The sequence below is a fragment of the Passer montanus genome, unplaced genomic scaffold (genome assembly GCF_014805655.1).
Source record: "Passer montanus isolate IOZ18808 unplaced genomic scaffold, ASM1480565v1 scaffold26, whole genome shotgun sequence".
NCBI classification, from domain to species: Eukaryota; Metazoa; Chordata; class Aves; order Passeriformes; family Passeridae; genus Passer; species Passer montanus.
This window is the reverse complement of record NW_024367261.1, coordinates 10,993,239-11,281,596: the sequence shown is the minus strand read 5'-3', so window position 1 is coordinate 11,281,596 and position 288,358 is coordinate 10,993,239. Positions and strand designations below refer to the sequence as shown.

At 37.8% G+C, this 288,358-nt stretch overlaps 4 protein-coding genes across 5 annotated transcripts in view; 1 reads left to right on the top strand and 3 right to left on the bottom strand.

The window, feature by feature from the left end:
• IGFBP3 (insulin like growth factor binding protein 3) overlaps window positions 1–5,673 on the top strand; it is an 18,374-nt gene extending 12,701 nt beyond the window's left edge. The window contains exon 4 of the mRNA XM_039712112.1: window positions 2,754–5,673. Coding sequence (XP_039568046.1) covers window positions 2,754–2,879 — 126 coding nt within the window. The 3' untranslated portion in view covers window positions 2,880–5,673. The remainder of the gene's footprint in view (window positions 1–2,753) is intronic.
• Window positions 5,674–14,051: 8,378 nt separating this feature from the next.
• Window positions 14,052–20,342, bottom strand: IGFBP1 (insulin like growth factor binding protein 1). The gene is made up of 4 exons (XM_039712248.1): window positions 19,669–20,342; window positions 17,837–18,015; window positions 16,124–16,252; window positions 14,052–14,962 (listed from the first exon to the last, which is right to left on the bottom strand). Exons 1-4 carry the CDS (start codon window positions 20,057–20,059, stop codon window positions 14,831–14,833), a joined length of 831 nt encoding a protein of 276 aa, XP_039568182.1. The 5' UTR covers window positions 20,060–20,342; the 3' UTR covers window positions 14,052–14,830.
• Window positions 20,343–32,997: 12,655 nt separating this feature from the next.
• Window positions 32,998–36,882, bottom strand: LOC120503564 (coiled-coil domain-containing protein 201-like). Its single transcript, XM_039712162.1, has 3 exons — window positions 36,864–36,882; window positions 34,593–35,161; window positions 32,998–33,703 (listed from the first exon to the last, which is right to left on the bottom strand). Exons 2-3 carry the CDS (start codon window positions 35,139–35,141, stop codon window positions 33,617–33,619), a joined length of 636 nt encoding a protein of 211 aa, XP_039568096.1. The 5' UTR covers window positions 35,142–35,161; window positions 36,864–36,882; the 3' UTR covers window positions 32,998–33,616.
• A 17,626-nt stretch (window positions 36,883–54,508) lies between these two features.
• ADCY1 (adenylate cyclase 1) lies at window positions 54,509–211,682 on the bottom strand. 2 transcript variants are annotated; one of them, XM_039712161.1, is made up of 20 exons: window positions 210,152–211,682; window positions 168,081–168,230; window positions 145,677–145,795; window positions 123,906–124,017; window positions 110,421–110,548; window positions 103,857–104,015; window positions 102,239–102,380; window positions 89,636–89,791; window positions 86,008–86,202; window positions 84,151–84,248; window positions 80,876–80,960; window positions 77,063–77,152; window positions 73,967–74,223; window positions 73,232–73,358; window positions 64,356–64,472; window positions 63,087–63,233; window positions 62,606–62,704; window positions 58,523–58,637; window positions 56,414–56,538; window positions 54,509–55,569 (listed from the first exon to the last, which is right to left on the bottom strand). In XM_039712161.1, exons 1-20 carry the CDS (start codon window positions 210,818–210,820, stop codon window positions 55,231–55,233), a joined length of 3,429 nt encoding a protein of 1,142 aa, XP_039568095.1. In that variant the 5' UTR covers window positions 210,821–211,682; the 3' UTR covers window positions 54,509–55,230. The 2 variants fall into 2 exon arrangements, 1 of the variants encoding a protein (XP_039568095.1); XR_005627784.1 differs by lacking the exons at window positions 54,509–55,569; window positions 56,414–56,538 and having other exon boundaries at window positions 58,539–58,637; window positions 62,606–62,723.
• Window positions 211,683–288,358: the final 76,676 nt, after the last annotated feature.

The window sequence follows — 288,358 nt, the reverse complement described above, 5'->3', positions numbered from 1 at the left end:
ATAGCTGGGCAGAACCTAAAAATGTGTGTGGAATACAAAATTCATAAGAGCGAATATTTAGATATATATGTTTTTCCATATGACCTGTTCACCACTTCTGTAGAGAGTGTTGGTTGTTCCAGGATAAATGCATCACTTTTTAATAAGAAGTGCTTCACTATTGACAGAATGGCTGAGTGGGTAGAAAAAACCACTAGGAAAAGAGAAGTTGTTTTCTCATAGAGTGTTATTTCAGCTGTAGGATGATCTAAGGGTTTTGCTTTTCAAATGAATTGTCTAGAGGAAGTAAAAAAAATAGTAGTAGGGAAGGTGTTTCTGCAGATTAACTTAATGTAGTAATTACTTCTGAAAATTGCGCAACTGTTAAAGCAAAGCCTCCAACAACATGAGAACTTTAATTGATCATTTGTTTTGAGAGTGATGCAAGCCTACAAATCAGTGAGAGTACTAATAAAAGGGGAGGCTTTATTAGCAGAAATGTAGTTTCATTGCCAGAGCACCAGCCTGGCAGCCAGAAGCCCTATGCTCTTTGGGCTCCATCTGTGCCTACTTTGTTGGGAAAACAGCTCTAGAAGTGCTGGCTCAGTTTCCTTTTTGTAAAATTAAATGTTGCTATTAATTCCTCTGTTTTAAGCATGAAGAATTTAAGTCATTAAATGTTAATAATACTTAAGCTGGATTCCAGTCCATGTCCATTCACCACCAAAATTGAAGAAAAATTTCCCTTGACATCAGTGGACATTGAGCAGTCATCCATGGAAATCCTGGAGAATACATGTAAATTCTAGTCAGGCTTTTGAGACAATAAGTATAAACTTTAGGACATGTTTAAAGAGTTAGTAACAGATAAGAACTGAAGTGCAGGTAACTATTTAGTTCAGTGAATTTTTGATGTAGGTGTCCTCTCAGTAAGTTTGAACTTCTTTATCCTCTTCAAAAACTAAGCTTATATGTATGTTAAGCTGGACATTGTCATCCTGCTGCTGTCCATTTTCATAGGGCTAATGCAGAAGGACTGCAGATCTGTAGAAAAGAAGACATTGCATTATTTCTGCACTGGGCTTTTTACTCAATAATATATCAGAAGGGTGGTTTAATTTGCAGTTATGCTGAATAACATTATTTAATTTACGTTAAAATAAAATAAAGAAGATAGTGACTTGTTTGAAAAAATTTTTACTTAATGTGTGAGCTGCTTCCATCTCTCTTTCGCAAGGTCTTAGTGAAGACTGTCTACCCTACTCCATGCTGCCACAAATTAGTTGTCTCATAGGCCAGTGTGCTGGTGCAGTCTGTCCCAAAGTGTTCTGTATTCCAGAACTCTCCAGTTCCGTCCAAGATAGCACCATCACCTGAGATACTAAACTAGACATGGCAAGGACCAGTCACTATGGAGCAGCATGTGAAAAGCAACACTTGCTGCATGTTTTCTTGTGTACCTGCACATGGAAAAGGCACTTATGTGAGCCACTGCCATAGCCTCCTGAGATATTGGGCCATGCCTATGAGCCTCTGGAGAACAAAAAGTAGAGGGATAGTAGTGAAGTTGTTGTACCAGCCTGAACTTCTGAAAACTTCAATTACTCTGAATATCATCTCAGAGGCAACAATTGCTGTGGTTGAATAATAGACTTGACAGTGTTGAGGGACATAAGTAGCACCAGTCCAGCCAATATTCTTTCATACTGGAAATGCAACAGAGAAAACCACAGGAAATTGGGTGTTCTTGTGTCACTGCCTCTTTTATGAGTACGTCCTGAGTAAACAGCCACCTTTGTTTGCATTTGAAGCAAATTTTGTATCACCTAATCTCAAAACGAGCTGACAGGAGGCTGTATCTTCACAGTGAGGCTGACCATTGCAAACCTAGTGAGATTCTTGATATATCTTATGAATGGGTAAAACCCTTGCAAGATCTTAGAGGTTCATGGTAATGTAACTGTGTCCAGGGTTGCATACTGAATGCAGCCTGCAGCATGTTATCTCCTTTAGTCTAGTTTTTGCCATTCTTAGTTCCTTGGGAGGAGCATTACTTACTTAGTATGTAGTAGACTTTATAATGCATATTTACTGCATTACTGCTTCTAAAGAGGTTCAGTGTTATTGCCTGTGATAGTTTCAGGTTGGTCAGCATTGCTGGTGAATTCCAGCAGTTAGCTTAAAGCTTAAATTATAGACTAGTAGAAACACAAATTTTTTAATAGGAAAATACACATGTAAAGTTCTAGCCCACCTAGCAGGTTTTGCAATAACTACACTGTAGAAGGATTATGTATCAGTTAATAAGCATAGCTACACTTTTGAATTTCTTCCAGTGAACAGATGCAAACCAAGTGTGTTTCTTGCTGCAATGGTTGTCTTTGCCAGACCTGCGCTTTAGAGTAGAACGTATCTGCTAAATTTTTTTTTTTCTAAAGATGGGTCCTGTCACTAGCCCATACTGTTGTACTGTATTCAAAGGGGGCAGCTGTGCTGCCAAATATGATAGGGAGCAATCCATAAGCCTATTTTCTGGTAGTTCTCAGTGTTCTCAGTTCTTATTGTAGAGTAGTTAGGCCCAGAGGGATTGATGGGGAGAGAAGGTAAGTTTTTATTGAAATACTTTGTAGTGGTAACAAATATTCTGTTTGATTCTGTCAGATATGGTCAGGATATTGGAGTGCATGTATCAAAGGAGCAGGAACCCCTGCTGTCTAATACTACAAGTTGAGAAAACAAAATTCATGCTAACTGGGTTTTTTATTATGTTTCAGTGTCGCCCATCCAAAGGCCGAAAAAGAGGTTATTGCTGGTGCGTGGATAAATATGGACAGCCACTTCCTGGGTATGATGGGAAGGGAAAAGGAGATGTCCACTGCTATAACTTGGAAAGCAAATAAGGGCTGGGTGCCAGCTCTTCTGGCATCTGTGCATGGCCACTGGACCTCACAGAGACCTTGGAGGGGCTGGACAACACTGTGGGACTGCACTGTGTGTGGAGTAACAAGCTCTGCCTCCTGCAGCGATGGGGAGTTGCAGCCTCTATGGATGCTGCTGCAGTTTCAGCCTGCCACCAACACACATCGAGCTTCCTATGGGATGTGTAGGGAGATCTGAATTCCCATGTAAACCTGCACTATTGATACCCAGAGAGAGAAAAACAAAAGGCACTTCAGAATGGAATCAGGGAGTCTCCGCTGACTTTTTAAAGAATGGCCTGTGACCAATTTGATCCCAAAAGATACTGGGTTTTTTGTTTTAAAGAATTTATAGATGTTAAGCTTGTAAAAGTATTAAAAATAAAAACAAAACAAAAAACCCACAAGAATGTAAAGGTAAAGCTTTTTTTACAGGTCTGATGGGAAACTTGTCTTCACGGGTAAAAAGTTTTTTATAAAAATCTCAAAGAACTTTTTAAAGAAATGTATTTCTAAGATAAAGACATGGATATTTTTTCTGTAAAATATATTATGAATATTCTGTTAGTCCTTATTTAATATAATTGTTTTTTAATAAACTTTATTTAAATATAACATGAATACCAAATATTACTCAGTAATTCTAGTGTATACATCTGTATGCAAAAAGAAAGTAAGGTTATGGAATGATTTACAGATACATTTAAGTCTCTATGCATACACACTGACCTGTTCTAGGTAAGAGAAATAAATTTTTGGAGGAAAAGAACTGTTTCCAGAAGGGATTGAGTTTTATAATTTGATATAACTACAAATGCCAAGAGAATATTTTTTTTAAATTATTTTATTGATAATTCTAATGTACCCATCACTGAATTATGCCACTGGAAAGGATAACAGTTGCACTGAAGCTCTTGGTAAAGCTTTCTTCTGTCTGTATGTTGCTTCAGTTTTTGCAACAGGGTTTACATTTCCTCCATTTACTGCTCACACTAATACAGAATATTCATGGACAAAAAATTGCCATTACAGTACTACTCTTTGTATTTGCTTATTTATTTTGAAAAGGTGTATCTATTCTGTGTTGTCTTGGTACATTCTACCAAAGCACTTACTCTGTATGAGGAACTCCTGTTGAAAACAATGTCAACAAGATGGGGGGATTGAGACCCATGCATTTCATTTATGCAACACACAATTGTTGCTTGCTTTGACTATGGTAGAAATCATTCACCTGCATTTAAGCATAGAAAAAGAACCATTGGGTTTAAATAGTTAAATTCACTTTCTGTCATGGTGTTATATTTAATTGGAAGAGAAGTGATTTTGTTTTGTTGTTGTATGTGATGCTTTCATATAAGGAAGGCTTTGGCAACATTTTATTTTCTGAGGCTGATTGTTTAACATACTTTGTGAAAAATTCAGTATGACAATGAAATCTGCATAAGGAAAGGTGGCCTATGAAATGTATCATCTCTCTGGAAAATAATGCCGTATTTTGTATATGTATTTATTTCTATATTTTATATAAATATTTTTATATTTATATAAATATATATTCTTATATGTCTCACTATAAATGTTTGATGTCACTATAGAAAAAAGAAGCCATCAACTAATTTCTTGTTGCGTTGGGAACTCCATGAAGACTATTGACACTGGGTTTTCACGTGCTGGGCCTAGGCGTTGTGTTGTTGAAGGAGAGGCCGTGGTGTTGAGGAACCCATTCCTCTCCCACTGCATGAATTACAATCATCCTTGTTCCTGCCAGCAAAGGCAAATGTCTAGAAACTCTGACATGGAAGCATTTGGACATGCAGCTTGCCAGGATTGCGGCATCCCATCACTATAACTCAGATGTTTAAAGCCTTACCCTGAAATGTATTAGCTGAACAGCACTATGAGTGTTCTCCACATCTTTCCAATTTCTAATGAAATGAGTTCATATCATCATTAAAACTGAAATTTTATAACCTCATGGTAAGAAAAAAATTGTACATGAAGTGATGCTTACTCCAGGCTAACACAGGTTTCCTGACACAAGGTTACAGAAAGATTTATTGCAATATTTTTATTGCCAAAGCAGATCTAATGCCTGCAAAGTTTTGTTGGCAAAATAATAAATGCTGGGCTTTTATTTATTTATTTTTTTAGAGTTGTAAACCAGTTCTTTTCAAATAATTTCACAGAGAGAAGAAAGTTGTATATACACCAATATGTGGGCATATAATCATAAATAAGAAAATAAGGGTTTGATTCATTGAAGTGAGTTATTATTTTGCCTCTGTTTGATTTAGTAACTATCTGGTGAGCCTTCTGAAAAGAAAAATCAGTTTCTTGTCAAAAGTGATGGATGCTTTGCAAGGCACATTTTGCAAGTATGTAAGGCGTTTTAAAAGCTTTATGATTCGGATATTTTTTCAAGTATTTTAATTTTTTATGTTTTATCCTACAATTAAAAACAAATAAATAAAGGAGAAACTGGCTAGTAGAGGTCATTAAGTCATATATTATGAAAAAAAACCCAAACAAACTACATTCAAGGAGCTAAACCTGATTTAAGCATGCAATTTGTCACATGACTATTTAAGAAATGGTGTTCAGTTCCTTTATTAGTACTAACAGTCTTTAGTTATGTAACAGAGAAAACATACAGCCATAAGGGGAAAGAAAACAGATGTGTGTAAATCAGTTTTATTTTCCTCCCAACAGACGTCTTTAAAAGAGGAATTGTGTTTAAAAATTGCCCAAAAAATAAAGTCTCCTGTCATTTAAAGCTGCATCCTTTTCAGAAGTTGCCTTTTAAATATTTTTTACAAGCACAATTGCTTGCACTAGTATTGGACACTTGCCATTGTCAATCTGATGTCCCTGTCAGTTGACACTGGCATGAAATGCAAAATAACATTATTATCTGTCTCCAAGGACATAATTTTTTTTAAATGGTGGCGTTTTTTTTAGCATTCCTATTTCTGTGAAGACAAAGGTCCAATTCAATAGACAAGAGTACTTGTCATTCAAAGATTTTTCTCATGGCTAAGGGCTGCAGTTCAAATAAATATATGTATTTGTGGTCCCCACCCAAGCAGCAGAATTTGGGCAGCACAAAGGAAATGTATGGGTCAGTGTTATAAATAAAAAATGCAAATTAGCCAATTTTAATAAAAATATGAAAAATAAAATTTATTTCGCGACCGTAAAAACAGTCTCGACAGCCACCACCAAAACGGACAGCGTATCACCCCCGCGAAGTGATGCGGGTGAACGTGAGGAAAGGACCAACTGGCACCTAGACCTCCCCGTCCACACCAACTGCTTCAAGGTAGCAGTTCTTATAGTTTTTTTGGCCCGCGGCAGTAAGTCTTTGTTTCCTTCTGAGTTCTTCATATTCAAGTTGGTTTCTTTCTCTGGACAAAGCCTCGTCTGGGGGTAGAATGGTCCATTTCCCTGGTTCCCGGAATCTGGCATTCAGATTCGAGGTGTTGATGGTTCTGGTCCCCCCAGATAGGCATCTTGTCTGGGCCATCAGCACCTGGCGTCTTCTGGCGTTGGTGCTGATGACTTCTCCTCTCCGGATGCAAATGCCGAGATGTCCATCCGCCGCAGTTTCGAGGTCTTGTGATCTCGTCATCCTGTTGGATTTCTCAACCTGAAGGAAATGAAGGGATTTCTCCCCCCACCCCCCTTTCTCTCCCTGGTTTACTCTGTTCACGTATATATTTATACGCTGTTTATCTCCACGAATTACTACCTATATTTCTAACAGTCAGTATCAGTTCAGAAGATGAGTTACCTCCAGGTACAGGTTAGAAATGATTCCTGCTAAGAGCTGCACTGAGTGGAGAACTTTGGATTTGGTGACAGAATTTAAACCAATGCATTAGAAAAATCCCTTATATCTTGGTGCCTTCACTGTCTTCAGCTTCAGTATTTTATTAAGTGAAAGTCAGCTTTTTTCTAGTTTTTAATAAGCTCTTTCAAAAAACTAAGGTGGTCTGAGTTAAGAATAAGAAGCCTCAGGAAAAAAAATATAACATTATTTGCAGCTCAAATATTTGCATGGCAAGGCATTATAAAAGATCAAAATATGTATTGCAAAACTTGCTGATTTCTTCTTGAGCATGTTTTGTCTTTAGATAGTACATGGGTACCATGTGTAATCCAGATGAATGCTGTAAGTATTTATTTTAGCATGTGTGATAAATAGCTGCATAAATCCCTATAACTGACCAGAATACAAGTTAAAGTGCCTGCAGACAGCTCTATTATCTTACAAACTCTGGGAAAGTTCCCCTTTTTAATACATCTACTGTGCTATAGTTTTTGGTGCCCAGAATATCCTTTTCCACCTCTTTGACATGCCTGCCTTTCAGGGCATAGTGTTAGCTATTTGTGCATGAGGGAAGGAGGTTTCATTGAATACCAAAACTGATGAATCGTGATGGGGACAGAGGGAGAGGTCCACAGCCAATGGGATACCAGTGAGGACTGGCGAGGGGAGGGGTAACCCAGAGGAGAGACCAGTAGGGGGTACCAGGGTAGGTACCAGGGTAGGTGAGGGAAAGATCATGTGATGGGGGAAAGGGGTAACAAACCATGTGATATAACATAAGCTATACAGTGCAATATAAAACTATTCTGTGCAAATTCCCAATCACCCAGTGCAAGAGAACAACTAAACTGGTGCACCACAGCACAAAACCATGTAATGAATTCATTTTTAGTACAGTCTGAAATTTTTTTACTAAATTCCATAGAAACCCTACACAGCATAAGTCCTTATTGAACTGAGCCCTAAATTTAAGTAGTGGTTTTTCAAACTATTTGAGAAATCATCTTTGTATATCTCTAGTCACTCTAAAACAGTGTAAGCAAGGATGGCTCCACAGAGATTTCATGTATTAGCAATAGGAATTTTATTTAAAGTGTGAGAAGTACTAAGCAATTTTCCTGGGGGCAAAAGAATATCAGTATATAAAATGAAATGTTTATATATGTAGCTGTTTTCTCTGTGGTCCTGCTGTGCCTTTACAAATCCTTCAATTCTATTAATTTCTACCAAAAGAATATGCTCGCTCCCTCATTACAAAGGACTCCTTTTACTTTCCCAACTCCCACTTTTTTTTTCTTTTTTTTTTTTTTTTTGAGAGATCCAAAAATAAGATCCAAAAAGGACATCAGAGTATTCCAAGGACAAGATTTCTGTCATCAGTATCAGTAATGCCTTCATCTGCAGGCATGCAAAATGGTTTCAAGGCCTTTAGAAGAGAAGTCTTTTGGTATGTCCAGTGGACCTGGGTATCTTGGAGTCTCCATCATTGCAGATACTCAAAAGCTATCTGGACACAGTCCCAGGCAGCCATTCCCTAGTGGTCCTGCTTGAGCAGGGAGGGGTGCACCAGGTCACTTCCAGAGATCCCTTCCAACCTCAACCGTCCTTTAAGCCTATGGGCCTATGAGCCTATCATTAGCAGTTTAATGTCCCAAGTTCCAGCACGTGAGATTGTTTACATTATGCAATGTATTTACTGAGAAGATGTTACAACATTTTTTGCCCAAAAGAAAATTTTCTGGTAAAATGGCAAGTAGTACAAATTTGTTGTTCTTCAGAGCAAGCTTTAAACTCTGCATTTTATTTACTTCTTCCAGTTCAGATTATGCAGAAGTAGAAGCATATACACCAGCCTTAAAGAAAATCCCATTGAAAAACTTTGGTTTTGCTTTTATGCTGTACATATGTTAAAAAATGCAAATGACTTCAAGGCACAATGTTGCTGCTGAAAAAAAAAAAAAAAGGAGACCAGGTATTAGCAAAAGCAGAGGGTAATGCTGCAAATCTCAGTTTATCCTTGCAGAATTCATGTCCTGCTGCTGTATGCATCCTGGCTTTCTACTTCTGCTGACCTATCCAAATTCCTTAAGAGCCTTTCTCTGTCAAGGCTAATTTTACCCCACTGCTCTCCCCATGAGTGGGGTTGGAACAAAAGGTAGCAAAATTCTCTCTGCAGAACAAACCTGAGGTTTCATGAGGAAAAATCGCCTAATCTGAATAAGTCTAAAGAAAATGTCACTGAGAAGGACTGCTTCCATAGCTATTTGTGCTAATACCTTCCAAAAGTGGTAGGACTTGCTTACAAGAACCAGGTTAAGAGTGCATTTCCCTCACTTCTTGCAACAGGAGAGCAGAGGCTATTTTTGCCTGCTTATGCTATATCGAGAATATTCAAGGTGAAACTTGTTTCCTATGTCTGCTATGTATCATGTAATTTGCACTCAGTAAAAAAGACCTAATTGAGCTTGTAAAGTTGATTACTGTTTTATCACAGGGGTGCTGCATGCAACCTTCAGCCTTCAGATGTTGTCATACATTTCTACAGCTGTTATTACCAAACTACCCGTAATGTGTTGCTGATCTCCTTTTGCTGTTCCCTTGCTGGGGCTAAATGGTAATACTTTAGCTGCCAAAGCAGCAATAAACAAAAACTGCAGGCAAAGAAAAAATATGAAAGATGGTGACTATTATAGCCACCATTTGCTTTAGGCCTCCACAGACATCCCACACTAAGATGCTGTTCCAAAGAACCTCAGCATCTCCACATCAGCCTGGAGAACTACAAAACACTCAGTGGAAGAGATAAAAAATCACCTGTCACCATTTGCATGATTATTCAATTAAAAGCCTCAGTATAGGCCCAAAGAGGCTGTTTTTTGTTAGCTTATATCTAGACTGGAGGAGACTGAGAGCAAGAGGAAGACTGTCCATGCTGTACTCAGCATAGCAGAACTGTAGCACAAAGGTTCTGCTAGAAGAGCTGCATCTGTTGGTCAGGCACTCCCCCTGATGGAAAATGTGGCTAGTAAGGAAGCAGCAAGGAGTCAAGCATGTGCACAGCCCCTGCTTTCCCTTGTGTACCCTTGTCTCTGCTGGGCTGCCCATGCAGCCACTCAGACTTGATAATCCAAGAGGGAGTCTGAAAAGATGAGCAGAAATTTTTCAAAATAAAACAGCCACGACCTGGAATGGACTAAATTGAAATTTATTCATTTAACTTTATCGCAACATCCAAGAGCACCCTTGCTCCCACATCTTTCTCATGGGATGCTACCCCTCTTCCTGCGCCCTCACAGCAGCTTCCTTGCATGAACTTTGCTCTATGGGGTCGGTCGTAAGTCAAGGGAGGAGAAAAGGAAGGAAAATAAAGCCTTTGTTTGTTGGCAGAGCTATCATCAGAGCTATTTTCATTACTAATAGTGCAAGTGCTGGTATGTTTGGGCTCCTGCTCCACTGCTGTTTTTTTGGTACTTACTGGTAATACAGAACGAAGTGGCTGCATTCCCAACAGATCCTCTCCTTCTTTGTTCCCTCCCACTCTTAACTTAAAAATGGCTAGGTAATATAGGGTGGTATGTCAGTAAGAGAAGCCTTTCACTCACACCAACTCTGCTACTGTTACTCAATATATACCACCCACCTGAATCTCAGAGTCAAATAAACACAATTAGGTGTTTGCTAAGATGCTCATATCCCACTTTTCTGTGCAGTCTGGATACCTGCCCAATTCTCAATGTAATGTATAGCAACAATTGGTCCATAAATGCAAAATGTGTTAGCAAACAGAAGACATGACACCTGTCTTCAGTGCAGCCTGGAGAGACTGTTTAGGCTAGTGGTTTATCAGAGGAGTGATAGCTGGGGAAAAGTAGACCAACTTCAAAAGTGTTGTCTAAAGATACATATAGAACTTGACCACTCAATTTGCAGCATGATCAGAGAGTCTAGCTTGGAGTGAGCAGTTTGGATATTTTTTTTTTTTCAAACACAATTTTTCTTTATTATTATATTTTTAGTGTATTATTGTTATAATTAAAAATCATTATTATTATGGGTTGAGCAGGGGTTAGACATCGGTGTTGTTCTGCAATAGCAAAGCAATGATGTGTGTAGAAACATAATTCTGAAAAGTCAGTGCTGCTAAACTGCTGGTAAAGAACAAGCATCTTCTGACTTTGCAGAAAAAAAACTGCTCTGTTTTAGCATTTTTTTAGGGTTCCCTTGTATTTTCTAGTGGTATGGGAGCTGAGTTCTGTCCAGAAAGGCAGTAAATCCTGTGACAAGTCTCTGCCATGTGCCATTCCTTCTCATCCCACTTTTCTTCTCCCTGAGGAAAGAAAATATGATGCATTTTTAGTTTACCTTTTCATTTTTTTCTGCGTTTAAGACTCACATTAGCAAGTGCAAGATCAAAGTAAAGTAAAAGGCTAAATTTTCATGTGCTTAATATCTTAATATGCATTTTGGACTGGGTCTGCAGGAAGTTGTTCCCTAAGTTTTTCTTTTCCAAAGCATGTATTCTTATGGTAGAGAAGTGACAGGGATGCTGATGAGCTTCCAGTGTTAGGGTTGGCTACCCTTCACCACCATTTCTCTACCCCTTTCTCTCCCCTCACTTTCTGCCAGCTCTAGCTGATACAAATGTGTCTCTGCTGTACACCAAAGCAATGAACAGAACTGGCTCAGTATAAGCAGACCCCAACACCAGGTGATTTTTGGTTGTCTTTGAAGAGCTTTAGAGGAAACAATGGGTATAAAATGAAGTGCAGAAGGGGCAGTGACCTCATTTCTGTGCTATGAACATTTTGCAGCTGGCAGTAGGCCATGGGCAGGAGGAGGCATGGCTGGAAAAAACCGTGCTGCAGCAAACCTGATGGTTTTGGCAGGAAGAAACACAAACTGGGTAGGTAGGTTTCTCAGATGACATGAACCAAACATCACAGATGCTTATCTAAGACCTTCCCACCAGCTAATTTCTTTTTAGGTGAGTAGGAGAGATGCAAGTGAATATGAAGGGAGGGAAATGAAATAACAAGGATCAGTACATCTTCTTTACACATCCAGCTACACACCTGAGCTGAGCTGGGTGACTATCCTGTGGCACCTTCCTTGTTTGTCCATTCATTCCCACCAGGCTTGTCTTGCCAGCACAGGAGGAACCATTGCAGCAGGCACACACCGAAGCCAGCACTGCCAGCTGACACCTGGAAAAGGGAGAAGAGAAGAGAAGAGAAGAGAAGAGAAGAGAAGAGAAGAGAAATAAAACACAATCAAAAACAAACAACCACCAAAACAACAAACCAAAGTGCTCTACAAACAAAAAAAACAAAAACAAAACCAAAAACAACAACAACAAAAACAACAACAAAAACACAAAAAAAACCCACAAAGAAACCCCCCCCCCCCGCCCAAAAACAAAACAAAACAAAACAAAACCTAAAGAAAAACTGAAGACCTTTGATTTTTTACCCTGATGTTTGAGGCTGATCATAAAAATTAGAACAAAGCAAAGTGTGTGTCATCTATGGTGTAAATGTAGTCTAAGCTCCCGGCGGCATTTTTATAGGGAAGATAAAATTTGCCTGCTTTGCGTCCCTGCATTAGTCCTAATCCCAGTATATGGAAGAGTCTGGTCCTAGTCCGACAGCTCATCGCAAAGCAGCTGAGCAGATGTCTGTCCTGGTGAGTCCAGGTGAGATGTCATAGGAGGCCAGATTTCATATAAGGAGGCACTCTTCCCCTGCCACTTTCAGTAGTAAGTAAGGGGCTAAACATTTTTAAGAAACTGGCCTATCATTCCTGAATGTTGTGCAAAGTAACTTCTGCTTCTATTATTTAACAGTTAGAGGAAAGAGTATCTCCTAAACCCCTGTCCCCACTGAAAACTCCAATTTCTTACAGCTAGGATAGGAACTTTCCACCCTGCAAAACATCTTTGGAAGTAGTTGTCCACCGGATTGCTATTCTGCAAATGGACTATTACTATACAAACTATTAATGTTTCCCCTATATATATATATAATTATCCCAACAAAAAAAATAAAGTTCTGCTCTTTAGAGATAAACCTTTACACAAGATTTGTGGGGTAAGAGCAGTCAGAGTACTCTTAAGAGTGTGATGTAGCTGTGAGACTACAGCATTTCCCCTCCTTTCTTCACTATTTTCCCTTGGCAATGCCATGACAATTGTTCCATGCTGAGTAGACTCCCTGAAAAGGATTCCAAAACTTGCTGCTTCTTCATTATTTTGACAGAGACTGCCAAGCATTTGGACATAGTCAGTGTGGTGTTGTTACCTGGTTAGCCAGGTCTCACAGTAGCTTATTACAGGGATGTTAGACATTAGTTACTTATGATACCAATACTATAGACTGCTTTTTTGCAGTGCTTTCCTTGGGAAGATCTCAAAAGAAAACTTCACAAAGGAGGTCAGCAGTATATCCACACTTTTAAATCTAGAGCAGTTTAATAGACCCCCACTGGATTGGCAGACATTGATACAACACAGTCAGCAAGCGTAATGTATGAAGCCACAGAAATGTGATAGGGAGAGCAGAGATCCCTACGCTTTCAATTTGCAGCTTCAACAAGCAGCTTCCCTCTCCCATTTAAAACTCAGAGTTTGTGCCAACAAAAGGCAGGAGAATTTTAGGCCTTCACTTCTGCCAGACTCTTAGAAAATGTTATCACTATCCTCCCCGGCTGTTTTCATAGGAAGAGTTGGTGCAGACTGTTTTCACCTGTGGGACTTGCTTACTCCCACACCCATTTCTCCATGGACAAAATCAACTTGAAGCCAGAATGGCAGTCACTTTCAGTCTCTTCTTCCCTGCAATCACTAAGTCAAAGGAACATGTAGGGGAGGGAAATGGACTATCTCCCAAGCCAGGAGCACCCTCTTCTCTGCTTTCAGAAAAAAGTGTAAGGTTGTTTTTTTTCCCCAGCCTCCTTTTTATAACCTCTGACTTTCTGTGCAGGAAATGGCTCCTTCTATTCTTGATGTTATCTTGTAAATGTACTAATACTGCTGCCTTGGGCATTTGAGTGGAGAAAGGTACCCAGATTTCCTATCCAGGAAATCTTTTAATAACTTCCCTTGGAGGCTGCTGTTTTGCCCAAGACAGAGGCTTGCACAGTGCAGCTGGGACTAGAGAGGACACGATTAGGGCAACAGGGCAGGGAGACCAAAAGAAGGAAACTCATCAAAGGTAAAAGTAGCGTGGCATTCAGGAGGCAGATTTGCAAGGCTTTTGCCTGTTTTCCTGCTAAGGTCAGACTGCTGAGGGGAAACAAGCAGAAAACAAGAGACAAGGGCAGAGCACAAGACTTTTAATAGCTCATTTTAAATATCATCAACATTGTGAACAACTTACACTTGTCAAAGGTGGTGCAGAATATCATATTGTGTTTTGTCATTTATCCAGTGTATATGTTTAAAAAATATCAAATACTGTCCCATCAGGAGCTTTGGTATATAATACTATATAATACTTCTTTTTTAAGAAACAGACTGGCATTGAAACAGAGGTGCAAAAGTAACATAATATGTTCACAAAACATGTTTTAAATAAGTTTCTAAGCATGCTTTCTACTGAAATCTGTTTTTAAAAATTCAGTTTTACATCTATAAATACGTAGTACAAAAATGCAAGTTTACAAGCCGTTTTTTCCAATAGCTATGCCATTTGAAGGCTTAAGTTGCAGCATTCCTCCAACATGATGATATATTTAAGCACAATAATATTAAGTATTTAAATATAAAGTTATGAAGTGTTTGAGAATATAAATTAGTAAGAACATGAAGAGACAAAATACATGCAGTGCAAAATAAATAATTCATCAGCTTTACATATGAGAGTATATATAATATTATACAAACAATATATACAAGATTATAGGATTTGATCTTGCAGTAGCTCACATTTGTCACTTAAACATGTAGGCAATCTCAGTGCAGTAAAAATGTTACTTTATGGGGTTACTCATACACTCAAAATCAGGTGCACAAGACTACCTTAGTGAAATGGCTCCTGACTGGAATAGTTCCTGACTATAACAGGTCCCACAGAAAGCTTGATGTGAAAAACGTTAGAGTTTAGTTTTATTCTTGTGAGGTGAGATACTGTTGGCATTCTGGGTCTCCTTTAACTGCTGGAGATCCAGGAATTCTTCTGCCATTTTTCGGATAGACACACCAGCATTCAGCAGATTCTCCATCCAGCGAAGTTTCACACTAGAATATTATTAGAAAAAAAACAACACAAAAAACCCCAAAAAACACAATAAGTAACTGTAAGATTACCTGTGAGGTATTGCCAATAGAGGTGTTGGACACAATTAGGATCAGAAGGTGGGCACCTGCCATGCACGGGCTTGTTTTGAATGACGTGGTCTGCAGAGCCTCTAAACAACACACTTGGTTAGGGAACCAAGACCTAAGCTCAGCTATCATAACAGAAACCTCAGATTTAATACTGTCCAGTCCTTGGTAAACAGCAGTAGATAAAAGCAATATCTTCCAGTGCCAGTGTGAGAAATGGAAGGATGGCAGAATATACAATCTCATAGGGTGAGAGCAGTGATTGAATTTACTGTCTCTTCACACAAGGAGACAAATAAGGCGGTATGTTTTGGGATTTTTTCTTGAGGAGGGGCTTAAACAGGTTTCTGTTTGTGCTTGATTAGATCCCAGGTCACAGTGTTCATGAGTCACACCATGATGCCATGCCCAAAAGCAAGGAGTCTTGATGACATAGAATTATGCAAACCTACTAAATTTGTGTGCATGACCTGTGGTTACAGGGTGTGGCTTGAGGTTCAGAGCTTTAGTTAGTTTTGCAGATTACTCTCACTGTAACTTGCAATAGATTTTTTTGAGGGTATAATGGAAATGAGCAAATAGCCTAATCCACAGGCAACACAAATCAGTAGTTTTGTCAAGCATTCAGAAGGTTAATTTTGCTCTAAAGAGTTTTTTTTTTCTTCTCACTGCCTATGTAGGTTTTCCACTGCCTGTGAGCTGAGAGCCCTCTTTTTACATAGTGATTATTACATATATCCAATGGGTTTTGGCAGGTAGGGATATTATGAATTAATGTCAACTTAATGAATGCTAATAAACCAGGTACATGGGAGCAGATAGGGCTAAAATATTTTGGAAAAGGCTTTGAGTGCACCTGTTTTGTGAAGGGAAAAGACTTCTGCCTCTACTGCTGACAGCCACCAGCATGCAGCTCACCTTGAAGAGAAGGACAAACCATCTGCTCTAAGTATCCCTGTTTTCACAACCTGCTGCAAACTTTTGAGTTTGGGAGCAGAGGGCTGTAAAAGGGTTGGCTGTAATCAGGCTAGTCGCAGCACTGCTGTGAGCAGAGAGGGGGAAAAAGGCACGCACCTGTTTGCTGTGGTAAAATCCATTCTTGTTGCAGTTGGGCAAGTAAAATTTGTAAATCTCCCCTCTGCTTCTCTGCTGAGCCTTCACCAATTTATACAGGGCTCTGTAAAGCTCCTTCTGACAAGGACCCTGCAAGAATACCAGGGTAGTGAATACCAAAATCACAAGTAAATCAGCTACATAAAAGGTCATCAGAACATAGACAGTAAAAAGCTGAAAATACTTATTAGGCATAAAGTCTACACCAGACTGTTTTGCATGTAGTTTTTCTTCTTTCAGTAGGAGCACAGCCAGAAAACTCTAGTGTTGCATTTAGACCATTGTTTTTATTCTTTGAGGTTTTTTCTGTTCTTATAAACGTGGAGATTTTAGTCCTTAAATTGACACTCAAGAAAATTTAACCTGTACTAAGTAAACACATTACTGCTTAGAGGATACAATCTCTCCTCTTATAGGGAGGTGGAAGTTAGAAGACTGGTACATGACATCGGTCACATTTTCCAGGTTGCCTTGTGCTCTGTTGATATATGGAGGATAAGTGCAAGACATAAATAGATGGTGCAAGAACAAATATCTGAATGTTTGTTATCTTTTGTACAGGACAGAACCGTTGCCAGAGCAACATGGAGCCATTCTGTAGCTCTAGGACCAAAGTTCTTGGAACTGGGAATGAAGAACTGTTTGCAATATTCACTGTTTTCACAATTTGCTGGCTCTCTTTTTTCAAAGTCACAATTTCTGTACATCAATAGTACCTAACACATTTGAATCAGTACAGGAAAGGAAAAGCAACAGAACAAATATTTCTACATTTGAGTGAAAATATAACCTCTGCTTTTGCAAAACCTCCCTATGTTAGCCCCTCATATAAGCTGTCATATTCCAGTCTGTGGATTTACTTGTGGCTCAGGGTGAGAAAAGCAGAAGCCTTAAAAATCTGAACTGCACCTAACAGCACATGTACATAACAGTTCAAACTAAATCTGTGATTAAGTCCTTTTCTGGATATGGAACGAGGCTTCCTAAGGTAGGGTGGTGATTAGTCTATTTTTTCTTTTTCTCTTCCATTTTGTCAGCGACCATTACGAACCTAAGCCGTGCTGCCCGACTAACCCAGCTCCACTATGCAGGGGTGCTGCTGCCGCCGGGACCAGTCTAACCGTAGTTCTCTGGTGCCCTCAAGTGGAACACAAACCTGCTTGCAAAGGCCGTACATTCTCATTACCCACTAGGATTTTGCAGTGTCAAGCCCCACTTTAACTGTAAAGATCTTTTTCTTTCAACATGAATATACTTAATAGTGTTTCCTTGCAATCAGAGAGAATCACATTTTGTTTTGCATTGATGTTTCATCAATAACTACATGAAAGGACTCCTTGTTATTTTGCTGTGTGTTGGACCAGTGAAAAACGCCTTAACTAAAACTAAAAAGGAGTCCAAGAATTTAATACAGATTCCTGTAAATTAAGGGGCCTGGTTATAATCTAATTGTAAATATGGTGAAACATTCAGCCTCTGCATGAAGTCTGTTTAGGACATATCTGATGCATGCCTGTTATTATAGCTCCAGTCTCTTCCTCAAGCATCTGATGAGAACATTCCAAAAGCTGGTTTGCCAGCTACCCAAAATAATGTTATTTCAATGTTGCTGCTCGAAAATTTTTGTGAGGCTCTACTGAAGTGGTGTCTGAAAGTTTTACAAAAAAAACCCACCTGCTCTTTCCATTTCTTGGGTTCAGATATTCTTTTTGCTTTCATATTTTCATATGCAGTGATGGAATTCCAGGGAATGGATTTATCCTGGCCTATGGGAAACATCAACTGATAGTTCAGCAGCTGATCCTGTGTTATTTCAGTGCTTTCCAGAGGCATATCATCAGGTTCTATAGAATCTGGAAGTGAATGATATTAAGGTAAACATCTTCAGTGAAATTTGGCATTTATTTATCAAAGTTTAAAAAGGTGAAGAGAAAGATCAACCAAAATAAAAGTAATATCTCAGACACCCATTAGAGTAGATACTGTAAGAATAAATTACATGTGCAACATGGCAAATTATACTTTGATAATAAATTCATAGAAGGGCTCAGCAGCTATTCTCTAACAAGTTGGTTATTTTATGATACTTCAAAATTACTTGAATCCCAAAGATGAAGATGCAGCATGTCTGTTAGAAGTGAAAAAAACCTTCTTGACTACAGTGGGTTGTAGAAACTTGATTAAATGAGAAAAGATTGAAGGTAAACTTGTAATGAATTTAGATTTTTGTCAGTGTGATGTATTTCTGGTTTTATTCATGAGAGGAAATGGTCAAGACCTCATCCCAGGGTATCCTGTACTTTGCTCTTGCCTCATAAATAAAAAGGGGTAGCAATTCACAGGGGCCAGAAGTAGCTCCTGCTGCTCTGCAGTAGACCAAATAGCAAAGAATTGGCAAAAATATTTGTTTCTGCCTGATCGTGGCCTTCATACCAATGCCTAAAGCATGTGTGAACTCTTCCACTGAAAGAAAGAGAAGCTCTTTGCAATTGCAGGTGATTCATCATAGGATAAAATTTTTATGTGTCTAAATTACTTGCTGGATCAAGGCTGTAAACAGGCAATAGACTGACAATGTTCAAGAAAAAATTAAGGTGAGAAATTGAGGAGGGAAAGAAAGGACAAAAGAAAGGAAGGAAGGAATGAAGCAAGCAAACTGGAACAATCAAATCAAGTTTAATGCAGGTAGCTTAAATACTCAGTTTGGTCACTGTTCTCTGCCTATCCCACACCCTCAACTACAAGACAAACTCCACTTACTTCTACTAATGGCTATTGTTATTTTGAGTCAACGATGATTATTTTTGTAATGGTACCGAGCTACCTTAATCACCACTTCACAGACATAGCAGTAGTGATGATGAAAATAATAATAATAACAATCATCATCATTATAATAATAATCATAATAAAATGAAAAAGAATAACACTGAAGAAGTCCCTGCCCATCATATAGCCTAAGATGCTTAAGATGCCTTTTTGCCCCAAGATAATTTGGCTAGTACTACACTGCTCCAGGTAGATTTTATTCCCAGGCACAAAGCTTTTTCATTCTCTATCATGACTTTTAGAGATGGACATGACCAAAGCCTATAAAACGTTTGTCCTACTCCAGCTACTGTCTGCTACTAAAGAAAAACTGTCTGCAGCCTCCCAGATACCTCACTGTAGTTATTCTGCATTGTTCCATGACTATGCTTTAGGGTTTTCTTGCTTTCAGACAGTAGCGTACTAGCTTGTTGTGAACATTTTAGGCCCGGCACCAGGATGCACCTCACCTCGAACAGGTCAGAGCACGTTTCCCTGGAAAGTGCATTCCAGCCTCCCTATATTTCAGACGTCTCCCTAACTTGGCTCATTTTTCCCAGCTTCTGGCTCCCACAGCCCGCGTCGCGCCTGCCAATCCCTCGGGCAGCAGTCGGCGAGGGCTGTGCCGCAGCGCCCGGCGCGCAGCTCCGGGCCTGGCCCGTGAGGCGGCGCGGAGCGGGGACGCGATGGCGCGGTACCTGCCGGCTCTTCTGTGCGCATCCCTCCGACCTCGCTGATGGGCAAGCACGTCCCGTGCCCCTGGATGAGGGCGGAGAGGGGCCGGGACTCCTCGGCAGGGATATGGCAGCGGAGCCCCAGGCGGCAGCGGGCGGTGTAGACCCCACAGGGCTGCCCCGGCCCGAGGGCGCAGATCTGACAGCAGCCGCAGCCGGGCTGCCGGGCAGCCTCTGGGCAGTCGGGCGGGACGGGCGGGCACACAGCTAGCCTCTCCGGGGTGCAGGGGGCGCAGAGCACGGGCTGCGCGCCGCGGGCGAGACGTGTGGCCGGCAGCGCCGGCAGCAGCAGCAGCGCCGGGAGCAGCAGCGCCGGGAGCCAGCCGCGGCACGGTGCGCATCGCGAGCCGCTCATGCCGCTGAGCAGGGGCCGGGGCAGGACAGCTTGGCGGCCTGGAGAGCAGGAGGCACCTCACATACATTCGGCCTGCCCGGGCCATTTATACAGTGCTTTGCCTGAGTATTAATCTTTAACCCCGAGTTAACTATTATCTGAAGAGAGGGGCCGAAGAAGCGTCGTTTCACTGGCAGTTCAAGTCCCTGGCCGCTGTTCCCCTCCCCTTTCACTTTCCACCTTTATCTATTTTCTTTCCTCCAGACATGCAGGAGTGCTTTTATTCCCTCACTCCCACCTCTTTGCCCCAACAAACGAGGAAAAATGTGGTGGGGGCTGGAGACAGAATTGGCAGAAGGGAATGGATGAGTGGGGGCTATCCCCTCCCTTTTTGCTTGTCACAAATGTCTCCTGTTCTTGACTTTTCATAAAAATGTAAATATTCAAAAAACAAGGAGGGAGGGGTGGGGGGAGGAGGGAAATCCCACTGAAACTGAAGCAACTGAATTCATATTTCCACAGCAACAAATGCAACAAACCCTTGTTTAATTTTCGTCATGTGGCTGCAGGTTAGGAGTACATTGACATACCGAAGAGGAGGCCTCAAGGGTAATAAAGCCATCAGGATCTTGTAACTACTGCACACATGCACGTAGGAGTCCTTGCATTAACCTCCGGGAGTGTCTGTGCAGCTGAAGCAGGATCTCGTGTGCCTGGGCTCAGTTTTGCTCCTGGGGTGAGAGAAGGAGCAGTCCCCAAAACATGCACTTCAGGGAAACTAGTATTTTGTCAAACAGTTAAAAAATAAACGAGATACCTGCTTTTCTGTCTGTCCTTTGAATGCTCTCCATCTTCTCATGTATCACCTAGAGGAGTTGTAGGTGGGAAATCTTTCTTTTTCTGCTTTGCCTGCAACAGTTGTCTAGTAAAAGTACTCAAACTTCACTGTGCTGAACAGATTATTTTATCCTGGTATTCACAATATGTACCAAGCTTGAAATAGCACATTTCACTGCAAAGTCATGTAATACAGCATGATTTTCGTTTAGTTGATTTTTTTTTTGGTTTTTTTACATTTATTTATCTTCTTTTGTAAATGCATCATTTATGTGAAACAAAGTGAAGCAGAACTGCAGAGCATGTTTAATGTCGTTATTCACTCTGTTATCCGATATTGATGCCAAAGGTTTTATTTATAATATAGTGATTTCTTACCCTTCTATATTCATAAGTCAGTTCTGAAAAGCATTCTCACTGATTTCAGATTTGAAACATTTTCACTTAACTACTTTTTTTAAAAATTCAAATACTTTTGGGCATGTCTATCTTGATACACCCAAGTTGAAACTCATTAGTATTTTAAAGTACTTTAAAGAAATCTAATTTTACAGATATAAAAATAATTCTGTGGACTTTGCATGTTTGACTGGGCATAAATTTTGGCTAAAAATGTAGGGCACAATAACTGCAATTAGACTTTTTAAACTATTTTCCCACTTTCATTTCTACTTTTTCTTGTGCATCTGTCTTGAAAAACTACGACTCCCTTACCATTGAAAATGAACTGAAAAATATACAGGAATGTGTCTATTTCCTCTCCCAAAGAGAAAAAGGAAACAATGCAACACAAAGTCTCTTTCATGAAGAAACATAAAAAAAAAAAATTAATGGAAAGTTGTAAAATGACAAAGACCCAAAGAACTCATATGCATTTGTATATGTATATGTGTGTATTCATCCACTTATCTATGGATTTTGATGTTTAGACAGCTTTTTATGAGTTGAATTGAGGATCATTGACTGACTGCTTAACATAAGCTACTGGTCTCTGAAATTATTGTACTCCAGCCTGCCGCTGTCCTGCCTGCAGTTTTTCTGTCTAAAAAAACTGGGATGAACTGAGAGTAAACAGCTTTTATTTTTAAAAAGGATTTTTTAACTCATCACCATCATTTTGAAGTAACAAGACAAAGACACAATGCAAGAAGAGCATGCTTTTCTGAATTACAGGCCTACATAAAAAACTACCATTAATTTCAAAAAAATCTCATTCTTCCCATGCACCATCATGTTTTCAGCTCTTTGGCACATTTTTCCTTGCTGTCGGGCACCTGGCAGTATCTGAACTGCTCAGGCAATTCCTAAGAACTTGCAGCCTTTTACAAGTCAGGTTTTTTTCAGTAAGAGAAACAAAGATAAACAACATTCCTCCCCACAAAGCGAAAAGTGTTTTTGAAAGTGTTTTTTTTTCTGTTTCCTTCATGGTTCCAGGTGCACTTGAAATCACAGCCCAGCCCTTTTTTCACTTGCTATCTTTTGTGAAATCAAATAGAGGAAACATAAAAATCTGCCAAAGCAGAATTTGAGAGATGTTCTTCTGTACAAAAGGTACCTCCATGAAAATCAGTCCCTTCATAATTCATTTATGTAAATGTAATGAACATATGTTAGAACAGGTTATGATGACTTAGGGCAGTATCAGTCAACCAGACAATGCTTTCATATAGGCCATGGGACATCAATGAAGTGAAAGTAGTGTGTATGTTTATGTAGACTCTGTCTGATGTAATACTACAACTCATCTACCAATCTCCATCTCTGACCCTGACATTTCTTTAAAAAACACAAACAGATAAGAGCCAGGGGGTTAAAAACATTATTGATGTAAAGTTGTGTTTACTGAAGACTTTTGATGGTAATTTTTAGGTTTTCCAATTGTCAACTACTAACTTGAACCACTTGTCAAAAGACACTACATGAATCTCAGGCAAGGATTAGTTTTTCGGCAACGTTTTCCCATTGGTTTCTCAATAATTCTTAGTCAATGACTTCACTTTGAATGATAAATAAAGTTTGAGATTTTTAAATTCTTTTTCTTTAAAGTCACATAAAGTGACTCACAGAATGTAAAGTTCTATATACATCTGGGTACAAGTAATTTTTATCCAAATAATTTCCTACTGAGACTGCTTATCTGGATAAGTTTTAAAAAACTCCAAATAAACAGTGGAATATCCTCATTAGGTTTTTTTAGGTAAGAAACTAATTCTAATTTTTAAGCTTAATATCTGTAGTGGTTTTGGTTTGCTAATTTGAGCTTTCTTGGCTAATGTAATAATTCAGTTCAGTCCTGGCCAATTATTAGTGCACTCACTAGAATGTACTTACTTATTTCTTGCTGTGGGATAGGATTAGGAGAGAGGCAAAACAGGCTCAAAACTTTAAAAGGGTATAAAGAAAAATTTATTAATAGTAACTAAAAAAAAGAGTAATAAGAATCAGAACACATCCTTCAGAACACTTCTCCTCCCCCAACAACCTTTTCTTTCCCACTGGTAATGTACAGAAGCAAAACCTAAAATTTCCAGTCAGTTTACCCCCTCTAGAATAGTATTTCTTCAGTTCACTAAGGGAGAGAAGTCCTCTTGTTAATGTCATGGAGAGTTCTCCACAAGAAAACAGTTTTTTCAGCTTTTAATTTCCACAAATAACAACCGCCCAGGGAAATCTGCAATCATGAAATCCCTCCTATTTTGACAGCATCTCCCACAGCTGTGTTTATGGGCCATGTCAACTTATGGGGTACAGTTTTAAAGATGAGTTGTTTAAAAGCAAAGGTTCTCACTATCATTCTCTGAAATCATCTTCATCTCTAGGAACAGAGATCTTCTCTTCCTGGGGGCACAGGAATTTCATCACTCTTCTCTCCTTCTCTGCTCAAACTTCTAGTAACATTACAGCTACTTTAACACTTGCTTACTTTAGCATAGAGACCTTTGCTCGATATCTACAATTTGAACACCTTCATCTCCCCATACCTTCATGTGTTACAGGGAAGAGTCCTACTCCATAGCTTTATAAGAGGACTTCAGCCTAAAATGAAAGGCTCATCCCTCCTATCTGGGACATGACTTCTTCACTGACCTCGATGTTTTCGTGTTGTTTATTTATGTGTCTGCATTTCTCAACTTTTCTCTCACGTGAGGGAGGACTGAAGCAGCGAGGGTCGACAGATTGAAGCACTGAAAGAGTCAACATCTTGCCTGGGGCCTGGGGGACAGCACCTAGGATCTCAGCAGCCAGCACGAGGGATCTCAGCAGCCAGCATGCAGGGCCCAGGGGCTTCTCCTCTGCCCCTGTCCAGCAGCCGATGGGCCGGCCCCGCGGGCGCCCTGCGGTGGGGGACGCCTGGCGCGGCCTGGCCGAGACAGGGGCTTGGCCAGCTGTGTTACCTCTTTGCCAGCCAGAAGGGAAAATAAAAGAGTTCCTGGGTTTCTTTCATCCTTAAGTCCTTAACACATGTTTTCCACAGAAGCATGTATAGCTTTCCAATGGTTTTATAGATTATCAGTTCCCAGAACCTACTACTGATTGGTGTCCTGTCAGACACAGAAGAAACTGCTAACAGTCTCTCCCAAAATATTACTTCTGTGATGCAAAACTAACACAATATCCAAAACCACTATGATGCACACACACACATACCGCACACACACTCATACCACACACAAATGGCATCAAGCATATGAAGAGAAACAGCTATGATAAAAATATAAAATCCCTAGTTTCTTCTCTGAATTTATTTCATATAAAATAATGCTTTGTTTCAGCTGTGTGGGTTATCAGGAATTCCAGTGAATTGATTGTGCTTAGGTTCTTGATGGATAATTTGATTCACATATTTTTTGATTGTTGTCACTTTGTAGCAATGACATATTAACCATTTGGTCTTATTTATCTATTCTGATTGGTTAAATATGACTTTTAGAATTAAATTCTGGATGCAGAGAAGGACATGTTCCAAGTTTGTATTGCACTGACTTTTGGAAGCAGACTGACTTTTGCTATTTTGCCCCAGCAATTTGGCTAAAATGTGGGAAATAGCTTACAAATACCTAAAACTAAATCTGCAGAAACTCTAGTGAGAGGCTGTCTCATGGCAAGTCTAGCTAGGGAAGGCTTCTATGGACTTTGTGCATTAAATCATGGGTCATGAAAAAAAGAGAAAAATGTAGTTTCTCTCCTTGGTGGCACCCAAAGTGTCTGGGCAATGAGTAAAACACCTTGTTTGCAATGTTGTGCATACATAGATAGATGAGCCAGAAAACTATTTTCTACAAATGGTTGTACTCTTCTGGCAAGAGAGGTTAAAGTCCTGTAATCCTACCATGGGCCAGCTGCTTTCTCAATTTGTCTAGCTGGAAAATAGTACAGAAACATTTTGACTTACTGTGGTATGACAAAGCTGAAAGCATGTTACACAGTATGAGTTCCTGTGTGGACAGTTAATATTAAAAAACCCATTCTGCTTCACTGCTTCTGCTATAGTCAGCATTACTGAACCCAGGTAGGGGTATTTCTGTGACCAGCCATGGAAATAAAGGTTTTTCAGTGCCTACTACAGTGAGCTATAGCTTAGAAGGGACTTTCAAAAAGGTAAATTATCCCCTTAGCACTGGCTTCAGGCATCTAAACCAGGATAAACTGTTTAAATATCTTTGTATTTTTCAGCAACTCTGTCTCTCCAGGCCCAAAACAGACAAGAACACCACTAATCATATGATATGCCCTTTACTGCAGTCCCTGAAGGCTGTAAGTGCTGATAGAGTGAGACCTCAGCCCTCACCACCATTAGGTTTACTTGCTGAAGTTGTTGCTACCTTATGCCAATAAAGGAAAAAGCAAGTTCCCCAGAGATTTACTCTTAAAGCAATTTAAACATAATAACACTTTCAAATATATATTCAAGCATCTCATGTGAAGTTTGAAGAACACAAGACTACCACTTACTTTAATGTCTGGGTCTGTCACACAGGTTAAATGCCAGGATTCACATGAAACTCCCCGTTCTCCCTGAACTAATACATGGCTTTCCAGGCACAAACATTTCTACATGTAGTGGGGAGAAAAGTAGATATGATGGAGAAAAAGGACCCAGACCCAGTCCAGGGCCATCATAGTCACAGCCAGTTGCACAGCTTAGAAGAAAAGTGCCTGGAGGAGAACAGCAATAATTAATGTGTATTGTTTTCTACCTTATCAAGTGCAACAGTGGATATTCTCTTTGACAGTAGATAGACTCGATATTGAAAGAAACTTACTGCTAACCCAAGACTGGAGGAGCCCTGTGTTTCAAATTCCTGATCTTTTCTTCTGAGGTTTTGTGGAGAATTTTAACCTCTGTAAATATGTTTGTCTTATAGTAGTTTAATGTTAAGTGCCATTCTTTGATCTTTTCATTTTTAAAAAATGCTAATAATAATAGGAATAGTCATAGGACCCAGACCAGAGTAAGTTAAGAGGTCCCTTTTCTCTGGTCAACTGTCCCTTGAAGTAGGAGGCCAAAACTGGTGAGAAACCTGCCAGAACTGTGCTTGCTAAAGGAACAGGGCCAGGACTGCAGGCAAAGCAGAAGACAGCAGCCTGGTATTCTTAGCAAGAGAGAAAGCAAAGTGATAAATGCTCTTAAAACAGGACACATTTCTGCCAATTAAAATTGTTTTTCACATTTTGGCTATTCAATTCTGGTTCTTACAAAAATAAAACTGTTTGCTCACATGCTTTTGTCAGGAAATCTGTCCTTGCCTTTTGCCTGTTGTTCTGAGGCATTTCTGATTTCAGAACTATAATAATAATAATAATAACTATTATTATTATTATTATTATTATTATTATTATTATTATTATATTGTTGAAAGTAATACCACAAGTACTTTTTTCAGGTTTCAGAGCCTCTACTGCTTCCTCAGATGTCATGAGACAGGACTCTGGGACTTCAGTCAGTTCTAGAGAGCCTGAGGCTTGCACAGAGGGCTGAAATCAGGAAAGCCACTCCTGGGAATAAGGTTTGCCTAAGCTTTATTGTCTGATAGTGCCGGCTTTCACACTGGCCAAATGCCAGGCATGCACTAAAGTCGCTCACTCGCCCTCCCATGCCACAGCTGGGCAGAGGAGATCAAAAATTAAAGGAGTTGAGATAAGGATCAGGAGAAAACACTTCAAGGGCAAAACAGGCTCAACTTAGAGGTATAAAGTGAATTTATTACTAACAAAATTAGAGAAGAATAATAAGAAGTAAAATAAGTCCTTAAAACCACCTTTTCTTACCCCCACCCCTCCCTCCTTCCCACTGACAACGCAGGAATACAGGGGATGAGGTTTTGGTTAGTTCGTCCCCTGAGATCTTCTTCGTCTGCTCAGGGAGAGGGGTCCTTCTCCTGTGTGACTGTGGAGTCCCTCTCACAGGAGACAGTTCTCCATGAACTTCTCCAACGTGGGTCCACTCTCATGAGAAGCAGCCTACTGCACCTGCTGCAACGTGAGTCCCTCCCAAACAGTCCTCCCAAAAATGCTGTGGCATGGGTTCCGTACTTTTAATGTAATTTTCTACATATTAATGTATAATACATTTCCCCTATGAGCTGATATTTTTCTCTGAGATAACTATCTTGTGAAGAAACCTGTTTTACAGACTTACTAAGAATATGCAAAAAAAGCATATAACCTGATATTTTAAAACATCAAGACTTATTTTCCTTTAAATCACTGATTTTGCATTCTAAGAAACTATACTAGCCAACAGACCTTTGTGGTGTCATGAATCTGCTATAGTGTTTTTGCTTCTCTTATTCATCTCTTCAAATTTGATCATCATAGACTTTTCATTTTGCTGGTCTCACACAAGGAATTTGCTCTGTGATTTGTTTTCTTTTATCAATTTTTGTCATCTCCCAGCTGTGGCTAAAAAATCTTCTACTGAATATACTAGTAAAGGTCAGGATGCGCTGTTGATTTGCATGCTTGCATCATAACATTTGTGGTATAATTGCCAATCCTACAGTCTTCGTGAACTTTTTCTCAGCTACCGAGAGGTATTCAGGATGCCATACAGTACTTCTTTCTCCACTATTCCAGTTCCACCCCTTCTTTCTTCTTTCTAGCCCAGTTACAATTATAACACATATCAACAGTTTATTTACAACATATGTTTTGTAAATATAGTTTTTGATTGCAATTGCAAGCCTTCCATCTTATTGCAGTGTCTTCTCTCTCATGGCTTCTTACTGTTGCTGAGCTATGGTTTGTGCAGGTTTTGTGGGCTTGTGTGATGTTTTTTCTTCTAGAGGAGTAACAAATGCTAAAGCATCCATGACTTTTGTATGAATACTCTTCACGCAACACCAGTTTGATTTAAGTGCATGGCATAATATGCAATGAATTGCTTGTGCTCTCTTTGTTGGCTACTTTGAAACCCGTTTTACCTGGACATCTTGTAAGTGCTTTTTTTGGATCCAGTTCCTCTCCGATTAAATTTGTCAGCAATCCTGTGCATACTTTCTTTCCTATATTTGAATTTGCGTCAGCTTTCCATACTATAAAATTGAATTATTCAATTTCTGTGAAGGGAATCTTCATTTTTGTCTCTTAGAGGGGTGAGATATTTCTTTTCCCCTATCATTGCTTGCACCTCCTCTTTAGGAGAAGATGTAAGCTTTAGGAAGATTGTGGTATCTGCTCGTAGGAGAAGGTCACTGCAAAGGACAAACCTGCAATGACATGAAGAGGTGAAAGCAGAAGACAGTTACAGTAGGACATGTAGAGCTAGGAAAGGCCAAAAGTATGAAGTAGAGGACAACAAAAGGGATCCATATGGCAGCAACAGTAAGAAGCAGAAAAAAAGGAGGATATTTTCCCCATTTCTTCTTTCCATTTCTGCTATAAAAATTGAGTAAAACCGGGGGAAAAAACGCACAAAGAAATCCACAAAGAAAAAAATAAAACACAGAGGCAGGACAGTGAGTAGCAGAACAATGATGCAAGTTCAAACTTACTTTTAATAAACACTTAGGCAAAGTGGAACTACTTTGACAGGTAATACTTGAAAGCACTGACTTCACAGTAAGGCTAGAAACAATGGTTACTGCCTTGTGAGCCAGGACATTTGGTTTCAGCTCCCGTCTCACATGAGAAGGAGATTTGAAATGCAATCTGTACTTCCAGAGTTTTGTACTGTGGGCTGCTGGAATTGAAATCAGATAGATAGAACTCCTATCTCACTTCTGTCTGCTACACCTCTCCATGCACATGTACCATTTCAAGATGAAGGGGTGGGGCTGCTGTAAGTGCTGCAAAACCACATGTAAGAGTATACCCAGGAGACTGGCAGCTGTCAAGCTATACAGGATTCACATGCCTGTTGGGACTGGCTGCACTGCTAAGCACCATTTAATTGCATAGAAGCATTAGGTAGCTATGTAGTAGTAGAAAGCCTGAGCAAGGTTTTGGCAGGGTGAGAGTGAGCAGCTCAGGTCTGTATCCTAAAGGAAGTGGTAAGATCTGTGCCTGGTTCAAGTTTTTAGCAATATTTGAAAATGTTACACAGTTGCTTCTACTGCTGTAACTTTTCTAGGTGCTACTAGGCCCAGTGTTTGTTCATTTGTTTCTAGTAAGTTGGAAATATTGAGGAGGGAGCTGTTTTAGTAGGCATGGTGGAGTGCATCAACAGATGGAGCTAAGGGAAACCTCTGTGTTTGTATGTCTTATACAACAAAACACAACCAAGTACAGGTCAGTGACACGGTTGTGTGATTTATTACTCAGGGTTTTGTCCATAGCAGGAATGTTGTAACTTAGAGGGGAAAAAAAAAAAGTCTGTTTTTAAATAAAAGTTCCCCACTTTTCATAGTTATTTTAAAATTGTTCAGCTGTGATAAGCAAAAGAAGGATCTAATTTCCATTTGTCTGTTACATAAATCTAAAATATGTTAAACACATATGCTAAACATTTTTCTCTTCAAACCGACCTCCTACAGAAGCACCACAGCTAGGCAGAGCACTCCCAGCTCTGTCAACGAGAGTACTACCATTGCTTCAGTGGGAACAAGGCTGAGCTCATAAATCCAGGGTGAAGACATTTCTGTCTCTTCCCTCTCTTCTTAGTAGTGTTTTTGTTCTTCTCCCTCTAACATCATGCTTAGTCACCATCAGCAGGTAGGTTGCGTAATATCTATTCAGGGACAAGTGTACTGAAAACAGCTCCATAGGTCAAGGTCATAGCTTCACTCCAAAAGGAAAAATACTGCCCTAAAAGAACACTCTCAATGAGAAAGCTGTTCTGAACTTACAACTGTGTCCATGTTGCATTTGAAAGTCAGGACAACACCAAAGCTCAAGAGCATGTTGCAACTCTGATTCACATTCATTCATGCAGGAAAAGGGCTTTTTATTTTACAGAACAGGATGTCTTGGGGATTCTCTTCTCATAAGGATCTGGTGTCTAGCCTGTTTCAACCTCAGCCGACATCCATACTTAATGTCTGTAAAAATTAGGAAGACTTCTGTTTTAAAGGGATTTTACAGCTCCCTTTAAAATTTTTTTCACTATGATGATATTATAATATACATACTCATAAAGGAACTTTGTGCACGAAGAGAAGCATTAATCAAACAGTAATTTGCCATTGTTTCCACTAGAGGATGAACATTAAAAAAAAAGTGAAACTGCATACTAGTAGTGCCCCTCCCAAAGCCTGTTCCTTTCAAAGTATACATACATAGTATGACAGAGAACTGGCCATATCATTTAAACTTAAAAATTTAATTCCAATAGGTTTGTGAGTCTGCTGGAGAAATGAAATGAAGTTCAAGCTCTGTAAACAAATACAGAAGAAGAAGAATAAAGAAATACTAGTTGTTTGGTGGGTTTTTTAAAATTTTTTTTCCCCTATGGATATTCTTACATGTGAAGTGTAGTTATAGCAGTATAGTTTTCTAAGTGCAATTCGATACATTTAGTTTCACATTTTCCAACATCCTGATTTTATAAATTAGACACAAAACCTTTCTCTGAGAACACCATTCACTAAGGTCTGTGCTATACAGGGCTGGTTGAAATTCTTTGGGATTGTTACTTGCAATTAATCATTGATTCTGTGGTTGCAGAACATCAGACACATGTTGTAAAATCCCTGAAGAACCAGTTGGTTGTATTAATATTCTCATTAAATACTATAAGCAGTTTTATAACTTTTGCAAACTCATGAACACCTAAATTTTTCCAAAACAAATATTATATAGTAATTTCTATTTAGTTTTAAACATTCTAGAGAGGAAATAGAAGTAGTTTGCAAAATCATGAGACCCCTTGGTTTTTCACATGTATCTGCCTGATAGAGCTTGAAAACTTGGAAAGACCCAAAGTCAGTTCTGTATTACCATTCAGTACAATTTGTTTTCCTCCACTGGGATTTTATTGGCACCAGCTAGTTCTATGAACCTGACAGGGTGGCACCCTTGCTCCCTGAAGAACCTTCCCATCATTTACTGTGTTCTGAATTTCAGAAGTTTTGCATTGCACTTGGAATGAAGCCAAAGATACCTTAGACATTAGGTAGCCATATTCCCTGGATTAATCTTGCATTTAATGTAGCCCAAAGCAGGGCTTTAGAAGGAATTTTGCAGCAACTACTCCCCTGGCCTCCTGAGGTCTGGAATTGTCCCACATGACCTTTCCACTTGGCCTAACATCATGGAGGGCATCAGCCTAAGTAGACAAAGGCACTTTGAGGCGTGACAACAGAGTCTGAGTCTTGGCAGAAGACCAGTGTCAGATATCAGAGGGTATCAGATGGGCAAGGAATCCAACAGTGAAGAGCAGGCACTAAAGACAAAAGTTATCTGTGTCTTATAAGGAAGGAAAGCTGGAGACAACATTGGAAAATACATTAAATGAAGATATTTGAAGACCGAGAAACTGGATGGGCAGGAGCCAAGAGGCAACAGTGAGAAAGAAAAGCAGAAGCAGTATCAAGACTTCCTGAGACTAGGATGAGAAACCCGAAGAAGGAGCAACTGGAACTGACTATCTGGGAAGGTACAAATAAACAAGAGGCAGAACTGGGTCATTTGGATTAAGCATTGGGTCATGCAGCCAGACTAATCTGTTCTTTTCCCAGGGGTAGAGGAGGGTTTGACGCTAACCTTGCACTTGCCTGATCTTAGTTCAGCCCCTGGCACAAATCACAGATACTGATGAAATGCCTGCAAGCTCAGGGGGAATAGCAGCACATCTGCAACCATGCCTATTTTATCTCAAAAACAGCTTGGGCTCTACACCAGCCAGGAGCTCTCTGGTTGCCAGAGGAACCTGTGGAGGCCAGACAAGCAGCTGGGGTAACACACACAAACAAATTCCAGAACATTAACTAAACTTGAAACCAAGTGAGCGTGACTTGGCTCATGAACTGAGGGACAGCATCACCCCACTGCCTGGCTACACAGAAAGCCAGGTCTGAGGATAAGGCTGTTCTCCTGAGAAACTTCACTTCAAGAATCATTAGCAAAAATATCCTACTTCCTTTTAAATCCTGGGAGAGATTGTAAAGCCACAAATTCACTTTTACATTTCGGGGTGTAACACAGATGCTATCGATTGGCCTGTCTCATAATATTGGCATGGGACATACTTCTCCTTCTCTGCCACCTTGGATGTGAGATATTACAAGTTACAGTTTGTGGAATGGAAATGCAAAAGTTCCCCTTGTGTCCATTCTTAACTGGAAGCTTCTTTTAAATAGGACCTCTCCCCTTTGGGGTAATTAGTGCCTGGAACAGCTGCAAAACCAGTATAAACTAGGAAAGCGCACATGGTAGAGCAACACAAGTGCAGAAGTACGTGTATGTAAGTGGTAAAGATTCCTGCTGCTGACACTCCATAGATATTTTAGAAATTATAAACTCTGCCTGTATAATCTAGAAATTAAATAACAGACAGCAGTAGAAATGAACACAAATGTTGTGCTTTTTGCGTCAGTTCTTGACTGATGCTTCAGAAAGTTCCTTTGAGTTAAATTTCTATTTTGACAATACAGCTATCAGGTGATACCCTTCTTGACCTCCATGCAGCAGCTCCAGAGGAAAAAAAAAAAAAATAGAAACCCCATACTCCCTCAAAACACACAGCCAAGGATTAAGCATCTCCAATACAACAGTGAGTTACATTTACAATCTAAGGCTGGGACAAACTGATTTTGTTTAAATAAGCTGTCATTAATTAGTAATCTCTAAATAATGGCCTCCATCCTTGGTGCCTCTCAGTATTTCCTCATCTCACCAGGTAGCAGCAAAAACATTCCAGATTGCATCAGCTTTGAAAGAGATTCCCCTTTGGCTAAACAGGATTGCACTCTGTGTGGACACTAGGATTTTGTCTAGTAACTTCTGGTTAATAAAGATAAGCAACCCTATAAGACTTAAATGCTACATGAAAGATTAAGGCCAGGGAGGGCTGTGGAAGGATGAAGAATGATTTTTCCTCCCTTCTTTGTTCTAGGCCTTTCAGTCATTATAAATTAACATTAACTCTCCTGTAGAGACAGTCTCGTCTTAACTCTCATCTTAATTTATACCTGGCTACTCCTGGATTTAAGAGGAAAGAATGACAAAACAAATAAACAACAGCAAAATATCATTTTAGAAGGAAAGAGGAAGCCTAACAGGCACTATAACAGAGTGTGTTTTATTGGAACTTGGCATGCCCACATGACGGATGTGACAGCACTTATCCCACAGGTAGCCCAATCAAGCTTCTTCAATTGTCAGTTCATGTTTAGTTGCCTCCTCAATGTCTTTAAGTTGCTGTAGCAGCCATTCTCTTTCTTTCTTTCTCTGTTACAGAAGAAAAAAATAGTTTAATCAAGCTAATCTATTCAGATATCACCTGCTTTCAAAAACAAACAACCTACACAAAGGACTTACAACCCAACTCAATTTTGGCTGGAGTTTTCCATTTGTTTTACGCAAAAAAACTTTTACTTTCAAAGCTGGCAAGTTTTCTTGACACACTCAAGAACAGTCCGGTACAGAGAAAATAAAAACAAAGCAGAACAGAATTTGATGGCTTCACACTGACATGACAACCTTCAGAGTCTAACTCTGCTGCCTTCCTATGCTTTCTATGGGATTTCCACAGCCCTTAGCAAATAATTAAATTTTCAGAAAATGGAGTTCTTGTGTGCCACAGACAACCAACACCTGCAGAGCATCTAGTAATCTAAGCTTTCCCCAGAAAACCCTACATTAGTGAAAAGGACTGCTCACAAGATCCCATTTGCAATGACTGTTGTTCTTTTTACAAAGAACTACAATTTAGATTTAACAGAAAAGTATTGGTTCCTCAAATTTGATCTGACTTGCTAACATTAAGAAACTTTAGAATTTCAATTACTGATTTCTTCCTATTCTTAAATGTCTTCTAAAGAAAGATACATTAAAATATACTTTCCCACTTGGGTACACAATGAGTCATACCAGCTCACAAGCTGAAGCAAAAAATACTAGTGTGGAAGTTTGCATGGCATCCTGTCTGTGATTAGGAATGGTATCACAGAGTTTACCAGGTTATGACACAATTCATAAACAGATGTCCTCACTGTTAAAGTTATGGAAATGTTCCATTAGTAAACTATTCTGACTTTACTAGAAATATCTCTATATATTCTGTGTTGGTAGAAGTTTGTGTAACTTAGCTATTGAATAACTAAATGAAAATCTTTACCTGAAGGGTTTTATCAATTTTCTTCTTTCTGGGTTTTGCTACCGGGAGGTCTTTTATCCCTGGTATTCCAGAAACAAGCCATGAGGGTCCACTCTTGGGAGTTACTGCAGCATCCACAAATGCTCTGGTGGTAGCTTGAGTTTCTGTGTTTGGGACAATCTTGTGAGCTGGCTCTTGATTTGATTCATCAGAGGCCAACACAGTGGAAAGCCTCTTTCTAGAAAATACAAGCTGAGAGCTTTGGCTTTTCTCCTTATTTAGTTCTTGCAAATCAAATGCTGTTGAAAGTTTTTTTGGGGATGAAGGAGGGATGTATACATCAACATGTACTAATGATACTTGAGAAAACGATCTACTTAGATTTGATTTTGGCATTGGAGAGCCATAAACTCTCTTTGTGGCATCATGGTCCTTGATTGACTGATTTGTCAGATCTACAGAAGATGGAATTGTTCTTGAGAGCACTGAGTCCACTGGGGTGCTGTGTTTCACCATTCTCTTTTTCAGAGATCTTTTAACATTCAGGAAAGAATCATCTTCCTCTGACATCTTGTAGTCAAGTTTATTGCCTTAAGAAAATAAGAAGATTGTGTCATTTTTCACACTGTAAAAGATGCAATGTAAGCTGAATTTTAGCAGCAAGCTGTTAAATCAAATCCTAAGTGTTTCTATTTTCATGTCTATATTCTGTCTTTACATGGAATTTATCCTTTATATAGATCAGTGTTCAAGCATTTAGAAGAGCCATGTTGAAAACAGAACATGAGAACACATCTGGTCACACATCTAACACTTACAACTCCTTTCTCAGCCTTCTGCATGAGGAGCTCCAAGTGTGCTAGAATTTTTAGAGATCTTTCATTAACTGCAACCTCATTAAGACAGTATTTCCTCCTTCCAGGTATATAAATAATATACTTTTGGGGTTTCAGCTGCTAACACTCTCTATGCAGCTGAAAAATATTAGATGGCAGAGGGACTACTGTTGTGTAGCAAGAAATCAAGTGCTCTAAAGAGATGGCCAGAGAATTTCTGGATTCACCAATGATCTCTTAATCAAATTGCCATTTTATTTCCCTTCATTCCTTGAAAAGTGGCTCACAAACCTCTAATTCCCTTCTATTCACTTGACATTTATCTTAGTTCAGCTGACCCTAAGCTTTGATTCTAAAAAATACATGTTCTGTGCAAGTCTACTTTCAACTGAATTTACAATGGCAAGCTTGCTTTTGCTAGTAGCATTATTCCTATCCATTTGAAAACCCCCAATAAAAAGAAACTCTGCTTCTTACACTTGCTACTTCTTAGGCAGAAAAGCCCAAGACAGACATCTGATTTGAGATATATTTAAGATAAATATCTAAATCATGTGAGCAGTTAAGTACTCCTAGTAATTGTTGAAATCTTTGCTTTCATGAGGTTGTTCAGATATATAATGCAGGTTGATTGCCCCATATTCTAAGCTGTATATAGATTGTGTCCTTGGAGGGGCAAAACAGGACTACCATGAAGCAGGGCACAAGAAGACAGAGAAGTATATTTGCTGAAGTAAAAGGTATTAGTTCTCCATTTTTTGTCAATGTTTTGCACCTGTGTAGTGTCTAAGTTTTCTAGCAGAGTTTCACATCCACTTTGTGTTTCTAAACACTGAGACAGCAAGATATAGGGCACTGACTCTTCAATACAGCAGAAGTCAGGTGTTTTGTAGGGTATCTTTTTTCCTCAGAAAGAGGGAGGTGTACTCCATAATAATTTTTATTTGGATACCCATTTATTCTCGCACTTCATAGCAGTGCTACCCTGTGTGACACATAGGCAGTGTCTGTAGACTAAGTGCCTTTCTCCTTTTCTGTTTAGACAGATTGACTTCCTTTAGTCTTTATCATAGAAGTGTACATGGTTAAGCTTAGAAAGGGAATAAGGAGGACTTTACAGCCACCACTCCTCCCCCAAACCTGTCCTCAGCTATATATTTTAATACTTTCCTCTTCATCATTAAAAGGTCAATTAAAAGCTATTTCTTTCTTAAATTAGTTTTTAACAAAATTTTTTCAACCAAAGCTTTTGTAGAAAACAACAAATTTTTAATTTTCACATTTCTCTATGTTTTAGAAAGATAATATGTAAAAGCAACAAGTTTTTCTGCTCCAACACCACTATAGATAAAGGAGAGAAGCCTAAAACCAGAGAAATATAAACTAGTTGAGAATATCAAAGTATACCACAGAGAATGCATTTTGCAGGAAATTTGACAAAATATAGCAGACTTACTAGACTGACCAGGTTCTATCTGATATCTTCCTTTTTAAGTAATCTAGCTTCAGCTGGTACTTCCCTGCTTATAAACCTGTTCATCCTGGCCATCATTTGCTACAGACACTCCCTAATTAACACATTTAGCATTTTTTGGGAGTATCAACATGAATAAATGAATAAATAACTAAATAGAAATCTAGGATTAGTTAATCCTAGGAAAATGGGCTAGCCAACTTATCTATATGCTATATTTATTGGTATTTAATCTCTGCTGTATCCTGCCTATTTCAATCACAAAAATACTCTAGTGGTTAATTGGCTTCACATGGCTGCTAAGGCACATTGAGGATCTGCTGCAAGATGGATGTATGTTGATGGTGTATATTACCATCCTGATTTTATTTTCTCACAGCTTTTCTTGTTCAAAAAATAAATGGGAAATTAATGTTAAATCTGCCATGAAAAAGCTCTTCTTTTGGAAAAATAGGAAGTGAGAATAAACTGAAAAACTGTAAATTTCAGTGTGAATGTCATGGTGTTTGCAGCTATTGTATCTTGAAGCATATGTTTTCAAAGTATCAGCTCCTAGATTAGAATTCCATTCGTTTGAAACAGTATGGTTTAGGTGGAAGACTGTAATTTTTATCAACTGAAAAGCAGCTGGACTACACCAGTCCTGAATTGCAAGTCAGCTTTGTGGTAGCTGATGGTAAACAGCTGTTATCACAATGCTGTAGGGCAAGAACAGGTGTGAGGGAGCATGTGCAGAAGTAGTGGAGTAGCCCCTTTTGACAAAGCATGACCTGTGGACCTTTAAGCTGATGAAACAGACCTAATTTCACAGCTTTATGTGGATGACCTGGGGTTGTAGAGTGCATCTAGCGTAGACAGAGGGGAAAAAGCACTGATCTTGCAGGAATTTGAACTTTTGGTTCCAGGGAGTCTGGGTATTTCAAACATAATCATAAACCACTCTCTCTTGCCACATTAATAGTTTTACTATGAATAGAGAATTGGAGCTACCAGTTCAAAATTTAGAAGTAACAGTCTGTCAGTATATGGATAAAGTTTCTAGGCTTAAGTTATGCGCCCCAAAGGAGCTGAAAGAGAGCTTGAGAAATGGAGGCACATTACAATCACATGGATTGCATGAGTAAACAACTTGGAAATAAATAGTCTGTCCAGAATAAGCTATTTATTTTCTAAACTCCCAGGGGAAGATCCTACAGTAATATTTTGAGAATTAAACAAAAACTATTTTGAGATACTTGTGGCTGGGGAAAAAAAAAGTCTCAGCCCTTTATAAACACAGACAAATCTTTACCTAAGTTTGAATATTTGTAGTTAGTTTTCATACCTTGTGGCTTGGTGAACAAATCCACCAAGCCAGTCATTCTGTGCCTTGCAGGCCCACAAGCCAGTTCCTTATATAGTACAGAGCACAGTGATGTCTTGACATGGTGTCACAATGTTTGTGCTGTACTGTGGCACACAGTATCACCTCTCCCCGCAGGGCAATGATGCAAACACTGAGCAGCATGAATCTGCATGAGAAGCATTTTGGGATGCTGAAAAAACTGACATAATTTCACTGGACCCCTTCAAAACCACATGGCCTTGCCTCCCAGCTGGTGCTTGGCACTCCTTTCTGTACTTGTCCTCACTTTTTGTGTCCTTTTCCATAGAATCTCACAGTTTGCAAGGGCTGTCTGTCGCTGCATCATCTTTATGTCTACCTTCCATGGCCTTTTCTGCAAAACTCTTAAAAAACAACTTCCCCCTTTTCTAAAAAGCCTTTTCTTTCTGTTTTTTTCTGGTTTTGTTTTTTTTTTTTTCTTGTTTTAGAACCTTGCTAAGTATTCTCAAGATATAAATTAAGAGATCTGTAAATTGTTCTTGCTGCTAATAATGGTTTATCATATGTCCTACAGATCCATCTCATTATGAAGTGGTGGCAGGATATTACAGAGAATAGGAAAGACATAACTGTACAAAGATAAGACAGAAAATAGTCCAATATTAATTAAAGATCAGAGCTCAGTAGGATGTTTACAGTGATTATATTACCTTGGTCTCAGTGTATCTGTAGCCGTTTTCTGTATCTGAACAGGAAACATGCAAACTGTGGCTTGAGTGACACCTTGAAAGCTTCTTGCATCTTTCAAAGAATGACACATACTGTGTCCTGCACTCAGACCTATTCATTATGAATAATTCCTTCACTAAATTTACATTTCTTGGAATGATCATCTTTATCCTCAGCATTGTCTACTTGGTATTTTGAATAATAACTTCAAAGATTTGGATACAACATTTTGGCCTATATTTACACACAATTCCTCTCATTTGTTGCATAATGCAAGATGGCACTTTATTCTAGCAATGTTAATATACATCTTCATATATATTATATCAAACTCCCACTGCTTTAGGTTTATGTCTTGAAAGATCCTTTTGTTGATCTCATTTTAGGAGATAATTTAATCTTCTTTCTACATTTATTTAAAAAAATGCAAAACCTACTTAAGTTATTGCATTCCTTTAAATTAAACATTAATTCTTAAATTTTTTACTTCCAAAAGCAACAAAAGTGGGGAATGTAATAACAGCACAGTGTTTTGTTCAAATTTCAGCCCTTTATTCCCGTTCAAATACATGCATTCACTTCAAAGACATGGAATTTTGGGGAGGCTTCATCTGGAAAAGAAAAATACAGGAATTATTTTTCAGTTTACCAAGGAATAATATACACAGAAGGACAAAAATGGACGCCTTTCTCCCATCTTCTGGTTTGTTTTGAGAGACTGAAATTCCTCAATTGCTGCTCTTTTAATTTCTTCATTTTCTAGTCTGAGGATGTTGCCAAACAGTTCTCCTGAAGGGAACTTGTATTCTGAACCAATCCTTAACTCATATGCTTCTCTAACATATTTTTTTGCATTGGATGTGCAATTCTAGTGTGTAAAGTCACAAATCTTGCATAAGTCTCCAAGCTAGGTGCTCTCCAATGGCTGGGTACAGTCTTTCCGAGGCAGAACATTAAGAGGCCCTCTCTCTGCTCTTGCAACTAGTCTGATGTTTTTAGGCATACAGGGTGATTCCAAGTATGTAATAAGAAATAGGAGCTGGTAATTCTACTCTGTCTGATGACCCATGGTGGAATGACCCTCAAAGCATTTTAAGAAAGAGGGAAGAGCCAGAGGAAGCATGGAAATACTGGTGAGGAGCAAAAGGAGAGTGAAAAGAAGAAATTAAGAGAGGGACACAAATGCTGAAGTGATTTCCTAAATTTAGGCTCACATAGAAATAATAAATTAGAAGAAAGATAAAAGGAGTACACAAAACAAAACAAAAAAACAACCAACCAACCAACAAAACCAAACTACAACAACACCACCAAAAAGGAAAAAAAAAAAAGAAAGAAAGAAAAAAGGAAATGAAATTATTTCCTAAGTGATTTAGAGGACTTGGGCCCAAATTACAAGCTATTTATGGATGAAAGTCCATAAAAATATAAATCTGATTCAAATTCACATAAACTATTCTTCCTGTGTCTGAGTTTTGTATATAGGCAAGTCAATCAGGAGTGCTCTAAGAGTTGTTGATCAGACCAAGCTCCTTAGTGAAAATAGGAGTGAAACCTTTTATTTGCTAATGTGAAGTCTAAAATGAGCAGGGAGCCTCATAATGAACAAACCTCTGCAGAACAGTCCTTTGGGGGTGGAGAGCATTATGGTACAGTGGGCAAATGGAGAAGTGATTCTGCCACATTAAGCTCCTTGGCAGCCACAGACATTGAAAAGGAAACAGTGCAACACATTCTGTGGACTTAATCTCTTCAAGTGTATAAAGCTGCACAGAGGGAGCCAGTGGAACATTACAAACTTTAAAAAAGCATCTCAGCACTATTTCTACTTATTTCAGTGGAATTACATGTCTGGACACCACTGAGAATCCTGAGTTTTGTGATAGGGTAAATAGGGGGGACCGGCGTTTTATATAGGTTTGGAAGACACTTTAGAGTAGAATAGAAAATAACAGATTACAATAGAAAGGAATAGAATATTTCAGTTGTAAGGGATCTTTAATGTTCATCCAGTCCAACTGCCTGACACTTTAGACTGACCAAAAGCTAAAGGATATAATTAAGGGTGAATGACTCTGAATGACTCTTAAACACTGACAGGCAAAGAGGATCAACCAGAAGCCTTTTCCAGTGTGTGGCCACCCGCTTGGTAAATAAATGCTTCCTAATGTCCAGTCTAAACCTCCCCCAACAAACATGGCTGTGAGCCATTCCCCCATGCCCTGGCATTGGGTACCAGGGAAAAGAGATTGGCACCTCGGTCTCCCCTTCCCCTCTTCAGGAATCTGTCAGGAGCAGTGAGATCACCCCTCAACTTCCTTATCTCCAATCTAGACAAAACCAGTGTCCTCAGCCTAGCATGTCTGCCAGCCCCTTCACCAGCAAAACCTTTACTGAAACCTTCAGAAACCAAGGATGATATCAATCCTTTGTAGTCTGTTAAACAAACTTTTCAGTGCCTGAAAAGCATTATGTACAATCTTGTTCTTCAGAAATTTTAAAGCTTTTGCCTTTTGGAACACTTTCTTCACATGTCATTTATGTTATGGCGGTAATGTAAAAGTGGTACTTTTGCAAGTGTTGGAGCTTTCCATTTTTCAGTGCGGCAATGACTTTTTCCTGGACAGAGGCAAGATCAATGTCTGTCTACAGTGTCCAGGAACAGAGTTACCTACAGCATAATTTTCATTCAATCTGATCACAGGAGCACCTCATAAGGAGCCTGAGAGGATGGCTTTAGGGAATCCTGGATATACAGGTGTTGCGATTTCATAACCTCTCAGTAAAAAAATGGCTTTGAACTAGCAATACACTGAGTCATGATGTTTGCTTCAGGTTATGTGTTTCTACAGCTTTTGGTTATGACTGTTATGACTGGACCTGTCTAACTGGATAACAAATCCAATTTTGTGCATTCAAAACCATAATCTTGAACTACTTACTGGGTTTCATGGCTGCTCAGGAAGTCAAACCCTTATTTGTCTAAATTATCTTCCATATGATTCATTTCAATAAGAGTTTAAGGAACAATGGAGCTTGGCTCTTTGTATCTGAACCATTTTAAAGAGTCTTAAAAACTTTTAATATTGGGGTCAATATAAATTTTTCACCAAGGTCTACCAGTTGCAGGCAATTGGAAAAAACAGCCAATTTTTTTTCTGCTTTAATATTATAGTAGGACTGAAGAAACAAGTTCTTTAAGGAACATACCTTTACATCTCATAGAAAAGTTCAGTGCCATGTCCTCTGTCAGTTTGGATCAGCTCTACCCTCAGATAGAGTTCTAGTGTCTATGTGAAAGGGTAATTAGTTTGTACACATGAAAAGTTGCTACAATATTAAGATCAATTATGAAAGCTTAAAGCATTAAAAATTGTTGTCTCTCAAGGTTGTAATACACAAGTAGCCAGTCTAAAACCATTGTGGGGGATGTCCAATTGAAAAAAAATTAACTTTTTTATATAGAAGTCTGGAGGATCAATATTTAACTTCAAAAAATCTAATTACCTCTGTAGTAAGAAGTCAGGTATACTTTAATAGAAGTAGAGATCACTGACCTTGATAAAATCAATGTGTTACCACTGCCTTTTTAATTGCGTCAATGATTCCTCTTCATTACACTCTTGTCTTACCAGAATGCCACTATGTGTTCTGTCTGCATGTTGTTTATTCACTAGTCAGTGTCCTATACACTTTCTATGTTTTTCTACACCCCACAAGTCAATCTGAGTTAATATTCAACTGAGACCTTTCCTCAGTAACTTGCTATGTCTTTTTTGATACAAATGCTCCTTTTTAATTATGTTGGCAGAGCTGCTGAGGAGCATATAACAGTATCGCCAAAGTTCAGTAAACATACAGAGTAACTATAGAGTTTGGGAGAAAACAGTCTGTGCTGCTTTCATGACCTTTGGCAATAGTATGAGCTAAGTTTGGCCAAACAAATGTCTAGCTTCAAATCTTTCAGGAACCAAAAAATGATGGATTTGTTTTACTTTATTACATCCAATAATAAACTAAAAGTGCTGTGCTTGTGCAGTGCAGCAGCATGGCCAGACTGAGTATAGTCCTGTGCAAGAAGTAAGGCCAGGTGAATATAAATGACTCTTTCTTGCAGCATTGGAATTGTGCAGATGAATCCCCAGATGGTTTAAGCTGGGGGAAAGTTAATTAATCAATCAGAGTCACACTGATTTAGTGAAGCAGTGCACTTCTGATAGGGAAGCTCATCTCCTTGATCTGTGATGGTGTAATTTATGTTACACCATCTCTATGAAAGACATCATTGGCATCTTCAGAGTGTGCCTTGTAAATGAAAAGGTTCTTGATAATAATGACTACTTCATCACTAGCTTCTTCCTTTCTAGCTCTTTATGGCTAAATTTAATAACAGTTAACAAATACCTAGTTATAAATACAGGAACAGTGTAAGCCTGGGAGACTCATATTGATGTAATATTAAAAACCAGTTTCTGTTCTGAGTTTTGAGCCTGGAAATCTACACAAACTACTGCTGAAGTTGACAGTAAAAATAACCTGCACACGACTGGGTATTAGGATCAGACCAGGATTCCTAAGCAGCCTGACTATACCTCAAGATCCCCATTCTTAAATGCTCTCTTGACAGTTCAGAGGGTTTCATGAGAGCCAAAAATGTCAGACAATCTCTAATACATGGCTCACTTTACAGCTGTGACTCTTTTTTTTCCATCATAATGGCCCAAACAAGAATATGGTCCATGATTTGATACCTGTATAATTGTTCCCTTCTGCTGAACACCATGTTCTGCCAGCAGAAACGGCATTAAGGTGACCCACTGCTCTAGGGAATGGCTGCAAAACTGGAAGACTTTGACATAGATACAATGGCAATGCACCAAGGTACACAATGGACAATGTACACAATGTTCTCATTTTCTATTCTCCCCTTCTGCCTGTTTGAAATCAACAATATCATTTTTGGACAAGAACCTCAGTTTCAGTCCTGGGTTTATGCTATAGAAATGCTGTATGGAATTCCTCATGACCAAAAGTGTTACCAGAGGGGTAACAATCTAATACTGATCCTGCCTCATTCTACATAAAGGCCTCAAACACTTCTCACTAATGCAAGGGCAAACCAAGAACAGTTCCATCACACTCCCTCACAGCGCTGTAATTCTGTACAACTCACACTGTGCTCTCTAACCTGCAAGAAAAACATCTGGGGAGACACTATCTAGCATTTGGATTGAAACCCTTTGCATCTGAGCCCAGGCTGTTATACATCACAGGGGACCCTGCATTTCCAGGGTATCTCAGGGCATATCTTCATGGACAGGAATGAGGCACCTGAGCACCTCGGCTTCTTCTCTGAGCCAGCCACCTGGGGGTCTGCTGTCATTTGGAAGTGGTACAGTCAAATTACTTTGAACCACCCAAATTTAGCAACTCTCTTGCGAGGCATATTACCTGACAAAACTGTATTAGTTTAAAAATAAATTTTAAGTTAACCTATGCTATTTTGCTATCAGTCTGGCTCTGTATCTTGCATAACATAAAATGACTACAAAATCTACACTTGGCCTAAATTAACCAATATTTTCTGCCTTGTGAAAAGGGAGACAGAAGCTTTCCCTCACTTTCTTCTAGTCTATGTGGCTGGTATTTTGCTGGTCATTGCATATTTGCTCTCCTCTGCTTGCACAGTGAACGGTGCTCTTGGCCCAAGCTGACTTACACTGTGGTCGATGCAGAAAATCAATGAAGCTCATAAGGGAGCTGAATTGTTCTCAAGAGATTCTTTAGTTCAAAGCAATTCTGAAAGCAGAATTGCAGCATTTCTAAAGGCATGTTCATAGCCTGACTGAGGAGCTGTAGCTGGACCCTCTGAGAGGCAGCTTGGTTATAGTAATGAATATAACTTGATTTAAAAAACAAACAGAAAAAATCCCAAACAACCTCCCCCCCAAAGCCAAACCAAAGCCAAAACAGCAATCTCATGCAGCTGTTTATTCAAGCAATTTTTTCCTTTATTTTTAATTTGATTCCAGAAATTATAATAGTGCAAACACTCAGTATAAAAGTTGCAATAAGAAATTTACATTCACATTTAACATTTCAGTCCATTCACTTTTTAACATAAAAATAGGACAAATATTCAATTGTTGTTCTCAATTTAACAATCCTGAAAAAGACTGGAAGATACTCTACAATAATATATTTACATAAAAATAGACCCGTATTATTAATGAAAATTTATCATTAGAAGTTACCCAGTGTTAAGTTATTGTATTGTAGTATGAATATACATATACATATATATATATACTGTATATGATAAAAGATAATATTTTTAAAGATAAAAATATTATTTATAGGTTCAGTGGGCTATAGAGGTTGGAATAATGACATCTTGACTTGTTCACTCCTTAAAGTTAGGACTACCCATTTTACCTATGTAGATGTTTCTTTTGTGGTACAGTAGGCTTCCTGGTCCTTTTGAAGTCACTGGTCACACCTCATCTGACATGGCAGAGGAATAGACACTAGAATAATCTAAAATCTCAAAATCTAAAATCTAAATTAATTAATCTAAAAATTCAATAATTGTTGAACTTAATATTTTCATTAATTTTACTGGGCTGTAAACAAGACAAAAAGTTATACTGAAAACTTTTATAACTATAAATACAGAGAAGAATACATTGGTTTTCCCATATGTCTACCTGATGCAAATAATGCTTTTTTTCTCAATGTCTAAGAAAATATTTGAGTTGGTCCAGAAGCAATGCAGAATTTGCTGCAAACATCTGCAGATTAAGTAGATTAAAATTCCTCTTGCACAGTCTTCTTATTGAATGTTCCAATTCAATCAGCCTTATAATACTCCAAGCCTGTATGTTTCTTCTAATATTTTAGTAAAGACTGGTATCCAAACACAGACAACATGACTGCTCTTGAAATGGGTTTGCATGTTCTTGGTAAACTACTAGGGAACATGAATAGGCTACATGACTCTTTCTTATCCGTGTCTCTTCTTCAGGCCCTTGAGCAGAGAGATGCTGCCCTGTTTGCTGATGGCAGATTGAAGCCTTATTGCCCAGCTTGCTGCCAGCTGCTGGTGCCTGCACTCCCATCACAGACTATGTTTATATGCCCTTTCAGGTTTGTTATCACATGTAGTGCTTCCTAATAAGATTATGTATTATGTATTTTTTTTCCCTAAACATCTATTATGTATAAAAAAATCAACTTACTGAAAATATATTTTCTTGTTGAAAAAGAAGTTTGACAACCATGTGACAGAGGACCTGCAGAGGGAGATGGTAAAGCTGGCCTGAGTGTACAGTAAACCCCCGAACAAAAATATGATGGCACTGAACAACTGAGGGTGAGCTAAGGGTAGAAGGGATACCAATTTCTGAAGAAGCAATATTTTATGAGCTGTAGGTCATATTTTACATGCAAAGAAGACTTATGTGGTGTTAAGAGGCAGGAAGGTATGTCTAGCATTATCTCCTCTTATTGCTATGATATTTATTACATTTAAATATTTCTAGGATGCTTACAATTATGGATAAGCCTGTAATGGACTCACTGTCATAATGTGTAGGCAGACTAATTTTGTTTATAGAACACAAGCTCTGTATAGTCTTTTACTTCCTACCTTAGGCTGCTGAACATTAATTATAAAACACTTTTACATCTTTTCAATTAACAGATTGGAAAAATGCTGAGCATCTTATTTCAAAGCAGAACCTATGTACATATGCCAGCAGGGGAGAAGTTAACCTCCAGACAGCAGAGAGTTGAAGGACTTACCAGCAGGATACAGTTCAGACAAATGTTACTTGCAACACAAGTTTTAAAGACAGGGATTTTAAGAGATGGGTCAAATTTGACTGAATCTGCTTGAAACTGTGAAATGTGTGTCAGATTTTAACCTCTGTCAGAATTTCAAAGAAAATAATATCACTGTTCTAAGATTCTCTTTATTGAGTTAATTACAGTAGAAAAGGTAGCTGTTCTTGGATTCTAGTTTTTAGACAAGTAAGCATTGCTTTCATTCTTACTGTATTCTCTAGTATTTTTCAAACCTACTCCTCTGTAATAACCAGGTGTTTGAATGCAGAAAAGCAACTGTTTGCTTTATCTAAGTTCAGTTTTGTACAGACAATTATACTTGTAAATGGGAGCAAGTTATACAATCTCTTTTCTTCTTTGTTTTTCCTTATGGAGCCCTAGTAACGTTACTGTAAAGAAAGCAGAAATTCTAAGTGAAGAAGAATCTCTACTGTAGCAATTAAAAATATAATTATCATGAAGCAATTTTGATGGCACAGATAATTAATTTTCATTTACATTTCATTAAAAATTTTTGATATATTGCTTGAATGGCATGTGAAATCTGTCTGAAACAGACAGCCTTTGCACCCATGTGCACTAAGGAGCAAAAGATGTGAGAAATCACCTAAGTAACTTCAGTGTGCCAGCTGAAAACTGACGCCACTACAGACAGATGTAGGATTAAAGCAGATGGTCAGGCACTTGAAAGTAAGACATGATAATGTGCATAACCACAGTAATTAAACCCCACTTTAGCCCACAGCAAGAACTGTTTGTTAGCTCTTTTACCACCAGCAGGCTAACCTACATCTAGCAAACCTGACAGTGCAGTTAGAAGGTGTTCTGTAGAGGAAAGCAGCCAGCTTTGTGAAAAGAGTCCCAAACTATCTGAAAAAAAATTCTTCAGAATTTCTGCACTGTATGTGCTCAGCTTTCTAGGAAACCTATTCTTCTTCAGCTTGGACCCACATATACCTGTGTATGGCCTCCCTCCACAAACAAATGGAACACTCCTTTCATCCACATAGCTGTACTGGAAGTAAACCAAAGTAGGAAAGGAATTAATAAAAAATCTTCACAGTTATGCAGCACTTTTTTCCTTTCAGTTTTGTGTAGGTGTGTTATATCTGATGCCACAGAAGGCATAAAATAGGGATCCTCATATAAAGAAGTAGATCCTCCAGCATGCAGTAAGGCACAAGCAAAACCAAGTCCTTTCAGGACTTACACTATGTACATTAACCAGTGCTAATTCGAATTCCAAGGTGCTGCCTAATGATCAAAAAATAGGTATTAAAGGTGACAACCGTCAAATATTTCTAGTAATTCCTTCTGAAATTCTGGAAGTGGTTCACCATGACATCTTGAATATTTTTGTAAATTTGACACAAAAGCTCAGAAACTGATTTGACCATGAAATTAAACACAAGCCTTATTTTTGTTGCACTATGAATCTGGTTAAGTACTTCCAAATGAGATACTTCAGACCTGTCCCATGTCACTGAGTTTTACCGCTGACTTCAGAAGAGTATTGGTTTTTCACCCTTTTATTTCAGCAATTGCTATCTCACAGGCTACTTTTTTGATTTTTTGTGCTCTTGCTAACTTTGCCCATTTTTTTTCCTTCTTTCCTTCTTTTTATCCTTGCACTGATCAGATTGCAAATGATGTCAGGCCAAAGAGCAATAGGCAGCCACTCCCTTATATGTACTTTTCCCATTATTTACCTTAATATGTTTATTAATTATTTAGATTTGGCCTGAGAACTCAGTGAGAGATGGAGTTAAAATGAACAATGATCTAAAAATTGTTTATACAGAGTCTGAAAAGCAGCAATCATAAACAGGCTGGGGCCCAGGAGCAGTGTCCAGATTGTCATTATTCACAACAATTACATCACACTGAGATGTAAGACCCACTGAATTTGAGATGAGTTAGTGACTGTTAGAAATCCTTAACTACTATAATGAAGACAATTGTCCGTACAAGGTAGTGGTTTTTCTATGCAGGCAACCAGGATATATTGTAGGAACCTACCTCTTAACTTAGGATGACAAAAGTACTTGCCAAAGCTGTACTGCTTAGTTAACCCAACAGTCACCTTATTAAGCAAAAAAAATTAACAGATTTCTGAGTTCTATTATAACACTAGCCCAAATTGTAAAAGGCAAATCCTTATTCAAAGCAGAAAGTATTCAGTCTACACCCTTTTCCCTTTGCCACGAGACTCAGTGTTATGCTCTTCAAATACTCCTTACTTGTCATACAGCAATTATTTAAGTAATTTGAGAAGTAATCCTGAGTTGTAGTGACATGGATATGACAACTTTAAAAAAGAGGTGTGCAAAATACCTTCAGAATTTTAAGTTTTCCTTCAGAATTTTAAGTTTGTTCATCAGATTTATGGGAAAAAAACAGATATAAGACTGGAAATTGATTTCTTATTTCAATGTCACTAGCTGACATCAGCCTCAAGCTGTGGGTTAGGCTGTGATGTCTAAAGGATGCATCTCTGGAAGCATGAAATCAATAGAGAACCCAGATGGCTCAAAGCTAGATAATGAACTTTCTCTGGATAGTTTTGTTACATACTTTCTGCTTACCAATATAAACTATTTGGAAAAGAAGTAAAAAAAACTGACTGAAATAAGGCAAAATTTTTTTTAAAATGTATATATATATATATATTTATATGCACACACACATACATATGCATATATATGTATGTATGAATACAGGAAAACCACCTATTTGAACTATGTACTCTTCATATACAATAACTTATTATCGCATTAGAAATGTACTCTGGGTAACATTAATGGGCCAAATTCACCTTCTTTGCTTTCCATAGTGTTGCACCTGCATACAGCAAAGATGGTTTTGACACCTAGTCCTTCTTGATACATCAGTTGCAGTATCAGAGAATAACCACTGAATGTCAGACACTACACCATTTTCATCTAGAGTATTGGTTTGCTTACAGAAAGTAGTTTATTGCTTCTAATGACCAGAAGGTACCTTATGAAGACAGCTTAGAGATAACAGTTTTCATATGCTGTGTTATGGACCTTGAAACACTGAGGATGGCAGATCACAATCATGAAGTTATTTTTCTTCTTTATTTGCTGTTTGTGTTTTGGTTTGCTGAATGCACATGCAACTATTGATTTAACTGTGCCAGAAGTGATATGTCAAAAACATTTAGGAAAATTTACTGTTTTGTTTTACTGAAGTCAGGCATGAATGGCATGCAGTAGATTGCAAGGAAAACCAAAAAAGACATCCATTTTAAAAGGATATATCATTTCCATGCACATGTAAAATGCCTCTTACAAAAACCATTCATTTTTGTTAAAAGTGTGCCTTTTTGCTTCTTTTTATACAAGTGTACATGCAACTACGTGTCCCAGCTAAAACTATTTACAAAATTTCATAGTACAATACATCTTTTAAAGTGAATAATACATGAAAGGCCAATGTTTTCTGTTATTTTGTAACACTGTACAAGATTAAAAATAAGGCATTATAATACAGGTTTATCACAAATTAAAAAAAATGTTGGTTTTCACTGTAATACAAAACTCTAACTTGAAAGAATATTATGGCTAAATAGTCCTCCTGCCTGGGCAGAACATATACAGACTTGCTGATGTAAAGAAAATTATTTCTGCTACAAGCAGGAATCCAACACAGGAAAATGATTCATGCTACTTATTAATGTGTTGAGACTCTTCAAAGCGCTGAAATGGCACAGATCATATACTCTTTCCATTCAAATAGTGACACCCAACTACTTTATTCTGCCTGACAGATAAATTACAGGCAAGAGTGTGAAAGAGATTTCAGTGCATGACCTACTCTTGTTTACAGTGTTGTAAAATATTCAGTTCAGTATTGACATCATTGCTATAACCCAAGGCAAAACTTGGCCTCCAGAAGCTCAACTCCTGACCTTTACAAGCATACTGAACTGCAGGCCTTGTGGATACATAAGGGGATGCAGATTCAGCCCTAACAAGCTGAAGCTTCTGGCTCTCAGTCTTACCTAGGGAAAGCAAGGGAAAATTTGTGTTTGTTTGGTGAAGATAAGGGAGTGTCACTAGCCACAGGGCAAAGAGCTACAAAAAACTATGCATTTCACAGGCTGGGTAAAGTGGATTTTGAGTCAATGTAAATGGAATACGTTTGGAAATATCTAGCCAGTAAGCCAATGGAATGCCAGTTTGCAATCTCAGCAGAGAATATGAATTAAAAAACTGTTTGAAGATAAAGGTAATATAGGAATACTTAGAAATTAGGTCTCAAGACTAAAGATATCTGACACTTATATGTTTATATAAAGAATGAAAGACTTCTATTATTACTATTATCTGAAAGGGAAAGCATGCAAAATTGACATGAAATATTGTGCTTGCTATTGACAGACACTGACACGCCAAAATGGCGTAACTTTTTCTTAGAGCTTGTATCTGTTAATTGCTTCAAGCTAACAGCTGCACAAAACAGTGAACAGAAGTACAGGAGGTTATTCTGCCCACAAATCAACAAGTTACCATCCTCAGATGAACACTGGGGACTTTTGGTTGCTGTGGGGCAGACACCTTGACAGGGCTACAGCAAGGTTACCTAGGCAAAAGTCACAGCACTTGACCAGAAAATTAATATATGCAAGAGGGGAAATACAACTGCATGCAATAAGATGGACACAACACAAATCCCACAGAAATCTAGGGAAATCCTTCTGGTGATTTTCAGGGATATTGGAGTGAGCCACGTGCCCGCTTGGACATGGACAATTAGGACAATTGCCAATAAAAATTTTGCTTTCAGTCTTCTCTAATTTGGCAGACAATGGGCATTTTTGAGGTTTTCAGAAGTATTACTTCCATATATATTCCCCTCTTTCCATGTATAAAACTTATTAAACATGTCAAAGAATGCAGAAGAACAGAGGGATTAAATATGTCGTTTAAATCTGTCACACAAAAGCTGAAATTAAACAAATGTAGACAGAACAGGAAAATGCGGAAAAACTATATGAATAGGGAGGGAAAGCATAAAGATAAGAGCACAGCTTCATAATATCATGATTTCAGTGGACACTTAGCTTTCATTGTTGAAATGGCTGCTGAACCTGGCCAATTATTTTTAAATTCTATTTGACCAATTTGTGCCTTAGTTGAAGTTTCTTCATACATTTATATTGCTCAATCCAGGACTACAAAACAATATATCATTTTCCCATTGTAAAACCAGCAACAACATAATACAAATAGAAAAAAACATTAATGATAGGATATTGATGTTAATGATAATGAACTCAATGAGAGTGATGTTAACCTGGTCTATGGGAAGGTGTCCCTGCCTTTGGCAACAGGGTTGGAAGTACATGATCTTTAAGGTCCATTCCTGTCCAAAGCATTCTATAAATCTATGACTTAAAGTCTAGAAAACAACTCCAAATATACCATTATTGATTCTGTAAGCTAGGACGTACACACCAGATTGCCTGCAGTACCAAGAAGCCATCCTGGTCCACTCAACTGCTCTGGGAGGCAGAGACTTCCTCCAAAAGTACAAAATGAGAAGCTGTTGATGGACTGTGCCTGTCTGATCCTTTCCATTCAACAAGGAAAACATTCTTACAAAAGTAACATGCCTTATTTGGAAAAGAGGATCAGGCTTTGAAAATGTTTGGACCAATTCTAATTAATTATCACCTGCTAATAATTTAAAATATAAACATGAATAATCTAAATTTACCTTGCTGCATGATCTTCCACTGATATTATCAGACTGGGAATGGGTCTGGGAAGGAGAACAGTCACAAAAATACCAGCAGAGGGGACTATTCATTTGTGCTCACTGTCCACTTAGTAAAAGATCAAAGATGGCAAGATGCCTATATCTTGAGCCCAATAAAAAGAATAACAAATGAGTAACTTCACTGAAAGTTTTTGGGTGGGCCAATAGGTGTGTTTGGTCGATGTGTTCACATACTACCAGATCTACTTCCAGGATCAGAAGGTGCTTTTATTTCATTATTATCAGTGAAATTATACCAAATTAATTGAATTCAAAAATTGTGTAGCATGGACTGTCTGAAAGAGGAACTAAGTGATTAATGCTATTACACATAATGTTTTCCAACTTGGTTAAATATTTAGCTTACCCATGTGATTATTTAGTTCTTATAAGTCTGTTAGAGAACATAAACGTAAAGTGTGCTTTACATGAATACCACTTACTCAGTTTATTTATGTAAATATTTATTCTTTTAAATCGGTATTCCCTATGTGTATTTTTTAAAAATTATTTGAAAGTCTCAAAACCAAAAATAAATTATTCTAGAAGAATATCTGTGAACTGGGTAGCTAAAGAAATGCAGTGACTTTCTTCAGCTCAATCAGGGTGCATATTACCTGTATAGTACAATTAAGAAGCAGTTCTCAGGTTTTTATAGTCACTTTAATCATAAGACTAACTTTGCCAGCTTTGTAATGAAGCATCCAGCAGACAGGGAACATAAAAATTAATTTAAAACTCTGCTGAAAAACACTGGAGTCTCAGAGTATCCTGAGTGGAGAACACAAAATCCTGCAACATTTCTTTAACCATTTGCATCTGCTGACACAGTGCTATGATATACTTTTAGCACAAAAAATTACTGCTCCAAAGCAAAAGCTGATTAGAGGGGACCCTCTCAGAACATTCTTTCCACTGAAATCTGTTACAAAATAGGCACACCAAAGGGAAGCGTGAAACCTACTGCATGAAAATTTTCTATTGTACAATCTACAACTTCTGCACTCTGGAGTGAGATTTTTAGTTTTGTGGGTTGTTTTTGTTGGTTTTTGTTGGGTTTTTTTGGCTTTTGCTTTTGTTGTTGTTTTTTGATCTTGTTGGGGTTCTTTTGGGGGGTGTGGATTCTTTTGCTTGTTAAAAGGAAGTTTTGCATGTTTTTAGGCAATGTAAAGTTTTACTTCTTTTTCGGAAAGCAGACGATGTTAGCTAGCCTGTGAATCCCCATTAGGACAATATGGCACATGTCTATGGAGTACATGTCCCTCAGCAGGATGACCTTCAACTGCTGTCACCTCAACTATGGAGTTGCCCTCTATATTTCACATCCAGATCATCACTTCAGTATGAAACCATAAGCAAAATGCTGTGGGCAGCAGTAGAGAAAAAAGCAGCCACAATATTTTCCTTTTTATGCAGATTAAGAGGAGGCTCACTCTCCTGGCACATTTACCATTTCTCCTCATTTGGCAAAGTTTGACTGTGCTTGTTTCTCAGATTAAAGCTTTCTATAATTGTACAGCTTTGAAGAGTGAGTCTGGCATAAATTTATGCCAGAGTGAGTGTGGCATAAATTTAAAAGTCAATTAATATATAAAACTATGTTGGCAAACATACAAATGTCACAAAACTAGCAGCAGTATGTTTGCCACCAGCACAGGACTGTTCCTTGAGCTGTTTAGAATGGTAAATCCTGGACTTGAGCCACAGGACTTGTGCTATTTCTAAAAGCCTGAAATAATACCATCCTTCTGCTCCTCAGTAAAATCAGCACTGTACATACAGGAATGTTTCTATATTGCAGAAGCATATTGCTGTGCTTGCTGTGTGGCTCCTCGGTCTTGTGCAGAGTCAAATGACATACAAAGAGGCAGCAAATTCTATGCTCTACCACTCTTGTATTTTTTTAAATGGAAAGAATGGTTCTTAAGCTCTGTGATTTATATACTTTATATCCTAGTGTAATGATTTGATTGAAAGTTTTTGGAAGTTTTTGGAGCATGCAAGGAGAACTAAAAAAAAAAAAAGATTAGGGTTCTGTAATCAACTTAATCCAGTCTTCATTAATCTGCCATTGACGGCACAACAAACACTGTTCTCATTGAATTAATTTGTACACTGGGAGCACAGTTTCTCAGAGTCTTACTGTAGCCCTGGAAAGTCTCCAGGTGTTTCACATTCCATGGTTAAATGCAGCTTTGCTAATCCTAGAACCAACAATTCTTACTATGACAGAAAGAGAAATCTCTTTGCTATGTCTCTGCAGGTGGATGTGTAAATAAATACACATTTTTATGTCCATCTCTATAAATTTCTATTAAGTCTACACAGAACTGTTTGTATGTGTGCATATATGGATTAAAACATATATATACACACACATAAATAATTGCTTGCACATTTTTCTGTTTTCATCTACTGTTCAAATATACCAAGAAAATATGCCTCATTTCCAGAAAATCCCATTTTGACTTTTCATAACAGAATTGCTAGCCCTTATATGTTCCATCCCAAGAGTTCATTACACAGTCCCCAAGTTCTCTTTGGTTGGGCTGTAGTGGTCCTTGGTTAATGGCATGGCCTATGACCTCTGACTTCTTAGTAAAAATTCAGGCAACCATTGCTCTCTAAGTTCACTGCAAGTGGCACAACCAAATCTCCTTTGTTCTATGCCTCCTTCACAGCTGGCACAGAAGGAAGATAATGCAGTGTTTGGTTTGTTTGAGTGGCAGATGCTTGACCTGCTCCAAGACCAGGTTTTACAGTAAAGCTAGTAACTGAGGACACCGATGGACAGCTGGTGCCCAGTTTTGTTTGAATGTTTGCTCTCTCATAAGGATACATTTTCCGCTCTAAGTTTAATGACCGTGTTTGGGAATTATTTCCATCAGCCTTTCCTTCCAGGAAATAGGTCAACATTTCACCTTTTCCCTTTACACTAACTTTACCCCTGCACACGAATTCATAACTGCATCTTTTTAATATCCGCTGAACTTCTTCTGTCACCTAAAGACAGGAAAAAAAAAACAAGCCTGTTACTTTTTTCTGTTCATGTAATCGCCCACCCCTCTCCATTTTACTTCTTAGACATGAAATATGCATAAACAGAATGGACTTTCACCTACACCCGCTCTCAGGCTCACTTAGAATTTTCTTTAAGAAGTAAAGATCACTGATAAAACTGGAATCTGAAAAGCAGAGTTTCTGGTCTTGAGTTATATAAATACACAGACAGATTAAGCTCCATCCAACAGAGATATGTAACTAAATTGTAAGCTGTATCAGTTCTAGTGATGTTGATTTATTGCAGAAGACCTTTTTATCCCTGGAGATTTGACAGATAAATTGGATAAGGTACTGCAGGTGTTCATTGAACTTTTGAGAGGAACACCATAGGTTCTAGTAGTAGAATAACAATATTCTCTGTCTGCATCACCTCTCCAATCCAAAGTATCGGAGCGATTTTTAGAGCTACATAAAATGTGTTAAGATGCAAATTAGCATAGATCCTTTCCTTGTAGGTCTTATTTAGGCAAAAGTTCTACAGCACAAAGACCGGCACTGTTTACATTCCCAGGCTTACCTTCAACTGTGTGCAATGAAGCAGAGAACTCTTGTTTCTTTTGATGGGAAATTATTTATTTGAGGATTTCATTTTCTCTAAGGAGTGAAGTGTATAAGATGGAAAACAACTATGGTTGTTTGACCTCCAATGATGAGTCATCTGGAGAGAGTTGCCCTCTCCATAAGAACAAAGAGAGGCTGCATTTTCTTAGTCTTCTTGAAAATGTAACCACATATAAAACAGGAAGTATGTCAAGTTTGCAAAATTGTTTTAGAATGCACTTACCTGAATCTTTCCCTGCACTCCAGTACTATCCATCCGGCTGGCAACATTCACAGTGTTCCCCCAGATATCATATTGTGGTCTTCTGGCTCCAATGACTCCCGCCACTACTGGCCCAACATTAATACCTAAAATTAAACAACAAGTTTGGTTTTCACGACAGCATATTATCAAAAGGAAACACGAATTCTGCAAAACAGATTTGACACAAGTGTCTTAGCTTTTTTTTTTTTTTTTTTTTTGGTAATACAGTAATATATGTTAACATCATAAAGCTGAGTCAAGGCAAGTTTAGGTTAGGTGTCAGGAAAAGGTTTTTCACCTAAAGGGGGACTGAGCACTGGAACAAGGTCTCCAGGGAAATGATCACAGCAACAAGTTGAAGCATTTGGACAATGCTCTCAGGTACATGTTGTGACTTTTTGACTGCCCTGTGCAGGGCCAGGAGTTGGGTTTGATGACCCTGATGGCTCCCTTACTTGATGATCCCTTAGCATATTCATGATTCTGTGAATAAATTAATGCCAAGTGGATTCTGCATTTGTAAAAGTCTTAGAAACATAACAAAGACATTCCTTGGGATATCTTATTGGAAATGTAATGTGATCGACAACATAAAAATTTGATTTTTCTGTGGATTTTTTAAAAATCCAATGTTTGTTTAAAGAAAAGAAAAAAAGCAGTGGTAGTGCAGAGTTTAGCTGAAAATGGGACAAACTGTAAAAGATTTTTAATTGTTTCCTATAACTTCCACTGCAGTTGCATATGTAAAGCCTTTTAATGGAGGTTTTAATGGAGGTTCTCCAAGTGGAACAGAAATAATGGTCTGGAATACACAAAGATTGGGGTAAGGGAAGTGTGTCAAGTTGGTTGTTAGTACTAGACAAGTCAGATCCCAGAGACAGTAGAAGACAAAAGTATATGAAAATGGCTCAAGCATATTCTTTTGGAAACTGCAGAGCTCAATTCTACATTTCTGACCGATTTCAGCATCTTGTTTGGAAGATAAAAGGGGATGTTCCTTCTGAGTGCCCTGAAGAGTTGAAGATACAAAACCCTGCATGACATTCTGTGCAAGGGCTTTTCTAGGCAATTTATGCAGAAGAATGAGGGTTAGATATTTGATCCTTTGCGAACCTGGAAAAACAAGTTATAACAGAGTTCAAAGAGAATTTGGGGTTTATAATTATTAAGATGTACAGGAGGTCAAAGATGTATAACTCTTCTGTTGCTGCCTTTGATGTCTTTGGTCTTTCTGCTGCTAGCAACCTCAGTTTTCCTGTAGCCCAGGTCATTCTCACAAGTCAGCCAATGAAAATATATAGAGAAAGAAGCTGGAGAAAACTATCAGCATTAGAATATGCAATAAAATGAGAACAGCAGTAGAAGTATCACTGCAGAGGAGCAAGATACATGAAGAAAGGGAAGCAGGGAACTTGATCTCTAAGAAGGCTGAGAGAAATTAGTGGTAAGACATAACATGTAAAGGATTGCATGGGAAGGGTTGTGTTGTGCTGACCAGAGGATTTGATTTGTTGGAGAAAACAGGACTGGTTAAGATGATTTGGTGTCTGTGGAGAAAAAGCTCCCATTGCACTTTTAATGCCAACAAAGCTTTTGCAGATGCAACTTAGTGTAATACAGTAAGACCCAATTTTCAGCAGTTTAGCAATGTTCCCTCAGCAGTGTTAATTTGCAACTCTAAAGCCCTTTGGCTCTGGACAAACCTGTTTAAGTATTTTTTCAGTGTTTGGGGTAGATTCTTCTGGGCATTCAATTCTCACTCTTCCCAGAGGCAAGTATTGTTCCATCCTCCAAGTGTAAGCCACAGGATTGGGTACACTCTTAATATTGTAGAAAATTAATGGTGTACTTTTGTTTTAGGGGTCCATGGATTAAGTAAGCATACTGGAATTGGAGGTAATTACAATTCCTTACTATAATTCACATCATCCAGACTGCTGACCTTTTACATGGATGTGACTCTGTCATTAATGGAGAATTTTCAGTTTTAATCATGACTGCAGGACAAGTAATCCTTTGCTGACAGCACAGGAAAGGCCAACAAAAAACAATCTTCTGCTTGTGTGATAATTGTAGAGCATGACTTACCAACTCGTAGGACAAAGTCATTGTAAGACTGATAGTTGATTTCATCAAGAACGTCAAACATCTCTATTGCAAAATCTGCCAGTGTACTCAGATGGGAATAAATTGATTTTTTAGCCTAGAAACAAAATAGTGTTGCATGTTAGATTTGTATGGTACTGAGATGCAGGTTAAATACTAAAGTGAAAAATAATGAGAAGCTCAAACAGCTGTCTTAGGAAAAGAATCTAACCAATTTTTTTTGTTTGTGAAGGGAAACTTTCGATGGTAGCTGCAGCAAATGCATTCTTTTCTTCTGCTATTTTTTTTTCTTCTCTCTCTCCTTTTCATTTCTGGGAAGAATGGAAAGCAAAGTTCCCATGGTAAAGTGGTTCTGTTGCTAGAGAGCTGCAGATGTTTGTTTTGAGTGTGGCAGGGAATATAACCTGCTTTCTTAAAAAACTACTTTGCCTGATGATTATTAATAACTACAGTTTCTGCCCTCTTCTCCCTTTGGGCTTTTGCTAGCTCCCAGCTTCCATGGGGTGCATGCTGTTCCCATTGACAAAATTCCTGTTAGGTTGAATCCTGTGAGGTGCAGAACACCCCTGTGTTTTGCCTTTTCAGGCAAGTTGAAGGGCACTGTTATCAAATGTATCTAAATGAACTAATGTTTTTTGACCAAAAGGGATCAAATGAAATGGTGAAGTATTAACTTGTAAATAAAACCCCAAACATAAGAAAATAATTTTTACAAATCCCGTCTTATTAAACTGTGCAGCTAATTTTCAGAGGATATTGTAGGTTCCAAAACTTAGCAAGATTCTAACATAATTCTAAAGATCATGAAAGAAATATTTGCGACAAAGTAGTAAAAATCTAAGCAGCATATTATTAGAAAGTGAAAAAGAGAGGTTTGTATATTTATTTTATAACTCATGTTCTCTCCCCAGGATCTAACCTTGGTTAATTAAAGACAGGTTACCAGAATAAACCTTTGATTCAAGTCAGTATCACTGCTCTTATGCTCTGCTCTTATTTGAATAAGAAATATGAATTTTTAAACAAACTTGAAAAGTGAAAGTGGGCTAAAGGTAGGATATGGTGAAAGAAATGCAAGGTCAGTGGCAGCTTCCCTAGGGTCTTACACAACAGGACTGTGCAAGCTGGCATGAGATGAAAGCATGCTGATTTTTTGCCATGATAGTGAGATTTTATAAATGCAGAGCTAAACAATGGCTGAAAAAACTGAGAAACAGATTGCTATTTCCTTCATTCACCTCAGTTTGAATGGGTTGCTTTATGTGGCTAGGAAATTTACAAAAAAAATTATGAAAGTCATCCTTGTGCCAGTCCCAACTTTTGGGAAGGATAAAGGCTATTTTCATTTACTTGCCTGGATGTCTGGAATTCTGCTTCTTTCAATGTGAACTAGCTAGTTCTACTCTTTTCAGAATCACCAACACAAAGGAAGAACAAGAATTAAGCTTAAAGAGCTAATGGATATATTTCCAACAGAGAAGGATAAAATATTCAATGTCGGGAGTAGGGAGAGAGCAGTGCATAATTTTATTTTATTTCTAATCTTCTTTATGTTTCCTCTCTTCCATTTATTTGCTGTCTGATGAATGTTCTGTTTTCCTGCAATGCCCTTCAGAGTTGCAGGAGAAAGGACTGTTGACAAATACTGAGTGCACTGCAGGTGACAGATGCCTCTCAATAGAATTAGGACCAAAGTCTTGAACCTGCACTGAAGAACACAAAGTTAGGACCCTGGTGAAGTCAGGATCCTGGTGAAAAAGAGATAAAATGAATTTATATTATGCAAAAGATCTACAAAGAGTTTGGTTTCTATGCTGCCCTGTTGATAGAACAAGCAATTATTTATTTAAACATCAGAGTAGTTACTGGAAAGACTGCCTAGAGCATCACAGCAAAGTCACCTGCAATAGAGGCAATAAGCCTTTACTGTAGTCACCTGCTGAAGTCAAGGTGCAGAAACAGGAATCCAGTAAAATATGAGATTTAAATATTTAACTTTGTCAGGTTGCTGGGCTCTTAAGAGTACAAATATCCTCAGTTAAGAGCACAATTAACCCCATCTACTGCTTTCTCTTCATGTCCAAATCCTAGTATGAAGTTAGTGATCCAAAATCAGAGGCTGTGCCAGATTATCTGTTGAACCAGGAACACTCCTGGCAGAGGACAGACCAGAGGCACTTGAGCGTCTTACGGTTCCCCATTGACACATATGACTCCGTAGGACAGCCCAGGTACTGTGTGAAGCTGCCAGTGATTGTCTGTCCATGACAGACCAGCCAAGATTATCAGACTTCTAATATACTGGTGTATGCTGAAGAACTGGGAAACTGGCAAGAGGATGTGAGTAATTTCTATTCATTTGCATCACATGAACAGTAAGGAGAGATCACAGAAGAGCCGAAACCCTAAGTTAAAGTTAAAATTATTGTCTGCTTCATATGACAGACAATTTTTCTGCAACACAGAATTTTTAATAAATTCTACATATATAGAAAAAAAATCAATAGTTGCCCAAGATTTAAAAGGAAGGCAGTTCTGTACAAGATCTTCTGCAGTGATTTAAAATGCATTACTATAATAATCTCAGAACAGTATCTTCAGTACTGGACTTACTCAGCTGACCCTTCACTCAACAACTATAAAATACAAGAGAAAAACATGTTTAGGTTTTGGAACATATGCTGCCAAAGTTACCCAATAACACACTTGTTTTGAGGATTATAGTTCAAAGAGCATTTATAGCAGACACAAAAGTACGTTACTGCCTGTTTGCCTCAGATCACACACTGAAAACATTCTAAAGATCAGTGTTTTTTTGCTGTCTCAGAACACATGAGTCTAACATTTTAGGATAAACAGATTTTTAAAAATACCTCTTTTTTTTGGTAATGTATAGATTTCTAGGAATGATACAAAGGAAGGCATCAGCCGGAAATACTTTGCAGACCAGAATTTTAGTTGTGTGATATACTCCAGATGATTCTAACTATTGATTGAAATGTGGTCTTGTTTTTTATTTACTTAGCAGGGATAGTTGGTGCTAAAAAGTCCACAGGACTTCTTCTGGTTTTTTTTTTTTTGCTTTTGCCTTGTAATTTTATATTATTTTGCAATGCTAAACCACATGAACTAATGTATTCAACATATGTCTACAACATATCTACATGCATATCAGAACAAGGGAGAAGTGTCTGAAAACTCTGAGCAGATGAGATTAATGGATTGCTTTAATTTTCAGACTATTCTTATATTATTAATTTTATAAAATTTTTATGATTTAGTTTTATTAGTGTAATTACTAACATGCATAGTACTCTGTATCCTATGCATTTTATATGATGCCCAAAATTTTTTCTCACTTTCCAAATGCTGCTTGGAAATCTGGGAAATTTCTGTTACAAGATAGTAACTTAATGTAAGAATAATATTATTAGAGGTAGTGATGAGGACACAGAAGAACTGTGACACAGAGTTAATGGGTTTGAAATGACTTCGCCTTTTTTTATCGCTGAGTAATTAAAGCAGTAAATAGAATGCTCATGGTAGAGATGAAGAATAGCTGATTTGGAGAGACCAGGTGCAGTGCAGCACTGTACCTAGCACAAAGTCCCTGTCCATGATGGGGGTTGGGAGAGGATGTTTATTTTAGTTGTAGATTACATTCAAATTTCAAAATTAAAAATCTATATAAAAACTGCATTTTAACAGTCTTCTGCTGGTTTTGCAGCAATTCACTACACCTAGAGTCTACCTTTTCCTGCATCTAATAAGGACATCTAAGATATCAGGTTTAAAACACTACCACTGTTTTAGAGGCTTTAAGGCACCAGCTTGCAGGGAATTCTAAGCTGCAGACAATGAAATCACAAGAGAAGCCACATAAGCAAGTATGACAGTTTTCCTTTTCTGGCTCCAGCTGTTCTTTGAAATTCAGGTTCAAAATGTTGTAAAGAAGTCATAAAAGTTATCAGTAATCTCACAGAATTAGTTGTGTTTTTGATGTTCCTCTGGAAATTGAAGGCAAATGGTTTCTTCACATAAGACTGGCATATAAAATCTTCTTACCTTAGTTCCTGAAGTAGGTACGAGTCCCACAGCTGCCATATAAGTACTTCCAATTGTCTTGATCTTTTCAATATCCTTATAATATTCTTTGTCCATAAGCTTTGTTTAAAACATAAAACTGTTAAATATTACATAATATTTTAGACAAGCAACCATAGTTATCAGATAGTATGTGCAAATTTATATCATATTTGCTAAGTTGAGTCTTGCCCTCTTTGAGGTCAATGAAAAAAAATGCCATTAACTTTTATTTTTGATACGCTTCTTTATAAGCAAAATTTTAGGTCAGAGTCATGTGCCTAAAAGTACAAATTTGGTACTTTAGAGAAGCCCAGTGGACACAAACTATGATTAAATAGGAAGCTTATAGTACTGTTTTATTAAACATTTTAAGACACACTAATTTACTTCAGATAATCTCATTGATAGTTATTTGGTAGAACTGGTATGGTCAAAAGACAAAGAGTTTAGACCTTCTTACCTCATCAAAATCAGCAATAATTTCATTTAACAGGCGTAAACATTCCACTCCCATATTATTGCCATCCAATTCGATGTAGAAATCATTGAAATTTGGGATGGAAGCAAACATCACTCCCACTTGTGAATATGACTGGTAATAAAGGTCCTGTAGTTCATAAGCAGATGTAATGTCTATTTTAAAATATTAATCTAAACAAAACATCATTATTACGTTATTTATTCTAATGCTAAGCAATAGCTAGGACAAGGCCATCAGTTTTTCTAAAGAGAAAACCAGACTTCTTAAAATAATGTTGAAAGGTATCTTCACTTAAGACCACAATATAAAATTAACACCCAAGGTATTAAAGCAATTTAAAACAACTTAGGGATTTTTTTTCTGTTTAGACATAGAAGCAGCGAGCCAAAATTTGGACAAAGTTGTAAGAATTATAGAGCTTCTATTGTACGAGAAAAATAATTACGTTTTCTCAATCTTGTTTTATAAGCAAAATAAGAGATGGACCAATTTTATCCTGTGGTACATAACTGGCCTCACTCCTTCAAGTCTTTCCATGTGTTGTGGAGTCTTATATAATATAATGCTGTTCTGTATGGTGATGTTTCTGCTTAAAAATTTGGAAGGCTCAAAGAAGGCAAAATCACTCTTCTGAGTTTCAAATACTTAGAGCCAAACTCTCAAGAACAGTATCATGGATATTACAGCTACTCCAGTGCTGAAGGTTTTCAGATGACCAGAAGGACTCTCATAAGGCCTCCTTGAACCAACTTATTTAGTCACTGCAGCCTTTTATGTTAATCTGTGTCTTCCTTAAGTATGTACAATTCTCTGTTTTTAACTTTAAATAGATGGTTTTGGTAATGGTGGCATACTTTCCAGAACTAGAGTGGTTAACACATGTCTGGAAGTTCATACACTTCACCATTCAGAACCAAACTGAGCACATGCAACACTGTGATAAATTCCAATATTCTTCATTGATTGGAAAATGAAAACAAAAAATGATTTAAGTGCAGGTATTTGGTTACATTGATGTTGAATGACAACTTTCCCTTATCCTGAATGTTATTAAAATTCTTCAGAGAAGGAGGACAATGCAGCAGAAGAAATAATCTCAAACTAATTCTTGAATGCAATTTTTTTACAAAGCTACTATTTTTACATGAGCAAAGTTTTTTCCAAGCCTTTCTTGAAAACACATAGGTATAAGGTGGCCCAAGGAGCACAGGCCCATACAGCATGTATTTAAATTTTATCTTGAATTACCATATTTCTTGGATTAGACATAAGAAAATGCTGTGCAACATGGGCTGGCAATAGGTTGAAAAGAATTCTTTTATTATCCAGCTTGACTCTCTCCATATCATCTCTCTCTTCTTCTGCCTGTTGGAATAGAGGAAAAGAAAAACCTTTAAAAAAACCCCAAAACTTAGCTAAGCCTATCAAATAGCTTATATTAATTCATCCTTTGGAACGAAAATGAACAAAATGTACAGTAGCAATGTAGATTGAGAACAATTCTCCTGTACCATGCTTCCACATTAAGCAAAATCCCCTTAAATTCTAAGTAATTCAAGCTAAAGTCTCTCAAAGTTCAAAAAGCGTATCAAAAAGCCGTTTTCAGGGTTTGATCAGCTAAGTGTATTGGTATCTTCTGTAGTTCTCTGTTCTTTTAAATAGAAACTTTATATGTTTACAAAGTAAGCCAGAATAATCCCACTTAAATCACATTGGCCTTGGGGGCCAATTACTTCCCAGGTAGTTCAATACAGTGCAGCAGTATTTGATCCATCTTTCAGACAAAAGAAGCCAGCGAGACTCTCCAGTGTTTAAAGCAAACCTATGTACTTTGCAGTAAAATTGAAACAAATCTGATAAGACTATAGATTCAACTGAGAAAAAGATTTTAAAATTGAGCATCCTTAAGAATGATGTACAATTTCAAAAAAGTCATATAAAAGTAGTTAATATTTCTAGAGATTGTTTATGTTGGTGTTTGTCATGAAAACATATATAGTTTCTTCACAACAGAAATTCTGTTACTGATGTGAATGACAGGATTCAGAAAGAGTGCTTAGGAGTTAACACATCTGAGGTCCCTAACCCAAGATACTGGCATCTTACTACAAGTGCTTGACTCACAGAGTTAGTGTGAGTCATATAGTAGGAAATTATTTTAAAAATAAGACCCCTTATTTGAAAAAATATTGAATATCTAGGAATCTCATTTGGGACTCCTATGTTTGCAAATTCCAGCCTAGTCTTTTGTAGATTCATGTGCAAAATTACTTTACTGGAATTTGCTCCTTGTTCTTAGAGTGACTTTTGGCTTCACACTGATTTCAATTAGAAAACACTTGATCAGTATCATATTCATCTCACAGAAATCACAGCTTATTCTTTGTTCCTCAGTCACACACACAAATAATCTACTCTGATCCCAATGTGATTTTGTTTATCTAATTACAGTCAGTAGAAGATTGGAAAACCAAATTCTCAAATACTGTTGAGAAACCTCAGTCACATAAATCATTGATGAACCTGTTCTAATCTTTCTTGGTGTCCCATTTATGTGGGCAACTTGGCATCCTGATCTATGACAATGTCCACATAATTTCTCAGTATCCATTCCTGTTTAAGTAGGAGAAAACCAGTCACCTCTTGCTTTTGTATAGTCTAAATACATTATTCATGTGATTTTTTTCCCAGGTAGACAAGTTTTGTTTTCCATGACAAAACTTAGGAAACCATGTTTTTATTCAGATTACACAGTCTGTTTGGCCTGCAGTTTATTCTGCATTTTAATATTTCTTTACAAGTAGAAAGAATTCTGAAAGAGAACTGATTTCATAAACATAAATTCTCCAGGAATTTAAATAAGTTCTCAGCTCCTGCTCTAATTTGGGTAATAAGAAATGAACCTATTCTAGAGGTGAAATATCAGTAAACTTTAAATAGCAATTAATTTTGCAAGAAATATACCTGAAGCTTTTATTCTATATATTTCCTGTTTGTGAGCTGTTTTCTTGACACTTATTTCACTGTTTAAATGTCACATGTTCTTTTCTTAAAATATCCTTCCCCTATTTTTGTGGTATAACTCTGACTTACTGTTTTCTATAAACATGTGAAATGGCCTCTGGCATTTAGTCTGACTGTTGGAATTTAAATGTTTTAACAGGAAAAGAAAAAAGATTCTTCAACTGAAAATACAAACCAAGCTTGCAGCTCCATTTTGCATCACACTGGAATGAGGAAAATTTTATTCTGACAACAGCAAATAGATTTGTGAACTGAACTGATCTTAATAAAATATCCATTCTGGTCTTCCTTATCCATTCCTCTATTTTTTGAACAAGAAATTTTGTTGTTGCATTCTTCCTAAGAATGTTAAGGTTCTCAGTTAACCCATAAAATATGGGGCAGAATACCTTCCTAAAGAACAATACTCTTTTGTGTCAAGGTGTGGAGATTTCTGGAATAATCAAAGGAATCAAGTAGGGGTAGGTAAGTGGAGTAATCAGTTTGATGCATTGTAGGGGTAGTGATGTTAATCACTGGCAGCAGTTGTTCATTTCTGATGTGGCAATGTGTGGTCAAATTCATCTGCCTTGCCAAGCTGTGGGCCAAACTGCTCATTTTGGAAGAAATTTTTGAAAAGATTCTCCAATACATCCATCATTATGTACGTAAAAGTTTCAGAGCAAACAACACCTGTGACTAAGTAGTACAGAACTGAGTTCTTGAGTGAAGAGCTAATGGCTCAAATCTATCAGAGTCATGTCTGAGGTGGTGGCAAAATCATCTAAGTCCATGGAAAGGCATTAATGATGTCACCGTTGCTAATGATAGAATGCTACATTTCAACACACCTGACAAGTGTCTCGTCCGTTTTTGGATGCAAAACTGTTAACTACAATTTTAGATCTAGGTTCAGTTTAGGTTTCAGTTGCCAAAAATGAGATTGTGGGAAAAAGACTGGAGCTAAAATTAAAGATAAGAGTATGGAAAATATAGGGGTTGCTACTCCCCAGATGGAACACAGCACACCCAAATTTCCACACACAGTACAATCTAGGGGGAAGTAAATGGAGAGTGGAGTGGAGTGGAGTGGAGTGGAGTGGAGTGGAGTGGAGTGGAGTGGAGTGGAGTGGAGTGGAGACACTGCAGCCAAGCTCTGTTGAAACCCTTGGAGAAGAGGGTACTTGGTGGTTCTTTTTAGTTGATAAGCCACGTAGGAGCTGGAGGCTTAGGGAGATAAATGAAGAAGTCCTGCTAGTGAATTAGCAGCTATGGCAAAATTATCCTCCTTGGATTGACACATATCCCCATCCCAAGGTTATCTCAGATACTACACTGATGTTACCTGCCTCCAAGGCATGACCACCCCTCACTGGGTAATATGTATTACTAATGACACTCAGGCTTTACATAAATGTAAAAGAAGAATTAAGAAAGGAGAGAAGACTCCATCATAACTGCTGGGATTAGCTGGTAGGCTGAACCTCTCTTCTCCCCATATGGACACCTATGGGGTAAGAAGTGTACTCTATGCACGCTGAATTATTATCTCTAGTGAGCTCTCACTGGGGATTAGAGCTTGTCTGTACATTGCTTTGAATACATTTTTGCAGTCAGATACTGTCAACAGCAATCCTAAAACATTAAGCTCTTGCTACTGTTTTTTGTTAATAAAGAGTGTTATCTGCAAACTGTTAATGTGGATTCTTCAAGGATGCTAGCAGTCAATGGCAGTGGGTTAAGGTGTGGAGACACATAAGGAGGTCTCTCTTTTGGCATGTGACCCTGAACAAACCAGTTGAACTGCACTCTGATCTAGCAGACCAGTCTGTGAAGGGTCCCCATAGCCGGAGGTGCTGCCAGACTGCTTGAGCAACAGGATCTCAGCTTTCCTGAGTCATGGTCAGACTAATCAAACACTAAGGGTTTGAGAAAATCTTCATTTTCACATGAAAAACCCCTAACATCATGGAAAGTCATTGACTAATATAATGATGATTCTGTGATTCATAGTGGGTAATGAAAGGAAACCCAAAACAGGGGCAAAATATGCAAACAGCAGAACAAGGGGAGTGGTCTTACTTTTTTGTTCCTTGAACTATTTGAGGCCAAGCACCTCCTAACTAAAAGAGAGAGAGAGGGGTGCACTCTTTCCATGTGTTCTGGGAGAAATTTGTTCTGATAATGCTCAGGTGGGGCAATGCAGTGCCCTGAAAACTAAGGTGTGTTAGTGCTGCCTGATCTAGTCCCAGAGCTAGAAGCAAAAAATTCATGGAATTAGCATAGCATTCCTTCTGAGTTACTTTCTCATGCTGCAAAGCAAAGGGATATTATCTTAGACCATGCACTGGGTCAATACTGCTGTATTATTTCTGGTACCCAAGATGGAATCTCTGCATGGACTGCACTTAAATCATCCACACACCATGCCTAACATCCTGCTTTATTATTGAAGTAATCTGTTAGGAATATGAACTGAAGTGTACTTCCTCTGCTACTACTGCACAGAGCTTGAGTATCTATCTTCTTGCCTTGCACTGCCTAAGACGGCTCTCATTTATTCATTTCCTCAGGAGCTGGTTGGGGAAAGAGGAAATATCTCCTTTCATGTCTCACAAGGGAAGATAAAGGAGGAAAGGTGAAGTAAAAAAAAAAACCTGGTCATGTCCAACAGTGAGGACTCTATCCCATCACAGAGATAATACAGGAGGGAAGTAAGCCAATTACTGGTATTTTCTGGACCCTTTTCCAGCTTCCTCCTTTCTGCGTTTCAGGGAAGTGCAAAGAAAACTATCCTTCCTCCTTGTGACTCATGAGCTTCTGATGCCTACTCTTGAGCAGCTGAGATTAAAGGATGCATAGGCATCATTCTTTCTCAGGAAAAACAGACACTGGGAAGGGAGAAGGAGTACTTGGGGCTGAAAGATTAAAATAGCACAGATCACAGGTATTTACATTCCTGGCAGAAATATTATCCAAACATCTAAATGGCATTTAAACCTTCATCTATTTGACCCTATTCCCACTGGTTAGTTAAGGAAAGCTGCCAGCATTATATTTATGCAATAGCTGCTAGCTCAAAAAACAAGACAGATTATTGTGAAAAGAAACAAGAAAGAAAGTGCATTGGCATGACCAATATAATTTTTCACATTCTGCTATTTGCTTACATCTGTTTGGTATTTGTGGCAGCTAGGTCATTTTGTGGAACCCAACTGTATTTGCAGAGCTGCAGTATTTAATAGCAGGCTTTATTTTTGCACTGGACATGGTGACAAAATTTAAAATGTTTTTATTACTATGACTTTTTATATCAATCTAACTAACACCTACTGCATTTTACATGATCCTACAGTTTTTACAATCTTGCTAAGTGGTTACCCATCCTCTGTCTAGGAAGTGGTCTGAACAGTTTTATCACTTGACAGTTTGATATGCCTAAAAATGCTGTAGAATAGTCACTGACTAAATAGAAACCACATGACAATACAGTTTCAAGATTCAGTTAAAAAGAAGCTGGGCACCAGTGCCATGGGGATCTCACTTTTTGCACCTGAAGATGGCACTACATCCACAGGGAACAAACACATCACACTGCTTTTGTAGTGCCAGGTTTTTGAGTGGAAGTCCTAAGACGCCTGGCAAGTTTTGCCTGTAGGTTGTAAAATTCTTATTTCTTACAAGTGTAATGGGCTAGAAAAGACAGCAGAATTATATTCTAGTATTCCCTAAAGAATGCACCAATTGAGTGCATCAAATGAAGTAATATAATTGTATTATTCTTGTTTTCCTCCAGTGGCAAATCCTGTGTGAGTGAGCAGCTACATTTTTTGGTAGTTTTAGGATCTTCCTGAATATATGACTGGTATTTATTTGTCCAGTCTTTTTTTCCCCTCCCTGTTCTGTTAAATAATTTGCATAATCAAAAATTATTATCGGTCACAGATAAGCAAGATCTCCTATATTTGCTATTCCTAGTTATTGTCACATGAGGAACACAGAGTTACACAATAATGTTATGCAGAAACTGAAATTCTCCTCCCACTTCCTATTAAATATATCAAGAAAACAACCAACAGATATTTTCTGAAAATACTGTGATATTCAGAAAAGTTAAATCTGGCACAGAAAAAACCCCATAGCAAATCAACAAGAGCCTGTAACAGCACTGATTTGTGAACAGAAAGTACAAACATAAATGTTTTAAAAACTTATCATCTATTAAAAATTATTTTTCCACATAATGTACATAAATTCTACTGTATTATCACTGTTCTGATAATGCAGCCTAGATGAATGGAAGTTGGATTAACTTGTCTTGAAACTGTGTAACTTTACTTAATCAGTTTTTCTTGTTCAAAACTGCTCTTTGTCAAAACACTTTTTTTCCCCCGATGGGATGAAAAAAATGTGTCGAATTATGCTTTCCTCAGACCTTAGCACAGACCACTGAATATGTATCTATACATTCCTATGATTAGTTTCAGGATACTTTCACAGTATAAAGTATTATTTAGTAGTACTGGACTGTGGTTCATTATGAAATAAAAGAAGTTATCTATGAAATCCTTTTTATTACAGCTTATGCCACAAATGCTTTTATTCATCTGAGAACATTTTTTACAGGATTAGCCCAATAATGAATGTTACTAAAAGAATGCAAACAAAGTGCTTGAAGCTTCCAGAATAGCCCTTGGGTCTGAAATTCGCCCAGATGGAAGCCAGCAATTGAAAAGCCTCCTAAAATGACAGGAATACCTGCACACAGCAGGCACTGGCTACTGAGAGATGTGAATCTACACTTAGCATTTCGTTCATGCAATTCAGCATTTGCACAAAGAATCAGCACACTCACTTTACAAAACAGATCTCCATAGAACCTGTGCACTAAGTCAATGGTGTTTGTAAAACTTCTGTTATCAGAAATATAACCAAGTTAAGCCAACATGGTTTAATGGTACTATGGCTGTAGAGAAACATGACCAAGTCTGCTTTTAGCCTTATAGAGGGCTCCTGCAGTCCAGCAGCTACAGAAAACGGGCTCTTCTTTGTCACCTCTTAAAGGCTGCTGAACAATTAGTAGCCTAATTACTCAAAGACAGCTTTAACATATAGGTATTTCCAATAAAAAGTGTTCCCTGAACCTAGCAAAGACCATGTTTTGCATTTTTTTTTTTTTTTTTTTGCTTATTCATTTGAATGGGTAAGCCAAACAACTACTTCTGCAACATCCATCATGGACAGTACTCCTGGTTGTTATGTTAATTAGTCCTTAGACTCAATATAATTTACAACCAATACACAGAGTGGAAAGCAGAACAGCATTTCTTTTAACATGTTATCCACTATTACTTACTGTACAGGGAACAGATCTTCCACTTGAAATTGAGAAGATGAAAGGTATTTGCCCAGATAATCTAAGAGGCCAAGAACATAACCGTTGAAATCATAATCATTTGAAATCAGCATACTGATTTCAAAGAATGTTAGTTATATTGATCCCTAAATTCTGAATTTTCTACCTAAACTGATTTTTTTCCTTTCTCATTATTATCATGCAAATCTCGCACATAAGGTGGCACTACATATGTCTCTGATTTACAATTGAAAGGATCTGAGAGTAGCATTTGGTTTTCTCACATGAAAAGCACTTTTTGAAATGGTACTGAAAATGCTGGTGGACAATACTGAAATTTCACGGCTTATCTCCTCTTACTGTCCCTTGGTGAAAGTGCACAATGGATTTAACAATAGTGGGTATTCTTATATAACTTGTCTCCAAGAAAATAGAAAAGGTCTATATTTCTTCCTTTACCACTGTGCAAGTCCAGGTCTGGTCTTTCATTAGAAAAGCATGCCATACTTCTGTACTCCCATTTTTTAACCTGATTAATTGCTGATTAAAAGCTAACTTAAAACTAAGAATCTTTAAGCAGTACTTCCATTAGGGTTGCACAATTTGCCATGCAAGTTGCAGTTGCTGGAATGAAGAAAAGTATTTAACATACTGGAACTCACTCTCGGTCCACTGAAAGGTCACAGGACAGCAAAACTGGAACATTACTGCTACTCTATTTCAGGGCTAGCAATAACATGCAGAAGATTTTTTATTGATGGATCAGATGGCACTCACATACTTCCACCGTGTGCCAACCCATATAAAATTAGAGACTATCCAACAAGGCACGTGTTGCACCGAATTTCAAAATCAGGCAAACTATTTTTCCATCTGCAAATTGTATTTGGCACCACAGCAAAGAGAAACTAGTATCAGTTTATCCAAAACAACCTTCTGAGGCTGACAGTCACAGCAGTTATCAATACTGCAGGTCATAGGACAAAAATTAAATGGAGTGATCACACTCAGTTTAACTGTGCAGAGTTAATGGAAATTATAGAACAAGATAACCTTAAAGCATAAAAGAGGGGAACACAGTCTTGGACATCAAGTCAAACAAGAAACCCCCACACAGCTTGACTGCTATTCAAGCAGAAGATAATAGACCTAAGTCATAACTGATTTCTCCATTTTATGTAATACAGGGGAGCCAGGGATATGTTCCATTCAACCAGTAATCTGTGTGTTCCAGTCCTTATGTTACATGTAAAAGCAAGCACTATAATGACTTAAATGGTCCTCTTGACAAAATAATTAACAGGGTGCAGGTGAGAACAGGTGTGTACGTTTGGATAACTTCCATATTCCACCAAATGAACTTACATTACTTACTTTACTCTCTAGACTTTACCTTACTCGATATACTTTTTATCTTATATTTTTGTAATACAAGATTAAAACTCCCATGGATTGATTTATTTATCTCAAATTTATATTGGTAACATTTTATTCTTAATGCATATTAGATATAAATATATTATTTGATTAATGATATACTGGAGCAACTACAAAGAAACAAAAAATATCACTTCTCCAGGAAAAATGAATTGTATAGGTCTATGGAAAGAAAGCTCTAAAACAACCTTTCTCTGTGAACCCCAAGAGACATGAAAAAGTTTGAGTGTCTGAGTCCAGGCAATTTGTCGTGAAAGTATTTGAAAACCAATTCAAAAAGTCAGACATCATTTTGTGTTCGTGGATACTATGAAGTCCTTTGATTTACCTGCACTGCCCAGAGGTAGTCCAGACGCAGTTTCAAGTCCACCTGTCTTGAATGCAATGCTAAAGCACAAGAAAACAGCAAAATAGCTAGTATTGGTTCATAGCCACGCATATAAAAGGAGCCGCCCCTTAAAAATAAGAAGAAAATAAATGTGTTATTCCAGGTCTAATACTTAACACTGCACATTTAATATCAGATCCTTAGTTTACAACATATGGGTACCTTCTAATCACTAGCTTTTTCTGAAGAGGCTCATCTGGGCAGGGAGGTGGGTGATATCTGACTGCTGCATCACACCAACATGCAATTCTTGAGGATTTTTAGATGCTATGCATTATTGTAATGTGTGAGCATGTTTTTAATTAGAAAATATAAAAACATGGAAAAGCTCACAAGTTTTATTGAAATTGGGACTGATTGAGGGCTGCTGAAATATGGTAGTTAAGTTTTTAACTGTGTTTTTCTATTCCATATGATAGCTAGACTGCAGAGTGTTCAGCTGGGATACATTAACATAAAACTACAGAAAAATGGGGCAACGGTTACCAGCTCCCAAAAGCTGCTTTCCTGTTAATGGATGTTACTAGATCCTACAATTGCTGGGGAGAAAATTACTGATGTTTTTCTTATGCTCTACTCCTAAGCAGCACTGAACACTAGAGGACAATTCAGAAATAAGTAATGTGTAACTATCTATAGAAAATTACCCATTGCTTAATTTTGCAAGATACCTACCCCACTGCTTTTCTGTAACCACTGAGTTCCAGAATAACTATGTACAAAATTGTAACAAAAACCAGGAGAATAATTTTTGGCAAGGAAGATACACGTAGAAATATTGCCAAGGTGAGAGTCCCCACTACACAGGAAAGGAAAGCATAGTGGGCTGTGTCACATGGAAGTTCATTCATTGTTTTATTTGTTCCACCAGGAGAAATTATAACTATTGAGCTGCTGGAATTGGTATTCCAAACCCAAGGCATGCAGCCAACCTGGAAAAGACAGGAGAGGTGAGAAGGGAAGAAAGTTAAATATTAAATAAATAGAAATGTAGTTGCGATGGAGGCTGACTGTAGTTCATTGCTAACTACAAAAAATACGGCTGTGGAGTTCACACTCAGCTCAATGCTGTATTAAAATCTCCTTTTCCTGCAATGCTCCACCGAGTTTTAGGGGAGAGACACAATTTGTTAATTAGATACCAATAAGGGCATCTAATTAAGTGTGGGCTTAGTTGAATAGTTTCCCTCAATGCTCAAATGTAAGAGATTCTCAAGCCAGGATATTCCTGCAAAATTAAGGAACTTCAATTAACATTTTATTTGGCCATGCAGGTGAAAAAGGTTTTTTTACAGAGCACAGGAATAAATTATCATTTTACTGACTATGTAAATCACATAAAATTCAATTATGTAAATACAAAATAAAACATTTTAATTGAGTGAAAAACTAAACATAACATCTTTTTTCCATCTCACAGCTACTTCTGCTGTCACATATGTTTTAAATGCAAGGACTCATCTTTAATTACACCTGTCATTTCAGTTATCCAAGGAGTTCCATTTCCTTCTTACACTGGGAAATAAATTTTTTTCATATATCTCTTATGGGAAATTTGGGGAAATCTAACCTGCTTTTCCTAAAGACAATGTCATGTACAAATCTCAGAGCCGTTACCCAAGGAAGAGGGGAATTCATGGCAAATAGTGCAAGTCCCTAGAGCTCCAGTTTTAACTGCACTCCAACCTTCACCCCTTACAAGGGAAAAGGATAAGCGTTAGTATAAGTAGGGGAGAGTAGGATGGTAGTGTGAAATTGATTTAACAGGCACCATCACATAAGCCCTGCCTTGTACTTAAGCATCTCTTTTGAAGTGCTTTATAAGACCTTTTTATTTCATCCCGACCACTGACAAGGAAATTTTATAGCATGCTGTAAAGTAACTGACATCCTGAAGGGTGATTAAACCATGTATTTTAGAAGAGGTTGTATTAACTTAGAAAGATGAGACATAATAAATAAAAAATGTGAGTTAAACTCATAATGGGTAACACTATGAAATGAGATTGGGAAAATGAAATTAAAAATCCCTTTTAATGGGATTTTGTTCAATATCCTTAAAAAAGCTTTCATACTACATTTATAAAAAAAAAAAATACACATGCATGCAGGCTTCATCAGTGATCTGGAATCCATCCAGGAAAATATCATCTGCTATACAACCAGTACTGGAACATCAACACCTAGCTCTTCTGACAGATGTGAATTCTAGAGGCATTACTTTGCAGGAACTAATAATTTGTACTGATTAAACATTTCTACTTAGGTTACAAGTTATTTTTGTTCAGGAATGGATTAAGTTATGTGCTAAGTTGTAACTGAATGATCACTCCCTTGTTGGAGGTCAGAACTTCTGAATTCTAATCTGTCTACCACTGTTGTTAAGCATTGCCTTAGGACTTACGATGTCTGTTTCTCATTCTCACTATCCATAAGTGGCAACAATGGTGCTTGTTTCATTTGGTCAAAATAAGGGTCAGACCTGTGGAGGCTGTCATAATTTTAATCTCAATTCCAAATTCAGATACACAGACTTTGCTGAGAAGCTAGCCTGGAATCCCTGCAAAGCTCTATGCATTTTGCACTTATGTCCACATTAGGAACCATATATACATCTGTGTGCTGTTAGGGCTGTGTGTTACTCACACAGATGATGTTCAGGAATTCCCAGAAATGTCTCAACATCAGCAGTTCTTGGTTCCTCTCAGGACATTGGAATACACAGAAAAGGAACCCTCTGCCCAGCCAGTTCATGGGGATAAACTATTTATGATGTTCTCAGGGCAGGTCCAGGGATAAGTGAATACACAAAATACCAAATACAAACTATGGGGGTCGGCATCTCAGCACTGATAATTGCTCATGTCTTATTAATGGTCAGAACACATTGTCAAATTCCTCCAGAGAAGCATGATTTGAAACATCTGCCTTCTCAGCATTTCCAGTTGTGTTTCATGTGCTATCTTTATGTGGATTCTTTCTTTTGAGTACCCTAACATGTTTAATTCATTAGCATTAGCAGCCAAAACGCTAAAGATGAGTGCTAGGAATTTGTCAAGGCAACTGACTGACACATACTTAGGTGGAAGTTTGAATACCATTTGAATTCAAGTTGACCATGTTGAACTCTGCTAATCTACAGTAAAGGAAGCTCAGTTTTCAGAAGTCTTGAGCACATTCACTTCATATAACAGAAGCTCTTTAGACATTAGATGTGAATGGATCATATCAGTAGCACAGTGTAAGCACCTAGTCTTGTTACACAAACCTGTCAATATTTAAAGATCTATCTTTCTGATCTGCCTGGACTAAAAATATCCCCATTATTACACAGAGGTATCTTCTATAAGTTTTTTGCATAGAAATAGTAATCTTGTTTTGACACCATGCCTTGTCTGTCACAAAATATTAGCCATTGAACTAGTAAGCAAGTTTTAAATTTAAAAATGGTTTTCCTATAAAGTACATGACACCAACAGTCTACATGATGTTAAGGTTTGAAATACAAATTTATGTTGGTTTTTGAATAGGTATTATCTGTGTAATTGGCTAATGGCTTTGCCATTCCTAATTCAATACACTGTTTCAGGCCAATGAAAGTTCTAATTGCAGCAAAAGGGTTTAATTTTGAAGAAGCATGCTCTGCAAGTATGAAAAATAAAACAAGTAGGAATTCATCAGATGAGAATATGGCATGTGTTTAAAGGACCTGCACAAGCATGTTCTTTAAACACAATGCTAACTTAAGTGAAACGTGATTCAAATACTCACCACACAGCCTTGAGCCACAGAGTATATTAAGATCACAATAAAAATACACAAAATGGTACGAATTTGTATTGTCAGGCACCCTGGAAAACACTAAAAAGAAAAAAAAAGTATTCATAGATAAAATATTTAAAGTATTTTTAAAGTGAGGTCATTCTTTTTTAGTAGTCTATAAAGAGAAGTGAATAAGAGATAAAGAAATTTCACCTGTACTGCAAAATATAAAATTGCAGTTCTTGCTGTGTAGTAACTGTTATTCACTTGTTAGTGTCTAGGTGTATTGTAATGTTAATTGCAGTTTTTGGGATAATAAATGTGAAATTACTACTGCTATATATTATTCCTCGCTATAATTAAAACTCTTAGAAATTTTTAATTGTGTGTCTACTTATGATGCAAATAATATTCTAGGATGGCATTTGATTTTGCTGTCTTGGGGAAAATACCCAAAGCATCTTTTGCCTTGCAAATTGTGATCCAAGAGAACATACTGTGATAACATAGAATTTTGGAGTGGTCTTCTGCTATAATAGGCAGGTTAAATGCCAGGGTAGTTTTAATTATCGTGACTCATAAAAGCATTGAATTTTTCAGAAACAGCAGTAGGCAACAAAAATATCTAGTGGAATGGAGTCTTGTGAACGTTTTGTTTATCTCTACTTTTACCCTGATTCCATTTGTCACGCTATTAAGTGTTAAGTTCTTGCTGCTATGAAGCCTATGACAGAATGTGAGAGAGGAAGGGTAAGTTTGTCAGGCTGTGCACTTAGGTCTGTTCCAGTCTTTCTGATTAACTCTACTTCCAGGTAAAGCTGCTTTCCTTCCTTTCCCCTTGCACTAAGAATGTTTGGGGCATCTATTATCTACCAGATGCATCTTTCATACCACAGGACTTCTTCTAGTTACTTCAAGAGTCAAGAATACAATCCAAGAAATAGTCAGATTTGAAGTGGGGACTATCCTGTGTCCTTTAAAAGGAGGAAGCTCAGATTTATCAAGGTTGAATTTCACTTAAGGTTAAATGGAGCAAGAAAACACCTGATTTTTGGATGAAAGTCAAGTTTTGAAGGAAAGCTGTTAATTTCATGGGTATCACCAGCCTCAAAAACATAGCTTCAAGCAGGCAGCAAAGTAGTCAGAGAGAGGCTACTGTAGACTTCAAAATGCAGCAATTACAGAAAAAAAAAAAAAAAGGTAAGTATGAATCTACGAATATATTCTGGCTTCAATATAGGTTAAGTCCATGTAAGTAAATGTAGATGTGGATCAATCAATATAATATCAGTAGTAGATTTGTATTATAGATCTGAGTTAATTTTCTACACCAGTGTAAGTAATAGCATCAATAAGATAGATTGGGATACTTGAGCTATATCACCTTTAATAAAACTGAGCATATTGAAGAAAAAGTAGCTCAGATTATAGGAATCTGAGATTGAAAAGCTGTCTCAAGGGACATAGAGCAATTTCCAAAATTACACTATGAAAAAAAAGACTATTTCTGCATTCATTCATCACTATCATACAGTTCTGATTGGAAGGGACCTCAGGAGGCTCAAAAGTACTATCTGTCTTGACCCTCAGAGTCTCGGGGCCATTTTTGCAGAGTTGGTTACTCCTCCTGTGTCATTGCATAGCATTATTTCTTCTCAAGACCTGCACTTTGCATTATACATTCTATATTTATAAGATTCCTGTTTGCCCATTCTGTCAACCTATCTAGGACCCTCTAAATAGTCATCCTGCCAGCTGCTCTCACAAAACTGTAGTCATTTGAAAACTTGACATGAGTATTTGCCATGCCCTTCTCTAGGCTGTTGATAAAAATGTCTGACAGGATCCAGGATAAACTCCTGTAGTATTCCGCTTATTACTGGTTTCAAGGTAAAGTATAACCATAAAGTACTATGCTCTGAATGTGATTATCCCATAGTATTTTACCCATCAAACTGTCGACTTAACTAGATCAGAATCCTGTATACAAATGAGGTGGAACATATGTGGTTTTATCCATATAAATAAAATACAAAATAATTTTGTTTGAAGAAAAAATATGCATTTCATTAATTAAGTTTGCAACCAAATAAGCTGTCTACTGCTTATTAAAGAGATAATACTCATGGTTTGAAGATAATGCTGGATGGTTAATAGGGACAAAGCAAAATATGGATTCAAAAATCACATGCCCTGACACATTCCACAAACAATTTTTTTGGTCTGTGTAGCACATACATGTTTTAAATGTTGATATGCTAGGCTATTGGGTTAAAATGGAAAACAAACCTTTAAAAGATAAGGTATGAGACATGTCTGAATTAAAATTCTGACACTATTAAGATTTATACTTCTGACTTTAAGTCATTCTAAGATTGTATCTGCACTTTCATGATAGCATAGAATTTTGAGCTTAATTTTCTTTGTTTTCTTTTATTTGTGGAATTTTCATTAACCAAATAAGTAGTGTCAAATTACCAAAATTCTAGGTAACTGGGACAGTAAAACATTATTAAAGTAGTTCTATGAGTGAGGCATTTAATGCTAAGGCATGGAGAAGCTGAGTCACTTGTGCAGTGTGAAAGAGCAAGTAAGTGCCATAAGACTGATTAAAATAGGGGAATGATTGTTTTACAACTGTCTATCCATTATCCACACCATATTAATTTTAATTATTATAAGACTTCTTTTGCCACAAAGTTTTAAATTGTGATATTCTAAGGTTTTATATTTATTTATTTATTTTTCTAATGCTGGATTTGATCCTGTATCATATTGAATCTCTGGAGGAATCCGGAATAAAAACAAATTTTCTCAACTGACAAGGAATACTTCTTATGTTTGCACTAGCCCCAGGTAAATGGTATAAAGAGAAGTAACTTGCTGCAAACTTAGTCTGCATTTCTACAATCTATACAGAGAAGAACAGATGATAAACTACTCTGCACTAATTAAAAAAAGAGATCATCAAAGTTACTCCCAAATAATTTTGTAAGTTCATAAATAAGGTTCTTTTCAGTACCTGAAACTCTGCTAATATACTATTTATGTTCCCATGAAAACACATGCTTTTCTTCTGCCAGAGAGCGCTTTTAAAAACTAAAATTAGTGTGTCCTAATAAAAAAAGCTGATTAACTGAGTAGGTATTCCTGATATTTGTCTGAAAAGACTAAATTTATATTAATCCAACAGAGATTCCTTTCCTCAAAACATTAGCCTGTAGATGCTTTATTCTGATCTGGCAGACCTATTTCTCCCCTAAAACAACCAAATGACCTTCTGCATCATTACGGTTGTAAAAATATAGTGCAAGAGAATTAATCATTACTGAAGGTTTTGAAATGGCCAAGGATTGTGTGTGCAAAACATTGTGCTTTACCATCAAAACAGCTACTGTTTTGGCAGGAAAAATTTTGAAAACAGAGGGGACATTGGCAGGACTTTATACCCAGACCACCTGGAATGAAAGGGAGACCTATTGTGCTCTGTAGTCAGAAAGGAGTAAAAGTCAGGTTAAAGCAGTTTATCTAAACACAATATTTAGTGGTAGGTGTTCAGGGAAGATTTAGCAAAAAACAAAGTGTAGAATTATTGGCACTGAGTGCTACACAGCTGTAACGATTACTCATGTAAAAAACCTACTTTCAGATGATTGATCTTTGGTTTTGCAATGTCTAATACATTACTTACTAAGGAACTTTAAACACATAAATTTCAGACTGTGAATCTGTGAAGCATACACTGATGACTTCATATTCCAAAAGACAAACATATCATGGACACCAAAGGGAAGAATAGTCACAAAATCTTAAATCACTTACTTGTACTCGTGTGACATGTAGATACATAATACAAGCCACTAGGAAGCATATGCAGAATACCAGGAGAACAAGAACTACGGTACTCCTAGAATCAAAACACAATAGAAGTAATGCAATGTAACTCAGTACTAGATGAGAACAAACTACAGTTAGGCGTCCTTCTAAAACAGTATTTTATAAACGGTGGACGATGTCCTTCTCAACCTTGCTGTTATACTAACCATCACAGTGCAAATTAAGCAGTGATGTCCACTGCTCTCAAGACTTTGAAATTAGTAAAGGCTTTTGTAAATGGTCCCCACTCTGATGTCAGAAAGGAGATCAAAGAACCTCAAAAATGCAAATGTATGGTAGAGACACTTTCTAATTGTAGGCAATTGCAGAATATTCAGCATGATGAATCTTGTAAGGGGAGTGTGTAACTCAATTACTTGGCCTTGGCAGTGGTGTTAACAGTTACCAAATGCTTTTTCTGTCTAATTTTTCTTTCTCAAAGATTCAGAAATCAATGGTCATTCAATTTAGGCACTTAGCAAGTCAAATAAAATCAGAAAAAACTGCCTTCTAATGAAACAGAAAAACTCCCTCATTTTGAGTCTTCCTCAATGGTTAGACAAATCTTAAGTTTCACAAAGATGATGCAATAATTCTTAAATTCTTAATCTTCCCTCTTCTGATCTATCAAAATAGGCTTGTTCTTAATGACAAGAAGGGTGAAAACCAAGAACTTTCTCCAGAAAACTTCTTTTGGAAAAGTATTTTATGAATATGAGCAAGCTGACAAAAGTTAGTCCACAGTGTGGGTGCATTTGATTTCTGCTCAGGGACAGCCTGGTCCCATGCCAAGGCTGTATGACAGCAGCATAATATGATCTTCACACCTTCTTTTCTAAATTGTGAGAACAAACCAGTCAGTCCAGAAGCCATCTGAGCAATGGATTCAGGCATTTATGTATCAGTGCCCTTGACAATTACTGGGAAAAGATTGTTTATACAGGGTTTCTAACAGCAGAAGTGTGCAATTCTCCTGTTGAGTTTCTAACTATTTGACTTTGATTTCAAATTAATGTAACAGTTCATACTGATACAGGAACTGGGAGAATTCTGTGGTGTAATGTGTGTACCCAGAATGGGAATGTGCCTCCGGGTGTTGTTAGTGTGGACTCTGAATACAAGTACTAATCAAGGCAGGGTCTCATGCCTTTAGAGAATTCCCTTGTATTCAGGATGGTAGCATGCTAGAAAAGAATGCAGTGGACATGTCTGCAACAACATCTTGTAACGCAGCAATAGCTGACAAGTGACAGTAGTGCTGAGTGGGACCCTGACAAACATTCGGGTTGGCATCTAAAAAGGGCTACATTATTTTTTTTAGTAAGTAAACACAGAAACTGACATTAGAAGGGTTCATAGTCAGGGCTTTTAGCAGCTACACTGTGTATGTGCCTTCATAATTGGACAGCTTAGGTTGACAGGAACATAGCCTTACATTGACCACCTCCATCTGGGAATATAAAATGTGTCTATAGTTGAGAAGCTGTTTTGCTCAAATGATAAGAATTGTGAGAATAGCAAGCTTATTGATTCCTGTATATCTATGCAGTAATTGACTTTCCTATAACATTTTCTTGTCTAGATGATCAGCCTCCTCCTTGAAAGATTGTGATATATAACTTCTCCCATTAGGGTAACATATCACAAGCCTGGTATTGGCTTTTGCATTCTCTTGCCATACATATAACTACTTTGGCAATCTAAATAACAGCTTAAAGCTCCAAACTCTGGAAAGAGGGGAAATTTTCCTATACTTTCAAAGTTTTAAATTTTTAAATAATTTAGCTCATGTTTGCATCTGTGTCACAGCAAGGGAAGAGCCCAAGAAGAATTTGGCTATATGAAGCCACCACTCAGCCACTGGAAGAAAGAACTTAGGAGCATTCAGTGAGTGGCTTCTTTAACTAACCCAGTCCATTTCATTACCTTCTGTAGTGATATTCTTCTGGAGCTTGTGTGTCTGTCAGATCACTTCTTAAATTGAATCTCTGCCCATCTGTTTTTAAGTGACAGTATTTTTTTGAAAGGTTATTATATGATTCTTGGAAATTCATTGTAGTTTCAACTACGCTAATACACTTTGTTTCTACTTGTTCAAAACTGTTGTGTACTGCAGTTGTGTCTTATTGAAGAAGAAGGTGAAAGACTTCTTAATCATGCTCCAATTAGTCAGCAGAGTCATTAGTCTGGAAATGATGTAAATGATGACTGAGTTACTTTGAATTCTTTAGATGAAATGTACTATATTACAAATAAGTGTTTCTATTTTATCAAAGTGAAGAAACTGTTTTTCAATCTTTCAACTAGAAATAATAGAATACAGAAGTATTATTCTAACTGGGGATTTGTGAATAGAAAATACCATAATTTAAATGGAATTTTCAAAAGCATTATCCTGTGGCCAGTTCTATTCCCACTGAAGCAGTTATAAAAGTGAGTAAAGTTTATTTTTAATGCTTTGATATTCTAATCTGATAAAAGTTCATTATTCATAATTTTATAACATACACAATTCTATCTACCTCTAGGTTTGAAAGTGGTCTAATTATTTTTTCTTTAGTAAGCACTCATATAGAACTGACAAAATCTGAGGTAATCACTAACTAATCACTCAACAATAGGCATAGGACACCTCCCAAACATATCATTTTATTATGTTTACTTATGTTTAATTAAGTGAAGTCAAAGTTGGACTGCAAGTTATATGTGCATAGCCAAAATACACACTAGGCAGTTTATGTAGAGATAGTGTTGATACCAAAAACTTCAATGAATGCTATAAATGCAGGCCTCAATGCAGCTGGATGGGTACTTTCAGTACTTTGTTCCCATTAAATTCTGCAGGGTTTTTTCTCTGTTGCTATCAATACCTGAAGTACTTAACCCAAAGTAACACAAACACATTTAGAAAAGCTGCAGTAACACCTTTGTTTGTAATGCAGAAATGCTTTCAATAAGTTAGAAATAACCACTGAATGTTTAAATAAACACTGAAATGTATAAATTTCCTCTAAATACACTACTACAAAAGAAAAAAAATATAGTGAAAAATGTCTCCTGTGGACGAATGAAAGAGATAACAAGTAGACTGAGGGGTATACTAACAGAGAATCTCCCATGTGAGGTCCCCATTCTTGTTCCAAAGACTGTAATTTTTGACCTGTGCAGGATGTCTGAGGATGTTCCACTTTGAGTTATGATGGCAAAAGAAAGAAACTTACTGTGGTATTATTAGAAGGTAGACAAGGCCAAATAAGGCAGCTAGAATTAGTGAGAGAACTACAGCACTGGTGAAGTACTCATCCTGAAGCTGGTGGTACTGTTAAAGAAAGGAAGAAGTGAAGACAGTAAGTATTTCATATATACCCAGATACCCACACTTGTCCATTCTCAGTAAGAAAGAACTGTATCCTAAAATAAAACAAGCTCCTACTTAGTTAAAAACATGATGGCTTAATTCACACTGAAAAGACAGATGAGGGAAATCTACACAAGATTTTCCTTGACAGACTTCTCTTTCACCTTGTAACTAGTTAAAACTGGTTTAGGCTCAGATATAAGTTCATCTTTTTGAGAAAAAAAGTCAGCCACTTTGTGCCAGAAGGGGGTGGCCCTCCCTCTTTTACTCATCACAGTAAAAGGCCATAGACTCCCTGGTGCTGCTTTCAAAAAGTCCTGTCACCTTAGCTGCTCAGGACAGGACTCTAATGAGTGGACTTGGAGGCAGGTACTAATGAGATAGATACATGGGCTCAGTTTGGAGCAGGTACTGTTCCTGATTCCACTAAGCTACAGTATTAACAAGAGGAAGCTTTCTAGGGGTCGAAACATGAAAATGTTTTCTCAGAAAGACCCAAAGTTCAATATCATTTACACCCAAAGAGACTTTTTATTTTGAAAGAAAAATGTTACAGTCTAATAATAAATTACTTTGGAAACTTGAATCCAAAATTTATGCTTCAAACCTTAAAAAAATTTGATCCAGTATGGCACACAGCCTTCTAACTTGAAGCAGAAGTGACCTGAAATCTTAGACTATATAGTGACTTACAGTGGAAAAATAAATGTTAATGCCAAATTAATTCAAAACCATACCACTTTTGTTTTTCAAACACATAAAGGCTGTAGATACAAATAATTTGTATTCACAAAAAATACTCCTACAAGGTAGGAACAATTGTTAATTGATATGCATGCTTGTACAGTCTGAGAAAATCCCCTGCTTTCAGCACTGCCACACCGGTATAATATTGCAACGTTGTCCAGAGAGTTAATGTTTGGGGATTTTTTTTTTTTTTAATTTTCTAGAATTTCTGGATCAATACTTATCAGGCTACCTATTCATCTTTTTGTCAATAACACTTCTGCAAAGCATATGACTGAGTAGGTAGACACATTGCAATGAGACAGCATTAAACAAGCGATTGATTTTGGAGAAGGAAACGAAAGACCAAAACACAGGATATATAACATGGGGCAGGATCCTGACAAGTAGGACAATACCTATCGTGGCAATGGTCCCCTGAATGGGGAATAATGAGCATGGACTCCATGATTTCAGAAGGCTGATCAATTGCTTTATTAAGCTATACTGTATTATACTATACTCTTAAGAAACTTGTAACCCTTACAGACAGTCCGATACAGCATTAACCTAACTGGTTAATCAATCCAAACACCATCCAGTGTCCAATTAAGATACCACCCTTTTCCAATCAATCTCCATAAACACATTCCACATGTGCACAAAAACAGGTGCAGCAAATGGAGATAAGAATTTTTTTCGCATTTTCTTTGAACTTTTTCACAGCTTCTCAGGAAAATACTGGGAGAGAACTACGTCTCTCTCTGTTCAGAGGATATGTGATTACCACAAATACCAATCTTTCTTTTTATCCCTTTCAAGCGTTTCCATAAAGGTAGAGATAACGTCATCCTCTTAACTGAGAGACAGTCCAGTGCAGTATTTAAAAATAGTGAGTGGAATTTAAACATTGCATGAAACCCAAACAAAAACCCTAATGCTAGCTGGCTTATGGTCAGTGAAATCAGTAAAAATAATTTTAAAACTCCCTTACTTTATTTTCACGCTCAGTTTGCTTATACTTCAGGGTAATGAAGTTCAAGTCAGCCATCTCAGACTCAGTTTGCCGGGCCTCTATCAAGCGGCTGATGTATCTGTTCACTCGAGTTCCCGGAGTGTTGTATACAATATTGTTAGAAAAAGAGGAACGATTCCTGAGTTTTTCAGAGGCTGTCCTTAATGCTCTCCTCTGTAATATGGATGAAGAAAGAAGCACAGATTTTATTAGCACTGAGATTTTACAATGCTGTTCATATTACTTCAAGCTCACAGAGAGGATGTGGAATTCATTAAGCAGAGCAACTACAAAAGACAGAGTTCTTATCTCTATGTTAATTCACCTTTTTAAAATTCCTTACCTGAAATCCTGATATCATTCAAATCAAAGAGAAAACTCCTACTTCATTCCAAGACTTTAATCCGGAAATTCTTTTCACATATGCCCCTGATACTCCTCTGCCACTGAGGAAATAATCAGTTTGTACCCAGTAGCATTATTTTACCTTGCAAAATTGTTTTATATTGGTTTGTTTTCTTGACAGAAGACATGAAGCTCTGGACATCTTGAAGACAAGATAACTAGGCTCTTCATTACACAAGAAAAGTCCTACTGTCTAGGTAACAATACGTGTTTCAAAAAGATAGTTTGCCTTAAAGTCTTGAACAATGACCACGACCACGTGTGACTACAGAGAGTCTGAAATCGCAAGTGTTGTTATCTTTAACTCACCCAACTGTCTGTCTTGTTAAGATCTCTTGAGTATGCCTTAAGTGCACTTGCAGATCCAGATAGAGCCATCCAACAAATCAAAAGAACTAACCCGTGCCTAACTGGTTCCTCCAAGGCTAAGACAGCACAACTATAAGGTAATTACTCATAGTCCTTTCCAGTGGAAAAGATTTATCAGCGAGCATAACTGAAAGGGATTTTAAACAAGCTGTCTCACTTTTCACAGAGAGAATTCAGTACATAGTGAGCAGCATCTCAGCCACACTGGTGGCATCCTCCAGTTGAGGGCACTTTAATCTAAACCATTATGGCTAGATCTGTTCTGTGCCTGGACAGGGGTCAAGCCTACTTCCCAGAAGAATTTTGACAGCAAAGCTTAAGCAAGTTCTACTACTTCTGTAAAGTTAAAGGAATATTTTTTTATGTAGCATCTGCAGAGCTCAAGACAGTTCAAAACATGAAATATCAAGTCTACTCAGAATATAAGTAGAGTCTGCCAGAAAGATGTTAAAGAAGAAAACAAAATTTCCCTCTTCAGAATACTCAGTCCTAAATACCCACTCTAGAGGCTATACAACAACATATTCTTTTGATCCAGATGGTTAAAAAGATGGTGATCACTATCTAAGTAATCTTGCAGGAATAGCAGTTTCTTTTTTTATTTCACAAGAAATACTTAGGAGTACCTCATCAGTGAACAAATTGTGAACTCTTGCAGTTGATTAGCTTACATAGCTTATTAATATTATATTATATTATATTATATTATATTATATTATATTATATCTAAATCCTTATAAATAGTGAGAAGGGTTATCTGCTGACTGATACCTTACTTTTCTGTTTGAGAAGAAAAACGGACCCTTGTAAAGACAAAGTAGCTTTTCAAGCCTTGCTTTGCTGGCTTTATATGTAGACAGGAGGTTACACCAGCAGTAAACATTTATAAGGTCACATTTTTCTTCAAGCTATCAGATCCCATTACCTGGTAAATTGTCTTTGGTGTAAGAGCTAATTGTTTCAACATAAAAAATAATCTTAGGAACACACATTGATTAGAGAGCTTAAATTGGCAACCAAATTTCAGTGTTTCTAAACCGAGAGAAATTTGTTTTATTGAAAAAACATTTGTATCAGTAATTTGTAAGGAAATTGAGTGCTTTTTGGAAAATAATAGGAACAGGAATTTCTGTGTCAGAAGTAGACAATTTTGCTCTCAATAAACTATAATTAGTTAACATATATATTGCATTAGTTACAGCAGATATACATCTTCAAGGATTTTTTACAATTCAAATTTAAGCCTATAGTATAACAACAGGGAGGAGGAAAACAGTATTTAAATAAATGTTTCTTTGCATTAAAACCTGAAATGAAGGTAGATGAATATGGGTGTTATTCTGATATATGGAATAAATTTTCTTATGTATTCTGCCATATTGAAACAGGGTTAAAGATTCTATTCTCAATAAAAAAGCTGTTTCTTACATATAATTATTTCCTCTAGGTCTCTTATTTTTACCTCTACCATTATTTTGCACAATTGACTTACATATGATCAAGATCCGGTATTTATGTTTCTCAAAAACGCGCTGGCTTCAAAGCCTTTAAAGACCCCACATGTTTTACTTTATTTACATGATTTGTGTGCTGAAAACTCTAAAGAAACCCTACATTGTAACACAGTGTATTTATATTACCATCATATAATACAAATCCATGATGTCTTACATAAAAGATACAAAAAGCCCAGAACAACAGTTTCTGCTACTGATAGCATTGTAGAACTTCAATGCCGATGTTCTGGCATGAAAAAATTTCATCAGATCACTAAGAAATCCACATGGGTATTTTCTGTGTATATTACCATATTTATACATACATGTACACAAGACACAATGTAAAGTATTGCATATCCTTCAAAGAATGTGTAGGGTTTTTTTTTTCAAGTATGCAAACATAGCACTACATCCCAATTGGAAGGCCTTGTACATGGCCAATTTCAAAATTAAATCTGGAGTTTCTGAAAGTCTTCATGGAAACTGTTTTTAAAAGGAACTAATTGACTTTTCTCCCCCTTTTCTGCAGACAAAACACAAGCACATATAAAACTCAAAATATGAAAGTTCAAATTCTTTCTGAAAGTAAGATTTAGACTGAGACTTCAATAAATGAAAAAAAAGAAAAAATATGAAGCAATCAGTCAAACTGAATTACTGATTCCAGTGCTCACATGCCACCACTCAGTGATGGAGTGACCAGTGTAATATTGCCACCTGCTGTCAAAGAAAATGGAACGAGCAACTGCCACCATTTTATCCATAAATTTACAGGTAGGTTCATATGCAGAAAAGAAGCAAACCAGGCTACTAGTATGTAAAGAGTTTTGATGTATGGAATTACCAGGCATCCAAGAAAGTGGAATTTATATCTGTATTAGGAACTTTTATGTTTAGGATATGTATTATGGACAAAGAGGGGTTTTGTCTAATCAGTTGCCTTTCATATTTCAGAGAACTATCTGGAGAAACAAAATTATTCTGTTGGTTTGCATTTGTCACCATCAACTTCAGACTGGGATGGACAAAAGATGCAAAAGAATATATGTTTAAAAGAATGGAAACAGCCTCAGAAATTCCAGCACCTGTGAAAAAAGCCCTTAATAGAAGCCATATAGGACACCTATGCTGGCTTTTCCAAGAGCAGCTCCAAATGTGAGGGCTTTTATAATTGAATTTGGTTTTTACTGTGGGAATTATATTTTTCTAGCTCCAGCAGGAACATCATAATCTTTATCAGTTCATAACATCATCCCCTATGTTCTCAAAGATGGTCTGCTTGAGGCAGTCCTGGAATTGATGCCCAAAGAGTACACTTGGCCCACATGGACTACCTTATCATCATCCTCACACGTCATGACGTTGGAGAAAGGGATCTCCGCTTTGAACATCTTGCGACAGTGCATGAGCTGAACAAGCAGATAGCAGACTGTCTTGAACTTCATTCTTTTGGCAGGCTTAATGTCTGAGAGAATCAGTCCAGGAAATATCTGTTGGTCAGAAAAATAATATTTATAACAAAGACATTGCATTCCCATGCAGACATAAACACTTGCAGGCATTTGTACCCCCTCATGGTCAGAACAAAGTAATACTCTAGTCAAGAAGCAATGTTTTTTGATAAACATCTCACATTTGCAAATGCGAATTACTTCATCTTTCTTCCACATGAGATGTAAAGAATCTATCAAACAGACTTGATGTAAACTCATACTTAACAATTTGGAACTGTTCTTTTCTTAGAAATGTGAGCTATAAAAAAAAGTGCATTAATGACAGACTCATAAAAGAAGCAATATTTGCATTTCTTTAATATTAAAATAATTTTTGAAAATACAGGGAAAATAAGGAGGCAATTAGCATTTTTATTAATTGATGTTAAAAATATATAATTTCAGTCTTTGTTCCTTATTTTGTTACTTCAGCCATACGAAGTGCATTAAAATCTGAAGAGAATAACTTTTGCTTTAAAGATATATCTATATAGATATATATATATATATGTCTTAAAAGGAGGGTTTGAGGCATTGAGGTTATAAGTCACATCTTATTTCTACAAAGCAAGAAGAAACACAGAAATACTCTCAAAGGGTTAAATATAATCTATTCCTTTTACCATGGGGCTCTCAGTTCAGCAAGGACATATATTTCCTTGGTTAACTCTTAAGCATGTATTTAACAACTGCTGACTTCAGTAAAGCCCTAGCACATGCTCAGCTGCTTTCTCAGATCACGATATTATATCCTCCATTTTTATACCAAACTTATTCATCCTTCTGGCATGTGGAAAGTGATAATGAGAAACATGGCAGGACTCCATGCCTCCTCAGTATGTGAATTCAAGCTTGTAAAATTTCTTCTGGATCAACAAAATAAAAAAGTACAGGGGATATGGTCCTTTGTTTTCCTAGGTACAAAAGACAGCAAATCACTTCCAAAAACTTTATTCAAATGCTACTAAAGTCCACAAATGACAATGAGAATTTGCTGTGCATTATTCACAATACTATGATTTACTAGAGAAGTTTACATCATCATTTCAATGATCAAAGAATGAAGGAAAAACCTGAAAGCATTTGTTTAATGCATGTTTTCTTGGACAACTAAATTTAGACGGGCAGGGCAAATGACACTGATTATATTCTGAATGGCATCTCAGATATTGGCTTATTGTTATGTTTAATACATACAGTCATGCACTTGCATTTTCTGGAAAATCAAGGTTATACATCACTGAACTTCCAATACTTTGTTTAGTCAGTTACACAATGGCAATGAAACACAATAATGACCTCAGTGTTGCACTTGTTATTTTTTTCCTAGCAGCCATGCTCTCAACATGTGACAGGCTTCAAATGTGCAAAGGCACCCAGGTGCTTTATTGTACACTGGAAGACTGGCTGAAGCCAGTCAGCATCACTGCACTACCCTGCACAGTCAGCAGCTGAAATCTGAAAGGACATTTGTGTATCTAGTGCATAGTCACTTGTGTAAGTGGTAGTTTAACAATAGCCTGTGTGAAGAGATGCCCAATATGAACCCTTTCTTTCAAGGGCTTTCTGGCAGAAGACTTACCACTGAATTGTATAGAAGATACTGTACAAGGATATTCACATACTAATCATCCTTTAGGTATTCCTAAGGACACCAAGTAGATAGTTGTTAGGTTGAGCATAGCAGATATGATCAATTTTTGAGCTACAATTCCCAACATCCAAAACATACATTTTTGAGAAGTATTCCACTTACAAATCTTCCTAATATAGCCATAATTCACCTAGAAGTTCTACATATTTTACAAAGTCTCTCTATCAACATTATGATACAACAAAAAAGAGAAACTTTTTTGAAACTCCCTCCAGTTTTGCATTTAATTTCATTTTCAGAAATTTACATGTGGACCATATCTCGAGAGATCATTAACTCTTTGCTCAAACCTTTCACAGTGGACACTGCATTAATTAAGTCAACAATTTTGATGATTTTAAATAAATGATGATTTTAAATAAATTCAGAGACTCACAAAAGCTTCCTAACAACCTTCATTGTGGAAATGCTACACTATAGATACAAGACTGGCAAAGAATAGGTAGAGCATCTTAGTAGCAAAAGATCCAAGAAAGTATGATTGTGAAAGGTTCATGATTATATCCTCCTACAAGGATTTGAAATCCTATGAATAGAGAAGAATTTAGACTTTCCTCCATGCAACTTTCTTATAACAGATGCTTTTCTCAGAAGAACCTGCAACTTGAAAACTTGGAATGGGCTCCAAACTGTGGCCCTGCCACCAACATGACTTTTCTCCAACCACATGTTTTTATTCAGTTTCCCAACTTTATCTTCAAATCAGTATGTAGAACAGTTTTAGCTCTTACCATCGACTGGTTTCTTTTAGCTTAGAAATCTTACAAGCAGATAATACACCAGCAGTATACACCCTTTATGTGTTGGAAATATAGTGAATTTTTTCCAGCTGTTTCAGAGTTAAATAGGAATTTCAGCTCAGGTCACTGAAAAAAATGGAGTTGTGTGAGATCCCCCTTCAAAGAAAAACAATGACAAACTGGAGTGAGGTTAGCAAAGGTTTACCGAAACAATTAGGTTTTCAAGTGTACGACATGCAAGAACCTGAGGGAATTTAACTCATTTAGCTGGAAGAAGAGAAGGCTAAGGAGGGATCTACTTGCTTTCTTTAACCACTTAAGTAGTAGTTGCAGAGAAGACAGAGCCAGAAAAATCCTGAATACTACTCAGAAAAAAAAACAAACCAAGACACAATGAATAGAGTCTGTAGCAAGAGAAACTCTGATTTGATGCAAAGAAGTTTAGCTGTGAGGATGATCATGCCTCAAGAGGCTGTCAGTCAGGGAAACACTCAGCACTTTGACTGCAAAGCCAAGCCCTACTTTGAGCAAGGAGGTTGACCACTTGACCTCCAAAGGCCCCATCCAAATTCAGATGGTGAGCAGTACTATGAATATTTGTGAGCACATGTACTGTGTAGCAACTGTACTTCATGGCTGGCCAAGAACACAGCCACTCAAAGGACACTGCATACACACAAATTGGACACACTGATAGTTCTCAGCAGATCCATATAATTTTATTTATAATTTTTGTTGATTGGTTGAGATGTTTTTTAGTTGGTTTGTTTTGGTTTTTTTGTTTTTTTTTTTTAATCCAGTGGTTTCAGGACATTTAGATTAGACATTAGAAATTTAGACATGTAGATTCTGCACTGGGACGGAGGATTTTTCATTCTACTACTATATATACACAATATCTATAATACAAAGGAATTCTCTCTCATCTTCATCTCACAAATCATATCCCTTTTTTATTCTTGCTTTTACAACAGAACAACACTTTTGACACAGTCAACTCAGTGGAATATTTAAGTAATCTCAACTTCTGCTCTAAGTCTATGATAAAACCAAGAAATGCAAAACAGTCTGTTAAAACAGACTTAAAAAACCCTCTCTGAATGAACAACTCAACCCCAGCATCTTTCACTCTGCTTTTCCTCTGATCTTGCTCCAGGCCAGTATTACAAGAAAGCTGGACTGCAGCATTCCCATTCCAGCTCATTTTGTCAATGTATTTTACTTTCTCATGTCTTTTTGATCCTTGGCATCATCTCCAATTCTGTTCACTGTTCATTTAGGTCATAATTTTAGGAAAGGTTGGTTGTTTGCTGCAACACAGCTGACAAATAAGATTAAGAACTGGACTTTTCTAGCAGAGAACTCTGAAAGCAGGCAGGACTACATACAGCTTTGTGGATGCAGAAAACAAACAAGCACTGACTCAAATCCTTTTTAAAAACCCCCATTGATTGAATGTCATGTAATATTATGATAGTTCTTAACTGGTGCTCATCTGAGATTCTCAGAAGTGTCAGCAGACTGTTATTTCCCTGACTATATTCAACCTCAGTGCATAAATTGGCAAGGGAAAGAAGATACTTATGTCATTCAAAACACATTTACAGAAAACATAAATGCTGTAGCACTGTGTCTGTTGTATGTGATTTCTATCTTCAGGCAGGCAGGAGCATGTCTCTTGGTGGTAGTATTTGTTCCATTATTATCTTCAAGACATTTTGTCCTAAGATAGATGAGCACATTTTTTTTTCTTTTTGTTCCATCTTCCTATAGTTAAAATCATCAGACATTTTTTTCTACTGCCCTTATGATACATTTTACTTCTCACACCTCAGCTATCCAATAAGAAAGTGTATTAGGGATTTTACCGGCAAATATAGCTTCTATAAGACTAAATTTTAAAATTCAGAATAGTGTAACCACTTTCTCGACACAGATGTAGAAAGAGTTTTTAGCAGTTGTAAAGGCAAAACCAATGTCTAGGAGATTGACAACAGAAAAGTCTTCTACCAGTGCCCCACATCTTTCCTTGTAAAGATTCCACATTTATGGAGGAAGAAAAAAGAGAAAACGATACTAGAGCATGTAACTAATTCTATCACTGACAGCCCAAACTGCAAGCTTTCACACTGATGATGATGCACTAGCAACTTCATAGCTACAGCAGGAGCAATCCTGAGGATGTAGAGCAGTACACTCTGCAACACAGTGTTCTTCTGTTTGTGTTTGCTGGTTAGTAACACAAGCAGTTTATTTCCAGTGTTTGAGTTTGTTTATTCCAACAACACAAGTCTCAGGCACAGAACAGCCCCTGTCCAGATACAAGTTAGAGCTTCCACTGAATGGCTGTGTGCCTATCTGTTAAATCGGCTCTGCTAAGGTATATCTAGGGTATATCTGAAAACACCCAAATCTGAAACACCCAAATTATGCATTCAACTCTCTAGTTAAATTCCTTGGAAAAAGCTGTGACCCACTAAGCAGAAATACCACCCCTGTACTCTCACAGTCATGGTAGCAGCAGCAGCTAAAAGTAGCTGTCACTTGGCAAGAGGAAGTCTTCAGTTTGTGCCCAGGACTGGTAAGCATACAGTCACTTAAGTAAAAATATCATCAGAATCTATTTGTCCAGAAAATTCACAACTTACAAGAACTATAAAAATTTCCTTGAAAAAAAGTAAACGGAATATTTTTAGAAGAGTCAGATGCCAAAAAAAAATAAATCTTAGGGATCTGTTAAGCATACAGGTGGATTTACTGGAACATAAGTGCTCCATGGAAAAAACAAATTTTACATGACTGGAGAAAGAACACAATATAAGAACAATATAGTATGTTCCCTCAGACCTAACCAGAATGATTAAATCAAATTATTTTTGCAGAGAAAGAAATTTCCCACAAATACAGATGGAACTTCATTTTGAAGGAAGTAAAGAATTAAAAAGATTAGGCGCAGCAATTTTAGACCTATCATATCACTCAGTTGCTTCCTTCTGTAGCCTTCTTTTTCTTCTTTTAATCAGGTCAGACAAAATCCAACAAACTTCTGTTAAAAGCTCCTAGTAATACATGGATTATAGGCATAAAATTCTTTCATTGTTAAAAGCTCAATTAGAGTATTATTAAGACATGATAGAAAGCATCCCAAAAGCAGTTCTCCTTGTGAAACATTCCAGTTGCTAACAGTAAATTAACAATAAAGTCAAAAGACAAGCACAGGTAATTACTATGTATTTCATCTATACAAAGCAAAAACGTTATCATTAATCTATGTTTTTTCTCTGCTATATTGCAAAATGTTCATTCCATGCTGGGGGGAAAAGAATTGAATCAGCCACAGGAAAGACATAAGCAGACAAAACCTGTTGGCTGGTGATGGAGAGATATAGAACCTAGTAATATATTATAATATAGAAGGCAAATAATCTACTTCACACAACAAAGCTATATCGATTATCAGTAAAGAAGGATGTACTCCAAGAAAAAACTACTGCCTTTTCAAGACGACTGATGAAAATTTTGTTTTCCTGTTATTCTGTGGTGTAAGGACTGCAATGCAGGATGCTTACAATCTCGTCAGTTTATGCTAGATGAAACAACAAAATATTAAAGTGATATGACTGCCTTTGCCACTTTTCTTGCATCTGTGGCATGCACATTAGAACAAATACAGAAAGGGTGATTGGGCATTGGAAAGGGCTGCCCTGAGAAGTGGTGGAGTCACAAGCCCTCAAGGTGCTTAAGAAAAGACTGAATGTGGCACTCAGTGCTATGGTCTAGTTCAGATGATGGTGGTTGTTCATAGTTTGGACTTGATGATCTCAAGGGTCTTTTCTAGCCTAGTTGATTCTGTGTGATTCTGTGTGAATCTCAAGTTGCTGAATTTCTCCCAATTTTGTCATGAGTCAGAGAAGTTGTGATCCATCTTTTGATCTGTAAATCCATCTGCAGTTGACAATAAATTATGCCACAGGTGTGTACTGTGGATAATTCCTCCAAAGAATTCTGACATTTCAAGAGTTTTTGCATTTTAAATAGAATTTTCCAAAGGATGCTCCTAAGCTGAGTTTACTTATTAAGAGTCGTCAATCTTTTAGCTATTTTTTTCTGAAATTCAAAAGACTGAAAATAGTAATTTCCTCTTCCTGAAACATTGCTTTAACTACCCTTTTTAAATAGACTACTGTTTTGGGGTTTTTTTCTGATATGATTAATTTTTGGGAAAAATAAAACTGTGGTTTTAGCCATCTGAATTGGAATGTTTAGGGCATGATTCAACACAGCAAACCAGACAGGACACAGAGCACCGTACCTCTAACCAGCATCCACTTCCCTCTGGCTGGATAACTAAATGAGGATTCAGAAAAAAAAGTGGTATTCACCTGGATTTTCAGAGTGGGCATAGCATTGCTCAGAGACTTCAGATAAGAAAACAGGACTAGCCAAGCCACAGAAAGAATTTACTGAGACTGCTTGGTTTTGCATGTACATGGTAAGGTAGGAAAGAAGTGTCAATCTCTTCAGAGAAAAATCTAGTTTTGAAAGGGCAAACAGATATAGTAGTCACTTTCATGGGTTTTTCATAACTGTCCATCTTTCTGTGCTATTCAAATAGTAGGTGCAGATAGCATGTGATTTACACTGCCACAACTAATATATTTGAATACCCCATTGGTGAATAACTCACTAGTGCATTAAAAGAAATTTTGCATACGGTGATTTACAATCTGTTGGAAGGCAATTATTGATTATGTTTGAGGTAGACTGTAAAATCCAAGAGACACATATGAATATATTTGTAAATTGTATCAATAGTGTTTCCCTTATGATTTTTATGACTCAATGACCTCCATTCCTGGACATAGCTCTATTGCTGTTAATGGTACACTATGGGGAGGCAGCTGGGCAGTGGAGCAGAGAGTACTGTGGAGATGGTGGATGGTGTGGACATCTTGGCCCTTGGCCTTGGCCCAGAAACCATGGGAACATCAAATAAAAATGTAAAGGAGAAAGCTAAAAGGAATGTAGCACTGTGTTTTAAGGTAGTCATGTAAGACTGCACCTGTAAGATTGTAGTTAAGCATATTGCTAAGTAACATTAATAATGTGATTATTGTTTTTTGATTATTGCTATTGATTATTATTGGAAAATTTTATTCAAAGCTGTAAGAGTATATAAACTGAGCTTTAGATAGAATAGATGACTTCACGACTTCACAACTTTACAATAAATGACTTCTTGCTTTCACCTAAGCGGAGTCCTGTCTCTCAGTTGCTGACAGTACACAGCAGTATTTATCTCTGCCTTGTCTCTGGAGCCTTGTCTCTGGAGCAAAGTTACACCATGAAGCAGGTTCCCTTAAACCTGGCAACGGGTAACAGTGATGGCAGGCTAACTTCTGTAAAGGTAAAAGCTAACACATTCTGAGAAATCTTTCCCTTCATGAAAACTTGATCACTTCTCATCACTGCTCGGCTATCTGTAGAAGTACCTTTAGGAATTTTACTTAAATGGCTGTGCTGGGCTGTTTTCACAGCTTTTGAAATAATGAGTCCTTTCATAACTAGAGAGGTGCCTCCACAGAGTGAATTGCTGCAATAAATACGGAGAAGTGAAGCCAAGTAAAAAATCACTCAGCTACTGAGGTTGGACCCAACATTAGAGATGTTTTACTACAGAAGAATCAGACTTCTTTCTAGAGCAACCAAAGAAATTAAGCAGACAGTCCAGCTGAGCCCCCTGCCTCTGCCGTGCTTCTGGGAGCCACTAGGAAAGCTGAAGCAAAGATGCTTTGATTAATGTCAGTGCTGACAATGAAAGAACAAAGGATTCTGATAAAAGCCAGATACAGTCTATTAAAAAAAAAAATTAAAATAAATTAAATTTTAGGCAAACAGTTTGAAAGTCATAACAGGATTAGTCAGGTGGGTTACCAAGAAACCGTTAGCAGAAAAAGTTATTTAGCTGGTCTAAACAGTTATAAAGTTCTTGTAAGGGGCTCTGAGATTAAGAGGTATGGCCTAGACTTTTTTATCTTGAAATAAAATCCATATAAATATAATATTTACTATACTTCACAAAGTTATAATTTTTTGAAATCAAGATAATAATGATGTTTCTAAAGCAAGGAGAATTAATCTTTTGAATATTTAATATATTCAAATTTATATATTAAATAGAAATGGATATGTTTTTCTATCTGGATCAAATTTCCTTTAAAAGCCCAAGGCATTAATGTGTATGGTCAGATTTGTGTCTACTTACATAAAACAAAATTTTCAAATTTTCTCTCAGTGCAGTATTTTGGTCACATGACTGTAAGTATTAATATAAAATATCAAGAAGATACCATCAAACTTTACTTAAGAGAAATGTGATGGCTTTTAAAAAGCTACTAACTTTATCAGGGTATGTATCAGGGAACACGTATTAAAAAAGCACTTTTGCATAAGTTTTTAACAATGAAAGTCAGCAAAAAATATTATTTTAATTAAAAAAATCTGCCGGTGGAAATCAGATTCATTATATAAGTGTGTTTAGGAGCTGAATGTAATCCAGTCAATTATGCATAAATATTACTCAATAATAACAATAATAATGGAATAATAAAATTGTTTGGTTTGGAAGGGACCTTAATGATCATCTAGTTCCAAACCCTTATTGTAGGCAGGGACACCTTCCACTAGAGTAGGTTGTTTAAAGCCCCATCCAAACTGGTCTTGAACACTCTCAGGGTTTAAACATGCACAGATTCTCTGGGCAAGCTGTTTCACCCTCACAGTAAAGTATTTCTTTCTAACAAGTAACCTAACCAACTCTCTTTCAGTTGGAAGCTATTACTTCTTGTCCCATCACTACAGTTCCTGCTGAAGAGTCTCTCTATGGCTTCCCTATAAGCCCCCTTCAGATACTGGAAATTGGTGTGATGTCTCCACACAACCTTCTCTTCTCAACCTATCTTTATGAGGGAGGTGCTCCAGTCTGCTTGCCAACTTTATGGTCCTCCTTTGGACTTGTTCCAACATTCCTTGTATTTATGGTGGGGGTACCAAAACAGAACTCCAGGTGGGGTCTTACAGAGCAGAGTAGAGAGGCAGAATCATCTCCTTTGACTTGCTGACTACTCTCCTTTTGAGGCAGCCCAGGGCACTGTTGGCTTTCTGGGCTGTGATCGTACACTGCCAGGTCATGGTGAGTTTTCATCAACCATCACTCCCAAGTTCTTATCCATAGGGTATTGTCATTCATTCTCACCAACCTGTAGGTGGACTTAAAATTGCCCCGACCCAGCTGTCACTGGCTTTATTGAGCTTCATGAGGTTCACACAGCCCCACCTCTCAAGCCTGCCCAGGTCCCTCTAGATGGCATCCCTTCCTTCCAGTGTGTTGACTGCTCTACACAGCTTGGTGTCTCAGCAAATCTGCTGGAGGTGCACTTTCTATGTCATTGACAAGGATGCTGAACAGTACTGGTCTCACCACTGACTCCTGTGGGACACCATTTTCCACTGGTCTCCAGCTGGACAATAAGCTGTTGACTGCATAGACTGATAGATAATAATAGACTAATATACTCTCTGCCAAAATAAAAAGTGCAACAAAACAAAAAGAATTTTATTCCTTCAGGGGCTGCTTAGTGGTACTCTCACATTAAATCAGCAAGCAGACCAGATCACAAAAGTTAGCTGATTCAATGAAAGATTTAAAAGATGGGAATAATTTATAATTTGTTCATATTTAAAATGTAACTGGTACAAGAATGAGTCATCTTATACTGTTATTATAATTCTTGGCTAGAGTGACAGTGATGAAAAATTTTCCTGTCAGACCAAATATAGAAGAATGTGGGGTGTGTGTCTTCTAAACAAATAATGTTTAACAAAACTCCAAGTGATCTTATTTTTGCTACAAATGTGACATATTCTTGGTCATCTGTTGCTCATAACATTGATTTTCATTCCACTTGGTATCATACCTGCCTGAGTCAGCTCATGTTAATGTCAGAGATGATATATAAAGAATAAAAAACTGCATTTCAGCTGCTGAGGTTCAAGAGGAAGGAATGCAATATTAAACCAGAAGATACCTGAATTCGCCAGGTGAAATTTTCTTGTCTCTGCTTCATGGGTAGCCTTCTATTTTTATGTCACTAAAGAGTCAATGAATGAAATGGGCTAGGAGGGAACAGCAGGTGTTTATTTAGAAGGCAAATATGCTATTATGTAGCTTGTGGTCAGTGATCAGTACGCAAGTATACAAAGATTGGGTGTGGCTGTGATGGACTGTGACAAACAGCAAAGTGGCATGCTGATTGACCTGCGGAGCCCAGTGGAGAAACCAGTTAACACCAGTAAAATTCGTGAAGGATTTCTTTCTTGGCTGACATGCCATTAATATATGCCAGAGCTACTGTTAGTCAAACTGTGGAGCAGCATCTGCCATTTCCACAGACTCTTCAGTGATACCCATGGGTAAGATGGCATCTGGGTTTATGTAGGTTATGACAAATTGAGCAGTCCTTTCTCCAGTCACCAGCAGTTTCTCAGCAATCTCGCAAAGACAAAGAAATGTGTGGTCTCACAGTAGTACGCTCTCCTTCTTGCACATTAAACATGCATTGACCTGGCCTCCTTCCATATGTGATTGTTAAGCTTCTGTTCCTCAGTCACTGGTTTTTGTTAGCAGAATTGCCACAACACAGTTTCTCTGTGTATAAGTCACATTAATTCCCTTTTGTCTCTCCTTGTCTTTTTGCACCAACCTATGGAACAATTTCCTGAAATTCCACTATTTATTTCCTCAATATGAAATGAAACTTGATAAATTACAACATAAAAATGAAACTATACATAATGCTGAATGAGTGAAAACAACAGAAAACCAAGACAAACAACCTAGCATCAATAAGCAACACACCTACCTTGAATAAACTCTCCCTTGCATTTTCTTCATTATTGGGATTGATTAATTTAAGAAATAGTGATTTCCTAAAATATGCTAGTCCTGATTTCAAGAAAGCCACTAAAATCCACTCTCACTGACTGCCAAAACAGAATTTAACGCACTGTTTTTCCAACTCTTCTCTTTCATAGTATCTAAAACTGAATTAAATCATATATACCTGAGGAACAAAATGTGAAATTGCATGATTTTCACAGTGCATGAGAAAATTCCATCTCTCTAATAAGAAGATGCTTTAAAGGAAGTACACAAAATCACTCTTGCAGCAGCCTTTCCAGAATAAAACAATGGGATTTTCAATCCCAAAATCAAATTACCCTGGTGACTGGACTCCCAACATTTTAATAAATATTCAGTCTCATCAAATTAAGACCAAAAAACTGATTAGAGATATGAAATTCAAGATGCCCTGTTTCTTTGTGGTTACGTTTTTCTCAGACAGGTGATGGTTAAAACCCTCAAATATAGAGTTTTGACAGCTTAAAAACCTGGTGTGTATAAAGACATCACTTTAAAATCTGACCAATACTTTCAGAATCGGGTACTATAATTTTCCCCTTGAAGATTAAAGTCCCTGAATTAAACTTATTTGCACAGAGTTTCAGAAGATAAGGGTGAAAAAATCTGTATCCCAAATTCTCTGGCTGACATAAAAGGCAATAAAGTTTCTCTTAGCCTGTTATCATGTTATGATAGATAACTTCAAAGATAAGCCTCCTATGATGTAGAAAACGTTTACCAAATTGAAAGTGCTTAAACAACAGTTATGGACTTTCAAGACTCCTACTGAGGTCACAAGAAACATTTTTCAGTAGAACAAAAGACTGTGCTCAGTTACTTGTTGAGGAGGAAAGGTAAGACTATAGTTGCACCTGTTGGAAAACCACTGTCATCACCTCACCACATGTTGAGACTCAAAATGTTACCATTTTGAGTAAATGGTAACTGCTGGGCCTTCAAGAGTGTTTGAAGAGCTTTCAGGGAAGAAACAAACAAACAAACAACAAAACAACCTAGCATTGTCTCTGCTTTCAGAATAGCACAGAACTCGTTTTAAATTATGAAAATGTGTCACTGAATAAGCATACCTTCCTACGATGGGATGGCACAATAAAATATGTTTCAATATTATGCTTCTTCAAGAAACTATTCCTTTCATGACCGTATCCTGGTTCTACCTCGTAGTCCCCATTTAGGCACTCTAAGGTGGTCTTTGTAATGTGAACTTTCCTGGAGAGAAAATTAGACATTATTGTTTAAAGCAAAGATACATTATGAGCTTCTTGCTACCAAAATACACTCCTCACAGAAGTTAATAAAGAGGTCAACAGGTCAATTTACATGCAAGACCGTAGGTTTGAAATAAAAAAAAAAAAAGGTAAGTCTTGTACTTTTAGCCAAATTGAACACAGCCAAAAATTCTATTGCATGCATTTTCTAAACTTAGGCAAAGTGAACAGAAAGGTAACTGTTGACTATCCAAACACTTGCAGATTTGCTGTTTTGTAGAAAGTGAGTGTCTGCACATGATCTTCTACATTGTGTGGCCTTCTTAAGTTTTATCTCAACATCTGCTTGGAAAAACATCCTGCTGTTTGAAACTTATGACATCACACTCCAAACCTCTCTTGTGTATAAAACAGAAACTTCTTTTTCTGTTTCACTTCACATCTTTGACTCATATCATTCATCCCCTCCGTTTTGTAGGCAGCTTTCTGACTCACTATGTTTTGGCAATACAGCAGTCTCTATTATTTTTGAGTTTTTTATCTTGAACATTTTTCATATTTCACATTTTCTCCTGAAAGACCCCATATATTTGAAATGTCTTCAGAAAAGGTATCTGAAAAAATTTTTCTGCTTTCCTCTATAAACATGTGTTTAGATTTTTTCCCACTGGGTAACTTTAAGATAATGAACCCATAAAATACACTGACAAAATTATCTAAAGTGGATGTATGCAATAAATAGAAATTCATCATTATAACAAAATAAATTAATTGGTTCCTTTGTCCTTCTGTACAGCAATCAAGATCTCACAAAAATCAAAAACAATATGGCAGGTCCTAGTCGAAATGTGAGCTACACACAGAACACCCATCCACCTTTGCAAATGTTCACTGTGTGTATTTAAATTGTGTCCGAGGCTGTGCAATGAGTACTTAAAGTTCCAGGACATACCCCATGGGTTGGCTGCAGGTTTATGTGCTACTGTATCATTTGCAAATGTCATCAATATCTGAGTTCATAAACAGGTATGTCCTTTCTATAGCGTACAACTAGTGTTGGAAATCAGGTCATGTAAAAGGAGCAAGATATTCCACTCCCCCCTAAAATTATAGAGGTGTGTAAAGGTAAAAAATTCCTGGTATGGCTACAGTGTTTTATTTTTGTAACATGAAATGATCAAAGTCTAACATTCTTATATTCCTAATATTGTCTCATTCCTCCTTTTTATATCCAGCAACTTCCAAAACCAATTTTGCTTGAAAATGCTTTACTTCTAATCTAAGCTATTGATTATACAAATATCAAGATCATTGGGAAAATTCCACAGGATAAATCACATAATGCATTGATTGCTCTTGCCAAACACAATCCTTTTCATCAATAGCAATTATGTTGCAAATGCCTTAAAAAATTGAAGAAATTCTTCACCTATAGCGTTTTCTATTTTTTTTCCCTATGGTTTTTTTTCAGACTTACCCAGGCAGTCCTCCAGCTTCCATTACATTAGCTAATGTCACATCATTTGACCAGACATCATATTGCCATTTTCGGAGACCCAGGACCCCACAAAGCACCCTGCCTGTATGCAATCCAACTCTCATGTTGAGATCAACCTCTGTGGCTTCTGCAACAGATCTGTAATGGACAGCATCAGAAATAATATTTAGATGACGACTGCTCTTCATTTTCTCTCCTCCCAAAATTAACACATATATTTATACATGACTGAATAGAAAGGGTCTTATAAAACCTGAAATGCTATATTCAGGTACTGTTCTCTACCTTCACTAGTTTCAAAGCCCTAATTGCAATTAAAAAGAATTTATTGGTTATATTTAAATTACTGTGTAAACCAAAATATCAGTATTTCTAAATTTCTTGACCATTTATATGAGGAAAGAAGCACTAATTGAGATTGCCAATGTATAAATAATTATTCCCAATCTACTATGTTCTAATTGGTTCAATAATCAGGTACGAGAGTACAGGACAAAGAAAATGACAAAAGTAACAAATCATTGTAAGAACAGCAGAGTGATTATAAACATTAATATCGTTCCAAAACTCCTGTAAGAGTGGCACCTAAACAACTTGTAGCTAGTCTTGCACCTTTAAATAAAATCTAATGTTCAGACATTTTCACTGCCTAGCTGGTAAAGGATGAATAATTCTGCAAAATTGTTATTAAAATAATATTTTTTGGTGCCACAATAAAGAAAGATTCTTCATTTCTGTGAATGAAGGGCATGCTATGACTTGCATTCTGCACAGAGTTGAGAACACTGAAAAGGCACCTGGAAACTTACGCTCTTAAATATTACATGTTATTAAATTACACTGTACACAGATTTTTTAAATCTCTTTCTGTTAGACAAACACCTGTCATTCCACAGTCCAGTTGCTGTCCAAAAACTGATATTATCTCTGAATAAAGGAAACCGACTATCACTGTAAGAATTTATTTTCACTTGACTTTCCTAATTTGAATTTTCCAGTGTATTTAATAGAAGACTTAAAATGCGACTCTAGCTATCATTTTCTCTTTGGTTTCATTGACCAATTTTTTTTTCAAATGTCATCCAGTTACACTGTAATTTGAGAGATGCCTTTAGAAAGACTTATTTATTTCAGAAGTTGTACTTGTTTAAATACAATTAACAGAAAGGTGAGCATAGATCAAGATGTGGGATGTGCAGCAAAGATATCTGGCCTCAATTTAAATAAGAAACCCTTCACCTATGCAGGTACATTCTATGTCAGCCATCACTAATGTCAGTAACATGGAGATCTCTTTTGTCTGCACAGGGCATCTTGGCATAACATATTTTTCAGTCATATTCTATGCAACAGCACAGAAAGACTTATGCACAGCTTTCTGAAAGGTTAAATATTTCCTTGTCCTATTCCTACTCACTGCAAGTCAGCTCTCCCTCACTTAGTATCTGTTCCCAGTCAAGCCTTGAATATGACTTCAAGGAGTCCTAAAAGGATTCTAGTGTTACAAAGCTTTGTTGTGCACACGGTTTGACAGATCTTTGAGGAAATGAAAGACCCTAATACCATAAGCCACATAACAATAAGCGAGCACACTTTGTATGTTCAACCTGAGCACTGTATTGTGTCATTAACAGATTGACCTTACACCAAGCCCACACCTTGCAAGACAAAGTCCTTCAGGATTATACCTTGCCTGCCTATGTTCTCCTGCATAATTAAGAATCTATGTAACAATCTTAATTAATGAACCTGCAAAAGTTTGGGTTTCTCTGTTCACAAATGAGTGTGGCTTTTTTTGTTAGTTCCCTCCCTCCTTCTCCATTTAAAAAGTATATAAAACCTCAGACTAAATGTATGTGGAAAGACATTGAAACCAGACACTGATAAATTCACTCAAGGCTTTGACATTGCTTTGTCTGACTGGGGTAAACTTAGGCCCCTTTTATAAATGTTAATAGAATAACAAAAAGTAAATTAAAAAAGATGAGCAGAGAAATACAACACGGCTGACCATACTCCTTGTTAAATAAGCTGAACTGTATAATGCACCAATGAACCATAAAGCAGAATCTGAAAACACTTTATGTTTTGAGCAAAAATTTTCCATAAATAGTCACTTAGTCAAAAATCTAAAACAAAAATACATTTTTACATCTTCCCCAGAAGGTACAATGTGTTTCAGAGATGCTTTCATCATTATTAAATTTGAGTAGAAAAAAAAAAGCTCAGGAGTTCATTACGTATTTTGAGTTTATCTTGTAGTCCTTTGTGCTCTTTATGTAGATAATTTCCATAAATAAACCCTGCTGAACTATCAAAAATGAGGAATATTAGGTAATATATAAAGAAGAGGCTTCAAATTCAGAGCAGTACAATGATTATGTTCATGCCAGTTCAAACGTTTCCAGGCTCTGGACTTTTAGATGACCAGGGGAAGAGTTTCAAGAGTGTTGGCATTAGGGAAGTTAATGCTTCTGTCTATTTCCTCAGACAAAAATCACACAGGAAGACTTGATATTTCCATTGTACTTATGCAAATGAGCTGCTGTAGCTCCTCTCCCTTTGCTAGTGCTTTTGGTCAGCCAATGACCAAACCCATGAAAAGGAGAAAGTTTGAGCATCAGCTTCTCCATTGCAAAAACCTCCCCAGGTGCAAATATGCCCAGCTTCCATCTGTGAGGTTTTACATTATGAGTGGTGGAGTCATTCACAATTAGGTGGAGTGATCCATTCAGGATAAAATTACCTATGTGTCACAGAAAATAGCTGATAGACCCCACTGGGTTGCCCAGTTCTCAAGAAGTAAAAGTTCATGGGCCTCAGTTTCCTTCAGACCTCTTCAAAGCCCACATGCAGCAACAACATTCAATCAGAAGGTCAGATGAAACTAATTCTAAAGTAACCCTTCCCCTCCTCACCACAGTGTAGGTTGGACTAAAACAGCAGCAGTTGCTGTGATCTACAGATGTGCTCCTACTGTACCATGTTTCCTGCTACTACACACAGTCAGTGATGCAGCTAGTGATGTAATTCCCACAGAGTCAGTACTAAAATGGCATCCTAGTAATGTGTTAACAGATGGAGCATCGTGAAATGTACTGTCTGTGTGACAACAGGAATGATTATGGATTCCATTAAAGTTTTGAAAAGTTTATGAATGTTAACCTGAGTATTTTGACCCAGTCCAAAATTTATATACTGCTCACTCAGAATCTCTCTTTATTTTCAATTGGAAACATTACAGATTATTTCTCGCTCTGCAATATTACTGAATGCAGGTAAATAAGTGTGTAATTTCACCACATTTCATCTCCTAAGAGGAGTTGCTGTAGTGAGCCAAAGAATTGTTTAATATGATTTGTATCCAATGATGAAGTACTGTCTAAGGAAAGACAAAACTAGTAAGAAAGTATAAAATTCCCCCAATAACGCTTTCTTAAAACAGAACTCTAGACAGCTTTTGGAGGAGAGAGGGAGGGAAGAGCTTTGTTAGCTAGCCATAACTTTTCTACATGGCAGTTAGCTAACAAATATATCTATTTAGAAGGTAAAACACTGTAGTACATGAGAATGAAATTTCAAATGTGGAAATCAATTTAAGTAAGGTGAAGAGAGTGCTTGGCCTAACACAATGTTTATAACGAAGGTGAAGACATCGGCCACATTTAAAAAATACATGACATATTAGAAGCATTAATGAATATGATCATTTTAATTATATTACTAGCGAAAGTGCGACAGTCAAAACTCATATGGTAGGAGCAGCAATGGTGGTATTGAACACTTCATTCATTGCTGTGGCACTTTAAGTGACTCTAAAGTAGAACAAACACCAGGCTGTTCTAAGTCACTGACAGAATGGCTGCAGAAGTTCTTTTGGAATAAAATCAGAATATAACACTACCTGTGTTATATTTTTAAGTTTTTAAGAATAAAAAGTTCCTCCCATAATTATTTTGATTCTGTTCCCTTGAAGAAAACACTTTGAGGAAGGTGGATGAAATTGTGAAAATTATAATTATGATACTTTGAAAATTATGTTCTCTGATGATACTTTCAGCACCATATTGAAGGAACCTAAAATAACACTTATGCAGAACATGAAGAAAATAGAATGTATCAGTTTATGTGAACACATTCAACTCAGTCCAATTACAGAACCAACAATCAGCTATGGAATTTTTTATTCCTTGATTTTCCAGAAAAAAAACCCTGGCTCTTGTTAGTACATATCTCTGGGATGGACACTTTTGACAGATCCATCCCATGAATATAAGTTCAAGTGATTTTATTTATTTATTTATTCATCCCAGGTAACAGGACAAACTTATCACTAGGGAAGACAAATTTCACGCATAAATTTACAGTGACAAGACCTGAATTTTACAGTAAAGTGAATAGACTTAAAAAAGACTACCAGCTGGCATCCACCTCTGCATGAAAGGGGGAAGTTTAAAAAATGTGACTTTCTATCTCATGGAACTAATAAGCAAAGCTTAATAATCATATCAATACAGTATAAAATGCTGCATTCCAACTTCACTATCAGAAGATCCTGATTTCTCCTTTTAATTTACTAAACACATTTTAAAACAAATTAGTCTGGCAAATCTATCTTCTAACGTTGGTTTCTGTGAAGGAGAGAGACTGATTGTGCTTATGCACAAAGATTGCAGAATATATCCCTAGCTATCAAACAGCCTTGAGTAGATCTGGCTTTATCTTGAAACCTTGCCTCTTGCCGATCTTGCTCTCTCACCATACTCTGACCACTAACTACACAAAAGACCTACAATTTATGAATTCTTAAAAAAATTAAATCCTGAAATGGCCAGTTGTTTTCTACTATAACCTGTGACTAAACATGCCTAGATAACATACTACAGCTCATCCACATAAAATTGCAAAGTTGCTGATGCTGCAAGGGCCTCTGGAAATCACCTAGACCAACATACTTGCTCAGAGAACAGCCAGCTACCGAAGTTTGTCCAGATCTGTGCCCAGCTGGGTTTAAATCTCTCCATGGGCACAAATGTCACAACTTTTCAGTGGAACCTCTCCAGTATCTGACTACCTGCACAGTAAAAAAAAAAAAAAAAAAGTTTTTCTTCTAATGAAATTGAATTTCTTACATTTCAGTTTATGCCCATTTCCTCTTGTGCTGGCACTGGATGTCATTGAGAAGTTTGGCTTTGTCCTCTTTACTCCCTCACTCTAGGTATTTATCTGCTTTGATAAGAATCCCTCTAAGCCTTCTCTTCTGCAGGCTCATTCTTTTCTAATTCGACTCCTTTTCCAAGTTTATATTATCATGTCAGTAGCCAGTAAAATATACCCTAAAAATGGAATATGTTCTTTTCTAATAGTAAAACTGAAATATTCTAAAGAGGAAAGTTCCAACAGTTATACTAATACATGTATATACAGCATTGTATATACATGTACACATGTAATATACAGCACAACTAACTAATTAAAGATCAATGCTAGGTTTAAAAGAGGATAACAGCATCATCTATTGCTTTCCAGGGATTTAAAGAAACCCAAAAAAACCCAAAAGGCTTTTGAAAAATGTGTACAAGACCTGTATATCTAATGTTTTCAAAGGTCAGGACTTCCTTAAAAATGGAGAATGCATATACTGCTGAAAGAATACATATATTCTTTTAGGGTTTTATATTACCATAGACTATCATAAATTATAGATTAAGAAATTAAAAAATGTTTTATCAATTTCATAATGCTTACAAATGTGATGAACTTGCATTGAATAAGGGAGAAAATGAATTAATTTACCCAACTTTTCACACTCTGAGAGATTTTGTAGTATGTTTAGCAAATGAAAAGGAGAAGTGGGCAATACAGTAGTGAAGAAATTTTCCATCTTTATCCTTTCCCTCCTACATAATAAAACAGATCTCCAGCTGCAGCTAAAAGCTTATTCACACTTCTCTCACGTCCATATTTTTTGCCTTGGCAAAATAATGATCAATGTAGACCTCTCAAGCATAAACAAAAATCTGAGCAGCAAAGTAAATTTCATGTTACATTTCTGAAAAGCAGAATAAATTAAAGGTTTAAACATTACATTAAAATGGAATAATCAACAGGCTGTGATTCTAAGCCTTCAAACACATATACAACAGGCATACATCAGAACTGGTTTTGACTTTACATACTGTTGTGCAAAATGAGCAATGTTTATCACTGCAAAGCAGCACAATTGACTCATTTTGTTGTGGCAATAGGCAATAGGGTATATTTTCTTATTTCCAATTATCATTCTGCCACCTATTCAGTACATGTATGTGCCTCTATATACTCAATTTGCACACTTACTTCTTACAATGATTAAATAGTGTGGAAAATCAATGTCTAGAGTGGCCATTCCTGAAATCAGGGTCCTGTGGTATGCATGAAAGAGTGACTTGCTAGATGAGTAGTGCTAATAGGCATTGATGTTGTTCTAAGAGCACACTTACTGAACACTACATAAGAGCTGTTGCAACACTCCTGTCTGGGTTCACCATGCATGGTACTTACGTGATGGTGTCAATCATATCCAGTCCCATTTCAACACAACAATGGGCATGATCTGTTTTGGGCTGGGTCAATCCTGATACACAGTAGTAACAGTCCCCTAGGATTTTTATTCTTCTGCAATGATTTTCCTTTCATAAAAACAGAATGGGAAAAATTTTACTATTTATATAAATATTTCAATACAGGGTAAAAATCTTCTCCAGTACTATGCAATTATTCAGAGAATCTTTTTGTGATCAAATGAGGTAATTTACAGTTCATGAAATCTGGGTTCTCAGTACACAACAGCTGACACATATTTGTTTATTTATTTATAAATAGACACATATATACTGGACATCAGCCCTGCATTGTTCAACACGCATGGGTTAACACTGCTTAAAGATATAGTTCTGAACAAATATTATTGCCTTGCCCTCATGCTAGGTTCATATTAATTCAAGATTTGCAATGAGACTTCATTTCTATATGAACTCAAACCAAAGGACTAAGGCCAAACCACAGCTGGATATTGGGAAATGCTTGCATTCTGAGAAGCTTTTGTTTCAAATTCAGTTCAAATTCAGCAGGAAAGATTATTTATTTATCTGTAAAGGTACACACATTTGCATTACCTATTCATAAACCACAGTTTGCAATACAGCATAATCACTATGACAGACTTGCAGATGAGAAGCTAGTCAGTTTGCATTACAATTAAATTTATCTCCTATTTGTATGAAGTTTAATTTCTACAGCCAAAGAACTCTGGTAAAAACTCTCCCATTAAAAAATAAAAATTATGGCATGTGATAATTGCTACATCCATCTGAGCAGAAAGTTAATTTCTAAACAGAGAGCGCATAAAATAATGTCTTTAAAAGAGCAGTACCTTTAACTAATGAACTATGAGGAGACATGAAGAGATGATGGTATCTTTCGCAACTAGACTATGGCAACTTCTACCCATTTAGCATTTGGCACAAAAACGTAAAGAACCTGATTAAATGAATCCAACTTACAAAACTGGAATTATTCCAGTAAGCACCATGAAAAATTAACTATTGTGAATATGATGGGAGTGGATCCACAAAAGTCTGACTCTTTTCCCATCAGTGTGCAATATAGACTTTGGCAACACAGGAAGGGAAAAAAAAAAAAGAGAGGGCAGTGATGAAGGAATTTAAAATTTCTGGAAAAAAAAAATCTAATCATAGAATCATACTCATTCAGCTCCTCATGCAGACATATATTTTCATCCAGTCTCCTGCCTACAAGAATTAAAGCCTTCCTGAGTTGACCACATCATTACCCACATTCCAGCTCAGAAGAAATTATTATGCATACAGTGATCTTTTCTCTCTGACATGTCACTGTGTACACCACCATTAGAGGCTTGTTGCTACACACACTTCCTGCTGCAGGCAATCCCACGGCTCTCTACTTTGTAAATGGTACTCAGTATTGAAAAAGTAGTATAAATAAGAACTACCTCTGTTCACACATGGAAGAAGGCACAGTTTGGGAAAGTTGGCTTGTCTACTCCTTTTTATAAATTAAACTGCAAATTCAGACCTCAAATCAAAGAGGAGACCTGTTTTTTTGGGTATGCTTAAGTAGTAGAAAAGGCTTTTCCAGTTGTGACTACTTGACGTGTGCTCTTCTGTACATCAGGATTTTAAATATTCCACTAATTAACATTGTTAATATATATTTTAATGCATATAAGCATAATTCTTTTTAGGTGGATTATCACCAGGGCCCTAACAGTATTTCTGCAGCCTATATCCAAAAATGTCTCACCAATTTTACTCAGACTTTTTTGAAATCCTTCGCTAAATGCTGTTATATAAGTAAAAAATTATTGATGCACACAAAGTAATATGCATATCTCAAAATCTTCTTTGATACAGAACAGTCCTTTTAATTCAAGGTATTTGGACACTAATTAGTATATTTTTTAATGGAAATCACATGTTTTTTACTAGATACCACTAGATTATACTCTCAAAAAGGGCTTCCCCCATCCCCCCTCAGTTTTGGGCAGGTCTTGAAGCACTAGAGTATACTCAATAATTAAAGCTGAAGCTTGCTTTCCAAAACAAATTCAGGTTTGGCCCATACTTCAAAGTCTTCTATAAGGCCCTTTTCATCTTCCAGTTTGGTTTGCATGATTTGTGGCCAGACAATGGCTATTTGACCCTTAGGAAAGCTATTCAGAAAAGCCATTTCAGTAATCTGGGGTGAACAACACATAAATGTTAATCAATCAATCAATCTCTCCTATTAGTGTCTACCTCACAAATGGCTCATTTCTAATGACTTGATAACAAGCTGGTAGACAGTTAAAGAATAAAATTTAAAAAACCAAAACAAAACAGAGTTTACTCCATTACCACTTTTCTGAGTCAATTTCTTATTTGTGCAGGAGAAAAATAAAGGAAAAAGAAAATAAGTGCAACAGTAATTTCTGGAGATATATTTATCTTGATGAAAGACATATGGCTAAATCACCTTCTGGTTTTGAAATCACTAGCCTGTTTGTTCCTTATCAGATATTATCCTCACTGTCCTGCTTTATTAATTAATATACAGTAATCTCTAGAAAAATTGTTGTTTTCTTTTTCTTGACATGTGAGGTAAACTTCCAGGAGAGACCCACAGTGCAGCTTTGAAAAAGCCATCTTTTTAAGGACTGGTATGCAAATCAATAAAAAAACCCCTCCTCTGTCTTTGTTATATTTTCTCAGCAACTTCCAAAAAATCCTTCTCTTGTCAATATTTTTCACATTTGTGATGCTGATGAATTAATGTGTGATAGTTACAAATTCCAGTCACAACTGACACAAGCAATGTCTGTTTAGAAACAACAGATAATTTGGTTTTATGGACATGATAAAAAGCACTAGACACTGCCAGCACTGCATTAGGCAGGCAGCTTGCCCACCTGTGGTGCCTTACTAAGACATTTCCAAGTGGATTGGCAGAAATCCCTCAGGCACAACTGTCAGTCACAGGGTCAGACAGCGTGTAGTGGAAGCCCAAAGCAGAAAGCAGAGGACTTTAAAGTTACTAAGAGCTTTTTTCACACTTTCAGGAAAGCACTTCATAAAGCAGTTTATTCTATCTGTTATGTAAGACCGGGGAGGGGGGAGGGGGCCACTTTGTTGCAAACAACTCTGAGGTTTTGTTGTTGTTGTTGTAGTTCTTTATTTAATACATTTTGCCTAAAGAATGAAGTCTGTCAACTCAGACTGAAAAACTGAAAATTCAGAACATTAACTTCACATTCTTGTGCCATACAAGACAAATCTTTGATATACCCAGGATAAGGTTATTTTTTTAATAAAAAGGGAAAAGATTTTACAGTTTGTAAAAAAAAGCTTATACATAATACTTGTATATGTTGTGTCAAAGAAATAATAAAGAAGGTGTCAGACTTCTCCCAGCAAAACCCATAAGAATGACAGTCAGATGTTCTCTAGGACAAAGAGATTGTACTGAATAAGTGCAAAGTCATTTAAAGAAGGATCTTTCTCACATGTCAGATTGCAACAATTCTTATTATCACTGCTGGAACTTTGTTTTTATTAATAGGCTATCCAAGTAAGTAATTGTTATGTGAATAGATTCAAAATCAGGATTAATTTTTGTTGCTTGTAAGTCTGTCTGGTAGGAGAAGAATTTCTTTAAAGCTTTTATTTATTTTGAATATGGCAGACGCTAATGCTGGAATGAGTCCCTGGTCTTCCTTCTGTCATTGCAACAATCTATGTATTTGTACATAATCATGTGTCATCATGGCATGAGCCAAAAAGGAAGATCAGATAGACTACAACTTTAAAACACAAGATTTTAAAAACATAAACATTGAACTCTGTCTTGTAACTCCATTGACTGCAGTGGAATTGTGCCAAGGCTGAGTCTGACCCTGTGTAACTTAATTGCAGTATATTTTATACTTATTATATTAATCCATTTCTTTGTCTACAAGTCTGACAGCAACCTGATCTGCATGTATGCTTTTCATTTTTATTGTCTTAACCTCCTGGAATCACAATCTATGAGCAGGTGTGACTTTAATAAATCAGAAAGATTTTTTTTGCCATTCTTAGTAAATCTGCACCATCTAAGGCTTAAAAAGTTTCTTCACCATATCTAGCCAATATGGGTTTGGTTATGCTTTGCAGAGTAAGAGAAAGGGTTAACGATGCTTACAAAGAAATGCACAAGTGGTGTTTCCCATTTCCCCCGACTCAGACCCTACCAGACTTGCAATGCCTTATAATGCTATGGACTTTAGAAATAGTAATATTTTGTTTTGCTCGGCCTACATAAAGGGGAACAGGATTTTGATCACTGCCTACAGTGCTTAGTGATTGCAAAGTTAGAGTCTTAAAGAAAAAAAAAAAAAAGAAAATACAAAACCAAAGGCCATACATGTTCAGGTTCACTATTTAAATGCTGGGGGGAAAGGGAGGAGATTTATTAGGCCTGGACTTACAGATGGCTTTATGGTTTTAGGGAAGGCTTTGACATCCTCACTATATGTCAGACTTCAGCTGTGGTGAGATCTCTGGATATTGATTAGGTATAGCTGCAAATTAGTACAGGAGCAGCCCTACATGCAGCAGAAAAGTGGAATGAGATGTATTCAATGGCAGCACAAGAAACAGTTTTGGAGCTCAAAACCCCAGCATGCCTCTGTGGGGGGAAAAACATTGCCCTACTCCCTGAAAAAAATTTTGCTAGCTCAATATTTTCTTCACATATTGAAGAGAAGTTGCAGATAGAGGGAAACCACTAAATGCAAATTTCTGATGGCTCAGTTTTCACTAGAGTAGAAAAAACCCTAGGGCAAAATAGTGAAATATGAGGGCTGAAGAAGGAACATAGATGAGTCTTTTAGCTCTGCTGTCAAGAACTTCATCATTAGGGCCAGGCAATGCCACAGAGAGGCATGGTCACCTTCCCTTACAGATGTTCAATGAGACAAGAGGATTATCAGTGACCCCTCAGAACAGGAGCCTTCATGGAAGTCTTAGTGGGGTTTTTTCCCTTCATATTTCTCTTTTCTATTTCCTTCTTCTTGGATTATCAGTCTCTTTCATTTAAAAAGCCATGTTCCAACAGCTTCCTTTGTTGGAGGAATCCTCTGAATTGTCTTTATCAGGTAGGCACAGGGGATTAAATTTTCAGTCCATATTAATCAACATGGCATTATGTGCTTCAGAGGAACTACACACCTTTATACCAGCTGTCCCTCTTATTCTCAGGGGCCCAAGACACAACTCAATAATCCAGACTAACCACCTGACAGTTACACATGTTTCTTAGTTACTGCTGTATAAAATGACTACTGAGGGAAAATACTCAAAGCATATCTAAAACTCCCTAAAGACAAAAAAGAATGATGAGAAATGCATTCCTTATTTATCTCTCTTCACAAACCTAGAACTTCATTCTGCTTCCTAAGAGGTCTTGAGAGAGGACAAAATAGGATTTACCACTGTTACTACTACTCATTTCCAATGTTATAGCATGTGCAGCATATTTAATATTTATAGCACTTTCTGCCAAAATGCTATTAATCTCAGTAAAAAATTGGATTAGAAAGCTTTGAATCACTCTAGAAATCATCATTTACTACAGATGTGTGTGCACATGCAAAAGACTTGCAGAAATTGTATCTTCTGCTACATCCTCTGAAGATGAAATTATGTCTCTATTCAATTCCATTACAGTTGTTTATTAGGTTGGAAGAAAATCATAAAAGCCTATATGTTAGCTATCATACAGTACAGATATATGCATCCATCCATACATACATGAAGATGTGCACATATGACATGCAGACACACAGTTCTGCAAGTTTACCTACACCATCTTGAATATATACACAGCATATGGGGAAAGGCAAATTTTAATATTCATTCTCTGCAGTACTAACCAAAGTGGCTCAGCCAGGTAGCTGTGGGCCAGATACCAGTTTTGAGCTCCCCCTTTCCAAAAGATCTGAATGGAGACTGGTAGAAGATATCTGGGTGTTGATAACTATTTCTGGTATCACTGCTCCACTCCTTCCTTTAAGCAGAGATATAGTGACTGACTTACTGCTCCAAGTGCCTTTGGGAGAACATAGCATAGTGTTTGGCTGCTATGGAAATTGTGAAGGATTTCCTTTCTCAAGGTCTTAAAAGAAATTGTGTTAGTTGCAAGGCTATATAATGTAACTAAGCAATGCTGTACCAGTTTATTAAGTTCAGTGCATGATGACAGGAAGAGGTTCTTTGTAAGTAATCATTTTACATTTTTTGTCGTTTACACTTTCTTAATATATTTAATTCTCTTCTAAAGTTAAATGAAACATAAAAAATATTTCTATTTCTTTTCCCTCAGCTGTAACAGTTTTGTGCATCAAAGAGCTTTAGAGAAAAACAAAACTGAAAGCATTCCATGGAAATTACAACTGAGTGAATGTATCCTAGACTGTAGCAGTAGTCTCAAAAGACACAGCTAGGAGCAGAAAAAGAGGAAAACATGGGTTTAGATTGGCATGAAAAACTCTTGAGGACTCTACTTCTACACCCCTTTGAAATTTTTAGTTTAAAACTTTTAAACTTTAGTTTAAAACCTTTTTCCACCTCTGTCCTACAGACCCTGATAAAGTCCTTGCTGACTTTTTTATAAGCCCCCTTTTATATATTGAAAGGCTACATTAAGATCTCCCTGGAGCCTTGTTCTCCAGGGAAGTCTCTCAGTCTTTCTTCACAGAAGAGGTGTTCCAGCCCTCTGATCATTTTTGTTATCATCTTCTGGACCCACTCTAAGAGATCCTGGTCTCTCTTGTGCTGAGAGCCCCCGAACTGGATGCAGTTTACTCATCTGCAGTTACTATCTGCAACTTCCATTAATGACAGAGAATTTTACTTGTCATATTTCATTTTTTGTCAGTAAAACAAAAGAGATCTAGCAACATGGTTTCTCTGAGTAGCATCCAAATCTATTTTAATAACTATATTGAATGTGGGCCGCAGTGTGAGAGATTATTGAAGCCATCTTCTCCCATAAACTTCATAGTCAAATCCTAAGTGTAATGAAGGGACAAGGACGTTACCACCAGCTCTATTATACTGCAGTGTGCCAATAATGATAATATACTTATGAAAGCTGTCCAGCCTATTAGAAAATTCCATTGAACCCTCTAAATTGCTACATACATATTTTAGCATTTTCCCCTCAGGTTTTGAAGTGTATGTTTAAAAACTAAAACAACTATTTTAATAACCTTTTAATTAAATAAATCCTGGAAATAGTAGCTTTATAACTAACATCAGCTCTTTTACACCTGCTAGTCCCAACATGAAAAGCCTTGAGAATGAACTAACTGTAATACCCCACAGAGCTGAATTTAGCAGAGTAATGGAGACATACTTATTGCAATAAGGGTTAGCATGGACTTAAAAAGAAGAGTTTCTACAGTGACAGAAAATATGAAAAGAAAATAAATGCGGTATAGGAAGCATAGGAAATGCCACAGAAAATTACTTGATAGGCTCTGACTGGGCAAAGCTGGCCATCCCCAGGTGAGCATTTGTAAGCTTTTAATTTAGTAATATGTTTGTGAAGTCATTAAAAATTATCTACCATCACTGGAGCCACGATATGCATGAACAAATGTAGAATTATTCAGGACAGCTATAAAAAGGACAACATTAGTTTCAAATGCTTTCCCTCAATTTTGTTGCTAATTATATATGCTGACCTAAAATGACCTAAATTTTGTCTGCATTTTCATTCTTACAATGAATTCTTTCCTTACTTCACATGGAGTATAATTTTACAAAACTAGAATATTAAAATGTTTTTAGTTCTGGAGAGTGAAAACCTATGCAACAATCATATATATTAATTTACTTGGAAATGAAAAAGAATTTTAGCAAGAATATTTTATGCAATCATCATGACTGACACACATGCTTGTCTCCTTCCTAGGTTTCATTATCCTTTCAGATTCTGTCTTTTGATGAAGATACATTCCAGGAAAAGCAAGCCTAAACCAAATACACTATAAAATGCTGAAAAATTAAGCTCTAGATTTCAGGAAATGGTTATTTTTCCAGAATCCAGAAACAGTTTCTCTATGCAAACTGCACAACAGGTCAAAACAATAAGTGTCAGTACATATGCCTGCACTTCAAGCACCTGAGGCTGATTGGAACAATCCAATACAAATTGGAACAGTCCTATACAAATATGCAAATTTCAGATTTGCAGTATACAAACTCAGGAACAATTTGGTAATTTACTACAAGCATATAAATTATAATAAAAATTGTGACAAATAATTAGCATACCAAGCACAATATCGTCTAACCTAAAATAAACTGTAAAATAGGCAAGACCTACTCTCTGGAGTATTTGCCTATCTCTATGTTCCTACTGTACTTAAAGTGTGCAATGTCAATTTTTTCCCTTGAAAATTGTTCCCAAACACTTACTTCAGCTTCACTTCATGCACACATCATTATTCCCTGATCCTATAACATTACAGGGATATTGATTAAGAACACTTTCCTTTAAGTAAGTTTACTTCCTTAGGTCTCTCCAGGAGACATCTTCAGTTGGCCATTCAGAACTGGATTTGAATGTGGTAATCTGCCTCAGTGGGATCCTGTGTCTGTGCTGACTTTCAAGACAAACTGAGACAACTCTTCTTAAAATTAGCATTTATAAATATCCTGCCTCCCAGTGCCAAGAAATTTTCACAAAGAAGGGTTACATGCTGTAAGTTTATACTTATGCTTTCCAGCACTAATTTTACCATCTTAAACAGTCTACAAAACATAGTTTATTTTGTATTTTAAAAATACATCATAATTATCTTAATATGAACTAAAAGCATTCTACAGATGCAATATAAACAATTTTTTAGAGTGATTACTTCCAGGAAAATCTAGTTCAATGCTCAGCAAAGAACGAACTGTTAAATACAGATAAAAAACACACAAGCTGATTAAAAAATATTATCTACTGATTCTTTGCCTAGGGCTCAGAAAAAGTGTTTTTCAGTTCAGTATCTTTGAGCTTCAATTGTAGAAAGAGACACTTCAGTAATGTTGAAATATGCAAAGTAAAAATTGTTAAATGCTAAGAAGACAATCAGGGAAAGATACAAAATTAAAATGGAAAGAAATAAAAATAGATTCAGCCTGACAAAGCCTGGAGGTATACATAACTGTAATGGAAAGAACAAGGAAGTGGTATCAGCCTACCTAATAGATAAGATACCAAAAGTATTGTGAAGAAATAAGAACGTTCATTCAGATTATTAAAACCCTCTTCTAGTGATGTCCTTTGAAATCACCTAAAATTCTTTTATCCTTGTCAGCTTGTAAATGAAAAGTCTTCGACTTCCAAGATGCAGAAAGATGGATGCTGAAAGGGAAATATCTGAATCTCTAAAGACAAATGATTAATTCTCCATGTAGACCAGATGCAGGAAGTATGTGAAAAAAATACACCAGAGAAAAAAGCAGTTAAAGAAAATACAAACTTCTCTAAAAATCAAACATTTTTCATTAAAATTCAGGATGCTACAGAACTGCTTCCTCTTTTCTATTAAGATAACATATTACAAGTAAAATATTTGGGACATGTTTATACTGCATCAAAACTTAATACAGTCTTGACCATGACAGCATAATGCAAGTGATTATATCTCATTAAAATTTGTCACTCTTAAAAGTAAACTGAAGAATGACAAACTGAAAGCTAGCTATAGTATCAAAGGTTGATTGCAAGGCATCTGAAGACCTCATTGAAAGATCAGTTGTTTGAAGCATTTATTAATAATATGTAATGCAAGATGACTATCAGCAGGGCCAAATCTGAGACTGTAGAAAGCTACTCTTGTTTAATGGGAGAAAACCAAAAAACTTCAGAGTAACAGCCAGAACTAAGTAAATTAAGCCTGAGCAGCAGAAAAAAAAATCCAATAGAAATCAATCCTTTCAAGCTGAACTATTCATGGGCCTTATGAGAAACTTCACCAACTCTGTGTTCAGGAAAGTGCCTTGTTACAGTTTGTCCTAAGGGAATCCTTGCTTGGGCAAACTTACCAAAAATCCTTGTATCATTGCCTAAAGACAGTCACATTACAAAACTTCAGTAACTAGACATACAAATGAACTCTGAGGCATTCATAATAGCACCTTCCCATGTGGATTCTCTGATGTTGGTGTAGGACAAAGTCACACTCCTGCAAGGATACTAATATAATGACACCCATTTTTGTTTATATTTTTGAGACCCACATTCCTTCAAAGTGATTGAAGTTGGCATTAGGACTCAAAAGTTCCTGAGGAGACCACAAATCCTATATGAAATATGATTACCTAAGACTGTTTCTGTAAGAAACTAAATGGTGCTATTGTGAAAATGAAAACAAAAAATCATGCCATCGTTTTCAGGGAGCATCTGGACAATGCTCACCATGTGGCTTAGTTTTAGGTAGTACTGAAGGGAGCAGGGCTTTTGATTTGATGATCTCTATGGATCCCTACCAACTCAAGATATTTTATGATTTTGTGTACTGCACTCTGCTTGTCTCTTCCTAGCACTCAAAGACTCAGTGATTTGCAAGGTAAAATAATGTAAGCAAGATAAGTGTTTAAAAAACATATTTCCTCTAGAGGTGAATAGACATGAAAGGACATGATAAAAGTACAAATTAATTCTAGGAGGAAATAGTAAGATCAAGATTTTTTTCCCCTCTCTACTAACAGAATGCTAAAGTATATTTTCAAAGGAATTGAATGACTTTATATTGAAACCTAAGGTTCGCTTTCAGAACTCCCTATCATGAGTTGTAACTGTATCTGAAGCTATTGTGATTTAAAAAAAAAAAAAAAAAGGTAGCATTTCAAAGAGAGCAAAACTATGTGCCTTACAAAACAAAACCCCAAAAACCACAAACCAAAAAAAATCCAAAGAAATAGCATATGAAGAGAAATTACTAACGTAAAAAATAAAAACCAGCTTCTAAATGCGAGAAAGACAAATTTTAGCAGAACTATACTGTCAAAAAGCAAAGACTCACTATTTCTACAATGTGTCCATGTGTCAAAATGTCAAGATCCGTCTTGAGGCTTCCCAACAAATATATGCTGTCTTATTACACTTTCCATAGTGGTATTGGGGATTCTTTTAAATTTCTTTATATTTTTAAGACAGGGCAATTTTTTCAAGAAATGTAGTAATAAACTGCACCTTCCACCTGGCATTGCTTCCCAAGAAACAGCAGCATACAAACAGCAGCAGTCACACACAGATTGCACTTTAGTAATCAAAGGGACCCTACCTATCACTGTTACACTCTTCTTTAGTCTCTTCAATTTCCTCCTTAATCATTCTGAATACTCAAGCACAGCACAGCTTTAAAATCAGCCCAGTCCTCTATTTTGACCTGATAATGAATACCTAGAAGCTGCTTTAACCAAGAGATTAGAATCCTTCTGAAAACCTGTATTTCTCAGCACATTTCTCTGACTGCAGAAGACACAATTACAGGTCTCCCCATATCACATCACAAGGGGCTAAGGAAAGCTTGTATGTCTGTCCTTAACCACACCTCAGTAAAGCACAGTCTAAACTAGAAGTACTCCTAAGGAGCAAATCTTCCTCACATAGCTGAAAGAAACCTTGAGATTTTTTTCTGTAAATTTGAAAAAGAATCCTTGCAGGCTGAACAGAAAAACTTAAGTCTTTTTTTCTCTTCTGTGATCTCCAAACTGCTTCTTCCATGACCAACAACCGACCTTGCACCAAAGGCTGGCATCTCCCTGGTACCTGTCCTCTGGTGTCACTGACACTCTCAGCTGGCAGCACTCAGCCGTGGCTAAGGGAGCAGCCATGGTAGGGCAGCCATTTCCTTGGCTTCAGTGCCATGACACATCATAGGCTTATGTATTTCTGTGTACACACATGTGATCTTGTGTTGTATTACAGTACTTCCCTTTTGTTACATGGCTCTGTATTTCATGGTATAAAGACTCCAAAAATGACAGCACTGTAAGTTTTAAAAGAGCTTATTAGATGTCTGGTTGACATATAATTAAAATGCAATCAAAATAAGGAGAATATTTGAACTTAAACTATTTAAGCTCTTGCAAATTACTATCTAAATGGAAGTTCATTTTTATTTCTAAGGCATAATCTGTGAAGTACTCTGTACTGAGGACCTGTACTCTCTATGAGATACTGCCAGTAGTTGCAGTAATGAATTGTTTTCAAAAATTCATCCCTAAATCCCCTAGGATTCCATTGCACCTCTACTAAGCATCTAAGTTAATCTTCTGCTTTTCTTGGAAAAAAGGGAACACTCAAGTTTTTTTCTGTTATGACTTGAACATCTAGTGCAAATCAGAACATAGCATGCCATCCAAGGATAACCCACTTAACTAAGAATAGGTCTTTCTCAACCCTGGGACCTTGTGAAGCAGAAGGTTTCTTTCTCCTTGGGGTTCTTAAGAGCTTTTTATCAAGAGGGAGATTTAGATGCAAAATGTTCACATGCTTCAGATCTCTCATGTGGAAGACTGCATCAAGGAGAAGTGAGTTTGGACTGAAAAAATGTGGATGCTATTTATGTTGAGGACCTAAACAAATATTTTCTTCAGGCTGCTGCATGGAGTCTGAAGACAAAATAGCTAGACAGTAGAGGAGTATAATTTATGTGGAAGAGTTACTTCTCCGCAATGAAGGTTTTAAGGACAGCTGGCAAATAAGATAGCTTTGATGAAGTTCTGCTTTGTTCAGGGGAAGATGTTTTCAACTTCTTGTTAAATGTAATTTGAAACAAGATGTGTGACTTTTTCTGGCACAGCAATTCCTCTCATTTCCCATCCAATGGTTCTTGTCAAATTAGGCTGCTTGGAGTTATAGACAAGGAATATTTCTCTCATTTTCTCTTCCTTGGGGAATCTAGCTCAATGTAAGTGCAACAACGAAAACACAGGCATCAAATTATTATGTGGATACTATTTTGCCTACAATAACCACTCTGAAAAGCTACCATCATTTCTGTTTTAATGAGTGCTCTCTGTGAAGGATGAATTTTACTCTCTAGCCTCCAATTATCACAGAAAGTTTTATGCCATACTGCCAATATTCATATTTTCCATTGTTCTGATTTTTTTTGGATGAAGGATAAAAATGTAAATATTGAAAATTTTTCTCTGTTTTATACAAACAAAACAAATGAAGAACACTGATGGACTGCATGAAAGGGGAAGAAAAGTATATTTAAGAATAGCAAATACACTTCTTTCTTAAATCATTAAAAGAGATTGTTTTTTCTCTAGAATATTAAAAAAAGATTGAAGCTTTAGAAATTCATGATATGTGGGACTAATCAGTCTATTACAGATTTCTAACATGTGTAACTCATTAATCACTTTTCAGAAACAAATGTAAATTAAATTGAAATAACAGGGTTGTACTTACAGTAGCTAATTCATCAAATTTTCCAAAAAGTTCATTCAGCAGCTTCACCAGTTCTTGGGCAGTACACTGTGATGCCAAACTAGTGAATCCCACAATGTCTGCAAATAAAATACTGTAAAGAAGTAAAGAGACACAGATAAATCAGTAGAGATCTTCACATTCTTGTTACTCTCTTTCACAGCACAAATGTAACCTAAAGCACAAACTCCTGAAATATTATCAACGAAGTGCTAGTTGTAAAAAAAAAAAAAAAAAAAGGAAAATACTCAGAAAAATAAGCATTATTCTGGTGCTGTCAACTGATTTAGAGAACTCTCAGACACTTGCAATTGCTACATACCTACCTGGCAGATGAGGCAAAGCACCTCATTCATAGAGTGCCCAATGAATGCTCTAGAAGCATGGTGAACAATTTATTCTCTTTGCAGGTAGGATCTTCTCAGCTAAATTTGTTTCAGAGTCAGTTTTGCACTGCTAGAGTTCCACAGCCAAACAGATAAACCTTGCTTGAGGTTTACTATGTACTGAAAGACGGGGTTAATAACTTCAGTGCAGTTGTTCTGTGATGTGGCCTTGTGGTCTGGGATGATGCAGTAGCTTCCCATGTGGAGTTAAAATCTACAATGTAAGTCAGTATTCTCTGCACTGTGCTGCCTGGCTCAGGTAAGTGTCCAGCTTTAATCAGCATTAGCATGGTTTAATGTCCAACAGTTTAATCTGCTTTAACAATCCTTGCTAGTCAGTGTTGATCAAGGGAGATATTTGAAATAAGTGCAGGTACCATTGTGATTGAGAGAATAAAAATTCTTGTGTAAATCACAAAACTCAAGAGAGTATGGTGCTGTGATCCTTTCAAATACTTTAGATTCCTTCCATTGGTAGAAGCACAGGATCAGCTGCAGGAACACACTGCATTTATCTCCAACACCCAGACTAGAAATGTCAAATATTTTATGAAAGCACTAATAAACCATCCCATGGTATATAGCCTAGGTATAATCGATGTAGTGTAAAACTTAGTTTGCTAACTGTACATTGAATTAAACATTATGTACTCCCATTCACCTCAGCAAAGCTTCACTCTTAAGATAAAAACATAATACCAGAAAAGCAGGCCTAAAAAGTCTACTTACTAAAAGGCAAATACAACTCCTGACTCAAACCCTACTTCTCTAGTTTCATTTAACCCAGTTGTTTAAATCTCTTGTCCACCCTGGCAGGTAAGTAGCCTATCCCAGTTCAAAACCAACTCATCCAAATTTCAATGACTTTGGTCTTCCAGCAAAGCCTTTACGTAGTCATTTTAATCCTTGGGGCAGTGTCTCCACTCAGTACTCCCTGGAGAATGGCTTATGAGAACATTGCTCAAGATGGCCCCGGTTCAAGAAAAAAAATAGTTATTCCATTCCCATGATGTTTAAACATAACAAAAAGGCTTCTTACAACAAAATAGTCAGCATTTATGTAATTGTACTGATTCACGTCTCTGCTATCATAAAAGTGAACCAAGTGATGGGTAAAGTAAAATGCATTAACAGAGTTCAATAACACCTGCATATTTGCCCTAAAAGATCTACTAATTGTCTTAATTCTTTATTGACATTCTTGTTGTTTGATGGCCCTAGGTCTTTCTGGAAATTCAGAGTTATCTAAATTCCATTAAAATTTTCAAAAGCACTTAAATGTGCATCAATGTCTTTCATACATTTTGCTTTATGGCTGTTTTTATTTACGGCTTAAATTCACATCAGAACTTATAAAGTTTAAAAAGTCACAGAGGAAAAACAAGTAAAATTGTTGCTATCCAGTATGTCATGTAGTTTTCTGGTTTTAATATGGAGGGGAGTGTGGATGTTACTTTATCATAATTGTGTCTGATAGCTGCTCTGCCATTTTACAACTAGTCTATTCTACACATTTTACATTTTGATTGGTTTTACTTTTCTATTTCCATTTTAAATATGGCGGTTCATATTTTTTCACTGTTTAATCACACATAGAGTAACAGTAATATTTCCAGCAGCACCAACAACGTCCTTCTGCCAAAAAAAAAAAAAAAAAAAGAAAAAAACAAACCATGGCATTGGGAGGGGGTTAGGCTTTAAGGCCATAACAATGTTATCTCATTACCAAAGTCTTTAGCAATAAGGAACATCTATACACATACAAACCAGAGATGTTCTGTGTTTGTGAAAACTATGTCTTAACAGGTAACAGAGCAACCATTGAATCACTAACATGTACACTTATATTAAAACCTCTCTATTAGTGAAACACAGAGAATAGGAAACAGGTTCCTACATAATCATTCAGTTAAGAAGAAAGTTGTTTTACATATGGGTACCTTAGTAGGTCATTATGAGAACCTTGCTAATCCTTTAAACATTTAAAGAATACTCAGTCCTCAGCACTTGATTCAAGACACTGGTAATTGTACAAAAATGTGAAGTCCGTACAAGCACCTACAATAATGAACTGAACATGCCATTGAAAATCTAGGTAAAAATAAGTAATTCTTGTATGTTGAGAGACTGATGTTCTATTATGCTTGTGAACTTTTTAATACTGTAGTTAACTACATGTATACCTTTTAAAGCTTATGGAATAGATTAGGTAGCATGATCATTGTTACACTTTCTTTTTTTTAACAAAATTCCAATCTCTTTTAATACAATATTCTTAAAATATGCAAGGTATAAAAGACTCTCATGTCTTGACATGGCACAGATGGGGAAATGCTATGAGTAGAAGTTCTGCCTTTTATTAATGAAAAATCCCCTCATTTTTACCATGAAATGTTACAATCATAGTAACTGCTGCACCTTGTTTGAAAGCAGGCTGAAATGCCAGTGACTAGACCTAATTTTGCAGCAACAGCAGTAGGAAATAGCCAATGGAGGAGCAGGGGATTTCCCTGCCCAAAGTGCAACTGGCACTGCAAGCCTGCTGCTTCCACTGCCTGTTCTCAGGGGTGGCAGTGCTGAGAAGAGCACACACACACAGAGCTCTACTATTCAAAAACAATTGAATTGAAACTCAATAGCTGATTAATTTTATTTTAGGTGGTGAACTGACCAATATTATCTCTTCTACTTCTTCACCCATCTGTGTCCATCTATAGCCTCTTCTCATACTACTTGTACTATAATATTGTGGGGCAGCACCAACACATACCCTCATTGTCCAACATCTGAAAAAAATTAGAGTACATCTGTGATCTGTGATGGGGAGTCAAATTACCCAACTGATGCAATAAACTTTTTTCCCCTCTTATGTTCTGCTCAGTTTTTGGAAAGTAAAGGACAAGAAGTCTTTATGGCAAAGGAGGAGGAGGAGATGGCAAAGTCAGTCACAGGGAATGACAACAGAAATGAGATTTGAATTCTTGCTATGGCCATGAAATCATAATGGTAATAAAGAGAGAAATTATAAGATATACTGTGCCAGAATTCTAGTCATAAACCCAAACTGTTTCCACGGCCAAATGTATTCAAATATTCTCAAAGTCGAAGTCTCCACATTGGCACTGAAATTCACTTTCCTCTATTTTGGATATATTATTCACACAAAAATACTGAAAGCTTTAAATTTAGGCCATGTCTAACATACTCAGAAAAGTTAAAACAAAGCAGCTACAGGAGTGACATCAATATTAAAGCACATTAATCACTCCTCCAAATATACTCATTCAAGAGCAAAGTAGTCTTGCTTCACAGTAACTTAATCTGTAATTGCTATGGAGGTTCACATCCTCAGAGAGGATTAAACTAGAGTAAACTATTTATGCATGAAAGATTCCTCATAATTGTATGGTATACAAAGGAACACTTTATAAGGATTGCCAAGTAATTTTATTTTCACAAATGGAAATGCTGGCATATACAGAAACAAGAAGTGAGAAGCTACCAATTAACAATTGTTTCTCTTAATGACCATACAGGGATGAAACTGTCCCTTCTTTAATTCCACACAATTAAACAATTTGATTCCACAGAATTAATAATGCCATTGGGCACTCTGGTGAAAAAACAAAAAAACCCCATTCTCCTTTAAACTGTTAACGAAACTCTTACAACTATTAACGAAAGAAGAGAAATGAAAGTGGAAAGAAATGGGACACAAAGAACACATGTTACATCTGCTAACTCAGCACCATAGTTTGCACGTGATTCAAGCACTGCTCTTCCTTATGAGTGATGTGAAAGTGTTGGTTAGGAGGTCTAGGTAGCTCTTACAGTGCTGTGGCTGGTGTTGCCTCACAACCCAGGGCTCACCAATTCTCCATGATCTTGCATGGCACGGAGATGAGACTGACTAGACTATAGGTCCTCCATATTTTCTGCTTTCCCCTTTCTAAAATCAGGGTTGTAGTTCCCTATTTCCAGGCTTTAGGGACTCACTCACTTCACCTCACTGACATGACTTTTCAAATATGATAGATAGTGACTTAGCTACTATCTGCCAGTTCTCTTAGAACTCACAGATGAATCTACTCAGGTTCCATGGACTTGTGTACGTTCAGGCTCCTTAGATGGTCTTGAACCTGATCCTCTCCTGCAGCGGGCTCAAGGTGTTCATTCTCTCAGTCTCTGTATTTGTCTTTTTTCACCAGGGAGGCATGGCTGGGGCACCTGCTGTTGAAGAATGAGGGCTAGAAGTTGTTGAGAACCTCAGCCTAGCTGAGAAAAGAGAACTTTGTCCAGGATAGCCAGGCCTCCTATTTCCTATTGGAGAGAGTCCAAGTTACCCCTAGTCTTTCTTTTGCTTGCAATATATCTATAGAAGCCCTTTCTATTATCCTCAATATTCATGGCCAGACTCAATTCTATCTGAGCCTTGGCTTCCCTAACCTTGTCCCTAACTTCCTGTACAATTCCCCTGTTTCCTTCTCAGGCCACCTGTCCTCATTTCCACTTCCTGAAAGATTCTTTTTTAGCTCTGGGTTTGCTCAGCATCTCCTGATCCATCCATGAGGGCCTCCTAGCATTTCTGCCTGATTTCCTTCTTGTTGGATGCATTCTTCCTGAGCTTAGAAGAGGTGATCCTTGAAATTCAGCCAGCATTCTTGGGACCCTTTGCAATCCAGGCTCTATTCCATGGGACTGTACTCAGCAGGTCCTTGAAGAGGCCAAAGTCTGCCAGGAAAGTGAGCTTGCTGTGTACCCTCCTCACTGCCTTGAGGTTCTTGAATCTCCCCATGTTGTGATCACTGTAGCCAAGGCTGTCTTGGAGCACTGCATTCCCCACCAGCTCTTCCCTCTTGGTGAGGACAACGTCCAGTACAGCACCTTCTTGCTGGGTCTCCAATTGCTTGTGTACAGAAATTGCTGTTGACACATGTGAGGAACCTCAGGGATTATGTCCTGCTGTGCTGTCCCTCCAACAGATATCACAGTGGTTAAAACCCCCCATAAGGACCATGGCTTGTGAGCATGAAGCCATTTCTCTCTGCCTATGGAGGGCTTCATAAAGACTCCTGATTAGGTGGCCTGTAGCAGACCCCCCCCTATAATATCCCTGTCCCTGCCATCCCTCTACTCTTCATCAACAAGCTCTTCTTGGCAGAATCCTTATCCTTCCCCAGAGTTCCATACACTCCAGCTGGTTATTGACATGGGGGCTACATCCCTTTCTCATATCCCTTGCCTGTCTTTGCTAAAAAGCCTAAAACCTTCAATTTAAAAGCTCCAGTCATAGCAGCCACGTCTCCATCATGCCCACAGGCCTGTGCACATTTATAGTTCCTCTTGTTTTTTCACCATACTATGTGCATTTGTATAGAAGTGTCTGAGCCAGAACCCAGATAAAACAGACTCACTGGCTGGAGTACCTGGAATGCTTTTGCACTGTTCCAGGCATCCATTAGAAGTGTTGACACCTGAATGCTAGGATTGGAAGGATAGGTGCCCCCGTCTGCTGACTAATCTGATTTAAAGCTCCCTGCACTAGTCTGGCAAGTCCCTGACCCAAGATAGTTTATCTCTTTGTCAGATGAGCCCTATAGTCCCTTAGTAAACCAGGCCGGGCAAACTGAGTCGCATGGTCTGAGTAAGCAAAATCATGATTTACCGATCAGATCAGGATTTTATCAGTAAATTCACTGGATTAGGAAGTTTAGCTAATCTGGTAAAAACTGAAATCGCTTTGGTTTTTAGACAGACAAGATGTTAGTAATTGTAACTTGCAACAGCACATTAATATTCTAATATATCCTAGAGGGAAAAATAACCAGTTGTTGAGCAGAGCTTTCTTGAATTTCTGCTGTGCACTTGATTTTAAAGTCTGTGGTATGCCATTGTGTTTCAGGAGTAGTGCTGTCTTGGGTTAGAGGCTTGCTTGCTCCTATTGCTGCCTGCTTGCTTACAAAGACTGATAGAACATATACTGAGTGTTACTGAAATACCAGAGAGCAGCAGAACAAGACTAGTTAGAAATATTTCCTTTTGATTTCTTTATTTGAGATGCAAGGCACACTTTTTTTACTGACTTTCTCTCTCAAGGTAAAATGGTTAATCTTTCTGTGACTTAAAATCTCCATTGCTCCTCTAAGACCTTCTGCTCATAGATAACCACAATATCTACTTGTTGATACAGCTACACATGGATTAGTATTGTCTTTCTTCTTTTGCACAACAATAGCAAGGCTGAATGTTTACTCTTCAGTCTTATTGCTCTTACTCTCATCTAGTAAAAGAAATGTAAAACTACTGGAGTTTTTGGGTTTCCTTTGTGTGATAGTATTTACTTATAATTTTTTTATCAATTTTTAACTGATTCTTAGAGTGTAGCTTAAATTCTCCCCACCAAATATGTGGCCTGTTTTTACAGTCACCTTCTACATTTCATAGGAAAATTAGTTTATTTTCTACAAAGCAACCAATTTTTAAAATTAATAATATTTTATATTTAAATCACTTGTTTTAGTTATCAATAAAACAAAATGATCTTAAAATAATTATAACCCTAAGATTTCAAAATATGCATAATCTGAAGAAAGGGATTATGGAACTGCAAAAGTCAACAATTTTACAAATAAATTTCTTTAGAGGAGTTTAGTTTGCTATAGAACATTTCTTGTTGCAAGGTACTTGTCCCTCTGATCTTATGATACTTCTTTCTTAATGAAATGCATCTAGATTTCTGAAAACATAACTTGTAAAAAGAAATACTGTAATGACAGTTCTTTCAAATAAAGTGTTACAAGGAATTACATCTACAGTTACCAATGAAGAGCTCCTGCTAAACACTATACAGAGAAAACACATATAAACTAAAACATAATCTAAACTAAAATTGACATAAAACTGCATTCCCACAGACTACGGCAACAAAGCACATATGATAGATAATGTATAAATATAGATTTGTAATCATTGAAATGCAATGTTTTTCTTTTGACTGTTCATTCCACTCCTTCTTTGATAATGACACAGACAGGGAGTTAGTGCAAGTTTTCTGAAAGAAACCTATCTGTGTGGTGTGGTTGACAACATTGGAGGGCAGAGATGCCATCCAAAGCGGCTGGATGGGCTAGAGAGGTGGGCCTGTGCAAGCCCCATGAAATTCAACAAGGCCGTGTGCAAGGTCCTGCACTGAAGCAGGCCCAGGGCCTGCAATGGCTCCTTGGCGATCAGAAGCCTGAGCTAGGAAATGCCAAGTCATGATGACTGAACCTTAGAAGCCCCTCTCTTCTGCCTTCAGACCCTGCTTATCTCACTGTAAGCCTATAGGTCACTTTCCCTTGACCCTTACTATTGGACAATTTCCAAAACCCTTGTAAGGTATATAAACCCTTACTTCTGCCTAGTTTGGCAGAAGAGCTGTCACTGTGAAACTTCGTGGAAAACCCCAGTAAAGAATTCTTCGGAACCTCACACAGCCCTTGTCCTTTCTCTCCCAATGTCTGCTGCGGCACCTAGCAAGCAAAAGAGCTGAAATCACAAAGAGCTATCAATCACAAAGAGCTGACATCACCTGAGCTTGCTAAGGTTGCCTGCGGCTGGGAGCTGCTTGGGAGTTCAGACATGCTGTGCTGAGCACCACTGAGCTATCTGGACAAGGCAGCCCACCGGGCATAGCCCGTCTGGTAGCTGCCAATAAACTGGCGCCTGAACACTGCTACAACTGTGGAGCAGCATTTCTTCTTGAAATTGTTACTGCCTTTGCTCACCAAGACCCCCTGAAGAAAAGCCCTCTGTTATAGCAGGACTCTTCTCCAGGCCTGTCAGTCGACCCTCACTGCTGACATCTGGACGACTGTCTGAGGAGACTGACAAAGCAGACACCCTCCAGCAGACCTTCGACCCACATCCCGCTGAAGAAGTGTAAGTTTTAAAAACAGCCTTTCTTGCGTTCAAAAATTTTTTTCCTTGGGTCCTTTTTTTTGTTTTTTTCTTTTTTTTTTCTCTTTTTTTCTGCTGGCAGGGAACAGGGCATGGGATTGAAACTTAGTACATTAAAACGATCCCAGAATGAGAGAGATTTATATTTACTAATCCTAGATATCCTATCTTCTAACAACTTTTTTTTTTCTAATGGTAACCTTTGAAAAACTAACCTGAAAAAATTTCTAAAATGGATTCTTTCCCAATTTCCAGATACTAACACAAACACTATTATTTTAAATTATTTTTGGGATACAATTTGGACCAGGATATATACCCTTCAAACTAACCAAGATTTTTCTGTAACTCGGTTTATCCCTGTATTTCATATTATAACCAAAGCAGTAGAAAAAACTAACAAAAACCCCTTAATTTCGGTTCAAACCTTCTGAGGAAGGCGCCTTATCTCCCTCACAAGATACAAATGCTAATCACACTGATAATATTGTTTCCCCCTCAGCCCTGGAACCCAGTCTTCCACTTTCCCTGTGTCCTAGTGCTCTATCCTCCACCCCTTTCCCTGCACCGCTCCCCCCCACCCCCTTCATGTCTGCGGGGTCCACCTATCCCCCACTCTCCCCCTCGGACATGGCAAACACGAATTCCATTGTGCAACTTGTGGCATCCTGTGAGCACCCTTCGTTCACGTTATCTCTAAGTGTAACTGTGCCTGTGTCCGTCTGGTCCAAGACACCCCCCATTCCTTCTACCGTCCCCCCCACCCTCGCTGTGGGTCCCTCAACCCTACATACCACCCCTACCACCTGCCCCCCAGCCCTTGTGTGTCTCCCTGCCCCCACTACCATCCCTGTCGCAGCAGGACATCTCCCTGCCTGCCTGCTCGCTGCAGCCCCAGCAAACTATGCTGTGCCCACGGCACCCCCTTCCAACCCCTCCACCTCCTCTCCCCCAGTTCTCCCTTGCCCCCATCCCCACACCTTCCAGCCACATGCCCACCCTCAGAGACCCCTGAATGGAATCTCCCAGACTCCCCACGGTAGCACCCCACTTCCCCACACACCCCAGTCCTGTGCATGCTGTGCAGTCCATTGTGCTGCCATTCCAGCCCCACTGCTGCTTTCCTCCAGCCAAGTTCTGCCATGTGCTGCCTCACACTCTCTCCAGGCACATTGCACCCTGGCAAAACATTGCTCCAACACGCAATAAAAAGCCTAAGGCACTGCCTGCTTGCTCTGACTCCTCTTCTAAGGACAGCAGTGACAGTGATTCTGATTCTGATACAGAGGACATTGATCCATGGGCTCTGATAAAGGCAGGAGATTCACAAATGGCTCAGAGAATTAATGCCTTTCTAGTAGATTATAAAAAGGGAAAAAGAGGCGGTGCTACTACAAGAAAGACGTGGGAACCTAACACAAATGAAGAACTTATACACTAAGAAATATTACCAAAGAACATGGTAGAAATTCACATATTTTTAGAAATTTCCTAGAAGGTATGTTCTCAGCACATGATCTAGTATCCCATGATATTAAAAATATTGCCCACTGCCTCCTTTCTCCAGCGAATTCTCATTTCTCCAATATGTTATGGGAAAGGCATTGGAAAAGACAATTAAAAACATTATCAGACCCCTGTGCTACAGATAAGCCTGACGTTACAGTTGAACAGCTGGCTGGAGAAAGGGATTTACAGAAACCCTCTGACCAAGCTGACACCTTACCTAAGGCAACACTATAAGACATGGCTACTGCAGCAAAAGCCTCCTTACTTCTTAACCCTGATGACTCTATCCCTATCCAACACTTTACTAATATTAAACAAGGAGTAGATGAAAGCTTTATCAAATTTGTAGACAGAATTAAGGATGCTCTGGAAAAACAGATAGAGAGCACAGAAAAGAACTGTTTTGCAAGCTTGCCATGAGTAACTCGAATGAAAAATGTAAAACAATTCTGAGGGCCTTACCTTTGGATACAGAACCTACCATAGAGCAAATGCTGGAAAGCTGTACACTCCACTTGTCCACTGAAGATACAGTGGCCCAAGCAGTTACTAAGGGTATTGCAGAAGGAGTTTCTAGTGCATATGCGGTAATAGCTTCTAAAGACCAGGTCCACTGCTTCCACTGCAGAGACTTTGGACATTTTATAAAGGACTGTCCAGACAGGTCACCTACTAGGTACCCTCGTAACATCTACCAAAGACCTCAGAATCAGCAGTGCTACCAGCAGCGTTTGGGAAACTTCCAGTGGAGCGTGGTGGGGGCCCATGCAAAAACAACAAATCAAAGGCCATCCAGACCCAGTCACGCACCATCCCAGGAGATTCCAGACTACATGAGGAGGATCCAACACACAGATTGATACAGATGGGAACCCATCACCAACTGGTGACTGCTCTGTCCATTGACTTTAATAATGAGAATATTTATCATGTTCCCACAGGCAAGCATGGGCCAAAAGGTTGTCCTTTTGACATCCTAATTATAGGTGGCACTCTCCATAGCCCAAAGGAAATCTTTGTTGTTCCAGAAGTACAAACAGTGCACACGGGACAAGAAATTTCTGTCCAGGTGTACTGCACAGACTTACCATTTTTCCTTTCAAGGGGAACTCTGATCACACAAGCCTTTTTACTCCCAAAGAATCACAGGGAACAGCTTCCTCTCAACCCCACAGCAATGTGGGCACAAGTTGTGGGACCAAGTAAACCTACCATCGAGTGCAGTCTTACCTGCAGAGGAGAGAAGATCCACCTACCAAGGATGCTGGACACCCGTGCAGATGTGATCATCATTGTTCGCTCAGAATGGCCAACACACTGGGAACTACAACTGGTAGCAGGCATGATTTCAGGGATCGGTGGAGCTACAGTTTCTATGCGAAGCAAGAACAACATCCTCGTCGAAGGGCCTTGAAGGCAGGTTGGCAACCGTCTACCCATTCGTGGTAAGGGCCCCCATCATCCTTTGGAGAAGGGATGTTCTATCCCAGTGGGGAGCTTCCCTATGTACTCCCAGTCGGGATTTCTAATTGGGGCCACTGAGGAGCATGCACTGCCAGATACTCCTCGTCTCATCTGGAAATGCCATAACCCAATCTGGATCGAACAGTGGCCCCTCTCTAAAGTCAAACTCCGCACACCACAACCCCTTGTGGAAGAACAGCTCACCAAAGGCCACATCGTTGAGACCACCAGTCTTTGGAACTCTCCAGTCTTTGTACTGCAAAAGCCTGGGACAGGTGGAGGCTCCTCCACGACCTTCGCAAAGTCAACAAGGTCATTGAGGACATGGACCCCCTCCAGCCTGGCCTACCCTCACCATCGATGCTGCCTAGAGACTGGACACTTGCTATCATAGATATTAAAGACTGTTTCTTCAACTTCAGCATTCCACTGCACCCCCAGGATGCTCCACGGTTTGCTTTCTCCATTCCATCTCTTAACAGAGAGGCTCCACTCAAAAGATATCATTGGCTTTTTCTTCCCCAAGGACTAAAGAACGGTCCCAGTATATGCCAGTGGTACGTTACTCACATCCTGTCTCCCATTCAGAACCTATTCCCAGATGCAATCATCCATCACTACATGGATGATATCCTAGTCTGTGTATCAGAAAAAGCTTACTTGGACAAAGTAGTTAAAAAGACTATTGAAACCATAGAAAAGGCAGGATTCGAGATCCGTGAAGACAAAATACAGTACACCAATCCATGGACCTACCTTGGATTCCAGATCCGGGAAAGGACCATCTTACCCCAGCAGCTCATCATCTGAGACAACCCAAAAACCCTGAGAGATTTACACAGTCTGTGTGGAACCATCAACTGGGTACATTCACTGCTAGGAATTACAACAGAGGACCTCCCTCCCCGTTCAACCTTCTTCGTGACAATGAGGATCTGGACTCCCCACGCACTCTCACAACAGAAGCCCGAGATGCAATCACCAAGGTCCAAGAAGCCCTGTCTTCACGCAAAGCCCATCGCTTCGAGCCCAGCCTGCCTTTCCAGTTTGTCATTCTGGGAAAAGCACCTCTGTTCTATGGACTGATTTTCCAATGGGACACTCAACTTCGAGACCCTTTACTGATACTGGAATGGATCTTTACAAATAACCAACCTACAAAGACAATTACCACCTTCCAAGAAATTATGGCACATCTAATAAAAAAGGCTAGAACTCACCTCTGCTCCATTGCAGGGTGATGACATAGAAATAGTGGAGGGATCTCCACAAATTGCAGAGTTAGCAGCTGTTGTCAGAGTCTTTGAGAAATTCAAAGACGAACCTTTTAATCTGGTCACAGGTTCAGCTTATGTTGCTGGCATAGCTATGAGAGCAGACCATGTTTTTCGCAAAGAGGTTTCCAATCCAAAGTTATACCAATTGATTATTACACTACCACACTTAATTTCCCGCAGAAAACCTTACCATATAATGCATGTGAGGTCACACACTGACCTCCCAGGTGTCATCATAGAAGGGAACAGGAAAGCAGACACCTTAGCCATGGCAATAGAGACTGCTAATGTCCCTAACATCTTTTCCCAGGCAAAGTTGTCACATGCATTTTTTCATCAAAATGTGCCTGCCCTTATCAGAACGTTCAAGCTTTCAAAAGATCAAGCAAAAGCTATTGTTGCCACATGCCCGAACTGTCAAAACTACTAGATACCATCTATGGGGACGGGAGTCAATCCCCAAGGTTTGAACAGCTGCCAGCTGTGACAGACGAATATGACCCACTTTGCATCTTTTGGAAGGTCAAAATACGTGCATGTATCGGGTCGATACATTCTCAGGAGCAGTATTTGCATCAACACATCCAGGAGAAACTGCGCAGCACACCATAAAACATTTCTTCCTTGCCTTTGCTACCCTGGGAGTACCAAAGGAGATCAAAACAGACAATGGACCTACTTATACCTCTCGTAAGTTAAAAGAGTTCTTCAGTGAGTGGGGAATAGAACACAAGACAGGCATACCTGCAAACCCCACAGGACAATCCATCGTAAAAAGGAAACATCAAACCCTCAAAAGAGTCCTCAATCAGCAATGAAGAGAAACAAAAATCATATCAGCAGTTGAAAGATATTGCAAGGTTCTCTATGTCATCAGCTTCCTGAACTGTACAACATCAGAGCCTGACCCTCCAATACTTCGCCACTTTTCAAATACCACCCAAGCAATGCTCACTGAGAAACCACCTGTGCTAGTGAAGGACCCAGAAACACATAAAATCTCTGGACCTTTCCAATTGATTACCCAGGGAAGAGGATATGCGTGTGTTCTACTACCATCTGGTCCAAGATGGTACCCAGGGAAAAACATAAAACCATACCTAGGCACTGCAAATACCACTCCCATAAGCAGTGACAAGAACCCTCCTGAGTCAAACACGATACCTCCTCAAAACCAGACCAGAATTGCCTGGAGATGAAGACGTCACCGAGCATCCACATGCAGAGGAGACAACCATCCCATCATGCCACAGCAGACAAAACAAAAAGCTGAACAACATTCTGCAGCATCAAGCCATAGGGCAGACACAGCCTAAACACAAAATTGTTCTCTGAATTATATGTTATTACCCTTTTTACCCTAAAAACACTATTATCTCTTTTCTCAACTTTTACCAAAAACCCTTAATTTTATACCCACTCCCCCACCCTTAACTTATAGAAAAAAAAAGGGGGGGGGGGGGGGAAGAAAAAGAGGAAAGGAGCAAGGGAGGAAACCCTAACCCTCCCCTCCCACCATAAAGACAACAAATTTTGCTTATATTCCCTATCAGAAGCCCCATTCCTGTCCAAAGATGAAAAATATCTCCGTTGGTGCTGTCCTCAGTGCTGCCTGGATGTTCTTCACTGTACCGTATGCCATCAGTTCGATCAGCCCACAGCCTAGCCATAATGTCTGGGTAACCTTAGCAAAGACATTAAAACAGGATAGCATCTGCTTATCCATGGGAAGTATTGATAACCCACTTTCCACATGTCCAGTAGGAATTCCCTTTGCAGCCGATGACTGGCCCATCTATAACTCAGAGCTCCTCCGCACCACAGGTAGAGACCCAGCCTGGTAAATACTTGGGACAAGCAGACAAAAATGTTGCCCAATACTCTCGAGGAACCCCAAGAATTGGATCTGTTGGGGTCCTCCAAGGCAACATACTGTGTCAAATTTTACTTTAGATGTCCAAAAAATAATTGGCCAGAAATTGACCAGTCCAAAAACACATACTGAAAAGACATATTGCCAATTAACAAAGCCTACAACCCTCACAATTGGTGTAATTACACTGCTCGTGTGATCTCTGTGTCCTCTCTCCATCCCAAAGTACTACCCAAGGGAACGTTTCTCATCTGTGGTGACCGAATATGGGCTGGGATCCCCTCATGACTCCAGGGAGGTCCCTGTACCCTTGGAAAACTTTCTACCCTCACTCCAAATATCATCTTGTTACACAACTGGAAAAAAAAGAAAGTGAATTAAAATGCCACAAAAGATCCTACACAGAATTTGATGAAAATTGTGATCCCAAATTATACGATTGGAACAAACCAAAAAAGATTGCTGTCTCCATATTCCTACCATGAGTAGCTGCAGCTGAGGCCCTTGTTGAAATAAATCACCTCGGGTGCCGGCTCAGTAAGCAAGCTAACGTTACTTCTGCTGTCCTGAGCGATCTCTTAAAGGAAGAAGAAACCACAAGACATGCATCACTCCAAAATTGAGCAGCAATTGACTTCCTGCTGCTTCCCCATGGACACGGCTGCCAAGACTTCGAAGGGATGTGTTGTTTCAATCTCTCTTCACGCTCGGAATCCATCCACGCCAACATCTAGAAACTGAAGGAACTTGTGAAGGACTTAAAAGAAGAAAACAACCCACACTGGGTCAATGACCTTTTCAGTCAATGGGGATTAACAGGATGGGTTGCATCTTTGGTTAAGGGAATGTTGTGGATTTTCCTTGTAATTGTTATTGTATTAGCTGTGTTCTCATGCCTTGTTCATTGTTTTAAAAGAACTATAAGGAATGCCTTTTTTCTAAATACAGAAAGTGGAGTTGTAGCAGGCCCAGGGCCTGGCTCCTTGGCGATCAGAAGCCTGAGCTAGGAAATACCAAGTCATGATGACTGAACCTTAGAAGCCCCTCTCTTCTGCCTTCAGACTCTCTGTAAGCCTATAGGTCACTTTCCCTTTACCCTTACTATTGGACAATTTCCAAAACCCCTACTTCTGCCTAGTTTAGCAGAAGAGCTGTCACTGTGAACCTTCGTGGAAGACCCCAATAAAAAGTTCTTCGGAACCTCACACAGCCCGTCTCCTTTCTCTCCCAACGTCTGCTGCGGCACCTAGCAAGCAAAAGAGCTGAAATCACAAAGAGCTATCAATCACAAAGAGCTGATATCACTTGAGCTTGCTAAGGTTGCCTGTGGAGCTCAGACATGCTCAGACATGCTGTGCTCAGACATGCTGTGCTGAGCACCACTGAGCTATCCGGACAGGGCAGCCCACCGGGCATAGCCTGGCTGGTAGCCGTCAATAAACTGAACCTGGGTTGGGGCAATACCAAACATGGATACAAATTGAGGCATTAGTAGATTAAGACCACTGCTAAGGAGGGCTTGGGGGTACTGGTGGATGAAATATTGAACATATGTCAGCACTGTATACTTGTGGCCCAAAAAGCCAAATGTATCCTATTACACATAAAAGGAAATGTGTCCAGCAGGTGGAGGGAGGTGATCCTGTTCTCTCATGAGACCCCACCTGAATTTTCAGCACGGGAAACCCATGGACTGGTCAGAGTGTGGTTGTTCATCTTGGAGAAGAGAGGGCTCCAGGGAGACCCAGCAGAGCCTAAAGGGGGTATTACAACAGAGCTGGTGATGGACTTTTTATCAGGGTCTTTACTGATGAAATAAGTGGGAATGGTTTAAATTAAAAGTGGGTAGATTTTAATTAGATATAAGGAAGAAATTCTTCACTAGGAGGGTGAAACAGGTTTCATAGAGAATCTGTGGATACCCCATCTCTGGAAATATTCAAGCTTGAGCCGGTCAGGCTGTTGAGCAACCTTATGTAGTGAAAGATGAATCTGACTCAGACACAGAGACTGGACTGGATGATCTTTAAAGGCTCCGTCCTACTGAAACCATGCTATGATTTCACGATTCCAATGTTTAATGGAAGTTTCCTGAGGACTTTTTTTAAATTACCTGGAGTATTTAAATTGAAACACCAACAGCACTTTCTAACCTGTTCTATTATATAAATTCTGAACAAAAGACAAGCAAAGTGCAGTGAGCAAGTTCAGGAAAGGAAACAGTATAAACAGACATTTCTCTCCTCTGTCACAGAGACAAACAGGTTCAGCACTGGCATATGAGTTACATACATCAGTATCTCATACTCCTTGACAATATGAAACATTGCTGTGTTAACAAGACCAGAGTTATCACTCTGAATCCCTTCTGTATTCCTATTTTCTCCCCCATGATCCCTTCAGGCAGGCATAGACAGCACCTGAACAGTGACTGCAGCCCTCCTGTACTACAGCAGGAAGCAGCTGCACCTGCTAGAACTGAGTGCAGAAAGCCTGCGGCTTGGTTTAAAAGATTTAAGCTGCTTCCCAAGTGTAACTATTGACAGAGCAACTCTTTTGTATGTCACTCCATGGGGCATTCAGAAGGAGAAGTCCTGCCAACTTACACAAGAGATTTGACAGCTTGTAAGTAGTAAATGTTCAGTTTTAACAGTATTCATTCATGTGCTTTGTGCACTTGAATAGTCCTGCTGTTTTCAATGGAGCCACTTGTATAAACAAGTACTTTACAAAATAAGGAGGGGTTGTATGCCCTGTTTTTTTATTTTCATTTGGGCCATTTGTTTAATTAAAGTACAACTTACAGTAAAAATGGTATTTTAATGGCACATGGTGCCTCAGAAGGTAAACTGTAGGACTCTTTTTGCCTCAAAGGTGAAACATAAGGGAAGTTTATTAATAATTTTATGTGTGACTCACTTCAATGTTTAAGAAAAAAGTGGTCTCTAAAATTAAACAGGGCTGTTAAAAATAAAAACAAAGGGAGGCTGTGTTTTTTTACATAATAATAATTTACAAAAACTAGTTCACTGTGAAGTCTTACAAGTTCAGAAAGACTAGATACAGAAGTCTGTCCATAGGCATCACAATCACAGCTGTTTAAAATGGTTAAGTTGGAATGTTTAAGTTAAATTAAAAAATTATTTAAGGTCTGATGCTTTTTGAAAGACAGGACAGACCACAAATATTTGCTCACAAATATGTGCAGGCTGTGTTCTGGCTTCAGAATTAGTCTCAAGAACCTCTAAAATGCCACAAGGAATCTTTTTATTAATAGCTTTGAAATCAGGCAGTGTGTTTGCTAAAATCAATATCTCTTCTTACAAAGCACCCGTTCTATTTCATGCTTGTAAAAAAAAGGTTAAATGAGACTGCTGTACCTGAGGCCCAAGAAATTTTTAGCTGTTCAAAGTTCACTTTCTTTTTGTCTCTTCAACATTGTTTAAGTCATAGAATGAAGCAAGAAGTTGTGTGTTAATATAGGAAGCCAGCCATATCCTTATTCATCCATGAGTTGAAACAGTTTCATGAATATCTAACATCCATTCCAAAAGAGACAACAAAACATGTTAAGGTTTCCACACAGGGCATATATTTGAGCTGAAACTCAATTTGAAATTTTCATAATTGAATTATGGGTCAATGGAGAGATTCAGTCAGGACTAGTGAGTTTTTACAATGGACACTGTACCTACATATGTGATCTGTAAATTTCTCAGCCCTGTATGAATAAGGCAAGAAGAAAATATGAATCTTAAATTTCTTAACCTAATCTTACAAAAAGCATATCTCCATGTTACAAAACATATTTCTGAGCATCACTGAAGAGCTGGTCTGTTGGGTAGCCCTTACATGTAACTTTACATCTGGTTCCCACATCTTTCATGGTGTCCTTCCTTGTCTGGGACAACCCCAGTAAAAAAAAAACACTTGTACTGTACTTGTGTACTGTAACAGCTTGTGGTCTGTATACAGATTATTTCCTACTGATAAACCATAGACACTTTATGACTTGTAATTATTTTAGTTTTTTAGTTTATTTTAAGTTTATTTATTTAGTTTATTAATTATTTTTAGTTTTCTGATTGTTGAGTTTATTGTCCTCACTGGGCTAATGCTATATCGGATGTGTATTTGCATATCTTGTTTTGCATAGTGCATTTGCATTAGGTTATTGGTCTCCATGTAAAACACGTGTCCTCATTTCTTACTGCACAGCAATACTGTTCAAAAACTTCACAAGGTAGCAGATGTACTACAGATCTGGGAAGAGCTGATCAAAGCATGACACATTCCCGTCCAGAGCACAGTGAGTTGCAGACAGTCATTCAACAGTCATTGGGTAGTTGGTAAAATATTCACCAATTAATTTATAAACCAGGGCAGTTGCCATGGTTATCTGAAATATGACAGTACTTTTCCCCAGTCCATTATTGACTTCTTACAGAGGTATGTGTATCTCCACTGTAGTGTGCTTTTCTGGGAGGAGGTAAAGAAAGTAGCTGTATGAATGTCTTTTTTCACATGTAAGATTAAATATTCTTTGCCTTTTTTTTCAGGCATAATAGTCATAAGTATCAGAAAGCATCTGTTTCAGTCTTCTAAATAGATATTTAGAAGACTGAAACAGATGATTTCTGATACTCAAGAGGTTTTTTTTTTCTGTTAGTTTTTCAACAGATAAGGAATGCAAAAAACATGTAATCTACAAATTGCATGCCTGTTTCCTTCAGACTATCTTTTCTGCAGAATAATGCTCTGATACTACCAGGTATTTGTAGGGAGAAAAAGAAAGCATTGAAAAGGAAAAGTGCAGCTCATTTTCTATTTTCCCCTGTGTAGCTTTGGAGCTAAAAAACCCTGGAATATAGAATTATAGAGGGGCTTTTTTTTGGTTTGTTTTAATAGCAGCTCGTTACAGAACACTTGATATGAAGAGGACAATTCACAAGAACATAGGAATGATCTCTCAGGTTTACTTGTTATAGCACTGAACTGCCACTATTCAGAAGAAAAAAAAAAAAAGTTGTTTTCATCTCCTTAAGAAAGTAAAGTAAGCACTTATTATTGGCACTGACCACCAGCAGCCCTGCCAAAGGTATGTTGTAGTGCTGTTCTTCACACTGGTGTCAGGGTGGTACCTGCTGGGAGCTCCCCTTCATCCTTCAGATCTACACAGTCACGAAACTTCCGGGATGAAACTCTGGCCTACTGGGATGTGCTAGCCACAGATTGCTGGATATTTATTGGACACAGTTTCATCCCACTTTTTAATCATTATTATAATTATAGAGTAGTTGCATTACTGAAATAAAAGCCAATAGAGTTTCTTGTGAGTACATATGGTGAAGAGAGGTCTGCTATATTCAGTTCTCTTCCCTGAGGATCTTACCTGTGACACTAAAGTGACCCCATATTACTTGGGCTTCATTTGCCCCAGAAGTGCCTTCTTAATGTCAGAGAATGAATTCACCTCTCCAGACAGGGTGTTTTGATTCAAAGACTTTTATGAACTCCACGTGAGAGCAGTGAATAAGCCACAAAAGTTTTAGCAGTTACATGAAAAAAACATCATGTAGGAAAAAGAACTACTCCTGAGGTTACATTTCAAAAAGATCTTAACAAAAGGGAAGACTCAGAATCACTTATAATAACTGCAAAGCAATGCTTTCTAAGATTACTCTAAACAGTGTAATGAATGCAGAGACTTATGACACATACAAGATATAAATATACTAATCATGATATTATTATCAGTCTTGCCTTGACCCTGAATATAAGGGCAACTAACAATAGCAAACATGTGTTTCATAGCACTGTGAGGACATAATTTTTAAACACAATTTTTATAAGTATATTAAGGAATGTGATCACCAAACGGTCAAAGTAGAACACACCCAAGCATCAAAACCTGGCATACCTGAGATTGATTAGAAAAACTGACTTTAAATAGACAGGTTATCATTCAAAGATGGAAGACTGGCAAGAAAAAGAAAAAAAAGTGCAAATGGTGTTGGTGAAGAGTGCAACAGAATAAAACCATGTGACATAAACAAGGGAAAGTGAAGGAGTAAGATAACTCACTTAGATTTTGAATGTGTCCTTCAGGAGCTCTCAAGTCAGACTTTGACAATTGAGAACCATCAGATACTGTAAACAACATCATTTTCAGCATCAGGTTTGGGGCAGTGTGCATGTAGAAACAATTTTAAACTGATTGTTAAAGATCTAGTTTTGTAAGCAACTGATGAGATTAATATTATACAATATTTAACCATTAACATGAAGTAACTACTAATTTTTAATTCAGTAATGTTAAATTTTACAGTGTAAAACTGACCAAATTTGGCAGTCTTCTGAACACTCCCATCACGGACATCTCTGATTCCCTTAGTGACATAAATGCTTTTAGTTGCAACAACTCAGTAACTCAGAAGTGTTCCTTGCATATATTAACGCCAGCTCAATGGGAGGTAGACTAAATCTTGAGAGAAGAAATTTAGCAGTGGAGGAGAGAGAGGAGGAAGTGCTGAAGTTTACTCCTTTGCTACATGAGTACACCATGCAAATCAAGGCAGATCTGTGGCATCACTTACTAACACTGCACCTTGTTTAGTAAAAGGATGACACCAACTGAACTTTGATGCTGATTTGATGTGGAAGCAAGGCACTTGGCAGTAGTGTGATAAAACACAGACAAGTTCTTTAAGGAATTTGTTCTGGAGGCAAAGAAGAATAAAAAATAAGGATGCACTTCAAGAAAAAGCAGTATAAATGACAGTACTTACACACAGTCAACTATTGAACAAGAGCAAGAAGTAGAACTGAGCCTGAGTCAATAATCTCTGGGGGGTAATGCTCATGTGATGTGGACAAATACACATTTCTTTACATTTGCATCACACTTTCTTTTGGTGTTTCCATGCTATTACCCAGGAAAATCTATTAATTTAGAAGTAATTAATCTTACTATAAAAAAAAGTGCAAAAACTACCATACAGAATAAATACTCCTGTTCACCCACAACATAATACAGTAAAAAACCAATGGCCCGTCATTTGGAAAAAGCTGTCAGTCTCCCAGCACTACTATTCTAAGACATTTAACATTTATTGATTCAGACTTATCTCCTGAGAAGATTATTAAATCTTCCTAGTGCACCCATTATTCTACTCTGTATATAAGATACATCTTCACTTTATTGCCTGGTTTTTTCCTCTGAAACCTGAGTGCAATTATACATCACTGTTCTTGTACCAAATAATCTTAGTTCTTTAGTTTATTTCATGGGCTGCATCAATCCTACCTAACATTGTCATGCCTTTGAATGTAAATCTTGTGGAAAATCCTTTCTGGAGGCTTCAGGAAGTCTTCCTTCATTTCCATTGCAACATTCCTGGGCAAAAGGCTCATCAGGAGACGTTCCTAATAGAAAACATAAGCAACATTAGTTTTATGGTATAGTGTGTGACCATTTCTCAAAGTTTTAAACTAGCAAACTTCTTACAATCTTCTCTTAATCTGCTTCCTTAAAATGTCTGCTGCATAAATAATATGAAACATTTCTCTCAAGCTCCTGCAAACTGTGTGGGTGGCTTTTTTTAACTCTTCTGCACTAAAAAAAACCCAAAAAAACCCCACCAAAAAACCAAAAAACAAACCCCCACAACGAATAAGAAAAAAAAAAACAAAAACAAAAAAGCCAGCTTCAAGAGCATATAAGTGTCCATATTTTTGATTAACATTACAGTTCTAATAATAGCAACTTACTTTATTCTTAGCAGCATTTATCTGTCTGAGAAAGTCTTCCCAGGATCATTTGCTATCCTTTTCTATGTTCTATTTCTTCCTGGATATAATGAAAGTGTTACATTACAAGGACTATGACAGCTGGTTATTAAGCAGTGAGAGTGGATGATGGATTTATCCACCGTCAAATTCAGTGGAACAGTAAGCACAGTTTTAATGGCATCTTAGCCAGTGTGACAATGTCTTTAATGAACTGCATCAGTACAAAACCCTGGCTAAACACATCTTCTTGCAATACTCAAACAGAAATTTTTACCATGGGTCACTGACCAGCATAAAAAGAGTCTCTAATATTATGGATCTTGTCAGTATTGACTATAAAGGCCCATGTAGTTTTTTCACATATTCTGGCCTATTTACAGGTACCATCTGGAAAATCTGCAACTGCTGTTCTTAGGTGTTGTAATGTGTCCTTAGATACCTACTCAAGTTGTGTTTTCACACAGAAAATGCTTGCCATTTAAAATGCATTTCCATGTTTATCCATCAGACTTGCTAGTTTCAGCCATGGCAACAGTCTGAACGAATTCACATAACCACATCTGATCTGATTCAGGGATGTCAGGTTCCAGACAACAACGGATGAGGCTAGGAGCAAGGAAATTGTACCCTTGGTGGAAAAGGATTAGGTCAGGGAATAATTAAGCAAACTGGAGAGATGTAAGTCCATGGGCCCTGACAGGACACATGCACAAGCTCACTGAGTGAGCTGTCAGATGCTACTGTAAGGCCACTCCTAACAGTTAAACATGGTGACTAGGAGAAGTGATGCAAGACTGCAGAAAGAAAAGGTCACTTCTCTAGCCAAGTGCAAGAAGGAGGGCATAGGGAACTGCAGGCCAGTACGTTTCACTTTGGGTCCTGAAAGTGATGAAGGATCTCATCCTGGAAAGCAAGGTGGTTAGACCAGATGACTTCCAGTGTGCCCTTCCTACCTCAACCAGTCTGTGATTCTGTTATCTGACAATTGAGAGCCACTGTAATGGCAGCTGCAAGATGTCAACGAAGTGCATATTTTGGCTGAACCTTATCCTCTTTTCTTTAATCAATAGTAAATAAATAAGGAGCAAAGATTAACACTGAGAAGAGGGTATTGGCAAGTGCTATTATGCTGCTAACATGCAGATATTCACCAGATAAAGCCATTAAATAATACTCAATGTTTATGCAAAGGGTTTTTTATCTTAACAGTTTCTTCTGGAAGACACATTGAAAGAAGTAATAAGTTAAATTTTGCAGAACTGCCATGGCAAACTTTAGAATAAAGTTCTGTCATGAGTTTGTAGTGGTTAAATTGTCTTGAGACTAAGGACTATTAACTAACTCTATTTCCTACTCTTCTTTTATATATATACAGCAGAACATTCTCTCCTGCCACTGAAGAGCTTATCTGCTATGTTCATCAGCTGGTGCATAGCTCCAGACATTCTGCCCCTGCAAGAACTGGTGACATAACCCAGGCTGGACAGATGTTGAGCTGTAAGTTATCTCTGGCACCAGGGAGGAGAGATCCCCATCTGACAATAAATATCTCGCCTTGACGCAAGATGTAGGGAGATAAGCTAGGAATTCCCGACTGTGAGACACATTACTTTAATAATTATAAAAGCTATACAAATTTTCATGGAGGTACAAGTGTCTTACACACACCCTTGAAATGTGCATAACTTCTCCCATGAGTTCAGATGTAAGTTCTGCAGTTATATTCTACGGAATTAAGAGGAAGGATCCTATGTGTTCCCCATCAGCAATCGGATGGTAAACTACATGGAATCCTAATCTATGCTATATCTTTACTAGCTGTAATATTAGGTACCTCAGTTGTGCACTACATATTATCTGGTAGTAGTGTTTCTTTCATTTATCCTCTGTAGTATGTAATCTGTTGAAGTCTTATGTCTGTTAAATTTGTGTTAATTAAATAATTCATTTTGTAATATACCTAATCAACTATTATTAAGAACCTGTGAGTGAGAGTGATCTGGGCTGCAGGCTACCCACAACAGTCCTACTGCCAGAAATCTGAGTCAAAGGCAGGACTTAAGCTCTCCTCTACATTTGTAGCAATGTACACCAAGAACATTGCAAAGAATATTATGGACTTCAATATTTGTTGACACTTTACACATATAGCCATTTCCAATTAACCAAAGTATCTCAGATCATTAAAAAATGGTTGTTCACTCTAAATTTTATGTTGATTTAATTACATATACTTATATTTCTGCAGCAGTTTGTATTTGGGTAACCCAAATTTTGGGTTACAATCCAAAACAAGTATTTTGTCCATAGTGGATCTTATGAAGCTCTTTGACTGCTACTTGTGTCCTAAGGTTGATTTACTGTGTTGAGAGAAATAAACTGAGGTTATAAAAGCAGATGACCAGCTCTCAGGTAATAGAGAACCCATACAAGACAGGAATTTGGACTGATGGTTAAATTTTCTGATGCTTAAGATGGCAAAAGTGATGCTGGAATTTCATAAGTATTGCTCTGGATGAGAAATTTACAATGTCTGATAAGGACTAACTGTTCTCTGGAGCTTCTCGTGCATTGAACGCATTAAAAAAATCTTCACCATTTTGCTGAAATGCATTAATAAATTCCAAAACTCTTAAGGAGAGACTGGGTTTAGACTTCTGTTTCCTAGAAAATCAAACAACCAGACAAACAAGCAAACAAAAATTACACTGACAGACTTTTCCAAAGAACAGTGCTAACTGAATAGTTCTCCTATGGCCTGCAAACACAATTGCAATACATGAATAAAAAGCTCACAGATAAATGTCTGCAGTGCATGGCAAATAACATGCAATCCAGGGAAGTAATAAGAATCATTAATGTGAAGGCAGCATTGGAGAGCTGTAGGATGCAGCACCTGACAGCACTGAAAAGTGCAGATATCAGATGTATTAAGGGAGGCTACAAAAATAATGACTTTTATACAAGTTAGGTTGACTACAAGAGCTGAAGGGAGCATATGAAAATCCTCTATCAAATTATGATGACTTGCTTTTCATTAGAGATGAGAGTGAGATAGAGATGGGATTAGGGATAAGATTCCTCACCAAGTGAGGAAAGACTCAATTAGGGCTTCCTCAAGGGCAGCCACTGCTGACCTTTCAGACCAAGAAGGGAAGCAGCAGCATGACTGTAAGCAGCATGACAGCATGATTTGTCCCTGAAAGGGAAACTGGAAAAGGTAAGAAATAACCCTGCAATGCAAAGTACCAAAACACTGAAAGTAAATTAAAAGTACCATCCAGCTCTCTAGTAAGAATATAAGAAAAGTCTCTTCTATTTACAGCAAAATGTCGTCTGTCAAGCAAAGCAGTATTGCCCTTCAGGTCAGCCTAAGGTGTGCTGAAGGACTCTGTGTTTTGGAGAAGCAAGAGTGAATTCATGTACACAAAATATAGCTGTTGGTAGGTTTGGGAAGGGCCTCTGCCTAGATCTCTATTCACTAAGTTCTACAATTTTTGTCCAGTTTTTTCATTTGCTCCTATATGTCTGATCTGATTACAAAAATAATCTGGAAACCAGGCTAGAAGGAAAAGCAGGTGTGTGGGATAGTGCATTGAATGGAAAAAGTGACGAAACCAATGGAAGACCATTCAAATTTATGGGACATTCATGCTTGAGTGTTTTTTGCCTCCAACAGGGATGGGTGATGACAGAAAAAAATGGAAAGAGTGGAGCAGGGAGCACTAATCAATTAGCAACAACTTTTACCAAAATAAAACAACACTGATGTTGCAAACCCTCTAATTTGTCATAAATTATTTTGTGTTGAGGTAGCCTCAATGTGTGAAATATTCCTAAACACAAGGTCTAGTAGAAACAAAATGTTTCTACATTTTATTCTTTCTAATGATTCACAATGTTTTTTTTAGGATTATTACAGCTGTTTTCAGAACATTAAATTTTGGCCACACAACCAGCTTACACTATTTTAGGAATTTGTACTCTCTTCTCGTGCTGTACATCTTTACTCAATATTAAAATGATCTAAAGTGAAATCACATGCTGAAAAAAAAATTACTTTCAGAGACTAATTATCAGTCGATGATTTTGCACTCCCTGCAGAAATCTCACTAAGAAAAGAAAATTATAGATGAGGACATACATCTCCTTCATTCACAATATTTTACATTCTCAGTCCTGTTCTGGGATTTCAAATGCCAAATTTAGCTGCCTCTGCCAATGGTATCATCTTGATTAATAATGATTATTGCTCTACTAATAAAGACAGCTATTTTTGAAAAGGACAGTCAATTTAGAAAAACATTCAAATTTCTCTCTCCCGCAATGGAGCATCACTAGAAAACAGAGGAGGCACACACATTCATTTTGACCCTAAGGCAAGTCAAAATATGCATAGCAAAACAATTAGAAATTGCTCAGTGTTACCTTGGCCCTATTCAACACCTAGTACCATTATGCATGTGACAAAGAACGAAAATATGCCAAGGCAGAGAAATGGATAAGAAAAAAGTGTTTCCCATTGTTAATGGACAAAAAGACCCAATGTTATTGCTTGGAACATCCTCAACCCTATTTACAAGTACATAGCCCTGGGCTGCAACTTTCTTTTCAAGTTGGACCCAACAAAAAACTTTAATAGTTATTTAAGACTTAACTAGACAAAGCCAGAGTTGACCAGACCTGGTGTCACTGGCAGTCCTGCTGTGAAGGAATGGTTGGACTCAATGATGTCCAGAGGTCTGCTTTGATCACTGTGTATCAAGGTGTCTCCCCTAGTACACAACGACCAGGAGAAGTGGGAGCCCTGAAACCATCTTGCGATCTCACCACACACAACTGGGTCTTCTAAAACAGAAGAGGAGCTCAAATCTCAGCATCCTCCAGGAGTTGTGTGATTTCTCATTTCTGAGAAGGGAGAGGAAAGAAGTAAGCAGACAGAGTTGAAGAAAAGAGACCCCATCATCTGCATGCCCTATTCTGCCCCAACACTTTCTTCAGCTTTCTCCAATTTAGAGGCTTCTCACCACAATTCCCTCCTCTATCCCCATCACTGCCCTGGACAATGCCTCTCCCACAAGCATCCCAGCTCTGCTCTCCTGGCTGTGCTTTTATGGGAGTCCCCAGTGTGTATTCCTAACACATTTCTCGTTCCTGCCTCCAAAAGATGATGTCTGTCCCCCTTCCATTTTGAAAATCATACTCTTTTCTCATTTTACTTCTCATTCCAAACACTTATAAGTTACTCAAAGTCCTTTAAAATTTTCTCCTCAATTTAGAATCATTCCATGCTGTTGTCCAAATATTATGCCGTTTTTCCTATTGTACAAAATTACTTGTTTTGACATCTGTATGGAAGTTACTCTGATACATTTTCAATTTCTTTCAGCAAGCTGTAAATGAATACTCCCTTCATCAGAAAAAAAGGCTCAAAGGCACATTAATATTGTAAATGTTCCTAGCCAGCATCCTCACAAATTTCTATCAAAAAACTTGCTGTGCTTCCCCATGCTAAGTTGTATTCCTGTAGCTGGTCATGCGAGATAAAGAAAATAAAATGGAAATGCTATTTATAGTCAGAGCAGACTACTTTATCAAAGGAAACAGCTGTCATTTTTTTTTTTTTTCTGAGATAAGCAAACAAGCTGAGAGAAGAAACCAAGGGATCTGTAGCATTGCCTCAGAGCTGCAGGCTCTTGCGTTTCTCTGGTTCCTTGAATCTCATTACTCATTGTCCTCTCATCCTACTGTACATGCACATCTGTTGGAATTCATTTTGAGAATGAAGATACAGTCTGGAAGGGCCATGTAGAAAACTGTATTGCTTTGCATGTTTTTCAATCCCATGAGAGCAGGACTGTGATGGATACAGCTCCATCTCTTTCAGTCAGCTTCATTAAATTCCTCCTGAACTGCTCCTTCCAGCCAGCATGCTGACACTGCCTTCACCCCTCAGGGAGCCTGAGCCTCACACCTGGATGTCAGAGAGCTCTGTCTAGTGGAACTTGCTCTAAATGGGACTTGGAGGTTCCCAATTTTTGCTGGGGAAAGCAATAAGTCTGCACAGCACTCCAGATCCTGGCCTCTTTTCACCCTTCCTAGCACCGAACCACATTATTCAGGGTATTCTTCATGCCTGTGTTACCTTTTTTTTTGCATTTTCATAGCAACTTTAGGAATGAAGAAAGTAAAAAAAAAAAAAAAAACAAAAATGACACAAAACCAGGTTTGGCATATTTGTTTCTTGGCTGAAAAAAAAGAATATTTTTCTTTTCTATGGTAACAGTCCAACAATGATGACAAATAGGAAAAGGAGCTCAAAAAAGAAAGAATATTTTGATCATCTACTCTACAAAATTCCTTTACAATTTGGAATATGAAATCTAACCCAACAATTTTTGCAGTCTTTCACAGATCTTCTTTTGTTATTGCTATACTTAAGAGGAAAGTGCCACCATATTTTAAAACAAATTTTTCTCCCTAGAGAAGACAAGCATCAGACATGCAAGTAAAACATTAATGAGACTGTTTCAGCGTCAACTCATCTATATAATTTTGAGATTCAGTTTCTAGTTAGTCAGCAGGGACTCCAAAGTACATCCTAAATATTACTCCCTCCTACATAATATTATCATTATAACATGCTCAATTTTGTATAATTTTAAAAGCTACATCTTAGTGAGTTCACAGTCTCTGTCACCCTTATATTATACTACACAGCAATTTTAATTCCCTCTAAGGAAAAACAAACAAAAAAAAAAAGGAGAGTGAAAAGAAGCTTAATGCAATGCATGGAAGAACAGTTTTGTGTACAACTATTAGGATTCATTCATACTTTTTGTAAGTTGAAAAACATAGCAAGCAGATTTCATTCAGTGAATTATTGGAAATTCAGCTACTCTATGCCCTTTCTTCCACCTAAGTACATGAAATAGCTCTTTTAAAGATGGTGAACTTCAGATGCCACAAGGTGGAAATGTTTCAGAACAGTCCTGAGATTTCTTGGAAAATTCTATTTATCAGTAAGTCATTACTACAATCGTATCATAAAAGACCATCCCTAAAAAACCAAGATACCTAATGCATAGATTCTGAGTTGTAAGAGAATGGTTAGCAACACAGTTATGATAGATGACCAATACACTCTGTATATCTGCATGATGCATTCAGTCTGAATACACCTATACCAGACCAATTTGACATCTTTCTATGGTTATTATTTTTGTTTAAATAATGGAAAGGAAGGATTCATTAGCATAATAATGTTTAATGAGGCATTGATAGTTTCCACATGGAACATTGTTAGTCACAATGGAGATGGTAAGGCCTTGGGAAAGAATTAGGAGAACATGAAGTCTTGGCTAAAACAGAAGGCAACGGGATGCATGGAGTGCAGAAACACTGGGATGGAGAGTGGGCATAAGGAAACCATAAAATGAATGTATAAAGTCCACAAGACAGCATTCAAGAAGTAGCATGATAAAAATGAGAAAAACTCGGACATTGTACTTGGTGGGTAACATACAGAAAGACACTTGAGCTAAATAAGTGTCAGAGATTGAAGTAACTCATGACTTAAATATTGCTATAAAGGAGTTTTACCCATTACAGCAAAAACTGTATAAAGAAGCTAGAATCACAGAAGCCCACCCCTCCTTGAAGATTTCTGACTGGAACTCTGGACTGTGAGTTAAGCTGCCCAGACAAGATAAAGGGGACACTACTGTTCAATCATCTCAGGCTGAGGGAGAAGAATGCATCCACAAGAAAGCCAAACCCAGCAGCTACCCTGAGAATCATCTCTCTCTGAGTTTGGGGTGGGGGAGATCACAACCCTCAGAGGTTTACACAGACTCCTCCTGCAACTGAGGTTGGGAGAACAGGTTTCAGGTGCATGGCATAACCTCTGCTCAGAAGGCACTGAACACCCATCCTCCCTTACACGAATTGGCCCAGCTGTGAAACCCCCACAGGCCATATCCACAGGACATTCATGTAAGAGTCAGCTAAGGGTGTCATAATCCATCAAAGACCCCCCCACCCCACCCCAAGGCTCTCCCTTATTCCAGAGGCCTTGCACCACAGGACTGCACATGATGCAAAGTGATGCAACCGATCCAGAGTCTGCTGCAAGAGACTGCGTAAAACTGTCCCCCACAGAGGGGAAGTACCTGGGCATTCCCACCTGGCCTGAGCATATTTTAATCCATCAGATTCTATGCTTTTCAGGGGGACCTACACCACCAAAAAGACCAGTTGGAGAGGATGAATGGGATGACGGTGGGATCCAGAGAGTGGTGATATTTTCTTTATTCTGTCTCTGTCACTCTTTCTGTCCCCCCACCTCTTTTCTATTTTTTATCTTCCTTTCTCTCTTTTTCTCAGTCTCTCTCTCTCATATTTGCTATCAAATAGAATCCATACTATTATTTTGACATATGATCTTCTTTGTACTTTAATTCAGGCAAAAGCATTTCTAATAATATTAAAACTGGACTGTAACAATAAGTTGGAAACCTCTGCATGTAAAGAAATGCCAGATACTCCCTAATCACAAAATTTCTATGGAATATCTATGGAATGACATGAACCTAAAAAGGCAAGTGTGATTCCTGAAAGGACTAGAAGATTAATACTAGGCTAAGTAGAGATCAGCTCCACAAATCTTGTTCAAATAGGAACAAGAGCTGAGAAAGGTTATGAGAATAAACAAGAAAACTGAAATCATAAAAAGCACAAGCTATCTTCCTAGTTATCCTCATATCTATTAAATCCAAGTGCTCTAGAAATACATTAATAAAGATCAGTCATCAGAAAGGGTAGCTAACAGTTGATACCAGATACAAACTGGCAATTAATAAATCATGCAGTATCCAAACTACTGTTAGTCTTTTTACTTTCATCTTTTATCTTTAATATTTACTCCCTCTGAAAAGTCACTGACAATATCCAATGTCAATCCACAAAACTATTATAGAAACTTGACAGGAAAAAATTATACTCATTTCAATTATTAGAAATCTTCCTACTGGAAGTGAACTTGAGAGAGAGGAAAGAAATAGTGCCTTTATAATTAAGGCATATTTATTTGCCTCATTTTAGTGCAGGCAAGTAGCCATACATATATAATCAGACCTGTCTCTAGAGCAGATATTTTGAAAGCTTCCTTATGCTTGGCATGAAAGGAGGAAAAGCATTTCTGCAGTACATTGCCAGGGACAGGTATTTCTCAACTCCAGCAGTGTTAGCTTAACAAACATCTTTGTTTCAATCATGCTTCAGCAGGATTTTAATAAGTAGGTTCTTTAGGGTATATCAATGAAGATGAAATGTTGTGTGGCACAGAAGAGCCACTGAACACACTTTTCTAAATCTTCCTATGTGGAAAGAAAACATTTTGCCCCTTGTCCTGCAGAGTCAGGAAGGCTAGTTTTCATCATCCAGTAAAAAGATCCCTTCATGGTAGCACTGACTCTATGCACAGGCAGTTTGAGTATATATGTTAAAAACAAAAAAGGCACACTTAAAACACAAATTCAAAAATTAGAATTTATTCATTGAAAGTATTTTCTGATTCAAATAAAGAGAGGTCTTAAAAATTATCACAAAGAGGACTAATCATCTGCTAATGTCATGATCAGAGGGAGCACAGAAGTGCTAATGCAATTGCTAAGATGGCCTGCAGATGGGACATTTGTGAGTTCAGGTTTGCTAGAGGCTTAAGTGCCATACACTGTCCTGCGTTCCCTCATGAACAGGACTGGAACAACAATCCTGTTATTGTATTTCTTCTTCCAAAATGTTAGGCAGATGGACTCACAAGCAGTGTCAGCTTTACCAATGTTACCCCTTCCACGGTAAATGGAAGAGCAGACATATTTTTACTGGCTTACCCATGGCGTACTAAGTTTCCCCTACAGTTAGGAAATGTCTTTCCATTCCATAGCTATGTCTGGTTTGTTCCACCAATGTAACATTGAATATCTTGATTAGGCAAGGATTTATTCCTCAGGAAAGGAATGTCAGAGAGCTCAACCTTCGGCAAGACGGAAACATCCCCCTCTTCTGCCCTCATTAATGCTCCAACCCTCAACTAGTAGAATTTTTCTTGAAGAACATGCTGCATGTTACAGTTCAAGTTGGTTCTGGGACTGTGTCATTCTCTGATTTTCCTCCATCCCATGAGTGCTGCATACAGGTAAAGCCTTATAAAATAAGAACCTTGTTACCCTTTTAAAATTATGGCTCAGGCCTTCTACTTTGGCTAAGTACAGCTAACAGCTAGCCTAACAAGTTCCCGTGAGAAAGGAATATATACCTGTAAAAAATAGTCTTCTAGCTGTGAGAATAATTCTGTACCCACAAAAAAAGAATGTAAACATCATTAAAGAGGAAAGCTTTGACAGACACATACACTATCAACTACTAACCAATGAACTATAAGTAACTAACCAATTAGAATTAAACACAATGCCTTTAGAAACCTATATAAATATGAGCTGTGAAAAATAAAGATTGGCTATTGTGGAGAACTTGTGGGTCTCTACTGTGACACATGAGTTACGACATTCTCCTTCCCCACACTCCTCCAAAACCCACATATCTCCACCAACTCTACATAGATAAGTGGAAAATTTCTGTGGTCTCCTCTGGCACCTGGTTGAGGAATGGAGCCAACATAGGAAAGCAGCGAGAGAAAGGCCACTAACATCTCCAGTCTTCTGTTCTTGCTGCTGGAGCCAACACAATCTGCAGCTGAGAGTCCAGAATTAGTGGAACTTTGAGGATACAGTTCTGTGCTAGTACCAATGCTTCACACCACTGCTACTGTCTGATACAGCATCACACACTTTCATTTAGGGTTGTGGCAGTGACTCAGTATCAGCACATGCTCTTTTTTAGTACAGATCTCTGCTGGTGGCAGAAAAATCTTCAGTAAAGATAAGTTTTTTGATTGCAATTGATAGATGCTGAGCCCACTAGTGGGTGTAAGCAAACTAAGGAATGAAAAAAACCCCAGGAACCTGAAGTCAATAAAAGTAATTTTAGAACCTAAGAAAGACATATTCACTGGCAAGCAGTTAGCATTTCCTTTTTCAAAAACCGTAAATGCCTTTAGTATAGTAATAGGAAAGAAAATCATAGCATAAAACAGTAAAATGGAATAGGTGTCTGAATCTCCAAAGACTAAGATATAAATATGGTTTGCTTTGAAAAAATCTAGATGTTTGTCAAATTTAGATTAGGAAATCCTAAAAGCTTTTTTCCTTTGCCTCATTTTGTCTCTTTACAGAGCAGGGAAGTGAGTCTAACCCACAGGAGAAAATCTCATTGCCTTCCAGAGTAGAAGAACAAGGACCAATATGCTAAGGAAGCAGAGTGTAGTCACCCATTTAAAATAGCAAGTGTGACTCAGATTTAGTTCATTATTTCTTTGTCAAACTGGGAAATTCTTAATCAAATGTGAACGAAGGGGAGCTGAACTCCAAATGAAATAAGTTTGTATTGAAGAGGTAATGGGGAACAGAACCCTTTGAAAGAATTTAAATCACATTACAGACAGAAGTTAATCTAGAATGGCAAACCTGACAAAAATACTACCTTAAAATGTATTTCTTTTGCCAGTAAATGGCGTGTAGCTCTTTCCCTCCAGAGACAGCTGGCCAAAGGAAACAGGCAAAAAACTGATAAGAATACGTGTGCCAGCAGCATATACTTTTTCGTATATTGGAATGAAAGTAAAGCGCACAGCTCAGTATTCTGTTCAAGGACATAACCTATGATTAAGTGGTAACATATCATTTGGCAAACTGCACATGTGGCAGTGCCAGCAGCTGGGATATGGAACACCTAGGAGACACAACAGTTTATGGTCTATGGTGGAACCACCCTGTGTTGGAAGACTGGCACAGGACAAGTGTCAAATTTGTGCAACATGTTTGATAACTTTTTTATTACGGTCAAGACTGTTCTAAAAGTGAAAACAATATTGTCAACAACAATAAAAATACATGTACGAGGACTTTTCTAATGACATTTTAAATATTTCTATGAATTCCTGCTGCTGTGGGAAGAAAATCAGTATTCACTATTGAGGTTGCTTTACTTCACAGTATGGCATCCTACTAAAATGCATAACAACATTTTATTAGTGTTCACACCGCACTTCTGTCATGGATATTACTCTAAATTTAGAAATCAACTCTAATAAACTATTTTGAATTATTTGTCTTACAACTGAACTTCAGCATCTGATGCACTGTAGCCAGTGTGCCTAATTATGGTAATTTGCCTTGGCAACTGTCATCTATGATGTTATCTGCTGAAAACTGTTATCTGCTTAAGACTGTATGGTTGTGTGTTTTAGTCATCTAGTAAGGACAGGTTTGTGCAAGCCTGTTCACCTCTCCTCCTTCATTCTCTCTAATTGAAGCTACACAATGCAAGTAGGAAAAATAAACTGAAAAATTCAGAGTCAAACACTAGCATATTTGATTGACAGTTGATTGAAAGAGAACATATTATAAATATTCCATTATTTATTCCAAAACTCCTAACAGCCAAAGTATTAACAGGTTTAGAATTATATAAACACCAATTTTTAAGTTACCCATTTATTGCAGAATCATCTAGATTGGAAAAGGCCTCTGAGATCATCAAATCCAACCTCTGGCCAGACATCCCCTTGTCAACAACTTCATGGCATTGAGTGCCACATACAGTTGGTTTGTTTGAGCATATCCAATGATGGAGACTCCACCACCTCCCTAGGCAGCCCATTCCTATGCTTGACAGCCCTTTCCATGAAGAAATTTTTCTAAGGTCCAACCTGAACCTCCCTTGGTGGAGTTTGAGGCCATGTCCTCTCACACGTTACCTGGGAGAAGAGACTGACTCCCACCTGGCTACAAACTCCTTTCATGCAGTTATAGAGCCTCCTTTTCTCCAGGCTAAACCCCAGCTCTCTCAATACCTCCTCACAGGACTTACGCTCTAGACCCTTCCCCAGCTCAACTGCCCTTCCCTGGACATGCTCCAGACCCTCAATGTCTTTCTTGTAGGGAACACAGGATTCAAAATGTGGCCTGACCAGTGCCCAGTACCTGGGGAGATTCACTTCCCCAGTCCTGCTAGCCACACTTTTGCTGATACAGGCCAGGATGCCACTGCCGTTTTTGGCCTCCTGGGCACAATCTGGCTCATGTTTAGCTGCTGACAGCAAGCCTGGGTCTTTTTCACCAGACAGTTTTTCAACCACTCTATCCCAAGTCTGCAACCACTGCAAGGGCACTTGGCCTTGTTGAACTTTAATCCATCAATGTAATCTGTCCAGATCCCCCTGCAGATTCTTCCCATTCTCTAACAGGTCAATACTCACACCCAAAAATTTATCTACTCTACTCAAAGTAAGCCAGCATACATTACCTGGGTGGTATGACTGTCTAACATGCATACATATATGAGAAAAAAACAAACTGCAACAAACAACAGTCCAATATATCTTCCTGCTTAGCCTGAACATGAGTAACTACATGTGTACTGGAGAATTAAATTAATGCACCCTCTTTTTATCTTTATAAATCTATAATAAATCTTCACAAAGAAGTATTTAAATTTATAAATCTATAATTTTTTATATCATGTGACATAAAATGGAATGGCTGGTAACCAATTTAATTTACATATTTAATTTTCTTTTTATTTTACACAGAATTGATAGAATTAATTTTCTTCACAGTGGCTATTAGGGTGCTGTGTTTTGGATTTGTGATGAAAACAGTGTTAATAACATAGGGATGTTTCAGTTATTGCTGATCAGAATTTACTCAGAGCCAAGAGATTTTCTGCCTCTCACACCATCCTGCCAGTGAGGAGGCTTTATATGCACAAGAATCTGGGAGGGGACAGAGCTGGGACACCTGACCCCAACTAACCAAAAGGATTTTCCATAACATATGGTGTCATGACCAGCATATAACCTGGTGGAAAAAAAGAGGAAGTGGGATAATAATATTCAGAGTAATGGAATTTGTCTTCTCAAGTGACCATTACATGTGATGAAACTCTGTCCCAAGAATTGCTGAACACCAACCTGCCAGTGGGAAGCAGTGACTTAATTTCTTGTTTGTTTTGCTTGCATGCACTGTTTTTGCTTTAGCTATTAAAGTGTCTTTATCTCAACCCATGAACTTTCTCACCTTTGTTCTTTCTATTCTCTCCCTCATCCCACCAGGGAGGGAGAGAGTGAGGGAGGAGCTATGTGGTGCTTAGTTGTGCTTGGGGTTATACCACAACATTTACTAACATTAGAAAACTTTCAGGGAATGAAATAAAGTTCAACCAAATAGTTATAGTAATGATCTAGCCTAGTTTTTAAAAATGTTTTTATAGACTTTTCTTAAGTTTCATTTTGTAAGTAAAGGCATGCAGCTAGAGTAATAAAATTACAAGGCAACTAAAATATATTAACTTCTTATGATTTACAAGTATGTAAATTTTTATTGTATATTACCAATTTTACATGTTTCTTCATTTTGGAATTGCAAGTCTAGTAGCAAGGTGCATCTCCCTCTTATCCTACAGCTGTGCAGCCCTAAGTTGAGGTGTCCACTTGTAACCACTCCCAAAGAAAAAACTCATCTTGTGTTTAACAAAGAGGTCAGGATGGAAGGATTGAACTACCCTTGGATGTGCCTGTTACTATTAGAGTTTACTGCCTTCAGGTTAAAGGGTTAGACTACAAGCCTCACTTTTCCTTGGCCAAAGTCAGGTAAGAGGAGTCCTGGTGGTATGCCAAGCAGTGTAGCTTCTTGCATGAACTGGGTTCAGAGATGTTTATTCTGCAAACCAAGAGGCGCAATAGATATGTAAAATTGAAATGAATTTATTTATTTACTATACCTGTCCTTGCAGGAGGTTACAAGCAACTCCTAATGACTTCAGGTTGAAGCTGAAGCCTTCTATCTGGACGTTTTTATTTCATCTGAGTAGCCCTCAGTTTTATTATTTGCTCTATGAAGGATAGACATCTGCATGATTATTGCAGGACTGTAGACTAACAGGTCCTGGTCAGTAGAAAGCTTCTGGGCAATTATTGCTGTGTGGGAGAGAGGAATGTGCCTTCATATCTCTTTTTACCTGAGAAAGGTGGAAGATGGACCAGGGATGCCATGTTTGTTTTTTTTTTCTGCGTAAGGATCTAAGCAGCCAAATGGGGCAAATGAAGCAGACACCAAAACAATTTCTAATCTCTGATTTGGCTAAGAGACACTGGTGCTCAGCCTGCACAAGTGGGCCTGAAGTCCAGTAGTTCAAACTGACAGCCTCAAATTGCAACACTTCTTATTTCCTGTTTTGCCTGATCCTAGTAAAGAACAACTAGTGTTTTGAAGATAGAATTTCCTGTGTAAGACTGTAATTTGATGATGGAACAGATACAATTTTAAGCTGCCTTGTAACATAGAACATAGTGGTAATGTTGTACAGGCTCACCCTGCTAGTTAAAATTAGTCCACCTTAGTAACATGAATATGGTAATTATAGTAGTAATGATAGGCTGTTATTATGTAGTAGTTATGACAGGCTGTAGTTATGATAAAAGTTAAGGTATCGGTTCTACTGTATTAAGATGCTCAGCAAAGAAAAGTATATAATGCATTTGTAACCTAAACTAGGGGTCTCCAGGTCTGCCTGCAGCTGCAGCTGACAGCTGTAGGCACAGGTTCTCTCGCCCATGACTCTGGACTGCTCTAACATCTTGGATATAATAAACTGCATTTTGAAGAGCTGCCTGGAGTCCTGCATCTCTCATTTAGGCTCTTACATACCTATGTTTTTCAAAGACCACACTGGATAGCTCTTGCAGAGGACCAAGTATGACAACATACCTTGCACTTTGTGCAAAATGAGTACCACTTCTCTGCTGCACACTAGATAATTTGATAAGAATATGGTTTTGCATCCACACATGATCCATATGAAAATTTTGCTGCAGGGCAGTTTGCTGATCCATTCTGCCAGTATGAACAGTTATGGAAATGAGCCCTGTATTAATGATAAATTTCATATATTCTTCTGCACTAAAAAAAAAGATGCAAGATTCTGAGAATAAAAAGTATGGGAAACATGAGGAGAGCCTGATAAGCATATTGTCAGGCACTCTTGAAATTACTTCTGCCTGGGGCTGTGCAAATACCTAATTCCTTAGTTTGGCTGATGTATTGAAAAGCTAAAAACCTCAGCAAACTGTTATCCACTACCAAAACAAAATCCAACATGATTTGCTTTATTCAAATTTAATGTAAGTTTTTCCCTTTCCTCATAAGGGTTTGAAATTAAACACAACAGACAAAACCACTGGAGGGTTTCTGTAGGAGTCATTTTTTTACTCAAATATACAGGAGGCAGTACACACATCCAAAATGCAAAATGTCTAGATCAAATTTTTTTAAAGGGTAATCCGAATGCAGCAGAGAATTTGAAAGCAAGACACCCTAAGCAGTAGTTCAAAGTATTTGGCAGTGAGAGTCATGGTATCTTTTGTTGACACCTTTTCCATTTCTATGAATAGTTATTAATCAAATCTCTGACTCAGTGGTGACCCAGTTACTACATGCAACATTAAGGACATTGCCCTAAATTGCAGAAGACACTTGGAATGCAGACACATATGCATGCAGATATTTGCACACACAATTCAGCACTGCATAAGGAAAATTTAGTTGCATATTATCTGGTGAACTTGTATGGAGGAACTGCAGACCACCACCAAAGTTCTAGTCTGTTTCCCAGAACCAGCGTTACTGCAGTAGCATGGTGTTGAACAATACTTCAGCAAATCTGGTTAGTCTTACTGGAGTGACAGTCTTGTGGTCTCAAAGCCAGACACACAGCTGTCTGTCTCAGCTTCATGCTTCCTAATTCCCAGTTATTTTTAAGTGCTTCTTTCAGTTTCTTATATTAAATAGATAAAAATTTCATGCATTGTAGTGAAGTACGCAACTATTTCTTGAAAGACAGTTGCCATTAATAAATACATTTCTCCAGTCCCAAAGGTTTGAAAAACTAGATTTGCTTTCATAATTCGTTTTCAGAATAGCAATTCACCCGTTCTGGGTATTTTTACTTTTTCCAGTTGATTTTCCACTGTCAATTGTAATTGTGAGGAAGTACAAAAGTAACATGTAGGAGGGAAGGAAAAATCTAAACAAATGGTTTGAAAGAAGGCTTTATTTTGCGAACATACTTGCATGTACTTATGAAATTAAATAATCGGTAAAGATATTTAAGGCACTTATGTGGGCTTTGAAAGTTTGTATGAAGTGAAATGTTTTCCCAGCCTGCCTTATATGAAAGCAACAGGCGCTTTTCATATCAACCTGTGCTACAACAAGTGCATTTCACCAAGGAAAATGATGTGGTTTATTTATTTAGTGTATCAATATGCATAAAAATATTCTTATTTGCAGAGAAAGAAAGGGAGGAAATGTGATTAAGTTTTATTACAAAGTTGTCAAGACTGGGCTAGGATATAGCTTCCATACATCAGGAGACCAAAGAGTTGACAGGCATGGAAAGAGAGATGAGCGGGGTTATGAAAGTCTACAGTGTTGTAAGTGGTATGGAAGAAGTTACTGTAGGAATATTCCCAATGTCACAAAACAAGAGCTGGAAAGCACCAAATCAATTCATCAGACAACAAGTCTATGACAAATAAAAGGTAGTTGTTTCCCACAGCACATACTTAGAATATTAATTAGTACCCAGTTACAGTGATGGCCACAAAACTGTGGGGACAACAAAACTATAAAGATGTTGAAAGAGACACTTGGAAAATGAGAGTCTGCAGGTCTTTAAAGACAGCAGTCCAGTTGTTTTTCAAATTAAGATGGCCTCAGAAGAACAATTATATCTCTGCCTCGAAGCACAGCTCCACTTCAGGAGCTACTACACCTGCAACTAATACATGGTGAGCCACATCTTCCTTACTTATATCCCCTTTTAATCAGATGGCAATCAGTTCCATCAGCAGCAGACTCCTTCTTTTTCTGTGTTGAATACATCCCCCATTCCCCATCCCTACTTGCTCCTTTTGTACTTGGGAAGGGGTGAAGTACTGCTGGAAGAACAGATGGAATGTCTTATGACCAGGAGTCCCTCAGAGAGCTAGGTGACAATGCTTTTTTTGCTGTACAGGCAAAGGATTATCTGGAATTAAGGAAGTGGACACAGAGAGATGGTGCAGTGGGAGTGAGGGGAAGTGCTCACATGCAAGAGCATGAAGAGAAAAAATGGAATTCCAGGGAAAGGAACCCACTTCACAATAATTATTCTTAGCTGTTTGCCCTGCAGAGGATGGCTTGCTGCTGAGATTTATAAATAACAAGAGAAAAAGCTTATCCCAAGTGGATGATTGTAACTAACTATTTGTTCATTATCTAAAACTTGGTTCTTGGCCTTTGCTTCTGGTGGAATTGCAATCTAACATTCAGCAATGCAACAAATGGATGATGCTACCATGAAGGCCAGTTATTCATTGTGACCACAGATAATAGACAACAGGGTGAGCATTACACTGAATTTTAAAATAAACAGAATCTCTCTGCTCCCTTTCTCCCCAGCAACACTTTCAAGGCTGTTTGCATGAATCCAAAAATACGTGCCAACACAAGATATTTGCTCTTGCTCACAAAAATAGTTTTATCAAAATTATCCTGTGGGGCTATTACTACAAATACATCCCATGAGGTGAATTCACTGTAAGTAGGACACAGAAGAAGAAATCTCACTTACAGTTTCATCTGTGGTGTCTGTTTCACACAGTCAACACTTTAACTCCAGAAAGTTGTGTCTGTTCAAAAGTCAAGACCATGTTCTTTCCTTTCCATTAAGAGACTTGCACCGAAATATCGGGGAATAATTTTACCATTTTGGGTTACAATTCTCAGTGTTAAAGGGCTATGTTTTCTAGAGCAGAGCTTTTGGATGAGACAAGAAAGTCTGATGAAAACATTCAGTCCTTTTTAACATGTAATGTTGATACTTCAGAGAACAATATTACAGGACTGATCACAAAAATTGAACTAGGTCAGCAGCATTTCTTCTCTCAAAACACTCTTGAGTGCTGCCAGATGGAAACTCTGAGTATGTTATGCCACAAAAACTGCAGAATAATTTTGTAGCCTATAATCATGTCTTAATTCTCACTCTCGTTCTAGAGCTATGTTAATATAGTGTGAGAACAGCCACATAAAGTATTTTGGTGGTATTTGTGACAGCTAATTAGCATATTTCTCAACTGCACTGAGTTTTACACTGTAATGCATAAAATTAATTTCACAAGCATAAGAGAAAAGTTTATTCTCTTCCCTAACCTTTACACTGCATTGGAAAAACATCTGCAGGATTATCTAGGTATACTATCAACAATAATGGCATTTATGTGTAATGTTATTGCTTTTGTGTAAGAGCCTAAATGAGAGATGCTAGACTCCAGGCGGCTCTTCCAAAACGCAGTTTATTACATGCAAGACGTTAGAGCAGTCCAGGGTCGTGGGCGACAGAGCCTGTGCCTACAGCTGTCAGCTGCAGCTGCAGGCAGACCTGGAGACCCCTAGTTTAGGTTACAAATGCATTATATACTTTTCTTTGCTGAGCATCTTAATACAGTAGAACCAATCTATACCTTAACTTTTATCTATAGCCTATCATAACTAATACAATTACCATATTCATGTTAGTATTCTCCAATCACTAAATGTTAGTACATTTCAGTTTAACCTAGAAGTTGTGTTTCAGTTTTCTTGCAGTGGAAAATTCTGAGACCTTTTTTCTACTTACAACATCTGCTGACTTGTTTGCCTGTGCTATCTTTCTGCTTGGTAAAAACATCTTGTTTGAGGTGGGTTTATCCTTTGTTCTGAGTCATAAAAACCCCCTTCTAACTAGCATTCCCTTTGCCTCCTTGGTTATCCAGTAAGACTGGCTCAGCAATTCTTTTCTTCTATATCAAAACTTGCTTCCATCTCTATTCCTTCCTCAGCTTCTACATTCAAAAATCTTCCTGCTAAGCATACATATCTGTGAGACTTTCTTGTCAAACTTTCATCCTTCCCAACACGTTTGTTGTGTTTCTATATGAATGGATAATATATAAGACAGATTGCTAATGTGTTAACAAGAGAAACACAAAAAATCAATTTTGTTTTCATGCTGGATCCCAGTATTAGGTTTTCAAAGACAGAAATGGCAGGCTTGTTTAAATCCCATGGAAATTCACTCATGACACATTTGTGCCTTTAAAAAATCTGCAGTTTTGGATTACAAAAGACCAGAAGTAAATCTAAAGGCTTTGATCCTAAAGCCATTTTTACACAGCCAGCAAAGACATGCAGTGTTCAAAAAGATGTCTACTTATCAGAGTATGTTCAGCTCACAAATTTACTTAACTCGTAACAGAAAGTACTTATGTGTGTTACTCCACACATAAAAACAGACTTGATAAAGAGATTGCAAATGAGGGGCAGTAAAATTGTGTGAGGTACACAAGCTTTGAGGACCCTGCCATCTTGTTTGGTGTAAGTAACCACCATGCCACAGAGGTATTCCAGTGTCACTCTCTTTCATCACCTATACAGAAAGAAAAAGCTAGTCCAAACCTCACACACCAAGAGATAATAGCAGGTTTAAGCTATGACAGGTTTAAGCTATAAAAGACAAAGATTGTTGTATTTTTCCCAACCTGGAAATGGAACTTGAGCTAATTTTAGTAAGGAGGTAATATAAAAGCAGAACTTTATTTGAACATCTTCAGAGGCAATTTTGGAAAGATGTCCACAAAAGCCCATCCCTCCCCAGGGGTAAGTACATTTTTATATGTTCAGAAAATTAGCATAATTGATAAAAAACACCAATTATGAGGACAAGTGGTGATGCAATTCCCTCCCGAGTTCAAGCCCCTTCTCTGGGGTCCCCTTCAGCACTAGTTGTACTTTGCCCATGAAATGTATATCAAAGAGTTGTTCTGAGTTTTGGCTCCCAGGAAGAACCAAGATAGCATGGAGCCCTGTACCCTCCAGAGCTTGGAGTTCTGGCATTTGTTTTGTCTTTCTTCTTAGGGAAAGACCATAGAAAAGTACTGGGAAAACTAGCTACTAATACAATAGGTGACAGAGTTACAAATATATGTGTGAAGAATATTGAGAACATATAGAGGGAAACAAAAGGGAAAACCCAAATGGCATCAAGATCTGTGAGTAACAACAGCAAGGTCCACAATAAAGCATTTTCTTTGTATATTGTTTCCAAATATGCTTGGAAGGCTGACTGATAAAATTGTATGAAATAAACTATCAAATAACTGAGGTGATTTTTGAGAAGAGATACTGATTGCTATCACAGTTATTCTTATTATTAGTTGTACAAAAATATGATATATTCATTCTTGTAATCAATTATACTTATTCAGCTAGCAGTGCAGGTTCTTGTGCCCAAAATGTTGACATTTTTATCAGTGTCATGAAGACAAACCGGTTATAGAACACTCCTAGAGAAGAAAAGTATTTACAGTGCATCTAACACCCACCCAAAAACATCCATACAGATAAATAACCACAATCTTATTTTACAAAAGTACGTTGGCTTTGACTCAGCCCTAAAATAGATCCCCTCTGGCACTGGAGCTGACAGTAGCTGTGGAGTCAGTCTGTACCTTCTCTGAGCTCTGCAGATGAAGAGTGATGATTGTGCATCCTCTCGGGAGGAAGACCTGAAGCAGATGGGGGAAGACAGCACTTCCTATGCAATGGAAATGCACACATGTCCTAGCATGCATTTGGCAACAATGTCCTAACCTGTGATTCACTTAACTACAGTCATCTCAGGAGAAACAGAGAAAAATAAATAAGGCTTAGAAACTGACCTGTTTTTCATTTTCATCCTCCAGTCTCAGCCTGTCTTCAATGCAGTTCCTGGCCTGAAGGAATGCCTTCCTCTGAGCCCTTTCTGTCAAAATTCTCACAAAGACCCCATACAAATTTACACTGACAAAAAGGATTGCATTGGCCACAAGCTGTAAGAAAGGAAAAAAATAAATTAATATTTTAAAATACAGATTTTTATTTCACATTTCTGCTTAGCAAACATATATTAAAAAACTAATTGAAAACTGTGCCTTGCTAGCCACATCACTGATACGTCTTCCTGCAGTGAAACAATTACAGCAGCTATCACAAATCTGGACAAGCAATATTGCATATTACAGAATTTTGCATCTGCTGGATTTAATTTCTTTTAGCTTGTCATCTTAATTCATCATAATTTCTTTCATCAGCCCATTGGCAGATCTGTCTATCTAATAAAGAGAGCAATATCATCAGAATTTGTTCAAATATACCCTGAAAACTCAAATTGTTTTCCAATGCCTTTATAAAGTAAAGATATTATTGGTCCCTTTTTTAATAGTGGAGAAGACAGAGACTGACAAACCTGTGATGGCAAAAAATGTGTGCCTAGATAACCCAAGCTTTCACATTGTGTAGTTTGCAATTGGAACATCTGTTTCTCTTCCCCTATTCACATTAGCAACCATATTGTACTATTTGAGAAATCATCCAAAATATGGTTGATGCCATCTTGCAGCAGATCTCTCAGGAGGTGCTGAGTCCTTTCAGATGATGGCCCTCAGCACAACCCAAGGCCCACCACTACACAATAATCAGCAACCACTGTACTTTGGAACTACTTTTATAAACAGTGTTTTTGTGAAGGACACAAAAATTACTCAACTGCCTTTCTGTGTTTTTTAAATGTTTTAACAATATGTGATAAAGTTACTTAACTAACATAAATAACTGAACAGTCATTTGTACACAACCTCCATGTCAAGGGCAATTCTATCCAAGTTTCTTACCACGCCTCTGAAACATGTCTTCAGATTTTAATTTCTGCAATGCAATGTCTATGTATTTAGGAGGAAGTAGTGCCTTTTTACCCAGTGTCTTTTCAGTCCCAGTATCCTTATATACCCTAGAGCCTACAACAACATCATGATAAGGATTCATGGGACTCACAAATTCCCAAAAATCAGAAATAAGCTGGCATTTAAACTGGCCAAGAGTGAGCAAAATAAGAGCAAAGAAAGACATTACAACAAGTAACACAATTAATGTAAAGTTCCTATGCACCTAAAATAGCTGAAAAAGACCATATAACTGACATTTATTTCCTTTTTCAAGGTATACATTTCAAGGTAATGTGCCTCTACTCTTGCATGATCTACCAACATAAACTGGAGAAGAGACCATTTCTTTTGTTTGCACAGTATAATGAGTCAAAGCGTCCCAACAATATAATCAAATTTTAAGCAAAATAAAACCACAGATATTGTTGCAGAGAATGCTTCCTTAACAAGACTAGGGTTGAAGGTTTATGGTAAGCCAATATGGTAAACAACGACCCAAAATGACATCCCTGATATTTTTAGAGAGACTTTGGGAAATGTTCCACTCTGCAAAAATAAGCAGGAAATTTCTGATGTGCAGAACTAAAGGTAATAAACATCCTACCTCTTACCTCAGAATAGTGGGAAGAATTGAAAGACTCATCCTGGGTCAGTTTTACAGACCTTCATGGATTTACAAGTCCTCTAACTTTTACCTTCAAACTTGATTGTTAATAGTTAACAGGACATAAGCAACAAATTCCCTGCAAATATTCTCACCAGCACAAAATCCAAAGATAACCTGTCACAATAAAAGGAGCCATGCCTAGCATTGGTGGTACTTTTCCCCTTAGTTATCAAAAAAGAAACAATTATCTCACAAGAGGTAAAAGCAGTGAAGAATGGTGCTATAACTTCCTCCTGAGAATTGCAAATTGTAGGTTCATCTGTATTCAGATGAATTTTAACCTCACAATCTCATACACCAGTTACTTATATGCTATTTCAGATGACAATACAGATAGTAAAATTTGAAGATGAAATGCAGTACATGAGCATATTATTTCATGATACAGGCTGAGCATAGATAGTCTGCAATTCCCATTCTGCTTCATTTTGCTTGAATACAGAGAACTGTTTGAGGTACATAAATTTTTTATCACAAGTTAGCACCTACTAAAATGAAATAACTATAGACATTCCAGTGGAATCCTATTTTTGGAGATATGAATATGACCACACTCACCTTATCCTTGCATTTTATCATGCCAAAGTGTAGCGACAACAGTGTATTTTAAACCTAATTCTTCAAGTGGAATAGTATAAAAATAGAAAGGATTTTTAAAGGTTGTATTCAAAGACAGTGAAGAGAGCCCACAGAATGAACAAAGCTGACAGTTACAGGCAGTGCAACTACTTGACCCTCTCCATATACAAAAGAGCTGGTAATAACACAGGGTGAAAAGTTATCTTTTTGTGCTGATATCAGAGTGGCTCAACACACAAATAGTTACCTCTACAGACAATAATAATAATTTAAAAAAAAGTCAACTCAGTTTCTGGATTTCAACTGGAAGTAGTAAAAGATATAATATTGTAACAATCTTCTAACTGACTATCATTATGATTTCACTCAAGCAACAGTGATCACCTGGTCTAGGGGTAACCAGTAGGTGGGTTCCTGCCACTTTCAGGCTCAGCAGGGTAAGTAATTTTCTGGCACGCTTTGAACAGTTTAAGATAAAACAGAGACTTAGCTGTCAGCTCTGGCCTGCAGGGAATCAGGAAAGTGATAAAGCAAGTAAAAGATTCATAGATTTCAAAATGTGAGAAAAGAAAGTAGGGCAGATTGCCTCCTGAGGTAAGATTTCTTTTCCTCCACAACCTGTTTTTACTTAATTACTATTTTTCTCCCAATTGCAATGAAATACTAGTCTTTCTCTCTAGGTTTCTCAAATGTGCACCATTTTCCAGTCCTTTCATTTTAATATGTACCTCCTTACCTATACACATATATGCATATATATATATATATATATATATATATATATATATATATATTTTATATATATGTATATATTTTAGATATATACATATATATGTGTATAATATATATTTATATTTATTTACATTATGTCCCATAATTCCAGGAAAAATTGTGAGACTTGCTGTTAAAACTAAGGAACATTGAAAAGGTACTACGGCATTCAGAACTGCTGAAATATGAAGGATTTTCATTTTAGGTTATTCCTACATTATTTACTATACTACTGCTTAGTGCTCTTCAGGTTTCACCATAACTTTTTATTTATAGAACTACCAAAAAACTATTTTCCTTGATGCAATACAAAATGTTTTGAAGATAATTTTATGCTGCAAACTTTAAAACAATGTTATTCAATTTTATGCTGCAAACTTTAAAACAATGTTATTCTTTCAATCCATAATGAGATTACAGGTCAGCCAGAACACAAAAAGATTAACAGGGTCATGAAAGCCTGTTTCCAAAATGATTTTTTTGTCACTGTCAGTGAATCTTCTATCATTCATTCTGCCTATTGCAGCATTTCAGTATGAACATTCTGAGCTTTAAGATTCTCTGGTCCTTAGCTGGTTACACTCCCTGCCAGCAGATGAATTCTGGCATCGTCATTTGTGTGAGTGTGTTATCAAAGGCAGACTTCCAATATATCTAATCTTTATGGGCTGCCTGGAGGCTGGAACCTCCAGCAGCTGTTACAACCAAATGTCTGTCTCTCTCTCTTGTTTATTTCTCCTTTGCATTTTTTGGGTCTCAACTTACTTTTGGAAGGGAACTTGAAGAGTGCAATACAGCAATACCCATCAAGGAGTGAGCAAATAATTCTAGCAGTAGACATATGTAAAACACATATGCATACACAGAGCTTGAGGAGTTTCATTAAAGATCTGCTTTTTATTCCCCACATTCATCTCCCTCTTCTTGAGTCTCCCACAGGATTAGTTGAGAGACTCTTTGAAGAGTCTTTTGAAACTTTCTTCCCTATTCCAGATAGGATTTATTCTCTCCTTTTTTTTTCAAAGCAAGAATGCTCATATGTGCTTTCATGGGTGCATGTGCTCTTTCTCAATTAAATGGTGAAAAATTCTTCTACTAATTATTATTTTTTCTTTTGAGAGGACTCTGTTTACTCAGCAGACATTCTGTTCTCAGGTTCAGAGGTGCATAATAAGTGGTTCAAAATTAAAGCTGGTTTTCACTGCACAGTAACTTTCTGTTTCTACTACAAAATTATCTCAGAAAAATATGGCTGTTTCAAAAATATGTAAGTGACTTCTGGATCACAGAAAACCTTTTTACAAAGCGGCATTCATATGGATGATTATCGAAGTGCCCAAATAGTCATAGGCTAAATAATAAAAAAAGGAAACTTGAAGAGACTCCCTCAGAATTTCATTGTGCTTTCTAAAAGGTGGACTTGTGGTGTAAGTAGGACTTCAATAGTTACCACTCCCAGAGTTAAAATTTAGTAGCTAATATCAATATTTCATTTATTCTCAGAAGAATGAGTTCTCATGACAACTTATGAAGTAGAGTGGAACATGTAGGAGATATGGCCAGCATCTCCATATGAAAATTGAAATTTGCTGTAAAAGGAAAAAATCAGTGCAATTTCTGTATATCTTAATCCTTAGACACTTGATGGGAGGTATGATATGACTAAACTCTACTTCCAGTTTTCTCCATTAATTGAATTTTACTGAAAGTGATTTCTGGGTGTTATTGTTGTTCCTGTTAGGATAATATAATATAATATAATATAATATAATATAATATAATATAATATAATATAATATAATATAATATAATATAATATAATATAATATAATATAATATATTTATCATTCTGTCAAAATACTTTGATAATGTAACATTTACTCATTCTGTCAAAATACTCTACGATAGGGCAATGCAATGCTTTAAAATATGAATGTCTCTTATGAGGAATGTCTCTAATGAAGGAGTCGTGAACAGATTACAAAAATGAGTTAGTCCTTCTGTCGTTAAAACCCTCGAAAAGCAAGTCAAGACTGCTCTTTATGAAAATTGTTGGTATCATGAACAAGAAATTAAACAAAAAAATAGTTTCTCCTTTTATGGAAAATACTACCATTACAGCAGTGCTTTATTTACAGTGTTAGACTGTACAGAGGAGAATGCTCTTGATTCTGACATGGTGTTGTTAAGTTTAGAAATTAATTTAGTCAAATCATTTTGAAAAATTTTGAGCATGCTTAATTACTAAATCTGCTCCCTCTGATTGCTGAAGTAGTGAGAGAGAGGAAAGAGAACTTCTCCCTAGTTCCTGACAGTTTCCAAAAAAGAACACACCAGAGGAGGCAGTGGAACTATTTTTCTCCAAATAAATGTATTCCTATTTTAATAAACATCCCTCTATTATTTTGGTGAAGTTTTGGTTCCAGTTGGCTTATATCATATGCTAAGGAAATGCTGTTATGCTGTGCTATTCACATGGTTTCTGTGTTCATTTGTAACCTCGTGAATCTACAACATACTCTAAAAGGAGTTTAGTGAACAGATATTTTGGTGACAATGAGTGCAGGTGTCACTGTTAAGGAAAAGATAGTAGCACTGGGATGTCTATAACCATACAAGTAAGAAATCATTACGATATCAAGGATGCTAAATACACTAATCACAGACAGTTTTTCTGAAGTGTGTACACACAATGTGTAATTGCAGAAATGTACTTTGTGTCTCCCCCTCTGTTTGCATCCTGTTTGATCAAAGTAAAAGACACAATTTTTAAAAATTGTTTAAAGTACATGCCATACACCTTCGTAAAAAAGTTCCCTCTACAAAAGCAGAGTCACTGAGAGCCATCAAACACACCAGTCTTAAAAATTTCACTTGTTCCATCATTCTTCCTTTTAGCTTGGAAGCATGCTCTGGCAGAAAAGTTAGTGCACCTACCTCCCATGTTATAGACTGTTTGTTGTTTATCCTGCCCAAAGCATTTACCTCTGAGGTTAAGTAGCAGAGACTTATGATGGAATAGCAGAAGTAGAGCTGATTGAATCATAAATGTTGAGTCCTACACCTACACCTACACTTTAAAAAATTCTGATAAAGGTAACCGATAAATGTAACTATGTCTATGCAAGACACCAAATTGATGAAGTTGCAAAATGGCAGCTTTCTCCTCATCAATACCCTCACTCAAGTATATGATGTGAATCTATTACATTAATTTTGGCCCCTTTTTTTGAGATTCTTAAATTTTCTGCCTTTCTTAGAGAATTTCTGAAAGGAACTCGTAATTCCATCATTTATACCTTTCCCAAAAGCAACAAATTAAATCTTTGTTTTGGTGTATCAAGACTTCTGGGTTTGGGTTGGGGTTTTCTTGTTGTTTGTTTTTTGTTGGTTTGGGGGTTTTTGGTTTTGTTTTTGTTTGGTTGGTTTTTTGTTTATTTTTGGGGGGATTTTTTGTGGGGGGTTATATAATTTTGTTATTTTCTTATTAGAAGAAAAGAAAGCAGCACTTATGCACAATAACTTTTGTTCTTTTTTGCTTTTTTAATTAAGAAAGAAAGCTGATTTTTAGGGAATTGGAAAATACCATACAGAAGACTTACAGGTAGCCTATAATAGAGCACTGATATATGAAATTTTAGATAAAAGAAATAATGAACTGGATGGAAAATACAGGCTGAAATACCTTTAAGTATAACTTCTAAATTGCTTCAAACTTTTCCAAATAATGAATGATTTCATAAAAGCTGTACTTCTGGGGGAAAAAAAAGACCAAAGCACACAGCAATATTCTTTTACAAATGGCTGGCAAAATTGCAACAGTACTGTTTGAAACTTCCCAATGGTAAGCACTGGGCTGTTGCACTTCAGATATAAAAAAATTTAAAAATGGTATTTTTTGTCTCCACCTGATCCCTGGTTTTTATATATAATGTGTACCTACTGATACACATGTGTTACTGACATCATGGTTATTTCTCTTGGTCTCATATTTGTATGCACAAGCTCAGCTGATGTTAGTATGAACAATCTTCCCATATATCAAACTAGAACTTCAGATAGATAACTGGAGGTTACTTCTAGATAAAGCAAAAACTCTCTCCAAACCCCACAGAAGTGGCACTATTCAGAAGACAAAATCTGAAGAATATTACCTGTGAGGGAAAAAAAAAAATCCTAGTCATCCATATTACTTTCTGGGTGTACAGAAGGAACTGGCTTTCCACAGTTTTTCAGTATATGAGAGGCTATGAATGCCTCTCAGAGAAGATATGACAGATGTGATACCTCAGCTACAGCTTCTCTTACTCTTATTGTGTACCGCACTCCGGAGTGTCACAGGTTCACAGAACATGTACCTTAAACACAATAATATGGTCTCAGTCACTTCCATCTGTGGAAAGATGACACAACTACCTACCCAGAAAAATGCCAAAATATTCTTTCTAATGCCTTATGTGTCACATCCCATGTATTTCTTAGTCCTGAGAAGATACAGGAAAATGTTACTGACATGGTTTAGGAATGGTATTCCTCAATTTAGTGTTCTTGCTGAAAAACTCCAAACAGTGCAAAAATACTCCAAAACATATGCAAACTTTCTCGCTCCTTCTTTCCCCTCCCTGTCCTCCTGCAGCAGCTGGAGAGAAGAATTGGAGGGACAAAAAGCAAAGATCATTGGTGGAGATAAGAACAATTTACCAGAAACAACATTGAAATAAGGATGGTAACAGCAGCATTATCACTGACAGATTGCACAGGAGAGGCAAATGATTCAGACACAATTGTTCACCACCAGCAATGCCCTAAGCATGGGAATACTCTTGCCCCTGGCAATGATAGGAGGTGGTATAGGTCTTGTGGCTACTGCAAATGTTAACCCTTTCCTAGCTGGAACCAGGGCAGTTACTTATATTTCTTTCCTGATTTAGCTGTTGCGTTCTTTTGCAGTATATTTTAAGCTATCATAGAACAAATAAGCCCTCAGTTCTTCAGTATACTGGAAGTGTACTGGTATACAGTTCTGCACACTGGGAAGTTTTCTATGGGTTTGGGGTTTTTGGACATTGCAATTGCTCCCAATCACAATGAATAGCTACTATCTATCACAAAATACTTGAAATATGTTTCCAAAGCCATTTCAAATAATTTCTATAGAGATTGTGGCCAATTTTTATTTATTTATGCATGCTATTAATTCACAGAGTCCAGATCACCAGCCTCTGAAGTTATTCTATATGAATCCAAATTCTCAGCTTTGCTATATGGAATACATGGCTCCTCCCCCCACAAGAATCAATCTATCTCTTTTTTAAATCTGCAGTAACTAAATACATCAATATTGTGGGGATATAAAATCCAAGCTAGTTAGAAACCTTTAATGGCACCACAGTTGCTAGGCGATTGGACCTTCAGATGATAAGTGAAGATTTTTTTCATTTGAGTCCTGTGCATGTTTGAGAAACAGCAGTTAGTGGCCTCAGTCTGGTGCCTAGGTGCTGCAGACAGGAAGCATTTCTTATCTAGAGTACAGCTCTTAGGCTACAGATGCAGAATGAGACCATGGTTTCCGTTCAGCAAGGGCAGAGTCATTTTCAGATTGTGCCTGTAACAACCCAAAGAGGATAACTGCCCAGTCTGAGTGGGACAGCCTCCTTCCTGGGCTCTGTGCCATGAACCCTTCACAGCCGATTGTGTGCCACACATGGAGTGAGCTCACTGTCACCTCATGCTGCTTGGCATGATCTGATTCCACACATAAAATATACTCCACAATGTCCCCCATGCAGGGCCTGGCTTTCTCAAGAGTGACAGTTATGTCTTGAGCCCATGTATGTTCTGACAGCTGGAACACACTTCCAGCTTTTCACTTAGACCCTCTCAGTCAACAGCATTTTCTGTGAAAACTCAGAAGTGATACATGAAGTTTTGCCAACAAACCTTGCTGGGGCAGAGGGCTATTCTGGTGAAAAAACATGGGTTTTCTGGGTCTGAGCTCTGTTCTCTAGTGCACAAGCTTGGACTTGTCAAGCCTATGAACTGTGTTGCTCAGGATGAAATACTATCCCCAGGCTTACTCTGTGTGCTGCACAGCCACTGAACCATCTGTCTGGTGCTGAGATGGTGCTCTGTGCTGTACACAGGCTATTTCCAAAGAGGACTTGAATTTTGCAGCTGGAAAGTTGGGTGCATAAAACCTGGGAAATGCAACATCAATCCCTAAAACCTATAAGTGCCTTTCTTGAATTTAACTTCATGGTATATTTTCAAGGTCTGGGTGACAGCCATGGATACAATCAGGTTCCCAAGTCAGTGTGTGTCAGTTAGGTATAATCACATACATACTGCAGATGAGAAAGTACACACAGATTCAACTCAAGAAGCTGTCCAAATGTTACACTGTAATAAAGTCACTGTTAAGAAATCATGCTGAAATTATTTACTTAAGATCCCATGTAACAAGTTCAAGTAATTTTTGGTGACCCAAGCAGTGTCCTGTACACAGTTCCATGTCAAGTATGGAACTTCACATTTATTTCATGCCACTAAAAAAAGTTTGCTCCCAAATGTCCAGAAGTATACAGAAGTCTTCTAACAAATTACGTTGAAATTAAATTGAATGACTAAACTATGAGGACTTGGTTCTCCCTCACTGGCAAAACACCTGATCCTTTACCAGATGAATGAAGCCAGATGGAGATAAAGAGAGGAAAAAGTGCATGTCCTGTTGCCCTGGTTGTCTGTGTACTGTTAAAATGAAAACATGACTGTATCAGTACTAAACTGATCTCAGTCAGTTTCCCCTTGCACCAAAAAGATTGCCTGCTAGACTTGACAACTGTCCTCTTGTATCACTTTTTTTTTGTCTCCATGCAGACATTTGATGCAGTTGGTGAATGATGTCACTTGTGGTCAATTGTCCTGAAAAGATGAAAATGCTTGCCTTGAGGAAATCATGTTCTATTACACAGAGCCCAGTTACTTTTCTCCCCATTGTGCTTTACAACTTGCAAGAGCTGTTTTTACAGATAATAAGATTTTTACTCTGCAGGGTCATTTAAGCTACAGTGTCTTCTGTCACTGTTGGCATTTGAGAGCTTTAATACTGTCAGAGTTAAAGGAGCAGCTTAAGAAGACATGGAGAATGTTAGCCATTTTCTTGTTCAACTTTGAAAATTATTTTTGCAATGAGAAGCCAGCTATACCATATGTCACTAAGAAACTGATTAAACAAGTGATTGATAGGAGATTTAACAAAACAAATTCTGGTCACATTTGCACTTGATGGACAGACTGATTAGGACCACAAGAGAATATTCCTCTGTTTAATTACTGTAATTAAAAATGTAATCAATCGGTCATTTTTTTTTCAAGAGAAGCCAAATAAATTCTAAAGATTTAGGATTAAAGGACCAAATCCTACTGATTTTCAGTTATTGATCCTAAAAATCAAGTTTATTGCTGGAACTTCTGTACGGTAATGATTAAAAATAGTCTGCGTGTGCTAAAAAATGGAGGCATGATTCCATGGTTGGGAATTCAAGTAACATTCCAAACTGATTTATACAAACCTCATGGCTGGATCAGGAGCTTAGAAATAAGAGTCTGAAAATTTTGTGATCAACAGAGTGTTTTGAAAGATATACCATAAGGGCACAAGACTAATAAATTCTTCATTACATGATTGTCTTGTTGTGTGTACATGTTCTGGTTCTGTTTTAATGTAACATCATTTAAATGCAAAAAAAAAAAAAAGGCTCTGGAAAAAAGTCAGAATATTGTAAATGCCAGTTATACAAAAACACGGAGTTGAACTGTGGAAATAAATTAAGTATTAACTCAAAAACTTGAAGGTGTAACAGGATATAAATCATGGGGTTTTTTTAGGAGAAAGGAGGATGAAATAGCAGAAAAGGCAAAATAAAAAAAGGAAAAAGTAAACCAATGAAGTGGAACTAAAACATGCCTACTCTGTATAGAAGAGTAGAAGAATAATAACAGGGCTAAAATGAGAGATATGCCAAATTTGCACAGTCTTTAAGACTGTGGGGTTTTTTCTTTTTCTTCTCTTTGATGTGGGTTATTTTAATTTCGAGAGTTTTTTGTCGAGTTCATACTTTGGTCTGCCTTGTAATAGAGGAGTTTGGGCTATCTTGTGTTTAAATGAAAAAAAAAAACCAGGTAAAGAACATAGAATGCTATTCTTTGAATTCTGAACAAGACGACTTTCTGGTTTGGTTTTCTTGGGCTTTTATAGCTATCAAAATACTCAAAAAATCATCCCAACTTTCATTTAATTTCCTCCTGCTTAAAAACTCTCTGGTGGGTCTCTTTTCTGCTTTGAATGTCTTTTCAGTTCTGCTTAGCTTAAGGTTGTCCATCAAATTAGGATTGTACGAACTTAAGAGAAATAGTGTTATTTCCATCAATATATTATAAAAGAATGCAAACAGCAGAATTTTATGCCCTGGAAAAGAAAAGAGTGGCATTTAACTGAGTTATTGAGTATTCTGAATATTTCTTTTTCTGCTCCAAAACAAATGAGAAAAGAGACATAATATGTTAAGCCCCAAAGCAAGCTGTACACTAGTAACAAAACAGTAACTTTTTTTTTCCTTTTTTTATTTTGCAACTACTGTAATATGTCATATTATATCTTCTGTAACTGTACACAAATCCCCTCTTGCTGTTTGCTGTCTTTATTGCACAAATAAAGAAATAATAAGTCTAGAATAGGATATGTACTCTAGAGCGCTGCTGTACTTTTGCCTTCTTCTGGTATTGGGTCTGCTTGTTGTCTGACCTCAAAGTGGCAGAATAAATCCATGACTGTATTTGGCTACGTTTACAACAGCAAGCAAAATGCCCAACAGGTGCGCAATTGGAAAGAGGAGGTGCTCAGGAGGCCCAAAATAGGTGCATTTTGGAAGAGGTTTCTTTGTACCAGCTCTAGTTTGCCCAGTTTCCACTGCAGTCTCTGCTCATAAAGACATAAGATGCATTACCAGAATAAAGAGATTGGGCTTTTTCTTCATCCCCTTCCAATACAGCAAAAAGTAGAGATCACTTTTTTAAAAGATCCGCTGCCCTACAAGTCTCAAAGGACTTGTATCGTAAAGACTGCACAGGTAGAGAAAAAGTTGACACATCACAAAGCTATGTGCTGAATCATGCTAATGTAAATGTGTTTAAGAGGAGTTAATAATAAAAGCAAATATAGCACTGTTGACTATACTATGTGTGTATGAGAAACCTACAATATACAGAAGAACCTGAGAGATGTTAGTTACTCCATGAGAAAGCCTTGATGCCTAAAGGAAGATTAAAATACTTCTTACCTAGTCATTCAAAAACTTGTCAACCATTTTAATATTTTTTAATGTCTGCTGATAACAGTAGACTCCTGAAATAAGTAGTTCCTAAATCATTATATGATGCCACCAGAAACAATCCTGGAAATTGCAAGGGTGCAATAGAGGATTTAGGAAAGGTATGTGATACTGAAATAAAGCTTCATTATAATTTTGCAGACATTAAGAATATTTTATACCAGAAATGTAAATAAGTAACTATCATTTCACAGGAAATAAGTGACTCTTCATTTTTTCTTTTTTCTTTTCCTTTCTGTACTGAAGAATAAAAATATATGCAAATCACACATTCTTGCAGCAACTCCATATTATTTACACTATTTTTTATGACACTGAAAAGCATTGTGCATATTAGATTAGTCTAATGAAGACTCTGCTTTACTGTTATCATTAACAGACTGGTTTTATGTATATTTTGTAGTGAAATTAAAAATTATTTTTAAAATGTTTTATGTCAAAACCTTCAAAAGTTTTCTTGTGTGATTGTCCTAATGGTCTGACAAAGTATCCACTTTAACAGTCCATGAACCCTTCTGTGAGAGATCCTAATTTACACAGACTCATTAGTGGTAGTTCTCCTACCTTCAGAGGTAAAAAAAAAGTGATCTGATCCTAATTTCCTCAATGAAATCCCCTGAAGTGCTTCTTAAAAGAGCATCACACATGGAATCATGCAGTACCTGAAAGCTGAGAAGATAGTGCAAGTTCAAGTTACACCTCCATAAAAACTGGAGGTGTTTAGTTAGTGATTTTGAAAGAGGATGAGTTTTTGCAAACAGTATAAACCTCAAAGAAATAAAAGATGAGTGAAAACAAAACAAAATAACTGGGGAATTTTGACAAGGTCGAAGACCACACAGCTCAAGAGTACACACCCTTAGCAGATGAAGTAACAACAGATTACTTAGAGAAAGAAGAGTTGCAGGGAGAAACAATGAAGCAAATGAAACAATAAAGCAAATAGCTTGAACCAGTTAAATTCCATCTAAACAGTGTAGAAAGTAGGTAGTCAGACCAAATGGATATATGCTTGTATGCCAATACAGAATGAGGAACTGGGATGAATGAAAACCAACTAAGATCATGTTAGAAGGCAGAAGTGGCTATTATTAATGGTTTTATATAGGAAAAAGTGACAAAAAACTATGAAGAACAACTGAATCTGCAGGAAAAGCAGTCAGGGAAAAGGCAATGCAATGCTTAAAGGAAAGTTGTGTCTGTGAACATGAAGTCTGTCTCTGTAGTATTTTTATTTAAAAATAAATCTGAACTAACACTAGTGCAAATCACAGGGTCACTACTTCTGTTCACTTTTAGGCATCTCCAGCAACTTCTAGTTCCATCTAGAAGTTAGAGTATCTTCCATTAAGTCCAAATGCCAGCTAAAACACTAGTCAGAGACGAAATCCATGATGTTCACACAAAGTTCTATCAATTTTAGAAACATGACCCTATGCCTTACATTACATAAATAACAATTGCCCCAATGCAATTCATTTTAATATAACCCCAAATGCACAGTCTATAATCAACTAAATAGTCTATAATAAACTGAATTTTGACAGTAATCACTTCACATGATCTTGTTCACTTTTGTATGTACATGAAAACCAGAATTATAGAATTTCTGCTTTAATAGCTTAGGTTTCCACACTGTATTCTAAAAATTTAGTTATTATAGCTATGTTATTTTTACCAGACTATCTACATGTCTCTAACATTTTGAAAGTTATTTTAAATTCTGGCTTTTATTATGTTGCCTTTGCTATGTTGCCTTGCTATATTGCATCTGCTATGTTGAAAAAAAAAAATAAACAACCCAAACACATTTATTTAAAAGAGACAAATTTTAATATTGAGTAACTAATGGGTCTATTTTGATATAATTAACTAAGCACAAGAACTAAGATTCAAGTTTTTAAGAGAACTCTAAATAACTTTATTCATGTTAATATGTCTGTAATTTTGTTCAGATTACATGAATTATGTACAATTCCACCCTTAAAGACCTGTGCTAATAGGGATATTGAGTGAGATATTTTTCCATGGTAAGGCATTGTGCAATGAATTCAGTGTAAAAAATACACCAAGTAATTACATTTCTGCCTGCCTAAATTTCCCCTGTAGGATCAGTGGATTTTAGGAACCTGCCAGCTGCTAAGCAGCTACTGTGTTTCACCTCAAGTAGCAGCTTTTCAGCAATGCACTAGGCAAAATAACTCCTCTAAATCTGTAAAGTCTCAATGCTATCAAATGGACCAATATATCTAACTCATCACCTGTATAATTGCACAATTAATGAAACCAAGTGGTCGCTGGCTCCAGTAATACACTATGCAGTACCAACTTACAACTGCTATCCTTTGAGGTAGGGACCACCAGTTCTTTGGGGGTTTTTTAGTAAGCAGTGAATGCACAATGTGGCATAGCATTTTGAGTAACCAAGACAAGACTACTGATAGAAGTAGGATACAAGCATAAGTCGAACAATAATTTGATATACTAAAGCAACATTTTAGCATAAATGAATCAGTTTATTTAGGGACTTATGACCTTGCACAGTCAAGAGAGCCAGTCGCTAACTGCCTTCAAAGGTGCATGTCAAAAGGTTGAACACTGCTTGTATGTCTCCTGAGAATAGCACAGTGCTACAAAGCACTCTGAGCTCTGAAAAACTCTACCCACGGAAACGCAGTCTCTCTGCCTGAGAGACTTGAAACTCTCTCTTATGCAAGTTTATCCTTCTAGGTGCAGTCCTGTGTTCATATTGCTTCTGGTTTCAGTGTTTGAACAGATTCTTGAAGCTGTGTGCTACATTCTCATCAGTACTGTTATAAACACATGAAATGGGGAGTGAGTGGGGGGAGGCACAAAGGCAATGTGAACCAGCTGAAGCAGAGACTGCCCTGATGCTACTTTCTGTTGACTCTTGTTCCTGTCCTGAGTCAGCAATCACAAGTTTAATCGGCTTGGAGAACTCACCTGACTAAAACCAACCCACTATGTACAAATAATCTTATTTTTCCAAGTTGTACCCCTTGAAGGATCACATTCTTTTCAACAGTTAGCAACATGAGAATCACCACTGTATGAAAATAATTTCCAGCTAAACAAAGTTAATTAAGCAAGATGCCACAGATATTGCTATTAAATCATAAAATATTGGTCATGGTTATTTCCACAGGGAGGCTGGTAACAGTGATGAAGATGCTGACTTTAAAGATGATGTATTTAAGTTAGTTGCAGTGGTAAAAGAGCCTCGAAGAGGGCTTCAAACATCTGGTTTATTTAACAGTACAGGTGCAAAATAGAAGAGTGGAATGAATAGCTTTTGCTAAGCCTCAGCTCTATCAAGAAAATCCTCTTCAGGAGAATAGTCCAGAGTATCTTGAATCAATAATAAACCTACATTCTGAACCTGGCAGGGATTTCTTAGGCATGTGGTCGCCTGACCACAGAGCTCTCATCTATGCTGACCAAGTAGAAAAAGGTATGGCAGGTAAATACCTCCAGTCTCCTAAAGACACTAATTATGGACTAAGTACAGTAACTGTCTCCTGCTACTATGTTGTCTATGGACTAGGAAAGTTTTGGATCAACTGCACTGGATCTACATTCTGCAAAGTTCTAAAGGCCCTCCGGAAAGACCATAATATGCTAGAATCACAGACTCACAGAATGGAAAATAGCTAACTACAAAGAGAATTAACAACTTGTATCAGAGGTGCAGTCTGAATGCTATAGAGGAAAGCTTTGGGAAATGACACGGAACTAAGGGTAAAAGGGACAAAAACTTAGATTTCCTTACAAAAATGTAGATGTTTCTGGGAAGGAAGCTCCAAGAAGAATGTTAAGTTTTTCGTTTGTGGGGGAGTTTTTTGTTGGTCTGTCCAAGTTTCTTTTTGTTTGTTTTTTCCTTTTATCCTAGCTGAAAGCAAAGGGAATTTTATCACTTTAAATTTCAACAGAGAATGCAGTTGGGCCCAATGTGTTTGAAAGCTACAGAGACTACTATCATATCTGCAGTCATGAAGCCACAAGTAAAAAAAGTAAAAGAGATGGTTACAAACAAAAAATGTTCCTGTCCTTGCTCTAAGCATAGATAGACAGACAAGCAAGAGACAGCCTGCCCACTCCTAAGACCTAAAGACAGGTGGACAAGATCTCCCAACACAGCTAACTGGGATACTGCCAGTTAGCAGTGTTCATTTGAAAAAAAAAAAAACAAACCCCAATCAGGTAACTAAAATCCAAAACCCGTAAATCAATCATCTAATGTAGATGATGGAAACAGTATTAGTATGAGCCAGTTAGGGCAAGCCAGCCACCCCTTTCTAGGACTGACAGAACGGAGCAGAAGACCAGCTCTAACTGCAGTACATTTTGACAGACACCAAATCATTGCAGAGATCCCACAAAGAGTTAAGAAGTGAAACAGTCAAACCCAGAGCTCCCCAATGGAGTAATTCTTCACAAAAGATCAAAGCTCAAAATCAATGTTTTTAGCAGTTGCTGAAGGTTATGAGTATCATGCAGTATTTTGATGACATTTTTCTATTTAAATAAGCACCTCAGGAGAAGAGTACAAAAACCAAATGTCTCTTGCAAAGATATGTCGCACAGTTCCAATTCAGCAATATTTAATTCAACTTCTGCAAAACTTTTATTAAAAATAAATCCTCAATTTTTCCACATCTTCAGCTTTCTTCATCTTTCAGAGCAGTTTGCTCTGAAAATTTTTACTATGCAGCGGCACTCTGGCAAATTCAGGAATTCAGATGTGTTGTGAAATAGAGCGTAGCTTGGAAGTATTAAGAATGCTAATGTCAGGTTCATCAACTGTGGCATTAAAGCTATTGCACAGGCTGTTGGCTGATCTGGTGATGCAAATAGTGGCTGATGCACACTGGTAGCTGAATACATCCAGCCTGTGTTTCACTGCACAGAGGTGTGGGGCACTACTCTGAAAAAACAAGTGTGGTTTCACAGTGTTTTGTACAGCCAACCCGATGTTTTCATATGTACAAATATATGATGGAATCATGAAATACCGCTGTGAGATGCTACATGGGAAATTATCAAGACCAACACAAAAAAGAGATCAGGGAGAAAGAAATTAAGCAAGACCTGTAACCCTGTCACGAGATTTGAAATAGCACAGTAGGAAATCCATAGGAGTGCAAATCCCTTTTGTCCCATACAGTTATTTCTTGTTACATAGTTGGTTTTGGCTATTGCCTTTCAAGCTGTGAAGGCCTAGACACTTCTCTGCAGAAATTAGAAGTCTGCCTGGGTATAATATGTGAATTAATAATTCTGAGTTATCTAAAATGGAAATTAGACTGCCAGATATGTCCCACTAATGATCCTTTTAAAGTCAGAACAGCAATTTCAGAAAAATTATTTCCTCACAAATGTAGGTCAGTCACTGTATTTCACTGATCAGATAACTGAAATATCTTAACCTACTTAAAGGAGTTCAAATTTAAACTTACTTCCAAAGTCATCCATTGCAAAGTGATATGTCTCTGTGTGAATCTGTGTTCTGTGTATGTTATACATAAATGTATTTTTTATATATGTGTATATATATATCTATACATTCGTAACTCCAATTTAGCATGACATTCCTAATATTATCATAAAATCAAAACTTATAAAATATAAACCATCAGTGCAATAGTCCTTGATTACTTCTATTACTTTTGATTACAATTCAACCCAAATTTTCATGTCACCCTGCCATATTGCCCAATGTTTTACAGATTTGCAAGTGAGCGAGAGATGCTAATGCATTCATATACAATACATCTTGACATGCTTTATTTGGTTTTCTATTTAAGTGCTTAGCCAATCCATGTAGCAATAGGAACACATGTAATATGTTAACGTGAGTATACATGCATGATACTCCTGCAAATGATTCTCACCTTCTGGGAAATATACATGCCATGCTCCTAAATGCAGCTGATATTAATCAGAAAGGATTGAAATTTTTACAACAGGGATTTACCATTTTTATAAACATTTTTTTGTTCAGTATTAATTAAAAATAGGCAAAATAAGGGCAGTGTTTGCCAAACTAGAAATAGAAGAAATGTAAATCTACAATTTTAACATAATTCTGCTTTAAACACTTACTAAAAAATATACCCATTGCCAAGGGATTTATGATGCACTCACCATTAAAAAAGTCCAATTTTTATACAGCAACCATTCATTCATTCTAATGAACCATGACTCTTGAATTCTATCCTTGCTTCTAACATAAGAAACCAGAGGATGTCTAGTCAGGGTGAAGGGAGTAGCATTGCAGAATTGTCTACAGTGTACTATCGACTTTGAGGTTGTTGCATTTGGTGTTGCTCCTTCTAAGAACTTCTGAACTAGAACAGAATACAATTCACAGTGCAAAAACCTAAGTTCACAGAATATTGAAAATATGAGCTTGTTTGGTAGTCCTTGAATCTGAATCACTATAGGACAAAGATAGTATCTAACCCACCACTGACCTCCCATCTCAGGGGCAGTAATGACTGTGGTGAGCAATGTGACACCATGGGTCTGATCATAGAATCACAGAATCATGGAATCACAAAGTGGCTTGGGTTGGAACTACTAACAACCACTGCAGTGGGCAGGGAGACCTTTAACTAGACCAGGTTGCACAGAACCTGATCAAAACTGGATTGGAACACTTCTGGGAATTGTCCTAGTTTTGTTCAGTGAAGGCTTAATTTTTTGCAGTAGCTGGGAGCAGCTGCGCATAGCTGAGGGGACATGACCAGAACCCAGATGTTATTTGATACCACCTCCTGTCATTGCTACGGGCTCTTTGGCTTGGGAGGAGAAAGGCATTCCTTTTGGTGGGAAAAAACATGGTGGGTGAAACAGTTCAGTAATGTTTTATTTTGCATTAAATTATTTCTTTGTCTTATTTGTTTTGCTACTAATACTGTTGCGGTTCATTTTCTTACCTCATTGCTGTTTCCAGTAAATTGTTGTTAGCTCAACTTGAGATCTTTGCTTTGTGTGCCTCACATTGGCGGGAGGGGGAAGGGGAGCAACTTGTGGTCTTTTTAGTGGAAGTATTGCATTGGAGAGTACCATTCCTAAACCATGAAGGCATCTACAGCTTCTCTAGCAATCTTGTTCCAGTCTTACCACCCTCACAGTAAAGAATTTCTTCCTAACATCTAAATCTAAACCAGCCTTTCTTCAGTTTAAAAGCATTGCCCCTTGTCCTGTTGCTACATGCCCTTGCAAAAAGTTTCTCTCCATCTTTCTTGTAGGCTCTATTCAGGAACTGGAAGGCTGAAATTAGTTTACCCAGAAGCCTTCTCTTCTCCAATCCCAACTTTCTCAGCCTTTACATAGGAGACATGGTCTATCCCTCTAATCATCTTGGTGGCCTCCTCTGGACTCCCTCGAAGGCTAGTATCCTTCCTGTGCTGGGGACTCCAGAGCTGAATGCTGTTCTGTAGGCGAAGTTTCACCAGAGCAGAGAGGCAGAATCACCTCCTGGACTGGTCACACTGCTTTTGATGCAGCCAAGGATAGTCCTGCTCTGCCCTGCTCACCCAGCCACTACCAGTACTAGTTTGCCCAGTCTGCAAGGGGAATGACAGTTCATTTTAATTATTGAACTGTATGGTCAGCACATACAGTCATATGTACATACACAGCACATGGTCACTTGGTGATGATTATGGGTAAGATTATCACTAAACCTATAATTTCTTGCTATTTAATACACAGAACCATAACTGCATCTAGTTTTTGCTGCAGTGGTGCAAGATTTGCCCCAGCCTGACATGATTCCAAGGACTTGCATGAATTTCATTGACAGATTATCCCACTATTATGTAGATAGAAGAGGAAAAGAATAAAAAAGGGAGTGGGAAGCAATTTCCAAAACCTGCTACCAGGAGTATGGATATCAGTAAAATACCTAGGAAAAAGCTCTATCAAAAACAACACTGAACATTGTGTTTAAAAACATGTGTTTAAAAAAAATTGGATGTGGCACTCAGTGCCACGGTTTAGTTGAGATGTTAGGGCATGGGTTGGACTCAATGATCTTAAAGGTCTCTTCCAACATAGTGATTCTTTGATTCTGGGATTCACCCAATACTAGGCATGGTGAAGCAAGCACAAAATTGTGAGTGGGTAATGGGCCATAAAATAAGAGTTTCTGTAATAGTTAAATGTACCATATTCTTGACCATAATCTCCATGATGGTAACTGTGATATGAAAGTCTAGATATCCAAACACATATCCAAAGAATACTGACACACAGAGAAAGTTCAGCTTCCTGTTCTCTAAGACATGAGTAAAGATCTCCTTCAGCTGTTGCATGCAGTTTAAATACCTGAGGTGAGGTTCACTTCATTCCAAACAGAAAAACAGCACAGCACTGCAGTCATCCCCTAAGTCAACTGGATTATTGGATGCTTCCCTTACACCACTAGTCTGAGATCAACCTTCCTTCTTTCTGCTACAGTCCTTCTACACACTATTTGGCCTCACTTTCTGCTTTATAAATCTTTGTACTTTGGCAGCTGTAACCGTTCCTTGAGCTGCAAAGAGAAGTCCTTTTCCTGTAACAGATCAGTGCCAGAGAGATACACATGGAGCAAACCCTTCAGCAAAACTATCAGTGCTCTGCTGAAGTGTTCACTACCAAAAGCATACCTTCAGAGGAAGGTGAAGGACATGATGTTACAGTGACTAATAAAAAAATTAAAAAAGGATTATTTCCAAAAGATGCAGGAAGCTTTTGATTAGATGGAACAGTTCCTTCCTTCTGTGAAATCAGTTCCATTCTACGTGTACGTATATTTGCCTTAAGGAAACATGGATGCATTAATGATACAAATAGCATGATAATTTGTTAGAGTAGAAGGTTTTTGTGGGTATTGTTTTTTTCTATCTGATTAAGTCTATCTGACCTTCTCTTCCCCTTTTATTTTTCTTCCAGGCATTTATTTACATAGGGGCTACTAAATGAGGGGTGGTGCTATATACAGTCGAGTGGGACACAACTAAGGAACAGCCTCTATTTATTTTAAAATAATCTACAGTCCATGTTGTCTTTCCTTTATCATAGTTTGAGAAACCTTCTCCTTTCAGGAGCATACAGGTTCCAATGCTGCTTCCAAGTGGAGCCAAATAAAATTTTAGAATAAATTTTTCTCTTTTTCTAAAGGGAAAACATCTTCATACCAACTTAACTCACCCAGATCTTCAGTTCCCACCATAGTGTCTGACTTTTTAGCACAAAATCTTAGCATATACTTCTCATATGCTTTGTCTTCTGTCCATTTTTAATGCCCTGGAAATCCCTGGCCTTGATGTTGTATTGTTTATGCTCATTAGTGTGATTAAGAAGAAAAGAATAAGCTGTGTAGTTGCAATCACATGATAGCGCAGTCACAACCTCCCTTGGTAGAATAGATAGTACTTAACTGTGTGATTCTGTTGACAAAATATTTCTTTCGTCTCTGTATGACTTCATCAGAAAAAAAATATATTATTCTTGCTACTTAGCATATATCCAGAAAAAAAGTCTTTAAAAATATTTTCAGTGTACTAATTCAGTGTATTCTGAGGATACTTGGTAAATAGTTTCAATCAAACACAGAGCTAATGACTCTGGAACTATGGGGGTAAGTGTACACTGGATCAGGAAATAAAGGTAAATGCTTCATTATACAATGCATAATACCTTTCTCTCCTATTTCAATAGGGTCTCACAATTAATGAAGGACCTATCACTACGTTTTTACTATCACTGCCTGAGCAAACAGTTGCTCAGTTATGCTGGTACCATTTCAATATACATGTCTGATTGTTTGGTTCCACGTTCCCTGTCTTGACCTTTGAAATACAAAATCTTACTATAGTCTAATAATTAACAAAGGCCAATCACAAACTCAGTAGTTCCACAGTGCACAGCTGGTGTTCATGTTCACATTAAGGGAATCACCAGCCTTTGGGACTTACGGAGACACATGTGGGGGCTGCAATGTGGCCCAAAGAGCAATGCAGCATATATCCAATTTCAAAAAACAATGCCTAGAGTTAAAGGCTTAATTCTACCAAGGTCATGAGGAGTTGCATGATGAGGTATCTTTTGGATGTTTTGGCCTAATTAATTACACAGGCAAGACTTCTTCAGTGTGCAGTTCTGAGAGGTGCTCCTGGCACAGCTGAAGCATTATTGTAACACAGCTTCTGTGGCACAAGTGATCCAAGGGTATTCACCTCAGGTGCAAGTAGGAAGCCCAACTTTTTTTGGCATGGAACAGGGAGAATTGGACCTCCTTCTGCAGTGGAAAGGCAATCAAATCCATTTGTCAGAGTTTAACTACCTTTGCTTTGCTCTGCCCATTATATGCCCTCTGTAATGGGACACTGGACCATTTTTATCATCATCCATTTGTACTACACAGATTTTATGTGTCCCTTCTGATGTGGAGTCTGAGAAATAGCAAGTGATTTCTGAGCTGACATTTACCAAATTAATTAAAAAGTGATTTCCTGCCTATTCTTGGCATTTGCTTCCATGTAAACATGTTTCCATCATTATCCAAGATTTTCTAATTGTCTGCCAGTAAAGACCTGATTATGGGGAAGTTGTATGAACCAGCTGAAAGCAGTCAGCCATGTGCTGACTTGGGTGAAAAACCACACATGCCATTGGGTGCCTAATTGTCTCAAGATCATGTAGGGGTCTTAACTTGTGCCTTGCAGTCTAAGTCTCATTGAATATATGAATAATGCAGTATTCAATATATGATGTAGTTAGTGTCATGTCTTAGATTATTTCTAAAGGGATATTTAGCCTTCGTAAGAGTGAGTAGAGGATACTTTTACAAATTTATGCTTAAATGTTTTTACATTTACTGACTAGTTTGGTGATAAAACCTGAGCAGGAATCTACCTCTCTGTGAGAAAAAGAACCAAAGAATTTGTTTCAAGACTCAGAAATTAAAATACTTTAATCCATGAAACACTGCAAACAGCCAAAAGAGCACTTATTGAAATATGTACTTTACTTTTCCTTAGGCTTTTCTAGTCAAAATCCATAACACAGAAAACATTCCTACAGAAGGTCACAGAGTTCAGCTCTGTACAATTTTCTACAGATTTTCCAATGTGCTAGTCTTGTTTTAATCACCATCTGAGCAGTGTGTAAGAACAGAGTGAAATCAACATTTATACTCAGGGAGGAAAATAAATGAAGGCAACAACTAATGGGTTTTTTCTTTCTCTGATCACCATGCGAGGTAGGGGGAGGAGAGGAGATAAATATGGAAAGGGGGAATCAAAGTAAGAAAAAGAGAGGAGGAAGAAAGATTAAAAAACAAACAAACAAACAAAAACCTAAAGAAAGCAAGAAATGGATGGATAGACAGATGATAGAAAATAATGAGAAAACAGTGGAGTCTCTAAACCTGTGTGAACTAACTTCATTTGAGGCAGCTGTCTTAACAAATAAGCAGAAGTTCTCACCTCACTTAAAATTAACAAAAAGATGAAGTAACTCTTTAAAATTTACTAACAAGTATACATAATTAAAAAAACCTTCTAATCTAGGTCATTGTTTTGTATAGTACTTGGATATGCACGAATGCATATGGTGCAGAAATCAGGGAGAGTTATGCAAATATAGCTGAGGGCAAGATCTGCTTCATTTCCCAAAACTACTGTGCCTAAAAGACCTCTTTAGTTGCACAAAAAAACTAATAATAAAGTTACCACAGTTTTTATGTTCCCTAAATCTTACCAAGACTAATCACACTGCAAGTACTGGAAATACATTACCCAAAGCACAATTAGAAAGTCGTTCATTTAGAGTGTTTTATCTCTCTTTTGGTCTTGACTTTTAATCTATCATATTTTAGTCTATCATTAAAGTCCAGTTGAGTCAATTAATACATCGCTCATACGCTATATTGATTGCACCATATAAGAAGGGTAGAATTTATACACTGTCTGCTGGTGCTGTAGTAATATTTAATTAGTCATGCAAAAGCCAAGCTTGTAATGCAGTTATCACATGGAGTAGTACGTCACAAAAAGGCAGAACAACAACAAAGGATTCAGAGCCCAAAAGTCGAAAATGCTGCTGCTCATCGCAAACAATTAAACTGTTCAAAGAGGATGTTAGTCAAGTGCTGTATGAGTGCACATGGAGATTGTGAAAAAGGTCATTAACACAATCACCTCTTTCCCACAGAAAGTATATGTGTTGAATTCAGTAACAAAGCATACACTTTTTCATAGCCAAAGCCCAAATACATTCTATTAACCAAAGAAATCCCCCTTTCCACAACTGAATGGCAATCCAAAGCGGTTGTGAGATTCAGCCATGATCTCCCAACAGACAGGAGTGGTAAAACGCATTGCACTGAGAAGGAGATGTGTGTCAGTTCCTGGCTGGGTGATAAAGGAAGGCTACTGCTGCAGCACACAAGAAACTCTGACAGGTGTCTTATACCACACCAGTCATATTTACAGCCCAAACCTCACTTACAAGTGCAGTTGTACCATATATTTCCATGCCTTACTTTCAAATAGTCCAAGTATAAATGAAGATGATAGTGGTATGTTTTCATATGGGGGTAATATGATTTTGAAATTAACATGCTGAGGTGTGAAATAATCTTCCAGCAGACAGACAAATGCTTCTGCTTGAGAAAACAGTGTCTGTGAAACAGCAGGCCCTTTGGTTGTCCTGGAAACTATATTTGTAAAGGGTTGTAACTTATATTGTCCTGGAGGCTTTTAACACTTGCATTAAAGCTTTGGTGGACAAGAACTGTCAAAGAGTATTTATTCAGAAAAAACCTAAACTTCACTTAAAGAATGTTGAGTTATTTTTTTCTTGACAATTGATAAATGATCTTTCAAGAAGCAAACAAAAAAACTCAAGAAGTTTGATATGTTAGCAAAAAGTCACAAGCAACCAACTTAGGATATTACAGCTGCTAGTCAGGGTTACACAGAGAACTTCAAACCAAACAGAAGGCAAAAAGAATTCATAAAAGGAATTTAAACAAGAGTTTAAATTTTTTCAGCATTTTACACTTACTGCTTTTCAGTAATGACCCTCAGGTTGCATCCAGAAACCTCCATCAGATTACAACATACTCTGTAATAATAGATTTAAGATCTCCTTAGGAAAAAAAACCAATATGCAGAAAGCTAAAATCAAATATTTTATTTCAAATACTTAGAGACAAAATGGTCTTTATTTTAGGGCCAGAAGAGCTTTTTATTTTCCAAGGACTGTGAAAAAACCCCAGCCCTTCAGCTATTATCAGTTTCACAAACTTACCTTGTACAAAACACCTTCCAGAAATTCCAGAACATTTCCTATTGCTTTCTGACCTTAAAAACAGTTTATAAGGGAGTCTTGATGCTTATATTTAAGCAAACCCACCACTAAAATTACTGGGTGAAATGCTTATAGCAGAATGAAGCAGAACAGTCAGAGAGATACTATCTGATTTTTCTCATTTCTGCATCAATTTATTTTCTTGAAAAATGTAAGGAATGGAAGCTGCCCCAAGATGGATCCTCTTTTTAGGGTCTTTCACAAGCAGGAGTTGAGGACAACATGCAGAAATTTATATTTATGACTTGTGCAATAAAAACTCTGAAAATATATTAAAAAGAGAGACTTTCCCCTGGTCATAGAGATACTTAGAGATGAGTTGAGGGAAAATTTTTATGAAGTCTGTGCAAGAACACTAACAAGGAAAAGAGACAGACAGAATGAGAAATTGAGAGTCCTCTTACTCATTTCCTTTGGGAGAGAAAAACTGAATGAGGAAAGAGAGAAAATAAAAAACAGGCAGGATACTTCTTCCAATAATTTTCAGGATAAATACGCTTTGTCTTTGTGTAGGTGATTGTGCACTAAAGACCATTTGCAATATTCAAATGTATTATTCAAATAGCAAAAAGCAAGCACAGTGAAATTTTCACAAATTAAATCAGAGAAAGGAAAATGGTATTTTCTTTCATAATATTTTATAAAACAAAGTCACTTATATTCCTTACATCATAAACTTTTTATCTATTTTTGATCACTTTGATTTTTGTGCTGAAGTATGCTTCAACCATGTGCTGCCAAGAATATTGACACAGGTAAAGGTCTATAATGTACATAGCAAAGTCCTTCTAACTCACAAGATTTGTGAAGCTGCTCCTGGGAATTATATCTGTTAGCGATGGACTACAGAGCAGTCTGCCTCTTCTTTTTTGTTTGTCTAACCAGTGACTCCTCAAACTTCCTCTCAAATACACCCATCTTATATCCACTTCTCATATGTTGTGGAACAAAATGAAGCCCAAATCCTCTGCAGAAAAAACAGAGTACTGCCTCCAAAATTCCTACTAATAATTCTTTAGAAATGGCAAACAGAAAATAAAATAATGAGCATTTAAGGGCAATTTGAATTTTTCAGATTTTCCATTGCTTAGTGTATGTTTCTTATCATTATCATAATTAAACTACAATATGCTCTGGCATAATGCCATTCATCTTTACCACACTCTATCTTGTACAGAATTATAATAGATAGCCATTAAAATGTACAAATTATGGATGTTTTGTTCTAAAACCAGCATAAAAATTTATTCAAAAACATATTTGTAATTTCCAAAGGAGAAAAAAATGAAATTAAGCAAATTCCATTGTTTTTGGAGAATATATATATGAATAGCTCTTCTTACTTGTGTACAATTATGTCATTGCTTTGGGTAAACAAATTAAACCTTTCATTTACATCTTATGCAGTCAATAACAAAGTCACTGAAGCAAACGCATTGAAAAAAAAAAATTAAGTAGCTCATAAACATGCTCCATTTAACTGTAACATGAAACTCCTTACTCTTTTATGAACATCCTGCCCCGAGTCATGCAGACCAGAGGAAAAGCTTCATCTCAGAGTAATTGAAAAGAAAATATGACAGTATAGCTTAGGCCAGAGGAAATGGAAATATTTTAAACTATTCCTTGAGGCATTATGATGCTTAAGATGAAGTCGTTACTTATTAAATTCTTGTCCCAGTCAACTGCAGCTGAAGTCAGGACACTTCCATTCTAATCTGATTGACCTCTGAATTTTGGAAAATCATCTCACTTCTCTTTCTCTTAGCCTTCTTTCTGTTCTTTGCTATGTCTAGCAGAGCAATACGAATTGCGCGTTACTTGTGTACTTGGACAGCAAATAGTGAGTTGAGAAGCTCATCAGAGTTAACACTTGTAGATATTACCATAATATAAATTAAATAATAATAAGATATAGTGAATTTCAGCCTAGAATTTAATATGTAAGGTTTGTCAGCAATCCCGTGTTTGCTTTGTGTTAGTGTTTTCTCAGCTGCGATTAGAAAACAGTCATTGGGAAAGAAGCACCTTATGCAAGTAGATCTTTCCTGAAACACAACTGCAAAGTAAGACTAGTTTCAGTTTATAGTACTAGTGTATTTTGTAGCACTGCATTACTAATTTTCAGCAAGCACTCTTTCATGCTTCAATGAATTTGCTGCAAGACATCTTTATCTGAACATATTCAACAATATTACTATGAAAGACCTCTTCCTGAAACACTTTGCAAGACAAATTTAAATAGATTGTAAATCTTCAGCTCCTGGTGTGACTGGATGCAACAGTACTGGAACGCATAGATTATTACAGGGTATCATCTTGCTATCAAAATTAAGGCCTTCTTTGAGGGTCTGCTTTGTAACTCAGGTATTGAGAAAGAAATATAGCCAAAGCAATAGTATAAGATAGAATCTGACTATTTTGTATGGGGACAAGTTAGTTTCTGTCCATTCTGAAAGAAACAACACAATCACATAACATTTCCAAGCTCACATGCAAAGCCTATTGATTTCCCATATCAAAATTCCATATAGTATCTTCGGTAGTCAATACCGGACATATTGCCTGCTCCAGAACTAACATATTCCATTACTCATTCACTGAGGCCAACATGCTAGTTATAAATGATCCACTTCTTTATGGACACTGATGAAATTTTTGAAGTTTTGAGGTATTTAAGAATACCTAGTAGGAATCCAAATTGTTTAAACAACTTTATTTGCTTCTAACCATTTTAAAATGTAACTTTTATTTTTTTTTTCAGTATAATTTATCAAATTGGTTCCTCTATGTCCTGGGGTGACACTATATATACATGGTTTCAGGGGGGATCCTTGAATTGCTTTTCAAGTGTTTTTGAAATGAGAAAATAGGACTTTTGGTCCTTAACAGTAATTTATGTTTTCAAATTGCTTAATTAGGTTTGGAACCTAAGCTTAGATCTGTTCCAGGATCCATCAAAGAAAGTAATTTTTTTAACACCGATACTAAATCAACCAACATTTAGCTATAACACCAGTTTAAATATTTTCCAAAAATCTGTATCTAAATTAAGGCACATATGATTAGGAATAAAGTGAAAAGTTAGGCTGCATTTACAGAAGATGTAATCAGGCTAACACTATTCCTGCTTAAGTTCATGCATCAGTAAATACAACATGGCTGTCGTTACATGAGGACCTAAACTGACAGAACAGTAAAAAAAACATTTCTGTACTTTTTTTTTTTTTTTCCACTGATTGCTCATTCCTATTCCCAGTCTTTTCACACACCGGAACAGTGTGTGATGCAGGTGTGATGACAACTTTGGAAAGCATCCATCTGAAAGCCTATCCTACTGGCTAGTTTTAATTCACATTAGCAGCTTCCCACTCCACTGAGTGCAGGGATTCAACTGCGTGCTGAAAACTGGTGAATAAGGGGGTGTACCCACATGCATGAGACTACTTTTTCTTGTGGTAATGATGATTTAAAATATTGATTCATAGTAAAATTAGGCTGTTAAAAGCTAGTTTCTGGGAACCCATAAAGAAACAGCTGGCCTTTTAATTATTGTTTAACCCAAATTGTTCATCTATGAGACTTCCTTCCTACTACACCCTAAATATCTGATATTCCTGGAGACTGGGCAAAGTCTAGACATTATCTTTCACCATTAGAGATTTCTGATTCCTATTCAGAGGACATTACTTGACACCACATGTCATCACACCTACTAATGGTTTCCAAGTTTACTATTCAGGACATAAGCAGTAGATGTGATGACATCACCAGTTACCACCAGGCTTCATGTCCTCTCCTTTTATCTCATCTGTGTGTTAGTACTTTAATGCCACTGTATCATCCACCCAGAGATGAGGTTACAGCATAGAAGGCTGTGTTGACAAAATACACCTGGCTATGTTACAGTTTCAAAACTCACAGGACTAAGCTTGACTGACACATTCCCAAAAGCTGGCCTTAGGTGAGGCAGTATAGAGTGCTACCCACCCTGAGGAAAGGTACAGGCACAAATGACCTGTAATAGGAGTGACTCCACAGTGCAGACAGTGATTGCACCAAGGTCTGTCACCATGTCTCTCCTCTTCTGAATGTAAAGAACTGTGCTGCAGTTTTCTTGAGTCAGAGGAGAAAATGTGTTACCTGAAACTCCTGTTCTGTTTGCAGACACTATAAAACTGTCACGGTTTGTACATGGAGCACCCAACACTGCAACAGTGTGCTTCAGCTGCTGAAAGCATCAACAGGCTGGTGCAAAATGCAGTTTGTTTCTTGTCTTTAGCATTATGTTTTACTGACACTGACATTTCAATGTGTCGAAGGACTAAATTAATCCTCAAAATGGATAGTGGAACCAAGACTGCTGTTTACTAATTGTTAAATGGATACCTATTAGCCACTTACATGCCAGTAATTTTGTCTTCATAAGAATTTTCTCCATCCTTTGTGTACCAGACTAGAAATTCATTCATTTATTGAGGGCAGGAGTGGCATAAGAAATGAAGCATCCTATCTGCTGGACAAAGACTGAGAAAGCTAACTAGATCCTGTTTTTCTATGGTACTCCTTTCCCACATGAAATTCTCCAAAGTTTAACCCAGAAACTGCTCAGACTGATAATACCAATCAGCATCTACAATTGTTAATATTGCAATAGCTATGTGATACAGTATTATCTCCAGGCCACCAGTAGACCTCAGACATCTACACTAATCCTAAGAACATTTTCAACTGGAGATATTGTAACCAACTCTGAAAACAACTGAGATATTTTCAGATGTTACAGAGCAAAATATTTCTATTGAGGATTAGTAATCCAACCCCTAATGGCTTTCCCTTCTTCTCCTTCTTCTTCTTCTTCCATACAGCCTGCCTTGTGCCAGCTTTTGAACTACTATACCCTCTTGTTTCCAGATAGCTTAAGCATTCCTTGAAGAAAAAAACCCACAGCCTCTAAATACTCTGCATTTATTGCCATGTTACACAGAATTATCTCTACTGTACCCAGCATCTCCTTACATGTTGCACTGCTGGCATTTGCTGAGAAGTCAAAGCCTGTGGGTTTCCTTGGGACTGATTTAGGGTCAATGTGGCTTTACTACTGCAAGAATAATGATATTTACCCAACACGTTAAGAATCAAATATGGCAGCAGACTCTGTAATGCTGTGGAAGGATTGCCTCACTTTCTGTTTTTGTACATGTTAATTGTAGGTGCAGAGGCCCTGTGAACTTCCATTACAATTCCACAGAAGATATACCTATTATCGCATAAGCAATCTTAGCAAAACAACATTCATGTTTGCCCACAGACCAAGGAAACAACTTTTAAGTTTGCCAGGTTTGCTGAGTTACCAACAGTGATGGCATATAATAACCACATTCTCATATAACTCATATAATGGGTTATTCTCAAATAACTTACATTCTCATATCAGAAACTGGACTAGTGGCATCACTCTTTCTTACACATTTTGAGAGATCATCAAAATATCTTTAGATACTAAAGAAACTTGAACTTTACAATCTAAATCTGAAATATGGCTCTCAAGAAGAAAAGACTTTTCCCTCATACACCTCCACTCTTGAAGCCCTTAGTTGCAATAAGGAAGAAAAACTCTCTTTTCCAAGGTTTGTACTATTGAATAGAGACTTCTCCTTTTAGGATTGTGCACAGTAAGATCACTATAACTTAGTAGTATATCAGCATTAGAAATGCAATTTTTTTTTAATTACAACTTCAGAAAAAGGTTTTCAGCTGTACAAAGTAGCTGTAAATATTTCATTTTTCAGTTTTTTTTTTTATTATGAGTGGAATGGCAGCAAGTATCACACACAAGAGAAAAGGAGCTGAGATAGCTGATATATCCCTGTGAAGAGAATTTCTTTGAGAATGTTGGGTAATGGTTTATTTATATGTTAAATCCTTACATTTAAAGGGGACCAGAAAGTCTTAGTAAACTTTAAAGACATCTTCAAGGACATGTAAGACATTTTGTAGGAAGGACAATTTCTCCCTACTTTAGGTATTACATCTTCATCCCAAGAGAATGAAGAATCTTTATGATCAGTAGCTAAGTTCAGTTTTTTAGTATACAATTGTGCTCAAGAAATGGGACTTCTGCAAATGATGGCAAAGAGATTTGGAACAAAGGTGCATGACTGCAGACTCAGTAATAGACAGGGGAGACTAGGTGTTAGGGCTGAATACTGTGTACCCTTAGGGGAATTAGGAAAGATCATCCTCCTTCCTGCATTAATCTGCCTCCCAGAAGAATGTTCTCTGTTTCACATCAGGTTGATGCTTCTTTGTGGGGGAAATTCAGTAGAGACTACTGCACCAAGAACTGCAGTAATCAGCAAAAACCTGACAGGGACTGGTTGCAAAAAAGCTTCAGCAGGAAAAGAAAAAAAGCAAGCAAGCAAAAAAAATTTAAATTATTACATCCTCTGATGATACACTAGAACAGCTACAAAAACAGCTACAAATATCAGTTAAGGACAGAGGATAATTAATATCTTTACAAGTGGGCATTGCCCTTTTCAGTACTTCTGTTCAATACAAACTGTTAATTTTTTCAGAACATTCTTCTAAGACTCAAGAGTAAGAAAAGTACATTTTTCATTGTCAACGGGCAAGCTAAGAAAATCCAGAAAATTATGCCCACTCTTTCCTCTTAAACATCACTATCCTTTTCAGTGATGGATACTCCAGAAACTATTATAAGAATATGCAGTCTCAGGTAGAAAATCACACTGCTCTCCCACAAAGCCATTTCAGCCATTGTGTTAACATTAATCAGTATTGTGAAGTGCAGTTTGGAATAGGAAACCCTCTTCAGGCTTTGGTCTCTTCAAAGGCAAAAACCAGAATAATGTTTGTAATAGTCCAAGCAAGAAGAAATGGACTATTGATAAAGCAGTTTATTTTGACTAACAGATGAGGCAAATTAACTCAGTTGCAATCTCCTCAATCTACTGCTGCCTAAAATAGGGAGAGCTGCATGGAGAAGACCAAATAAGCTGCTGTAATCTTTCCATCTGGGGGAACTCAAGCAGCTATCATTCACCACTGTCATTTACATAACTGGTAGAGTAAAGAGCTCTACCATGCTGAACATGTTTCTCTGTTTTGAAAAGCATCATTATTCCTTATATTTCAAAGCATATAGGAATGACAGGAATGACAGAACATTCACCATAGCTAATCCAACTATGAACTGAAAATAGGGTTCAACTCCCAGAGCCCCTGCAGTAACAGCTGATTTACACTAAACCAGCATGGATCAGCAGAGAGATCAGCTCAACAGCTTGCAGGGTGCAGTACCGGGAATCACACAGGACATTAATGATGGGTAATCCTCACTTTCCAGAGCATAGCACCAGAGCATAGCTCTGAGATCCATAATAGCAGGTGAGAGTAGCACTCAAATCTTTGACAGCCGTAACAGCAATGACCAGGAGTCTGCAGACCAGATTCCAGAGACAATCTGTAACAGTGGAAATTTAATCCTGGTAGAGCTTCTGTCTCTGACGTGCTTGTTTGGTCAGAACTTTACACTGCCATTACTACTTCCCTGTCATTTCACAAACAAGCAGATATTGACGTTCTATATAGTTCCCATTAAATAATGTACCTGTTTAGTTAAAACACCCTGGGAAGAAATTATTACCAGCAAGGAGAATTTTTGACACATCAGGTGAATCTCCCTGAAATCCAGTGAGATGCTTTTTGGCATTTACAAGTGAAATGAGGTTCAGTCCAACATCCTCCACCTTTGAATGAACAGTGATCAATTTACCTCAAAATTCATTTTGCTACATTGTATAAGAGAAAGAAAAGAAAGAAAGAAAGAAAGAAAGAAAGAAAGAAAAAGTCTTTAGAAGGCATAGGCCTGTTTTCTACTTCTTGTGAACAAATTTCCTAAGTCCTGCTTGAGTAAAATATTCTTTTTCAGCCTGACGATACTCAAATTAAGGATATATTCTATGTATATCTCTTTTTAAAACTGTGTTTATTAGTGTTATTTGATTTTCTAATTTTGTGTGGGTGGATAATTACTTTCATTGTCTAAGAGGTAATCATAAGCAGATTTATGGCAATTCAAAAACATTTCTACATTGTAGTATTTGAATGAGTAACTTATGAAAAAAACACACAACAGCCAGGGTAAGCACTCCTTAATTTCATGTGCTAACCACATTAACCACATGTGCTAATTATGTTTACTTCTATGAAGTTGTACTAGAGTATGCACAAACATTTGAACTCAATTATTAACATCTTGCTCCAAAACAAATATATGAAAGGTGATGTTAAAAGTAAAATATTTCTCTATAACATATTTCATACTAGCCACACATTTCTTGCAACACACATCTCCGGATAAAAAAAGGATTTCTGTAGTTCCTGAACCATAGCTAAAGAAGTAACCATCTTTCTTGTGGATTTTTTGCACTTTATTGCTCACCTTAGACCCACACACTAGATCCACATTTCTGGGATTTTTTAACTATTTCAAATACTGATGGAGAAAACAGCTTTTCTGTAGATATAAAGTGCTCGGTGATTTTATTTCAGAAATCAGCTCGTGGTAAATTCATGCAGAGTATAAACAGCTGGACAAAGCAGTGACTATGTTGCTTCCTCATATTTCTTTAGGTATGTATCTTAAAAATTTGAAACAAAGCAAATTTATTCTATGAAAAGTTTCTCCAGAGGAAGAAAGTGAGAAAGAAAATCACGTATTTTGGAAATTTAAAAAAAAAAAAAAATTCCATTCTACTCATTGATAGTCCCTCATACCCATCCATCATAGTCTGCCAAAGACAAAGCTCAGCTCATTCAGAAACTTGAATCAGTCTCTTCTGCTTACACTCCTTCCTCATCTTCCCAAGAGCAAGGGTCTTACAGGAGTTAATACTGCCTGAGTTCTTCCTGTCATAAAACACAAACATTTCAAGTCCTAGATGAAATTTTCTTATAACATTATGAATTAATCAGAATATGAAGTCTACATGAAGCATGCCTGTTCCACTTTCATAATAGACTTTCTAACAATTATTCTCTTGACACCACTGAGAGCTTACAAGAAACAAGAAACAATGCTTTTCTGGCTCATCTCTGGTGTTCCATACTCGCCACCTGCATTTAGTTATGTTTGTACCACTTTATGGTAACGCAGAAAAGAGATGTAAAGCCAGGAATATATGGCATTTTGCGTCTAAGAAAGTTAATGACAATAAGTAACCATGATAGACAGAAAACATTATTTTATGCTAGCTAATGTTTTCTGGAATGGTAAGAGAAGGAATGCACTGCATCTAAACTGCCAGAATGATATAAGATGCTAGAAAGAACATTTCTGTTCTAATTCATAAGGCCCATGTACAGACAAGCACACATTCAGGGCTGTGCTCAAAGCAGATGAAAAGAAATTGAAATCTGCACTACCTAGTTGTTATATTATACTGGTTCTGTCTAGCAAAGGATTATACTATGCTAATGACTGGGGAAAACAAAATGGGAAAAATGCTTAGAAGCCTGAATGGCAGAACATATCAAGATGAACTACTCCCTACAATTAACATTTTCTCACACGAGTTTAGCTCTGAATATATCCAAAATTACATGTTCAGGAAAAAAGAAATTAAGGAAGAAAGGAGGAGAAATCCTTGATAACTTATCCCATAGAACCACCAAAAATCTTTAACCCCAAATGAGCTCAGAACTCCACAAACACTGAACACTTTGTGAAAACTACTTTTGCACACAGTAAGCATGTAAATTAAATACAATCCACAATTACTAATATTACATGCAACAATTTGCTATAAACTAGGGTCTAGGCAACAACATTTTATCATTTTGAAATGAAAACACCCTTGGGCTCATTTTAATAACATTAAAATGATAGAGGTAGCAATAGATGTGGAGACAGTCTAAACCACACATGTTAAAAAGGAATGCAACCATATAGACCTATAATACTGTATTGCCATTGCTCTTACTGTACCGTCACTGCTACATAAAAAGCTGTAAGTTATACACTAACTTTGCAAGGCCTTCAGAATGAGACGTCAGACTTTTTCTGGGCTAAAAGTTTAGCTTCTTAAGCTGAATTTGTTTTTAACTTCTGTGCACATTGTTTTACGTGGTTTAAACATTTTTCCCTAATTGACCAGATGTTACCATGATGTTTTATGAAAAATCCTTTGTCAGGATTTTTCTCCTGAGAAGCTGAGAAGCCTCAGAGGAAATGTAAACAATAACTATCTGATGGCTGTGTAATGTGGTCTGGAGGTTGTTTACCAACAGGTGCTTCTTTGATTGATCCATATAGATTGTTTCTACTTCATGACCAATGATGGTCTAGCTGTGTTGGAGTTTCTGAGCAGTCACAGGTTTTTGTTATTCATTCCATTCCTTCCTTAATATCAAATCAGCTTTCTGAAACATGGAGTCAAAATTCTCATCTCTTCCCTCGTCCTGGGACCCTCAAAAACAACCACAATCAGACCTCTCTAGCTCATTTATGTTACTTTTGCTTATCTTTGTATGTTAGCACAACAGTTTTATGACTAAAACATAACTCTGTACTATGCAGAAATGTAGGCCTATGGAAATACCGTACAGACCTTAAAAAGGGGAGACACAGGAGGTGTTGTAGAGTACAAGCATGAGATTACAAAAGGCGCAGGATAGACTTAGTATTGAAGATAATGCCTATAGCTATAAAAAAGACTCCTTCATGGTCAAAGAAATGTGAACATGGAAATAACCAGATCTCCAGATTAGCTGAAACAAAGGGAACAAAGAACAAGTATTTAACACACATAAAAGAAAACTATTTTAAAAATTTGAATGAGGCATGGAGCTGTAGAAAAACAAAGGAAGAGAAAATATATCAACATTAGCATGAACATCCCCTTCCTTCCTCTGAAAGACTCCAATGTTGCCAATGTAGGCAACACTTCCAGCAGAATGAAAGACACCACCCTTAGAACTTGGGAGAAGCAGGAGAAGGGAGAGCCTAACATCAAAGAAGGTGGGTAGTAACTGAGTGTATAACAGCATTAGCTTGTTTTTTAGTTATTATTTTTGAATGCTTTTTTGAATAGAAGCCCTCTTTTTCTTCAGTAATGATGGGATCTTGCCTATTAGTAACAACTAAACTTCTCAGATAAACTGTTATTGACTATGTCTCCAAGTCACATGATTCTCAACAGTTTCTCAAAGGCTTCTTGTTTCTCAAACATGCAAAACCATCAGCATGCTGTTAATTTTTGGAAACCCACAATGCAATCTGCAGACTCAGGAAGCTAAGAGCATACTAATCTCTATGTGGAAAAAGATCCTGAACTCTACATTCCATAGAAAATCCTACACTTCAGCATGTAGATAAAATGACTGTGGTCAAGACCTGGCAAAGCCTATGCCACAAATTAAGATACCACTTAGATTAGAAAGGAATAAAAACCCCGAAACCCCCCAAACTTTTAACAATCTTTCAATATGGACTAATTATGAAATGAAAATTAGAGTTACACACAGATACTGAGAAACTCTAAAAACAGTGTTCCCCATCTTTGGAAAGAGAGAGAAATAGTGAATTCAGACAGATTATTAGTGGATAGATATGTCTGCATATTAGAGAATATTACAGAGAATAGAATTCTAGATATATTCTTGACACTAGTACTTGAAAAGCATTACAAAGAATGAACTAGTGGAGTCCCTCACCAGTATCTTACACGCATGAAGGAGAAAAACAGAATTTTGCACTGAATAATGACAATGGAGCTGAGCTTTGATTTACAAGCCCTTTTATTAGGCTACTAGACTCTGCTTTCTATGTGAGAGACAAAGGTGTGGGGATTAACAGTTCTGTCAGTGACGTGTTCATTAATTTTCTTTTAAACACTAGCACAAATAAAATTAACTTTGGCATAACAATTCCTTGTGATATTCTATAATACTATCACACTAACCTGCAAAAAGTTAAAATTATAAAATAAACTTTTAAGTAGTAAATCAACTATTTAAAATCAATTACACCAATTTTCCCCATTGTCATTTACACAGTCTATCTAATCCCAACTAAGATTTTTGGTACTTGCTGAATCAACAAAAGTGCTATCATACATATAAATAAGTATATGCATAAAATCAGTTTTAAATGCAGGCAAAAAAATAAAAACTAAAAAATTAAAAATGTTTTAAAAATAAAAAAAAAACCCCACAAACCCAAATAAACTAACTAAAACCTCCATTTGTTTCACCATACTTCTGAAAAAAATGTGCTAGTTTATAAGAGTACTATTCTTTCCTCTGCTCTTTGTTACTCATGCTGTAATTCTGATTTTTCTTCTGAAAGATTTGCTCTTTCACAAAGACTTCTGTGATGTGTTAAGATACTTTGATGGTGTATGATTTGGTTTTTAATTTTCTGGAAATAAGAATATATATATATTTTTTAAAGGGAACTAAAATATTTACAGGGCCAAAAAAAGTTATTTAATGGTAAGACATGAAATGGTGCATATGCCACCACTGAGTAATTTCTATGAGCAGCCTTTGCCTTCCTTATGCCATCTGGTCCTCATGTCTCTAGCACCCACTCACTGCATTACAATAAAAATTATGTTAAGATCCTTTGGGCAGGATTCTGTATTTCTGTAAGGGCTCTGTATCACCTACCATATATCTGGAATCTGTAGAGGGGTAAAAAAAGAAGAAAGAAAAAAGGAGAAAAAAGTCCAAGTTTTTAAAACTTCATTTGTAGGTTCAGCCATCTGTGGATACATTGTCACCTTATATGGCAGGAGCATTTGTTCCATGATTCCAAAGGAAAGAGTCCAACTAACGGGATCAACATGCTATTGGTTATATACGCACTTATGTCCTTATCACAGTGTCAGATAAGACATGCGATATCAGTTGTGAAGTCAGCATGTCTCTGACATGATCCCAAATGGGATCAAGGTTGCTCCCAAGTACTTCGCATATTTTTTTAGATTGCACTTATTTATATATATAGTCTATAGCTATATTTCTATTTAGAAATGAGCAGGACGTATTAGTAGATTGGAACCTTTCATTTAATGAACAAAACACTTACTGAGTGGAAAGATGAAGCTCAAGATCTGTCGCATTACTCCCTGACTCTCATTACCCCTCTGTACTTGCTTTCCTGCTCTCCTTTTGCCTTTATACATACCTATGCCCCACCTCTGACATGGCATGGCATGGCATGGCATGATCTCCACAGACAGCACTGTGCTGCCAGAAAATGCAAGTGATATTGCAAATTAAAAATGCAAATTAAATGTGCTTTACTCAATAGAAGTCATGACAAACTTCTGCCAAAATGACTATTGGTTTCAGTATGTAGATAATTTGTACATTTAAAAGAATGCAAGTCTTAAGCATGCCATGGGGCACACTCAGGTTCTGATCTGTCACTATTGAAGTTAGTGAGACTTTTGGCATTCAAAGATTTGCAAATGGAGATTCCTCAGACTTCATGAAATAGAAGATGTACATCTAAAAGCTCACTTTGGAAAAAATCCCTTAAACTTAGGTATGCCTGTTTTTTAATGGGTTCAAGTTGAAACAATATGAACTCATTGGTCGTGCTCACCAATTTCCAGTTTAACATCAATGGAAGTTACTAGATCTGCAATCTCCTAAAACTCAGGCTAAACAAAAATAAAATTTATTCCCAAGTTGGTTCCCTGCCCAAATCACAAAAAAATCAAAGAGGTCTTTAACAATACCAATCTCAGTGATCGGTGTCAGTGCTTCTGCATTTTTATATACTTTGGATATCTGTTTAAAAATTTAAATTCACCTACTTGCTTGAGGCTAGGGAGCAAGGGGTTGGGAGAAAGAACAGAGCCTTTCATGCTATTGCAGCTCTGCATAGAGCAGTCCCGCTTCTTTGACATGTCAGCTGCATGTCTACAAGCATGGGGGCCATCATGATAATATCTGGTGTCTGGGAAGCAAAGGAAAGTCCACTCTACACCTTACAAAAAAAGGTTCAGCTACTCTCAGGCCAATCAAATAAAATTCAGATGATGCAGCCTTTATCTTTAAACTTCCAACCATTGCAAATTTGCTCTTCCAAAGAGCAACAAACTTCTCCATCCCTTCCATAGATGGAGATGGTCTTCAAATCAGAGGACTGATTCCTTGCCAATATGCCACAAATCAGTGTGCATTTTTGTGTGTCACAAGTTCACATTGCCTGACTCTGATCTGGTTTCTGGTTTCTGATTCCTGTTATCAGTAAAGCATACTGCTTTGGGGACTACATAAAAACCACTGAAATTACTCTGGTTGGGGGAGATGGTGATGAAGAAGAAACACAGATATGTTACATCAGATATTAGTCAACTATTTCTGTGCATTTTCAAGCCAGTTTCTTGCCTGATGAATAACTGAGTTAAACTAGTGTGAAGGGATAGAGCCAGAAGATTTTTGCTCTTCAAATGTTTTACATTCACAACCTTGGTTAGATAATTTAGTGAGCAGACGTTATTGTCATCTTTATGTTACTCATCTAGAAGAGCAGATGCCACACTGAGCTGCAGCTTGGCATCAAGGAAAGTCTGCCTGCATGTCAGGGTAGCCAGGATAGCCTGGACTCCCATAAGGACTAACTGGTACTCCAGTAAAAAGAGCTATCTTCAGCCCTATTCAAAAAGAATATTCTAGTGTTTTTAACATCCTTCCAGATGCTTTTTAGGAAGGCTCCTCTCAGCACTCCTGCATTTTATCAGCTCTCCCTCTCATGGAAACTCTAAATCGCATATTTAAAAATAGACCATCAGATTATCTGGGTAAATCATAAAGCTCAGCTTATCTCTCTCTTCCCCTTCAAAATATACAATTTATTTTGTCCACCAGTTCAGCCGTGTGAAGCCATCAATAATCCTGTTTGTCTCAGCAACCCCACTCAGTGATTGTCCCTGTGTATCTCTATTCTGTGCATGCATGTCATGCTGGGGCGTGTGTGTCTGTGTGAGCACTGAAGGAGGATCCAGAAATTTACAGTTCTGGGAACAAAGGTGTACAATCCTGCTGCATTTATGCCCATGTCAACTATGTATCTCCTAGCATCACAATGTTTATGGAGAATAATACCAGCATTTTGCAGAAATAATGTACTAAGTACTTCAATTATGCATTAAATTGTTCTTTAACACCAATCTGGATGACAGAAGCCATGCGCTTCTCCTGAGGGCAGGCATAATCAATGCCTACAAAGGACACAAAAATTTTTCAATTCCTCTCTCCCAGTGGTTCACACGCATCAGACAATAGTCTTCAGTGGCAAACCCCGACTGCCACCCCACACGTTTCCTATACGCTCATCTCCTCATCCTCCTCCCCCTGCCAGTGCGGCCCATCAGGCTGCGAGAGCTGGAGAAAGCCCTGCAGGGATATAAATAGCTCCTCGGGGGAGGAGGGGAGAGTGCAGCAGCACGTTTCTAAAGATGCTTGCTGCAGAGGGAGGTTTTGCTGGATTAATTCAGGGGGGAAAGGGAATCGCTAGGAAGTTCATTGCCACAGCAGGTAATGTCTGAGGAAAGAGGGCAGCAGCTGCCCTGGGAAACCGAAGGGGGAATGCTCCGCTTTCTGGGAGGGCAACGAGGCGGGGTTCCCATTTTGAGTGTCCCACCTATTTCAAATCGTTTCCTAAGAGCCTCCCCGCAGATGGGCTGTACATAGGCACGATCGGCCACGGCTGAGACAGCGAGGATACGAACCAACTCGGTGGAGGTGTTATTACCACACGCAGCATATTGTCTGTGCCAAGTTGTACAGAGCCAGGTGATGTTGCTGGTGCGCGCTGTATTGCACTGATATCATGCGGTGCTCTGAACTTGCCCCATGAGCGGGGCACGGTAGCGCTGGCTTCCCTGCCCTGTCCCCGGTTTTCCTTGGAGAGAAAAAGCCGAGAGTTTCCGTCTCCCCAGAGCTGCCCTATCCGCGCCCCTCCCCCCCGCCTCCCGGAAACTTTCGGGAACTACAGACACAGGCGCCTGAGGCACAGGTGCGCGCTCTCCCCTTCCCCCCCGGAGTCAGCCGGGGCACTCCTCGGCCGCCGCCTGCGCTGGCTGCGCGGGGCCGCTTCGCGCCTCTCCGCTCTCCCTCCCCCCGGCGGGCCGGCACCGCGCGGCTCTGCCGTGCTGCAGCGCTCGGCCCGGCCTGGCCCGGCCTCTCACCGTCCTCCAGAGCCTCTGCCGCTTGGCACTGACGGAGGTGGCGGTGACGATGAGGTGGGAGACAGACACCACCAGCCCGAAGACGATGGCCAGCAGCGTCCGGACGGGAAGCAGCGAATAGGAGACGAAGGTTACCAGCATGAGCTGCCACATGCCCTGCTCGGGGGCGCTGGGCGCCTCCATGCCGTAGGCGCCGAGAGAAAAGGGGCAGCAGAGGAAGGAGAAGGTGAAGCTGAAGAGCAAGGTGAGCTTGACGATCTGCTGCAGCTGGGTGACCTGCAGGTACTTGACATTGGTGACGATGAAAAGGGAGAGGAAGATGATGCAGTGCACCGGGTGCGAACCTTTGGAGATGGTCAGTCTGGGGCTGGAGAGCAGCTCCACCAGGGCTAGGCTGGCGGTGAGCACGATGAGGACGGCCAGCGCCTTGAGGGTGGACGTCTGCTCCAGCTTCAGGTTGTAGCTCTGGAAGAGAGCCTCCAGCTCCTTGCAGTCAAACTCGTCCTCGCAGGCGATGGCATCCAGCAGCAGCAAGGGAGGGGGGTCCCCTAACCCGGCTCCCGCTCCCGACGCCGCGGCAGCCGGCGGGGAGCAGCAGCAGTGGCAGCATTTCTTCCTCTTGGTCTTGACTTTCCGAAACGGTATTTCCTCCATGTCAGTGCCATTCATAAACCCGGGGAAGAAATGCTCCTCCAGGTGTCCCCCGCTGCCGCTTTGCCGCCTCGCTGTTCATAAAAGAGAGGGGGGCTGCGCGCAAGAGCCACAGCCGCTCGCCCGCCGGTAGCCCCCTCCCCTCCGCGGGCGCGGGTCCCGGGCGCTCCCGCCGGCCGCCGTCCGCAACCCGCGCCGGCAGCCGCCCCCTCCGCTGGCACCCAGGAGCCGGGGGTTGCTGGGACGGCGGGAGGAGAGTCTCAATCGCGTTAATGTGCCAACCTTCCTGCCTGCAGTCTCGCTTTCCCCTCCACCCTCCTACTCCTCCTCCTCCCCTGGTGCTCCAGGGATGCTAATCTCCTAGTGACACCAAAACACCATCCAAAGGTTTGGAATCAAACAGAGGGAGGGGTGGGGGCAAAGAGTGGGTGGAAGCTCAGAAAAGGGGAGACGGGGATAGTCAACAGGCGGCTTTCCCTTCAGATAACGGTGTTTTGGGGAGCGGGAGCTACAGAGGAAAGCAAACGGGCTCCCGTGAGGTGGGTAATATTAAAAAATAAAATAGAGACTAGGAGGAATAAAAACCAATCCGAGCCAGGGATGTGGAGGAAAAGTGCTGCAGAAGGGCCGGAAAGAAAGCAGCAGGCAGGGAATGGGAGGACGATCCCCTTCCCAGGTCCGAGAGCATCTCACCAGAGCTGGGGATTGAGAGGCGCCTGCGCGCCAATCGCTTGGGAAGCCAGACACGTCCCCATCGGGGCTCCGCGACTCAGGAGCGGCGGAGAGGTCCGCCGCCCCTACAAAGCGCCCGGCGTTCCTCCTGCCGGGCGCCCGGGGCTCGCCGGCCCGCCGGTGCGTCCGGCATCGTCCGATGGCTGGCAGCCCCGTGCTGCCCGCCTGCCCTGGCAGCTATGCATATATATATATATAAATAAATACATAGGTACATGTGTATGTGTGTGTATGTATGTATAAAAATTATACAAAATCTACCTATAAAAATGTAGAAGTACATGTAAATCTAAATACATTTGAAAACATGCAAATATATATATGTGTTTATATAGATGAATCCTGCTTCCTTTCAGAAATAAAGTTGTATTTGACTCATTAAATATTCTGCTGTTACTTGTTTTTTCCTAGCTCTGAAGCAGTGGGAGAAAGTGTAGTGAATGAGAAAATTTTCAAGAAAACATACTTCTGTGAACACTTCTGCCTGTCTGGTAGCACAAACCAGTCAGTGGCTGTGGAGGATTACTCTTATGACAGGAGTTGAATATCACCCCACTGAAAATTTTACTTCGTGCTTCATCAGGAACTTGGATGTATTGTTTTAGAAAAAAAGCTTCTAGCTCTGCCTATAGTGCTGCTACCAGATACCATTACCAAGTTGTCACAAAAGAATACACTGAAATATTGCATCTAATTTTGGGATTATGAGACTGATTTCAAACTCACCAAAGAGTAGGGAAAGGACACCAGTGTTTCTTTTTGGTTTGGGTCAAGCATTTGTAAGATTCGAGTCTAGGAAAATGTCAAAATAGAAGACTAAGGTTATGAACACTTGGCTTTTCAAAGGCAGGGCAGGGATACTTTCCAGAATCAAAGCAAAATCCTAGTATCATACATAGGTTGAAGAACTAATCACTGCTTTTTGTGTCAGTGATGTCAGATTCTGGTCCCAGATTTGGGCTGAAGACTGTTAAGATCAACAGCAGGCAGGTATTCTTTAAGATTTGTTATGGCTGTGAATTATGTTGGCACTTCACTTCTGGATAGTAAAGTAACATTAAAAAAATCTCGGATACATAATCTAAGGCAATGTATTTTTTATATTAATATTTTCGTATTTGATGTTAGTCCATGCCCTACAGACTCAATATGCAGTCATTCTTTTGAATCTGGACAGATCTCATCAGGAAAAGAGAATTAACCAACTTGCTGGAGTTGGTGTATTACAGATTCAAAATATTCCACACTTGGGACAATGACTGTTACTTTGTGTTCATGGGAAGCAACACATCGTGATTTCCTAGGCTGTGACTTAGACCCTCAAACACTGCAGAACTGTAAATACAGCTGATATTTAGACTTCTGTAACATCCTTTCAGAAGAAAGTAAAAGGGCTGGATTTGCTGGCCTGAGTACTGGAAACAGGAAGAGATGTTTAGCTGAAATGAAATTAAGCCTGACAAACAAAAAGAGGCTTCCTTTGTTTTGCAGGATCTCTAGTGTGTTTGAAAAGCTTAATAAATTAATCTCCTTATTCACTTTGGTGCGTAAATTCACTTCAGTCACACATATATTAGATAAACACTAAATAAACACAACACTGTTGTGTTTTTACCTGTCCTCAGCTTTTTTATGAGCTCATATATCCTGAGGGATAAACTAATATTTCACATCTCACAAGGTATAAGAGGTGGCACTGAGTTGCCCAGCCCTAGGAGCTGTTCACTGAAAGAGTTGTCATGCGAGCAGTTATCATATCTTTCTTATGGCTCCCAGTTTGCTGCTGAGGAAATGGAAGGTGAGTAATTCCCTACAGGGCACCCTGTGGTTTAGATTATTTTCGTGCTTCTTACAGCCTCAGGTTGGCTTAGTTAGTGCATACATAAAACAGAGAAAGATGGTGCATATGAAACATACACATCTTCATTCTTGCTAGGTCAAGGGGAAGCAGTGAACTGTTGAAGCTTCATCTTCCTTAGACACTCTAGCAGTATGGAAATGCCACACAGTGATTAATGAAACTCGGCCATCCTTTATACACTGTTTCACATCACAGGGCAAATACTTCACCATACCCTCTATAGTGAGGAGCCCAAATTTTAGCACCTGATGTCACAAAGAGGAAACCTCAAAGCCTTTGTCTGAGACAGACATATCATTAAAGCAAATAGCCAGCTATAAAACTGCTGAAATGCACTTGACACAGGACCATATTTTCTGACTTATCTGTTGTAGATGACAGTAAATCTAAAATAATCTAGATCTTCCTGGGGTTTTTGAGCTATAAACAACACTTTGTGGACTGTAGTACACTTCTGGCTCATTTTTAAGAAAGATATGACGTTGGTTTTGACAGTTATTGCTCCCAAAATTCTGGATGTTGGCCAGAACAAAGTCAGTTCTTTCTTTTGTATGTTCTTGCATTTGTAATCAGAGTACTCTGGGAATGAATGCAGTATTGACAAGAAAGAGTGATTAGAGTCCAGCTTTATCATCTCTAGAACTGCAAAACCTATCTGCTTTTCTTTTTTTTTCTTTTTTTCTAAGAGGCAAATTGTCTTGATTGTTTGAAGTGAAAAACATTTTTTATGGAGAGTCAGGCAGTATATGGATCTAGATTACACTAAATACAAGTCTCACTGCCTTTTACTGGACCATAGTCTTGAATTAAAGAGCTACTTAGAGTTTCAGGTCCCACTCAGTTCTTTCTCCCCCAGTCTATTTTTATTTACTTTGTGTGTGTAGATTCCCCACTCAATAATTATTTTTCACTGTAATCTTGTTTTACTTGACTGAACTTAGTACTAGCTTTTTGTATCTCATGTTCTACAACAGTTCAAGCATTCACTGCCTGGTGCATTAGGTGGATATCATCTTTAAAAGCAATACCTTTCATAAAACTGGAGTTCTTCAGATTCAGGAAAATTTTAGAATTAAGCATAATGAAAGTTTTGCATCAATAGAAATTTTTTTTCTTGCGGTAATTTTTGTCTGAGTAAGGATTATCATCTTTTATCCATATTTAGTATTGCTTACATGTAACAGAATGCCATGCTTTATGATTTGAGACAGGGATAGAAATCTCTTTTTCTTCTCACTGTCTCTGACAATAAGGCTAAAGACTCTGTATAAAGCTATTGAGAAATTTCTGCAGATTCATTCTAGCAGGCACAGCTTGTTAATGCCACCACAGAAATCTGTCTAGTGAGAGAAAAGCAGTGATATGGGCAGGACAGAAAATGTCCAACATAAAATAATAGGAATGGCCAAGTTTAAATGTAAAAATTGAACAGTGTTTTCCTCCTCTCATGGATCTCTGAAATAGATTCCCAACTTCTTCTAGATTTTGGGGAAAGATTTGAAAAAGTGAAAGTATGTTTTTTCCAAATCATGCACAGATTTAATCTGAAACAAATCTGGGGACTCCATTCACAGTCTTATTTCAAGAAATGTAGGATAGATTTCTGTGAGGCTACTGAAAAATTGTCTGAACAGGTCTAATAAACATTATAATGACTTCTCCTTAATACTCTTTGTGATTTTAATGTTTGACTTATGGTACATGAATTTTGATGGAGAAGAAACGAAAGAGACCATTCTGATACATTACAACTTCCACAGTTAAACAGCTATCTGCATGTTTGAATTCACCTAACCAGAGTACTTCTGCTACAGAGCTGAAATAAACTTTGCCCACCTACAGTAAGTGAAAACCTCACAATACCTACAAGTTCAGTCATTAGGAGACATTGGCTCTAGCCTCAGCAGTGTTGTCAAAATTACTTCTTGATTTTATCTTTTTCTTTGTGCTTCTTCATACAAGAACCACTTTTAAGAGAGCAGAGATGAGTCTTTCAAGGGTAAATTTAGGCTGCAATAATAACCACCCAGTGACAAATCTGTGCCTTAGCTTCTGCTCAGGTCTAACAATAGCAGTTTTGTTCAGTTTCTGTTGGACTGCACAGTGTTTTTTCACTCAGATTATTTTAATCATTATCTGTATAAAAGTCTATCTAATTGTGTGTTACATTGGAGAGAAAAAAATCAGATGAGAAAAAAATTACATTAAGGCCTCGACCTCAAGTCACTTGTCAGACAAGACTGATGCTGAAGCAATTAGGACATTTGACAGAAAAATAATATAGCTAAAGTGGCTAATTTGCCAGGAGAGAAAGGTGATGGGTTTTCTCCAGATCTCTGCTGAGCAGGGAGTACTGGCATTAAGAGCATTTTAATACTTTACCTCTCTCTTCTACTTTAAGCTTTCCAGGAGAGCATGAGACTTCTGTGACCTACTGAACTTCTCTATTAATACTAATGAATATCTTCAGTGAGCAAGCAATGTGCTTTCCAGACAGAATGGATGCATAGCAGGTCAGTCAGACCCTTCCAGTTTTTGACCGGTCTTTCATTTTTTTCATTAATACTGTATCAACTCTGATTTATTTATTCTTCACCTAAAGTTAGTGCCATCTAAAGTCTATTATAAAGGCAAAATTTCAGGAAAGAAGGTCAATGCATTTTTATGAGGAATTAATTCAGTGTTTCTGTTATGGTCTCTAGTAAGCAAACCACAGTTCTCAGGATCTCTCCCAAATACCACACCCCATCTGGCCATGCTTCTGTCTCAGCTCTTCCTACTTTATCCTCCCTGTTACCTCAGAGAAATATCAGGATTTTTCCTTCATAAGCTTGTGGATGGTAGGAGGGTAGAAATTATACAGGAAAGGTTTCAAAGCTTCTTTAAAACAATTTGTTGTGTACTTTGCTAAGGGGTATACAACAGTGACATATATTGATTAAAAAACATCAGCAAAACAAGAAATCACAAACCATCTGCCAAACCTACACAACACTTGTATCACATGCTTTTGATACTTCATTTTAGATGTGTAAGTTAAAGCATACTCTTTTTCAACAGAGAATGTGCAGCTGTGGATGTTCTGGTACACTATCATGGTGCCATGGGGTACCTCCATGCAGAGAGGTACCAGCTCAGTTACTGACATTCGTGTCACCAACCCATTACACTTGTATCAGAGCTTGCCAGCTCAGGCTTCATACTGTATTTACATGTTTGTGCATTAACCAGGTCTGGAGACAGCTTGTTCCAGTCTGCCACGGGATCTTTGCACTGCAGTCTGGAGGACTAGAAATACCATGTTAGCCTTCAACAGCTGACAACCTTTTCCCTGGTTTCCTTTCAGTAAGGTGGATCTTTCAATACCTTGGTTACCTTTAGAATCACAATCCCATCTCAGGCTAGGAAATCACCCAAGTTGTGTGGGTTTCTTCTAATAAGGCTATTATTTTTTCTTTCCCAGTCAGCTTGGTTAACAGACTTTTTCTGAGCCAACTTCGCAGTCAATATATAAAAACACCCAAACAATAAAATCCAGCCCCCAAAATTACTTAAAGCTGGATCAGTTCTGAGGCAAAATACAAACATTGTTAAGTTCCCACAGACTTCCTTTTGCAAATCCTTTCAGAAAAACCAAGAAAAGAAAACAAAACTGAACCCTTCTTCCTCAACATCTTTGTACTTGTCCCTGCAGTCGACCAATGAAAATGTCCCAAGCCAGTTAGCAGATTTGGTGAAAATTTCTGTTATGCAGGTGATCTGATGGACCAAAGCATTCTTAAAAGTCCTTTAGCTGTCAAACAAACTCAGTAAAATTCAGACCAAAGTCAAACAGTCTATTCTCGTTTTAGGAGTTCTGTAAATGTCTATCAACAGGGCACTGGCAGTGGGAATGAATCTGATCCTGTTCCATGAAGTTTTGATATTCACTGCAGCTATATTAGCCCTGGTATTATGACCATGCTTATTTCCCAAGGAAGGTTTCTGTTCCTCTCTATATTAATACTGTTGTTGCCTAAGGTAAGAGCATGACTGTTCAGAGCTTATATTATTCTTGTTTGCCTAATGAAATGTAGTTTAGATGTATTTAAGAATGTGTATAAGGACAGATATTTTGGTTAGTTAATCCCTTTAATCTCTTGAAAGAGAAAGACAAGATGTACGCAAAAATAAAGACAGAAATTATAGCTGTTTATAATACACAGTTCACTTATAGCCATATTTCTGATATATCAAATTTTAAAAAATATATTAAATAGTAATTAATATTCAACAGAGATGTTTTTCTCCTATTTTACTTATCTCTAGGTTATGTAGCACACATATTCTTGAATCACTTATGCTGAATCATGGTATTATAATTTATGAACTGAAATTTTAGTAAACAAATCTTTTTTTTTCTTTTTCTTTCTTTTTCTTTTAATGAAGTCTATCAGTTGCTCAAGATTTTTTCATCCCATGTATGTTTGCATTATGTCAAGTTTTCACTATGGGTAATATTCAGAATGTGCTCTGCTATGACTTTTCATTGCAGTTCACTCATTAGAAGTTCTGTAATAGCTGCCTCAAGTGCCTCAAGTACCAGACATGGGGCTCCCTTCTGGACTTCTGATTTGGGCAGAACTTCACACCAGTTTCATTTGGGAGTTTTTCTTCAGTAAGTATTCTGAAAGCCTGCATATTTTCATCCTTTGCAGAGCCTCCTGTAAAAGAGTGAAAAGTACATTGATGATATGAATTTTACAGTAACAGTAGAAATAAATATATTTGTAGTCACTTCCTGTTGGAGAAAATAATTGCTCCTTTATACTAATTTTATTGGTTTTTGATGATATCTATAAAGCTAGCAATAGTTTCAAGACATAGCATACTACAGACAACCAGTGTTCTCTGCCAGTTAGTACTTGTACTTCATCACTGAAGGGAATATAGCCCTTTGCTGTTTTTATAAACCAAAGGACACCATCCTCAAATCCAGTGAAATTAAAAACAAACCAGAACCTTAATGATGCTTTTCAAATAGAAAGATAAGCTTGTTACAGAAGGCTAAGTCACAGAAGATACTTGTTAGAGATTCACCTCCTCTAACACTCTCTTGCAAAGAACAAAGTACCCCAAAACAGCATGTATCAGACATTAAACTGCTGTTCCAGATGATTTCCACCAAGGGCCAAGATTCCTTCTATTTTATTTTTAATCTACGTAATGGGATTCTTCACATAAATCCTGCAACTAGCAGCAACTAATTAGGTCAAATTAACAGGACATATGTTACTGGATCTATTTTGAGTTTAAGTCCTCAAGATGGAGCTACCCTCCTCTTTAAGGTAACGACTACTGGGTGTTAAAAGTGAAAACACAACTTTATGTTGTGGTGTGTTTACTATTCCTTTTGTCAGAGCCTTGCTCAAAATTAAGACAGATTTCCAGTGGACTTCAAAGCTATATTTATTTTCTTATCACCTGTGCTCCCCCTTAATCCTAAACAATTTGCATAAGCCTGCATAATGCTTCTTAGCTTATGCCTCACTGCTACTATATATAGATGAACTGTAACTTCAGCTTAATAAAACATTTTATTTTCTTTTTCCATTTTCTTTGTGACACATGTTAAGAGTTATGTGGCCAAGTCAGGTGCTGATATCATTAACAGTACATCTCATATATTTCATACAGGCTACTTTTTGTTTTCTGTGTTATTATTTATTTGCTTAACAATCTGTTTGCTTTCAAGTTTATATTTGCAAATTAGGTTATTTCTTTAAAACCTAAAGGTGAAGTTAAAAATCTCATTGAATATGGAATATTTCTGGTTGGATAGGACTCATAAGGAAATAAAAACAATACCTAGATTTTAGTTAAAAGTAATAATTTTTCTCACAACTTTTGTTTGCAAAAATCTTAAAAAATTACAGTTGTTTAAATATAGATCTGCTTGCCTTAAAAAATTAATTTTATATTTAATGAAGCTTTTTGTAGCACCTTAGCCGTTAATCCCTGAGAAGCTTCCTCTCTTTAGCTCTGATAGCCCTTTAAAGCAGAAAGAGGAGTTACTCTAAGGAGAGCTTACCAGTGTTTTTAACTATAGACTGAGAAGTACAAGCCTGACTACATTCACTATATATTGGATCTTATCCTGTTGTCTGAAATATATCTCACTTCTCTAAACAAGGTTAAATGCTATTTTTCTTCCCCTAATCCTGTTTATGAATTTAATGGGTAGTCTGGACAGTTTAAGTATTCCAGTTAAGTGGGAGAAAGGTCACTGCAAGACTACTTAAAAGGTGTCAGGGATGCTGAAGATGCTGATTTCCAAAGGATTTCCTAAAAGGTTTTCTAAGGAGTTTAGGGAAGGCAAGTCAATACTAACATTAAAATAAAAAAATCTTAGGAATTTCCAATTACCATTGCAGTGATAAAACTTGTGTTTATTTTTGCAAGTACATTTTACAGCTTTTTCCCAGCACTGATATACTCTCTTGGCCTTGCACCAAACTCACCAAAGCTGAAAGATGACAAGAAACTTTGACTTCCTTTAGACCCAGGTGCTGCTCCTCAGAGCCCAGTGATGAAGGGCCACAGGATGACCAGCTCTGCTCATTGCACTACCTAAGAAAAAATTCCCTGACTTCAGTGGTAGTTTATCCTACAAGGCTGAATCCAGGTTCAGGTTAAGGAAGTTGACTTGATATTTTCCATCAACTTTATGGAAAAAACTCTACATGGTTTTATGCCTAGTTTGTAAGTTTTGGGCCTTTGCATTCAATGTATATTTGTGACTGACGGACTTCTTCAATGAGATTTGCCCATGCAGTTTGCAAGGTACTTGCAGAGGTCTGTGTGTCCAAAGACAGATTTACCCAAAAAGGAAAACTTGAAGATAAATGCCCTATTGACTAAGTAAAATTCTCACCAGCAGATTTTGGGGTTTTTTTCTGCAAGAGCACCAGGGGAATTTTTCCAAGGACCTGATGGGGAGAAGTGGCAGCAATAATCCAAAAAGTGATGATAGCACTTTCTGAGGATAACTCAAGTACCATCCCTGATGTTACAGAGATTTCATGCACCATCTCACAAACAGTATATGCTCCCCTGCTGGAAAGGAGCTTGGCAGTAATGGACCTGGGAGTCCCATTGGACACCAAATTTTCCATAAACCAGTGATATGAGTTTATGGCAAAGGTGATTAACAGTATCCTGGGGTGTACTGGAAAAACTTCAGCAGTTCAAGGGAGACGGTCCTTTCCCTCTTCTCAGCACTGGTGAGGTCTCGTCACCTGTGTCCAGTTCTGGGCTTTGCAGTACAAGAGACATGGATGTACAGAAGAGAGTCCAATGAAGGACCACATATATGGTTAAGGGACTGGGAGGAAAAGCTGAGAGACCTGTGACTGTTCAGCCTTGAGAAGGGAAGGCTCAAGGGGTATCTTATCAATATCTATAAATACCTGAAGGGAGGTGCAAAGAAGAGGGAGCCAGGCTCTTTCCAGTGGAAACTCTACTGACAGGACCAGAATCAATGGACAGAGAGTGAAACACATCAGGTTCCCTCTGAACATCAGGAAACACTTTCTTTACTGTAAGCGTGACTGACCACTGGCACATATTGCCCAGGGAGATGGTAACATTTCTGTCCTTGGAGATATTCAAAAGCAACATGGACATAGTGCTGGGTAACTGGCTCTAGGTGGCCCTGCTTGACAAGCATGTTGGATTATATGACCTCCAGAATTCCCTTCCAATCTCAACCTTCAATTTTGCTGCAATTCTGTGACATATGTGGGGAAGGGACTGTTAATCACTCTGGTGCAGGCCCATTCCAAGGTAGGCTAATAGTATGTGCAAGAAGTGTCTCCTAGATTTCTAAAAAGAAAAACTAAAATAAGTCAGTCTGTCAAAGAAAAGCAGACTTGACCATGCACCATCTCCCCTAAAAAATATAACTAATTATTGCAAAATATAGAAGTACAGCTGCATTTTCTACTACACCTGATTCTGTGGGGTTATCTGTATTACAAGCTTCTCATGAGATTAAAGAGCAATTGAAGGACCAATTACTTTAAGGGTGCTAGCCATTCATATTCATAGCTTCAGTGAAGAAAAACCCTCAACTCTGTCAAAACTGGTTTTCTCAGAGCTGGTGGTTCCAAGAAAACAGGGGAAAACCCCTAGTCCCTAGAAAAAGCCAGAAGAAAAGAGGTATGGAAATATTATTTTAGCACTCCAAGTTCACACATCAGTTGAATGGAAGATTTAAAGACTGTAACTTGTGTTTAGGTTAACTTGGTCAAAGTGCTCATGGAGTTTGACCTAGAATGTGAAAATTTGTGTTCACAAGCAGAGAAATAATCAAACTGAGCACTATCAAGCTAACCTTTAAAAATTCTGAAATATCTTGCATGGAAATTATTCTGTAGCATAGTTTTCAGAAGTTTTAATGTGTAATGATCTGCTTTTATTGCTCTTTTAAATATATTGTGATGTACGGTGATATATGACACTTGTAGATTTTCAATATTTCTTCTTCCCTCATATTTATTCATTGCCATGATTAAACAATCAAAACAATTTTTAAAAAATGAAATGTGAACAATATTAGATATATTCCTTCACCATAAATGAATAACATTTGTTTTGGTTCGGTAGCATCCTTGTTTTTACCTCATATTACTGTGTTCCTATGATTTCATTGAAATGTTTCAGAGACTCCTTTATATTCAATGTTTCTTTTCACCTTTTATAGTATTTCAGTTATACACAGTAGATGAAACGCCCTTATAAAATTTCAGTATTTGAAATGTGTTTCTTTTGAAGAGATTTGGAAAACAGATTTATCATCATGGAGAATTTTTTTATGCATATATTTATAGTAATGAGTACAAGCTATTATGCCGGTCATAATACAAAGCAGATCAGCTGGTATTATTTTCGTAAATATTTAAAAGTTAGTGCACCTACAGTGTAGGCAAGGAGTATTACATTATATTAGAGTCACTAAAAAAAGGGAAAATCTAATTGATTTTCATCTAAATAAACTTATTTAAAATAGAAGTGGACATGACACACTTGGGCTTTATTTTGAGTTAGCAAGTTAAACTCAGATATAAAGATCATTAGAATAACAACTTGTTACTTTTTCCTCTCTGCCTTTTTAAACATAATTTAACTAGATCAGCTTAGTGACTTGCTTAGTGACTTTGGAACAAGTTCTTCTGATACAATGTAGACACAATTTATGTGTCTACAGAGGATTCATACATACTACTGCAATCAAGGTGCAGTCTTGGACATGGCTTTTATCAACCTGATTTGCTGAGTATGTCCCTGCTCATGGCAAGGGGATAGATAATATTTAAAATTCCCTCCCAACCCAAACTATTTTATGACTTCTTTTTCATAATTGTATGTTCCAGCTGATGAGTCTAAGGAGTACAGACAATATCAAACTTGGTCTCCTGTAGCCAAATGTGACAACAACAGACATAACTGGAATTCTGGACCATGGCAGAATTGTGTGGAAGGAAATATAAAGCATATTTATAAACTAGTAGATTGCTCCAAAAGTGCTTCCTTTTCTATATTCCTTTGCTCTTCCAGTTTTTTTGTGTTTATAAAGTTCATGTGGCTAAATTCATCATAAAATTTAATTTTATCTGAGTCAAGAAAAAAGAAGTTGAGGAGCCTTTTGGCTGCCTTTTTAGAAGTGTCCATTTATTACTCACTTAACTCCATAGCCTTGGACAGGAACAGAAAATGCATTTTATTCACAAAGATGTAACACATCAATAAAGGGAACAAAGCCTTTTTTCTACCTTCTGCTTTGGTATCACTGCTGTCTCCCATAAGAAACTAGAATAGTCTGTTGGGAGCTTTTGCCAGAGGAATAACCTTATGTATATTTAATGTGGTTGCTAAATGGTATTGCGCTTATCATTTGTGAATCACTGGAGCTTGCATCTGTTTCTTGTAGCTGGGTTTCGGACCAAAAGGGTTATTTTAATGGCCCATTAAACTCCTACCTGTTTTATTGCCTATACTAATACATTTGTAGATTCATTTGTATATTGTTTTAAGGGAGGTAAAAGCATATATTCCTTTCCACAATCCACCTTAAGACACTGCAAATGTCACCCACATAAAATACACAAAGGACTCACAAAAACAAGCAACTAGTTCAAAGTGGTGAAATGGTGGAATTCCTTTAGTCCTTACTGTCTACATCCAGAACTAATGAAATGTAAAGGATAACAAAATGTCATAGCTTCCTAAGAATGATGTGAAGTCTGAAATGTCACAATAGTAACTTTTTTTTTCAGTCTTGGCAAAAATCATGTAGAATGTTGTTTACTCATACAAAAATGTTAGCATTAAACCATGGCATTATTGCAGATATTACTCTTTAGGATTTATTACTTGTACTTTAATAACACCAAAATTAATATCATAGAATTATAAAAGAATTTGGGTTGGAAGAGACTTTTAAAGGTCATCTAGTCCAATGCTCCCTCTGCAGTGAGTGGGGACATCTTCTGCTAGATCAGTCTTCTCGAAGCCCCACCCAACCTGAATTTTCAAGGGATGAGATATCGATCAGCTCCTGAGGAAACCTGTTCCTGTGTTTCACCACTGTCATTGTAAAAAAGTATCTACCATAAGCACTTTTATACAATCTTTTTTAAAATCCCAAATTTAATCTTGTTTTCAGTCTATTTAACCACATATTTTCACCTCTTGTACTTTCATTTGGTAACGAGTAGCATCCTGGAAGACTGCACATACAATGACTAAGGGCTTGTTATGAAGCCATCCAGTCTTGTTTATCAGAAGTACAAATTGGTGAAATATCTATATCACAGTTGAAAGAGATACTGGCTAAGTTGGTAGTTACATAAAGTTTTCATGCCTATTGAGGTTACATCTCATCTAAAAGCATTACTTTTCAAATAATGGCCCATAAATATAAAGAAAGAAGTATAGCAATGTAGCTAGCACCAACACTGCACTTAGTACTTAAGCAGTGTGGTGGATCCTCAAAGCAAAGATTTTCAAGGCTACATAAACAAAACTGAATAACAGGATTTTTGAAAATGGTCTGATTTAACCTCTTTCTGTTCCCACTCAGCCCTCACCAAGACTAATCTTTCCATTCAGCAAAGATTTATTTGCAATAGATGCTAAAATTGCTTATCTCTTCTTCTTTAACCCCATCTATTTACCCTCTTCTATTTCCAGTTTATCAGTACTACTTTGAGAAAGGTTCTTCTCTGTTGACATAACTGGTACACATCTAAAAGCTTTATTTGAGATCAACATTTCAGTTTCTTTTGAACTGAAAGACTGCCAGTGTTTTTGGCATAACCACATGGATAGAAATAGTTGTGCTAACATCTACATCAGAATAGCATGCACTGAATTTTTCCTTTTCAACTGCACATAGATCCCTATCTCTGAGGTTTATATCTGTTGTTCTGCCATTTTGATATAGAATAATCTATTTGCAAATGTCTACTTATCTTTAGAGAGAAGCAAAAGGTCTTCATCCTTAGACTGACAAGTGGCTTGCTAAGACATGATAAAAAAACTTCTCAATATCTGTAATACTAAGCAAACAAAAAAACTTCTCAATATCAGCAGCCAACACATCCCAAAATACAGGTGGACAACCTTCAAGGCATAAAACAGGCATAATTTATGCAAAAGTAGAATTTCCATGAAACTGTAAAGACATCAGGAAGAACAGAAAGACATCTTTAGAAATGTTTTTGGTCATTTGGAAAGATCCGTAGAAAGATATAAAGATATTCATGTGTGAATGTGTGTGTTATACCCTTAAAATTACTGGGTTTGAACATTGAAGGAGTAGGAAACACTGGAACTGCAAAGATAGCAAACCCAGAAAATAACCAGGAAGGGTGTAGTGAATAACCAAAGGCCATATGTACTAAAAGAAGGAAAAAAAGCTCAACCTGTGATAAAGGAATATGAATCTCCCAATTAGTAAAGAAAAATATTACTGCATATTATCTGAGGCACCTCTGTTTCAGAAAGGCATTTCTTTTCAGGAAAAAGTGTCATAGATGGAAATTAGCAGATATAAATCACAAGGAAGTGCATTGAGTTTTCACTGGGTTTGAGGTGGTGGTTGCTGAGCTTGCTAGTCATATCAACATTACTTTTCTTTGTAGGATTTTGAACTACAAAATAATAGACTATAAAGGAAAAAAACTCAAAGATAAAAATCATCAGCATGCTGTTTGTGTTATAGCTGGTAAAACTATGTTCCAGAGCCTAATAGCAGCAGACAAGGTTTATAAATCTTGTCACATATAATGAAAAGCAAAAATATAGAGTCGTGAGCAAGTGGTTAGAGTAAACTTAGGTTATATATATTTCAATGTACTTTAGATAACACTACCTAAATGTTCGTACACTATCTCCTCCTTAAGTTGCCTCTTATCAGTTTGTAGCAGCTAATAACTGTCCAAAAATATATTCTGTTAAAGCATGGATTTTGAAAAAAAAATAAACAAGAAAAAAAAGGGATTTCAAATAATCTGCCTTCCTTTTTTCCATGTCTATGCTGTTTGGAGTCAAGTACTGATGGTAAAATTGATTAAAACCATGGGCTAGAATTACTAAATAAGGGGGAGGTTTACCATAAACACACTGAATTAAATCATCCCCTCAAGTCTGGTCTCTTTGTGGTCAACTGCTATGTGAATGAGGAAAGACTTAGAGAAATATGGTATTTTTCAAATGCTGAAGGAACAGAACTATGGGGAACTAAAACAAAAGTGTCAGTTTTTTAAAACATTGTCAATACCATTACTTTGCTCTCTGTTCCTCTGAAGAATTTCTGATGATGTATTCCTATAATTGCAATGATTTTGCACTTTATTCCTTAGAAACTCAGCTTAAGAAGATAAGAACAAACCGAAAAATATGCTTGTAAGAATCCAGTGTTCTGAAAGGTAAACAAATCTTGTCCTAATATGGATAAACTAAAACACTGGGAAGAGCAATGGCTTTCCTGGTATCTCTTCTTAAGTGCTAGAAAACTTGTGAAAAAAAGAAATCTTAGAATAATTTCTACCAAGTCACCTTATAAAGGGAAAACCTTTATTTGATTTATACCAAGGAAATAATTTACTTCAACTTAAGTTTTGGATGTAGGAAAATTATTTTTAAAATTCATCTGTAATTTCACAGGTGGTAGTGGTCTTGATCTTTCTCTGCATTCCCACAATATAAAAAATCTTTCTCTGCATTTTCAGACTGCCACAACAATCGTTCAGCCCATTATCTCAGCTTGCATATCTAGTTCAATGTCACTTTCCTGGTTTCCAAAAGTGCTTCCTGTCTTATTAATTCATATGCACCCATGCCTATACAAGAAGCAGTGGTCTAGAAACTATGTTTTAGGTCGGGCAATACAGAGAAAGGGGTATAGATCTGTGCTGGGCTGGGTCACAGACAAGAACAGCAATGTGCAACATGATTTATGCCACTTTTACTATGTACTTTCATAAATGTGCTACAAGTTATCCAGTGAAATGAAGGAAAAATTAGAGTTCATTCATCTTTGGACAGTTGTCTCATAAAATGACAATTCTTGAAAGGCACTCACTAACATTTATTACCAGCAATAAAGAGATGATTTAGCTTTGTTTTGGTATTTGCATATGTTACATGAAAATTATCAGAGAGATGTGTCTGTGCCTATTAAGCTCACATAAAAAACTTCAGATAATAAAGCAGCCTCTCTTTAAAACAACAAGGTTTTTTTTTTCCTTTGGCAGAGATCTTATTATGCTCTTATTTTATCTATCATTAAATATATCATATTACTAAGAGCTGACATATAGTTTGGATTGTTTTTTATGAATTTATCAGAATATAAAATACAGTTTTCACATATATGTTTGCTGACAAAGACAATAAAGAGATCCAAATCCATTCCTCTCTAAAACTTCTTTTCTCCTCTATTTATTATGCTTTTTAAGATCAGCATTGTTTAGTAATCCCCAAACATGTCTTTTCTTCCATGTTCCTTTCATTCCCCCTACTACACACATTGATTGCTGCATTGAAGAATAAAGCCTTCTTTCCTCTGCTCACAACTATTTACTTTTGACAGTGCTTTGAAGGTTTGTCTGCTCAAAGTACAACAACAGGAATTTTGTGCTGATCTTCCTGAAGACAAGGAGGCTTTGGCCCCTTCCCAAGATGGCATTTTGCACCCCTGTCTTGAAATCAGACAATTTAAAAGGTAGATGCCCTGTAAGGTATTGCCTGCTTCTATGGTATTAACCAATTCCTTTCCACCAATAAGGAATGAATATGAGTAGATATAAGTGAAAAAATAAGTTTACTGACAAGCAAAAGAGAACCTGGCAAACATAGCAGTAAACAATTGCTAGATAAAAAATTGCCAATTGCACAAACCTTGAGGAAACAAAGAGACCTGGAAAGGTGGGATAATCCTTTCCCCGGAAAAGATGGTACTCAGCAGCCTAGAGCATGGCTTGAAAGACCAAGAGAAAGATGAAGTCTGCCTCCTTCCCCCCTGCACTTATCTCTCCAGCAGCTGGAGCTCCAACTGGTTTTGTCCAGATCAAGTGGCTAGAATGTATGGCAGAAGACAATAGAAGCAGTTGACTGGAGCATCTCAGGCTCAGTGCTTTTCACTCTTTGTCCAGGCCTTGTTTTTGGAATGGACCAACTTGGTCCGGAGTAGGGCCATCCCATCCTCCCCGATGCGGTGGTCCCTGAGGGCAGGCACTGTAGAATTCACACCAAAGCAGTCCAAAACACAAGGGAGGAACAAAAGAGAAGGGGAAAGAACCCAAGGTAGAGTTTCTCCCTTGAGTAAAGACCACCAGGCAAGACAGAAAATTCAGTTCCAGTGCTTCTATCTTTTAAAGGGACTGTGCTAACCCCTCATGTGCCCCAAGATGCCACCAGCCCCAAGAGACAGTAAAAACAATGTGCATACATAGATATGGAATACAATAACATTTTGGATTACCCACATTAACCCACAATCTTCATAGAAACTTCACTTGAGATGCTACAGCCAAACCAGAAGAAAGGACTTAATTGCCTGATATGATAACACGTAGTAAACTGGACAAATGAGACTTCATTAAACCTGAATCTCAAGTGTGTTAAATCTCAGTCTGTCTGACAAAGAAGTAACATTACAATCAGAAGCAAGCTTTGTTGCCAAAAGCAAATCAATACACTAACTTGCCCACATTACTGAAAGTAACTTCCTAAGGTGCATTTTGCAAGGCTACAGCATCTATAGAAAAAATTACTAGTCAATGGCAATTTTGACTCACTAACATTACTATATTTGCACTGGCTGGCACATATCCACATTAAAAATCTGACACATAATTCTAAAGTGAATCAATAAAAGGGAATCTCATTCAGAATGTTATGATCTCTATAATTGTAATAGTTTATCTTCAAAATGAACCTTTAAATTAAGTCTATGACATCAGGAAAGAGCAGAATTAGCATAGTCCAAATTTGGATGTCAAAACTGCAACCTTTGTTCTCTCTTCATTTTCACTAATGAAAACTTCAAATTCTAAATCTTAAAAAGGTTCCCATTTTGCCAGACCAATCTTATTGGAGCAGAGACTCATGTCTTGTTCCATATCAGACTGAAGCAACAACAGAAGACTCAGCAAAGGGTCTTCTGTTCAATTAATTGACTACTAACATAGCTACAAGTGATGGTGTCCCTAATGAGATGGAGCTACAGCAAGTCAACCTGATGCAGGGCACCAGGTTGGAAAAGAGCAATAAAATATCCTACAGCTTATATCTGAAAAGGGTGATGAGAAAATCAAAAGGTAACAAGGTCAAAGTTGAGTTTTCTGACGGCAACTGATGTTTTCCTTCCAATGCAAATTCACAGTGCTTCCTTTTCTTTCAGCCTCGTGTGAGCTGAAGAATATTTCATTTCCTATGCCTTGACGTGGTGAGACATATGAAGTTCCTTTGGGAAATTTCATTACTTTGAGAGGCACTGCAGTTTGCATAAATTAAAAAGCGCAGTAGTTGCAATTACACCACTGATTTTCTCTTTATCCTTGTGAGATTAAAATTCTTCTGTGTTCAGAGTATGGATAGTTTCTCAGGTGGGCTGTACCTAAAGCCTTTTCTATAGGCTATGCTTATGCTGTTCTCTTCATGTGTACATACAGCTGTAAATACAAGGAGTCTGTGAACAGTGTGGCTGGGGGTGCCTGTAGACAAACAAGGACAAAGTTTGCTCAGGTTACAGGGTTACTACTATAACTCTTGGGAAAGAATTACTACAAAGCAATTCAAGCTCAGGCATCCACACGTTGGAACCAGGCTGAGTAACCAAAGGTGAGAAAGTTTTCTGATCATGGAAGTGAAGTTTCCAATCAGTTTCTTCCTTATCATACTTACTTCCACTTACTTAGATTTCCACAGCTTTCCTACTTGTTCCAATATCTCTTTACTAAAAGCATTTCTTTAATTTTTCTCAAACAACTCCTTTGATATATTTTCTCTCTAATACCTCCATTTATATTGCTGTTTGTTCTCCATTATAATCCAAGGACAGAAATTTGTTAGAATACCTCTTGTCAATATTATTAGAGGGTATTTTGCAAACGTCCCTATTTGTTTGCAATTTTATTTTGTTCTGGACATAAGGCTACATGCTTGCTTTATTTCTAAGGACATAAAAAACTTGCCTCTTGTTGGCTAATAGGACATATATCATTTTCCCAAACATTGATTAGCAGCAATCATCACATTCTGCATAATCAAAGGCACTGTAAAACTCTTTTTCCTTGGCCTTTATTCTTCATAGCAGAGGCGCAGTTATGGGGGGTTTGTACTGGAGGTTGTTTCTCTGGGAAGAAGGGGCTGTATATGTCTGTTTGATTTTTATTTGCCCTGGTGCATTAAAACTTTGTGTTTCCTGCTGAGTACAATGTGATGACTTGCAACATCAAGGCTACAGATCTTGTCTTCACTGACATAGTGGAGAGATGAACTGAGACTGAAATGGTATCTGTAACAAATGGCATGCTGCTATCAACCATATAGTTTGCATTTCAGTTGGAGACAACAAAATCAACATTAAGAATTTGGTCCATTGTCTACTACAGTCAGACGTACCAGAGTGGAAGATACAGTAACTCTATTTAACTCAACCACAGACATGTTTAGGAGTCATAGAATCATAGAATGGCTTGAGGTGGAAGAGACCTTAAAGACCATCTAATTCCGACCCCCCTGCCTTGGGCAGCATACTAGTTTGAAAGTAAACCAGTGAGAGATTCCAAGTCAGAACTACAATTTAATAGGAAAATCAAAATAAGGCAGAAAAGACTGGCTTAAACTGACAGAGTCAGGGTACAGCCTGACACCCTGTTGGTCAGGGTGGTGGTAGCACTCTGATTAAATGGTGGCTGCAGTCGTGTTGGAGTGATAGATATGGTTCTGTGGTTCTGATTGTGTAGAAGGGTCTGGTCTTCCTCCAAAGGTCCAGGGGTGGTTATGGAGTTCTTGTCCTCTGGGAGTTCAGTAGGTAGGGCTGCCCATTGTTTTCCAAATCTCAGATTATATCCAGGTAGCAATGCTTGCTTCCTCTTCCTGGGCTGAGCATTTGACAATGGGATGATGTAATTTATCAGTCATGCAGTGAGACTTGATGGCACATTACCAGAAGATAGCCCTAGAGGGAATTATCAGGGATGAGTCATGGAGATGATAAAGAACACTGCTCCACCTGTTTTTAACAGCTTATGAAGATGTTAATAGAGTACATACTTTTGGTTACATTTTACATTGTAACCTAAGACAAGCAGGGACACCTTTCATTAAACCAGGTTGGTCAGAGACCAATCCAATTTGGCCTTGAACAATTCCAGGGATGGGACATGGACAATTTCTCTTGGCAACTTATTGCAGTGCCCCACCAAACTCAGGGAAGAATTTCCTCCTGACATCTAATCTAAACCTACTCTCATTTTGAATACATTCTCCCTTGTCCTGTCACTACATGCTTTTGCAAACAGTTTCTCTCCATCTTTCTTGCAGGCTCCCTTCAGGTATTGGAAGGCCCTAATTAGGTTGATGCAAAGCCTTCTCTTCTCCAGACTGAACAATCTCAATTGTCTCAGCCTTTCCTCAGGAGGGGTGTTTCCTCCCTCTAATCATCCTGGTGGTCCTCGTCTGGACTTGCTCCAACAGCTTGATGTCCTTCCTGTTCTGGGGGCCTCAGGCCTGGATGCAGCACTGCAGCTGGCATCTCACCAGAGCAGAGTGGGTGAATCACCTCTTTCACACTGCACCCATGCTGATTTGGATGCAGCCCAGGACACATGAGTCTTTCTGGGCTGCAAGTGTATATTGCCAGCTCATATTCAATATTTTATCCACCAGCAGCCCCCAGTCCATCTCAGCAGGGTTGCTCTTGATATGCTTATCCCCTAGCCTATGCTGATAGCAAGGGTTGCCCCAACCCAGATGCAAAACCTTACACTTGGTCTTGTTAAACCTCATGCAATTCCCATGAGCCCACTTCTCAAACTTTTCCAGGTCTCTGTGAATGGCATTGCATCCTTCAAGAGTGACAGCTGCACTACTCAGCTTGGTGTCATCTTCAAAATTGCTGAAGGTACACTAGATTCCTTTGGTTATATCATTAAGGAAGATATTAAATAACACTGATACAAATATAGGCCGTTCATGGTTTGACACTGATCAAAAGCCAGGCACCCACTAAAGTTGCTCACTCACCCTCCCCTGCCACAGCTGGGCAGAGGAAAGAAAAAAATTAACAAAAGGTTCATGAGTTGAAATAAGGACTAGTTGAGATAAGGACTCCAAGGGCAAAAAAAAAAAAAAAAAGTCAAAGGCTCAACTTAAAATGAGTTTATTAAACAAAATGAGTTTATTACTAACAAAGTGAGTTTATTACTAACAAAATCAGAGGAGGGTACTGAGATGTAAAATAAGCCCTTGAAAACACCTCTTCTTCCCCCCATCCCCTCCTCCTTCTCCCTGACAGTTCAGGGAGACAGTAGGGTGGGGGTTTTGCTCAGTCCACCACCTGAGATTTTCTTCCACTGCTCAGGAAGAGGAGAGAGACTGTGAGACTGTAGGGTTCCTTCCCACGGGAGATGGTTCTCTGAGAACTTCTCCAGCATGGGTCCACTCTCACAAGCAGCAGTGCTTCCAAAACCACTGCAACATGAGTCCCTCCCACAGGCAGACAGTCCTCCCAAAACTGTTGTGGCATGGGTCACTTTCCTCCAAGGGCAGGCTGCTCCAGCCTGGAAGCAGGGACCTCTTCTCTCCATTGGGTTTCCCACTGGATCACAGCCTTCTCCAGGCAACCACCCGCTCCAGCATGAGCACCTCCCCCATGGGCTGCGGATTTCTGCATCCCCCGTGGATCCCCATGGGCTGCAGGGGCACAGCTCCTTCACCATGGTCATCGGTCACCACAGCCTGCAGAGGCATCTTGGCTCTGGCACCTGGAGCACCTCCTCTCCCTCCTTCTTCACTGACCTTGGTGTCTCCATGTTGTTTCCCCGACATGGTCTCACCTCCTCCTCTTCTCTGGATAGAAAAAAACTGTATCACCACCTTTGTTTTGATTTCTCCTTAAATATGTTATCACAGAGGTGTTACCAACCTCTCTAATTTGCCCAGGCTTGACCAGAGGCATGTCCATCTTCAGACCCATCAGGGATTGGCTCTTCTGGACATGGTGGAAGCTTCTAGCAGCTTCTCACAGAAGCCACCTCTGTGGCCCCCCCTGCTACCAAAAACTAGGCTGTGCAAAGCCAGCACAAAGCTCCAGAGGGACAACACTTCTCACTGATATTTATCAAGAGTCTCATCACTAACCTCTGGATGTGCCTATTCAAAAAACTTCTTATCCATCTTACAGTCTGCTCATCAAATCCATCTCTCTCCAATTCAGAGAGAAGAATATTTTGGGGGACTGTGTCAAAGGCTTTACAGAAGTCCAGATAAATGACACTTGTAACCTTTTGTCCTTGGTACAGAGAAATGGGTGTGGAGTGTTCAGTGATGTTTATACAATTCCATCTTACATCACAGCAGGGGGAATGGCATGCCCAGAAATGGAAGGGGGGCCATTTTGTCTGGCACACTTTAGCAAAAGGATCTGTGGACATGGCATCCCACGTCTAGACATTGTTTCTTCCCCACTTTCCATCCCTCTAAGTTGTTTGTGCAGGACAAGGGGCTGAGAAGAGGCAGTGGGGCTGCTGCTGGGGATGTGGTGCTGAAGCTCAGAGAGGCAGACAAGACCAATAGTGCTGGGGGCACAGTTTTGTAGTTGCCAGATGGACCATTTCCCCACATCCCAGTGTGACAAGGATATGGAGCAACAGTGCCAATACTAACCAGCTGAGCAAGAAACCAGTCCAGCAGGGTGGCACTGAATTCCACAGGTAGAGACACACTCATCACTACTGTCACCATTGCTGCCACAGAGACGGAGCAGGAAAACCACTACCATAGGCAAGCAACTGCTACAGCAGCACATGCACCCCCTATCTGCCATCAGAATCATCCCATAAGCCCCTGCCATCCCATTTTTGTTCTGGGGGGGACCACATGGGTTGTCCAGGATGGCAGCTGTTTTGTCTTTTGTTCCAGGGGGATAGTGTGATAACTTGCTTGTTGCCATTCGCTCTTTCTTACATTTTTCTTTTGATTGCTGTTTACTGAAATTTTTTTTAATAGATTTGTGGCTCTAATATTTTTTAAAATCTTTCATAGTTTTGTTTTTGTTCTTTTCTTTTTCTTTCTACTGCTATGAGGGAGGGAAGGAGGGAGGGATTCATGCCACCTTGGCCTTTTGCTCACTGTAAAACCATCACAGTGTTCTCTTGTCAACTGATGTAGTTGCTCCATTATAGACAGCCACTAGTTTGGTCAGGCAGGACTTGCCCATGGTGAAGTTGTGCTGTCTGTCCAATATCACCTCATTGTTTTCCATGTGCCTTAGCATGGCTTCTGGATCTCTTCCATCATGTTTCCAGGCACAGAGGTGAGTAGTTCCCAGGCCAGTAGTTCCCAGGGTTGTTCTTTCTACATTTTTAAAGATGGGTACAACATATCCCCTTTTTCCCGTCACCTGGGACTTCACCTGACTGCCATGACTTTTCAAATATCATGGAGAGTGGCTTGGCAACTGCATCGGCCAATTCCCTCAGGACTCTGGAATACATCTCATCAACTCTTAGCTGCATATTGTTGTCAAGAGTACATAATTCTTGTAAGAGTAGGCATCATCAAAAGTATGTATTTGAGAATATTGGAAACATTAAGGAAGCAGATTTGTCAGCAGCCAGAGATCTTTTTTCCTGGAAGAGCTCAGCTTGGTTACACACTGTTTAAGCATCAGAAACACTCCGTTCACACTTGATGTGTTTGGAATGAATTTAGTAGGTTTATGATCCTTATGGCAAGGGGGGCACTTTTCCTTTGGAAAAAAAATTGACTTTGAAAATAAATCATAGTACTAGGAAAGGTTTTAATCTAATTTCTTAGTCAAGATATCGTATCATGCTTATTTCTTTAGATACTTGCTACTTAACATAACAGTCTATCACAGAGAAAACATGGAGCAATGCTTTCGAGTATAAAGAATGTTTTGTCTTATGACAAGAGCCATGAAGTCAGCAATATTCCTCAGTGAAACGTAGTGCAAAGAGATACATACGACAGAATAGGAAATCCCAATCTTTCTCATTACTTCCTTTGGAGAGTTAGGAAAAAGATTTGAAAAAGTAAGAAATAAGGAAAGCATTTCACTTACAGATTAACAATGGTGAAAAGAACAGTTACCCAAAGCCAAAAGACTAAAGCCCAAGGATAAGGGTTATTCAAAGTGAAAGTGTGGTTAGGACAAAGTGTCAAAACCCTGAAAGCCTGGCTCTCAGTTTGGGAAAGGGAGCAAAAGAAGTATAAGGGAAGGGCTGAGGTTGTTTAGCCCTGAGGCTTCATTTTAGGTATAAACTGTTAAAAATTGTGAGATGTTTTACTAGTCATGCAGAAGCTGCATAGAAGCTTCTGCACAATGGCCAGAATAAAAACCCAGATAGTTTCTGTGTTACTGAAAATTTCCTTAAGAACTGTCCCTTATTGGCAAAGTTTCCCTTTCCATCAATTCCCCATCTTTAAAAGCAGACTCTCCACTGCACCTCAGCTGACTGTCCAGTATTCTAATTCCTTCTTTAGTGCTCTAAATTTGGAGTAACTACGTATAGTTTTACTCAGTTTGGAGTTGAAGCTGGTGCTGGCCAACACACAAAATCATCAAGCAAAATTCAACTCCTCCACATCCCACCCACTTCCCCAGGAGACAATTCCTGCATCCTTGTATTCAGCATATATTTCAGTAGAAGGAAAATACCAACAAGTCTAGTTCATTGACATCACTAATCTGCTGTGACAGCACAAGCCAAGCAGACACTGGCAATATCTATTCACTCAGAAAACACTGAGAAAAAAGGTTTTGTAGAGAGGAAGAGAATTTAATAAGAGAAATTCTGTCTAACATAGTATTAAGTACTTCTCCTTTTTTGCACAGCAGAGTCAAGAGTTAACATATAGCTAAAATATGTTTTAATATGAATAATAAATACCTTTCAGCTTCTGGCCTGGAAAACTGGGTTCATTATATGCAAAGCATCTTTGCAGTGACTGGCACCTTCATAATGCATTCCCGCACGTCTGTTTGGTGTAGGGATGACTGTCACTAGTGACTCACATGAAGAAATCCACTAGGACCCTGCCAACACGAATACGTTAACTACTGATCAGCAGCAGCATTTCACAGGTTGGCTACATTCGGGTTCTACAGAGCAGTATTGTCTGCTAATAAAATATACCTAGAAACCATATGAAAACACAGGTTATGGAGAATTCCAGGAAACAGTGGACCAAATGCTGCCTGTTTCTCTCTGATTCATCTGCTTTAAAGCTGAAATAAGAAAAAATAGACATAAACTTGGTTTTCCTAACTTCATTTGATTAACAGAATAAAGTTTCCTAAACAGCAAGAATAAACCCTGTTCTCTGCTGTACTCTGTGCCATGCAGTATGGACAGTTTAGCAGGTAAAGACAGCATAAGCTTTGAATCCCAGCTATTTCTGGACAGCAGAATAAGTTTGAACTTACGTAAATTAGAACCCAAAAAGAAATATTTCTTTCAATTTATAGAAAAGACTGTGACAATTCAAAACAGAAAACAAGAGCCTTTGGAGTCAGATGTGATCCTCTTGTCACTGTGTACAAACCTACACTGAGCTTTTGTCACATGCATAAAGCATGTCAAAGATGCTCTTGTTTGACAGCATAATGTAGAATGATGGCATACACCTGAAAAAAAGATTGACAAACAATAAAGATATGCATATATGTATATGTATCAAAACATTTGTTTGTTTCACAGGGGCTTGAAGCAGCTTCAAGCTGCGTTATTATTTTTTAAAGCTTTCTCTTTCTTTTTTCTTTTTACTTTTTTTCTTGATTATTTTATTCTTTTTCAGTACCAAACCGTATTACTAGGTTGGTGCCTTTTCTTTTTTGGGTGAATTTGATGGTGTAAGCCTCTGGAAGAACTACAATGGTGTAAAGGTGTTCCTCTGTTATACATTAATCAGACTTAAAACTGAAGGTGAAAGAACTAAAAATCCCTCCCATTAGTGTAGTCAGTGTGTGTGTGCAACCATGACATCAGTACTTTCAAATATGTGACAAACCTCATGTAAATTTGCAACCTCCACCTGATTGGTAACTAGAGGCTCATCAGTCAAGCTCCGGCCACAACTTGAATAGCAGTATCACATGCATGAATGGATGCGTATGCCTTTGGATCTTCAGTTGCACCTATTAGTAGTACCAGAGATAGTCCACCATGTAAAGCAAAGAAGTAAATCTGAAAATGGTAGCTGAAGAGGACAAAAATTATTACTAGCATTGAAAGATTATAGCTGGCTACCACTATAACTATTCCATTTGCTATCCTGCATCTCATTCAGGTATGGGAACCATTTGCTATTTCCATTTGTCCTGTTTTTTAGTTTGTCAGTGTGTTTACTTAGCATTATTTATAATTTTTCTAACATGGTTTTGGGAACAAGGCTTCTGTCTCACTCTGTTTTTCATCTGCCTCTGTGTGCACAACCTGTAGTCATTTTGGAACACTCAACCATTTGTAACGCTCTCTGGGGTAAAAGGTTCTAACTTTATGAATTCTGTAGCTTTGGGGGAGAAAGGCTCCCTCGTGTAAAAAAAGACAGTTTGTTTACAATATTTATTTGAGAGAAAAAGCCTCAAATGAGCCCACATTTTAATAGACATCAAAGAATACACAAAAGACAGAAGAAACTCAGGCAGCACGTACATCTTCTTAGGTGTACAAGCTTCACTAGTACTTCTAGAACTACTCAGAGTCAGCACTGTGTTCTGAATTTATCATTCAAATATTTATTGAAGTCTGCCTGTAGATACCTTTATTAACCAAACATTCTTAGTTGTAAGAATGAAATGAGGTTTCTTTAAGACTTGTGTTCCATAGAATTATGTGCTGGTTTCAGCTACAGTCTGATCCCCTAATTCTTCATCAAATTACTCCTATATCTGATTTTCAAATGTTGCCTGAACTCTTGACAAGCTTAACTCATTGTATCATTTTTCTGCCCTTTTTTAGCATAATCACAGCAGTAGCTCTTTTCCAGTCTTCCAGAATTTACCAATTAATTTAAGATTTATGAAAGTATTGAAGTATTTCCTAAAGAGGCTACAACTTGCATGAAAATCTGAGGGATTAAGTTACACATCATTCCCAAATTCCCATCTTGGACAAGCATTTTTTGTCTTGTAGAACTACAAAATCATCAGAATAATGTATGTCTTCCTTACAGGCCAAAACCACATCATTGTGCACATCAAAAAGTTGTCTTGTGTTTTCTTCATCACTGGACCAAGGATGCTAAAAAAATGTCCATTGTTGATAATACATCAAATACCCCTACCCCCAAATAATTATGAGCTGCTTATGCCAGTACAACCAGTGCTGCCAATTATAAATTCTTCCCCTCTGCCTCCAATCTGCTCCTCACTTGCTTTGTGTTATTGGTAAGCTATTCATAGTCTGCCTCTTAACCAAACTGAAATGCTGCATTCCTGACACAGTATTCTGAAAGGGTTGCGCTGACACAACTAGCACAAACTCTCCATTCCTCTCAGCTAACCTTTGACAAGAGGGGACTGAGCTCAAGAAAAACACTTTTGTTTAACACTGACTGAAGTGCAATAGGTTGCAGCACAGCATGGAAGTTTTGCATAGTGCTAACTTCCCTGTACCAATCTGTAACATGCTTCTTGTGTTTTCTGGCACTTTAAGAGCATGCTGCTACAATATGTTTAAGAGCACAGTGTGTTCCTTGAAGGCAACTGTTCCTTATTTTTAAAATTTTGTCCAAATTTATTCAACTACTGATAGTACTGAATTAAAGAAAATATCCATACATAGAAAAGTTCACAGTAGGTATTTTCTGGTTGCCTCCTCCAAAACCCAGTTCTTGCTTTTTTTTTTAATAGAAAGAAAAGTCTGTGATAGTGTCTGTAACAGAAAAAATAGGAGCTTGGTCACAACTATCTGTTGCTTACATCACCTCTCTGTTTAAGGATTCTCTTACAGTATAAGTGTCTATGACAGTTGTTACCTAAAGAATTGGGACAAAACAACAGAATATGGATATCAGCTACTTTATTGCATAGCCCAGTACACTTACTGCATAGTCTTGGAAAATATGCCAGAAAAAAAATGAAAAAAGAATATTCTTTTCCTCTGTGTGTTCTTGTTTTGGTTCCTAGGTGTGATAAAGTTGAGATCTAGACCAAATACTGTAAATACAACTCTGGTTTTATTTGTAACATGAATGTTCTACCTCAACTTACAATCGGACACATTAATTAAAGACAGAAGTAAAAGATTTTCTTTAAAAACACATAATTTCTATGAAATTGCTCACACTATGCTACACAGATATTGAATGGAACAAATTTATGAAAGGTAAAGTTCCCTTGCTTACTCCTTTGCATCACTTTCTATGTCCCAGCTGATAATAAAAATGTGGAGAAAACTTAAAACAGTACTTCCTGGCTGATCTAGGAAGTTGTGCAAAAGATAAAACTGTTGATTATAGTGTTACTTGTATATTACTAAATTACTAATTCCAGAGCTTTAAGGATTTGCCTTTCAGTTTGACTACCTGCTATGAAAAGAGAGAAAACACAAAGGCAAAAAATTTGCTTATTCCACTTTTTAAGTTTTTATAGCCAGTGTGCTATAAATCTTTCTTAAATCTATAGTTCCTGGAGTTCAGTGACTGCATAAAAATCTTTACATTAGGGTTTATTCAACAACAACAAAAAATCTAGCCTTTGTAGTGTCAAAGGAAGTTTGCAAACCTGCCCTAAATTCTCTGCACATTGAAGTAGGGAAATGGCAATCAAATAAGCAACTATAACAGAAAAAAAATAAATCACTGATTTGAGTACAATTTTATTATTGAAATTTTCCAGGCTGGCAATACCTGTAAATATCTCTTTCATCTTTCTTATGTGCAAGCACATGACAAGTAGTCTCTGCCTCCTTCAAGCCTGCAACCAAGTTGCAGACTTCGTTCAAGTCACAGTCCAATCCTGATTCTCCTGATGGTGAGTGAGATGTAGCCAGAGGCTCTGGTGTGCTGTGCAGCTCCTCATCCATCTCAGCTTCATGGACCGAATGCCACGATGGCTAGTTTTAGTAAGGAGCTTCAATGTGCTGGCTGACATCCTCTCCTAAGCATCCCAGCCTATACTTGGAGTCTGGTTTTCTTTCTTTTGCTTATCATGGGGATCAACTACTTTGTTCTTCATATAGACATGTACACAAAATGTGTGTTCCATGTCAGACGCCAATTCAGCTTTCAGGGTTATCAGACAGTCAGTCACCAGCAATACCAGCTGATCTGTTTCTGCTGCCTGAGAACCTGCAGAACAATTCAAACCAAAGGAGAGAGACCAGTGAATGCATTTAGTGCTGGCAGAGCCCTCAACAATCTAAGTAAAGGGCAGGGAAAATACCCATTTTCAAGCAGTCTCCTACACAAAGGAGGACTTAGCTAGCTCTCTTTGGATAACTACAGACTTTTCTTGAAAGTGCACTTATGTGCTGTAACAGCATAAGCGCAGTTTAGGTGTCTTGTTCTTTCCTGTGAGCATCCAAGATTCATTGCTGATTTGCATACAATAAAGCAATGTTTTATGAGCATTTCTATAATGGGAACTATTCTTTTATCAGGGCAGGAAGTGGAAAAGCTGCAGAGACAACAGAAGTCAGGAAAGGAATAGAAAAAAAAAAGTCCAGATTCTGATACTTAAGTATAATTACATGTATTAATACAATTATGTAATTATCTTCATAGGAACAAAAATCCTTGTATTCACATTAAGTGTCATCAATTAGTTTAAGTAGCATTATATTTTGGAGATTGGTCTTCTGAGTCATTGGTCTTATTGGAAACAAACAATAGTAAGGTTAAGGGAACACAGGACTTTGTTCAGAATTTGTCTACTTCAGTTTGCATCTACTACATACTTCATCCCTTACTGTCTAAAAAGGTTTTGTGGAATATAAAGGTTCTGATATGAGAGCTATAGTATACAAATTAATAAAAATGAAAATTTACTCAAAGAGTAGCTTGATTTAAAAAAGAAATCTTGTGTCTGTTGCAAGTATCTTTCTTGTTATTCTGAATTGAGTACCTAATTCTTTCCAGTATTCTTAACCTCTTCTAATTCTCATTCAGTCCTCAGAATCCTCATGCGTGTTTTCTAGGAAAAAAAAAAAAGGCATACTAATTATGAGCAGTCTCACAATTTATTTCTGAAATATGGCCACTGGAAAGTGAGCGTAAGGACCTGATCTGGAATTTTTTATGCTATTATTCAAGAACAGCTGAACTTGGAAAATCTCAGGTTTAGGCAATGATCTGGGCCTGCTCTTTTTCTTGTTCACCTTGTTTCCTTGACTGCTTGGCAAGCTGGAGGGTTCTGTAGGAATTTTTAAGATGGATTTTGCAAGGTTTCTGAAGAGGGACATCAGGCATGACAAATTGCCAGTACTCTCACCATTGTCACTAAGGGTCAAAGCAATCCATACTTATATCTCAGCTGGTTCTTTCCTAGAATAGGAGAAATAGAGAGAGAAAGAAAAATAATCAAAACAAACAGAAAATATAAACCAAATTAGCTACATTGTAATGGTTCTCCAAACAGACAGGAAGTACGTCCTATTTTTTATTCATTGCAGCAGATCACATTTACTGCTGAAATATCACACAACTGAAAAACTGATATTTGAAATACCTCTTTGGCTTTTCCTTTCCCTATAAAAGCATCATGTCACAGCCCACAAAGGTAGGAAGGTCACACTGGGATTCCTTCTCTTATCTTTGTTGGTAACACTGTGTGGGGAAGGAGATTTTTGTTTCATCTATTTTTTCTGCTAAGTTGCAGTGGAGACGATACTTGTGTCGTTGTATCAGAAGCTGCCACAGACATGTATTCAGCCATTAAATGTCCAGTCCAGTGTGTTTGCAGAAGCATACATCTTGTTTCCCTCCTCTCTTGTTTTCCTCCTCCTCCCAAACAGTAAACACTGTATTGTCAAGGTACAAAGCAAAATATCTGAGTTAGTACATTGTTAGGCTGCAGACAGTGTTTCAGTGCGGGCAGAAAAATCAGGACATTTGGGAACCCAGCAGTAAGTACTGTTTTGTCTTGACCTATCTAGTGAATGTGCAATCCAAGACATTTTTTGGAGGTAGGCAAGGTTTTTTATTTCTTTAGTGCTGGATGTCTTCATATGTATTACTTGCCTAGTGGGTGAACTTAAGTTTCTGAGTCCCATTAATCAATGATTCACCTGCATGCCACTAGTTACATGCAGCTGGGTAAACACCTGGGTTAACACCTCTGCATTTATCAGTACACCAGTAGCTTTGCTCAGCACAGCCAGTGGGCCATTTTTTATTTCCTCTGTTGAGCATAACCTGATACAACCAGAAAACTTTGTGGTACAAACAAGCAAAAAACCAACCAAGCAACCAACCAAGCAACCAACCAAAGTTATAAATGGTTTAAAAGCACAATGAATATCTTGATCTTCCCTCTTCCCTTTCTTTCTGACAAATGTTATTAAAGGAATTATTTTCTTTTTTTATCCTATATTTGCATAAAAACCATAGAAAAAATAGAAAAGTTCTAGACTAGAAAAGTCCAGGTTAGTTTTGAGACTAGGATCTTGAAAGACCATCTGGACTTGGCTTTAATTCAAAATAACTCATGGACATTATAGTTTAATCATTAATTAGTACTTCAGAATTTTAGGTCATGCTGGAAACTTAATAAAACACACCTTGCATATTTGGTTATAATGAGTTAAGAGTAGCTGAAAGATCCACTGAACCCATTTTTCTCCCTACCCTCCTTGCTTGTACACAGTACTGCTTGCTGTTCACAGAGAATTGTTAAAATTTTATTTCCTAATAAACTCTACCACTGACAGATGACACATTTGCAGTGCAAAATGTATCCGCAGAGCGGATATCCTTGTTTAGATCCAAGTTTATAACAGTTCATTCATCTTTTTAATTGAAATTATGTAATATTTAAGCTCTCCACTTTCTCAGTATTATCATAAATTGTGGTTACTGTGAATCTCCTGCTATATAAATACAGGATGAGGCTAGCAAGTTGTTTAGCCAAAAAAAAGCAGACAGGGTTTACAGTGGAATGGAAGCCCAACATGAATTAATATCCTTAGATTTTCACCAAATTTCCTCCCACAGACTGAGATTATAAACCACAGTTTTACAACTGAGATACTTCTGGCTTATTTCAGCTAAAATAGCAACTACTTTGGGAAAACACATTTTTAAGGAAGATGTATGAGAAGCGAAGAAATCCAGAGGCGGAAACTCAAAGGCCTAATGAAGTGGCACATACACAAAAACAAAAAAAAAAAAAAAAAAAAAAAAAAAAAAAAGAAAATGAAAGAAGATAAATCAGTGTCTCTGTGAGTGTTTCAGAGGGGGAAGTGTAGCAGGCACAAGGCCTGTAAGGCCTTGGCGGTCAGAAGCCTGAGCTAGGAAATGCCAAAGTCAGCATGACTAAGGCTTTAGAAGCCCCTCTCTTCCGCCTTTTGGACCCTGCTATCTCCCTGCAAATCCATAGGTTACTTTCCCCTGACCCTTACTATTGGACAGTTTTCAAAACCCCTGTAGGGTATAAAAACCCCTAACTCTGCCCGGTTCAAGAGAGGAGAGCTGTCACTGGACCCTTCACAGAGACCCGAATAAAAGAACCCTGCGGAACCCATACAGCGCTTCTCCCTCTCTCTCTGCATCTGCTGCAGCGGCACCTGGGCGGCACCTGGCATGCTGAAAGAGCTGAAATCACTAAAGAGCTGACTGCAAATCACTATAGCCTGCCTGGGTTGCCTGAGCCCCCCACTGAGCTATCCTGGCCGGCCGGCATTCCCCGCTGGGCTTCTGCCCTGAGCGTAATAGCCCGCCATAGGGAAGGGAATAAGCCTCACTCAAATTCATGACAATAGGCTAAGAAATAACAGACATTAATCAATTTATTTTAATAGTATTCAGGGAGTAGTATTATTAAACCAAGAATAGACACCTAACCAGAGTTGGGAGCTATACAAAATGACAATTCCTATTCTACATAGCTTACTTCCAGTTATAATCTGGCAGGAGGGGTATGGGTTAAGAGAAAAAATTATGCATGTGTACTGTACTTAAAAGCTATACCTATTTTCAACAAACCTACTCAACAGGTTTTCATGATATAAAAATATACATAGCACCAACTCTGCCACTAAAGAAGGAACTAATTTCCAGTCGTCTGAGAGATGACTGAAAATACAAAATGCAGTCATATGAAAGTCCCTAATCAACTTTTTCGATGAGACTTTTAAAAAGGCTTACCCTTTTAAAAGGGTTCATGTAATCTGAGTTGGATTCAGAGAAGAATTACTGACAAGATATTCTCAAGAAGTCCAAACAACACAAAAGTTTATTGGGAAACTAGAAAAATCAGAGAAGTTTGGCAAAATGTTAGTACGGCATCCAATCAACGTAAAGTTCACAGCATTAACATGGGCCATTCAACTTAGCAAACTTTACACTCATTTGATGTTAAGTTACTCAAAGTACTCCAAGTAGAAGGAATTAGAAGAAGGAGAAAGAGAGAAAGACAGAAAATATATAGAAAAGGAGACATAACTACCAACTCTTGGGTTCCAGCAGTGTTTGGCTACAAACCGCAAGAGGAAGGTAGGGCCTAGAGAAACGGGATGTCCTTGTGTTCAACCCCTTGGTCTTCCTGGACCCGTTCCCCAAGTGGGACTTCCAGCCATCTGACCACTTAGAAGAGAGATAAGGGGAGAGTAGAGCACCACCTCCAGTGTTTCATGATTGGCAGACACTACAGGGCTCTAGGTCTGGGGGGTGTAGGGCAGTTCACTGCCTCACTAGGGCAAGGCCCAACCTTGCCCTTGTCCCAGAGAGAGATTATGTGGCCTCAGTGATTCTACAGTCCTCATCTGTCCCACCTCTCACACATTGCACTGCTAAAAATGTATCAACTGCAATACAATTACTCCCTTCCTTATTTTCTTTCATTTCCTTTTGAACTGGTAAATGACACTAGAAATTAGGCTCTGTCTGCTCTCTTGATTTTCTGCAAACCCACTGACCCAAAATGAATGTGTAGAAAGTGCAGATGTTGTGATGGAATATGTCCATGGATATTCAGGTGTTTCAGCAGAATTCTGCTTTCAAATTTGAGCTGTCCCAAATGGTGATCACAACACATACATTGTGGCACAAGAGTGTAGAAAGCAGTTTATGAGGTTTACTTACAAGACAAATGAAAAAAAGATCTTTCTTCATTAACAGTTATAAGACAGCTTTTTTCAAGCTGTTTTTCCTAGCAAGATTTATGCACGTGCATCAACTTCACATGCAAGATTTTAGACAGGCAATGAAAGCTCGTAGATTTGTCAACCTGTGATCATGTTTTCTGTTCAATAGTTAGATTTGGAATCTCTATGTTATTAGCATTTCTGCCTAGACTTGAGGAGCAAAAGGCCAAAAATCTGTGAATGACGAATCAATTCCCAGAGTTTTCTGAAGGAAGCACAGTTTTTTGAAAAAAATAAACTACTGGAGTTGGAATCAGCCCAGCTTGCTCATCTGGACCTGAACAAAATATTTCTGGTGTCTCATGAGGTTTTTATGAGGTATAGAATCAACCTCAAACCTGAAGAGTTGCAGTGAGGGGGGCAGCTTTCTCCCTACCCCTATGCCAAAGTGTAGTATTTGATCAAGTTCAGGAAGCTTTATTTGTTTCTAGCACTGCTCTATACTCAGCAGCCTGAACAAATTGGACAGAATTAGGATGCATCTCTGTATGCATTTATCTTCCAGTACATACTTATTACTCACCCAAAAAATTCTCAAACTTAAGTGAAAATCCAACTGATATAACCAAATCAAGACATTCAAGAGATAAAGCTGAGTTATTTTGAAGTGTATTTTTCCCATAGAACACCTTTAAGCAAGTCAAAATATAATTATTTTGTTAGTACTAAGCTGTCCTTTCAGAGCTTAAATTCAGTGTTCAGAAAGAACACTGAGAAGATGGATTTAACTGCAACAAGGCCCAAGAAATACTGACCCTCAGAAGCTTCCCTCTAAATAGTTGTGTTTCTGGAATGTGAATTTAATCCATTTCCATCTTTTACAGTCATAGACACGGATTAAATGGAAGGTATTCAGAGCTGTGCATGTCACCTAACGCACATCTCTGAGACCACAACATCAAAGTCTCTGCTCTTCTGCATCTCCCTGGAATTATGGTTGTAACTTCCAGCAGAAAAGCAAAGATTATCACATTCAATAGAAAAACTATCAGGTCTCTGATTTACTAGTGTCTCACTGCCTTTCTTTCAGAGTTTTCAAGTATGTATTCCTGTTGGTATGTATACTTGACAAAAACAATTATGGAATATAAGAGAGGTCTTTTCTCACTGTCTGGGTTTAAGACAATTTAAAAAGGTGGACAGTCTTAAATTAGTTATCTCCCCTTAGTTTTAACCAATCCCTTTCCATCAATAAGCAGAAATTAAATACAAGTAGATATGAGTGAAAAAATAAGTTTTCTGGCAAGCAAAACAGCAACAGGGAAAAAAATAACAGTAAACAATAACTAAATACAAAATTACTAAATCTTACAAACTCCCTAAAAACAAAGAGACACCCAAAATGGCACAAATACCCTTTCCAATATGGTACCCACCACAGGTAACCTCAGTAGGAAGACAAAGAGAAAATGGCATCTGACCCTTCCTCCAGGACAGTACCCTCCATGCAATTGCACGGTTGAGACAATGGGAAAGGATGGTGGCAAACCCTCCTGGGAAAGTAGGAGTTTACACAGGAGTTCTAGCGGCAGATGAGGATTGCCAGCCTGTGTGGGGTCAGTGCCACCGCCCTTCACTTCTTCCCACCAACTGCTGGAATCCAACAGGGTTGGTGCTGTTGTTTCTGAGCCATGGGTGTGTCGGGGTGGGGGAAAAAACAGTCTGTCAGCACCCTACCCCAAAATTCTGGTTCTGGCCATGGCACCAGATCTTAAAGAGACAGTATCAATGTGGGTGTGGGGGTCACAGATAGATATGGAATACAACAATATTTTGGGTTACTCATGACACTCACTTATATCAATGTTAAATAGAAACATAATGCAAGACAGGTGGGGTGATCTGATCATGAAATTAGGTTGAAAAATGCTTGCAGGTCTTATTTGAAGATAATGAATGTGAGCATAGTGACATCATAAGGAAGTAAGATCCCAGGAATTTTTAGTTATCTATTTTAGATGCAATATTTACTGTGGTGAGTCGAGATGAAAAATAATTCAAATTTTACCATGACAAAAATTCACTAACATCATTGTAAGACCTTGACAATGTCCTTTTCCTCCTTCCTCCTTCTTATAATTTGTTATAAAATAACAGCAAGTGTCTGGAAGCCTTCCCCTGGGTATCATACAAGCCTTTTTGACAGAAGTCTTTGGCATTCCACTCAAGTGGAATGGAAGATGTTATAAAGTTTTCTGGGATTAAACTAGTTACAAGCAAACATACAAGGGATTAAAACTAGTTACAAGCAAACATAAAGTAGCCCCTGCTCTGCAACACTGCTTAATGTTAAGAGAAGCATGAAGAAGAGAGGGCATTGAAACAGCCTTGTGCAACAAAAGAGATGAAAGAGAGTAGGAAGGAAAATAACAGACACAGGGGAAGGGGGGTCTACAAACCAGAAGAAAAATGCCAATCTGTGCTCTCTGTATTAGGTTAGCAGAGCCAATCTGCAAGCCATCACTGCCCATACCTACTGGATAGAAGTGATGTGAATAAAACCCAGTCTATGACTTTTTATTTCCTCCTTTCATCTTCAAAGACAATTTCTTATGCTCTTTAAAGATGCCTGTGGTTCACTAGCAGTTTAAGCAAAAACAAAGTGCTTTCTTAATCATTCCCAGGCATTCATTCAGAGGAGGGATATCAAACTCCTAGTCTACAAGTTGCAGCTGTGGAATGGTGTCTTGCAGCTCCCAGACTTCTTGCCACGCTTTGGTTACATCTTTGCCATACTAGACAAAGTCAGGTTTAGACCCCAGTAAGCAACAGTGCAAAGTACAGTGTTTATATAGTGACAAATGTTGATTTGGAACACTCTTCAGGTATATCTAGAAACAAGACTAACACAGTGACTTATATCTCTTCCAGAGATTTCTCTTTTAGTCTCTTAGACACAAAGAAAACAATTAAGGGGATAGAAACCACCAAGAGAAAGGAGGTTTTAGATCAAATTCTTTAAAACAAAATGTGGACTAGACCATTTCACTATCTGCAGAGATCACTGATTGGAATCAGGTTGTGAGAAGCATATCAGGGCATGAAGGAAAGAGCACTTATTCTTGTTCAAACATGAGCAATTTCATTCCATCTCTTATCACCCTCTGGTGAGCCCAGCACTTGTACTTGCAGCTCAAGTTCTTTCTGCAGAGCAGGACATGCATTGCAGAACCTCACAAGCACCTTCATATCACATTAAAAGTCCATGTCATGGCTCAGCACTCTCTCCACAACAGAGAATTGTTGAGTTACATTCTCATCAGGCTGTGGATGGCATATTTGCTTCTGTGCCAACTGATCATAATTCTCATTTCCTTCACTTAAGTACCTATAATCAGCTGCTTTAATATTGTGCCAGAAAGAGAGCTGCATAAGAACTGATTCATTTCTATTCATACCTTAACTTCCACTAATGACAAGCTATTGTACAAATGTCACTGAATTAAACATCAAAAAAATCCTGTTAAATTCCTCAGGAGGGGAAATTGGGTCACAGAAGACCCTTTGCATTGGCCAAGGTAATCCATTTGAACTGTGGCAGAAGACAGAAACAGATGTTCACACTGCCACCACATCAGACAGCATCTCCCTCATGTAGGACCATGCTCTTCTCCACTTCATACATGCAGGGACGCTTTGTACAGAAGTTTTGTTTTTCCAACATCTGGAGAAGATAGAGAAAAAGGGAGAAGAGGAGGAGAAAGAAGGCTGGAGTGGGGAATTTTCCAAAAGATTATGCTTATATTTTTTGGAATATAAAAAACAAGCTCTGGTGCAGTGGACATGGTAATATGAGTAAGAAGGCCTGGAATCCATTCACAGCTTCTGTCCTGTGTGTGTCTGCATGGCTTTGAACAAACTAGGCTAGCGTTCTGCTTCTTTTGCAGCTTAACTTGGGTTACCCAGAGGTGGTTTAACTTGGAGATTAAAAATCATGAAAGAACAGTTTGGGGAAGAAGGAAATGATGCCATTCAGCATCAAATGAAGACAGGCATAGCACCTTCGCACTGGATGCTGCTGCCACTAGCATGAGGACACAGAAGACATCCCACATCTCGCAGGAGGCTGTCAGGCAGTGGCAGCAATTTTAAAGGTTGTTTGATGAAGTGGCAGCCAGAAGGCACATTTCAGATGACTGCCTTACTCTATTAAAGGTGAATTTTTATCCATCCATATAAGTTCAAGGAAATTTCTCCTGCAGTTGTGGAGTTCTCTGCTAGCCCTTTGCCCCAAATTACTAAAAGAGAAGACTGAGTCTTTTTCTTACAAGCAGGCTCAGCAGGGATTAAAAAAAAAGGATTTGGAATGGGTAGCATATGTTTTTTCAAAAACAGATGCCTAGAGGAATGGTACTTTCTAGCCAAACACTCCTGATAAAGGCCATACCAAAGTGGCCATTGGCAACACAACAAAAGACTGCTTCACAGCTGCCTCTTCTGTCATGCAGGTTGCAGTGTCTTGGAGAGCAGAGGACTAGAGACAAATATAGAATACAGTACAGGCAGCAAGCAGTCCTGCATTCTTGCTGAAGGACTTTGACAGGCACCCTTCATAAGAAGTCCAATCCTCTGCACCCAAGGCTGCAGTAGTTTGGATGGAGAGGCCTGAGTATTCAGAGAAAGCATTATAGGTACCTCAGACCTACACACAAATTGTCTTCCTGAATTCATACATTATGTCTGTCCTAGTAGCTGTACAGATAAGCTGTTTGAAGCATTCTTTAAATGCTCCCAAAAAGTATGGGAAAGCATCTATTTAACTTTGATGCCTTTAATGTGCAACTACCTCAGCTTTGCTTTCTGCCATTTTTATGTCTCCACCAATGCTTAAATGTGGGTCACTGCTTTCTTTTTGAAAGGGTAGAGGTAGGCTATGCGAAAGCCAGATAGCTCTTTTCTTTTTCCCCCTTAACTTTCACACTCTCCTTGACTCTGATTTCTCTCTTAGAATCTCCAGAAAAGAGTGATCCTTATAGTTCATATTTCCTGTTTTGGCTTTGTAATTTAATGTCACACAAAGACTAGACATTACCATGAATGGCACTGGCCTTGTCTCATGCTGTGAAATATTAGTACCAGTATATAATTTTCAAGATATATTTTCAAGAAAGTACCTTTAAAAGCACTCAGCAAAAGCCTTGATAAAAATTAACTCTTTATGCCAGGTATATGCCAGGCCATCTCAAGCTACATGCAGCAAGGTAACTTTACAACATGTATAAAATAAGACACTTATAATATTTTACATAGCTGGATATTGACACATTGGTCTGCCATGGAGCTGGCACATTGAAAGGGCAAAAGGACATAAAGCTTGCCACCTTTCCCTTTACTTTTTCATGGTCTTGCTTATAAAAGGTCACTGTCTTAGTTTTGAAGCAGAAAAGAGTTGAGTTTTTTTACTTGAATTATGTCACTATCAACTTTTGTCATTGTAGACATATATGAGCATCAGAAACCAGAATCAATTGGCCTGAACAATATATCCTGTAATCTACATACAGAAAGGAAGGAACAGAATTTTAAAAAGAACAATGACTGAATAAGCATGAAACATAAGGTGTGAATGTATTTCTTTCATCTTGGACAGAGAGAAGGTGGATTTCCAGACATTCACATCAACAAAATAATCTACTTTCCTGTATATTAGTAGGAATGAGCACAGAGATAGATTGTACTCCTCAAAAAATAGGGGCAAAAGGTAGTATGGTCTTAAGTCAGAGGTCATACACTTCTGTGTTGAGGGATGAGAGGAAAAATTCTTCATTAAAAGAGTGAAAGATGGTAATCCTAAAGGAAAGTCAGCATGTCCTTTATAATTTTATGCAAAATATAGTTTTTAAATCATCCAAGTCAAGATTAATTTTCCCTAAGGAGAATACAGTGAGAACGAATGCACAAATGATGTCAGAATAGGTGGTGTATCAATCATACACTTTTTCTTAAGATTGAGATTCCAAATGTGCCTCATTCCCTTGGCATGGACATAGAAACTGGTTGAAAAGGTGAAATAAAAGTCACTGAGCAGCTTTCAATCTCCATAAATTATCTATGTCTTAAGACATGAACAAGGATTCTTCCATATGATTTGCTCAGCATCCAAATTATGCTTATGCAGCATTTTTCTTATGGGGAAACACTGAGGAAGACATGTTCTCAGGCACCAATTTATGCAGTCATCTGCTGCTAATTATCTCTTCTGTTTCTGGGGTACTTTCCATGGGAAAGAGTCCAGGTACATTATAGACATAATTGAATTAAATTTTACGGTAGTTCTGTTAAATAATGAAGCACTAGCTCTTCCAGCTGAAATAACCAATAATGAAAGTTTGAGTTATTTGTCCAGACCTGATAAATTTTTACACAGTTCAACCCATCTGGGGTTATTAATCTCAGTGAATTAATCTGAGTCTATTTTCACCCTGTTGCCACTACACTAAACCCAGGAGCTTGGTGCTGACAAAAGAAAGGTGGCAGTCTCTATGTGAGTATCTCAAATAACAGAGAATCCATCAATTCTTTCAACATTTCTTCTTCCAAGTAAAAACTACCATTGTTCAAAAAAAATAAAATGCTATCTTTCCTTTTGAATTTGTAAGCCTTCAGGTACTTTTTCCTGACAGATACAAGAGGCCTTCGGTAATGACATCTCCCCATGGAAACAGAACTGGTTTCTTGGAGACAAGGTGGCCTAGTTCACACAGTGGTCTCTTTAAAAACCTTTCTTCAACAAATTAATTTCCCAATATTCTTGCTTCCTGTGTGAAGAGTGTTATTTTACAGGAAGGACTTTACATTCTCCCTTCTTCCAGCCACTCAAACTTGATCTGGAAGTGTCCAGAAATGATCCTTCATTTTAACTCTGTACTTCAGTTACTACTAGCTTGACTGTACCCATGAATGCAGGAATTTAATCCTGTCACTGTATCTTCTCCAGATTATATTTTTCAAGTCTTTCTTCTTAAGATAGTATTTTCTTCAAACCTCAAATCATATTAATATATTTTCATCATTTGCTGCAACATTTCAGAAAGTTTTTCTCAAATGTCGGCATTGGGATTTTATAGGTTAACCCAATATTATTTCAGTCAATGCATTTTCAATTTTTCAGCATAAAAGGTGTATGCCGCAATAAAAAATGTATCTTTGCTCTCCTGTTTATTCACAGAAAAAGCTTAACCCAAGCATTACAGTGAAAGTTAAGGACACAGAAAAAAAAAATTTCCATCTATAGCTGTTTAACCATTTTATGTCAAATTCTTCAAAATTTTTGTACTGCAAATCATATTTTACTCATATTAACTGTTCTATTTAAATTACTAGAACTACCCACTGAAGAAAGAACAACTTATTTGACTAAGAATTATAGAGATAGCCCTGGTCTAAACAATATGATAACATACTTCCTTTTTTTACATGATTGTAACTAAAGATGTTTATTTTAACAGTAGCTTCCTGACTACATATAGAAAACTCTCTTGATTTCCAGCCTATTTGTATCCTGTCCTGTTAGTTTACACTGTCCATGTCACCTTGCACTAGAACCACTTCTGATTCCCAACAACAGCCCTCTTATACTGGTTTATACACACATATATATGTATTTCACCAACTTCTTGATTATAAAAAAAAATTATAGAGGATGTCAGATAGAAAAATTTATGTGACAATTTAGTATATAAAACATTTAGATGCCCCAAATCATATTCTTGAATAGGTGGAAAGCTTTCTTTTGAGCACATTTTTACATCTAATACATATATAGAAGGCCTAAAAATATTTCAGTCTGAAGAGACATTTTTCAAGACCTCTTCTAACTACTAAAAGCTAGAGAAAATTGTTACAGAAAACATGAATCCTGACCTTTCAAAGAAAATAAGCATCAAAATAAAAAGTTTAAGTACAAACCACAAGAGCATTATTTAATTGAGATATATAGAAGGAAATGTACTTATTCTTTTGCCTTTTTTGGAGCTACAAGCACAACAGTTCAATAAGGACTTTTTTACTCTTGCCTAGAACTGTACCGGAAAGGGTGAAAAGGTGTGGCCATCAGTCTGAGAGAGATAATGCACAGTAGCACCTCATAAGCACACACTGCTTTCTATCTGTGGTGAGATATGAAGGTTTTGCATTTTCATGGAAAATTCTGATCCATATGATCAGAACTCTTCTGCTGGCCCTTGTGCTAGATTTTGTGAAAGCTTGAGAATAGAAAAAGGAGAGACAGAAAGACAGACCTTCCCCTCCGTTCATCTGTTTAGAATCACAGATAATAAGAGCAAAGCCTTGTGACTGCCCACAGATCTCTAGCTCATTGTGATTCCTCATATTCCAGGTGCTGGTGTACAGGGACTTCAAAGAAGTCTTTGATTATGTCAATATCCCAGCAGGAGTTCACAGGGATGTTCTTGTCTTGTGGTTATGTCTTTGGCTGCTAGTGCTTGATCAAGGTATTCCCTCTTAAGTCTCCTTTCACTTCTTGGGTGGTCACTATAGCCCTCCCTCTACCAGGTTCTGTCAAGCCTGGTTATGTCCCCAACTTCCTTTAAATATAGTGTGAAGCTCTCTCAATGAGCCCTGGTAACTCAAGAGCTATGCTCCTTTTACCCTTTGAGACAGGTGGACTCCATTTGTTGCTAGCAGGCTCAGAGTATAAACTGATCAATGACCAAATATCACGGCAGTTTCCTGCCGGGCTGATGCCCAGAGGGTGCCGGAGCTGGGATAGCTCAGTGGAGGCTCAGCACAGCAGCCTAAGCAAGTTATAGTGATTTTCAGCTCTTAGTGATTATCAGATCTCAGAGATTTCAGCCCTTTAGCTTGCTAGGTGCTGCAGCAGCAGACACAGGGAGAGAGAGGAGAAGGCTGTGTGAGGTTCCGCAGGATTCTTTATTCAGGTGTTCCGCGAAGGTTCCCAGTGACAGCTCTTCTGCCGAACCCGCCAGAATCAGGGGTTTTTATACCCTACAGGGGTTTTGGAAACTGTCCAATAGTAAGGGTCAGGGGAAAGCGACCTATGGGCTGACAGAGAGATAAGCAGGGTCCGAAAGGCAGAATAGAAGGGCTGCTAAGGTCCAGTCATGTTGACTTGGCATTTCCTAGCTCAGGCTTCTGACCTCCAAGGAGGCCTTGCAGGCCCTAGGCCTGCTACAACCAAAACCCCAAAATTCTGCTGGTAACACCAGTCTCAAAGCCAGGTATTCATCTGCATTATTTACCTGTTTCTTGCACCCTCATTCCCTGCAACTGGCAGGACAGAAGAGAGTTTGGAGACAGAGGAGTGATCGTTTTATTTATTTACTGGACTTACTAATATTATACAGTTCAAATATTTTACAGTATGTCAGTCATCCTCAGTAGAAGATATATATGATGAATTAATTTCCCTGGTCATAATTGTTATTATGGGAAAAGAGGTACATGTGATGCAACTAGTAAGGAGCTCCACAGCAACATGTATAGAATTATAGAAAGGGTTGAGGCAGAAGGGACCTTAAAGATTACTTGGTCGCAGCTCCTCTGCTTTGGATCACCTTCCACCACATCAGTTTGCTCAAAGACTCATCCATCCTAGCCTTGAACACTTCCAGAGGTGGGACAAGTTCTCTGGGTAACCTGTTCCAGTGCCTCACCATCCTCACAGTAAAGCATTTTTTCCTAATATCTAATCTAAACCTACCCTCTACCCTCTTTCAGTTTAAAGTCATTACCCTTTGTCCTATCACTACAGGCATTTGTAAGAAGTCCCTCTCCAGCAATCCTGTAGGCTCCTTTAGGTACCAAAAGGCTGCTATAAGGCCTCCTCAGAGCCTTCTCTTCTCTGGGATGAACACCAATCCTTTCAGCCTTTCTACAGAAGTGTCCTATCTCTCTAAAAATTTTTGTAATCCTTCTCTGAACTCAGTCCTGCTTTGTCCTTGTGCTGGAGCCAGGTGCTCTAGATGGGGTCTCATGAGATTGAAGTGGGATAATCACCTCCCTCCACCTGCTGGCTATGCTGCTTTTGACACAGCTCAGAATACATTTGTCCTTCTGTACTGTGAGCTCACATATTGAGCTTCTTGTCAACCAACACCTTCAAGTGCTTCTCCTCTGGGCTCCTGTCAATCCAGCCTCTGCCTAGCCTGTATTGGCACCAGGGATTGTCCTGAGCCACGTGCAGCCCTTTGCACTTGGGCTTGCGTCACGGTTTAAGCCCAGCTGGAAGTGAAGCTCCACCCAGTTGCTCTCCTCCTCCCAGCCCCTCTAGTGAGAGAGACAAAAAGCAGAGATCAAAGGTTGAGCTAAGAATTATTTACAGGAAACAGTAGTGAGATAAGAAAATTAATAGTAACAGAAACAATATTAATAACAAAGGTATAAAAAAGAGGGTGATTTGCATACAAAAAATACTGACTGATCAACCCAACCTGTGCCACACAGCTCCGCAGGACAAAGAACAAAATGGCCCCTCTACCCTCTGCACATACATTCTTTTTCCCCAAGCCCAAGACAATGAAAAACAATGGTGGAAATTCCCTCCAGTTAGGATCAGTATTATCCCACCACTCCATTTGCTGCTTGCTTCCCTGGAAAACCAACAAAATGGCAGAGTAGCCTCCACATAGTATCTGTTTCCTCCATCTGAGTCCGGGCCCAACTTCTTATTGGAAGTCCCCTGGTATTGAAATAAGTGCTACAGAATAACTACATACACATGTCCACTCGGCCCCAGGATCTGTACCCTCATGGCCAGTGTGAAAAATTATCTTTGTCCTTGGCTGAAATCAGGATATCTTGTAAAACTTCATAAGGTTTAGAATAGACCCACCTCTCAAGCCTACCAAAGACCCCCTGAATGAGGAGCTGACTGCACCACACAGCTTGGTGCTGTTGACAAGCTTGCTGAAGGTACGATCAACCCCACGACTTCTCAAATATGGTGGATAGCAGCCTCCTCCTTGGCCCATTCCCTCAGGACCTGTGGATGCATCTCATCAGGTCCCATGGACTTGCGCTTCTTCAGATTCCTTAAATGGTCTCAGACCTGATTGTCTCCTGCAGCAAGAGGTTCCACATGCTCCCATTTTCTTCCTTTCCCTTATGTGTCTTGGGAGGAGCACAACTACAACTATAGCCTTCGTCTGTAAAAAAAGCTCCACTTATTGGAGAGAAACTCTATAGAAGTCAAACAAATGGCCTTGTTGACTGCTAAATAAGCTTGTTCTTTTCACATCTGGTGGGACAAAGAGGAAAACCAAAAAACAAGACTTTCAATACAAAGAGTCCACTGAGAAGTGACATTATGTCACTTACCTTTATATGGTGTTGTTAAGACAATATTATTTGCAAATAATCTTCAAGGAATTTTTATAATTCCTCCTTCAAACTAAAGAAAGACACAAATCGTAAGACAAGCATTTTGTCCAATTAAACCAGTTATGAAGTTTAACAAATGAAACTATATGTGCTACAACCTTTCTCTCTCTCTCTCTTGATTTCTCACCATTTCAACTACAAAAACTCAGCTTACTCACAGGAGCAGATGTCTCACATTGTGAGAAGAAGAGAGTGTACAGCATGTTCTAGAAACACCATGCTCTGGTTTCTTTTTTGTTGCTATTCGGATAGTGAGACAATATTACACTGATCCTGAGGGCTGTCTTTCCCTCTCATGTAACTCTCACTCTGAACTTTGCTAAAACATCCTAAAAACTTTGTTCTGTCTTCATTAAGAACTTTACATGTGAGCAGACAGGCATTAGCTGTTCTTTCCCTAATTTTCAGAGTGACTCTCCTTTGTATGGAGAGAATTAATATCCACACTACTCTGTTTAATGAATGAATGAATGAATGAATAAATAAAAAGATACACATACAATAAAAACATGATCTGAATAAAATTTAACCATGGTGTCAGGATTTGTATTGTTCAAATAATTGCATACTTTATCCCACTTCATTGTTGATCCTGGATTTACTTTAGCATTAGACCACTGCATATTATCAATTATCGTAATATCAATTAGAATTAGAAAATAGTTGGTGTAACATCTTGCTTAGGTTTGCACCTGAACAAACAGCAGGTCCTACAGGCTTACTCTATCTGAGATTCTATTACAGCATTATATTCCTTATATCTTTTGTAACCCTTAAATGAATTTTAAAAAGCAAAGTAATCAAATATCTATTGGGTGGAACCAACAAGGAAAAGGGAAAAAAAATGTACCTGTATAAGAATGTTAGATCATATGATATCTATTTCTACTTTTCTGCTGTTGTAAAGAAAGAAATACAATTTGCTGTGCTCAAAACCTACAAATCAGTTTCTGCTTGGTCAGTGAGTTGAACTAGCTCACCATGAGACTTACTATGTGTCCTATTGCAGATGAAATAATTTTAAACAACAGAAGTTCTAAGATAAATTGCCTATTCAAACAAGTTGAGTCTGTTTTGATTTCTGAGTAGACGGGAACACAAAGAACTACTCTTATTTAGGAATTGAATTAGACAGATATTTATCTCTTTTCCATTCCTCCCTCTGGTCCAGTCCTTCTGTCTTGGTCACATGGCTGTATCATAGCAAATATTTTCATTCTTATCCTACTCAAGTAAATTAATAATGAGAACATAATTTATTTGGGATTTTATATATATGTGTATATATATATATACACACACATATATAAACTGTTCTCTTCTGAGTTAGCTGTCTATTGGAATAGTCTGTTGAATTGTCTGTTGAAAGGAAATGGACACTGGTTGATTCAAGACAAGTGAAGCTCTGGTTGCTATGGTCAGGGATTCCAGTACACATGCTCTTGCAGCCCTTAGAGATATGCAAAAAGATCAAAAACACTCCCACCATTTATGCTAAGTTCATCTCATTATATGTCAAGCCCAACAACAGAACTAAATGGCAAGCACAAATCACAAGCTGTTGGCTCTATAGAGATGCATAACCTTGGTAAAAACAATTTCACTTTTTTTGGTGTTATGTATTCTCCCGTTCACTCACTCATATCTAGAAACATTGTTTGATTTTTAATCCAGACTGACTATGCTATACAGATGCATTTCAATCTACTTTGGAATAAAATTTTTAGTTCTTTATGCTCAGCAATCTTCTACTCCACAGGGTCTTGAAAGACTACATTGGCATGCAATAAAGATTCTCAACATTTTGGTTTGCCATAAACAGTGAAATTTAACAGAACAGTTGTTCTTCTACCTCATGCTGAATTTTGTTCACAAGTAAAAATCACTCATATTTATGTTTTGAAAGCACTAAACCAAACATTTTTTGATATGTTACAGAAAATTTACACTATGTCAAAGCTGCTTGCAAGGTATATTAACAACACTGCTTATGGGAAACGTGAGTTTAATTGCCCAAATGTCTGCCTGTGCTGCAGTGAGAGGTGGCTGGAGAGGTAAAGTTACTTTCTCCAAAGAGAGCAGTATGTGCCTAAACACAACTCGGAGCTCAAAGCCTTTGAGGAAATGAGTAACTTACTCATAAAGGAGCTAATTGGGCCTTCATTACTAGCATATGTCTCCATTGGTGAGCAGCTGTTGTAGCTCACAAGAGTATTGATTTAGGGTAACTTGTAAAGTGCTTTGTTATCAAGTGCTAAGTACCCAGGGCAATTGAAGATAAAGAGTAATATAGTTAAACTCTGATGCTATGTCTCAACACCTCTGAGACAAAAAAAGTCTCCCTGAGAACTTCTATTCAAGTAAAAAAGAGATGCCACTTAATGAACTTTGTGAGAAAACCATGATAGTCATAAGCCACAAGAGCAGACTATAAGTAAGGAATTGTGAAGAAAGGCAAGTAAAGAAATGCTGTTTTAAAGATGTAGACACAAATCTGTCAACATAAACGCAGAAAAAGGAGGAAAATATCTGTGTAAGAAGATGGGGAAGAACAAAATGCACAACCATATATGTGTAAATCAGTGTACTTCTACTGACTTAAAAGGAGCTTCACAGATTACCTAGCTGAAAAGATTTGCAATTAAAAACTGTCATTCCACTGGAAAAAATAGCTGTATTTATAAATGTGTGATTATTTTCAACTCCTTTAACTCCTATAAACCCTGTATCAAAACCAGCTGAAATAATTATGTTTGGTTTTAAATGATTACACATAAGCCACTAATACTTCACCATTACGGTCTTAAAGTGCTTCACTCTAGTGTGACATGAACTTCATACCACTTTATAAATTCTCTTATTACCTGATATTAATAATTTTCTCCTCTGTTCCTGTAAATTAACTGCTAAAGAGCTAGCTGGTTTTAATTTAAAGGGTAGCCACACTGAGTTACCCACAGCAGCTTGGGAAATTATATTTTCTCAGAGTTTGAGATTTATATTATATCTTGAGAGCCTAGTATGTATTACTATGTATTTTTTTTTCTATCAGTAAACCATAGCAAAGGGCAAACATACAATACCTGTATTTGAGCTGCCAGAATTTCATTGGTTTTTTTAGGAAACTTAGTGAATATCTACCATTTACTCATTCTCTTTAAACCTCTGTTCAGGCCTCACTGAAACAGAAGAGAGTTTGGGGGGATCTGGAAGCAGGAAACCTTTTTTCAGCAGAAAATTTCTACCAGGGCAGAGATTATTTTTGTGAAGGTCAGACAAAACCAGGCAACAACTCTGCTTAAAATCTCAAGTCAGACTGTCTGTTTTAACAAAAGACTTTTTGGGTTCCCTCAAAACTTCTTGCTACAACTTATCACATCCCAATGAACAATCTCACACTGAATCCTTCGCAGCTTTAGGCTGAATACTTCTCAATGGCTCCTTTCACCATCTGAAAATTTTAGTGCTTTGATGCTTAAACAAGGTACAGGAAAATGACAGTTCAGTCACTTAATACTCAGATAAAAGGGAATGAAAATTATTATAGAAAAGCAATATAACATGCTTGAATATGTGGGAATTCTGTGTGGAGAAAGAGAGCACTTTCTGACTCCCTGAATGTACTACAGAAGAATAAAAACCAAAAAACTGCCACTATTATGCATGGGCAAAAATGAGATAAGTGCAAAATTCCTGGAGGTAATTGGGGAACTATTATAATAATTATTATTATACAATTATATCATTCTAGTATTACAGTTATATTTGTCAGGATGTAGTGTAGTCCTGGATCTTTTTCCAGGTCTAACTACCCTTTTCAGGGCAATGCTGAGGAAGACATGTACTTTGGGTATGGAGAGGGAAGGGTTGTTTAGCACTTACATATTCTGGTTGCATTCACTGAGCAGATGTTGGTGCTTGGAGGATGTTAGGTTTCACCCCTGTCATGGTTTAACCCTGGCCAACAACTCAGTCCCACACAGCCACTCATGCAGTACTTCCACAGAGGAATGGCAGAGAGGACTGGAAAAGTAAAGTGGGAAAGGTCATGGGTTGAGGTAAAGACAGTTCAGTAGGTAAAGCAAAAACCATACTAACAAGCAAACAAAACAAGGGATTAATTCACCACTTCCCATGGGCAGGCAGGTGTTCGGCCATTCCCAGGAAAGCAGGGCCCCATTGTGTGTAATGATTACTTGGGAAGACAAACACCATCACTGAAAAGGTCCCCTCCATCCTCATTCTTCCCCCATCTTTATATACTGAGCATGATGTCATACAGTCTGGAATAACTTTGTGGTGAATTGGGGTCAACGATCCCAGCTCTGTCCCTCCTCAGATTCTTGTGCACCCCCAGCTGCTTAGCTGGTGTGAGAGGCAGAAAAGGTCATTGCTCTTTATAAGCTCTGCTCAGCAATAATAAAAATACGACTATGTTATCAATGCTGTTTTCAGCACAAATCCATAACACAGCCCCATGCTAGGTACTATGAAAAAAATTAATTCTATGTCTATCCTAGCACAACCCCACAGAAAGCCGCTGCATGTACCCTGAGGCTGCTTAATTATATGAAAGAAAGCATGATAGGTGAGGATGATTAGGTTATTTGTTTCAAGAACAAATATCCAAATAAAGCTTAAATACTTACGTAGAGGTACTTTGGATACCCTTGGCATTACTTGACGTTACTGGATTTTGTAACTAAAACAACAAGAGTCCTTTGCTATACTAATTACAGTACTGAGAGCCTTTTAACATTACATCTTTTGGGTCAAATAATCCCCATGGAAGGAAATACACTCTGGATTTTCACCACCAAGCATAATTTAAATGCTGTATGGCTACAAATCATAACCACTATAATATTGCTATCTGTTAGAGATGTCTGCTGAAATATTTCTCCATTATTTAGTTTAATTCCAACAAAAAGAATTAATAGGTTTCTCAATATCAGAAATAGCTATGGGGGGTGGGTTAAAAAAAGACTATCATGACTTTCTAGTCCAGTCTGTTTTATGATAGCAGAGGTACTCTGAGGTTACTCCCTTGCCTTCCTTTTACTCTTGTGGTTATCACTGCCTATTAGTGATTTTCTAAAGATGAATTTCTATACCAGATAGATAAGATCTTTTGACATTCTTAATATCCAAATATATTAAAACAAAACATTAAAAGGCAAAATTAAATTTAAAATTCAAAGAAGACAACAATATATTATTTAAACTATTTTTAACTTTTCAAATTTTTCTTTTAAAGCTACGAACAACATGGCATTCTATATTTATATATTCCAATAAATGTTTCATTTCACGGTGCTTCCAATATGGTAAGGGATTATTACTTAATTGCTGACAATTTAGCAAACCTTAGGTGACATTTACCAGATACCAGAATCTGAATTCATTGGCCAAATATGGTGCATGCACTTTGTGGCATCATTTTTACACTTTTATGCATTTGTCAGTCCTTTTCCAGCTGCTAAATTACCCCACAGAACTGAAGCTCACTCAGAGTAGAATTAAAAAGGTGGCACTAGGAACAGATGAAGAGATTATTTTAGAATTAGTACTGAGGGGGGCAACAAAATAGAATTTATGAGATTTCAGCCAGACAACCAGAGCGTAAATCTGGGTTATTTCTATCATCCCTTCCTGTCAGTAAAGTCTAAGTTCACGTTTGTGGAAGGAGCAAAAATGCTAGTATGTTTTGAAGCATTACACGTGTATGCTTTGTCTTGTCCTAAGAAAAATTAAAAGACCTGTTCTGCATAGTTAAGCATACAATAGCTTTCTTTAGTGATCTGATACAGTCTGGTGAAAAGATGTGAACTTGAATAACAGTTATACAACTGTTATAAAACTCCCTGAAAGTTTGTACCCCACACTGCTACACAAGTTTACTGAGAAAATAATACAAATGTGATGCTGAATGTGACCACTTGAAATGCATACCCTTGAAAAATTAGCTTCTTTTTCTGCAAATAATAATTCAAAACAATGTCTCTGTTGTAGTTAGAAAGGTATAAGATCCCAAACATAAAACTCAAAAGACATCTTTAAAACAGTATTTAAAATCAGAAAGTAATTCAATTGACAAAAAGAAAATAAAAATCAATGCTTCTCTAGATCATCAAATCTGTCAAACTACATCTGTGATCTGCACAAAATAACAGTGAGTATTTTCTCACTGGCACACAGCAGAGCTGAGCCTTTTTTAGGAACATTGCAATTTCAAATACATTTGGAAGTCTGATTTCTTTTTCTTCCAGCATATGAGGGCAGTCATGCAAGATATACTGAATGCTGACAGGCAGAAAATGTCTTGGTTTCTCCCTCTCTCCCCTCAAAGCATTTTACTTTACTGGAGAGTCTGCCACAACCTTTTCTGCACAGCTACACATACTAGAATGACTGTATACATTCAGGATTGAGTGGATGACTGTATACATCAGGATTGAGGGGCAGGTGGCTAAATACAGTCTCTGGCATTTTCTTGTTATCTTCCGTTTTTACTGGCTGCTATACTTGCCCTCTGAAACCTTTTGTTCTCCAAGACTGGTTGGCTTAGATCTAAGGCTTCATCTTGAAACCCTATTGCCTTTCTCTCACCAGATTTGACACAGCTGAACTGATCTTTTGAGTTCAGACCATGTTTGTTGACTGGAATTTTTGTCCTGCACAGATAGTAAGCATGCTGGTGACAGGCATCATAATAATACTCTTATTTTGCTCAGGTTTTGGTTTGGTTTTTTTTGTACTTCTATTGTATGATTTATACTCAGAATGCAAAGATGGAATTTTTTTCCCCTAAAATATTTGGGTACTAAGGTGCAAATTTTGATTGTCATCAATGCACACAATAGGGAAGAAAAAATAGAATTCTTGCAACCCTCAAATATCCAGTAACTAGTATCTTCATATAACCAGGTGCACAAAGCTGAGGTTTGCTGTATTTATACCTGCCTGTCTGATTTCTAAATGTTAAGTTCTTGCTTGCGCGACCTACAAGAGCTGGTTTGAAATGACTGTGCATAAATATTCAACATCTGGGTTTTTTTAAAAGACTTGGCCTCATAAAAAAGTTAGAACTTCCAGCAGTTTCATACACAAATATAATTCAATAAGAGTTCCTCAGAATGGAAAAAAAAATTATTAAAATTTCCCCCGTTCTAAGCATCAGGATGTGTATGCAGACTTTATCAAAACACAGTTTTTAAAAGATTAGCAGCTAGAAATAGATGGAAGGAATAAGATACAGAATGTTACCAGGGTACATATTTTCCATGCATCACTTTGAAAGGCTTTAGCACTTTTTGAAGACTAATCAGACTAAATTTTCTTTTCATCACAGTTAGCCCTATCAAGTGTTCATTGCAGAAAGCTACTTAGAGCCTTTTGATATAGTGCAGGTTTTATAGCTACAGGTAATCATTACCTGTGGTGAGCAACCTAATCTAAATGTAAAGGGGCTTGGCATACAATATCTAAACAAACAGCAAGATCTTTAAAACTTCTGGGGCTCATTTGCCACAATAACAGTTAATACCATTTGACTGCAACCTAAAAATATCCCCTTTCTCCACATATCCCCTATGCAAAGTGTAATGTACTCGTTTTCTGGTGGATTGTAAGTTATTCATCCAAATATGATAATTTTTAATCCAATACCATGTATACAGGGCATCAATGCACATTCTACAAACATAAATTAAGAACAATTCACATCCTCCTATAATATTAATATTTTACTTTCAGCTTTCACTGTACACAGCACATCTTGTGTGTCTGTCTCTATGTGCAATTCATTCTACCTCATCTCCATTTACTAGAGGCTGGAACCATGGGTGATAGGAAATGCATTCAAGCACACATCATTTGATAATATTTAACAGGCAGCCTATAAAATTCAGATTAACTAATCTGTCATTAAAATCCTAGACACATATTGCACTCAGATCCCCACTCTTTGCACTGAACTTTATGGGTAAAACAGCACACGTGTACACACACATACAAACAGAAAATCCCCGAAAAACTAAAGAAAGCTGTGGGGGCCGGAGAACCAGCCAGATAAAAGCCTGCTGTGCTCCCCTGGAGGGCCAACCCCTGAACCACAACCTTCGGTAGGGTGAGCAAGAAGATTGCCCCTAGAGGCCTTTGCAACTGTATGTTGATTTCATCTACCCCATTGGCCCTTCCCCTTTGCTCTGCCTCCCCACCCATATCCCATTGGTCCCAGTGTTTTGCCCCACCCCTTGCTTTTCCTATATAAATCCCTGTTTTCCCTCTCACGTTGGTGGTGTTGTCCTAGCAGCCTTTGTGGTGTGTCCTGCTCACAATAAAGGCTTATTCTCTGTGGAATGGCATACAAGGCTCTTGTCTTGTCCTTCCATGTCGCCTGGAAGAATTGAACAGCTAGACAGTGTGAGTGAAGAGCGTGCCTGTGTCCCTGGGTTGTCCTTCTTCAGGAAGGTTGCAGCACCCATACCACCACTCCATCTACCGTGGCAGAAACCAGGAAAACCTAGCAGAAAAACAACAAAAAAATTCTATATGTAGATATTTCCATATGCTGTTTTGTTCCCCTCTGTTTATAATTTATAATGAAACCTAAACAAGAGTGAATACATTAAAAGTCATGTAACCTTTAGAGTAGCTAACTTCATGTTGATTAACACATTATAAAAATGATTACAAGATGTTTCTGGGCCCATACGGGTGCATAAGAGTAAAGCTAGAGAAGGATTTTATTTAGGAACGAGGAAATTTTAAATTATTATTTTCCACTAATATATGAAACAATTTCCCGTTTCATTAGGTCTAAAAGTTCTAAGAGTTTACAGGGAAATATAATTCCTGAAGAGAAAAAAGAAAATAATATAAAAAGAAAATTAAAACCTAATCAACCAACCAAAACCAACCAAGATGCAAACATTAAAATCAGAAGAGTACAGGAGATTTCTACATGTGAAAGTTCAACCACTTTCAGTCTGTGCTGTAACCTCTTGAGGAAAATCAAGCTGTGTGGGAAATCAGGTTTCCCGTTACACCAGCTACAGATATTTGTACAGATAAGATGTACAAACATGTCAACTTATCCCCACTGTGACCTCCAAAAAAACTGAAATATCAGCTGAGAGGAGGCTGCCAGCATGACACTGAGAAAGGCAGTTATTTTTCAGTATTTCTGAACCTAACTCATACTTTAAAAAGTGTTTAAGAGAATTGTGGGTGAATGTCAGTAAAACAATAGCAATATTTTGTGTCAGACTTCAACTTAGAGAGAACTAACTCTAAGGAAACAAAATTATGATTTTAGTTTTATGAATGTGTAAGTTCAGGTAATAACAAATGCAACATTTATTTTGCATAGTTGAATTCTGTTCACAAATGGGAGAAAAACAGTTAATAAATTATTCCTAGAGTTTATGGTGTTATACAGGAAGACATTAAGATGGCAGTACTGGAAAGCTGAACTATTCTACTGTGTTCTGAGAGAGAGGACAGCATTCAGTGAAACTCAGGGATGCAGTCTTACTGAAGCCTGAAGCTTTCAGTTTAGGATTGGGTCACAATATTTTCCTGTTTCAAAAGATGCTCTGTTGATTATGACTTGAAAGTGTCTCCACACATTGCTGAAAAGCCCCACAGCATACACAACTGCCTGACCCACCTCCATCATCTTTTCTAGGATGCTCCTGCTCCTGACACCAGCTCTGCTGTTTGCTTGACCATACACTGAAGTGCTCAGAGAGATACTTGTCTGGCCCAGCATCAGAGTACAGCTCAGTCACAACAGATAATGTGGGTGTTACAATTGTTAATTTCTCATTATTAAAAAAGTCCTAAATAGAAAGAAAATAAATCTTAACCAAGTCAGAAATACTTTATTTTTAGCTGGCTTTCTTTCTAATTAGAAAAACTGCTTAAGTAATTCTTGGAGGAGCAAAGGATCTAAATGGTAAGAAGTTAAAAATGTGATGTTCTTTAGACAAAGGACAAAATAATTTTGGAGGAAATCCTTTGAGTTGTACCTCCAACCTGTTGAAGTTCATGGAACAGGGTCCTAAGACCAGCAATGATGGTTATATGGGAGTAAGCAGTGCCCTACAAGAATCCCTTTCTTGTAGTTAAAATATCATGGGGCGTTTAGTGCTTCACCACCACCATGGTACCTACAGAGCATGGCATGGTTTCAGCACACATCACTGGGCTCTGGGTGACAGTTCTGCCAAAGTAAATTTGAAATCTTTGAGGACGGTTTTGTTCTCAGTGTGGTGCATGACCATTCTCTATCTATGACTATCAATATAACGTCTGAATGCTTTTCTGGCTTGGTTCCTTTTGTCCTTGATTCGTATTTGTTCAGGGGCAAGGAGCAGAGCTAGATCAAGGGTTTGGGATAAAGCCAGACACGACTTGATTAACTCACCTCTAACTACATAATTACTATAACAAAGACTAATGCCTTAATTAGCATTTTAGAAGACAAGAAAGGCTGGAGATATTCTTCAGTTCATCCTAGAAAAACATGTTTAGCTTTTGCCTCCATCACCTCATGTACTAGCCTATGCTTTAGCCAAACCCTTCATTTTTATCAAATGCAATAGTACTGACAGGATGCTTTCTGGATGCATGTTTGTGTGCCAGAGATTTAACAGCACAACAGTGCAAGATCATGCTTTCACCCCTATGCCAGAAGCTTCTAAGAGTCATGGTAAGGATACCACTACCATATTCCACTAGGAAGGGAAAAACATAATTTCTGAGTATCTACTTGGTTTTTAAATAAATTTAATTTAATACATAAAGGAAAATATGGTCACCTCACAAATAGTGACAGAGAGAAGCAGAAGTGCTTAACGTTCTCTGCCTTTAACATAGATGATGGATCAAGGAGGTTTCAGTGCTGTGAGCTAGAGCACAATGACTACAAGAATGATCAACTCCCAGTTGATCCTGAAGTTGTGTGGGATCTGCTGTTCCAGCTGGATCCTTAAAATCTATGGTGCCTAATTGGATTCATCCAAGTTTTCAGTTACCTGATGTCATTGCAAAACCTCTCTCAATGATTTTTGAGTTATCTTGGGAATCTGGAGAGGTTCCAGCTGACTGGAAACTGGTGAATATTGTCCTGACTTTCAACAAGGGCAAGAAGAAGGACCCTGGGAACTATAGACCTGTCAGTCTCTCTTCAGTGCCTGGTAAAGTTATGGAGAAGATTATTCTTGGAGGTATTAAAAAACCTGAAAGATGATGCAGTCACTGGTCATAGCCAGCACAGCGTCCTGAGAGGAATGTCCTGCTTGTCAAGTCTGATTTCCTTTCATGACAAGGTAACCCACCTAATTAATCAAGGGAAGGCATTTGATGTAAGTAAAGTTTTCCATACTGTCTCTCACAGTGTCCTCAGGGACAAAACGTCCAGCCCACATCATGGCATGCATGAGCCACAGGCTCACGGGCTGGGCACAAAAGGTTATAGTGAATGGGTTGGCATCAGAATGGTGTCCTGTCACTAGTGGGGTTCCACAGGGCTCCATCTTAGGCCCCATTCCCTTTTACATCTTCATAAATTATTCGGATGCAGGACTGGAAGGGATATGGAGCAAGTTCACTGATGATACAAAACTGGGCAGAGCTGTTGACTCCCTCCAAGGCAGGGAGGCCCTGCAGAGAGACCTTGGAAAATCAGATGGGCAATCACGAACCACATGACAAAGGAAAGTGCTGGATTCCACACCTGGGATGGAGCAACCCTGGATATATGGACATGTGAGGAATGAGATGCTGGAGGGAAGCACCACAGAAACAGACCTGGGGATGCTGGTTGCCAGAAAGTTGAATGTGAGTCAGCAGTGCCCTGGCAGCCAGGAAGGCCAACCATGTCCTGGGCACAGCACCACCAGACAGGCAAGGGAGGGGATTATCCCCTCTGCTCTCTACTGGGGTGGCCTCACCTTGAGTACTGTGCATAGTTTTGGTGACTGCAATATAAGAATGGTATAAAGAAATTAGAGACTGTTCAAAGGAGGGAGGTGAAGATGGTGAAGGGTTGAGGGGAAGCCATATGAGGAGTGGCTGAGGTCACTTGGTCCGTTCAGCCTGAAGAAGAGGAAATTGAGTCTACATCCCACTCTACAACTTCCTTGTGAGGGGAAGAGGAGGGGTAGACACTGCTCTCTTCTCTGTGGCTCCAAATGATAGGATCTGAGGGAATGGCCTGAAGTTGTGTCAGGGGAGATTTAGTTTGGATATTATAAAAAGGCTGTCCACCCACAGGTTTGTTGGGCACCGGAACAGGCTCCCCAGGGAAGTGGTTACAGCACCAAGCCTGACAGTTCAAGAAACATTTAAACAGTGCTCTTGGGTACATGTTGTGACTCTTGGAGTGTCCTGTGTGTGGCCAGGAGGTGGGGGGTCAATGATCTTTGGGTCTCTTCCTACTTGACATGTTCTGTTATTCTGTGATTTTGTAAGCCAAATGTTTTCCTTACGTTTCTCCACAACACCTTGCCTTGTTAAAGCAAAGAGCTAACAGCTAAGTACTCCTATTCAACAGAGGAAGAGAGGAGTTTTGGACTCCATCTGAGTTGCATCATGAAAATGGAAGCAATCCCCTGTCATGGAAATCACAGTTCTTGAATAATGTAGGTATAGACAGACTGATGCGAAGTATGAATTTCAAATTCTCCTTTTATCAAAACAAAACAAAACAAAAAAAAGCAAACCAGAAACCTTACAAGGAAGGGTAACTTCTGACTGCACAGTATGTGTCACTTCAAACTTTGACATGTTCTTCTCTTCATACTTGTAATGCAATGCACTCTTTTACGACATAACAGCATTTTCACATTTAGATTAAAAACCCACATCTTTCTCAAGGTCTAAAGACTTTGAAGGCAAGATTCTGACTATGAGTCATTATTGATATGATGTTTACCTCAATACATAGCATTTAAAGTATTTTGCATGGTCATACTCATCATTCACAATGGAAATCTCAAAAGCCTGTGGCACTGTGATGTGCTCTGCTTAAAATACTTCATGTCTATGTCTGTTATGGGCCACAAAACTGTGTAGTCTGCATATACACGTACAGTAGGTTGAAATGCTAAGGAAATAAGGAACATTTTTCACAAATAAACATACATGAAGAACCTCAATACAAGGCTTCATGGCACTTTCCTCTTTATGTATTGCAGAAGTTTTGATGAAAATAATTGCAGTACTCTAAGATCTGCTTAAAGAATAGGCAAGGAAATGAATGCTTCCCTGAAGCCTGGAAGATCTTAGCCTCATCTCTTCTCACACACATTCAACATCTCAGCAGTCTCAAAGACTAGGCCTTTTGTGTCTGCACTTCAGTTCCTCCACTTAATAAAGAGGTATAAAAATGATTTTATTTTTATCCATGGACATACCTGTGATAAAACTGTTCAAAAATTTCAATAATGAGGTATCTTAACTGAGTTTTAGATATGTTAATTGCTAGGATAATGTGTTTGTAGTAGATCAGCATGTATTTTGGTCAAGCTAAATATTTCAGGAAGCTTTCTAGGGTCTTGAATTTAATAAATACAGACTGCCACAAAATCTAGGGGAATATTTAGAATACAGCTTCTCTGAGCTCCTGCAACAGGCAATCTTTCTAACAGACACTGAGCAGGCATAAGAGGCATAAAAATACAAGCTTCAGACAATTTGTCCTTTAGCTCCCCATTTTGCAAAATTTTTGCATATCTAATTGTGCATCCCTTGGCAACCCCATGGAATTTGTCCTTAACTCCCTGTGATTAATGACCTTATGAACAGACTATGTTTTAAGAAATAGTTATAGAATTACTTATAATAGAAGATATATGTATATTTACTTCAAATGATCCTTCTTAGATGATTTAAAATACATGTTTACCTATTAATTAATTTTGAATGCTCCCTAGTGTGCTGTAACGCTATTCTTAATATGGGGCATATACTGTGCATGTATGTCTTCATTTTGTGAGTAAAATAGAAAAAGAAATAAAACAACCAGGAGATGTTTTGCCAGAGTGAAAGTGTTTATTTCAATAGCACGTCAGATTGGTACAGAGTGAGATACCACAACAACAGAGTCAAAATTATCTGGTACTCCAGACAAAAGGTGATTTTCTCTGAAATTAGGTAGACCCCTCCAGAAGTGTTAAAGCCTTAAGCTGGCATGCCCCACAGTAAACCAGCAAAATGCTGAGGACCCAAAATTGTCTCTACAATATTTCTTCTCCTGTATTTTTCCAAAACCTGCAGCTAGTGCAAGGTGCAGAAAACCTTAGCAATACCATTTCTACGATATCTTGATGATTGTAAATATTAAAAAGAATGCCACCCAACTCTGCTTCTCTCACAACCTAGCTCTATTCAGAGAATCTCAAACTCCAATGTAAATAAATATTCACAAGGTGAAAGCAGGCATTCTTACCCTTTCTACAATTTACAATGTACTGTGCACTTGAGTTCTTTAGAAGTCAGACATGGTAACTAATATCAATACAAGGAATAAAGACTCCAGTTTTCTCCTTTTTCTCTAAAGGCATCCTTTAAGATAAAGATAACACTTTTCTCCACTAAAGAGAGAGAAAAACTGAAGGTAGGTGAAGCAAAATATGCTGTGGAACATATCACAAGTGGTGTATGTCTGCCCTATATAATTTTGCTGTGTTTTCCTCATTCCTAATCCCATTTATTCTTCTCATGCTGAGGATGTCACACTGCTGCAGAGTGTAGAGGCAGCCATGGCTCCCAAAGGATGCTGAGAGCTTAGTGCTGACTATTCACCACTGCACATTGGCTTTAGTACAGGACTGTCTCACATGCAACGCCCTGCCTCTATGGCTTCACGACCATTCCATCTGGTGCTGCAAAGCCTTCATTTTCCTTGTTTAGTAATTTCCAGTCTGGAAAAAAGCAATTCATAACTGAGCATCTCTGTGTGCTTTTTAACTATGAAGATATACACTATAAAAAGATGAAATTATTCTTGACAATAACTCCAAAAGTATGTACTATCCATTATTGTGGTGGGACTCCTATTTGTCCCGTGACAAATTGCCAGAAATTAACTGTTTGACTTCAAGAACCAATGTTAATTTTATGTCAGTTGCAGATGAATGTCAATACTAATTATGAAGTGCAGAAAATGAGAAACTAAGGATATTCTCTTATTTATCCCTTTTAATTATTATTGATGACTATTTGATTATTTGTCACTAAAATACTAATCATTCCATTTTCCACCAAAAAAGTGCCATTTTCATTGACTCAACATGATTCATCATCCATGTTGAATAAAGGAAGAGAAAATGGACACAAAGTCCATTAATATCTACAACCAGCAAAATTTTAATGTTAATCTAATTATTTGCTCTGTGTGATGTGTCTTTGGACAGTCAGGTCTTTCAGAGACTCTTAACTGAGTAGAACGGCTCCTTTCTGAAAAGCAGAAAGAAAAATGAGCTGAATAATAAGGTCTGTTTTGCAGCAGATTTTACCTACACTGCAGAAATTGCAGAGTATCAGCGGTTCAAAATTACAAACGTGCTGCACCTGGTTTCTAAACAAACAAAGCACAACATAGGACTCTCCCTTGATGACTTATTTTTGATGAAATCATTGAGCCAAAGCAGAAAGCTTGAATTATGAAAGCAGCAACCTGAATAGGCCTGCTTATTTCTGCTACAATTAGCTTTTCTCAGCGAAGGTTGCCTATTTTATCAATAGTTCTGTCAACATTTTAAAACCTTCTCAGAGTAATTCAGATTGTTGAATGTAAATAAGCCACCTGCTTTCAGACATCAAAACAAGATTTATTTATTTATTTATTTATTTAAACTGATAAAGAAAAGGCCTTCACACAAATGAGAAAATACTCCCGATCTCTTTCTTTACCCTCTGTTTGTGATAATCCAGATGATGTTCTAACTGAAAAATAGGTTACAGTGAAGAAACTTAACAATGCATGTGCTTACCTATATAATATCAGATGAATAGTCATGCCACCCAGAACTTGATGTTTTGTGCATGTGCTGCCTAAACTGTTCACTGCGGTACAAGGGATCTCAAGGAAAGCCATGACAGGGTCTTATTACATAAGATGGCAATATCAAACCCCTTCTTTTCAAGCAATGCTGTCAATATTACAAGGAAAGTATTGCCTTTAATAATACCTCATGGAAGACACATGCTCCTTTGACGCTGGTGCTGGACACTGGGCACTGAGAATCTACTTCTATGCCTGGAGCCGGCTGAAGGTTGGGAAATATGGGGCCCAGCACAAAGCAATCTCTTCTAGAGAGTAAAGCTATTTAAGTGACAGAAATGCTCACACATGGTTTTTGTTTTGGTGAATGACACCAAGCTCCTCTTTCCTTCCCTCTCAACATTTTTTGTTTCTATAAGAGTAAATACAGATTCTAACAGAAAAGGAGTATGACTCATTAGCATAAATATCGTTGTCATTTTAACCTTGTGCTATCAGAGCCTGTCAAGCTTCATCTTCTTGCTGCCTCCTTTTATTCTTTCTCACATCTACACCCATATCTAGTGCATTACACTCATATCTAAGCAGGCAACAGGGTAGATTTTAGTTCACATTTCACAAACCAAAACTGACTTCAGTTCTCTGAAACTTGGCACATTTTCTATGCATCCATGCTTGACTATAATTTATGTGCAAAATTGAAAACTTTATTTTCACTTTTCATTATCTTAGTATGCACAGCATAAAGGAAATGCACACACAAACACATATTTTATATATATATATGCTTTTTCACTCTGAGGCAATTTTTATCTGACTTACTATATAAAAAGTACATTTTGCAGTGTGAAGGAATTTCATACTCTTTTAAGCTCTCCAGTCTCAAAGCTGATCTCACAGCTCCCAGTGGGATCTTTGCCATTGGCTTCACCAGGAACAAATGCAGGTTTCCTATTTGTAATAAAGACATCCATTAGAAATAATTTACTATCTTTTTAAAAGTTCTCCTATTTCTTTCATACAAATGAAACAACTTATATTTACTATATTCCAGTATAAAAGTTTAATTATCTCCCAGATGACATTTTCTCACTGTGTTTGTTTTAAGGTTCTTCTAAGAGCACAACTCTTGGTACATTCCTGTCAAACCTATGCATCTTAAGTAGCATAGGTTTTTGTTTCAAGACAAATATTACAAGTTATTTATCCAGGCTTTTTTTCTACTAAAATAGTTGCGAATAAAATTTGTGATTTCATGACAACACATATTCTTATATATCTGTGTCAAACACATTCCTTTTTCATATGCACCAACACTGAGATTATATAATAATGACAGGCAAACAAGACTTACATGTTTCTCACAAGTATTGGAAACATACAATCAACAATCCTATTATCCTTAAATCAATGAGTTTGATTTGAAATGGAGATTTCGACATTTCTAGCATCCCACATAATCAGGGGCATGTTCAAGCAATGTAGGAGCATTTTATGTAAGTTAAATAGAAATAATGTAAAAGATGACCATAGTGTAATAGAAACCATATTTTATTATAGATAACAGTTTCAGATAAACTAATTTTTGTAAACATTATGGATCATTTATGTGACCAGACCAGTCAGTGCAGAAGAGGCCCTTGAAAGACCAATAAGCAGATGGTTCTTTGGCACATAATGCATCTCCATCTTCTTATCTCATGATGGTGGGAGACTGGGAGATGGAGATTTAGGAAAGAAAAAAATGTCTTGAAGGAAACCAAGTGCACAGGTAGATATTTCAATTGAAACTACATGCCATCATGTTCAGAGTTTCCACTTGATTCCAACCTTTCATGGAGATACCCACCCCAAATATTTTTATGTAATTCAAGACCTGTAGCATTTCAAGAGTAAAAAAGAATGAGACTGGGAATTAATGTCATTCTCTGAGGATGTTTCTTGTGTGTTGAGGTGTTTTTTTGAAGATATGCAAAGACGTGGTAAGGCAATTAGGCACATGCCATACACAGAATTTGAGACATTTGTTAAATATCACAAAATCAGTCTGAACTGCTGTTATTTCCAACCACTAGAAAACAGTGACTAAGGTAAAAAATTATGCTCTCTGAACTATTCATGCAGTTCCTATTTACATGCATATTACTTTCAGAGAGATAATCAGAAGTTGAACTGATATTTTGAAGGCAAAGAGTGAGGAAGAAGATTTATATTTGTATGAAAAATACAAAATCTAGCCAGATTTAAAAGGTGAAAGCTTTAAAGTCTGCATTGACATGCCTTGGTAAACTCTTTGGCTGATGATCATAGCCTCTTTTGTCAGTTTTATTGAACCATTATGGCTTTCTATTTTCTTTTCTCTCAACAGATACACTTAATTAGAAGGAGATTAAAAAAATTAAAACATTCTCTCATAAATGTGTAATTTTTCTAGATGAGCAACAAGTCTCAAAGCTCAGTTTTATCTGAAAAGTGTTCTAGTAAATATTCTTATCTGCTTTTTTGAGACAATGGCACAGAAAGACCAAATATTTGGTGACATCTAAATATTTTTTTTTAGAAAACAATAGAATCACAGTTAACAATTTCTTATTCATTTGCAAATTCTGAAATATTTCTTTCCATAGAAGGTGGTATGCCTGAGAGGACTTACAGTAGAGGAGGTTTAAGAGCTATATTAAAAATGTAAAGGCTCGCTTGAAGTAGGTCAAAACAACAATCAGCCTGAGTCTTTAAATCAGACCTCCAGCCTGATTTACAAAATTTATTTGAAATGGGTGAAAAAAAATGGTGATAACTAACTTTCCCACTGAATACCAATATTCAAAATTTAAACCTTACCAATTAATTAATTTCAGGCATTGTCCCAGAAACATTTGGATATATTTCCTGAGGCACACAGCTTGTAATGTCTCAAGGCACTCACACTGCTCTCAAAATGCAAGAATACCATTCTCCAAACACATTAAGCTGTCCTACTCCTCCAACTCAAGCAGAATTCAGAATTTGTCAATTGAGACAGATCAAGGACATCTGCAGATGACAGGGCAACCAGCTTTCCTGATCTCTTGACCTGGCTAATATTTTGCAGAGCCAAGAATCACAACATGACCCACAGACCTCAGGGAATGAGTTTTGGGGTCATCTCACTAGAGGAGTCAGTACTCCATTGCTGATAGAAATGGGGGGAGTAAATTTGGGCTCTGCAGCCTTACTGCCTGTTCTGGGCTGGTATTTTAGGTTTACTGGATCCTGAATTCTGTGAACTGAATCTGCTGACTGCTGGGATTATTGGCTGTTGATATACAAGTTCAGCTTAGTAGTTATAGCTCCTGGGTGAAGAACTGTAAAAGCTAGAACTACTTCCCCACCGTTGGTATGCCATTGCTCTCAGTTTCTCCCACACTCACACAGAGATAGGAAATGCTTCTTGTGTGATCTCTTACAAAACTTACTGAAGACATACCCGCAAGATAAGGTTAAAAATTCCTTTGGCACAAGGGCTCTAAGTTCAGGGAGTTTTGGAAATCATCAGGCTGTCTAATATATATTTCAAAAACAATGAAACCATTGTTCTTTTTAGAAACAATTGAAGATTCATCAATACACAAATTTGATTCATCCATACCAGCACTTAACCATCAAATAAGAGTTACTTTCTTCCTCTCTCTGCTGGATACCTAACTATCTGCACAGGATCAAAGAGCTTCAGCAGGACAGCCCCGTGTACACTGTTCTATCAGCAAGGGATCTGTAACACAAGGTAAAATATCCTGGCTGCAAATACTGAGAGAAAGGAAGTGTCCCACTCCAGGCTGCACTTGGCTACTCAAGTCACACTTTTTCCTTATAGTCTTTCACTGGTTACTTCAGGCAAGTCCCTCATAGAAAGCAAGCAGATGCCTAGCTTAAGTTTGGAGGCTACATGCTGGAGTGAGGTTGGTATAGCTTCAGTATATAACCAAAAGTTTCAACCGCTGAAGGAAACTAGAGCTGTGAAGTATGATTCAAGGAGAATGTTGTTTAATCATTAGAATGCCAGTTCTAGGAAATTACTTCTATGTAACTGTGAAACTCAATGACTCTGTCTCCACTACAGAAGGGTAGATACAGTTTCTACTGTGAAAAGAAAGCACTGAATTTCTCATCAATAGCTATATCTGCATGAAGTTATGTCAACTGAGAGTGTGGAACAGTAACCAAAACAAAATTAAAAACTTCTTTTTGACCTAATGACCTAATGACCTAACTAAGACAGCAGATATTTTGAAGGAAATATGTTTGGCCTGAGTATGCACAAAGAAACAGCTTTTTAATTCATCACACCAAGTGGAGATAGAGAAAGTCTTGCTGAAGGGCCAGATGGCCTGGGTTCTTAATTGGTATATGCAATTTGTTATTCTTGCAGAATAGATCACTCTCATCTTTGCATAATGAGTTACTTTTCCACAGGTTTCACATTAAATTACTGGGAACAGGCAGTGAGAGTACGGTTGTTATAGGTGCAGTGTTTCTCATGTTATTTATCACTACCTCAATTTCAAAAATTCTACAGCAAACAGTTGGCCTAGGAAAAAAAAAAGTACCCCTAGGCATTTTCCTTATGCTAGGTACTCCATGAAGCCAGGGACAAGCTATCTCTCAAGACACAGGAAGAAGAGAATGTGTCCTTAATTTACTCTGTTTCCACTTCTGGGTAGACTAAAAACCCTCTCCGGAAAAAGGTTTCTAAAGAAAAAGATCAGGGAGCTTAATCTAAATATTCACTGAAACACCAGCCTCATTCTGAGTCTGGGACTCTGGGAGAGCAGCATTTTTTCGATCCACTGACACTGAAGAATAACAGACCTTTCAAATGTTTTCTAATTCAGTGTTGTTAGTTTTTTGGGCTTAGAATTTGTGTATAAGGTAAGAAATGGTGAGAAGAAAAAATCTGCAACCCCTTGCATATAGTTCCTAGTTTGTCAGATCTGACAGGGTATTTAGAGCTTAACTATAGCACTGACAATAAAAAGTCCCATGCCTGCCAGCAGAAATATTCCCATTCCTTGCTTCTTTCTTGCCTACCTTTCCTGTTATTTCAACAAAGTATTAAAAGACTATACCCAGTAGTAGAAATTGACTGCTTCTCATGAAAGAAGAGAACTTATAAGAGCATTTTGTGTTTTGCTTAAGAAATAAGCCCAGGTATAGTGCCTCCAATGGCAACTGGAAATGTGAGGTAGCAAAGTGTATTTCACAGTTAATACATACAGTATTAGTATAGGTGCACACACAGATGTGGAAGAAAGTCTGACAACACAAGCCCAATGCACATAAAAGTTAGCAGAAGCCTTACATTAAATTAAGTATATACTAAATGTGGGGATATTTTTGTTATTGTTATTTCTCAAGTAGTTTGCACTTTTGCTCTTCTGGTGCAGTAATGGGATTCACTCAGTCTCCCTCTGACAAAATTTTCTAGATAAAATATCTGCTTCCACATTCCATTTTTTTCCCATCCCAGAAGAAATCACCTGTTGCTGAAGGTATCCCTGAAGATATAATTAATACCTATATACACTGAGCATATATAAACAAAGAGTATTACAAAGACATTGTTAATATATACTAGTAGTGGTACCTTAGGTAATCATATTTCTAAACAACACAGACCACCATTATGCTGAGAGCCTTACATTAGGATCTTACTAACTCCCACTGTAGAAGAAACCAGCAGTTAACTTTCCATGGTTTTCTTGTTTGATTTCAATAGCAAAAGCAAGTTTCTTATGGTTGGAGTAGTGAGATTTTAAGTAACAAGAGCAAAAGCACAGGAAGTTATAGGTTAAACAGGAGAAAATAATTCTGGTTTACTTTGATGTCTGCTTTTTCTTTCAAACTAATAGGCTAAATAAAAGAGCTACAGCAGTAAAATGAAAACGTTAAAATGCACATACATTGATATAAAAATAGGTATATATATTTTCCTACTTGGATCTTAATATTCCTATTGTTCCACAAAAAAGAAAGTTTTTTGTTTAAAACATTTTCACATACACTCCAAAAACTTCAAATGGAAACTTTCATAACTTGAGCTGGGATGATTTTTTTTCTAACAGCTGAATGGCTTGACACTTATGGTTATCTTTACAGTGCCCTTCAAAAGAAAGCTGTTTTATTCTACTCAGTTTAGCAAGACAGTATATATGTCTTGTCTCTGATAGTTCCTGTAACAGTGAGCTATCCAATTCCCAAATTGTTTCTTCCTCTTTACTCACAAGACCATAACATTGTATATGTAGATGGTGGCAGAATATGGATGAGCCAAGACACAGTAGCATTCCAGATTTTCTGCAACCCACATTTTCCTTATCATACAACAACAGTGGAAGTCATTACTATGTTTTTTATTGCAAGAAGAAGAAAAAATTTGTGATCCAATATTAGAAACTTTCTTTTGCATACAAAAACCTAACAGATAATCATTCTTGAATTTTGAAAAAAGATCTGTTGCCATACAGAAAGGAAATGCACAAAAAATGAGATCCAAATTAAGGAAATCTCACTGAAATCTAAATACTGATATGAATCCTTATATAGATTGATGATTCCTGGGGGTACTGCTCAGCTCCTGACATACCTTGGGGCTTGACTCTAAACTGTCAAATCAATTTCACCTCATATTGGCCATGCCCTACACATATCATCATCTTGTCTTTTATAGAGATGCAATTTCTATGTATTATCTTATTGTCAATACCTCTTACACAGGTCCAGTATACCAACAATGGGTGCTCTATTGCAACTATGTTCGACTTCCATCCCAAAACTATGGTAATATTTTGCAGACTCAGTAAGACAGCAGATTGCGTGATTTAGCTAGTCCATATTTTCAAACCACCATTTCAGATATAACTGGAAAAGGTTTTTATTCCTTATAAAAAGGTTTTGCAATGTTTTCCAAAAGTTTCATTAAGACACCATGGAGGTCTAGAGAAAAATGTCAGCAAATAAAAGTGGACAAATTAATAGTTATGTGAGAAAGAATGTGTAGTACCTTAAATTCCTCTCTCCCAAACAAGTAATAAAAAGTTTTTGTGGACATCGACCTGGTTGGAGCATCTAAATTTTTTTCCTCTCTATTTCACCTTTGTTCTAATCTCTTTTTGATTACTTAATCTCAAGAGAATGTTTAAGCATGCTAAGCTCCACAAACAGTGCCTGTCATAATTATTCTTACTAGATTAACTTATATTTGACTTCATGCATCCCTTTTGTGCTTGCAGAGATACAATGTCAAAATAGTCATTGACAGATTAAGTCTTTACTATGAGAGCAGTGAGACACAGGAAGATGTGACCCAGAGGAGCTGTGAATGACCCTGTGGATGGGCACTGAACAACCTGGTCTAGTGGAAGCTGTCCCTGCCCATGGCAAAGGGGTTTGTAACTAGATGAACTTTAAGGTCCATTCCAATCCAAAATATTCTGGGAAAAAATGTTAATTGTGCTGTACTCAACTTCTCCAGGACTCATTCTTGACTGAAAGCATTCTCAAATCTTAACTCCCTTGTGCTTCTGAACATGCACTAAAGACCCAATTTTATATACAAATACAAAGACAGTTGTATGTGTATATATATATGCATGTGTGTATATTTTTCTATGAAAATGGGCACACATATGGATAAATACTGCAGATAATAGGTCAGATAAATAGGTAAAGACAATGAACTCAGTAGCATCTTCTGTTCTTGATTGAACTCTACACAATTTGAGAACATCCCTCTTCGGAAAAAGCTGTGTTGGAAACTTAACAGCAAGAAGGTCTTTCAATCTTTAGATAAAAAGGATGACAGTAAATTATTCTTCTATCTTGCATATTTTAAGCTTGAAAAATGTTAATCACTTCACTTTCTTATTCTTGAAACATGAAGTGTTAGGCAGTGTTGTTATTTTTCTCTGGTAAAATGAATATATTTTACCATAGTATATTTTTTCTACCAATATTTTCATGCTTTATTACTGGGAATTCCAATATTTATTTGTATAAAAAAATAGCACAACTAAGACAGCATAAAAGCAAACATAGCACAACCAGCAAAAAAAGCTGAGATGTCCAAAGCCTGCTTTGCCTCAGCCTTTACCAACAAAGTCCCTGAGGTCTTTCTGGATGGAGATAATGTTCGACAAATAGACAATAAACCAGGAGTGGAAAAGGATTGATTTAGGGATTGCTCAATAAATCTCATCCCATGCAAGTCCATAGCACTTAATGAGATGGATCTGGGGTGCTAAGAAAGCTGCAAGATGTCACTGTGACACTCTATCATCTTTGAAAGGTTATTTAATCAGGGATGGCCTACAATGGTTGAAGAAAAAAAAAATATGGCACTCATCTCAGAGAAAGCATGACTGAATGCTTTGCCTAACATTCATGCCCATATGAATGTTAGGCAATGCATTCAGTCTTATGCACATTGTGGGCAACTGAAGGAATTAAAGGTAACTGGAATGGTAACCAACATACATTTACCAGGAATTAATGTTACAAAATCAGTCTGATTGCCTTCTAGATGAAAGGAATAAATTTATACATGAGGAGTGAGAAGTGAATGTCAATTATCTTGACAGAGCAAGGTATTTTAGATATTTCTCAAGACCAAGATAGGTTGACTACTACATGGGTAAAAAAATATTTAAAAGGATACTGGACACTGGTTAACAGCAAAGTACCACAGGAATCTATACTAGTTTAATACATTTACCAATTACCTGGAGGAAATGGAGTGCCCTCTCATCAAGTTTGTAGAGTATTCCAAACTGAGGTGAGCTGCAAAGTATACACAGAGACAGGCATATCTGGATGGCTACGGAACAACTTCTGGTAGCAGATGAGAAACAACAGATATAAACTGAAACAAGAGAGTTCCATTTGATGAAACTTTTCCCTTATGAGGAGAATCAAAAAGTGGAATAGTATACCTGGAGAGGTTTTATAGTCTCCAACCTTAATGGTTTTCAAGACTCAAGTGGATAAAGCCCCAAGAAAGCTGGTCTCAAGTCAGCATTGGCCCTGCTTGGAGCTGGAGGTTGGATTAGAGATTTTCCAGGTGTCTTCCTACCTACTGTGATTCTGTTTGCTACCTACAATGGCTGTGTAACCACCTCTACCTTTATGCGGATCTACATTAAGTCTTTCTGCTTCAAACCATAAAAACACTGAGACTGTACAGTGTCTATAGACACCCATTGTCAAATATAATCTACTGACCTACATGGTGCCAAAAAAAAGCTGTTGCTACTGAGCTGCCATTCTTTTTTAAAAATTCCCTCTTTGTGCAATAAGAAGGTTATAAATTTTTCAACTATATTGTAATTTTCCCAAGGAAATAGTAAAGAATTTGTGTTCAAATCAAAACAAGTTTAATGGAATTTTCTATTCTTAACAAAAAGGAGGAGAAAAAGGTTTTACTGAATGCTCTATTTTGCTCCACACAAAATGTGTCAGTCTTCTGCTGCACGAATAGAGCAAGTAGGGAAAAAGGAGACATTTTCCCAGGAAGAGATGATTTATGAATAGAGAACCATGATTAGTTTAATTTTAAGAAATTAACAGTTATGAGGTGGGTAAGATAAATTTATTGAACATCAATGACACATTTACTTAGCTGCAACCTCTTCCAACAGACCCACATAGCTCAGGGACCCTACTAATTTGTCTTCCCTCCCACTTTCCTTCTATGTGGTGTCACCACTAATCTTGGTGTAATTTAAAGTTAATATCTCCTGTCAGTGCAATATTGTGTCTCAGACATTCGTTTTAAGCATATGACTGTAGGAGACTTTTGCCTCAGAAATTTGTGTTTTTCTGAGCCATCCAAATATCTCAAATATTGAAGACTGGGCCAAGAAATCTCTAAATACTGCTGTTCTCATGAAGTTGTTACAGTGAGCAAAACAAACAGAAAAAGACATACAAAAAAACCAAGGGGCTTTTCCAATTCACACATCAGAAACAGTATAGTTTCAGGCTCTATTTTTCTAAATTGTCCTCCTGGAAAGAGTAGGAATGTAATTGACTTCTATCCCATCTCTCATGGATGGGCAAAACCATTGACGAAGTAGTACCAGGAAAATAACAAAACAACACACCTGCCAAAATCCTAAATCTTTTTTAATCAGGCTTTGAGCCAGGTCACAGCATTTAGAAAGCAGCATAGCAGTAAATACTGTCTCCCCATGGCAATGGATTAGCTGTTTCTTAATGCTGAAATTACTCAAATTCCATAAGTCAGTGCCTCAGGGTTGCTGCCCCATTTAAGTGACATTTATGAAAAAGCTTTTATAGTTGTACAATGAATTATTGTGAAAACCAAAGAGTAGTAATGGCAAATTGTTTCTCTACTAAGGACTAGTGGCAAAATACTAAGCAGGGTTACAACTGTACTGCTTTTAAAGAATGTATGGATTTATTTTTTATGAGAAATCCTGCCCTACACTGGTTAGTCTGAAAAAGAGTGACCTATGAATGCACAAGGACACTATCCATATCAGATTAATGGTGAAACCACCTGGTTTTCCTGGAAGTTCAGCAGGAGCCCTGCCAAGAGGTTCTAGAGGAAAGTGGACAACGTCATCCTTCTGGGGCCCGGGACACCTCATATACTACCTGATTTCAGCACTTAACAGCTGAAGATGAAACAAGACCCAGTAGAAGCACTTCCTACCATAAGGTAATGTCAATTAATAAGCTTATAAATGCTATTCTGTAAATTCTTTAGAAGTCCCTTCCAATATACAATTTTGTTGTTGTTGTTGTTGTGTTTTATTTGTATCCTGGTTTTATTGTTCTTAGTGATCTAGCATTTCCAGCCAGGGTTTCCACATGCCCTTTAGCTGGCAGCCAAGTAACTCTGGGCAAAATTCCATTTAGAAAAGCCCCTAGGATAAATATAGATTTACTTGTCATACTAATTTGTAACCAGGACCTGACTATTTTGAAGGGAAAAGAAGTAATTTCATTTTTTGAGGTGAAGAAAGGTTTTGCTTGTATAGCAAAATCTCTGTAGGCAATGTTAGGCCTTAACTGTACTTGGAAACAACAGAATGTAACAACACAGAAAAATCTAAGTTAACCAAATTCAGGCATAAACACCACCAAAAAAAATGATCTGCATTAATGCACTTCAGATTTTATTTTGAAAAATACTTTATTTCAAAAATCCCTTTTTTAAAAATCTTGTCTGCTTTCCAAATGTCATTGTTTTCCCTAAGACAATGTCAGTTACATTTTAAGAACATGATTTTTCCAAATATGTTATTCTCTACATATCATCTTATTTTGAAAAGAAAGGCAGATTTTAGGGTTTTTTTGCCTATATCTATTTTTGCTATTTAAATAAATTGTGGAAATATGGGATATTTTAGGTATACTTTAGCATATCAGTGAAAAACTGCTTCTTCCCTAGCTTTCTTACAACATTACATGGCACTATGAGTTTTACTGCTTAGATTAGCAGGGGTCAGTTTTACTTCTGTAACTGCATTGCCTAGACTGACCTGGTTTCAGTCTTTGGAAATAAAGAAAATAAATACAGTTAAAATGTATCTGTGAAATATTTTAGTAACCCCTACTCTCATCCAGACCTCCTAGATACTTAAGAGCACATTCCCTAATATACTTGTACTCCAATACTACATATCTCTGCTGGCTAAAGTGGATTGTTTACTTCTTATCTCTTCTGCTAAATGCCTCATTTCTATATTTCCTGCCAACCCAAGAGAATGTTCCATACCAAATTGTCTCAAAATCAGTGCAAGGATTTAGGGTGTTCCAAGATAGATGCCTGAGTAAGGGCAGATCTATGTTAACACCATTTTCTTGGTACAAATTTGCCAGTGCTAGAAGTAGAAAAGAATACATTCATGTCCTGAGTTTTGGTCTTTTCTGGGAAATATCTAGATATATCTTTATTGTTCCTGCCTCTGACATGTTCTTCCAGTGCAAGTGGAATTTAAACTTCATTTAATATTAGTTAGAAGTTAAGTGCTTTGTTGTAAACAGAGGACAACATGACTTATTAATCTGTATATGAAAGACATTTACCACAATTAAAATCCTGTAACTGCCCATGCTTTTTAATACTTCCTCAAGAGTCATCATTGCTAGTAGAAGACATAGGCTACAACAGGGCAAAATGATTGTAGAAGAAAAATAAAAGTAATGGCCAAGTTTACTTCAAATATATCTCTGCATTCACATCCTGATTTCTATGGTTAGAAGATTATGAGAAAGCTCTCATTTATTTGAAGGATCCATGACACAGGTCTTTTAAAAATTCTGACTCTTCAATCTGCTGAGTGATCTGGTTAATTCCAGATTTCTAGATGAAATGCTAAATATATGAAAGTTTATTGTCAAATATAAATACAAAATTTAACAGCACAAATTTGCCTTGAGTAGGAAGCAAAATGTTGCTCTTCCTGTGCATAACCTGTTGCTCCCTTTATTTCTATTAATATTTTCATATTACCAAATGACATGAAGACAATTAATGAAATAAGATGGCTCCTGGTCTCTCAACCCTGATCCCAGTGTTCTAGGCCTTTGTTTTATTAAAGGGATAGTGCGTTCCCTATGTTATTAATCTGTACTGGTGCTGCAAGAACAGCTATAAATTTCTAGCCCCTTACTGTATTTCCATTCAGCAGCATATGAAATGTTCATATAGAAATGGAAGTCACCAGATGATGCTTAAAAGTGTTTCTAAATTTGATGGGAATGGTGCACTAAAGCAACATCATTGACTCTCAGTAACAGACTTTAAGGTCAATAAGAAGTTACTGGACACTTTTCTAGGTCAGAGATTCTTAGCAAAGAAAGACTTATGTTTTGCTCATGGCTTTGGACTAAAACAGCCATAAATATGGAGGCATAAATATTGTTGGTGGATTGTCAGTAGCACATTGCTGTTTTGGTGGACCTATATTACTGCAGGATATTCTCCAGGAAAATTAATTAATATGATATTAATATTCTTCAGGAAAATCAGCAACTGGTAGGAGCATTGAGTGTAATGAACAACAGTGAGGATGCCCTTACTTGCCTCCTCTTATTAATAAAACCTTAAAATAAGTATATGTCCTTTAAAATCCAAAGTATAGTATAAACTGAGGAAAACTATGTTGTTTAGTTATCAGGGACCAGAAATATAAGGTCAAGATATTTTGGGTTCCAGCTACAATTTATGGCCTATCCACAGTTTAACGTTGTGTGCACTTCACTCTATTCCATCTGGGTTAGTCTTCTCCATTAAAATGTAAATGTCTTGGGCCAAAGTCTAGCAAAGTTCACTGAGTTAATTAAGGGTCCTTGCAGAAAGCAGATGAGTGATGACCAAAATCCCAGTTAAATAAGTTCATATTGAAGTCCATCTGTCCTCCAAAAGGCTAGAAAAACATGTGCAAGAACCTTGAAAAAACACAAATAACTTTCTAAAACAGGTTCTTCACATTTTCTTAAGTTTGTTTGCATTCTAGTTATGTATATCATATTTTCTTTATTGAATGCTCCAGCTTGTCCTTGCCATCAGCTCAGTTGCTATACATGTGTCCTCTACGTTTCTGAGTTAGTGCCCAAAAACAATCGTTCAATAGGAATAACTGAGGAAATGTTAAAAAGATCACTGGATTTTGGTTCTTTTATTCACATATTTGCATTAAACCTACTGCAGTAAGGAAAGTAGGAGTTGTTTTATGCAAGTGGAATGTGGTTTTGAAGTCAGAAATGAATAGAAATTTCTCCTTCATTGTGAGTTAAACACAGGCATACGTGTGCACACACATATGCACGAAACAAAAATAGCTCAAGAAAAGAGATTGAGGTTTTGAATATGTATAGAATCATCTATTATAGCAATCACATTGTTTGTTAGCTTAAGGTGACAGAATGAATAAGGCTATACTGTATTTGGGTAATATAAGTTATTAACATTAGCACTGTTCTACAAACATGGAATTTTGTAGTATCACTTAACTGGTTTATGTAAAAAAAAGACTAGACTAAAATACCTAAGTGAGTAGATCTGATTTTGCATTCTGATATAATTTCTTTTAAATGCCGCTTGCCTTCTGGGAAGTTAAGCTGTTTTTGGCGGAGATAGTTTTCTTCATAATAGCTGGTATGAGGCTGTGTTTTGGATTTGCGCTGAGCAGTGGGTTGATAATTTAGAGACGTTTTTGTTATTGCATACACAGAGCCAAGGGCTTTTCTGCTTTCTATACTGCCACTCTGGCAAGAAATGGGGTGCTGGGAGGCACAGCTAGGACAGGTAAGGGGACCCCAAATTACTTGAGAGATATTCCAGACCACATGACATCACGCACAGTATATAAAGTGGGAAGAAGAAGGAATATTTGAAGCAATGGCACTTGAATTCCCATATAATGGTTAAATGATGTGGGGCCCTGCTGTCCTGGAGATGGTTGAACACCTGCCTGTCCATGGGAAGCAGTGAATTAATTACTTGCCTTGCTTGCATGTGTGTCTTTTGTTTTCCTTATTAAACTCTCTTCATCTCAACCCATGAGTTTTCCAGCTTGCATTCTTCCAATTCTCTTCCTGATACTATTGGTGGTGGAGTGAGGAATGTGGGTTTGCCTGGGGTTAAACCACGACAGAAGTACCACTCAAATGAGTAAAATTTCAAGAAGAGAAATAAAATGGATGAAAGAGAGCAGACTATTCATAAAGTACTCAATCCTTTACTATTCATAAAGTACAAAATCCTTTGTCACTGGAAACATAAATCTCTTCCACTTAAAACAGAAAAATTATGTCTTGGTTGTTATTCAGAGACATAGATTGTTCATCACAAAATAGGAATATGTTTGTGAAGATGTGAGATTGCTCTTTCCCTACATGAGCTCTAAGAGAAAAAATTTGTTGCCTTGGGAACTATGGTGTCTCCTCTGCTTCCCGCAATAATTACTTTTTCCTTTTATTGTATTTTCTTTTTTTTTTTTTAATTACTTGTTGCCTCTTCTATATAGACTTGCAGGAACACAGGCACACACAAATAGACTCTGTACTACCATTTTCAAACACTTTGCATTCTTGCATCAGTCATTTGCAGGGTGGAAAAGTTGATGTCTGACAAGATTTTAAAAGTACATTGAAGAGGGTGGAGACACCTACATGACTAAACATGCAGTCATATCTTGTACATACATAGAACTGGCAAATCTTTTGATGATTTAGTTTCACTTGGAAATTAGATACAGTGTTTATTCCTACACTACTGTAGCTGACTGTGCAAGGGCTTCTACTGCTAAGTTCAACGTATGCCAAATGAGATACAAATAAAATTAGTTTAAAATATAAATATTTAGCATTAATGTGTTTAAATTTGCTCATAAATAGCCTAGGGAATGCTCCATCTTTTGCAGAAGTGAGGAGGTGTAAGATACTGATATAGTCCTGTTTTCACTAACCCTCTTTTG

Excerpts from the sequence above, each read along its gene's own strand:
- IGFBP1 (XM_039712248.1), bottom strand. The coding sequence starts at position 20,059 with ATGAGCGGCTCGCGATGCGCACCGTGCCGCGGCTGGCTCCCGGCGCTG. Across the intron at positions 16,253-17,836 it reads CCAAGAAATGGAAAGAGCAG|GGTCCTTGTCAGAAGGAGCT; the intron begins GTGGGTTTTTTT and ends GTATTCTTGCAG. Across the intron at positions 14,963-16,123 it reads GATTTTACCACAGCAAACAG|TGTGAAACTTCGCTGGATGG; the intron begins GTGCGTGCCTTT and ends ATAATATTCTAG.
- LOC120503564 (XM_039712162.1), bottom strand. The coding sequence starts at position 35,141 with ATGTCAGAGGAAGATGATTCTTTCCTGAATGTTAAAAGATCTCTGAAA. Across the intron at positions 33,704-34,592 it reads AAATTGATAAAACCCTTCAG|AGAAAGAAAGAAAGAGAATG; the intron begins GTAAAGATTTTC and ends CTTCTGTAACAG.
- ADCY1 (XM_039712161.1), bottom strand. The coding sequence starts at position 210,820 with ATGAATGGCACTGACATGGAGGAAATACCGTTTCGGAAAGTCAAGACC. Across the intron at positions 102,381-103,856 it reads GAAGCTGGAGGACTGCCTGG|GAAAGTTCACATTACAAAGA; the intron begins GTAAGTCTGAAA and ends TTTTCTCTCCAG. Across the intron at positions 89,792-102,238 it reads TGCCATCCCATCGTAGGAAG|ATATTTCCTGGACTGATTCT; the intron begins GTATGCTTATTC and ends TCTGACCAACAG.